The sequence below is a fragment of the Epargyreus clarus genome, unplaced genomic scaffold (genome assembly GCF_041222505.1).
Source record: "Epargyreus clarus isolate Ecla_fem2 unplaced genomic scaffold, WU_Ecla_fem_2.2 ptg000023l, whole genome shotgun sequence".
NCBI classification, from domain to species: domain Eukaryota; kingdom Metazoa; phylum Arthropoda; class Insecta; order Lepidoptera; family Hesperiidae; genus Epargyreus; species Epargyreus clarus.
The window spans coordinates 16,048,235-16,336,592 of NW_027332230.1; the positions used below are offsets into that span (position 1 = coordinate 16,048,235).

General features: G+C 35.9%; 22 protein-coding genes, 1 long non-coding RNA gene and 3 other non-coding genes across 41 annotated transcripts; 11 read left to right on the forward strand and 15 right to left on the reverse strand.

The window, feature by feature from the left end:
* Positions 1–9,404: 9,404 nt before the first annotated feature.
* On the reverse strand, positions 9,405–9,918 carry LOC140751775 (uncharacterized). The gene is made up of 2 exons (XM_073085815.1): positions 9,892–9,918; positions 9,405–9,785 (listed from the first exon to the last, which is right to left on the reverse strand). The coding sequence occupies exons 1-2, from the start codon at positions 9,916–9,918 to the stop codon at positions 9,405–9,407; spliced, it is 408 nt and encodes a 135-aa protein (XP_072941916.1).
* Positions 9,919–17,472: 7,554 nt separating this feature from the next.
* On the forward strand, positions 17,473–23,336 carry eIF2Bbeta (eukaryotic translation initiation factor 2B subunit beta). Its single transcript, XM_073085842.1, has 10 exons — positions 17,473–17,684; positions 18,345–18,431; positions 19,307–19,439; positions 19,835–19,954; positions 20,328–20,498; positions 20,836–20,931; positions 21,198–21,296; positions 21,806–21,906; positions 22,124–22,210; positions 22,893–23,336. Exons 1-10 carry the CDS (start codon positions 17,599–17,601, stop codon positions 22,963–22,965), a joined length of 1,053 nt encoding a protein of 350 aa, XP_072941943.1. The 5' UTR covers positions 17,473–17,598; the 3' UTR covers positions 22,966–23,336.
* A 531-nt stretch (positions 23,337–23,867) lies between these two features.
* LOC140751933 (uncharacterized) lies at positions 23,868–38,031 on the forward strand. 2 transcript variants are annotated; one of them, XM_073086048.1, is made up of 16 exons: positions 23,868–24,192; positions 24,734–24,905; positions 25,659–25,850; positions 26,374–26,625; positions 27,100–27,223; positions 27,541–27,711; positions 28,759–28,873; positions 29,339–29,478; positions 30,123–30,251; positions 30,704–30,819; positions 31,106–31,241; positions 31,791–31,957; positions 32,744–32,880; positions 33,487–33,592; positions 35,926–35,964; positions 37,649–38,031. In XM_073086048.1, the coding sequence occupies exons 1-16, from the start codon at positions 24,164–24,166 to the stop codon at positions 37,688–37,690; spliced, it is 2,067 nt and encodes a 688-aa protein (XP_072942149.1). In that variant the 5' UTR covers positions 23,868–24,163; the 3' UTR covers positions 37,691–38,031. The 2 variants fall into 2 exon arrangements, with proteins under 2 accessions (XP_072942149.1, XP_072942150.1); XM_073086049.1 differs by lacking the exon at positions 35,926–35,964.
* A 2,117-nt stretch (positions 38,032–40,148) lies between these two features.
* Exo70 (exocyst complex component 7) lies at positions 40,149–49,267 on the reverse strand. Its single transcript, XM_073085635.1, has 17 exons — positions 49,033–49,267; positions 48,588–48,753; positions 48,219–48,346; positions 47,576–47,650; positions 47,189–47,306; positions 46,386–46,597; positions 46,158–46,222; positions 45,930–46,030; positions 45,659–45,835; positions 45,070–45,251; positions 44,598–44,736; positions 44,077–44,172; positions 43,672–43,778; positions 43,482–43,588; positions 43,228–43,321; positions 42,501–42,695; positions 40,149–40,318 (listed from the first exon to the last, which is right to left on the reverse strand). The coding sequence occupies exons 1-17, from the start codon at positions 49,078–49,080 to the stop codon at positions 40,277–40,279; spliced, it is 2,052 nt and encodes a 683-aa protein (XP_072941736.1). The 5' UTR covers positions 49,081–49,267; the 3' UTR covers positions 40,149–40,276.
* Positions 49,268–49,894: 627 nt separating this feature from the next.
* LOC140751937 (protein transport protein Sec61 subunit gamma) lies at positions 49,895–51,509 on the forward strand. Its single transcript, XM_073086051.1, has 3 exons — positions 49,895–50,051; positions 50,145–50,241; positions 51,285–51,509. Exons 2-3 carry the CDS (start codon positions 50,148–50,150, stop codon positions 51,395–51,397), a joined length of 207 nt encoding a protein of 68 aa, XP_072942152.1. The 5' UTR covers positions 49,895–50,051; positions 50,145–50,147; the 3' UTR covers positions 51,398–51,509.
* A 354-nt stretch (positions 51,510–51,863) lies between these two features.
* On the reverse strand, positions 51,864–57,712 carry LOC140751934 (glycine N-methyltransferase). The gene is made up of 6 exons (XM_073086050.1): positions 57,556–57,712; positions 56,245–56,472; positions 53,869–53,996; positions 53,245–53,504; positions 52,762–52,865; positions 51,864–52,513 (listed from the first exon to the last, which is right to left on the reverse strand). Exons 2-6 carry the CDS (start codon positions 56,451–56,453, stop codon positions 52,348–52,350), a joined length of 867 nt encoding a protein of 288 aa, XP_072942151.1. The 5' UTR covers positions 56,454–56,472; positions 57,556–57,712; the 3' UTR covers positions 51,864–52,347.
* A 3,143-nt stretch (positions 57,713–60,855) lies between these two features.
* LOC140751840 (uncharacterized) lies at positions 60,856–76,640 on the reverse strand. 4 transcript variants are annotated; one of them, XM_073085914.1, is made up of 14 exons: positions 76,503–76,640; positions 74,316–74,505; positions 72,291–72,484; positions 71,962–72,092; positions 70,399–70,527; positions 69,930–70,033; positions 69,675–69,793; positions 69,185–69,467; positions 68,593–68,713; positions 68,242–68,313; positions 67,695–67,999; positions 67,305–67,441; positions 66,677–66,840; positions 60,856–61,868 (listed from the first exon to the last, which is right to left on the reverse strand). In XM_073085914.1, the coding sequence occupies exons 1-14, from the start codon at positions 76,518–76,520 to the stop codon at positions 61,364–61,366; spliced, it is 2,472 nt and encodes an 823-aa protein (XP_072942015.1). In that variant the 5' UTR covers positions 76,521–76,640; the 3' UTR covers positions 60,856–61,363. The 4 variants fall into 4 exon arrangements, with proteins under 4 accessions (XP_072942015.1, XP_072942013.1, XP_072942014.1 ...); XM_073085912.1 differs by lacking the exon at positions 76,503–76,640 and adding an exon at positions 74,932–75,367; XM_073085915.1 differs by lacking the exons at positions 60,856–61,868; positions 76,503–76,640 and adding exons at positions 62,476–62,685; positions 74,932–75,365.
* A 14-nt stretch (positions 76,641–76,654) lies between these two features.
* On the forward strand, positions 76,655–123,845 carry LOC140751841 (endothelin-converting enzyme 1). Its single transcript, XM_073085917.1, has 17 exons — positions 76,655–76,795; positions 91,627–91,694; positions 107,719–107,861; positions 112,899–113,144; positions 113,663–113,865; positions 114,866–115,042; positions 115,406–115,513; positions 115,861–116,005; positions 116,614–116,828; positions 117,292–117,468; positions 120,271–120,374; positions 120,656–120,714; positions 121,044–121,092; positions 121,177–121,244; positions 121,723–121,856; positions 122,314–122,484; positions 123,053–123,845. The coding sequence occupies exons 1-17, from the start codon at positions 76,784–76,786 to the stop codon at positions 123,227–123,229; spliced, it is 2,256 nt and encodes a 751-aa protein (XP_072942018.1). The 5' UTR covers positions 76,655–76,783; the 3' UTR covers positions 123,230–123,845.
* Positions 123,832–126,221, reverse strand: LOC140751842 (probable U3 small nucleolar RNA-associated protein 11). Its single transcript, XM_073085918.1, has 4 exons — positions 125,807–126,221; positions 125,170–125,295; positions 124,631–124,822; positions 123,832–124,060 (listed from the first exon to the last, which is right to left on the reverse strand). Exons 1-4 carry the CDS (start codon positions 126,035–126,037, stop codon positions 123,851–123,853), a joined length of 759 nt encoding a protein of 252 aa, XP_072942019.1. The 5' UTR covers positions 126,038–126,221; the 3' UTR covers positions 123,832–123,850.
* A 274-nt stretch (positions 126,222–126,495) lies between these two features.
* LOC140751829 (sodium channel protein Nach) lies at positions 126,496–130,504 on the reverse strand. 2 transcript variants are annotated; one of them, XM_073085893.1, is made up of 9 exons: positions 130,306–130,504; positions 129,841–130,038; positions 129,226–129,495; positions 129,011–129,110; positions 128,528–128,689; positions 127,957–128,083; positions 127,650–127,755; positions 127,212–127,318; positions 126,496–126,657 (listed from the first exon to the last, which is right to left on the reverse strand). In XM_073085893.1, the coding sequence occupies exons 1-9, from the start codon at positions 130,401–130,403 to the stop codon at positions 126,515–126,517; spliced, it is 1,311 nt and encodes a 436-aa protein (XP_072941994.1). In that variant the 5' UTR covers positions 130,404–130,504; the 3' UTR covers positions 126,496–126,514. The 2 variants fall into 2 exon arrangements, with proteins under 2 accessions (XP_072941994.1, XP_072941995.1); XM_073085894.1 differs by having other exon boundaries at positions 130,242–130,359.
* Positions 130,505–131,940: 1,436 nt separating this feature from the next.
* On the reverse strand, positions 131,941–144,757 carry LOC140751994 (E3 ubiquitin-protein ligase TM129). 2 transcript variants are annotated; one of them, XM_073086163.1, is made up of 6 exons: positions 143,789–144,757; positions 143,638–143,664; positions 141,738–141,867; positions 140,083–140,337; positions 137,946–138,058; positions 131,941–135,927 (listed from the first exon to the last, which is right to left on the reverse strand). In XM_073086163.1, the coding sequence occupies exons 1-6, from the start codon at positions 144,202–144,204 to the stop codon at positions 135,762–135,764; spliced, it is 1,107 nt and encodes a 368-aa protein (XP_072942264.1). In that variant the 5' UTR covers positions 144,205–144,757; the 3' UTR covers positions 131,941–135,761. The 2 variants fall into 2 exon arrangements, with proteins under 2 accessions (XP_072942264.1, XP_072942265.1); XM_073086164.1 differs by lacking the exon at positions 143,638–143,664 and having other exon boundaries at positions 143,789–144,755.
* On the reverse strand, positions 138,766–139,615 carry LOC140751995 (uncharacterized). The gene is made up of 2 exons (XR_012103404.1): positions 139,123–139,615; positions 138,766–139,027 (listed from the first exon to the last, which is right to left on the reverse strand). It is a non-coding gene; the product is annotated as an uncharacterized LOC140751995 (long non-coding RNA).
* Positions 144,758–145,580: 823 nt separating the features above from the next.
* Positions 145,581–165,005, forward strand: betaCOP (coatomer subunit beta). The gene is made up of 20 exons (XM_073085941.1): positions 145,581–145,758; positions 146,139–146,233; positions 146,908–147,137; positions 150,836–151,005; positions 151,487–151,694; positions 152,139–152,276; positions 152,625–152,823; positions 153,591–153,736; positions 154,559–154,699; positions 155,104–155,262; positions 155,569–155,666; positions 155,943–156,133; positions 156,493–156,665; positions 157,108–157,243; positions 157,791–157,937; positions 158,235–158,396; positions 161,485–161,630; positions 161,898–161,987; positions 162,771–162,935; positions 164,760–165,005. Exons 2-20 carry the CDS (start codon positions 146,143–146,145, stop codon positions 164,847–164,849), a joined length of 2,880 nt encoding a protein of 959 aa, XP_072942042.1. The 5' UTR covers positions 145,581–145,758; positions 146,139–146,142; the 3' UTR covers positions 164,850–165,005.
* On the reverse strand, positions 148,174–149,986 carry LOC140751851 (esterase FE4-like). The gene is made up of 2 exons (XM_073085932.1): positions 149,523–149,986; positions 148,174–149,442 (listed from the first exon to the last, which is right to left on the reverse strand). The coding sequence occupies exons 1-2, from the start codon at positions 149,706–149,708 to the stop codon at positions 148,189–148,191; spliced, it is 1,440 nt and encodes a 479-aa protein (XP_072942033.1). The 5' UTR covers positions 149,709–149,986; the 3' UTR covers positions 148,174–148,188.
* A 717-nt stretch (positions 165,006–165,722) lies between the features above and the next one.
* On the reverse strand, positions 165,723–175,369 carry TpnT (Troponin T, skeletal muscle). 7 transcript variants are annotated; one of them, XM_073085933.1, is made up of 14 exons: positions 175,231–175,369; positions 173,102–173,142; positions 172,785–172,826; positions 172,092–172,109; positions 171,769–171,786; positions 170,930–170,957; positions 170,462–170,587; positions 169,952–170,167; positions 169,462–169,680; positions 169,138–169,230; positions 168,969–169,049; positions 167,789–167,867; positions 166,635–166,855; positions 165,723–165,917 (listed from the first exon to the last, which is right to left on the reverse strand). In XM_073085933.1, exons 2-13 carry the CDS (start codon positions 173,122–173,124, stop codon positions 166,635–166,637), a joined length of 1,164 nt encoding a protein of 387 aa, XP_072942034.1. In that variant the 5' UTR covers positions 173,125–173,142; positions 175,231–175,369; the 3' UTR covers positions 165,723–165,917. The 7 variants fall into 7 exon arrangements, with proteins under 7 accessions (XP_072942034.1, XP_072942035.1, XP_072942036.1 ...); XM_073085934.1 differs by lacking the exon at positions 167,789–167,867 and adding an exon at positions 168,196–168,274; XM_073085940.1 differs by lacking the exon at positions 165,723–165,917 and adding an exon at positions 168,196–168,274 and having other exon boundaries at positions 166,715–166,855.
* Positions 175,370–179,664: 4,295 nt separating this feature from the next.
* Positions 179,665–189,682, forward strand: mus301 (mutagen-sensitive 301). 3 transcript variants are annotated; one of them, XM_073085654.1, is made up of 16 exons: positions 179,665–180,525; positions 180,777–180,955; positions 181,192–181,383; positions 181,631–181,712; positions 182,117–182,316; positions 182,701–182,846; positions 183,188–183,349; positions 183,964–184,133; positions 184,723–184,909; positions 185,207–185,343; positions 185,738–185,892; positions 186,219–186,314; positions 186,636–186,727; positions 187,295–187,490; positions 188,562–188,696; positions 188,924–189,679. In XM_073085654.1, the coding sequence occupies exons 1-16, from the start codon at positions 179,808–179,810 to the stop codon at positions 188,993–188,995; spliced, it is 2,919 nt and encodes a 972-aa protein (XP_072941755.1). In that variant the 5' UTR covers positions 179,665–179,807; the 3' UTR covers positions 188,996–189,679. The 3 variants fall into 3 exon arrangements, 2 of the variants coding, with proteins under 2 accessions (XP_072941755.1, XP_072941758.1); XM_073085657.1 differs by lacking the exon at positions 179,665–180,525 and having other exon boundaries at positions 180,826–180,955; positions 181,235–181,383; positions 188,924–189,682; XR_012103375.1 differs by lacking the exons at positions 187,295–187,490; positions 188,562–188,696; positions 188,924–189,679 and having other exon boundaries at positions 186,224–186,314.
* A 1,378-nt stretch (positions 189,683–191,060) lies between these two features.
* LOC140751669 (uncharacterized) lies at positions 191,061–194,224 on the reverse strand. Its single transcript, XM_073085653.1, has 5 exons — positions 194,048–194,224; positions 192,901–193,675; positions 192,268–192,442; positions 191,663–191,899; positions 191,061–191,303 (listed from the first exon to the last, which is right to left on the reverse strand). Exons 1-5 carry the CDS (start codon positions 194,111–194,113, stop codon positions 191,090–191,092), a joined length of 1,467 nt encoding a protein of 488 aa, XP_072941754.1. The 5' UTR covers positions 194,114–194,224; the 3' UTR covers positions 191,061–191,089.
* A 7,279-nt stretch (positions 194,225–201,503) lies between these two features.
* On the forward strand, positions 201,504–225,588 carry LOC140751738 (beta-1,4-glucuronyltransferase 1). The gene is made up of 5 exons (XM_073085776.1): positions 201,504–201,832; positions 202,515–202,640; positions 202,929–203,845; positions 204,219–204,375; positions 221,899–225,588. The coding sequence occupies exons 2-5, from the start codon at positions 202,563–202,565 to the stop codon at positions 222,118–222,120; spliced, it is 1,374 nt and encodes a 457-aa protein (XP_072941877.1). The 5' UTR covers positions 201,504–201,832; positions 202,515–202,562; the 3' UTR covers positions 222,121–225,588.
* On the reverse strand, positions 210,412–213,973 carry LOC140751701 (uncharacterized). Of its 2 annotated transcripts, XM_073085711.1 has the most exons (6): positions 213,587–213,973; positions 213,054–213,114; positions 212,796–212,928; positions 212,149–212,334; positions 211,570–211,669; positions 210,412–211,252 (listed from the first exon to the last, which is right to left on the reverse strand). In XM_073085711.1, exons 1-6 carry the CDS (start codon positions 213,591–213,593, stop codon positions 210,831–210,833), a joined length of 909 nt encoding a protein of 302 aa, XP_072941812.1. In that variant the 5' UTR covers positions 213,594–213,973; the 3' UTR covers positions 210,412–210,830. The 2 variants fall into 2 exon arrangements, with proteins under 2 accessions (XP_072941812.1, XP_072941813.1); XM_073085712.1 differs by lacking the exon at positions 213,054–213,114.
* Positions 217,256–221,787, forward strand: LOC140751739 (trypsin). The gene is made up of 5 exons (XM_073085777.1): positions 217,256–217,546; positions 217,945–218,206; positions 219,935–220,184; positions 220,716–220,865; positions 221,324–221,787. Exons 1-5 carry the CDS (start codon positions 217,312–217,314, stop codon positions 221,468–221,470), a joined length of 1,044 nt encoding a protein of 347 aa, XP_072941878.1. The 5' UTR covers positions 217,256–217,311; the 3' UTR covers positions 221,471–221,787.
* Positions 225,589–225,977: 389 nt separating the features above from the next.
* LOC140751777 (trypsin beta) lies at positions 225,978–232,824 on the reverse strand. The gene is given in 5 exon segments (XM_083059017.1): positions 225,978–226,151; positions 226,743–226,898; positions 227,267–227,519; positions 232,059–232,225; positions 232,657–232,824. Coding segments are annotated over 5 exon segments (918 nt in total).
* A 4,927-nt stretch (positions 232,825–237,751) lies between these two features.
* Positions 237,752–237,823, forward strand: TRNAM-CAU (transfer RNA methionine (anticodon CAU)). Its single transcript has one exon. It is a non-coding gene; the product is annotated as a tRNA-Met (tRNA).
* Positions 237,824–237,930: 107 nt separating this feature from the next.
* On the forward strand, positions 237,931–238,002 carry TRNAM-CAU (transfer RNA methionine (anticodon CAU)). The gene has a single exon. It is a non-coding gene; the product is annotated as a tRNA-Met (tRNA).
* Positions 238,003–238,105: 103 nt separating this feature from the next.
* Positions 238,106–238,177, forward strand: TRNAM-CAU (transfer RNA methionine (anticodon CAU)). The gene has a single exon. It is a non-coding gene; the product is annotated as a tRNA-Met (tRNA).
* A 9,423-nt stretch (positions 238,178–247,600) lies between these two features.
* Positions 247,601–250,948, reverse strand: LOC140751778 (uncharacterized). The gene is made up of 2 exons (XM_073085817.1): positions 250,906–250,948; positions 247,601–248,727 (listed from the first exon to the last, which is right to left on the reverse strand). The coding sequence occupies exons 1-2, from the start codon at positions 250,946–250,948 to the stop codon at positions 247,601–247,603; spliced, it is 1,170 nt and encodes a 389-aa protein (XP_072941918.1).
* A 6,858-nt stretch (positions 250,949–257,806) lies between these two features.
* On the reverse strand, positions 257,807–264,593 carry LOC140751779 (uncharacterized). The gene is made up of 2 exons (XM_073085818.1): positions 264,459–264,593; positions 257,807–264,229 (listed from the first exon to the last, which is right to left on the reverse strand). The coding sequence occupies exons 1-2, from the start codon at positions 264,475–264,477 to the stop codon at positions 257,997–257,999; spliced, it is 6,252 nt and encodes a 2,083-aa protein (XP_072941919.1). The 5' UTR covers positions 264,478–264,593; the 3' UTR covers positions 257,807–257,996.
* Positions 264,594–288,358: the final 23,765 nt, after the last annotated feature.

A 288,358-nucleotide genomic window follows, 5' to 3' on the forward strand; every position in this document is an offset into this window, starting at 1 on the left:
CATTGAATCGCATTTAAGCTTTTGAACGAAACGGATTCAAATTCGGTCAATTAGCGCGCTGAGTTAGTCAGGCTTGTGAAGCCTTGCTTTATTTTATTTTAGCTTTAGACCGCCTTAAACTTTTTATAGTATGTCCTAACTAAAACCTTTTTATACCATTTTTACACTTAAATAAATTCAAATAGAGCTGCTATCTTACCAATTTATCGCTTCATAACACCTTATCTCATGCTCGTGTATATTTATTCGAGATCTATTTAAGCATTTAACGTAGGTATGTTAACTAAGTTACTAAGACTAAGCTGGACTAGGTAGTCCACATTTATAAAAAAATTACTTTGTTGTCTCTACGCTAGAGCTCCCTGCGCTATCTACCTACTTTTCAATTTATTACACGTAATACTAAACAAAGTTACATAATAACTAAAAAAATCCCATTACATATTTCCCAATATTTCTAAGTTAAAATGGGGCATTTTATTCCAATATTACCAACACAAAAGGCTAAAGTCCCTACTTTACTTCGACAAGTTAACATTTCACGTAGTCCCTCGGACCTTTGATTTTGTGGAGAGGAGATTGCTCCTGTTATCGCGTATATATTTACATATTTTGCGCGGGTTCAATTCGGTCCCCAAAGTTTTGCCGCAAATTCGATTATTCTAAAAGATATCAGCTCCTCCCAATAACAATTCCCTGGATATTTGTTTTTGACGGTGATATTTTACTCCCTTCTTTTATTCAATTCTTTTTGGCTGTTTCTTTTTTATTAATATCGGTATCCGGGTCTCCAATCTGTTCATTTGCTTATATCCTGCTTTGTATTCCTGTCCCTGTTTCGAGGACTTCCAATTTGACCTCAAGTGCGTCTTATTTCGAGATAAGAATCAATTCTTATAAATGACTTGTGTGGTATTGAAAAACTGAAGTACGGATAAGTACTGGTTCTTTGTTTGTGTTCCGGTCTTGTTTAGTTAAGGAAAACTAGTATTGGTAATTGCTTCACCCTCATCTCGTATATAATACCTATCTTTTTTTCATTATTCTATATTTATTAATTTATTATGTACTAATTAGAATGATTTTCATTAAAGATATTTTATACATTATGTTTTTGGACAAGATATAAAGAAATTGGATTATAATTAAATTCAAGTAAATCCTTTTAATTTTAATGACAGCAATGGACTGATTGACCACTTAACATCAGATTGACTTCATCCTTATAGATCACTTTAACTTAATATAGGAAGATGTGCAGTTTTGTTTAGTTTAGAGGATGCGATAAGGTTGAAATACTTTGGCAAGGCATTCCAACTTAGTTCTCAGGATGGCCAAGAATTGGTCATCTCTCTGATAGGATTGAGGTAATCCTATTTGAGGTTGATTTCAGATTTTATTACGAAATAATTTATTTTCTTCTCTCTTCATTATTAAATTTTAAGATGATTTAGAAAAATACTAAGCAAATATTATATTTACAAAATATTAAGTAATCTATACAGTACGATATGGAGTTGTAATCGATTTGTAGTAAAAATCGGTTTCTTTGGTTATCGTTTTGTGTGGCACATGCTTAGTGTCGTAGCGATAGCGTGTGTTAAAATGGGCCTATTAAATTATGACGACTACAGTTACTTTATATAAGTAAATTCTTTATAGGCACGAGAAAAATATTCAACTACAACTTCAAAATGCATTTCCGAATAAACAAACAACATTTCACAACGCAGCGGTAACTTGAAAACCAGTTTCATTTGCATGACAAAAACTTCCCGTAGGCTTCAGATAAGCCGTATTGCCCATCGTTCCGTTATTCCCGAAAAATATTTTATCGGGAATGTTTACCTGACGTTATCATTTCCCTGGATACCTGCGCCTGTCAATATGCCTACCTACAGCGGGGTACATTTACAAAATATTCACCACGGACTTTTCGTTCGTAGAGCATGATAATGGAGATTTTAAACAATGGATATCGTCTATGTTTTTCTATACATCTCACAGTACGCGATCGTTGAATAGTAGCCTAGTGATGGACGGCAACACTTCCCAAACAGACACCAACGGTCAGCCATCCAACTCCCGTCCGCATCTGATGTTGCTTAATTTTGCAGATCAGTTACATTCTGCACAAGCGGAGCTACGCGCACTACTACTAACGGAAAGGAATATTTAACACAATATATTTAATTTAATTTACGTTTTGTTACTTTATATTTGAAACGTTTCACATTTAAATCAGATTGCCTTTACAAAATTAAAAACAGTTAACTTCAGTTTTTAGCAGCGCAGAAATGTAAAGTAACTATTTAATCTAAATGAGGTTAAAATCCCTTATCCGGTGGAAACTTTGGTTCCGCGTCCACAGTTTAACCATTTCCTGTTTCGCGTTTTTAGCTCCGGCGGATCTCCGTAAACTTTGTTTCATACATAATTTATAGGTTTATTGTCATAACGTTCATTGTTTACTTAGAACATATACCTATAGATATGATATTGGATATTAAATTTACTCAAGTACAATATGAGGTTATTTGACTCGAACACAGTTCGATCCGATCACCATGAAAGTCGGCGAATTCAAGTAAAAGTTTCTTCAAGGAAAAGGTTTACAGTATACGCTCTCTTGTGACATACAATGCAAGGTTCGTGAAGATAACGTACACCAAAGAAATAATGCGACAATAGAACGTAAAATTACTTCACGGACAACATTTGAGGTCAACAACGACGACGGTCTCTGTCGACAGACAGCAACAGCCGACGACGGCGACTGACGATAAACGGAGACAATCTACTACCTAAAACAGGTGCAATTAATAAGTAAGTATCAATAAATCTCTGCTAAGATATACAAGTATTTAAACTTTAAATAAACACAATGTAATTTAAGACTTGTGACGTAGAATAAATACTGCAGTTAAGCTTCCAATATATTCTTAGTTCAGTTTAGTATTCCACTAGTAAAAGCAATAACGTGTTTATAACGCGTTTACATTTTATATTATTCTCCTTTTCCATTTCCGTCACGAACCCGTCAAGGTACGCGTGCGTTTATGTTATATGCGATCCACGACGGCATAATGTTTGATCTTATTAAATCGGTGGGACATAACGTATTCAATACCAGCAATGTAATACGTCCTCCGCAGCAGAGTCGCTGACGCTCATTGGTTCTCAAACTGCGGAGAGGGTTTCCGGGGGTCTGAGAGGGTCGAATTTACCACTAAAGGGAATTGTAATTTGTTAAAAAATAAGACCTGCGTACAAAAGGTTTTTTTTTAATTTAATAATTTTTATACAATGGTGTAAAATGAAGAACCTAGATATTTACGTGTATTTAATAACAATATAAAATAACCCCCAACGCATGAACCCCATAACGTACTTTGTTTAAAATAATATATCAAAACATGAATTAATAGTTTTATATTATAGTGAAGGAGTCACACGGCTTTTTATTTTACTATTTCGCATTTTCATTAATTTACGTATAAATGGTTGAGAACCAGTGGTATACACGTCTTGATATTCGATATGTTTGCTAAGGCTAAAGATTGGGATTCTATGAATCTTGCAGCGAATGCGATATTGAAATGTACGAATTGAATTATGTTTATTTCCTTACTGGTTTCTGGAGCTTCTGGATTTTGACGTCACTGTCAACCGCGGATCCCAGGTTGCTAATGGGAAATTATTTGTGAACTTCAAGTATTTTGGATTAAAACCTACTGTTTAAGGATTATAAAAACATAGATTAACTCAGTAATATAGATTTTTTTATATAATACTAGCTGACCCGGCAAACGTTGTGTTGCCATGTAAATAAAAAATGTTAAGGGTGAACAACCCTTATCACTTATGGCAAAGCCGTTTGGAGGAGTAAGGTAACTAACATTGTGACACGAGAATTTTATATATAAGATAAAATCATGAGACCACCATACAATCCACCTGCTGTTAAGCCATCCAAAGACATCAACACAGGCGTAGCGGTGCCTTCGGAATCGAACCACAAAGGCTTATACCACCTCTATGTAATTATGTAAATAATTCAACTTTGGCTATAGGTATACCTTTCCACACGAATTATATAAGTGACTTCAAACGAGCACCAAACCAAAGGCATACACAATCACCACAATTTTGAAATAGCGGTGCAATGCATTGCGTATTCCGACGCAATACAAAACATGAGACAATATTATGCAGAGAAATATTGGAGAGCGGAACTGGCGCATTACCGCAGAATAGGCAGCCGTAGAATAAACTACACCAGCTCCCCATTCCTGTCACGTTTGATTCACGCCGAATCGGGAACGCCAATATTGGACCCGACACTCCGCTAGCCCGACTATAATCCTGGGAAAGAATTAGTTTATATCATTGAAAAATGCTGTACTTCCGATTTGAGGTAACATATTTTATATGCAGATTTTGGAAGTTAATTAGTATGGAATTTATTGGTTAAGGAACAAAGCCATATCGAAATATTTACCGCCAGTGAACATCTGTAATCAATCCAAGATAAGATTAGTTTTCTACATGAGGTTGGCCACAGATGCGCCGCTACCGCTCTGGACTGACTTGGAATGCCTTGGAAAATAATGTCTCCCTTACCACTAACGGCCTTTGAAATAGTTAATGACTGTAGAACTGACGCGGTGCGGATTTTGTTATACCATACAACAAATGAATTCTTATTTATTTATTTATCAAAATATGTTTTTTTTATAATTTAGTTTTGAATCTCTTTGTTCAACAAAAAGCTCAAATTGAACATAATTCATGAATTTTAAGAACTTCCCAGCACCTACTTTTTTATAATGCAAAGAAATCTCCTCGCTTTAATAAACAACCTGATAAACCCAGAAGGCAGCGGTATCTATTTTCATTTTAGCATAAAAATCTAAGCAATGACTACCACCAAAGCGACGTGCGGTAAATAGATTTCTACCCGCTTGCCCCGTAAATAAGGAGCGAGAGGTGCGAAAAAATAGAGATGCCACACCCCGGGGTGCCATTAATGAATCGGTCTAAGTGGGACCGCGATAAATACTGCACGTAGGCACGGTTCCGATATACCGTAATTAAAAACCGTTCTAATTCGTATATGATATCATATCGATACACGATATAGGTAACTGTTAACAAAATCGACAAACATTATGAAACCACATAAACAAACACTGAACGAAAACGGTTTTCAATAAGAGTTTCGCTAGGTATTTATTCGACTCTGAAAACGAACTGGTTCGTACCGTATCGATTTAAAACTGAAACTACTCGATATCGAAAAGCTGCGCTTCTGATACCGATAGAGAGAAACTTTTTCGTATCGATAAGCAAACCATAAGTACGTAACTATTTCCAAATAAAGTTCTAACCAACTATGTCTATTTCATAACTAAAACACGAAACCACAACTCAAAATACCAATCCAACATCAGTAAGAAACTTATAACATTCATATTTAGAAAACGGATTTACTTATATATCGATATAAAAACCCTCGGTGCGTAACCGTTTTTAAAAACTGAAAGCGTCCTACCTAGTGGAGGAGCAAAACATCGTTTATTCGCCTAACAGACTATTTGCGGTCGGTACGCGGCGAGAGAGTGATGTTATCAAGTTATTTTGTGAGGGTTCCTCGTGTCGTTAATCCTGTCTTAATACGCTGTCAGGGTTCTCAGATGGGATGGGACCTTGATGTCGTGGAGCGAATGAGTATTTGGTTTGTTTTGTAGTTTTGTGGTTAAAATATTTTGGCTATTTAAATTTAACTTTTTAAACTTAAATGAGTAGGGAGGACGGATAGCCTAGTTGCATGAACTTGCATTGCTTAATAGTGCAAGTTTGATTCCTTGAATGAAGGGCGCAGTTATTATCACCCGCTTTGATATGTGGGAAATATTGTGAATAACACTTGTGTCAAACAAGCACTTTTTATGAACATTCACGTCTCTATAAAATTCTACGAGAATTCGTAGAACTCCTACTTCTAACCGTAGCAGCTTATTAGAAATCGTAGAACCTCTAACTATATTTACCTACCTAGAAAGAAATAATTTAGGTAGATTAACTAGACAAAACTCCTGGTTATAACGAATATAACTTAGTACTCTGGTACCCCCTTCAAACCAGAACATATCAGCGCTACACTGCTTATATAAAGTCAAAAGTTCTGCTACCTTAAAATTACCAGCATCACTTTATTTCTACTTATGATTTAAAATAGTCTTTGCATTCTAATCTTGAAGTTCTTACCCTTACACAAACATATTATCTCAACGTCTAATTCAATAAACTTATAAATCATTAATTAATCCGTAAATATAATATCCTGTCTCAATTTATACCTGTCTAAACATTACAGGGAACGTAAGATTCGCGTATATTCCAACAATGTGTAACGTAATTAAAATATCGTTTTGTGTAATTAATTAAAACCGTAACAAGATCCTAATTAGCGGATTAATAGCACTCACTAACTGTTTATAATATTCGCTGTGAACGTGTTCGTGGTAACAAAAACAGCGGTGTGTGGAAAGTAAAGCTACACGTACACTAATTGATATAACCACAGTCTCTATGTGTGAACATTTTTAGGTTAATTACAATCTATTATATTTTCTTACAACATAAACATTCGTTGAAGCTGCTGCCAAATCATGATCAAATGTTTCACGTTATGACTCGAATTCTATATTTTTATTTAGCTACATAGTAAGTAATTATTTATAATTCCATTATTGCATCCCTGCATTGCATTATTCCCGGAGCGCTGTGACAAAGGGTTTTTCAAAAAAGATGCAAACATTTAAATATAAATAGTTAATTTAAATAAATTTGGACAAGTTCTAGATCTATATGTCTACTTGTTTTAGCACCTATTTGGTCCATAATTCATATAACACAAGGAATCTTATAAAGGTGATGTGAGTAAATTTATGCAAAAATATTTATGCACAACGCAGCGCTATAACAGACGGATCTAGATCAAGGCATTCCAAAAAAATCATATAATATAGATAATCAAACGTCCTTTAAAAATATCATTTACGTCGACCAAATATACGAAATGATCGCTTGTTTTACAAGAAACCGTTTGAAACAAAAGTAAGATTCAATCAAGCTTTCAATCCGCCGACTATGCGTCTTTCAATCCTTAGTTTTGTTACAAGTTCGAAATTAAACTCCACTTTGTTTCTCCTCAATACAAAGAGTTTAAACTTAGGAAAAACTGCGGAAGTTTTTCATTTAACATTGCAGTATAAAATTAAAACTTGGATGTACATTTTGTAAGGAAAATGGACTTTTAATTGAAGTGAATAAAAGCAAAATCTAGATTCCATTTATACCTAAGTGTTATTTTATTCAAAGTAATTCACTTTTTCTTTTTTATTCGTGTTTTTCACTGATCGTTAAACGCCCGAAAGCTGTTTCATATTTTATAATAGTTAGTATATAATAATTGGAAATGTATGTTACTGTCCTTATTTATCATCCAGCGTCATATTGTATATGAGAAGACTATATGCACTAATTTTATATTGTCAAAGATCACATCACATAGTGCATTAAATACATATACTGGATTACATCATATACAACTTAAGATTGAAACCCGTTTTTGAAAGTTACAGATGTTCTTAGGAAGGATAAACCTTTTAATATCAGATGGAATGCATACTTGTTTACAGCCACCATTGAAACATTTTGCTTTTTTCCTCGTATCCCTTTATAGGAATCAAATGATTATGTTCAAAGAAACCATTGACTTTTTAGCGGAATTCTCAGTAGCGCTCATATTCCAATCCGGTAATATTACAATAAAATTGTTACAGAGAATTCATAAATATCCTAGTAGGTCTTCAGAAAATATTGCCTATTAAATATTATTCATATTAATATTCATATTTCATTTTGCCTTTTAGACTGCAGTGCGATATTTTTCATCATATTACAAATTTAAACGCAATAAAATATTTCAATCCATTAAATGTTAAGTTCGACTGCGCACACGTCCATGCATCACCGGCCAATATTGTTAACGCCATCTCCGGCAATTAACGCTCTGAAAAACACAATTTTCAGTCACCTATTTGCAATTTTTAAAATACGTTCAGTCATATTACCTACATCGTTATTTTTGTATAATGGTGCAGGCACGTTCGAGTATTTATGTACGATATAAATTGTAATGCTTTCTGACTACCCCTTACGTAACTTTGAAAACATGAATGGACAATTAGTAAGGCACGCTCTTTTTGAAGAAAGTTACCTCGCGTAGCTCACAAACTTGTGTTTATAACTTCCCTGGAAAGACACAAAATTATGACTAAAAATCTTAAGACACTAAACGACTACACCAAGTCCACTACAACTCACTCGTTAGTTATTCAGAAGTTGAGCAGAAAACAGCGAGAAATAAATTAGGCCAAAGTTTGCCATCCGACTAATTCAATTCGCGAGCGACTAGGCGTCGCGCCAAGCCGTACTTCGGCTTTTAGTCGCATTGTTTCAATCACAAAAACAGTAATCCCATTATACCGTCAAGAAACGTTTCATTAGCAACTCCAAAGTGAATATTAATGCAACTCTGCGCTAAGGTTCCAGTTGCGGCTAAGTTTTTTCCGAGTCGCCCCGTTCCTTACAATCAGTACCCTTACCATGAGTTTTTACGTTTTGACAAATATGACTGTTTTGGTATTTGTTTACGTATTTGCCCATAGATACAATTTCCAATCAGCGCCTCTAGCGGATTATATCATACTTCTACATACTATACTACTATCCTATACTATACTATACTATACTATACTATACTATACTATACTATACTATACTATACTATACTATACTATACTATACTATACTATAGATACTATAGTGTCAGTAACGTAACATTAAATGTCTAAATTGACAAAATGGCGCTTTATGTTATGTCTCTCTTTTTTGCAAACATGTGAGGTAGACAAAAAGACTTGAGCACTTACTTACTGTTAAGTAGCGGTGGTCGTTGAATCAACGAACTAGTTAAATCAACCGTTGATTCACTTTCAACGAATCAACTTTTTTTTTTTTTTTTTTTTTAACGCGGAGAAATCCTCATGGATGCACTTCTGCTCGGGGGAACAGAAGGGGTATGTCGGACTCTTACCGACTAAAACTCCGCGGCGTTCCTCTGGACGTTCGGTGCCGGATCACGAGAAAGCGTTAGCATTACATTCGCGACCCGGCAACGTGATGGCCGACGCTGATGTTAACGCCAGCCACGTCCCGAGAGGGAGGGGCTCCTCTCTGTGCTATCCCTCATGAGATGAGCGTGCCGAACGCACACACGACATCTCGAGCCCTAAAGACTGGAGTTGGATTCCCCCGAATCCGCCTCCGTGGGCTCATGGGACGGGGAAAGGGTGGCCTCCAGCGAAAGGCGCCCTACGGCGTCCCGTGCGCCTGCGACGAAGCGGCTGGGAAGATACGTCGTTCTCCCTGGCCCTCTCCGCCGCCTCCTTCGCGAGCATCACAGCTTCGCAGAAGGATCGCACCGCCTGCCACGACCTGTCACTTCCGACCATGGCGCGAACCACGGTCGAGAGTGAGAGGTCGGCCCCCACTACAGAGCTGAGCGCGCTGCGCTCCGCATTCCACGCAGGGCATACCTCCAGCGTGTGCTGGGCCGTCTCATCGAGACAATCGTTGCAGTGATGGCACCTGGCTGTTGGCTCCCGCCCGATCCGGCACAGATAACTCCCGAAACAACCATGTCCCGAGAGTACCTGTGTCAGACGGAAAGACAGGACGCCGAATCGCCTACCTAACCACTGCTCTAAGATCGGACGAATTGCCTCAATAATCCTCAGGCCGGCGCTAGGATGCGCCAACCTTGAGGTCCACGTCTCGGTAGCCCATTCACGCAGCTCAGCTCTGTGCCCCTCCAGTTCCTTCAATGACTCAACGTTAACCCAATAGAAATTAACTAGTTAAATACGTCAACGACGATGAACGGAACGTTTCGTTATTTTCAACGTAAAATTGTATTTTGTTTAGAATTAAACTTACGTTAATTTTTTTTATAATATGCGAGTAGCAGACGAGCTTGATTGTCGGTATAATAGCATAATTTGAACTCCAATTATGTAGAACATATCGAATTATTTCCTAATAAATAATTATAATTATAAATATCAAGAATTGATATTTAATAACACGCACTACGTCAAATTGTTTCTAAAATTACATTTAACGCACTTCAGTAGTGAAGCGTTGATCGTTGCAGCATAGTTAAAAACCGTTTATTATTGATGCAAGTTGAAATTAGTAACACGTTAACTCGTTGACGAAATTAACTAGTTGATCAACTAGTTGATCAATGGAAATTAACGTTGACGTTTCGTTGACCGAAAAAACTTCAACGACCCACCGCTACTTAAGTTTACTCAGTCTACTAAGCAACCGGTAGCATTACCATGTGTTGGCATAGAAACGCCACTATAGAAATGGTAAATAGAAAACTGTAGGACTACCATGAGTTTACAAAAGTATTACTCGCTAGCGACTGCGTAAAATAAATGTATGAAAAATTGTACAGCGCCTCTGGTGGTTACTCGTAGAACTAAAATCCGTAGTGACGTAACTCGATACGTAAAAAACCTATCGAAATCAAATCGCTAGCGAATGTCATTATGATCTATTGCCATACAAATTCGGTCCCATGAGTCATTAATTTGACAGACGTTGTCAAGAAATACCGTAACGATAGTAGTTATGTTATTCACTAGCAAAATGACAATAGTTTTCTATTTACCATTTCTATAGTGGCGTTTCTATGCCAACTCATGGTAATGCTACTGAATAACATAACTACTATCGTTACGGTATTTCTTGACAACGTCTGTCAAATTAATGACTCATGGGACCGAATTTGTATGGCAATAGATCATAATGACATTCGCTAGCGATTTGATTTCGATAGGTTTTTTACGTATCGAGTTACGTCACTACGGATTTTAGTTCTACGAGTAACCACCAGAGGCGCTGTACAATTTTTCATACATTTATTTTACGCAGTCGCTAGCGAGTAATACTTTTGTAAACTCATGGTAGTCCTACGGAACAGAATAATGGATTGAGTAAACGTAACGTAAAATTGTGGGATGTTTTGAAAACTCATGGTAAGGGTACAGTTGAAAGTTACGTACAACTAGTTACAGTATAAGTAAATTCGCTACAGCGGCCTTAAGTTCCTAGTTTGCATGAAGTCCGTTACGACGATTTCCTTTGAATAATTCCGAGAGATGGCGCTGTATGTAAACAAACAAAGTGATGAAATATATTCTAAATGCAAAAATGCAAAACTTTTTGCCTTGCGTCAGTTACATAAATCGTATGTAAAGCTACATACAAAACTATACATAGTTAGCATGCCATTTTCCGATCCGCGTTCTTTGGTCTGATAACTGACTGAAAGTTAGATTCAGAAGATTGACGCCAACAAAATTATTTAAGCGTTGATATATCTTAATATATCTAGACTAGGTAATAAGATAATAATTTCTGGTTAGGTACTTATCTGGTTAAGATTTCAAAATGTTCGTTTTCTAATCTAAAAGCAATATAAACAAGAGAGGTCACTCCAAGTCGTTTTTATCCGTCCCTCAAACTTTATAATATAATTTGCATTAAAATTTACGTAAATAAAGACGAAACAGCAAGCAGAGCAGAGCTCTTCATCTTGTCTCCGATTACTTGTTAGCAACGCGCAAATTCTAAGGATATACCTATAGCTTACTTCCGAAGGAAATCTGAACGGTATGCAGTTTCCGAGCTCGTAAGGATTCTCTTAAAAGTTTCTTGAGTTTACTGTTCCTTGTAATAATAGTACGTAACGTGTAGTCTACGTGATACTACGTGTATATAACATGTGACCTGAAAGGTCTATGAAGTCAAACGTATTTTAATGTAAGTAATGGACAGCTGTTAACCGCTACATAAAAATGTATGTTAAGTTGTTTTAGTCACAAAATATAATACAAACGTAATTTGACCATTTTTTTTTTGATTTTGGTTTTTTATTGATTTTGGTTTTTATTTGGAATCGTAACTATAATAACACTATAACACATATTCCTATCATATATTCTATTCCTTGCGATATGAGGCAAATTATGGTACATCATTTAACTTTACAAATGTCCGATCGCTATCTCCATACTTCACCTAACTTATCGAGGATTTTATAAAAAGTCATTGCCGTTGAACAAAAATTATACTACATGGTTTTCTGCTCAAATAAAGAGAATATTATTAAGCTTACTATGCAGTACCTAAACCAACGTCCCCTGCTATAAAAATAATAATACACATAAAACATAAGTGGTCATCGTCCGGAAAATTGATACAAAATCGTGGAAAATGGGCCGTGAGGAGCATCATCTACATGTAACAAGCAAGAATACGAGTATGTAAAAGAAATACAAAACTAAATCGATACTTGAGAATATTCAACGAGGCGAGGATCACGCTAGAAACATTTTATAAGAGGTACTAGATTGGATATTCAATAGTTTCCGAGTATCATTAAAAAGATACAATGAAGTAACCGATATTTTTTGTTTGTAATACATTAGAAGAGCTTGAACTTTTTCATAACATAGAGGTAACAACAAGCATATAGTCCATCTGATGGCAACTTGCCACTACTGCCCATTGACGAATTTTGATCTTTGGTAGATAGTTAATAATTCGATAGTTCAATAATTAATAATGAGCGTTAGAAAGTAGTCACGCGATGTCGTCATCTATCCTCCCTGACGTCATGTTCCCCTGAGTTGAAAACTTTTCAAAATAATGGAAGAGTAGTAGCCAACGTATGCGACCGATCCGCAGATCGTGTTCAATTTCTTTAAACTTTGCGCCATTTCTCGAATGATATCTTCGTTGTTTCACATACAAATATAGGATTTACTAAAGATTACAGATAGCTGAAGTGGGTAGGTATTTTATGATCACTCTACAAGTAAATACTACTTAGGTACTCAGTAAATTGTGTGTAATGAGTTCTATGAAATATGTGCGATAGTAAACTTAGGAATAACTACAATTCAGTTCAAAGGATTAAAAATAATTGGTTCTCAAGATTAATCCGTAAAATAGGACCTACTAAACAAACACTTTAATTCTACTGAAACAAACAATAAACAAAAAAATTACAGAAACAAAAGTGGCCCAAACGTTCCATGTAGAAACTTGGAAGAAAGATCAATAAAAGCATCCAGAGACCGGCAACTCGTATGACACCTGTAACACCAGCCAATCCCGCTTTGGGGATTTGAGGGAATTCTCAAAACTTGCCGCGCGTCGCGGTGAACGATTACATACACGAAAAGTGTCGAGCTTAGTTCCTTGTCGTTTAAACTTTACGTCTAGAGTTTTGAAAAGATAAAATTTGAAGAATCCGTCTGCAAAATGCTTTGAAAGCACGTTAAGGCTTTTATCCTGCTCGTTATCCTGTGAAAGTAGTCGTAAGCCTTTTCCTAGACATTAAGGACCGTATGAAGATATTGGACTTGAGTTGACTAGTAATTAGTATTAGTACCGCCCACAACAACACTTTCCAGTGCAGTTTATTGGAGCATCAAATACTTATCCTTAGGTGTCAGGGGATGCATCCACGCCCAGTAGTGGCATTCATATCATAAACTATGAACAAAACCTGGATTGCTATAAGATTGAAATTGAAATCATGCTATTATGTTCACATTGACATAAAAAAAAATAAGGTAAGATTCATGATGTCATCTTCATTAAATTCCTTATTTGTCATCAATTGACAATGAACTGAAGTTTTAATCAGCCTTTGTGACTTGCGCAATCTATAATTCGAGTACCACATCCACCGCGTCTCAAAAGCGAAACATCGGTAAAGTTAATTGGAAACTAATTTGGCGGCGTAAAATTGGGACGAATTCACGTTTACAAAAGACAGCCGCGTTGTCCAATCAGACATTGTCTCCCGTAAAGCTTTAAAAGCACCACCACTCGTAAAACAAGGGCAGATTCAGCAGAGAAAACCAATTGAAATTAGTAACGGGAACAGAAACACAATTCTCATTCCAGCCAGGCTGGTTCTTTCCGCTTTTGTCTGTGCAACGCAGAAATACGGAACCCAATCAGGGATCTGTCGAAATGTCTGGCGAACGGACGGGCCGCTGCGTAAGGCGCGATTTTCTTTTTCTCGCCCCGCGTCAATTGGAGCGGTACATCCGACAACTGTATCAAAGCCGCTACCCTAACTGCCACTTGGCAGCTTCACGGATCGACGAGTTTTCAAACCACCCTGTACACTTCGCGGTACGTGTGGGTCAGCAAGAGCAACTTTCACAACAAGCCGGCGATGGAATGCGAAGGCAATTCAGTCTCAAGCGACGAAAAAAATGTACGTTACATAATAGAGAATCGGAAGCGTTCGCGGTGAATGCAAATTAATCTCGAGTCGAATCGACCTACGTAACACTTGAGCGGGTTAGCGAATTTAAGGTAATGGCACACACCCGTGGCAGATTTCTGACGCCTCTGCAGATTGGAATGCGGGTTTTTTGCGGTTTCATTTGTAATTTTCCTACTTTTCAGAAAATGCAAACTCAACTGGTTGTAATCTGGATAAATGTAAGGAAGATTCTAATTTTAATTACTAATGTTTATATTTGTTTAGATGGTTATTTATTTTTTTACATAGATCATTAATTTATTCTAGGTACTGGATTAACTAATTTGCCCAATGTGTTACCTACATAAGATTACTTGAGAAACAATAAAACTATTCGTAGTTCAACTGCTGCACACATGATGGCAGCACCTTATGACAACAATATTTTGGACACAGACCTTTACAAATACAGGTCTGTGGTTTTGGACAAGTTTTAAAGCAGAACACAGTACCTGTTACTATATTTATAAGACGTCTTCACAATCTAATCACAAACATTTATAGTTTTGAAAAGTTTTGAATTTTGTTCGTAGTCTTCCACCCTTCATTTGAGCCGCATAGGGTATGTCGGCGATATCCCACTACCGCACTTTATTAATAAACTGAACGAAACGACTTTAATATGAAAATCAAGTTTATTCACTTTTATTTATAATTCGGGCAGAGTAACGGCTTACACGACTTATTAAATGCGAATGAACTACGCACTACCAGCGCGTGGACTTAAATACTACTCAAGTGACAAACAGCCTAAGAACTACCCTCTCACATCACTTGTTTTGTTATAACAAGTGACGTGATTCACAATAAATTTAACTATTAATAAAATAACATTATATTGAAAACATTGTTTTAAAAATACGAGAATAAATATTTTAATATTATTATAATTTATATAATTTATTTGGTATGACTAACAAAGTTAGTATTAGTATTTTGAAGTACTACCGGAAGTCGTCCATATTTTAATCTAAATATTAATTCCACATTGACAATCAAAATTAACATGATAAAAATGAATATTATATATTATAAAATGCCTCACCGCCCATAGGTACATAAAGATTAATAGGTCCATCATTATTAAGCGCCATAATGAATTTAAAATGACATCACTAAGCTAGTAAAAAGGCATTTGAGTTTATAAATAAGTCAAATTATTAGGAAGTTGTCGAAACAACACTATAGCGAAATTCTAAGTGTTTCTCATACACAATAGCTGAAGGTGCCGCCCAAATGAGAGGATAATAGAGTGTCCCTTAATTATTAATTAATTGGAGGATATGTCCCTAACAGATGCAGAATGGCCTCCGGGTGCGAACCTTTGTTAAGTGAAGGGAGGTTATTAATTTTGGTTTGCGTTCGACATATTCTTTTTAACGGGGTCAATGAAAACTCTTATACCTAGATTCATCCTTCATGCGGTATGTATTTGTTTGATGAAAATAGACGAGAAAAGTATGCATATTTTAAAAAATAAAATTGCCTACGATAATTCCGATAAAGATTGATATTTATACTGTGATAAACAACACTTTTATTATTAACCAAGGATTTATAAATTTTCATGTATTTGTTCGATAAATTGACTTGGCGCAATTGTGACTATATTGTTATGTAAAAAAAAATATACACTTAAGTACATGTTGGTTAAGTCAATTCTCAAGTAATTTGGGTCACAAAAGATGAGATGATCTTATAAGTCGGTACGAAAGTAGCTAAATGAATATAGTTGTTTATATCACTGTACTGTATTCGCTCTGTTTTGTACTTTGCATTTTTTATTTCAAATATAAAAAAAATGCTGATATTATGAAGATGTTTTATGTTTAACTTCGATTTGGAAGTAAGTAGCATGTGATGTCGTCGATGTAATTGAAGAACTTCAAAAAAGATATCCACATTTCTAACAAGCAAACTTTAGGCGAGGCTAGCATTAACAAACTCGTAATTGAGTCTGTCACATCTCATACCTCGCGTTACGGATAAAACATTTCACGGATCAGTTAACAAGGTAATGCGGACCGAACTTATTGAATGGGGAAGCGGGAATCCAATAAAAAACCTGTCAAACCCAAAGCCAGAGGGACAGGTGTACGTAGTCCGTAATCTTTGCCGTGACGGGAACAAAGGTAAGGTTTTAAAATCAGGGATTCTGTTTAATGCCTACCTGAGTGATCTATCTTTCCAAATTCCTCGCGCGCTACTCGAAAAATAGGCACAAATCCTTAATGGAAATCCCGAAATGTTCGAGAGGTATAATAATTTTAATTTGTTTAATATTTAAATCTTATTAAAGTTGTTACTTTATTTCTTTATGAGTGTCTATAAAATTAAGACTACAGCAATCTTAGGCACTCCAAATCACATAAAATATTTTAACTTTAATCTTATTTATGTTCATCAGAGGAAACTAATGGCATGTTTACTGAATACTTGACATGGAATCTAGAATTAAAATCCCAGTGAGATGATTTTTTGGAGATATCCATTATTAACGCAAGTGATTAAGTAAACACTAATGAATCACTATAAATATTAATGATAAATAATATTGCAAGTGAAGGGGCATGACATCCACCAACCTACATTTAGCCAACATGGTGCACTACTACCTATTTCTTCTAAGAGAAACTCAGACACCCATCAATTAGGGGATTATTATGATGATGATTACTTATGAATGTAAGTGGTTTTATATAAAAGCAGTGTACTTTTGCTTCCGCTCAAATTATTTAGCTTTTTGAACTTTTTATTCGGCATCGGTTAATCAGGTAATGGCAGTCCTGCCTTCGTAATTTTCTGTTCTATTACTGATAGTAAAATGTATTTTGTTTTGTTTAAAAAATATGAACAATATAAATAAGTTATATTAGCTGTATATATCCGTACATGATAAGTTATTTTTAAAGTGACTAAAATCCTAGAATTTAATGCGTTGAATTTTATGATACTACTAAACCACAAACGTCAACATGTCTTATTGACAGTTGACACTTACATTGTAGGTTATGTTTGTGTGATTTTGGTAACTTGACTTTGGTAACTTCGTTAGAATCTACAAAATACTAATTACTTTCACATAAGAAGGGAAGGTCAATACAATGGCCCCATCAGAAGGTATAGTTAAAGAATTAGATGAGAAATCTCTGGAAAACATTGTGAAATTCGTCTCGGATGTCCGCAGTGGGTAAGTCGTGGCAACTATTTATTGCAGACCTTAGCATTGGACTATTTACACATCCTTTATCAACAAAATTTATAAATAAACTAGCTACAAATTGCCCAAGTAGAGCCAAAATACAGGGCTAGAATCTACCTTTTGGTTAAATAATATTTACTTTAGATATTCGCCAGTTACATTCCATTATGTTGTCCCATTAGTTTTTATGGCTAAGCTAAGATAAGTATAAGATCTAACAAAGTTAAATATTTGTAATTGAGAGACAAGTGACTAGGGTAGCCTCTATCGTGTTAAAGGTGAATAACGATAAAATCAAGTTACACTTTAAACAATAATAGCTTGTCTTTAGAAAACTATGGGACATATGGAAGGAGACTTATTGGCAATGGTAATATAGAGACGTCACTATCATAGTATTGTAAAAAGCTGCATTGAGCATAAACAATATGATGTTTAATAGTACATATTAAGGAAACTGCTTTTAATTGCATATTTGGATGTAACTGTTTTATTTTGAATTGGCTATAAGAATTACAGTATAACCCTAATCTAGATATCATGCCCTTTTGCTAACAGTAAGCCATAAACTGTCTATAAAAAGTATATACTTGTATAAATATTTTCAATGTTTTAGATTTTTCAATGTAACTAAAAAAATGTTTGTAGGAAAATACATGGATCCAACAAAATAGCCATGGCTACGGTGGACCTTCTGGAGCAGATCATAAGTGATGCACAAAACACTACTGCCTTGTAAGTATGATATGATGTATGATATATTTCTTTTACAATGGAAAAGAGTAGAAATTATGATGCAAATTGTATGTAACACTGACTTTTAACTTTTTCCTTATGATTCATCAAGAATTTATATAAATGTGATATGTCAGTTTATATTAGTTCACTGTTTAATTTGTTATATAGTTGTTATAATAATCATAAATTATACTACTATAATCCATTAAGTGATTTTTATGCAAATAGGTGAAGATTCAAAATATTTAGTCACTTTCCAACTGTGTCATCATTCTTTTTATATGTGTAAGATTATTTCCTTCTATCAAAATACACAAATTAGTTACACAAAGTGCTTGTAGCAAATTACAAAAACATATCACAAATAAGGCATTTTATGTACTTTTCTAAGTCTACTTTGTCATTTCTAATTTATCATTACTTCCCAGAATTTGATTCTTATAAACAACACTATCAGATAGTAGTATAATATAGAGGGTGTATTATTATCAAAATGAACTCGTTTCATTGATGATGGAAAAGATATTTTGAAAAAGTAATGATGTGGGTGGATTTAGTTTCCATAATATCGGCCTCGTAACTCCTTTCAGCATTTTTCGCTAATCCTTATAGTTTGGGATTTACTGCCGCCCTTGGACATCTTTAATCAACCCCAGATAGGATTAGATATTCCTACCTGAGGTCGGCCACAGATGCGCCGCTACCCCTGAGGACTAATCTGGAATGCCTCAGAAAAGTATGTCCCCCTTACCACACCCCTCAAACCAGAACACAGCAGCGCATAACCCTGATGTTAGATAGAAATAGGTGTGGCGGTGGTGCCGCCTGAGTTGCACCACATGTTATAATGTAACATATGGTGGGTCTACCAGGTCCCTGATCGGTTCAGTCCGCGCGTGCGGACGGCGGCTGACACGTGCGTTGCCGGCCGCTTTACCCGCCGCCAATGTGGTGCGACGCGTTCTGAGAGCTATACGGGATGAGCAGCGTGCTCATGTTAACCAGGTATGTCAACCATCACCTAAAGTCTATATCAATGTTTTGTTATGGAGCAGAAACAATACAGTAACACCCCTCTTGAAAAATACAATATCAGCTTATGTTAATGAAGCTTGTGAAACTGGAGCTATTTCAGGCCAAACAATTTATCAGTCAAATAATTACTAGATCTATACACCTTTTTCCACAGCGCTTAGGTCTGAATACAGCATTTGTTTGACTGTCGAGAGGGTTTTTTTAGACCTCTATAACTTCTTGCCCCAGACGATCAACAGCATATATTTTGAAATTCGGATAACACTTGAAATCTAGCTACTCGTATTTATTATTAAGACAGCATTATTTATTGTTATGACTAAAAATATATAAAGTGCTTTCATTTTGAATATAATTGTTCACAGAGTGGCGAGGGAGCGGGCGAATCCTTACAGCGGTTGGTGCTGGCCGCGCCCAGCCGCCGCGCCACGCTAGGCTCCTCCGCACATGATCTCCGGGAACCCATCCGGGACCAGATCGCCGAGGTATAGTTACAATTTTCTATAGCATTTGTTGCAGCAGGGTTGCTGTATACTTATTATTTTATTTTAGAAATTTGATGTAATTTGAATTAATCGGAACAATTTGTGCCTTGTAATTTGAATTATGTTAATTTTTTTATTGAGACTGGCGTTAATTAAAAATCGTACTTGTAAAAATATATTTTTCAAGTTTATAATATGTATTTTTTCTTCTTTTGATTGCGGCTTCGCGACCCTCTTATTGAGGCCCTGCCACTCCGTAGGATCGCAATTTCGATCGAACGAATCTGAACTGTGTCTATAGCCCGCTCCACATTCTCGCGAGAATGTCGTGAGAATGTGGAGCGGGCTTAATAATAATATCTATATGATGCAGCTACGCGCGGAGCTGGAGTCGAGCACGTCGTCGATAGTGGGCCAGGCGCGCGAGCACGTGCGCGGCGACGAGGTCGTCCTCACGTACGGCGCGGGCGCACTGCTCGAGCGGTTCATGCGCGCGGCGCCGCGCTGCCGCCTGCTGCTCGCTGAGGGGCCCGACGCGCACGAGGTTAGTGTATATGTGAAAGAGGCCTAATGCGCGCGAGATTTATTGTACACATTAATGCGAGTAGCTTAGTGCGTGCTTGTATATACGTGTGTAAGGGGTCAGACGACTATAAGCACGCTTGTACTCATATACTTAACTCTGAATATTTAATTTACACGAAGTGAGTCTTTCTTGCTCGTAAAATAAGTTTTGTGGATATTCAAGGAGGAGTTTTTATGAGTGTGAATAATAATTAATAATAACTCATCTATTATCTACTTATATTTTGGTAAATAATGTTGCCAGATATTTTTGGTTTTTAAATAACTATGTTTAAATGTGTTGCAATTTTTTGCAGAGTCACGCGATGGCAGTTCGGCTGAGTACGGCGGGGGTGTCGGTGACTCTGGTGAGCGCGGCCGCGGTCGCCGGGCTCATGTGTCGGGTCAACAAGGTAACATACACATCAGAATTAGACTGATAACGATATTATAATTATTTATGCATTTTTATTATTTAAGAGGTATATAAAAAAACACAAAATTTACTAATTAAATAGGCTTACAAATTTCGGTAGTATTTCGTATAATGCTACAAAATATAGCTTAAAACAATGGTGTGGAAGTAAGAAATCTTGTATGGGAGTTGAATTTGAATTTATTCCCTAAAGGTCTGATAATGTATAACTTATAAGCCTTGAACTAACAAGATTTGTGTCAGGTGATAGTGGGGTGCCGCGCGGCGATGGCGGGCGGCGCGGCGCTGGGCGCGGCGGGGCTGCACGCCGTCACCACCGCCGCCAAGCACTACAACGTGCCCGTGAGTATAGTAGGAAGTTACACGTAACGACCCTAAGGGGCTATGCCTTATTAAATGTCGTATTAGTTTTTGGACAGTGCAATCGGTATCTTAAAATATGCATAATATTTAAGAAATAGATATCAAGTTGAATAACGGAGCATGCGGTTGATATATGTACGGTAGTATGGAATATTTTTGTGGATATTGAAAACAAGTCTTTATATGTAAAATCAAAAACAAACTTGAAACTGTGTATAAATACTTGTACAGTGGCCCAAAGGTAAAAAAAAGAATGACACTTTAAATGAGATACTAAGATATTACTTATATGTACATGGTGTATATTTTAGGACAAATTATAATTTTTATTAAAGATACATTCTTTTATTTAAGAATCTCATGTCTTACTCCGTATTTATTTTTGTCAGAATATTTTCATTTGTTTCCAAATTAAATTCACAAAATATATTGTGCACTGACTTTCACCCATAAAGACAAATAGAAATTAATAAATATGAACATTCCAGGTGATAGTGCTAGCGCCCCTGCACAAGCTGTGCCCGCTGCAGGCCAGCGAGCGGCACCGCCTCATCGCGCTGGCGCCGCCGCACTGCGCGCTGCCCTACGAGTGAGATATAAGCTCTAATATACTAGCCCGTCTCGTTTTCACCTGCATTACACTGTGATACAAAAAAATATACTACATACTAATACATACCATATACTATATACAAAGCAGCCATTATAATCAATCTATCCTACCAAAAAACTGAAATTTGACGACTTCTAGTTGCCAGAAATTGTCAAATTTGAATGAATGAATGAATCTAACCTTCTAATTACAGAACTGCAGAAAGCGCGGAGGCGCACGTGTATACGCCACTGTACGACTTTGTGCCACCCGACCACGTCACCCTATTCATCACTAATCTGTAAGCAATTTTGAAATTATCTAATACATTATTATGTCGTCGTCAGCCGTTACTGACCCACTGCTGGGCACCGGTCACCCCTAATAGTGGAGTTTGGACAGTAGTGCACCACGCTAGCTGGGTGCGAATTGGTAGACTTCACACACACTTATTTCATAACTTTCAGACGTGCAATTCCGTTTGAGCAAGTTATAATTCATTTCTAATTTATACATAACTTTAAAAAGTCAAAGATGCGTCCGAGAAAGACTCCCCGAATTTGAGTCCGAATTGCAAACTAACCCGTTATTGAATTGTTATTTGAATAACATAAAAAACCAAACTTATCCATTTTTAGTTATTATACAGGGTGAATTTTTAAAACGGGCCTTCAGGGCCAAGTCCGAAACTATAAGGATTAGCGAAAAATGCTGAAAGGAGTCCCAGAATTTGATGCTTATAAGCAACACTATCAGATAGTGGAATAATATAGAGGGTTCATTTTTTTTCAAAATGAACTCGTTCGATTCCCGGCTAGGGAAAAAGTTATTTTAAAAAAGTAACGATGCAGTTTTAGTTTTTATCAAAATCGGCCTCGTAACTCCTTTCAGCATTTTTCGTTAATCCTTATAGTTTCGGATTTGGCCCTGAAGGCCCGTTTTAAAAATTCACCCTGTATATTTAATAAAAATTTTGTCCACAGAGGAGGCAGTTCACCATCATACATATACCGTCTACTTTCGGAGCTCTATGATCCCAACGACTACCAGATATAACGGCTGTGGAATAAGCTATAACTGCTATTGGAAATTACTAGTTATACTATTAAATAAAGACAACAAATATTCAATATTTATAGTAATACTTGCAACATTTCTTCAGTAAAGCCCTTGCAATATTTATTTAAAATTTATTGCATCACTTTTAAAAAGAAATGTACACTTTTATATATTTCAAAAATATAATTTAAGACACCATAGCCTTTATGGCCCATTTCAATTTTTTGTTATTTTCTTTGATTACCTCAAAAAATAACGAAGTCTTGTTTACCAACAAAGCTGCAGAATGCTTAGTAATTTTGATTTATGATATTGTACTCCTAGACTATGTATATTTTATTGTACAATAAAAAACTTTACAAATCCTTTTTATTTGTGTACACGACATTATCCCTGTTGCCGTCACTAAAAAATACAGTTGTAGAATAAATGTATGTTCGATGTAAGTTTGTATAAAGCAATAAAGAAATATGTATCTTATGCTGCTTATGATGAACATTTTTATGACTCGTATACCTTACTTATCAAAGACCAATAATGTAAACTAATATTTGCGTGTAGCGGTTTCTGAAAAAGGAAACTTTAAAATTTTTCACTTTCATGTACAAAATAATAATGATCACTACACACATAAAATGTGTAATGCCTAATTTTTATACTCGCGAATAATCGGCCGAGTAAGTCACTAAACAATAATAATCGCGAAATCATTTGGTTCTCGCTGAAAATCTACCTATAGCCTGCGTAGAACGGCGGTGCTTCGAGACAATACTATGTTTATACTACCGGTATTCGCGTCTACTCGTTTATACTCGGCGAACATAAGGCCTTAGGCTAAAATACAAGAAGTCAACGCGTTACGCCGGTGAAAATAAAATAAACATAACTTAATAACTTATTATTATTTGCTGGTTTTGCAACTCGAACTCACATTCTTTTTGTTTATTTGATTAAATTTGTGTTAATCAAGGCGCAAATTAAGTTAAATTAAATAATTTATAACGTTCCTAACCTATGCTTGATATAAAAAATACATAAATTTGGTGTATTGCTCAAATATGTACTAAAATGATGTTACTTTATCGAAGTGCGCGTGTTAATGGCGATTTTTGTTTTCTGTTCTTCAATTTTGCATTGAATTGAGTAAAGTTTTAGCCGGTAAGAAGAAATAAATCAGTGCGAATACTCAGTAAAGATGATGGACCATATAATAAACTTTGATTGGTAAGCTCTCTTTATACATGTAGATAACATAATAAACTCTGTTTTTACTCTACTTAAACTCTGTTATTGAATATCTCGACGGAATTGCGCTTGTTATTTTATTGCACTAGGTTAACTAGTAAAAGAAAATATGTTCTCAGTGCCTTGATTCTATCTAACTAGAGTTATCATATCCCAAACAATTACATCTGATTTACTCATTTACACTTCTCATCATAAAACTTAGATTCATCTGAAGACTCTATGTTTAGATTTAACTGACTGAGCTGAAAAGGCTGCTGAAAGTCTTAAGCTGGACCCAAAACAGCCTCTTTTTAAAAACGATTACCATCGCAAGCCTTGTAGTTTTAAAAAGAAATATTTATCCTGATATTGTAGGTATCTATAATTCTAAACCATATAATGAAAATGTATAATAATGATAATTTGCTAATAAATATAGGAAATATACTGATATAGGAAAGAGACCTAAGATATATTGTAATAGTAATGAAAATTTCAGCAATAAATAAATTCATTTCACAAATTCTTGAATTTTTAGGAGTTATAGGGAGTCAGAAGAATACTTCATCAAACCGGAAGATTTGGACAATTCAGTGACGGAGAGGATCCTTCGCAACAAGTTCCATGACCCTTTGATATCCAGCGATGAGGAAGATGATAATAGACCTGCCAAGATTAATTGGGATGAAGTGTTTAAAAAAGCACAAGAAGTAAATACAAACATTATATTGGAAATTAACTGTAACTTGGTTTGACAGTAAAGGAAAATGTCATGAGAAATCTGGCATGCCTTTGAATTCTGTAAAAAAATATCTCAAAGATGTTTATAGTTGTTGGATTTGACACCAGTACAGTGTAGCAGCTGGACTAAACCTTAATCTTGCTGAGCCAGGCTGTTATGAAAATTTACCCTGAAATTAGCCTTGTAGGGGTTTGGTTTAACAAAAATGGTTTTATTCGAAAATCGAGATTAAAACGTGACCGCTCAATTGCTAGGCATCAAGAGAGAGGGGGGGGTGAGGTGCGAGACGCGGTTGGAAGGTGTGTGCGTGGGCAGGGAGCTCTCTCATTGGTAGTTATTATGCGCGAAATTTGAAAATACGGAAGGAAGCACAGATTATACAAGAAAAATAGGGAAGGGCGCGCTACAGCCTGAGACTTCTTTTTTTTCTTTATTCAAAAGTAGTTTTACACTACTTATTGATAAAAATGTGATACCTATATATTTATATATACAGTAAATTTGGTACAAAATTCAACATATATTTATACACAGTATCATCGAACAATTACTGTTCCATTGCTAGGTTTCCTCACAGAATGTTTAGGATTAAGCCATAGCCCACCATTCTGGCCAAATGCATATTGACAGACTTAACATGCCTTTGAGAACTTTTTTAATATGCATAGTGTGTTATGCAAAATATATATATGATAATAAACAATGTGTACATTACTTACAGAATGACGACCATATGAGGTTATATGTGCCGGGTCTGTACCCAATACCTCGTTACCTGAAACTGTCAAAGCTCACTCCACAACAGCACCAGCAATGCCTTAGAGTTATCTGCAGTGAATACCCACATTATTTGCCATTGGACACCTCGTCAAGAATACAGAAACCCAGCAAAGTAGACTTTCACGTGTATGAGGTGAGTGAATGTAAGCGGATTAATAGAAAAATATTCGTAATTGACTTGCATCGGAATTTGTTATACAATGTAGCTTAGACTGAAAAAGGTGTTCTACAGCTCTATCTAATTTACACCCCCGTTTTATAATATAGGAGCAGGAAACAATCGTGCACTCCACCTACTGATGAGTGGCCATTGCTGTCCAGTATCTCCTTTGCCACACTTTTAAAACAAGATCAAACCAGACAATTACTAGTAGAAATAGAGGTAGCTTCAAAACATTTCTTGTATTACAGGTTATCTTGAGGTTTTACTTAGGTTTAAATTTTTATTTCTCATAAGACATACAACCATAATAAATTGTCACTTAAAATGAGAAACTTAAAAATTTATAATAACATATGGTAATGCTTGGTACTTGTATGTTTTGTTATTTATGTGTGTGTTTATGTATATTGGTGCGTACATTTGTGTGTGTTCATTCACTCCAGTTATCATTATCGACAACTATGCAATACCATTAATAAAACATTACTTGTAGGACTTGAAAGAGTATTATGAGCAAGAACAAAAAGAATTCATAGAATGGGCAAAGCTGGTGTGGGCCAGTGACCACTGCAGGCGCGCACTCAGGCCAAAGCCTCGTGTGGAATCTATCTATGAGGCTTGCACAAAGATTAAGGCATTAGAGATACAAGGCTTTACGAAGAACCTCCGAATGGCTGCTCAGATACAATTGGAGGCCACAAGAGCTACTGCGTTTGAATTGACATATGTAAAGGATTTGATTACTGTAAGTATAACTTTGCTGTAAGTGCATTCGGTTTTAGATGAAACTAAGAATGGAAATGCAACATTGACTAATTCTTTTCCACAAGTTATAGCTTCATAAGCAAATTAAATGTTATCTATTTTTATTTCAAACTTTAAAAGGGAGAGCCCGTACCACACCTTTCAAAAGAAAACAGCAACTCTCAACGTTGTTATTATTAGGCATTATTTGTGGTGCCTTTTTGGAGTTCAAGTCTTGGTCTCTGTGTGCCTTTAAGTTGTGCGAAAATTATATTGCATTGTGTAGTTAATTTTTATCATACTTTTTTTGTATTATATGTTTTTTATATTTTTAGTATCATTTAGTATTTTTTAGTATCATAGTTTATAGATTTAATTTAATATCTTATGATCCACAGTTTTTGTTCACCTATTTTCATTCATTCATTGCGCATTTCGTCTCCAATTCCGTTTTCACATTAAAACCATTTTATAGGTGGATATCAATGAATTGCCTGAAGTGGAATGTCCTATGGACATAAAGGTTAGATTGAACATCATGAAGCCTCTTTCTGTGCCAGAGCCCTGTTCTCGGCATATCTGCCGATTTATTTTGCCAAGTAAGTATTTTATTACGCTGATTTCATAAATTAACATAGTAATAATAAATTGTTATGTCTTAGGATGTTTTGCTGTACATGCACCTATTGTAAGTGCCTATGGCATCTACTGCTGCCCATAGACATCTGTAATCAACCCCAGATAGGATTAGGTATGTCTGCTTGAGGTCGACCACAAATGCGCTGCTACTCCTGAGGACTAAGCTGGAACGCGTCGGAAGAGGATGTCTCCCTTATAAACCAGAACACTACTATGAGGTGGGCGTAGGTGGAGCCGGAGTGGAACCTCAACCTCAATGTGAGTGTGTTGGTTGCAGCCGAGAGCAAGGTGACGGAGCAGGGGTTGTGCGGCGTGCAGCGCGAGCTGGCGCGGCTGGCGGGCGCGCACGGCGCTCGCTGCGTCGCGGGCGAGGCCGCGCTGCGCTGCCTGCTGCGCCGAGACTGCAGCTGGGCGCTGCCGCTCGCCGTCATTGACACTGTTGGCGCAGGTACGCTTGTAGCTGTAGCTATTTAGTTGGTTGCAGCCGAGAGTAAGGTGATGAAGCAGGGGGTGTGCGGCGTGCAGCGCTGCCTGCTTCGCCGACACTGCAGCTGGACGCTGCCGCTAGCCGTCATCGATACTGTCGGCGCAGGTTCCACACTTGTAGCTGTTTAGTTAGGACTACCTGCACTACCGAAGCTGCTGATTATAAACGCTTTCTATACTGTCAGCCCCACACTAAGATTACCTGAGTTGTGGATGCCGTGGACACACACATAGACCAATACCCAATCAAGACATCTTAATTCAACATTTACATACCTGTCTGGCCGGGGATCGAACCCGAGACCCTCTGCGCGTCAGACCGGTATGGTGACCACTCCGCAACGCGGGTCGTCAATTATACATGGAGGAACTGATATAGTCCGCCAAACTTCTAGACCGCTCTAAAGTTGTACACAATTACAAGCATATACTCCGTAGCAACAGTAAGGGCATACTAACGCAGCTATGTACCCACAGGCGAGAGCGAGCAGTGGACTGGTGCCGGGGGGAGCCCGCGCTGTCTGCATCCCGATAAAATTTGCTGTTGCGATGCGACTTGTTTCTATATTTAGAGCGAACTGGAAAGCACGGACTCTACCTTGACAATGGCAAGACAGCAGCACACCGCGTGCTATACAAGAAGTAGCACTGTCGTGCTTGGTGTAGCCGCTCTGCATCCACTGTCGTTCTATCGATGATCTCGCTTACTGTCGTTGAGACTGATGGCGCCAGCTGGACCATTATGAACAAAAATTTACTACTCAAGAGATAATCCAATCCCCATAGATAAAGCTACCATCTTCCCACTACTGCTTCTCCTATGTACACCTGTTCAAACGTACATAGCAGGCATAGGCCTGTATAAGGGTTTTCGAAACTGCTGTAACATTTTTTTTTATAAATACTTACCTTACCTTAAGTATGATTAATATACAACATAGTTAACGTATTATATTAATGATTATCAACATACCGCTAAAACCATTGCATTAAAATATCCATATTCCAGAAGGTGAACCCTGCAATGTTATAGTGTTGAATGATGAATTTTCACTCTCAAAAGACCCAGCACCAATCAGAAACTACAAGGCATTCAAACACATGCTGGATGTTGCTTTAGTTCCGTAAGTTTTTAATTAAACACTTGCTACACTCACAGCCCCACAATAGGATTCTCTGTGTTGTGGGTGCCTTGGACACACACAAAGACGAATACACAAACACCCAGACCCAGAACAGATATCTTAATTCATCATTTAGATATTTGTCTGGTCGGGGATCGAAACCGGAACCCTTTGCGTGTCAGACCTGTATGCTGACCACTCTGCCACGATGGGCGGTTTAATCATATTGTTTTTAATGAGCAAAGAAATATGTAATTCATGATTCATTTATTCCATTTTACTCTCCATTTCAATTCTTATCATCTCTTGAACAATTATATCTGTAAATCATTTAAGTGCTAATATGATAGCTATTTGCTACCTTCAATTTATTAAATGAGAATTTTTAAATAACAACAACTGTTTTCTCAACAACAAATGTAACATTTTAATTATAATAACTGAAGTTTAAATATAATATTTCAGGGATTCAGAGTTAGCTAAGCTAAAGTACGACAACCCCAACTTGAGGCAAGCAACTAAGGATAACAAGGATACCAGTAATTTCCAAGAGGTCTTAGATGACTCTGATTCCAGCGACGATGACATGATGGTGATTGATGCAGGTGGGAATTGTTTTATTGGGTAGATAGGATCGATAGGATAGGTGGAGATAGGTTATGTAGGATCGTATACGCTTAGAATTGACCGGCGTGGAGCCGCTAACTATTTCACGTAGACCGGTCTGATAAAGATCTGAAAGCAGATGCCATCGCAATCGGAGCCGATCGGCTACGCGAAGGAGAATAAGTACGCAATCGGAGCCGGTCGGCTCCTCTTATTATTTTACACGAAGCGCGTTCAAACATTCTTAATGACAAAAGAAGTGCACATGCAAAAATAAACCTGAATACAATTACTCAAAACTCTTATTTTCAACGTGAGATACATCTGCTCTCCTCTCCGAGCCGATCTGTGTGAACAGACCCTTAGATTTTTTTAAATATTTAACTCAAATAGGTTAGTGGTGTTGAGTATTGAATTTTTTTCTCAAAATATATTCTGCACCAGTAGGCTATTCGCAAGAAAAAAGGTTAACACTATTATATCTCTGAGATTTGTTACACAAATAATAAGGTGATCCAAGATAATTTTATCATTAAGATAAAGTTATTACACAAGGGCACGGGCACTAATTTGCCACCGTTCCACATTCTATTCGGTTTTCTCTACGTATTTATTTTATTAATCAAATGATTCTTTGCAATAGGTGATGATATTGCAATTAGTTCACCAAAGAAGTCGCCCAAGAAGAATGAAAGGAAAAGCAGTAATCATTCTGAAGATAATACTAATGAAGAAACCAATGGTGCGCCACAAGTGGAATGTACATGTAAAGGTGAGCTTGATATTGTGTATTTAATTATGAGATTGACGGGCACATAGTTTAGTCGCGTTGTATCGCATTATAATCGATATTGGACCATAAACTGTGTTATCTATGTCTGTGTTATCGATAGCAATACTATTTGGGTCGCTAACGCAGCAGCACGTCCGCTCAGGCCGACGGTCGCACACAGACTGACTCGCACTCACCTTATGACTGCAGTGACGTAGTGAGTGAGTAGTGTCAGCAGTGCGCTCGAGACAAATACGCACCTACCCACATATACTACAATCAATATAGAAACTTCGATTTTTTTTCTACTGGAAACATACTTACCAATAGCATCCTTAGTCATCTCGGGCATATTTTATTATTATTTTTTTTATCAAGAATATCTAAACATTGTAGTGTTTTTTCACCTATAACTACTAAAATTAAACTGTAAACTTTTACTGTAAAAACAGGAACGCTTTTCGAGAACCCGCCGCCGAGGTCGTTCAAGAAATGGAGATTGCGAGATAGAGTGACTACTAATAACATCGACGTCATAGTGCACTGCGAACATAAACTCAAAGTTAAAGTAAGGTTTTAGCTCCCACTTTCTTTGATTACTCTACATTAAAATGAAGGCTTCGAATTTATTATTCCATCTTGTCTTTCGTATTTTTATATAGACTTTGAAATCTTTTCTCTGTCGTTTCTTTTATCCGATCCGAAATACCTTTTCGAGCTCTCGTAATTTATATTACACTCTACTCGCTTGCAAGATTCTTCGAAAAAGACAAATTAAATCTTATTTATTGATTTTTCTCCTATACATTATTTCTATGTTCTAATTTTACTCTTTTTAACAATTACCTTTGCAGGGTAAAGCCAATGAACTAGTCCTAGAGCCTATACTAGAGTACCAGTTGGATTTGGGTGGCAGTGAGCAATCGGAAGACAAGATTAAGGCGTTGCAACTGGCGCTTATGTTACGCAAGAACACTGTTCTAGCGAATGGTGAGTGAATACGTATTCCAAATTGATAATGAAATTGGAAGGTAAAATTCAAGTATGTGAAAGTCGTTTTAAACTAGTCTTTTCAGTAACCAGACTTAGAGAGTGGCCTGATAGTCGTAGTAGTGATAGTCGCTTAACACTGCTGTTATTAGGTAAAAATAGGTATAGCATTGATGCCTCCACTGTAAAACTACACATGTTTTATTATAGTATAGGCGTAGCAGGCGAGCGTGGTGGGAAGGTGGACTTTATGTCCACCTTATGGTAAGTGGCTACTGCCGCCCATGGAAATCTGTAATCAACCTCAGAAAGGATAAGATATTCCTACCTGAGTTCGGTCTCAGATGCGCCGCTCCCCCAAAAACTAACCTGGAACGCCAGCGAAATTATGTCTCCTTTACCGCAACATTCAAACCAGAACACAGCGTTTAACACTGCTGTTATGAGGCAGAAATGGCGCCGCCGGAGTCGAACCACAATGGATTCTGCCACCTTCAAACCTTTATAATGAAATTAAAAAATTGCCTAATATATAATTTTACTTGTTAGTACGAGTGGACGGGCTGACGGGCGACATAGTGACGTTCGAGACGTACAACTACGGGCAGTTCAAGCAGACGTTCGGCAACACGGCGGCCAGCGTCGTGGGCGCGCTGCACTGCACGCTCACACAGCTGCAGGGCTTGCTGCCAGGGAATTATGTACTGAAACATGAGGTTGGTATAACAGATTAATAACAGGTGTTATCTTGAAGAAATGTATATGGCAAATTTGAAGAAACACTAATTAAAAGTAATTTATTTTTAATTTCCTTTTTGTAAGTCTGAGATTTTATTCTTTTTTTTTTTAATTGTTTCGTTATTATGATGATATGATAAATAAATTACACATTTCATTTCTCAAACATAAATTATACCCTGATAAGAGATTGTTTACACTTTTTTTTTTTTATAATATAAGAGTTGCAGACGAGCATGCAGTCCACCTGATGGTAAGTGGCTACTGCCGCCCATGGACATCTGTAATCAACCCCAGGTAGGATTAGATATTCCTACCTGAGGTCGGCCACAGATGCGCCGCTACCCCTGAGGACTAAGCTGGAACGCCTCGGAAAAGTCTGTCTCCCTTACCACACCCTTCAAACCGGAACACAGCAGTGCTTAACAGTCTTAACACTGCTGTTATTAGGTAGAAATAGGTGTGGCGGTGGTGCCTCCGGAGTCGAACCATAAAGGGTTCTACCAACTTTAATCATCTTAAGTTATTTTATATCGTCTTTAGTGTACCTGCTAATACCCGATTTTAGGTCAAACTAGTTTGGCCTAATTTATACTCATCCTAGCTTATAATATTTCGTATTGAATTGGTTAGGTTAGGTTCGTACTTATAAGACAAATTAAACTAAGCGAGCAGGGCGCGAGAACGCCCTGAAGGCGGGTGGGTCCAATTCAATCTGTATAAATTCAGATCTTTTCTAGTTGTGTATACCTTTCCCCACATAGCCGCAGCACGGCGGCAACGCGCTGCTGTTCGCGCGCGCGGGCGCCGGGGAGCCGCTGGCGGGCGGCGCGGAGCCCGACGAGGCGCTCGCCGTCAAGACCCCGCCCAAGCTGGCGCCCGTGCTGCTACCCATACACAGGTTCTAATGTTCTAGCTTAGCTCTTCGTTGGTGGAATTATAACTAGACAAGTTCGTGTAGTTGCAGCATTGAGGAGCCCGCTGAAACCTTAAGGATTACACCATGCGTTACGCCAATGCTGCTACTAATGCATAGATTTCTAGTTTTATAGTTAGCTAAACTACATGGTCGCTACAAGGATTGACCTACGCTGGACGTATGAATGGAGATTGATTTTTAATCCTTACTCATATATTCTAATTGTCATTCCTAAATAATCATAATATAACTACTAAGTAGCTAGTAGTTACTTATTATATTTCATATAATTACTCTTGTAAATATAGTATAAAATTTTAATATAGTAACAACTTTGAGAAATAACTTCACTGCATTTCGTATCGCACTCAACATATGTATAATTAAAAAAATAAATTAAATTTATAATATAGCCAACAACATCAGTCCGCAAAGTTATCTACTTCAATCACTAAGACTAGCCACGCGCAATTATTTCAAGAAATCCTCCCTTTCATGGAAGGACCAGACGTAGCCAATTGAGTGAAAAGTAAAAAATACACAATTTTTTATAAAAATAATAAGGCGATATAATTTTGAATGTTACAGATACCGCAACATCCTGCCGCTGGCCTTCACCCCGCATCAAGGACAAGTGGCGCGCGAGCCCAAGAAGGTTGTCGCGCGGCAGAAAACTCCTCCTCGAGCGCTACAGGTACAACACACGACACAAATACCATACTATAATGTTATATTATCATTATGTCGTCATAGTCGTAGAACAAAGTCGGATTTAACAAATACCAAACTTTACAGGGCAGCCATTTCAAGTTATTCACAAACGTTTTACTATGAGCTCATTTCAAATCCGTCGTCATACCGACTGATTAATTTGAAAACTAAAATACATAGTTTTCTTTTTCTGTAATTCAGAAATAATTTTTAGACAATATGTTATCCAAATATGATAAAAAGTGAATTTCGCATTTTTGTCCAATCCTTCTTTGTTCTACGATTACGACGTATTGTACTATCACACGTACGTCACTCCTACACATATATACGATGGATTCGTTCAGTCATTCTTTAAAGAGTTAAATTTAATTAGCCAGTTTCAAAAAGGAGGACTTTCTGTATTCAGCTGTATGTTTCTTTTTAGATATACGATTACATACAACGTCCAAGTAAATATGAACAATATAATCAAGCTCAATACCATTGTTACACTTTAATAAATCATTCACATGTCAGAAAATTTCAAATATCCGATAAATCACAGACGAATTTATGAACTCTTCTTAAAATAAAATAAATCTGCACTCGCTGCTTATAACACCATAACAGGACTACATTATAGCTTACATACTAATATATAAATTTATAACAAGGTTTTATACATTTATTTATCTACCTTATATTGCAAATCTTATTCATACACTTTCCATGAACAATCAAAACGACCTGACATAAAGAAATAACAATCATTCATTCCTTCACGCCGAATCGACTCATCAAAAAATGTATCATCCATATCAAATTTACTTTCATTCAATCATAAATAATATTAGTAATTATCTAACTTAATAATAATAATTTGTCAATAATATCTATATTTATATTTATATTAAGCCCTGTATACTACACTGAGATCAACGTGATTACAACTCTTCATTAGTTATACCATTGACTATACCATAAATTTAATATGTTTATTAATATTGTATTGTTAATTATAACATTAATTTAGTTATGTATTTATAATGTGTACTTTTAAGGAAAAAAAGAATACAGTCAATATTATGTAATTGGAAATAAATCTTTTGATTATTAACTTCGCAAAATAAATATGAAATTTAAGTATAAGTGTTCAAAATATTTGCATTAAATTGAATGATTTTAATTGAAATTAGTAAAATAACGAAGTCATCAAGATTCAAGTCAAGAAGAAGAAGAAGTAGAAAATAACAAAATATTGACTGTAATCTTACAAAGTTTTTAAAATATGTCAATGTTATTCACACTTGCCTCTAAATATTGCTATCAACGTGGAAATTATTTAAAATAATGTTTACTAACTCTGACGTATGGTTAAGTTTTAATTATAAGGACCGTTAGACTCAAGTTCCTCCCATGAGTTGTACTGTAAAACGCAGATCGCATTAGAATGGAAACCAGAGTTATGAGATTGCACACTCAATAAAACAAAATTAATAATAGAGTAATAACAATGTTTACATACTGATCTTATTGATCAGCATATATTTAAGTACTACTGGACTGATTTTGCACAATTCATAACATGAAGCATAGTGAGTTCTTTACGATCGAAACGTTTTGTTTTATTTTATGATAATTAAAATAACTCCCTTATTAAAAGGCGTGGGATAGCTAGTTGACAGACTAAATTTTTCTGTATCAGTTTAAAATTAGTAACTTTCAACGATTTTTATAGTCAATATTTTTTTGGGTATAATTCTGAGTACAACAGAACGTTTATAAATATAATAATTGAAATGCTAACATTTTTGTATGTCCTTCATTCGATCTGAAGTGGGTTTTTGTTCAAGAATATAAATGTGTGCAATAGGTACGTATGTATGTATGTTTTTGAAAAAGTATAAAAAAGAATTTAACTTCAATTAAATCCTTTTTTATAATCGTTTGCGGAGCACAGCCGCGGGCAATACAGTACGGTTATTACAAAATTAACGGGTAAACACAACGGTTACGTCGGAACACACTTAAAATATATGTTTTCTATTCCGGGTTACACATAGAAATGTTGACGTAAAAAACGGTAGTAGTAATTCACGAGTAAAAGGAATAATGAATAACATTTCGGCGCGATTCGTTTGCTAACCGTACAATGCGTAGTGCTCACGCGTACACGTAAAGAACGCATCGCGAGCCACCTCGCCTCGAGCGGAGCGGGAGGAGCGCCGGACGATTCGGGTTCGACCCCGGTCAGTAAACTTTGATATTACTTGAAATTGCTAGAGCGGTTTGGAGGCAAGTGTGACAATGATGTTTTTACTATGTTGTTGGTAGCTGGGCGGCGGCGGCGCGGCGGCTGCGGCGGCCGAGCAGGTACCGGCGGAGCTCCACTCGGTGCTAACTGTACCTTGCGTGATATGCTCACGAATATACCATATACTTTTTGAGTCAAAACAATCGATTGCCTTCACGTGGCTCAGTCCTTTCAATGCTCTTTTTAGCCAGTTATAGATTTTCGACTACAGTCTTGAAATTTTCTCAGTTAATTCCATTTTGATCGTAAATTTCCAAATTTATACCAGATGGGTGTCACCTGTAATTCAAGTGTATAATGAATGTACACTCTTTTCGCTAATATTACTTCTGTTCTGTTATTTTAAAATTGACCGATTCATTCATTCACTTCAAGCGTGAAAATAGAATCCAGAAATTCTGTTTGAAAGTGCAAATGTGGGCTACATTGATGGACATACAAGTATGTACCTTAAATTGGATTGTAGTTCGACAGCTTCTGGACAAAGAGATTTTATCAAAATTAACAAGTAGATTGGATTTAGATATGCATAATCGCAAGAAACTCCTGGACCGATTACAGATGTAAAAACTACTGAACCGACCCTTATATTGATTTATTGGTTTGATACAGTCAATATTGTTTGAAAATTTCAAAGTAAGATGTTATTTGATATTTGTATATTATATGCATAAATAAAAAATAATAATATTTTATGACTGTGTCAAGCTTAATATATCAAAGGGAAAATTTTAAAAAGGAATATGTAAAGATACATTGTATGTATGCATGTATGTTTTTAAATGAAAACTACTGGACCGATTGAAGTAAGTGATTTTTTATATAGTTTATTTTGTTTTTTTTATTATTGAAGTATTAATAATGAAATGAATATTTTTTTTATATTTTATATAATTGTGATCAGAGTGTGGTCTACGAATTTTAGAGTATCCTAATATGGGTTTAATGTAGGTCAATTAATCCATTTTTTGTGCACGTCCAATGTGTAAGAAATCTCAAAGTACCACATATAATTGATTTTCAAAAATCTATAAGAATCTGACAGAATTAATAAATTATTAAAGTAATACTTTTTGAAATATTTCTTATTTTCCCTGCTGTGGGACATCATAATTTGTAAAAAAAAGTTTTTAAATGTTATTGTGAATAAATTTCGTTAAATTTTAGTCAATTCTGTCAATCTTTTAGTAATACTATTATTATTTTTTGGATCGATTTTTTTTATTTGGAAAATCGTTCTTTAATTTTAACAAAATAATACAAATTTAATATAAATTATATGTATTAAAAAAGAACTACCCACAGCACAAAATGAGAAAAAATATTGTTGTTCGGTATGCATCCTTGTGGGTGTGGACTCGGGAATTATTGTTTTTGGTTTTATTGGCTGTGGATAAATTCGTATTGGGTGGAATAAAAATTGGTTAAAGATATAAAATTCATAACCTGTCGTTATGCAGAAAATTTGGTCTTAATATCCCTACCAGGAACTAAAAGTGTAAAAATGAAGAATGAACAGGACTGTTATTTCCTCATAGTTATAAAAAAATAAATCAGCAGCAAGCAATGCACCAAAAATATTTTAATGGAATCATTTTGTTTTGTAACAAGATATGAATATTCTGCATAATTTAGCATTAAAAAAGTAGTTGCATTTTGCGAAGTAACATTTTTCAGATGGAGGTGGCATTATTCGAATTTAATTAATATGGAGCATATTGTACCTGTGTGCATTTGTTTCAGTGGCCGAAGAAGAGGGGAAGGAAGAAGAAGAAGCGACAGTAAACAATAGAAGATTATCTCTTATATATAAAATTCTCGTGTCACAATGTTGTTACTGTACTCCTCTGAAACGGATTTATCGATTTTCACCAGATTTTATATGCATATTCAGTAGGTCTGAGAATCGGCTACTATCTATTTTTCATACCCCTAAGTGATAAGGGTTGTTCACCGTTAACATTCTTTTATATGGCAATACAACATTTGCCGGGTCAGCTAATATTTATGTTATATACAACATATTTAATGGTAGTTTACGCAGTACTATGTAGGTTAACATTACTTATCTATGGTTAACATTAATAAGAAATGTAAACTTCACTTAATTAAAGAAGATGTTATAGGTGATGTTATAGATATAAAAAAAATGTTGTGTATATTTGAATACTTTCTATAATTTATTGAATATTTTAACGCCACCAGATAGTGAGGTTAACTAACGAATGCGGTAAGGCAACAATATAGTTGTATCAAAACCAGTAACAGTTTACCATTTCTAATATTGTTTGTAAAAACTATTTGGATTTTCTACTTGGTACAGTAGTTCTCAGGAAGTAGATATGTAAGGATGATGTTCTATTTTTTGTTAACAAATTTTAATTATGATCTCGTTATTTGTAAATGTATATTATTCAATTCTCGTTTTTGTTCTTTTTTTTTAATTTGTAAGTGATTAGAGTCAAATATGAAGCAATTCGTTATACTATATATATAAAAATGTACTATTTGCTTGTAAAATAAAATGAATTTAATACACATGTTGTAATTTATTTTGTTTTCCTAACATGTGTATGAGTATAATTCTTTACCAGATAATTACCTACCACGTTCAAAAAAACTGCAACTTCTTGCGTGCACCTCTTCTTAATAATCAGTTTATTCAATTTTTAAACATTTCAATTTCAACCAAAGATTGAAAAAATGGCAAGTATAAAAAATGTCAAATGCCGAACCTTTGATAAGCAAAACGATGTCTTTTTTAAGGGGGGGGGGGGGGAAACCAGAGGTTATGTGGTACTTTTACCGCACTAAAACCCCCCCGGGGGCCGTCCTCGGCGCTGCATAGAGGACTCCGGGATCTCCAAAGGAACGCAACCGGAGTCCTCTTAGCGCATAGGCAAAACGATGTCTAGATTACACGAGAGAGAACTGCATTTAGCCTTAGGCACTATTGATCATAATAACTATAGAGTTATATAGTCCTGGTACATTGATGTTTGTTTAAATGTAACCAGTGTCTCAAGCGCGTCTGTGCGTTTATTGCAATGCTACGAATGGATCAATTTCTTTGCAGTTATGAACACCTGGTACATTGATGTTTGTTTCAAAGCGACCAGTGCCCCAAACGCGTCTGTGCGTTTATTGCGATGCTACGAATGGATCAATTTCTTTGAAGTTATGAACACCTGGTACATTGATGTTTGTTTCAAAGCGACCAGTGCCCCAAACGCGTCTGTGCGTTTATTGCGATGCTACGAAGAATGGATCCATTTCTTTGGAGTTATGAACCCCTGGTATATTGATGTTTGTTTCAATTTGACCAGTGCCCCAAACGCGTCTGTGCGTTTATTGCGATGCTTCGAATGGATCTGCATTTAAGTCAAGTTTGAGGCAATATCGATCTTAAATATTCATGTGGTCCTAGTACATTAAAACTTATTTCATCGCGACCGTGCCCCAAACGCATCTGTGCGTTTATTGCGATGCTACGAAGAATGGATCCATTTCTTTGGAGTTATGAACCCCTGGTATATTGATGTTTGTTTCAATTTGACCAGTGCCCCAAACGCGTCTGTGCGTTTATTGCGATGCTTCGAATGGATCTGCATTTAAGTCAAGTTTGAGGCAATATCGATCTTAAATATTCATGTGGTCCTAGTACATTAAAACTTATTTCATCGCGACCGTGCCCCAAACGCATCTGTGCGTTTATTGCGATGCTACGAAGAATGGATCCATTTCTTTGGAGTTATGAACCCCTGGTATATTGATGTTTGTTTCAATTTGACCAGTGCCCCAAACGCGTCTGTGCGTTTATTGCGATGCTTCGAATGGATCTGCATTTAAGTCAAGTTTGAGGCAATATCGATCTTAAATATTCATGTGGTCCTAGTACATTAAAACTTATTTCATCGCGACCGTGCCCCAAACGCATCTGTGCGTTTACCAACCAACACTAAAAAGTGCGAGAGAGCTCTCCTAGTTTGAAACGGTATTAATCATATCTCTTGGAGTTATGTTACCCTGGTACATTGATCCCTTAACATGGCCCCAAATCATTTGTGCGTTTACTGCATACTACGTGAATACGACTTTCAATACTATCATGACCATGTTCATATTAGAGTGCCCACAACGCGTTTTACACCAAAAAAAATAGAGTAGTGAAATCCTAGAGTAATTGAGTGATGGCATGTGCATTAAATTTTGCAACCATGCAAGTTAAATAAAACATCTGAAGGCCACAAAATAAACTTTATTAGGCATATATGAATATCAACTATCAATAAATAAGTTATTCTAAATAGAATATAACTGTGCTTAGCATACTATATTGCTATACGTATATTTTTCATGAGTTCGGAGTATCTACGCAGCTTCGTCGAAATAACCGTCCAACTGCGTGGCGATCTGAAATTAAAATAGTATTAATGATTTAGTTATGAAGTATTTTCGCTCTGATGATTTAATATATGAAAAGATCAAATTAATGGTTTTTAATTTGATATATAATTTATTAATTAAACAAAAATAAATATATTATGTCTATTATGTCTGCAGTTTTTCCATCTTTTGTAAAATTAACTAAATTAAAAATTCTTGAAATACCGTTTTTTATCATAAAGAAAAACATAATGTTCAATTTGTAATGTTTGAATATAGTACATTTTTTTGTTGTAAGACTAAGGCTGTATTCAGTACACCTAAGTGTATTGTTAGCATTTTTAGAAAGAGAACTCTAATCTTACGTACATAAATTCTTCAAAAGATTGCCGCATGGTATATAACTCGTTCTATATTCGCGTAATATTTTGTGTCTCACTCATAGCTTAGCGTGCAAGTGAGATACAAAATATGAATAGAACCGACTGTATTCTGTGTTTGCGTCACACTCAGACTTTGTCGCACACGTTTAGAGTGAGAAAGATGCATAATAATTTGAATTTCTTTGGAAGAACGACCTCCTTTATAGTTATATTATCCTGGTACCTGAACTTGGTTAGTTGCGTGTTGAAAAACGTGAAGTTAAGGGGAAAAAATAATAAATATTACTGCGAATTTTGCAACCAATTTCTAAAATAAAATAAGAATTTAACTTATTTCCATCATTTATATTTTTTTTCCAATCGCCCCATAACAAGTATAACTTCAAAAAGTATTCAAAAACATTTTTTGTAATTGAATAGGTTATGCTGGCGGAACATTATGTAGCAATAAAAATATAATTTAAACCATTTCCAGAAATTCGTGTTAGATATCGAATTTAAGGAACTCCTTTTTTACAATTTCTTGATATATTGTGAATTTATTTATTCCCTTTACGTGTGATCATTAGTTGTCGAGTAGTGTCGTCTGTTCCGCAAGATGGTAGAATTTGATTTATAACGACCATAGTTTTGTTCAACGGATAGGACATGCAGATAATTGTAACATCATCATCAACCCACTATTGTCCCACTGCTGTGTACGGGTCTCCTCTCAGAGGGCGTAGTAGAGAGGGAGTAGCACATAGCCCAACACGCTGGCCAAGTACGTATTGGTAGACTTCACAGACCTTGCGACATTTTTTTTACTAAATGTCTCAGGTGTGCAGGTTTCCTCACGATATTTTCCCTCACTGTTTAATCAAGTGATAATGAATTTGTAATACGCATATAACTAAAAAATCAGAGGTGCGTGTCTGCGATTGGAACCTCGGACCCCTCAATCGAGACGCCGAGTTTCTTAACCACTAGGCTATCACTGCATACATAAGATAAATTATTTCATTTATCTATTTGAAATATATTTATATTTCTATATATTTGAAGGTGGTAAAAGCCTTTGTGGTTCGATTCCAGCGACACCACAGCACAGTATTAAGCGCTTATATGTCATTGTTTTGTTTTGAAGGGTGTGGTAAAGGAGACATACTTTTCCGAAACGTTCCAGCTTAGTCCTCAGAGGTAGTGACGAATCTGTGTCCGACCTTAGGTAGGAATATCTAATCCTAACTGGGGTTGATTTGAGTTGACTGGGGTTGGACTGCATGTTTGTTTGCTACTCCTATATTATAAAAAAAAACCTCGGACCCCTCCATCGAGAGGTCGAATTTCTTAACCACTAGGCTATCACAGCATACTTATAATTAATTGGCATGATGACAGTATTAAAAAAAAATAAAAGAATAAATGATTTAAGTAAACACAATATATTGAAAGGATTCTCAAAAATGACTCTGTTTAAAAAACTTTAAATTTATTATATTTTCAATAAAATAAAAGTATGAAATACGGCTATCGGCCATTTTGTCTGAAACGGTAATCGGGGTGCGGATGACATCATTTTTGGAGATGTCACTGAATTGCTTGAAATTTTGTATGGGCTGTTCTAGTGTGACGTCACCAACGGACGCCATGACACCCGCGAGCGTTTTCGCGCTTAATTCAAAATAGGTATAAAAAGATGGTATTGTTTTTGTTAATACTGAAGTTATTCCAGAAATAATACGATTTTTGGAATCAACATGTACGTACATTATAGAAGGGTTTTATAAAATTTGTCATCATGCCTATCATTTCGTACATCTAGTTGAAGTGCGCGGGTGCGTTACCTGCAGCGGCGTGTACTTGACGTACTTGTCGGGGTTCTTGCTGAAGGGCAGCGGCGCGTGCGCGGCGTGGAAGGCGGCGTAGGGCGGCAGCAGCGCCGCCTTGTTGTCGCGCTTCAGCGCCTCGCGCAGCTCCGCGTCCGGCACGCTGTAGCCGCGCTGCTGCCGGCAGCACTCCTCCCACTCGCGGTTGAACGACTGACATCGTACAATACAATTTTTAAATTAAACTGCAATTTACATGATGTAGTGAAGGTAGTAGAACGCTTTGTGGTTCGACTCCGGCGGCACCACCGCCACGCCTATTTCTGCCTTATACCAGCAGTGTTAAGCGCTGCTGTGTTTTGGTTTGAAGGGTGTGGTAAGGAGACATACTTTTCCCAAGGCATTCTGGCTCAGTCGCTCAGGGGTAGCGACGCATCTGACGACCTCCGGTACGAATATCTAATCATATCTGGAGTCGATTACAGATGTCCATGGGCGACAATAGTCACTTACCATCAGGTGAACTACATGCTCGTCTGCTACTCCATATTATAAAAAAAATGTTAAATTACTACTGCGGTACATGGAGGTCTACCAAACTGCATGGTAATGTGGGGTACAGCTTGAAGTCAATTACAGATGTGTTGTCTCACATGAAGATTAAAACGAATTATGTAAGTCAGCCCGACAATAATAGTTTTATTTTGAAAATGACATTGATTATTAAATACTATACTCAACTTACGGCAAACTTATCCTTGAGTATCTGCCTATCCTTGTCGCGGAGCTTCACCGGAAGCGGTTCATCCAGAACCAAGTGTGATAACAATTTGTTCCAACTATAAAAAAATCCCATAACATATTACTGACTATTCAATGGTTAAGTATAGTTAAAAGTCCAAAAAAAACAATAATACAATTAATATTTTGTTTACACAAAAATAACATAAAAACGTCTATATTTAACGGGTCACAACTGAACTGAATATAGTACAGTACCTTTGTAAATAGTTGTTCTTATAGTCCTGTATCATGTCGCGATAGTTGGCTTCGCACTCGGGCTCCGCCAGTGCCAACACGTCCAAGAGGCCGCTTCGTTGTAGACCCTGAGAAATATTTTTATAAAATAGCAGTAATAAGCGATTGTTAAGTTAAAGGTACAGAGTATCAATAAATATCTTTAACATACCTGTAATAAGTAGAGCGTGTTATTAAGAAGGAATATAGCCTTAAGTGCATCGGGGTACTGCTCGCTCTTGTTCCTCAGAGCCAGGTTCAGTTGCGCCAAGACTTTACCTGTATGATATAATAAATATTTATTACACATACGAAACATTAATTAAATATCATTTACGTGATGTTTGAAAATAATATCCCACATTATAAAATCTTTTTTAAGATCTAAATAATCCTGAAAGGAGAATTATGATACTGGGTTGAAGACGATGATGTTGAGATTGAAACATAGAAAAGCCGAGTTCGATCATTTGTACAAAAAACAGTTAAATGACGATTATCACTTTATATTCTGAGTGAAATAAATAATATAAAGTGACGTCATAATAATGGCTTATTGAGTGTAAGGTTGACTTACGCATGTATATGGAGAGCATGAGCGCGTTGCGGTCCTGCACGCCCGTCACCTGGCTGGCCGCGCGGATGTAGGCCGGCTCGGCCGCCAAGGCGGGACCTAACACACACAAAATTACACACATTATTTCCGATTACTGCACATAATGAATTGACTTACAACAGTTTTTCTTTTACGGTATAATCAGGGCTCTAAAATTATTTACGATGCAATACAATTTAGTGTCACGTATTCTAGTGTATTGTGGTACAGGATTATGTAGTATAGTGCGGTTTTATTTAAAATGTTATGGCCTAGCGCGGTCCAATGTGGTGCCCACTGCACTACAATCTGTTGCGTAGTGTAATGCGGTGCGTTTGGAGTTTACCATGGCAACCAGCTGTAATGCGGTGTGATACAGTATGTGTACATGGGTAAGGCAGTACAGTATCGACGACGTGCAGGTGCGCGGCGGCGGCGGCCAGCTGGTGCACGGTGCGTCCCGCAGTGCGGTGGTGCAGGTCGTGTGTGAGCGCGGTACGTACCGACGACGTGCAGGTGCGCGGCGAGCGCGTGGCAGTGCGCGAGCGCGGCGGCGGCCAGCTGGTGCACGGTGCCGTCCACGGCGCCCGGCTCGCTGTCGTTGCGGACGCCTTCCACCCACTCCTCTAGCGAACGAACACACTGTGCAGAACACAAATGTATTTTACATTACACACTCCTAATTAGACACTTCATTATAAATTAAGACTATTTCTTTTCAACGTATTTACTTTATATGTTCCATCAAATCACCATAATTTAATCAGCGTTTAATCCTTTGCTTACTAAGGTAAGTTTAATGACCATCCTGTAAGAAATTGATATCTTATATACGTCAGGTTTCGGACACACACGCTCGGTCAGTACACTGACGCAAGGGGGTCACACGCGGACACTGTGTTGACACAGTGACGTGAGACACCTGCACAGTTCCCTACCGAGCGATGGCATGCTACCATAATAGCGGTTACTGACGTGGTGCTGGCAGGAGGCGAGCAGCGCGGCGTAGGGCGCGGGCGGCGCGGGCTGCAGCGCGCGCGCCAGCTCGGGCTGCAGGCGCTGCAGCCGCGCCAGCAGCGCCCAGCACGCCGCCGCGCCCGCCGAGCACTTGCTGGCGGCCTTGCGGCTGCGCGTACACGCTCGCTCCACGTCCGACGCTAACACACACAAACACACACATGTTATTATTATGCCTAATAATTACATGGTCTCGACTGCCACAAATGTCACTGACTTTTATCTTATTTTGCTAAGTCTAAAATAACCGAAGGCAAGTCTAAAGTTCTCCATTTCTTAGTATGCAGTAAATAACTTATTGTGGCACCCAAGTGGTAAGATCGTGTAAAATTGTGCTGTAAGATCCATGTTAGTACAGTGTATTTTCGAAGTAAAAGACGCATCCAGTTCCGTGTACATGTAAACGAAATCAGGTGTGAATAATGCGTACTTGATAACGCTTTATTGTTATAAGGTTTGACACTCCTGTAGGGAGAAAAGTATCACGCGGCCGAGCGCATGACGCCGCGGACATAATGCGGAGGTTATCGAGAGATGCAGGTGTTACCGAGCAGCGCGAGGCAGTCCTTGAGCAGCGCGGCGAGCAGCGCGGGCAGGCGCGGCAGCGGCACGAGGCCGAGCGCGTGGCGCTGCTCGCGGCGCGCCAGGCGGCACACGCCGGCCGCCAGCGTGCCCGCCGCCTCCGCCTCGCGCTCGTCCGCCGCCTCGCTGCACTCCTCGCCGTCTGCAACAACGCATGCATACACACTCACATATTATGTATTCACATATCGGCAAATTCTGTATACAATCACTAAAGTAAATATAAAATAACTTACAGGAATCGTTAATAGAGCGCCTCGGCCCGATGGCGAGCCCTGTCGACTGCTCCAAAGTTTGAGACGCTTTCATCATTATTTTGTTCGCGCGTTTTTCAATACTGGAAATACAATGTAATATTAATTATTTCCGTCAAGAATAAGTTACATATTAAAATAATCGTGTTTGTAAATTTTTGTGTGTTTGAATGTGTCTGATAAACTAATAATATAGTTCTTTATACTAACACTTTTTGAATCTTGCTTGTTTTCTTAGTGGTGCTGTCTGAACGATGCAGCATATTCTTGGCTCTCTGTAAAACATAAAGCATAAAATTTACAGTAAATGCAAAAATCCATTCTGTTAAAAAGAATAATATAGTATAAGCTAAAAATTACTTTATTATTATAAGGGGAGAACAATATTTCTTTGGTGTATATGATAATATATGATCGTTAAAAGCGTAGTTTTCTTACCATAAGCGGCGAGGCGGCCATGGACCGGGAGCGCAGGTAGTCGCGGAAGGCGACGAGCGAGGAGCGCGCGGCGGGCGCGCGGATGGCGAGCAACGGCGCGGCGGGCGGGCGGCCGGCGTCGCTGAGCCAGGCCGCCGCCGCGCGCATGCACTCCACCGCCGCGCCCGCCGACGACCCGCTGCCGCTCACGCTCACGCTGTCCACACTCGAATCTGAACAACCCATCCATTGAATCATTCCTTCATCATTTAATATTTACTCATACACTCTTAAATTCTGTGTTTGGCTTGAATGATATGTTTATTTTAGATAATAGATGACAATGCCTGAAATGTTTATAGCAGGACATCTATCATCCATCCATCCATCAGTTATATACCTAAATATAATCACCTAATTAATGTTTATTAACATAGTCAAACACTCTTTATCTATGATATCTTTAACTAAAATTACACACTATCAATGATTGGGTTCAATCAATATTAAAATTATCATTGCATTGTAATTCCATCAATTAACTGTTAAATAAGTAAATTAAAATATTAATAAAAAATACCACCAGTTATGTAAAGTTACAAATCCAAACAATTACAAATTTCTGTAAATTGCCACCTTTGAAAATTAATTAATTGAAAATAGCTGATGAATAATTACTTCAAAACCAGAGGGCTGATTTACATACTTTTCCCTTGCTTTAATCAGATACACACAATTAAACAAGTCTCAGTAAAACATACCCATATGTAACACATAAACCCGTAATTTGTTTTGAGACAAAATGCCTCTTTATTATTTCTTACCTTCTTCTAAAGCAATCATGTCCATTAAAGTAGTGGGAGAGACAGGTCGTGTGTTACGACTTAGCAGGTCTTCAAAGGCATTTTCAAGCTTCAAAACTCCAGTGTTGTACAACTGATTCTGTAACATGGACATTCATATTATTAATAGTCAGAAGTTTCAAAAATATCTAAAGATTTATACAGTGTATTCAAAGATAAGTAATAATAGCAATGAACATTTTAAAATCCCAGGGAAGACTTAAGTACTGTAGCTTCCCCACCAATAAATATTGGAGCAATATGTGGAGTGAGCTTTTTACATCCCCCTGTTAGTATTCTAGCAGTCTGAAAGTATTCTAGCAGAAGGATGTAAAAAATGTTGCAATTAAAAATATATCAAATACTTACGATATTCTCCAATTCCACACTTTGTGGATTATTTTTATTGAAGTAGTTCTGTGCTTCAGCCAATTTATCCAAAGCCTGCAAAGCACATTTTTAAATGTTTAACCTAAAATCATAGATAAGTATAATCTCACCGACTTGTAATTGAAGGAAGCCATTAAATGGCTTTAACGGCTAACAAATGTGTCAGCCATTAAATGGCTGTCATGGTGTAATATACGCGGAACAATGCCGACATGTGAAGTTAAGTGGTGCCAAAACACGAAATCGAAGACAAGTACGGAGAAATATCATTTTATTGGTAAATGATCTAAAAACTACATTTAATAAATATTTTTCAAACAAGAAAATAGATGACAGTAACAATTTGAATTGTCAAAACTGGATACATTTTCTTGTTAGGAATGAGTAATCTTTACTAATGTTTGCCTAAAATTGATCAATTTTATATCACCTTTTAGTATCCATCACCGACACACATATTGAAACAACACTAAATACTAAACAAGGTGAGCAATTTACTTACCAAATACTTCATTTACTTGCGACTGTACTACTTTATACATTTTAGACAGATACACACATAATTTAATGATGCTATCATCATGATGAATAAGCCCTAATTAATTTACTATTAGAGTTATACCTCAAGGTAGACTTTCAAAGAGTCTGTGGAGGCTGTGTGAGGACCAGCTTGTATGAGGTCAGCTAGTTCTCTGGACACCATATAATAGTTTATTACGTGGTCTAGGGCCTTCACTGTTTTCTCCATATCTGGAATACAATACAAATATTACATTTTTACTTTTTCTATATAACTAATATAAATATTATTACACTACACTTACATTTAGATGATTATTGTAACAGAAGTAAAATAAAAACTATGGAAAACTGCTATTATAAGTCATAAAATGGTGTGGCAGTGGTGCCTACAGTCCAATCACTACATTCAAATTTTATATAACTCATACAATTTAATATATAAAGAGTGAAAAGTGCTTCTGCCACTCACTCTGATGAATCTGTTGCAAGCGAGCTGTGTCTCCATACAGCGGCAGCACAGCACTCTCCAGCTGCTGCAGGCGCTGCTCGCAGGCGCCCAGCACGTTACACACGTCGCCCGCTAGAGACGAGCTACGGTTCGCCGCCGCCTTCAACTCCTGGATGTTAGTCATCTCCTGGGATATCAAATAAAATAAAAAATATATATTTATACACAAGACATAATAAGCATGAAGGTATTTCTGGCAAAAAGAATGCATTCATGCATGCATTAAATATACGTCGTGATTACGCCCCTTTAAACATCCAGCAATAAATAACATAGCTATATTGTATTAGGCATAATAATATTAATATTTTTATAAAACCTAATTAAGAGGTACGAAGTGATATTCAAATAGATGATATTCGTGGAAATTACATTACATTTAAATGACATTCTGTAGTTTCTTTACCTTTTTCAACTTCATTTCGATTTCAAACTTCTTCTCAACTGCGTACATGTTTCTAACGAATAACCAATTATCGTGTTATATAAAATATTCGTTAATTCCGTTCCTTTGCTAAGTATTTAAAATAAATTCATAATTCCATGAGAAATAATACTAAAAGAACTGTACCAGAAAATCTATGTATATTTTGTACAAAAGTTGACACAACACAAGACAAATTGAAACTTATTGACAATGACAGCAATGGCAAATATGACATATGAAAGTTTGATAAACATAGCCGTGTTCAGAACCAAAATCTTTGTTCATTCACAAACTTTGTTGTTGATTTTTTTTTTTTAAACTTGCTTACCCTCATTTTCATCAAAGCAATAAGAGCTTAGTAACCTATAGAGGTGTAGATCTACCCAAAGAACATAGAGACAGCGCCTACCGTGTACACTTGTATTTCAGTACATAAATAAAATTCTTCTGAGACTTTGCACTTATATAAAACTTCATATCTATTAATAATGAATATGATATTAATAAATGTTTATAATTATATCTATTAATATACTTATATACGGTAAGTTGTTTACTTTTGTTTTGTATAACAACAAAAGTTCGGAAAATCAAATCTCTACTCGTCAGCTTTCAAGTATAAAAAATTGCAAAGGTAGAAGGCGCTGAACAAAAATATATCGTCTATGGACATAAGAATAAGTGAAGTAATAATTTATACAAGATTTCTTATACGTATTTTATAATTAAAACTGTGATTTTGATGTTAACATTAAATTATGAATTAATGATCTAAATACAAATATAATATATTATATACATTGAGGATACATTGAGGTAAATGTATCCGATAATTAAATATGGTGACGTGACGTGCATTGTCGAGACGTGGCTGACGTATGTAGTTTTGGCCTGTCATATAATTTCCGAGTTCTCTCACTTGCGGTTGTTGTAATATCATTTTTGTGAAAATAACAGAGTTCTTCCTCGAACTATAATTCAAATACAAAAAATAACAAGTGAGTATTTAATGAAAAAGTTAAACAAAATAGATTTAATGTGTGACTCTTCTGTGTTGATTTTGTACAAATATATTCTTGTTCTTATTTCAGAAAATGGATCAAATTGCAAAATTCGTCGAACCTGGAAAGCAATTTGCTAAGGACTCCATCAGATTAGTAAGGAGATGCACAAAACCAGACAGAAAGGGTACGTGTACTTTGTATTATAATATCTAGACTTTTCCAGAAGCCATAGCTGGCCAAGTATCTATGTGTGCATAGAGATAGCTTAAAAATAATTCGTACTCCAGAACTCAACGTGTTGAACAAAGTTAAGATAGAAAAGGGAGATCCATATGTTATTCAGTTAAATTGCTAAGAGTTAATGAGATTTAATCGACAGATACTTTCTAAAAGATTGAGACCCATGACAGCTGTTTCTAACAATTCCAATTCACGCGTTTCTTTACTACTAATTATTCATTTAAATATTGCAAAGTCGAATGCTTCAATATATATTCATTGTGAATTGTGTAATTATTTTTTCTAAGAGTAAAATATATTTGTATAATGTAATGTCAATGATTGTTTCTTTTTGCTGTTCCTAATTAAAATATATTGTATACACCTGAAAGGAGAAGAAGACAATAAACTGTGTGAACTACCTTTTGAATGTGGTACAACCCTTAGTAGCTTGACTGCAAGGGCACTACTGCTACCCCTATGTCAGCCTAGTAATTATAGTATTAAGTTTTGCTTTAAATGGTAAAAGAGACATACTTATCTGAGGCATTGCGACTAAGTCCTTGTGTGTGACAACCTATGGCCAATCTTATAAGAATCTTATATGGGGTTAATAACAGATTTCCATTTCCAGATGGCAGCAGTTGCCACTTATCAGGTGGATTGCATGCTTGTTTGTTATTTCAATGTTATACAACAATAAAGTATTATTTTTTATTTGTTAAGCTTGATTGGAAAAAAATAGTTTATCAATAGGTATTATGGAAGTTGTAGGCAGTCCTCTGCCTAACAACTGCCTCAAAAAGACCAACTTCTTTCACATTAATCAATAATACTTTAATTTACATTCAACAATCATACCTTAGGTTACTATGTTAATTATACATATAATACTATGACATAAATATTGTGATGTAAGTTAGTTGTTGGAATGGTAATCTATGTATTAAATGGTAAACTATATATAAATCTACTATATTTTTTACTAAATCATTTCTTTTTTTCCAGAATTCCAAAAGATCGCCATCGCCACAGCCATCGGATTCTGCATCATGGGATTCATCGGGTTCTTCGTGAAGCTGATACACATCCCCATCAACAACATTATCGTCGGATCATAAACTGTACATACTAATTTAGCTGTAACTCTACTTTAAGCCCCATGTCTTAAGTTAATGCTCCATTTCATATTCCCTATTCTGTGTTTATTAGAATAAATTATTCCGTTTTGTATATTGTTTGCTTTTACTTACCCTTGGTTTTAATGGTTTTATAAATGTCACTAAATATGTATTCACAACAACGGAGAAACTACTATTAATAGGCTATGGTAACAATTTCTTGGTGATCATTTGGAGTGAATGAGGTAATTAATATATTAAAATTATCTCACACTCTCACATTTCACAAAATTTTAGAAACATACTTTTCAGCATTTGTTACATTTTATTGGGTTTAAGATCTAAAATAGCCGAAATTGTATTTAAATAACTACAGTATGACAAGTACTTTTACACTGTTGTTGCGTTCTCAAAGACTTGTTTATTAGACATGCGTAAAAAAAAGGTCAATAAAAGAAAAAAATAGGAAATTATTATTATTTTTTTATTAACATATTCAAATGTAAGTCAAATAATAGTATTGTAAAGTACGTATTTAAAATATGTACAATTATTTCGTTATTAAAAATACCAAAATGCTATTCACAGCCTTGGAGGTTGTTTTCTTCATAAGGAGTATTAGAAACTATTTCTCATCATCATTCACTCAAACTTTTAAAAGTAAAACTATGAATATAATGCTAGCGAACACAATTTCATCAAATCTCGATCAGGTGGACTAGATAACATTTATATTTATGGTTGTATAATTAATAATATTTTATTTATAAATATGTTGAAAGTAGAGAAGGGTACATTGTATTTCTCGCTTCATATGACAGTCCTTTTTATGTATTTTGAGAAACATTGTGACATTCTACAATATCCTAAAAATAAAGAACAATAATATGCTAAAGTTAAAAGAGATTTCGATCATTTTGCTAAAATATAGATGGGATTTATGTTAAAAGTCAGTTAAGTTTTTCCATGACGTGTATGTAGTAGGCGGGGGTTGTGACCTCCTCTAGCGGCTTGAAATCGGCGTAGAGGCTATGCTTCGCCTTGTTCTCGAACGCTTCATCCAGCATCGACGTAAACTGCTTCAGTTTGTGAGGGTAGTAGCACAACCGGAACTCGCTAGAAGGTATAAAAACTTGTTTATATTATCTATATAATTTATATTTTTTTGCTTATATTTTAGTTATGTGCTTATAGTATTTTTTGTTCTACTCAGCGCAGTTTAGACGTTAACAGACATTCGCACTGAAATTGTTATTATTATCTGCCGAAGCCAGACGAAACCACTTCTTTTTGTAGTCAAAGTATATACAATAACCATTTAAGAACTTATTTTAACTTTGTATATTAAATAAAATTAGGGGTACCTCTTATCATCAGCGGTGGAGTTGATGCAGTAGTCAAGTGCTACCAGTTCCGGCTTGCCGCGAACCACCAGCACCGAAGTCTTGATGTCCACTGGATATTTGCACTGCAATCAGGTAAGTCAGTAACATTTTAGCATTTGCCTTGTAGTAACGAGTGACTAAATGGTGTGGTTATTATAAATTAAAGGCAAGAAAAACAAAAAATACTGTGCGACAACTGTACTGTGTAATTATCAGGCATGGAGCATACTCTACCACACTGTTTAATAGAAGATAGGTCAGTGGTACGGCATCCCAAAATACAATACTATAGTGGAAGGAAGTGGACAGCTTAACACGTCCTCAAAAGCGTGGAAGTGATCACGGAATTTAGCCACTACCATGCATCGAACTCTTGACCACGCGTGACGTGCATAAACTTTGTAGATCAATGAGTTACGACCACATGCCGCGGTATACACATTTCAACGGTAATTAACTTACGTTATAATAGATAGAATGAGCCGGTGTAGCGCCGCTGTTGATCATAGACTCGTAGTTCCTGTGATCGATGAACAACAGCCCACCAGGCTTCAGGCATTTGGCGAAGTTGCGCAAGCACATCCGTTGCGTGCGCTGGTCCTCGTACTCGTCCAGCAAGTGGGAGAAGGAGTTGCCGAGGCAGATCACCGCGTCGAACTGTACCCCGGGGAGGAAGGATTCGACGTCCTGGGGTAAAGTCTCCCAGCTCGCTTCTTCAATTACTGGAAATATTAAAGTTGCCGTTTAGATAGGTGGTTTTATTACACATAGTCCGCGCCAAACTTCTAGTCCGCTCTGATGTTGTTGCGTGTTGTAGTTAGAGAGCCAATGAGGTTGAACACAACTACAAGCACATACTCTGTAGCAACAGTAAGGGCACACTATGGCAGCTATGTACCCGTCGCCGAGAGCGGGCAGCGGAGGGTGCCAGGGGAGATCCCGCGTTGCCGCTACTACGACGTGACTCGTTTCTATATTCAGAGCGGACTTGAAGTTTGGCACAGACTACGTATTTTAGACCTATACTTAATTATATGTTATACTTCCAATTCGGCCGATTATATTAATTGGTAGATATCTACTTACCCCATTCATCGTATTTAGAATCCTTCCTCTTGTCCCAGCGGGCTTTGAGCGCGTGTTTCAACATTTTGTCGGAGGCATCCACCGAGACCACCTGGAAACCCTCGTCCAACAGCATCATTGAGTCTATTCTGTAATATAACCAATATTAATATTAAATTAACGATCTCCCACAGCCAAGCTTCAAATGCACCCTTACGTATGGCATTAGAGAGAGATTATATTTAATTAAGATAAAATAAAGCTTAGAACTTCATAATTTTAGGCACTATCTTGGTTTAAAAGATTTATAAAAAATGTTTTATCAATGCATTTTTTTTGGTTAAACGTTTCATTAATTGTTGTTGCCTTAATCATCCTATTAAACATGGTCAACAATGGAGACGAAAGTTAAAAAATGTAGTTTATTGCTTTTAGTAGTTTTATGCGGCGACTGCCAATATCTTTATGTATAGTAATGTGTTTATCGCAAAGTATGTATAGGAAGATAATTTTATTACTAGAATATCATGTAACATTAAGAGACAAGTAGGTAAAGATAATTGAACAATCGTGGTAATTGTTATGAAAAACATGAATCGTTTCGTCACAGTTCCATGGGTGATACGTGAGGTCGCCTGTCCCTCGCTATACCGATAACATGCAACAACAGAAATTATTAAATAACTTTATCAATACAGATACAGAAGATGTAATCGAGCGTGACCCCGCAGCCTTAAACTTTAAAATTACCATTAACTCCGATTACATAATAATTTGCATAATTTTGCCATTACGTTTGTTGAAAATTATTTTAGTAAACTGTCTTATAAACCTTCGAAAGATAACTTCAGTCAATAGTCCGTAGATCAGTCAATAGTCCGTAGATAGGTATTCCTGTGACCACCGTTGATTTAGATAGGTACTTGATCAGTTACTGTTTACAATCTTGAAACTTTTTGTGTTCATTTCCTGTGTAATTTGGTTCGCAAACCGAGGCAATGTTTCTTACTTAGTCTTCAATAGTTAACATTTATTCATACAAGTTAACAACCATCCAAAGTGAAGACGAAAGTCGAAAGTCGTAATTTAACATTAAAACAAATATGTTTTGTTTGATAAATTCGTCTTCTGCATAATATTATTGCACATACAGAAGCGTTAACCCCAGCTAGGTCAGTTTTGTTTTGCTTGGTAACAGTTTATTTTATTGCTTGTACAAAATATTTACTTGACGATATACGCGATTTTGTTATGATATATTAATGGATATTAACAACTATTAAGATATAATTATAGTGACAATAATATGATATTACTTCGTGGCGCTTTAATAAAGTGGGCAATAAATGATGGAATAATAATATAATAATAATAATAATATTCTTTATTGTACCCAAAAAAGAACACAAAACAAAACATACAATTTTGGACGATACAAAAGGTGGTCTTATCGCTAAAACAGCGATCTCTTCCAGACAACCTTAGGATGAGGAGTTAAAGAAGAGATGACTTAAAATAATAGGGAGGGTGCAATTAAATGATATATGCAGGACTAATATATAAAATTAAGTGTAAATATAGAGATAGCATACTATAGAACAAAAAATAAATAAAGGGCTTTCCCCTTTATTTATTATTTGTTCTATAAAAATAAAATTACAAACAGAAAGTTAACACAGTTTTATAGGTGAATAGCAAGAGCACAGATTTTGGGAGGAAAAACAGTTAGAGGTGAAGGTAGTGAGATTTGACGAGATTTTTGTAGGAGTATAAGGATTGGGAGTAACGAATAGATACAGGGAGGGAGTTCCAAAGACGGATAGCGGATACGGTGTAGGATTTTTTGTAAAAAGAAGTTGAGTGAGTGGGAGTACAGAGAGCAAGATTTTCTGAGGAACGAAGGGTTCGGTCACGGGACAAGTGGAGGAACTGGAAGCGTTGTTTGAGGTAAGGAGGAGCAGTTGGATTAAATAGTAAACAGTAGAGAAGAGATAGAATATGAGCATTCCGGCGAAGTCGAATTGGGAGCCACTTGAGTTTAGCACGATATTCTGAAACGTGGTCATATTTTCTTAGGCCAAATATAAACCGTATACATGTTTTGGAGTCGCTCAAGCTTATTTAATTGCTCCTCGGTAATGTCAGGATAACACACATCAGCATAGTCAAGTATTGGTGATGGAATATAATATGCATCAATGAGTTATCTTTTAACCTGATTAATATCATAAATAATTTTATGTAAGTAATTTAATACGAAACTTACTAATTCGTAGTTTGATTTTTTTTCCTTTTCGGAAATCGGAATTCATATATTTGTATCAACTATCTTGAAAAGTGAGATATAAATTACATAGGTAGATACCTACTTAATACTACATGAAAAGGTTGTCTCACCCGGTTCCACAAGCCGTGTCTAAAATTTTTTTGCAGCCATGCTTCCTCAGTAATCCTGTGAGGAAATTTTTGTAGTTTTGCGTCCGCTCGTTGACGTCTCCGATGTATTTTTTCCAGACCCTCGCAGCTTTGCCGTCTGCATACTGGTCCTTTACACCCTCCGAAGGTATACCCTGCGACCTCGAGTGGAAAACCTTGTCGGCAGACATCTTGTGTGATTCCTATAGGCTGTGAAATAAAATTTGTACTAAATTACAGAAAAGTTAGCAACAAATCCTTAAACCTTTTGAAGGCCTAAACCAGAGGACTACTTATTGTCTTATTTAAAGCTAGCGAAATGATCAATAGAGAGATGACCAGTGTGGTGGTCTCGTGTACTTGGTATTTGTCATTCAGAGATAAAACACGTCCAAAATTTGGATAGACAGACACTAATGTAAAGTGTACCAAAGTATACCAAAAATCCTTGAACTCTTAAGAAGATCAGGAGCACTCAGTTTGGTCACGATTCAGATTTATTTTTTATGCAATTGCCTAAATATAATTGGTAGGTACCTCCTGCGGTAGCCCTTATACGAGTTGAGATCTATTACATGTTACTAATATTTAAAATGATATTGAAATTGCGTCCAGCATGAGAATATGTCTATATTTTCCGGCAAAATTTCAGTGAATTGAGGAAAAGTAAAATACATCTGTGTGTAATAATTACTCTTTGGGAATTACGCTGTAACGCAACATAATGTAGATACCTAATAAGCTGTACTGTGGCACTTTACGTTTTTATTTAAATACCATAATGTATTCCACATATTCTAGATTAATTATATGCTCTAGGAATCAAATCTGGGACTAGTGAGTCCCGCAGTGGTACAGAGTAGAGACATAAACGTTACTGTGTGCGGTGTATTTATACGGTATTTAAAAGAGATTAAGTACTTCATAAATTATCTATAATAACACACTACAACGTTATAATTTTTTAAGAAAGATAGTGTTTAACGTAAGTTAATATTAGCAGATAATTATCTATGTTAGGGCTACCTAACTATTACTACTAAGTGATTATGTATGTACTATAAATAAGGGGACGAAAAATCCGTTATTTTACTCATAATTTACGAAAAAATTAAAATCAACAAACATAAGTGTTAACTTAATAAATTAAAACACATAGTAGTCGTTTCTGGATAAATATTTTCTGTCCAATTTATTGTTGCTTTTAATATTTTTATGTTAAACCTCCAATCAGTTCTAATGAAAAAATCGTTATTTGTATATGTTCTAAGTCACGAAAATTGTTTCACTTACAGAATGATGCAACAGTTGGTGTGTCCGCGTCAGTGCGACAAACTACTCTAGGCTGACTGTCGGTGCGCACTGGCGCTGGGAGCCGTGCGTCGCGCCTAAATACGACCACCTACTGCCTATTGATACACACGAAGCCACGATACCGGTTGTAGTCACATTTAATCATCTCTTATACCACATGATTTAAGGAAAACCGCTGTAAATTTGCAGTGAAAGCTTGCGTATTATTTTCCAGGATAGCAAGTTATTTTCAGGCTAGCTGAAATACTAAACCATAGTGACAAGCTTATCAATAATTGTGTTTTACTTGCTATCGTAGAGTTCATTAAATGGATTTTACTCAGGACTTAAGTAATAAATAAATATGCACAGTAACTTTAACCAACTCCAAATGAGAGCTGATTCCTTGCTCTTCGAAGAGCGTCAAATTGTACGGCTATTCCCGAAATAAAATAAAAAATTATACGTATAGGTCGTCGTCAGTTTGGAATATATACCTACATATCTCAATAAAACTACTTTTTTGAAAGTTATATTGATTTCTCTTTTTACTAAGGCTTCACGAGCTCCATATATTTAAAATCACTGACCTAGGACAAAGAATGGAAAATTAAGTACCTACGTAATAAAAATAAATTGCGGCTGACTTTACGTCTTTAGTAATTTCAAGTGTGAGGAAATATATTTGTAAGAATGATATCTAAAATATAACAATCGGAAGCTACTGTAATATGAATAATGTTGTTGTAATTATGTCTCAACCTCCGGTGGAGCAACCTGTTCCAACGGCATTCACGTTCGGAACAAAAACAATGAATTAGCATCTGGGGAAGCGATTCTGCTAACTCCATATACTTAGTAGAGCTATACACAAATATGGTACAAAGTTTAAGTAACAATTTTCCTTATTTGCTTGACGTAAAGGTTCAATATCGGGTACCTATATGTCGTTGAATCACTTTTTGCATATCATTGTGTACGCCAGCTCCAGCAGTGTTTGATCAAACATAATTATCTTAACTCTTGTTATGATGATAAGTATTTCATATTCATACTTCATAGTGTTAGAACTTTTCTCAATACTATTGCTAATAAACACAGTTAGAGATAAAGTTCTTTAATACAATCTCGGGCCATTCATTAACATAAAATTTCTTGCTAAAACTACGTTGTCATATTTCAGACAATAAAGGAAAACATAATTAGAAAATCTTACAGGTCTCTAGTAGTAGCCAATTAGAGCGGAGCGGAGCGCCAGATAGCAAGTGGCGCTAAAAATCTAAATGCGAAAAACAATTTCCAGCGGCGCCTTTTTAGCGCAATTATGATTTATCTATGTATAATTAATTACATAATAAATAAACTGAAATACAATTTACTTGAAGTAAAACGTCGACTATGGAAGGGTGCTGAAATATAATCTCACACTACCCCGAATGACAGGCAGGGACACGCGCTTCAGGTTTCGAAAATAATAACAAAGTTGCATCGTACTATCGTCAATTAGCTAGCGTAGTGGCATAATATTGGAAGAGACCAATACAATTTATTTAAGTATTAGATATTCTTTGATGTTTAATATCAACCTGACAACTATTTTTCTTTCTTAAATAAAACTTCAGATATAAAGCTTAATGTTGAGATAAACCTATGGATCACGAACAATACTTCTGGCTGGAGATATTTATTATTTTTAAGCGTCAAATTCAAGTAAAAAACAAATTTAGCTAAAATTTGCAGTGTAAGAGCGTTTTCAGATTATCCGATCCGATATCGGTGTCGGACGACGATAGCCGACATCCGATAGCCGACACCATGTGCTATTTTCACATATTTCCGACAAAATCGTTCCGATACGGCCATTTGCTCGATAGCTTAGTGCGGACAGGTCATCATGGCAGACTATAATAGAAAACTTTATTTGCTGTATCTCTTATATTTGAGACGCAAAAAAAGATCTGTTCACAGACAGTATTGGATACATCCTATTGTGGAACACTCTTTTTAGCAAGTTTTACACTCTTTTTAGCAAGCTACAACACGCACCTAGAAAGTTTTTTAATTACTTTCGTATGAGTGAATCCACATTCAATTATTTGCTAATTCATCTCACAAACAGTATCAAGAAACAAGACACACATTTTCGAATGGCCGCCGCGCATCGGGCTCTACGCACACAGAGACAATTTAGATACACGTAGAGCACACATACAAACATTATCGCCCGACGGCTCACGGGCGTCCGATGGTGTCGCCAGCATATCGCTGTCGGCTCCGATATCCGATATCGGAACGGACAATGTGAAAGGCAGGTACATGTTTCATACATTTTACTTACCCCGATATCGTATCGGCGTCCGATACCGATATCGGATCGGATAATGTGAAAACGCTCTAACTTCGTGGCTTTATGAGATCGGATCGGATTGGACAATCAACATACATTTGTTTTTAGCGCTCGCTTCCATGCGACTCATGTCCCTCGGGTTAGGCCTATCAAGAGTTTTAAAGAAATTAAATTTAAATAATTTTCCTTATCATTATGGTCGAGCCTACTGTGACCTGACGTAATGTAATATAATAAATAATAAAAAAAAGCCTATTGGATGTGAGACAAATTCTACTACGACGTTCAAAAACTTTTAACGTCGATAATTATTAAATGATATTCAAAACTAATAAAAAATAAAGTTAAATATATAATTTGGGAGCAGATCTAGGGAGCAAATACAAAAAATTACACTGAAAATGATAGATATAACAAGCTTATAATTTTATAGCTTACAGGCCGCGTATAATATGCACTCTACAGTGCGGTATTATGATAATGTACTTTAGTACCGGGACCGACGACCTGAAGAAGACATGACGGAAACCGCTGGATTCAAAGGGCACGGCATCGGTTGGAGTGGCGTCAATTAAGGGACACCTATGTCCAGCAGTGGACCTCAAAAGGCTGACGGATGGATGGACTTAGTACATATGTTAGTAGAATTCGCTCCTGTTATCGTGCAAAAACTGCAGGTCAACGACAACGCTGTATTTTTTGTTTTTGTTAGTGTTCTGATAAACTCTCTGCTCGCCGCAAACTAGTTTACGATAGCGAATTATCGTAACAGACTGTAAGAAACTGATATTATGAATGACCCATCTGAATCTAGACCATAACCTTTAAACATGTTTAAAGTAGAGATTTTGCTACTTAGCTTCCCGTATTAACTAATCTGTGGGCGATAATAGATTAATTACTACTTTAAGTAAATGATGCAAGCGTCAGTAGTTCTGAAATAAAACGACAAATAACATTATCATATTACTATAACTTTATTATAATAGTAATTGATTGTTTATCACTCAGTAGTCAGTACATGATGTAATGTGTTGAAATTACATTTTAACCTCAAACCTAGCGTGTTTATGCAGTTGTATATAAACATTAATGAGAAATATTGTAAATGATTCTACGATAAAATAATATTTACCTATCGGTATCAGAAGTAATGATCAAATTGGTTTATGGAAATTTCAAACAAAAGAAAACACTTAAATGCTATTTTTTTGTAGAAAATTATCAATATTTGGTTTTACACATTGATACATACATGTAACAGAAAATATGGGTCATATATTACTAACAACTAATTATAATGCATTTAATTAATAGGATGCGCACGTCCTTTAGGTAATGTACTATCCAATATCCACACAAGTATATGTAATAATCTAGCGAAATGCACTGATTGGTCAGGAGCGACAAAAATCCAAATGATTGCGAACAACTCGTCGATTGCATCCTATCCGATACGCGCTACATGGCGCCCACGTCGGACGCGTCGATTCCGAGCATGGCCAGCTCGTCCAGCTCCTCCTTGTTGCGCGCCGCCGGCCCCGCGCCCTTGTCCGGGGCGCCGCCCTTGCCCTTGGGGCCCTGGCCCCGGTTCTGCTTCTGGTGCTTCTGGCCGTGGCCCTTGTTGGGCCCGTTCTTGTTGGGGCGCGAGTTGGGCCGCTTCTGTCCGGGCACGAGCGGCACGTGCGCGTCGTAGAGCTGCGCGCGCGGCGGGAACAGCGGGCCGGCCAGCGGGTGCTCGAAGCCCATCATCATGTGCGGCTGCAGCGGCGGCGGCTGGCCCAGCAGGCTCAGCTGCGGGAAGGGCGCCATGCCCAGCGGGAAGGGCGGCAGGCCCGACATGCCGAACAGCTCCTGCTGCGCCTGCACGATCTCGCTGGCCGCCTGCTTCACCTCCGTCGGGAAGATGATGTCCAGCGCGTCCTGGAAGTCCTTCGGCAGGGCCGGCGTCTGCGCGGCCGGGGGCCTGCGAGCGAGATGTAAATACGTTAATTCATATTGTTATTTAAATTTGTTTTATACAACACAGATGTAGTACATTTATATGTAAGCAAGTGCAGCAATTTTTCATTATAATTCGTCTATGAGAATACATCTAATATAAATATAGCTTCAGTAGAAATAATGATTAGGAATAGAATTAAGATTTAAATAATCTTTTTATTACCAAACTTACTAAAGGAGATTCTGTATTCCAACATTATTTTTTAGGTTTTCGTTATTTTAAATCACTATTACTGAATACTGTTTTTTTTAACTATAATTTAATGTGATACCATGATATATAATATTTTTCACACAAACAATAAACACACTTTATATTAATTAAACCATAATTATATTTTTAAGTAAAGATCGACGAGACTGTTTTATTACGTATTTTTGCAGACCATATAATTTTTATCATAATTTTGCATAATTGATTAATTTACCCAAACTTGTCTTGCCGTGCTGTATCAGGAAAATCGATGATAAAGTTATTTTGTGGTTACGATACGTTAGGGGGGGGGGGGGCGGGGGCGGAGTCGCGAGCGGTATACTATTATATAGCGGTATAATATTAAAACATTTTGACGACATTGAAAAAAATCTATACGATTGCCATGATCGCAAGGCACATACACTCATGCAGAACAACACATAGAGATAAAGTACAAGAAGCGAACTAAATAACATTCACGGCTCAAATGCTGTCTCTAACATAACAAGTTTATGGCCGGGCCTACCTTCAGGCCCGTTCTATAGCGTCTTGTTCAGCATTTGGCGAGGATCCACAAGGTAAGCTTGTTTTAAAAACAAATACTTTTAGTTAATTCTAAAATATAAGAAATATGTTAACAAATTAGGTATTGATTGGCAGTAAATTAATTTTACTATCGATCGAACTATCGATAGCTATTTATTGTATTTCTTGTTAATTTTGCCACGCATCACATAACAAACTACAGAATATGTCCTAAATTTTAAAATATACAATATATAACTACATGTGTATGAAAAAATGAGAAATAAATGATGATTCTAAATTAATGAATTTACTCATGCTAAGCTTTATATACTTCTGTGAATGAGGGACAAATCGTTAATGTTCTGGACGGCAGGGACCTCTTACAATCAAGTAGACTATGTATTTGTTTGCTATTTAAGATTTTTTGTGCAGAATAAGAGTACTTATCACTATTATTTTCATATTGAAAATAGCAGACTATGAATGCCATCAAAAGTCGTGGAACATCTGCACCCAAATCCTACAAAGATTATTTAAATGCCAATAATGATGATGAATGATAGTCAAGTAATTGAGCCATTCAGGACAATGATACTGGCTTAAATAATGATCTTATGAGATAACCTTAATAAATTTTATTCTACATTTATGCTTCTGGTTAAGTATTCACAAAAAAAAAGTAAATAATGTCTATGATAATGACAACAAAATTAACTAAATATTGTTTAGAGAAACAACATATTTAAAATTAAGTGTTAACACCCAATCTTGGAAAGAATTTAATCGAGTGCTTGAATTTACGAGCCCTTACATAAGCTACTTAATCTCATACGAAAGAAAAATACAATCGCAAAGCCTTTAACTTAAAAATAGCGCGATGCTTATTTTAGGAATCATTTTTATCTCGTTGTTTTTTGTACAATATACAGGGTGAATTTTTAAAACGGGCCTTCAGGGCCAAATCCGAAACTATGAGGATTAGCGAAAAATGCTGAAAGGAGTTACGAGGCCGATTTTGATAAAAACTAAAACTGCATTATTAGTTTTTTAAAATATTTTTTTCCTTAGCCGGGAATCGAACGAGTTCATTTTGAAAAAAATGACACCTCTATATTATTCCACTATCTGATAGTGTCGCTTATAAGGATCAAATTCTGGGAAGTAATGTTATGTGACAAATTAAAGGAAAAGGAAAATTTTGAAGAAATACGTATTTTTCCATACATTGGCATAGTAATCCTTAAGGATTATACATAACAAATGATTTATGTATAATTCTTTAGAAACAGACATAAGTCATACCATTGAAGAATTTGTTGGTTAATCAACTAATTATTCGATGTTATGATTATGACATACGGCTTAGTATGGGAAAGTAATAGTTTGGCAAATAAGTTACCGCCGTTTTTAGGATTTATTTTATAATGAAAATAGATAACTGATTAAATAGTAAATTCTTATTGTTAGTTGTTTACAACTTCGTTTCAACGTTAAATATGATTTTCTATATCTCTTTTTTTAGTAATCACTCGGATTTGACTCTAAAAAGTAATTCTCGCAAATTGTCAATTTTACATCTGTATTAAACGAAACTCCGCCCATAGCAAGTAAATCTATTTTAATGGTCCTAAAAATAACCTTAGCTAAGTCGGACATAAAAATATAAATGATTGGGAAACAAAACATCCATTTCAAATGATTAGAAACATTGAGCCAAAATAAAATGTTAATACACGAAATGTTTAAATTGATGAATGGCGGGAACTTAACTGCCAAATTAATATGAAAAAATATGTATTTTCTTAAAATTGAGGCTTTTCCTTTAGTTTGTCATTTATCATTACTTTCCAGATTTTGATCCTTATAAGCAACACTATCAGATAGTGGAATAATATAGAGGGTGCATTTTTTTTCAAAATGAACTCGTTCGATTCCCGGCTAGGGAAGTTATTTAAAAAAAGTAATGATGCAGTTTTAGTTTTTATCAAAATCGGCCTCGTAACTCCTTTTAGCATTTTTCGCTAATCCTTATAGTTTCGGATTTGGCCCTGAAGGCCCGTTTTAAAAATTCACCCTGTATATCCTTAAACGTTGTCAAGTAACATTTGAAAGATGCAATGAATGACTCCGTGATTTAACAAGAGTAACGTATATTGTACGTACGCTTACGTATGCGGTGGGCTATTCAAGCCTTACAGTAAAATGTGAAGTACTGGTTAAAGTGCGTATTACATTGCTTTACATTTTTTACCTATTATATACATTTACATTCTATATACATTTTATACAGGTGCGTAACTCTATAATTAGTCTTAATAAGAAATTTTGTGTTTATTTTAACCAGGAACTAACAGTTCCGTTTATGTGGATCCAGTTCCAATATCACGATAGTTTTTAATACTGGCTATGTGTAACACTTATACACTGTTAACTTTAGCATGTCGGTGACGCGAACTAAAGAGATGTTTAACAGCGAAAATCACTCAACACGTGTAAACAACTTATCAATTAAATATATTTAATATAGCGACTTCAATGTAGTAGTCAATGGAGTACTGTGTCATTTTGTTGTTGTTGTTGTTGTGTTTGATTGTTCGTTTGCATCAACAAACACACACACACACACACACAAGTACACAATATGCCTGCATGTGTGAGCGCGCGTCTCCCTCTGTATGCGTATGAGCTGTGGAGCCTCCGTACGTGTATATTTTTGTACGCGAATATATATCTCTGTACGTGTGTCTTGGAATGCACGCGTGTCAATGCCTGTATGCTGTGATACTGTGTGTGTTTTTTTTCTGAGGGGAAAAATACTATTATGTATCATAGAGTCGATGTTTCGGCCCCATATGTCGGACTTGGCCTAGTAGCGACCTGTACCAACTAAAAAACCGCCTCTCTCGTCTGCCTTCGTTGTTCCCCGTGGGATTATCTTTAAGTATTTCTTCACGGGGGAAGGTATTAGCTGTTTATAAGCTGCTATTGCTTGGCTACCAGTCATTCGAGCTCTTTCTCTTTCATGGACACGTAGTTCCTTGAGGACTTCTGTCGGATAGGTGTTTGTCGCGTCTCATGCCTCTTTTGTCTTTATCATTGCCGACACTAACTTTTCTGGTTGTATTTTACATCTCAGTGTTATTTCCCACTTTATCCTAGCCACTTCGAATCGAGGATATACGAAGAATGCGTGTTCCGCGTCTTCGTTAGTATCTGCGCAGATAGGGCATTCCTGGGAATCGTCATGGCTGAACCGATAGAGATCACGAAAACATCCGTGACCTGAAAGCATTTGGGTGAGATAATAATTCAGCTCTCCATGTTTGCAGTCCATTCATTTGTCTACTTCCGGTAAGAGCCGGTGAGTAGATTTATCTTTACTTGATGCGTCCCAATGTGTCTGCCAGTTACCTATACTCCCTTTTCTGTCCTTATTTCTCAGCTCAGATGGTGTCAGAACGGAGCCTTCTTTCCTGTGTGTGTGTGTTTTTTTTTAGTTTAACCTAACGATTAGGCACACGTGCTACCTGATGGAAAGTAGTCAACGCCGCCTATGGACAGTTGCAACACCAGAGGAATCGCCAATGCATCGCCGGCTTTGTATGAGAGCTTTTTGCACCTTTTTTGAAGAGCCCCATGTCATAGCGCTCCGGAAATACCTCAGGAGGAAGCTCATTCCACATCATACACGTCCGCGGCAGGAACGTCCGTGCAAATCGAAACGTGGAGGACCGCCACGAGTCCAGTTGGTGTGGATGGAACTACATCCTTCGGCGAGTAGTGCAATGGAGGAATGGTGACGTAGGCACCAGGTCAAATAGTTCCTCGGAACACCCACCATTGTAAAGCCGGTAGAACACACAGAGGGAACCTATGTCCCTCCGCAAACTCAAAGGCTCTAACCGATCGGAGATCACCGGGTCTTTGACGATTCGGACCGCTCGTTTCTGCATGGAGTCAAGTGGGTTAAGTTGGTATTGGGGCGTCCGTGTGTGTGTCTGTGCGTGTGCATGTCGGTGTGTGTGTGCGCGTGTGAGTGTACTCACTGCGCGGCGGGCGCGGGCGGCGGCGGCGGCGCGGGCGGCGGCGCGGGCGGCAGCAGGGTGGGCGGCGCGCCGAGCTGCGTGGGGATGGCCACGGCGGGCGGCGGCAGCTCCGCCTGCCCGCGCTCCAGCTGCGCCTTCGCTATCTTCTCCTTGAACTCCGCCACCTGAACCAACACACAGACATTCGTCGAAGACAAACGCTCGCACTAATTCCAAGGAAGAACCCATTGTGGTTCAGCTGCGGAGTCACTCTCGTATAATACTAACAGTGTCAAGCCCTGCTGTGTTCCACTTTGAAAGATATAGCCAGATGAAAATACTGCAACACATTAATAGGCAACCTCAGGTACAAATCTAATCTTATCCGAGGTTGATTACAGATTACCTACATCTGTGGCCGACCTCCGGTACGAAAAACTAGTCCTATCTGGAGTTGTTTACAGACGTCCATGGGCAGCAGTAGCCACTTACCATCAGGTGGACTGCATACTCGTCTGCTATTCCATATTTATGGAAAGCATCATAGTCCCTCCTAATTCTGCCATGGAAGGGCAATGTTAAGCTCCATGCTAATATATCCAGATTCTTTTTTTGAATACAACAGGTTAGGTGGGTAAAGAGGGATTACCTTCTTTTGTATTTCTGCATCCATCACTTCCCTTCTTTTTTTAGACGCTTCTTCTTCCTCCTTCTTTTTTTGTTCTTCTTTCTTCTGCTCCTCAGTCTTTGTAGTTTTATTTAAATTCTTGTATACCGGCATTTTTCCTGTTACAATGTATTTTTAAAAGAAATTGTTATTACTCTGCTCAATTTCATTCAGATAACTTAAATGTAGATGTAGTTAATACATAACATTATTTCATCAAAAATAATAATATTAAATTTATATACTGTTACTGTATAATTTTATACTATTTATTATTGTAACAATTACAAAAAATACTTAAAAATGATATTAAGTTTCTTCTTTGTCATAATAATAACTTATATCATCTTATACACCTTAAATTCCATTTACCTATAAAGGGCATTTTCCTGATTTCAGGCTTCTTATAGTCACTGCGCGGCGACGCCCGCGGTCTAGAACCTTCTCTATTGGCACTTGCTCGCCGCTCATCACGTCGGTCGTCGTCACGGCGGTCGTCGTCGCGTCGCTCGTCGTCGCGGCGGTCGTCACGACGGTCGCCGTCGCGGCGCTCGTCTCGACGGTCGTCGCGGCGCTCGTCACGGCGCTCGTCCTCACGACGCTCGATGCGATCGCGTCGACGTATCAGCTCGTCGCGTCTCTCTATTGCTTCCCGACGGCTTTGGCGCTCCATATCTCTGTGGGGCAAACGTACAAGTTTGTACATCAAGGTTAGTATTAGTTTAACGGTTTGTTAAAGCGATACTTTTAAATTCTATTACTCATCTTACCTTTGATATTAAATTTTCTGTATTAACAATATACAATACTGTTATACGATAGATATGAAGAATTTTAGTCACAAGATCTTACAAATTTAGGATAATACTTTTGTTATTTGTCTCAATAAACGTAGGATTACAAATTAAATGATCAAAACCTCTTTCTTAAAACTTCGTTTGCAAACCGCTCTGCTGATCTTCTCTTTTCATCTTTTTTGTCATGCTTCATCCTGATGAAATGAAATATTAAGCTTTATTGAACTGACAAAAATTTGCCAAATTGATTTAAGTAACTCTAGAATTTCGATATCAGACTAACCTGAATATTATTTAATTTTAAGTCGCAATAAAAAATACAATTAAGACTTTAAAAGATGAAGCAAGCAACGCTAAACTTTCTTCTTCCTTGATTGACCTATCAAATTGTAAAATAGTAAACAAGCAATCCACTTATAACTTATTTAGTCTTTATATAATTTTATATTTTTGAACTATAATAAGAAATATACCTTTGCTTGAAGGTGTCCAATATCTTCCTATCGTGATCGTTCAGCCTATCCATTTGTATGGAGGACATCCACTCTGTGAGGCTCTTGTCATCCGGCTCCAACTTTACTTTTTCTTTCTTAGCTACAAACATAGTAACCCAATTACGTGGTTAAGTTATTTCTTAAAGCAATTCAGAAATTTAATTTTATTGGGATAAATATAGGTACAATTCGTAATATAATTTTTGTAATATTTGTAGCATCTGATATGCTATCAAAATTTTAGAATATATTTTAGTAAAATGTACTGTACGGGTAATTTATGACACGTTTGTCATGCACGGACTCAAAAGAACGTGAGACAATATTTTTTTAAAATTCACACAATATTTTTTAAATCTTATATATAAAATTCTCGTGTCACAATGTTAGTTACCGTACTCCTTCGAAACGGCTTTACCAATTTTCTCCAAATTTTATATACATATTCAGTAGGTCTGTTCTTTTTCATACCCCTAAGTGATAAGGGTTGTTTACCCTTAACATTTTTTTATTTATATGGCAACACAATGTTTGCAGGGTCAGCTAGTAAAACTATATATTTGTAGCTTACATTTCTTCTTCTTGACAGGCTCGCTGTCAGATGAGTTGGTACTGGAGGAGCTGCTGCTGCTGTGCTTGCGCTTCTTCTTTCTCTTGTCCTTCTTCCTCTTGTCTGGTACGACGGGATGGTCCTTGGTTTTGGTGTGGAATCCGTCCTCGCTGAATGTGATCGTGTGCGCGGCGTACTGCTTCTCCTCCGGCTTCAATTTGTTACTCGCGCGCGCCTTCTCGAACGCCTTCTGACGGTCCGACATCCAATCCGTCTCCCAGTGTGGGTTCTGTTCTACGAAGTTCTGGAAAGGAAACAATTGATTTAACCTTGAATTTGAAATACGTGAAATTTTTATAGCAAGGAAATTTAACTGTTTATCGTTTATAGAAAAAATAACAGATATACACGCCATCTGTGCCCAGCAGGGAGACATAAAGGACTTGTCGATAAACGGTAAAAGAATTTGTATGATAAATAGTACAGATTTTTTGGAGTGAACAATACTCACAGTATAATTCTTGGAATGAACAACAGACTTGAGATGAGCGGATGCGCAGTGCAAATCGCCAATGAACTGATCGCAAAGCTTGCAGTACCACGCGGTCGACGGCACGAAGAATTGGAGCCCTTAAAACGAAATAGCTTCATTTTACGGATGAACATAATTGTCAAGTGAATTTTAAGTTTTATCTAATCCAAAAGGTCACACAAACATTAGTTATTTAAGTATTATTGGGAATAAAACTTAGTATGGTAATAATACCTCTGATAGGAGTTCGCTTGGTCGGCGCCGACTGAAAGCTGGGGAAGCCTTCATTGACGCCGGTCACCGTATGCCAGGGCGCTTCCATGTGGGCCGCTGCCATCCTGGTAAAAAAAAATATTTTACAATGACATTTGGCAAAGTGTGACATCTATTTCTATCTTAAGTCGTAAGTCAGTAAGTAAAGCAGTAAGTCGTAAGTTTTCTCCGTATTTTAGTGTCCCCTCCACATATCCCGAATCGCCATGAAACATATATCGTTGTTTTCGGATTATAGTGCAGATTTCTGGAATGTGTGTTTGATCGCGATACATCTAGTGGAACGCAGGTGAAAATCGTTCAAATGAGGAAATTACCCAAATAAAATCTATGGGCCTCAGAAATGTTTTGCCGTCGTCTTTTGATCACTGAACGATGCTAGTAGTAATTAAAAGACATGGAACAGTTTGCAAAGTATCATAAAACTTACTTATGATGCGCCGGCGAGTGCAAGTGGTTCAGGTAATCCTTAGCGGTGGGCGGGAACTCGTTGCACACGCGGCACCAGTGCATCTCCGGATCGTAGTACACATAGTTGAACTTCTTGTTCGACGGCGACCTACGGACATTTAGCACTGTCTATTATACAATACAGATTTAAAATGAAATATTAAAATGTGCATGCTTTAAATTACGCGAAAATAACTAAATTACGCTGTACCGTTCTTTTTAAATAATCGCTTTTATAAGCGAAGTTTTGATTTCAAAAATACTTTTTTTTTCATTTTAATAATAATGTGATCTTGAAACAAGAACGAAATCCGCATAGGCCAACGCCTACTTTTCACCATATACAGCAATGAGAAAACTGGCATCGAGCATGGCAATGGTTCATTCCGTACACATTGCAAAAATGCTATGCTGCGTAAAGATACCACGGCCATTTTCTTATGATTAAGATTGTACCATGTTATTACTTTTTTAATTTTTGACACAAATTATAAACGCAGTCACTGGTGTAAGTAAACGCACAAGGAAGGTAGTAAAAAGCTTATAGCCAATTCAAAGAAACTTTGTTGTAATCGGGGATGATTCAAGTGGAGGAAAACGAACAATACTTGGAATCCACTGTAAACCGTCGGCAAGTTACTTTTAAGTAAACACTAAGAGTGTTTTAAAGTCTGTGAAAACACTGCATATTAGGATCTCGCATAATTTGAGGTTGGGCCTAAGCACGACCCGAGTACGACGACGGAGCTACTTAATAATTCAGGCCTATTCGTCGTTTCTACATAATAAAGCAACTTGCTACAAGCATTAAAAATATACAAAAACGTATAAATTATAAGTGAAAACATTGAAGCTATTATAGGCCGGTGAAAAACAGTAAAGCAGAATTGGTAAGTAGATTTATTTAAATAAACAATATAAACAGTTTGATTCTTTAAGTTTATTTATTATTAATAATTTTATTTTGTAACAAAAAATACCTTATAAATAATACATTAGGAGGAACATATTTTTACAATAACTATAACTAAGATGTACATAGCATAACAAAATACAAGTTACATTTAATGTTAACATGGACGAGAATAATATTAATAAGTATTGGTGACATTTATTTAAAGGTTATCAGCAATTACAAGAATAAGCATACCTACAATATTGATATCAATTTCGTTACAGTCATTGTTTTTTATGGAGGAAATCTTCTGTCTCTTTTCTAAATTCTTTTCTTAAAAATTTTTCACTTGTAATCACTGTAGGGTACACCAAAACTTTGTTGTAGATACCACGAGAAATATTCTTCATTCCTGTCTTGGAGAAATTAATGAATAATTTAAAATACCTATTATTAGAACTGTACATAGTTACATACTCACCACATCAAATTTAATAAATATTCAACACCCAAATCTTGTGAAACTTAAAAAAAGATAGAACAAGAAAAATTGGTATTAAAATATTATTTTGTAAGGCAATGGCAGATTAAAATACTTTTCAAGTTTCACAAGATGCAATAGCTAATAAAAATAATCAAGACACACACCTGGACTTCCTCTTGGTTGCGCGCTCGTTTGATTCATCAGAGTCATGATGTTCTTGAGCTTCCTCCCCGATGATGCCATTCAACATATCCACCACATTGTTGATGGTCTTCAGCTTATTCTGGATCTCCAACTATACAGAGGCAAGGCAAAATTGATGCAAGGTACGTATTTGACATCCAAATTCTTAGTTGTGTAAGCACGAGGGAATGACAGCAGTTGCCAAATCCACATTCACAACTAAAAATTTTATATGAGCTACGCTATATTAAATCAAGTAAATTCATTGGAACAAATATCAAATTTACATTTTATAGCTATAATTTCAAACCTGCAACTTAGTATTTTCCTTAAGGAATCTTTTGGTATCGGGGCTTGGGGAGCGCTTGGCATCGCCGCGAAGCTCATTGCGTTGGTCTTTCAAAGTGTCCAGCTCCTTCTTGAGTATACCGGCCTTCTTTATGTAATCCTCTCGTTGTTTAGAAAGAGCGGCTTTCTGGTGCCGCATTTCTGATTCTATTGCGGCTGGAAGGGAGGAGACAGAACAATAAAGAACGGTTTCGACAGTAATATGGGTGCAACGTCATGTAACTACAATTGAACATAGGTAATATGCTTCAGAAGCGGAACATAGGTAATATGCTTCAAAATTTAAGCGGTACTCCGATTAAATGGTTACATGAAGCTACACTCACTGCTGTAGCAAATAAAAGTTTGAAGAAGTATTAAAACATAGGGCGTCACAGATGTGACGCTAGCGCATACTAGCAAAAATTAAAAATCTGGCAAATAAAATGCTAGTGCAAATAAAATTATATTTATTTTCTTCACTTTCTGGATACAATGTTATGGCTGTATATTTAATTATATAATACACATCATTATTACCTGGAAGTATTTGTTTTAAGATTTTTTTTTTTATTTAGACACACCTGAAATAGCAATTCAACATACACACTACATTACTATAATAATAACAATGTCAACTACTAGATCAAACTGACATGCTATGTTAGATGCTTGTGTCTCATAAATTTTATAATTTTTATATATCAAAAACTTCAAATGCTCATACAATTGACACATTGTAACAAATCATGCTGTTGTTCAATCATCAACTTTATAAGAGACTTCTAAACAAGCGCTCTGTAACTATGTTTTCATTGGCAATAGGTACATTCTACAATTGAAAAAAAATTTAGGACTAAGTTTTATAACACAATAAAACATATACAATACACAAAGTTACCATAGCTTACATAATAGAAAAAATAGGTTAGTCAGAAATATGTTATTCTATACTCAAGACGCTTAGAGTTTGGTTTAAAGTTAAACTGTCACTGACCCTTGTGAACATGATAACCAAAAACCTCACCACATATCACTACACAAAACAACATCATTGTATGATATGTAATTAGTTTTTAGATGAATTAATGAAAGAAAAGTTTAATATGATTTTTTATATATTTTTGTAACAATAGAACATACTGTTGGAGTAATATGTTGTTAATCAAAATACAGTGTTATTGAATGGCCAAACCATAGTGACAATGATATCAAATTACATACTTGAAAAAATATCTAAAAGAAATTTCTTTTAGAATTTTTTTATATATCTGTAATGACAGAGCTATTAAAATGAATACTTTTTGGAGCCACTATTTTGCTTGAACTTTCTGAACAAAATTGTAGATAGAAATTTCATGTGAAGACTATTTTTTAATTCTAAAAATGTATTTAATTTAACGATTCTATTGATGGTAATATTATTTGATCACATATTTTTATCTTCAATTCAAAATGGGCACAAACAAGCTTAATATGCAGGATAGTACTAGAACAATTTTAGTAGCAATAGCAATGTTTTAATTTCATTTTTATTTTATTTGTTTGTATTTTACAAAGTAATTTGTACCAAATAATCAATAATTCATAATTATGTTTTAGTTCTATTAGAATTTACTAATTTACTATTACAATGCATTTAGATTGTATGATGTTAGTGGAACCAATGATTTATGGTAAGAGCAAACAATGTCTAATGTATTCAAGAATACTACATGACATGCATAAGCATTATACCACCAAGCAAACAAACAAAACAACATATTATCTGAACATGATTCAATATTTGATAATATAATAATAATTTCAATTATTATACATACAAAAGTATATATAGTTAACATTTAAAAAAATAAATAACAAAAATGTATTTACTTAAATTTCTACACTTTGGTAAGAGCAGCACTTGATTCTGGCTGGTACCTGTAATCTTTACCTGCATTTTATAATCTGAAAAAAGGAAACAATTATACTTATAAAGAGTATAAAGTTATTATTATTGTCTCACCCTCTTTCTTGATCTGATCTTCAACATTGTTGACAAACATGGTGGGTGGCACCGGTGGGGGTGGCAGTGACATCTGGTTCCAAGTAGCCATGTCTGGGGGGTGAGGTGCTTGAGGTACACCAATGGACGGAAAGTCGTCGTAGATGCCAGATGAATATGGGGCCTGGTAGTTAGGCCCGTAGTTGGGGGCCTACAACAAAACAGTAAGGATTAACAATATTCAAGAATATTTGAAGATTTCTTCAAGTTTTGGAGTATCACCTTCTTCTTGCAGTGTATAAGGACATTCACATACCAATATTTTATACTTATTTTTACAGCAGAGAATTTGATAGAAAAGATTTCACAATCTTGATTAGACGCAAAAGAACTGGAATTCATGCATATATTTACACTAAAATCATATAGACACAGTGGTAACTCAATATAACGTAATCAACAACTGACTGGGCGAAGGTGTCGAGTAAAGTTTACCGACAATGATAACAAAGGAATATACACAATAGTTTTGTTTCTTCAGCCAGAAAAACTAAGTATTAAAAAAATGTTAGGTGGTAAATAACATGCATATGGTTAACAACATAGGGAATTAGTAGGTACTAAAGTCTCAGCATACTTCAGGCGGGAACGCCGCGGGCGGGCCGCTGAAGCCGGGCTCCTGGAACTGATTGTCCCAGAGCTCGCTGGGTTCGGGTAGCTTCGAGATCTCACTCAGAATGTTCTCGTCCAAATCCTTGTCGTTCTTCACGCGCGGTGACCGGCTCATGCGCTTCTCCGCCTCCCTGGGCGGACTCCGGCTACGCTTCATAGGCATAGAACGTTTCTTGTCATAACGATAGTCGCCCCTATCCCAGTCACGGTCACGATTATAATAATTGGTCCTAGGATCCCGAGACATTTCACTCTACACTATATTTGATACACGATTTAGTTTACAATTATCACACGAGTATATTACGTATCAAACAAAACGATTATCTAAAAATTTAACATTAGCACACGCCATTTTGACAAACCTATTGACATAAGCATGACAGAACATGGACGCCGCGGTAATATTTTATTTTTTTACCGTCGTTAGGGCATAATTTGGTGAATATTAACAAAGCCAATACTCGAACATCAAAACAGATTATTTAATACATTCAAATAAAATAAATTTACGGAATAACCAAAATTAATATAGATAAATAACTTATAATGTTTCAACAAGCTAAAAATTCTAAGTCTATGGTACTAACACTAGAACTTAGAACATGGCGGACGATAGATGGCGTTACACGTCGTTTATTGCGTATCATACAATTTCCATTTCATTTTAAATAAAACTTTTTTTGTTACTGGTATATTTATTATTTTATAAGAACGAAAGGCAAATGGGTCAATTTTACTTGATGTCGTTAATTTTTTTTTTAAATTATGAATCGATTTTAAATTATAAGATGTCTACTATAAATTACAATATGTAAATACAAATCTTAAAAACCAGATAACATATTTGTTTGCTTAATTCCGGAAAATTCTGATGGAAATATAAGCCAAGCATTAAATAAGCTTATATTTAAAAAAATACAATGGTTATTGTGTATTATCAATTTATACAATCGGATTATCAATAAGTAAAATAAATACGTACTGAGCAAGAAACCGGCAGTACTATACCTTACTTGGTTTACATGACCTTTTTATGGTTACTGCATCCCATGGATTTTTATAATGTAACTAAAGCTAATCTACCTCTTAGCTATTGCGATTTAAGAAATTTCTTCTTTCTGGGTATCACATTGAGTTTGAGTACATGTACTCAGGTTACCTACTGTTAATAAATTTTCGCACCAAAATGAAGACTACAACAATAAATCAAAAACAAGTTCTACCTTCAACAAAAGGACAGTTTCACTAATATGTCACCATTCACCATAAGACTTGGAGTACGGTGACATGAAAATTACACATGCGACAGCAATATAATTCTTCCCTACTAACTAATGTGAGGGTATTCACAGAATTATATTAAAATTAGACTAGAACAGTTGGTAGGTAACAAAAAAGTTTGGAACGATTATCTATCTATTTGTTTTGTCAGTGATCAACTAGATAGTGAAATAGTGAAGCGGAAAATCGTTCGCGTTCTGAAATTGCAGCCGCGATTTCAGCATCTTATTTTAATTTTCACCTTTGGCTTACCTTCAACTTAGCGTACATTGGTTAGGAAGTAGAGGTTAGGTCGTTGCACTTGATGGCGGGGCAGCAAAACCACCGCGACGGTCAACAGGCAGCCATTGCCGCGCAGCCACACGGTACGCATGCGCGGTGCTACGGCTCCTGTTCGCGCGAAAATAAGATCGATTAAAAAAATAACTTCTTCATAAAAATAATTTTGAACAATTTTTCAAGGAGTCGTTGCTTTTCTTTGACATTAAGTGGTTGTGTTTTATTTTATTTTTTATTTTTAAAAGGACTGAAAGATGAAATACATGGTAAGTCTTTACTGGAGAAATGTTTATAATTATAATATTTTTATGGTAGATACATGCCCACATATGCGTAAAATAGACACTTAAATTATTACATAATAATTTTAATTTATTAAACCATTAAATTTATATTTTAACGAAATTCCTAAAAAAGAAAAAAATTGTAACATGAATATTAAAAAAATAAATAAAAAGTCCAAGTAGGTAGATATATTGTTAGCAGCGTAACGGTCACCAAATATAAAATCTTAAGGTCACATACACCAACATACCAGAGACATTGTAGATAACAGAGGCATTGTGGTTTAAAATATAGAAAAACAATTAAGCCTTGATCAGCCCCTTGCAGAAGGTAAAATCAAGCAACAATGAGCACCAGCGAACTATATCGTTTCTTATGCATTTAGCCTTAACTAACGTCCTTTTCCATTATAAAATTAAATTCTGAGGACTTCCGCTCTGCATCACGTATGTGATAAAGATTCACATAAACTCGAAGAAATAGGTACATTGTGTAAGAAATTTTTAGTTAGTGATTTACCTATTCTAAAAAGTAGGCTAAATAAAGTAATCTTTTCAAACGAATTAAGGAGCTGCACTTCGCCTTCATAAATTACTTGTCTATTAGTGTTCACGAAACGTTCAGCATGCTACATTGGAAAAATATTAATTCAGACTTTATAATATTATGTTTAATACACCTGCTCCCGTCACATAGCATAATAATAATATGGAACTACCGAAATTTAAAAATACTTAGTTACATTTTAAAATATGATCATACATAATATACTAAAATTTAGCATTTTCGCCTTGGGTACCTATGTGTATTGTTCTTTACTGTCATCAGGACTGGGGTCAAGGGCTATATTAATGTGATCTCAGTATATTGCAAATAAATCTGTTTTTTTAATCGATAATATCATTTTAATATCTGGATGTTATGATAATTTTACTAAACTATTTTTAATTAGAAAAAGAAAACTGGTATATGCGTGTGGCTAACTTAGCAGGTATCCTTCGATAGGTCTATTATTTATATGGGTATTTCTCTATGATTACGGAAGCCTGAAGCCACTCTACCATTTTGCTCCATAATAGATTGTGAGGTATTTATGTTTGTAGACTTAAAAATCAGTAGTGGCAAATTGAAAGGGTTGCCTTTTATATTGGTTTGATAGACCCACGTATATAATAACAGTAGTTCTGCATAAAATTGTTCGTAGCTAAGACTATCGTGGACTGTACCTACATTCATTATTTTAACCACATTTCTATTACTCAACGACAATTTATCATTCAGTCAGTTGCACTCACTGCATATAAATTTACATTTTTATAGATGCGTTTTTCGGTTTTCCTTGAATGTGGTTTATCGTTATGATAGAAAAAGATAAGGAAAATTTTATGCACAGGTTGCATCATAAAAATGTGATGCACAGATTTATGATTCAGATTAAAGTAGTTTGTACTAATACTAGATAGAGAAGTAGCATTATTTTTATTTAAATCGTTCAGTTAACGTATATATTAGTCCCAATTTTTTCGTATGCTACGAAATTCTTTGTGTTTATTATTAAATTGTTCTTTTTTTATTTTACGCTTGCTAGAATTTTGCACGCTTTTTTTCATACAAGCTGCCATGTAGCTTATCTTGCGTTGATTTGTACGCGATTTTTAATTTAAAAAAATCCTTAAATTATTTTGAACTAAAGATACCCCAGGTCACGGAAAGGCATAACATAAGTAGTAGATACACACGTCAACATTTAAAAAATAGTATGTTATGATATGTTGTAATGCAATTAAACAATAATAAAACATTTTAAATGAAGAAAGTAAGATAATATTGACTTCAGATTAGTACAATAGGTAATCAACCGTTTATATTTTTTTAAATCTTCATTTGGTATTGTAAGGTGAAATAGTACACCCAGATAATACTCAATTGACAATTATTGCATTAGACATTATACTCTAAAGTCATTGCATTTACTGACAAAAACTTAATTAAAAGAATTGTAGTTCATTGACGAAAGTGTACGTCTCACGGCCAGTGAAACAATACGCGAAAACATTTGCATTTATTTTGTTATTGAAACCGATCTTTGTTATTGTTAATTGGCGTTGAGAGCAGTAAGATTTACTTCCAAACTTATACCTGTATCGCGGAGATTAAGTGGTAATGATGAGAGTAAGTCAAGGCACAAGTAAGGCTGGTCAATTTGTGTTTAAATACAATAAAGTGTTACTGACACACTTTATAATTTTCAGTTTAGATTCTCAATATTTTACATTGGAAAAAAATTACACATTTTACACATCTCAGAGGCTTTTCTAATCATATGACAAAATAGGAAAGATAAGCGTAATGCTTACATAGCAATACACTCCCACTCAACCGACCAAAATAAGTCACACGTGACACAAATTTTAATGACCACACGAATTGATAAACTCAATAAAAAAATCTTCATAAGGTATAATAGAATTTACAAACATAATATTAATAGCCAATTGTTATATGTTCCGTTACTCAAAATGTCTCATACTATATCAGATCTGTCCTCATCGGAAATGCGCCTTAATCCCATTGTAGTATATCCACGCCCCTTATTTAGACCACACCGTTAGGACTTGCAGACGGCAATATGATGTGCCATTAGCTTTGACAAGATGAGGACGGTTGTTGGCCTGTAAACAATGGGCAGTATAACAGTTACTCTAATATATTCTAGCAAGGTACGAGTACGAGCGATCAATCACTCGATTCATTGACTCCGAATCTGATTGTTGCACGAGTGTTACTATTTCGCACGTGCTAAATTGAATTATGTTTCTAGATAGAATCATTTGAGGCCAAAAATTTTATCAATGACATTTGATATTCGAGATTCACTTATTCAAAAAGTAGATTTTGTAGATCCATAATACAGTAGGCAAATAAGGTATCCGTTTGTTATGATATAAACATTAAAATTCGGTTTAATTACTTATTTTTTTTTAGCTTGATGTAAGTTCCTATAATATTTACGAGTGGAATTTGATGAATTATATATTATACGTCTTCGATTTTAATACTAATTCATTATACCCTCCCATATGCTGCAGTGCAGGGCCGGACTTAGAGGTCTAGAGGCCTTGGGGCAACAAAGGAGTGGAGGCCCCTGGCCCCAAATTATTTTCCGAATAAAATAAACAATTTTTTCAGTTTAGTTTTTCAATAAATATTTTATTGTGAAACGCAGGTTCATGTTTGTACAAAGTACTGTAGATAAAGGTAAAACGGGGAAAAAAAAAGGTCAAGGGAAAAGATATTTTTTACTAGTGTTTACTAGGCGGAATTAAAAAAAAAAAAGAAAATACCGACGTCTCTATTGTGGGGGCCCCTCTTTCGTGGAGGCCCCGGGGTTACCGCCCCGGTTGCCCTCCCTTAAATCCGGCCCTGCTGCAGTGACTACCCGAGTTCTTGTCACTTTCGTATATCTACGTTTATAAATTCAGATAGCTGTGTCCATTACACTCCTTTATACAAAAAATAAACCTATAGTTGCAAAGCATTATCAAAGGCATATACCTACCGGTTAGAGAAATTACTTAGTTATTGTTTGCTGATCAAAAATCAAGACTTGTATTTGATATGTTTTCTATGTAATAGAGATAAGGAACCTTTATTTTTTCTATAGTTAATATTTTTTGTGTAAAGTCCTCAATATTTGTAAACATTTTGTTTTCATTTCTAGTTTAGGTAATAAAAACATAGTTGCTTAGGACACGACATTTTGTTGTAAAGTACCGACAGCTCTTCAGTTTTATTTATTTCAGTCTTAATATTCTAAGAGATCACGCATCGAAAATCTAAAACACGAACTTAATTTAAAGTTACTTTAAATATTAATGTTTTAAATATTAGATCGAATGATGCCCTTCTATGGCATTACAATTCCTTTCTGTTTTAAACAGCATTATTTCAATAACACCACGATTGATGTACCTACTGTCTGTACGAATTTTAAATATCATTCTGATGAATTGGATCCTGTTGTTACCTTCTGACATTTTATTATTTTTGGCGTATCTACTACGTTTCAAGATTTCTGGAGATTTTTATACAAATAAGCATGTGATTAGGAATACACTTCATTTGGAATACTTAATTTAAAATTATTTCCCCACAAGGTAAAATAGAATCCTATTGTTTGAGCCATATATTTTTTGTATGGATTTTCACCAATGGTGGTGTACCTAAGGTCTCGTTATATATTTAAACTGGTTACGAAAGGTAATATTAGTCAAATTCAATGCGTTAAAGTTGGATAAATTGTATAATGTTTTTTAAGTATCTAATATACTTACCTGCCTATTTACCAGATCTTGGTTTCGTCATAGATTGGTGGGTAGATACAAAAGAAGCTACGACTAGGCTTATAATAATAAAATAGCAGTAACTTTAACATGTCTAGCTTATGTTGTAGTAATATAACCTCACATTCCATGTCTCATCTCGTGACTCAAGCTTAGGGCTGTGTAAAACTATTTTTGTTGCAAATTATTCGTAGACTTAATTTAATATTTAAATATTTTTTTTTAATGTAATCTAAAGAATTATGACAAACATAAAAACCCCACTGCTTAATAATACGTTTGTTTCGTGATACCGCATTTGTTAAAGTTCTTTAATTTAACTGCAGCACGTGCCAAAGAATGATACATACATGCGGTCGAAACGGTTTAAAATTTAAAGCAATAAAAAACAAAAACATATAAAAGTGATTTAAATAAAAAAATCAACGGGTTGTACTCCGGGAGGACCGGCAGAAGTGAAAACTTTCGAAACCGAACCTGAATTATAAACTATAATAATAGGAAATGAAACTAACACCTATGACATATTTTTTCTATGCTGACACCGGATGACAACTTGACTTTTGCAGTTTGCTTTACCGTCTTACGACTTTTCGATCAGGCCACGTTTCCTGACGCGAGTTTAACACTTTTTACCAACCACAAAATGTGCACAACGCCTCTAAAGAAGTTTTCACTATATTCAAAGCTGAGAGACGTAAAAATTGTGTTAAGGTGAGATAATACGAGTATAATATTTCCTTGGAAAGATACGACTGTTTTCTCTATCCAAAAGTAGATAGTTGTTTATATTTAAACATATTTACTATGGAAAATTAAAAAGAAGCTTTTTCTCGACCGACTATTGTTTTATAATATACTCTGACAATATTTTCCCCATCCTTCATTCAAATAAATGTGCATAGAGAAGATGGTCTCTGAATAATGCATGTGTGCCGTGTGGTGATGTTTTATTCATCCGCGTTGCACTTTAATTACTATAATTATGCAGGCAAACAATGCTGTTGTTGGGTCGCCAAGATCAATCCGTTGATCTTACCATAAACAATTAAAATAGATAATCAATATCATCTTTATAAATAAAGTTCAGCTTCCGTATGTATGTCATTATGCTCGCTGAACTTGATACACATTACACATAGAGATACTACACTGTGTAGTGTAGTACATAGTAGGTGTTATATGATTTTAGACTAAAATTATCGCGGAATTGAGACATTTTATTATGTAACGGGTACTCACGATATGCGTTTTTTATTGCCGATATTTCGACCCAGTTGCATGGATCGTGGTCACGGCGAAACTGAGGTGGAGGGGAGAAACCGTTGACAAGTACTAGTGGTAGATTAATCTATCTACCCTACGTCTAGTTCGTTTTTCTTTTCTAGGTTTCATATCACGACACACAACACTGACAATATCCTTACGCTCCGTACTTTGCACTATTTGTGACTTGCATAAACTAACCACTGGATTCCACGTTTGGGCTAACTTAAAACCATCTTCTCTATTGAAGTTCCTAGGATGTTTCTTGATCTCTATTGCTTCTCTTACTAAACGAGGAAAGTAATGACGCACAGTGGAGATCACCTGAGGTTTGTGTAATTCAATCCAGTGGTTACAACCTGAACTGAGGATGTGTTCGGCTACCGCAGATTTCTTAGGGTCATTATTTTTGACTGCGATGATATGTTCCTTAATGCGTTGTGATATGGCTCGTTTTGTCTGCCCAATATACGAGCTACCACAACTACAGTCAACCTTATAGACCCCTGGGCACTGGTATGGAATAGTATCCTTGGGGGAACGAAGATAGGCCGCGAGCTTTTTAAAAGGCGTAAATATACTTTTTATGTTATATTTTCGATCTAAAATCCTACCTATCTTATCCGTGACACCTTTCACATACGGGAAATATGCGGAATGCCTTTCTACTACGTTGGTGGTGTTATGATTCCGTTCAGTTCGTTTGGCTATAGTTACGTGGCCATTGAAAATAGTAGGTGTTACTATGTACTACATTTCATAGTCGATACATTGATATAAGATTTTTGGACGATATTACATTTCTATATACTTATGTGCGTGTTTTATTGATTATTCTGAAGTTTGGGAATATCATCAGACTGAGATATAGTGAAACCGAGATCGGATTTAGCTAATGTTTAATATTCTGGGAAATTATGTAAGATGTGTTCACATCCTTGAGGATCTAAAGAATGTACTACTATGTCTATAAGTTCTTATTTCCTAAATAAGTACTTCTGTAGTTCAATCCCCCCTAAAAATATGTTTTGGTGTTTACAAACGTTCAAATAACATTAACTCCGAATGTCCTATGGTAAAATAATAATCGCCAGGATTTTTATATCCTGTTTGTGCTTTTAAGATTTTATTTATAGACGGTGTTTTGTTATCTCCATGATTAGTTCGCACGAAATATATTTTTTGTTCTATGATGAACACTGGCTGTCGGTGCGGTCGATTGCTTACAAACATTGTTACGTGATAGTATCTTGAACTTGAGATCTCTTTGGAAATTAGTTTCAATTGCGGCATGGCTGCGGTTTTCACTGTCCACTGCTCGCCAAATCGTTCTGTTGTAAATACTCACAACACGTACGAATAGAAATGCCTTCATTACATTCGAATGTAAATCTTAGGCAGACCCCTTAAATAAGCTCTTTATGCATATCTAAAAATATTTATATAATTACATAATAATATTTATGTTTTAATCATTATTCACGTTTTATTCATACATATAAGTCTGTAGGAATCAACATAAGCAACATTTTGTGCTCATAGATAAAGAACGAAAGGGCTAAAACGTGAACTTAAAATGTACCCAGATAGACATCGCTTCTATTGTTATAAACTTTTTAAATATCTGAGTACCAAGTGAGTAAATAGGTTACATTTGTCCTAAGGGTTGTGAAAATGTAATATTATATAAACTAGCTTTTTCACATGATAGGCATTCTGTGGTTTATGGCAGACAAGACAAGATGTCATCGAACATCGATAAGAGGACGGGACCGTTGCGCTTGCGTCACTCCACGTCTGAAATCACGAATAAATGGTGCAAGTTCAGGTCACGACTTACTGAAACATTGCAGCGTTTTGGATTCCAATTTCAATATTTAGGTCAGATTATAAAATCTTTTGTTTTGTAAGGAAAAATCTTAAAATTAGTTTTGTGGGTAGATAGCGTGGATAATTATGAACTTACCTAATAGAACTCAACGGATAATAACAAAAAACTTGATAGGTATGCAAAAAACGGAATGGTGAATTCTTGATCTTTTGGTATGATTGAAGTGTGAAAAGTTATTAAATGTGTTTCTTGTTTGGATATTTAAAAATAGCCTAACATGCTTGTTAGCGGCGGGGGATTTAAATTTTAAATACATTTTTTTTAAAATGATAGAAAGTCATTTTTCAGACTGGAGCAATTATTCAAATGAGTTAAAATAATAACAGCAATAAGATAGCCTGGAAGTATTATTTGTGTGATGAGACTAATCAAAAATCCAACGTTGACGTGACTTGGCGTGGCGTAAATAGCAAAAAAAAATGTTTATATTATCTTCAAACCAAGATACTTAGTAATAGACCTTTGACCTGAGTACCCTAACCTAACATTACCACCATGTGTTGAACCAATATATCAAAGTTATAAAAATTATTTTAGTTTTCTAGAACATTTGAATGTTTTAAGCAATTGAATTTGAGTAGGTATATTACGAGTACTATCGATATCATCATCAGCCGATTAGATCACAGGTCTTTCCCAAGGCGCGTCGCTGAGCCCAGTTTAAGTTGGAATGTCCTCTTCCTAAAGCATGTTATACCTATACTTATACCTATAGACCTTTGCATCGTCGTTACGTATACTGACAATCTGGTTCGAATGACCTAAGGACTGGTAGACAATATGTCATCCACGAAGGGAAAGTTTGCGAAACGAGTCTGTTTTCTCACGAATCAGTGAAATCTGATTCTGTCAACGCAACGTGCAGGTGAAATAAAAATAAAATTGGCAGTCTGTATATGCTGTCTCCAATTTTAATTCACAATGACGTGGGAACTCATGGTAAGCACAATCGGCTCATTGAACACAAAGAAGTGAGTACATGAAGTACTTGCATGTATGTGACGGCACATATGCGATAAATTATTAAAAATTATATGTCATTGAAGACACTAAGAGTATTCGGAATTTTACCTTAACCATCAAGACAAATTGAAACTTAAATTTATAAAAATAAATGTTCTAATTTCCTTTTACAAAATCTTTCAAAAAGTTTACTATCGTTACGTAAAATAAGTAAACATATAAACGTTTATAGCAGCTAATTTACGTAAATAAATAAACAAACGACGAGCGAACCAAGCCGCAAAGTAATTTAGGGAAACACGAATAGTTTATACAATAGGAAATGATTGCTGAATAGAACTATCTGTGTCATCAGGTATTGTACGCTTACTGTCTCAGAAATGCAATACGGGGAGTGAATAAGGTTGCGTTCAATAAACAGCGTTCAAATCGTCTACTGAAATTCTTATTTAATTAACAACATGAAATTAGGAGTAGTATATACGAATACATTAGACTTGTAATATTTTTTGTTGGTTGCCTTCCCATTTTGACATAAAAGTTTCGTTTTAATTTACTTACTTGAAGTACTAAAGCTAAGTGATGAATGTTTTCATCGATCGACCCTAGAAATCACTATTTCAAAATTCTACAAATAATACAAAATTCCAGTAACTATTTATTAGCAAAATATTATTTGCTAATAAATGGTTATTGTATATATGTAAAACTGGAATAAAAAGTATTATAATATTAAATGTTTGGGTTTTATCCTACTTTTATTAATCACATTTTATAGACGACAAATAGGTATACGGTGAGATACAAACGAAGCCGATATTCGTAGACGTCACGACTTTAATCGAACCAATTTACAAATACCTATTTACAAACATTCCCTATAAGGTTTCTATGTAAAAAACAAGCTTAAGTAAGATTAAAAACCTTTTACCCGCTGACGATTAGGCAAATGTTTAGGCCTTTCAAATCCACAAGTCGGGGCCTGAAAAAGATAAAAGTCCAAAAACTGTTTAACAAGAGTGTAGCAAGTGGGCCACCGCGTACTGTAAGTGGGGCTCAATATGATATAACACCGCAATGGGAGTGCAATGTTTATTTTTTGAGCAAACTAGTAGGTAATTAGTTGTGTTCTTTATTATCATCAGGATTAGATGCTCCATTGGAGATTACGTTTCATTTGAACTTATAGCTTCGTGAGGCTATCATAAACGTAACCAATAAAATTAATATTTACAACTACTAGTTTTTATAAGGTCTTATCTATAATGAATAGCGTTTTGTTTGCATTTTAATAAGTACCTACCTTTTATCCAGTTTTCGTCAGTTGGGATATAGGTACCTACCTAACTTAAAATGAACCGCTCAACTAATTTTGACTTAATTGTCATGCACAGATAAAATAAAATATTTTTCAGAAAGTTCATAGTTTTCTAATCCGTAGATACATACTTATTTCCAATACAAAAATCAATCCAGATTGGAATTGAAAATGTAATATTTACCGCTCGGACAGTCAGATGACATAAGAACAAACAAAAGAAGCTTTAACAAATTAAGAAACAAATGCAAGTGCTTCTACAATATACACGATACCAGATATTAAAAGTGCAATAGAAAAAGGTACAAGTGTTAATGCAAGTGTGGCAATTGGGCCATACGAGAGCGGAGCGCTGACATAATGACTGCCTGTTGCGTTATGCGATCCACTCGTGTTTACTAAACTTATCTCAATTATAACGTCATGCACCATTGCGATCTTATAGATGTATACAAGTATTCTTTAAAATATGTACATTTTAGACATATTTAATGTTATATGCACCTATGTTTAGTTTTTGGCACGCACTCCAACCCAAACGACTTGTTGGATTTTAACAAGTGAGGTTTAGAAAGGTAGACAAAGCCTATATTTTTGAGCCATGGAGATTTTGTTTTTTTAATGATGATGTATATTCTTGCTTCTATAAAATTGAAGTTTGAATGTCCACTGTACCTGATGGTAAATGAATAACACATCTATGGCCGACCTCAGGACGTGGGCCAATCATATGTAATTAATCTGTTATTAATTACATATGCAAGCTCGTTTGTTACTTTTAGGTATATTTTAAAAAAGTCACTGCCACTCATATGGACCTCGAATTAAAATGTCCTCTCTTATTAAGTCAGTCACATAACTACTTAAAATAGTACTCTTGAAACCAGAATATGACACTGGTATTAAAAGTGGGGCCTAGTGTCTCAGCTGCCGAAAAAAATGTATACAACAAATCTTGTGCAAATTATTGCATTTCTTCGGTCACAATTGCTTTCACGATTTCAATAAACAATTTTACGGTATAAAATTTATTACTTATTTTATCCATTTCAATTAGTCTCATTTAGGAATATCTATATGTCAAAGCTTTCAGTTTAGTTTACTGCTTTCAAATCAGTGTAGATTTGGAAACCGAAATTAGTCACGTTTCGAAGAATTAGTTAAAATAAAAGCTGTGGTAATAATATTACTTTTACAGAAAAACACTATAATCGAACACTGTTTTCGAATGTGTGTGAAATGTTAGTCTGCACTTGGATAGGGTGGTACGCTTTGAAAGTAAAGCTTCTTTGAGCAGCCCTTAATTAAAATATTGCTTCACAAAACCTAAATACCCTATTACAAAACAAAAAATATTTCTTTTTAGGTTTTTCTAAATTATTTATTTATTTATTTTTAATTAAAAGTGGGATTTTTTCGCTGGGCGAACACATCATCCCGTACAAACAAACTATTAAGCAATTCATCTCATAACATTGTATAAAACGAGTACATACTTTTAAAATATTTTAAATTGCGCACATACGGAGTTTCTTTCGCCACTTCCTCTCCATAACGAACCACTATCCAAAGCGGTGGTATTTTGTTAAAGTTCGAAAAAAAAATCAATATTAATCAATTTTGAATAAACCAAATTTGATTTTATGAATATGATTTTAGATAAAATAATAATAAAAAAAATAGAATAGAACCCAAATTATTTTTTTGCTAAACCTAAGTCAGCTAACCTAAATAGCACCCTAGCTTCCTCCGACATCGGGGAAGCCAGAATGCTATTCAGATAGCCAACATGTGCAGACTTTACTCCCAAATATAAATTCCGAAATGTTTCATTTCGAACACATTCCATCAAAATATGTGTAACATCCTCAATCACACCACAATCCTCACAATTTGGTGACGTAACTTTGTTCATTAAAAATGCAAATTTATTTGATGGAATATGTCCGGAACGTAACCTAAGCGCTGTTTTTAGGCAATTTCTTTTAAAAGGTATATTATCGATCCACGAAAATTTTGATATTTGTGGCTGAATAGTTCGATACCAGATTCCCTTCCCACAAGACCTAGTATCGAAGTATTCCTGCCACAAAGGTTTTTCTAAATCAAACGCGTTTTATTCCGAGCAATTAACATTAACCTTAAACATGACGTTACAATTATGCTCACGAGATGTTCAAATAATTAAGTAACCACGATAAAATTTAACGAGTGAATAATTTAAATCAATTAGCTTTTGATGAAAAGTTCTCTTCAAGTGTTGAAGCTCGTTACTGAAAAATTTATAAATAAGGTTTGTCAATTTACAAGATTATATTTTTTATTTCTTCCTATTTTGCTTTAATTAAAAGTCATATATTTTGCTACAGGAAGTAAGTATTTTTAAGATAATTGGAGACTCAATTTACATTCCTTTGGAGAATGTACTTATGAAGATGTTGGGATGGTCGATTACCTATACGATCTATAGTTTTTAATATTCATAGAGAAGCATGCAGTCTTCTTAATATTAAGCAGTTACTGCTGTTGACATCCTTATGGATGTCAAACAATCTACCAAAGATTAATCAGGAGTTTAACCTAAACTCGATTATAGATTAATTATAAAGGGCTAAAATTGCCTCTCAACAGTGTGGTCCCGTCAAACTCGATGAAAATTTTGCTGCTCTGTTACTGCGATTTTACACGAAAAGTCTGACTAATTAACCCCATCCTTACAGCTGATGATAAAGAGCGCAGTCAAATTTTTCTAAGGACGTTTCCTGACTCAGGACGCTGGTTATGCCATAGCGAAACTTAAGCGACTGTTACCACTATTAAAATAAGTTTTACTACTACTCCTTTAATCGGTATAGTTTTAAACATATTTTCGTAGCAGTTCCATATATTGGTTCAGCTGTACTATAAAGTACCCTTCGCGTTACGTGCACTATCACGTCTCCGTTCCTCATTGTTCTAAGACAATGGAGGCTGATATCATTGCCAAATCTCCGTTGTATCATCATTACGATTATTTGGATGCTGCATTTCAAATAGATTGTACAGGAGAGTACAACTTCCATTCATTTCGTGTGTTATTATTAATCTAGTGCTTAGAATTTTACTCATAGTTTTACTTGTGTTTGGTGTTTAGTGGTGTTTGTCTTTGTGATAATATACTCTCCCACCCTTTGTCAAGTGTCTAGTTACTTTTAAGGAATAGGTACGAGTATATAATTTCTACGTACAATATAGTAATGAAAAGTAGAAAGAAGTCATCACTATTGTTTAAAGGTGACGATGAGCAGGAAAATGAACATTTGTTACGTGGTTTATTCCTAAATTTCAAGTTGTTTCTAAAAATTCACAAATCATTTGAGATATTATTTGAGATCGGACTTATTAATTTTGTTTAAATATAACTGAAATAAATTACAATAATTTGGCAGTAACATTTATCGAAGTATATTTAAAAAAATATTATTTTGCTTTTCTAAAATAGTAACTGTTAATATTTATAAACAATTGTAACAAATTACTTACTTGTTTATGCAAATTAACTAAAAATCAACCTTGTGACAAAGGACAATGCCCATGAAAGTATGGACCGCCGTCCAGAGTTGCATCAAATTGAAACTTGTTGTAGACGATGTATAATTAACCAAATACTACCACTAATACTTATTTTTTAGATCAGCACCCGGGTTCTGAAGTTATTTACCGAAATGTTACATAACCTCAAAATCAAAAATATCCGACGATAGATCGATGGTCGGTTTTAACTGATAGTAGGTGCCTATAATGTAGTCCGATTAACATATATCCATTTACTTTTAAAGGTAGTAGGTAAAAAAACCTAAAATAATCCTAAAAACCTAAAATAATGAATTCCGAGTATAAAATACCGCTATTTTAATTTTTAAGAACAACAATCAACATTTTGTCTTATTTTATCTTAAATGGAACCCCCTTGTTCAAAGAAACTATTCTGATCGACAAACTATGTAAAAAAATCAAAAAATAATTTTAATATTACTTTCATTTTGATGCATGAGAAAAATCATTAGCCAAAACACTAATAGATCTTATTGAATTCCGAGTATAAAATTCCGCCATTTTAATTTTTAAGAACAACAATCAACATTTCGTCTTATTTTATCTTAAATGGAATCCCCTGTTCAAAGAAACAATTCTGATCGAAAAATTATGTTAAAAAAATAAAAAAATAATTTTAATATTACTTTCATTTTGACGCATGAGAAAAATCAGTACCAAGAATGGGCATTCTCCTTTATATTAATGTATCAACATCAGTAGTACAGCCCTGAAAATTTGTAACAACCTGTTTTAAAGCCTCGTTAAGTACACAATTGTTTCCGGGAGTTAAAAATAATGAAGTTTCGGAAACTTAATGAAAAAGAGTTACAATCTTCTAACTATATATAGAATAATACTGTAAGCTTTGCGTGTCTGTACATGAAATATATTTGCAAAAAAAAACATAATAAGGTGAAATAAAAATAAGTTATAGGTAATAGTAAGTTTTGGATTTTTTTTAATTTTTGTCTGCTTGTGTGTTTTGTATTTGAAATAGAATCAAACCCAAACTACTGCATTAAGTTTAGTGGATTAACAATATATTTACATAAATAAAGATCAACAGTATCTTGTTTTAAAATTAAGTCTTTATTTCACTCAAATTGATGTTTTTCCTCTATCAAAAGTTAGAACAATTTATAGTTACTTAGAACTATTATTTCTATCATTGCATGAAATTCAGTTTATCGGTGAACTCCGTGAGCTTGATAGATGGCGATAAATCACGTTTTGTGTTGAATCCACACAAGCAAAGTCGGAGGCACAGCTCGTAATGAACTAAAATCATGAAAACGCAGACTCGAATTGAAACACTAAGAAAAACCGGTTATTTCGACATTCAGTAAAATCAGCAACAAAATTATAATGATGTACAAAAAGTTTATCTTAATTTGCACGGTGATCATTGCTGAACCGTTAATGCTGCGCCGTTTTTGATGTAATCGTTTGTCGCAGGTCAAGGACGCGGACAGCGAGAGCCAGCGCTCCGGCAAGATGCCTGAAGTCGGCCTCGAGGAAAAACTGTAAGTTTGTATTTTTTTTATTCCTAATAGGTATTTGTTTTGTTAAATACTTTTTAGTGAAACGCTTTACTTCATACTTTGAAAACATCTCGGATCTCGAATTGTACATAGTAGAGCCACTTTCAGGTATTATCTTTATGTAGGTATTACCTATTGTATTGTGCCCGATTATTTTCTAATACTAAAGTAAATTATACAAACTGAACCTATTTCAATGACTAATGAGGTTCACATTTTACTTGTCAACTAATTGACACTTTTTACACTAAAAGACACATTTGCATTCTCCTGTAGGATAGTCAGCATGAGTGCACACAAAGAACCAATATACAGACCCACAATTGTTATCAAATTTAAATTTTAGATAACTACCTGGCCGAATATTGAACCCGAAACCGTCTGCAAGTATATTTTCTTTACAACGTCATTTAAAATGTATTTAGTTATAAAGCGTAGCGTACATAAACAAACTTGACACACTGAGCATGTAGGCAGCTACTACCGCATCTGGTTACATAACCGCACTCAGTTAATGCACGAGATGCTCTGTGGTAATTAATAGATAACCTGGCGCCTGTGGTTAGAATACACATACATACATTATTATAAAAACATACTGATATAAAAACATACAGATACAAAAACATACTGATACATAATGATGCAAACAAAGAAACCATTTGGCTGATTATGTCTCGCTATGGTACTTTACAATTGGGGGAGGCTTCAAGTGAATACAGTAGCGTTTATAGATTGAAATTACATCTCTGGTTATCCAAAGTTGAATCGTAGGTGTTTTGGATAATTTGTCGGTTATTTGCGTATAGGAATTATTTATCATTTGGTTCAACGGTAAAGGAAAGATACATGCCTCCAATGTAATGCAACTACCAGTACTTGGCGTGTGTGATGAACTATGGCCTAAAACACCGGTCGGTAATTACGTAAGTTAACGACGGGCTGCATTCGAAAATGATAGTCTCTGAAATATTCGACGGCGGAAAGAAATGATGTTCTATGAAGGTCCACGAGCCGCAAACAGCTGGTCTAACCCATTATCACAGTGTGACGGAAAAGGGTTAATGATGAATTATGATACAATTTTATTATTTTCATAAGTAATTTTATTAACTTCATTATTAGTGAATATTGAAGTAAACCAGATCAAAATTAATAGTTGTATCTAATTGTAATACAAACAAAGTATTCTAAGTAAATCCATTGAATGTAGGGCAGTAGAATCAATGAGAAATAAGTAATTAACCGCAACAGTTGGCGGAGACAATGGGACGACAAAAACTGTGGAATACGAACACGTACTTAGAGAGGACTTAGGTTCCGTACGACTCTACAAGAACCTCTTTCTTTATAACTAACTAAATTGATAAAGAGAGGCTAGTTATCTATTAAGATCCCAAAGAGAGAAAACTTTTATTATAAGTAGTGTTAATTCATGCTAATAAAACAATTTTTTTAAACTTTATAACGATCTTTCACATAAAAACACGTTATATACGTTTCTGTGTTAATAAAAACGAATATTTAATAAGCATTTGCATAAGCTGGACCGAGAAAACGTAACTATAGATGCCATTTTCATTTTTGGAAAGCTAGGTGTAACTTGTAACTTGCTACGAGTACTACGAAGAATCTAACGCCCCATTATTATTATGTTAAAACATTTGAAGCCATTTTGGTCAACACCTGTTCTAAAGAAATTTAAACAAATATTTACATAGATTTGAAAGATTTCTTCCTCCTGTAAGCGTCAACAAAACCTATACGGAACCCTCAAGCAATTATTTCATTAGTTACAACCGCTTTTAAATTACTGAATGTTCACTGCGCTACTTCGCCACGCGAGTAATTGAATAGTGCATTTCCGTCATAGATAGGCCACATTTCAGTCGCATACACCTTGAAACAATGCATGCTATTTTAGACTGCGCCCATACGTTACCCTTCCTACGCAGAGTTGATAGTTGGTTGGAACAACGCGATGACTTTGTAACGAAACGGGGAAATGTTGCCAATGTTACAGTCGATATGCACTTGCTTAGATAATAAAATTAGAATAAGTACTACTTACGTGATGTTTTGAAAAGAAAAGTGTGTTTGTTTAGTTTTTCTAATCGGTCTTTTTCTAGCAATATCTAAACACAAGTAGATTACTGACCATGTTTTAAGTGTGATTAAAAGTGGTTAAGTACTTTGTATGAAGAGCGTTTGGTATAGGTATGTAAGGTGGTAAAAAGAATAATACAAAAACTGGTTTTTGGATTTATGACTTTTTTCGAGGTAATCGAAGAACCTTCAAAACATTTTAGTTTTACGATTCGCGGGACGGAGCATACCAGTCTGACTCGTAAAAGGGTTCCGGACTCGATCCCTTATTCCGCCATATCCCTAAATGTGAATTACTATATCTGTTCTGTACCCTTACCATGAGTTTTTACGTTTTGAAAAATATGACTGTTTTGATATTTGTTAACGTATTGGCCCATACGATTTCCTAGTTCTGACACAATCCGCAAGGGGCGCTGATTGGAAATTGTATGGGCAAATACGTAAACAATTACCAAAACAGTCATATTTGTTAAAACGTAAAAACTCATGGTAAGGGTACTGGATATGGATATGTCCTTATGGTGTACATGATATCCACGAGTAGTACAACATATGGAATCTGTAAGAATTTTAATAAATATCTACTTTGTGAGTAGGTATATTTTCATGACAAAATTGTAATAAATTAGTAAGTAAGCGCGCAAGTAAACAGTATAAAATTAAATTTAATACATTCATATGTAGTGACAATCGTGAGATGAGACATCAACAAGAAGTGTTCCTGGTCTATTATATGCAAAACGTAGCTCGTCTGTGCATACAGTATGGCTCTAACGATTATAATTTTAATGTATTGTACGGATTATTCAATGGACATCTCAAAGATATAATCTTCTAGGGGCCAAAGTTACGTGACCCTTTCAAAAGTTTGGTGCAGGTAACTCTAGTTTTGGTCTTTGGTAGAACCGCGTCAAAAGCTTTCTACACTCACAGCCCCACACTAGGATTCCCTATATCGTGGGTGCCACACACAAGGACGACAAATATACAAACACCCAGACCCAGAAACAGAAATCTAAATTCATCATTTAGAAATCTGTCTGGCCGGGGATCGAACCCGGGACCCTCTGCGCGTCAGACCGGCATGGTGACCGCTCCGCAACGCGGGTCATCAAGCTTATGCTTGTTCTTCCTTATTTCACTATTCAGTTAACATTTATTCTATCTATTGTAAGTAGCTGTCTAGTAAGATGCCCATGAATTATAGTACTCACATAAAAGGTACCTAAAAACGCTTTTACACTTATTATCCAAAACGTGTACTCCCCTGTTTTGTTTTTCTCGTGACTATAACATACAGAGAGAAACGCACTAGGTAATATCCAGAATCGAATTTGAAATTCATCACTTAAATTACTATCCACTCCTCAAACCCAGGACCGGTATGATGAGTATGATCTTCGATGCGCCATGCTTCATGGATGCCATTGAAATTACGTGACATCTTGCTAAGTGGCCAGAGTACCTCATCTCAAAAATTACTAATCACCGTCGCCAGATTCCATTAAGGTAACATTAAAGCGGAGGCTAATGGGATTTCGGCTTTCAAAAAGTTCTTAAAAGCCCATAAGTAGGTATATCCTAATGATTTATTTGATTTAGGGAACTAAACCAAGACAAATAAGTGTTTTTGTGTATCGAATCGCGGAATAAATCTATACAAAAGTTATAGACACGATGAATTATAACTCAGAACTATTAAAATAAATATATCACTTGTAATCGTTTGTAAAAGTCTTTAGCAAATTTAAAACCTTATTTTTTTAATTAATCCATTTCAAAAAAGCAAAAGGCTATTAATAATTTGCCATGTCTTGAGGATCTGTTTTATACATCTGACCAGCTACCATGACACTCATTTCTCGTTTTCTTAAATCAACTATACTTACATATTATGTAAATCATTAAAGATAAGATAAAGTAAGTTAACTTTGCATGTAATCGTATTACAAATGATCCGAGTATTGCAATAATATGGATGTATTTAGTAATGTTTTGCCTCAGTGGATAACTCAATACACTTTTTATACATTTGTTAGTTGTTACCAAACAAATTTTATTGTCAATTCTGCCTTTGACTTTTGTAGTTTGTTCGTAGAGGTTTATACCGAGTTGATCGTTAAATCTTAATATTACCTTATATTACCGCAATACCGCACAGTAGAGTTGTATTTACTCCACAGGATATTGAAAAGAACATTGTGTATTTAATTAGGAAAATAACTTAAACAAGTATGTATAAGGCGAATTAGTCCTTAATGGGCTTTCCAAATTAGTCCTTAATGGGTCTATGTTCGACTTTTGATAAGAATCTGTTGTTAGTTTAGAGATGTTCTATGACCATTTGCGGCAGTAGGTATCTATAACTTATTATAATGAAGATTACACGCCTGTTTATTAGTTCTATTAGATATATACGCAAATCTTCGGACAAAGACAAACCATCTACTTAATTAAGAAAATTAAAATGAGGTTTATAAAAAAATATAATATGCTAAAACGCGATGGAATAAAATATTAATTACGTAAACAAAAATACCATCACAAATGATTATTATTTATTATGGTTATGGTTTAATATACATTTATTATGACGTGTATTAATCAATCAATTTTAGCAATAAAAAATTAGTACTTTGGTTACTTTGTAAAAACATCCATATCCTAATTATAAAATGGTGTCTACTACGTGATACAAAAACATAACAAATTTTATCTTTTTATCAAAGTGTTTGTGTACCTATAAGATTTGACAGATGAAGGGATTATCACGTGATTTCCGCTGCTACTTAAGTACCCCGAATGTATCTAGTTTTCCTCTTTAAAAATTGTTCCCACCTTAGAGGACTAAGTATTAACTCTTCAGCAAGTATCTTTTACCTTGCCACACCTTTCAATCCAGAACCAACAGTGCTAACATTGCTGTTATGAAGTAAACATAGATAAAGCGATGGTACCACGGCTGGCGACCGACGTCGGCTACAACCTTTAAACTATTATGATTAAAACCTATTTCTTTATTCGCTAACTGGTAGATCAACTGTTAACCACTGCGCTAACTACTCTATCTCGTGTTAGGTTAGTTATTATCATTCAGTCGGTTACATCATAAGTACTCATGACGTTTCTTAATAACCAGTCTATATTATAATGCAAGAAACTTACGTAGGAAGCAATTTGTATAGTATTTGTTATGAAGAGCACTGGACCTAGATTTATGTTTATAACTAAGTTCAATAACCTCATGCAATTGCGATGTTCCATGTAGTGTTATGTTCAAACAAATGCATTATTCCGTGGCGAAAACAATATAGACTTAAAATAGGGTATTGAAGACAAAAACTAAGGTCAGTTTTTATCTTTAATACGCTGATCTAAAGATATTGGGTTTCCCCACATATAAAATTCCTATATGAAAAAAGGCGCATCCTCGTCAAATTGATTACAGGATTTAAGTAATTTGATATTTTGTAGATAACACACTTAGATTATGTAAAGATAAGAGACCGATGCGACCACAAAAACATTTTGTATAATACAACTAATACAATAGTAGGTATATAAAGTCTAAATTGAATAAAAAATATGATTGAGAAAAAAAGTTTTGTTAATATTTTAGGTACATACAAAAATATTTAGTGGTAATATGAACATATAATACCTAGAAAACTATAATAAAGCAACACCGCTGCTATCTGAAGAGTGCGTCCGACGACTTGCAACACACACGCTACATTCAACAAAACACTTCTAGTTTTAGGTACTTCATCTAACAACGAATCTATTCTTATCAACTAATATGTGATACTCTCACGCGATAACTGAGCAGTTAGTATTACTAGGTAATTGATAGGAAGCGGGTTAGTAGCAAATATCGGACAATCGATTGGCCGTGAAATGTGGAGCGGTTACGCAATGGACTAAGCTGGCCACCTAGGCTGTCTAGTTTCACGAACGTGACCCGCTAAACATAGTTGGCTGACCTATGTTTCATGTTTTTGTTGTTATTTGCCAAATTTGTTTAATGATTTATTAGTAGGTACACAGTTTAAATCAATTTAATACATTTTAACAGCAGGTATTTTTCGATTTTAATATTTATATAATACTGTTATGCAGTTATCCAAAACTGTTATTCTGATGTAGATACACGCTAAGATGTGATTACTCATCCCCTAATGGGCTAAATAAAACATTTAAGAAATATTGAGCTATCCTTAATACTAGCTTAATGTTCTTTATTTTGTTTTACTATTACTTATTTTTGATAAGAAGATGAACCTCTTCCGAGTTTTGAATAAGTATTTTCATCAGATATTTTTTTCAGCATCTTTGCTTAGAATCTCTTGATTTTGAATTTTTATTAAGTAGTATATAACTTCGAATGTCTCAAGTATCTTAAATAACTAATAGCTACTTAATTCTAATTAACTTCGATACTAAACTGTAGGAGGTTCGCTTTTTATAAACATTGATTATACCTACTCAATAGTTTTCGATCCAAGTTGCAAGTGGTTTTGAAATGTAACTAAGTAAACCTACTTCCGATTAAGTCAGATCACTAATTAGTTCCGGTCGCAACACTCTAGGGACAATGTCAACAAAATACTTATAAATAGATATTACGGCGCGCGTTGAGATCTTTTGTATGGAACATTTGGTAATAGAGCGCTGCAAATAAAAACGAGATAATTGGATCTTTATATAGATGAATAGGATGGTAACATAAAATATATTGAAAGTGATTGTAAAATTAATGTCATTTATATTTTGTCAGAGTACAGGTAGAGCTCTAGGATGATTCTTCGAAACAGAGGGCTTTTTGCTGTTAAATATAAACAAACTTTGAAAAATACAGTACTGACACCAATTTATCGATCTGCGACATAAGTACGTTGTGACATAGAATTCACAGCATAAAGGATGAGTCGGAGATCCTTTGCTTCGAAGAGTCATCCTTTAATTCAATTTAAAATTCAAAACCGATGTATCTGGCGACCATTTATCATACACGCTTCTTTATAACTTTAATTTCTTGCTTTTAAATTACAAATATATTTTTAATCGGAAAATATTAGGAGCTAAATTAATCTCTCTAATGACTCAGGCACGACTTTTAAAAAAGTTAACGGCTTATCAAGAGACACACTTACCTTTTAGGTATCAACAGCTCAAACATTCATAATTACCTTGATAAAGAGGTCACTGACTCGTTGCTAATATATAACCACTTCCGAGACAACTCATATCAGTTATCGGATAATGTATGCAATTCGTTGAAATACGTATCAATATTAGTTTACCACGAGTCGATATCAATAAGTTCTCTAGTAAACAGTACGATGACCTAGAAAGCTTAATGTAAGCTTAAAGTATTGGAAAATCCAAAAGTGCACGACTCATAATGCTCATTTAATTATGAAATATAAAAAAAAAAAAACTTAAGTCGTTCAAAATTAATTGCCGAAAAAACAGCTTTAGTAGGAAGAAGGTACTGCACAAGCGCCCCTGGTGGAATAAATGTACATAATATCTATAGATACACAGTCTTGTAGTTTTCGTTTTTTATTAATTGCAATTAAACGACACTGAATTAATTAATCATTCGCATTCAGTGACCTACAATCGTCGATTAGAATTAAAAAAAAAAATTAACTCAAATGATGGATTTTTTCACAAGTTACAGTGTTTTCAGGTTTCACACATGACGGACAGGAAATTTTTTTGACCTATTTTGGTGTTTTTTTTCAATTCTATTGCAGTAAATCAATTTTTAAAAAGTATGGAATTGATCTCCATTAAATTATCTCGACAATAGTATGCAAAATATCTTGATTCCGTGAACTATCAAGGCTATAATAATAAAAATAGCCGCCAAAATGAAGCGAAAAAAATTTTTCGATCGTAAAGCACTCTCTGATGCTTCGCATCATGAGTCGTGCAATATTTTACTTATATAAGTGTTGGTATTTGCGCCAAGCAGGTTATTCAAAAATATTAAACCTAAGAAAGTAAAACTTTTCGTCGCGTAATCTTATAAAATATCAATTAGTATTATTTGTTGTCAAAAATACCTACTTATCATATATTTAATTAATTTAAAGGTACTCTGAAAATAGCTGGTGCATATCTACAAATACAAAAACCTGGTGCAGGTATTCAACCTTACTCAAGACATAAAAGCTAGAAAGATGCTTTTATCCTTGAGCAAGTATGATGCACCTCACTACGTGTTCATTGTAGCATCATTCTGTTTAGTATTAATCTTCCACACAGCTCACCAATCACTAAACTAACTGCCTATCAATAAGTAAAATAACTTATACGCATACAAACAAAAGAATTAGTTGTTAAAGAAAAGCCTATCGGAAATCCCCGCAAGGTCCTCTAGACGCATCACAAAGAAAGCCGTTGATTCACTATCAACAATAAAACATTAATAATTCACGTATCAGTCATCGTACGGAAAATTGATAATTATTGTAAGAAGATATACGATGAGCTCAAGGCATTGCATTACATGCAAATTATTTGCGGCATAATTTTTATTTATGAATGCAACAATATTCATTGTGTATGCATTCTCTCTTAAACGTTCTGAGTGGACAATTTGTCATGAATACGATTTATCGATAAACAAATTTTAAATCATTTTAAACGAATCGAAGTGGAACTTCCGACACGATATAAATTGTTGAGCATATTATTTATAACCCACTAAGTTATAAAATCCTAAAGCGTATGTGACCCAGATCTAGTGGATTCTATGGGTTTCGAGGGCGAATTTGATTCCGTAACTTTGATTTCTCACGCAAAGTTGTGATTTTATTTGTAACTGATAAAAAAAATAGGTAACACATGAAGCACAGTCTAATATTAATTATCGAATAGGTAAATATTTTAATTAGTAGTGCGATAAATTTTAAACTATATTTCTATATTTAGAATTTTCCGTTTTTATGATGCTACTGAGTGTAGGTATTGCCAATACCACTACACTTCGTCAGTCATTCGCTACCGACGGCTATAAAATCGGTGAAGGATTCTTGAAGTCGGAGACTCTAGGCGTGTAAGGTTAAGGATACGACATTCTAGACGAGAGCGATAATACCTATGCCTACTCGTATTGCGGAACCATTGGGATATCGTGATAAGACATACGCGCATATCTGCACCGTAAACGATTGTTTCTTACAAGGAAGTCCAGTCCTAACGATGCCCGGATCGTTATCGATACTGCACGTCATTCTGGATAGCAGTATTGCATGGTAGGTACGATGAGTAATGTTCCATGTTTGGAGAGCTCTCCATAAACTCTTTATGTAAGAGATAGATATTTTAACATTGGTTGTATTGGATATTTGCAACGTGTACTTTTCCATGACGTCAATCATGTTGAATTACATCTTACTTATGAAAGGAAATAATACTTAAGGAGAGGGTTTTTCCACTAATGAGGATGGTCTGTACTTCTGGGGCATATCCCAATAGAGGCATACGAAGTTAATGTAAACCGAAAAATACACGATCCTTATAATTATGCACCTATTGCTTTTAGGACCTTAAATATAACAATTGTTTTGCGCCTTTTTATAGCGTATATTTTTCTATTACAACAATAAGTGTGTATGAAAATCACGTAAGTATCTAAAAATGTTCCACACTTTTGCTAAAAAAATACGAAAGCTATATTGAGCACTATGTTACATAATAATATGAACGGTAACGAAGCATGTAATGCGAAAGTTCAGAACCAGAACAAACGCTAATTAACAGGGAAAGTGACGTCCTTATTGGGGGGCGATTACATTGCTCCATAAAGCGGAGACGTGAGCTAATACGGCCAAGTGACGAGTGAACCGCGAGTTGACCTTTACACGTTAAATATTGGATTTTTATGGAAGTGCGTGATTACGGGGCCTGGCATTACAAATTATAACTATACATAATATATAATTTATACAGAGCTTGCTTGCTGGAACTGTACTTTTTGTATTTTTCTTATTTCGAATATCAAGTGAACGTTAAAGAATTAAATATCTAAATCAATTTTCATAAAAACACAGCTATTTTGGAATAGAAAAATATTTTATTTGTTTGTAATGAATTTTGTAATAAGTATTACTAATTAATTTTGTAGTAAGTTCTATTATAAGAACTCGTTGTTGTAGTTGTGTTTGAAACTTGGAAGGCTTTTTTCTGCGATTTTATTAATAAAGGATTTATTTTTAATGAAAATATTGTATTGTCGAAGATGCAAGAAAAGTAAAAATTGCTATTTTCCTCAACTAAATGTTGCAATTAAATTGAACAACTTTAAAAAAATAACATCAAAGTCTTGTTGATTTTGTTAACATTTTATTCATTTTAAGCAGTGAATATTTTAAGAAAGTAATGAAACGGAAAGAAAATTCAATATCTGATGTACAAAATCAATTAACCAATATAAATTGAACATACGCCTATAACTTGTACCACGTGCAGTGGAAAGCCGCGGACGTGCGCCGCGTTAATTGCGTTCGACCGATTTCCGCTGCGGCAATGAACCTGCGAGGATCTTCTCGATCAATGTCGTATTGTTGTGTCGTTTTTTTATACTTTAGGCGAAAAATATGAGTGATAATTTAATATGCTTGTAATCTGCATACCGTCACACGAGAACGAGAGGATTAGTTTAGCGACCTTTTGTTTTTTAAAATTGTATTGTAATTATTTAAAATACAAATTACCGACATATAATTTTTGTAGACGTATTTCTGATTCGTTCTAAAAGGGACTGAAGAACCGAGGAACTTTAGGTCGATTAAAGTAACAATAACTGGAAATAACTTAGCAGGAACTAAATCAGGAGGACCATATAAAATGCTGTCAAAACTTATTAACCACTGCTCCATCATAATTAATGTAAAAACGTCTTTGAGTATACCAAAATTAAATATCTCGAATTCAAATGACAATTTCACCAAAGTCTAAGCTCAATAAAAATCATATTATGCCCAGCAGTTTTGTTTACAAGTCAACGCACCCGCATTCCATCCCGCTGCCATCTTCTTTGCATACAAAGCTTTGCAAAAAATAGTGTATCGCTGAAATCTTTGGAGTTATCGCTTAACATCTTATGCTAATCCGTTTAATCATATGCTACCTAAATCAATGTCAGATGTTGTGGGCGATACATTCTCGCTCGTCCAGAAATGCTTGCATAATTATTTTAATGAAAAATGCGAGCTTCGATAATGAAAACTTTATGGTTCAACAACCAGGACCGGTTCAGCAAAACTTGTTATGTATGAAGGGAATGGGCGATTTTGGCAACGGCCAATAACCTCAAGCATCTTCCTGTAGAATTACATATATTATTTTAGTATAGCAATATTGTAACTTTTAAGAGATTGTTTGTTTATTTGAATGCGCTAATTTCCAGAAATATCAGAAGAATTTAAATAAATATTTTTGTTTGGTAAATTTGTAGGTTAACCAGTAATTTGGAACAATAGATATAAGTAGCTTGATCTCTCTGTAATAAACTCTGTACAACAGATATTTCAAGCTAATATATAAACGGGAGGTTAATGTAAATGAATTTTGGGATTATAATATTGGGATTGTGCGGAGCCCTTGGGAGTAACGATAGTGGAAGATTGGGGAAAGCTACATTCGATTGGGGAAGGATTGGGGAAAGAGAAATTTTATATATATGGGCGAAACCGTATCTCTATCTAGTATAGTTATATGACATCATTGCATACTGCATCTCTAAAGTGGTAAGTTTGGGGCTTTTGTTGTTGCGCACTTGGTTCGGGGAACGATTGCGATCTAACCTTGTCGAATGTGTCATAGATTTGACGATAACCAACATGCATGTTAGATATTTTGCATAGATTCTATTTAAATTACATGTTTTTGCGCATATAACGCCAAATGATCTCTCTGCTAAAAGTTGAGCGCCTATTTATGGAACAGAGATTCATATAAATTATTCAGATTAATAAATTTATGTCTTCCTATATTTCTATTGTCGTAGCTGGATTGTAACAGATCTCCAAGTTAAGCAATGCCGGTCGTAGTATGGAGAAATAAATAAGAGTACCTTCTAGTGACTAAATATGCGCACTTTCATATTTCTACAAAATACGTTAAGCCGTTGATCTTGGTTGTAATAATTGAATGGTATGGTATTAGGGTACCATCGAGGTTTTTGGTCAAGGAATCGCTCAATTGTAAAAGTGACCAATGAATATCAAGCGATGAATCATGAAAATTATATTTTTGCGTACCTACATATCTACATACAAAGGTACATACATAATTTTCATGTGTTTGAAATCGGTTTTACAACATAAGGGCTTACTATAGAGTAGTATACTACTATAGAGTATAATAAAGCAGAATAGAAAGCGTTATGCACATTTATCAACAGCACATTCGATTATTCGTCTCGCCATTGTGGCTGCGTTATGCAAACTGTACTATTGTTGGACGAATCAAAGATGGTACCGAAATGGCTTTCTGTGTCAACCAATTGAACCAATACATCTATAGGTTGTATTGAGCTGAGTTTGTATTGACTATGCGTTTATATTCTAGTTTAAATAGTGTGATGGACGAGAAACCTAATTAGAAGACATATTCAGACCAGTCAGATCAGTCTTATCAAAAGTGAGACTTTCTATAAACTAGATTTTTTGCTCTATGTTACTAGATCATACATTGGGTTTTCATACAATATTTTGTTAATTGAATTTACTCTAAACTTGGTAAAACTACGTGCAACTAAATATTATATTGGCGTGTGATTATTAATTTAAAGAGCAAATAATTCGCAATCCATCTAATGGTATGGCAAGAAATAGTTCATGCATCCATCCATATATCACTTCCATATTTTTTGCAGTTCTTTTACTCTATTGAACGTATCAATGGAAAATAACAAACACTACCTAATTAGGCAAAAAGCAGTTGTGAATCACATTTTAACGATATTCTAGTCGCGTGTTAGCGCCGCGGGCAGAATGCAAAGCGGACAGAAAGCTCCACTCACCGTTAGTCCGAACTTCAGACCGATACGAATCTGTGCCAAAAGTTGTTTTTGGAATCCTGCGGTTTTTCGTGTTCTCGCTCATTGAACCGATGAACTCATAAGTCCTAAATAATGGGTTTTCAAACAAGATAAATGAGGCAAAATGAAATTAATCATCGAATCATTATCTATTTTAATATTCGTGGGTTTTGAAAAATAAAGCAGGTAAATGAAACGAATGAATTATTTATTGCATTATAATGTTAATTTTTGCGTGCGGAGTTGTTATTAACGATAGTGGTTTAGATACCTACTTATTCGTATTATTGAGAAGAAAATACGACTAATACAATAACGACGAATCTTTTGTTGACATTAATAGGTGACTCAGCTTAACCGTGTCAAAAGCCAGAGAACTTCAAATTACTATCATCAGCACAAAAAAAAATGTTTATATAACCGTATCAGTTATTGGTGTAAACGGTAGACACAATCATCTGAAGGAACCTGACCATATTTGATGATAGATAACTAGGTATTTATTATTCCCGCTGACGCAAAACCGGAATCGTTTATGGGGTAATGTAGCTACGTCGCTAGTAGACATAATCTGAGCTAACAACCCATAGGAAAGTGAATTTACTTACAGACAATTGCTGCTTGCAAGTTATTCCGCCACGGGCGGCGCGGAAGTACGGGGATAGGAGACGCTACTTATGCTGTGAACTTAGAAAAAAAATATTATTTTGGTTTATTTTTATCAAAACGACTAAATGTCATGTTTCAAGTAATTTAAAAATTCTGTTGATAAATTTTAACGGTTGAGTTTGAAAGTTGTACTCTCGTAAATCTCTAGAAATATTAATACTGTATTTTATTGTGAGTGCTTATTGATTCATCCTTTAGAAGTCCTGCTGGACATACGCATAAAAGGACACTTACTGTAACACAACTCTTGTCTGTACCTGATAAAAACAGACGGAAGAAATACAGCTTTCTAGATAAAATCTGTTGCCCACCTCCTGGATTTATTCCTTAGTCAAATTCTGCGACGTTCACGGGAAGAAGGATTACGTCATCGAGGCCACATTGCAAATTGTCACATGTGGTTGAAAAATAAAATGTTTAATAACATAAATATTTACGTACATAGATAGATTTAATAGGTGAGATAAAACACGCAGAAGACTTTAAAAACACACGACTAGATATGTTAATTTCATTGAGTATAAAACATGTCTATTTGGAACGTGATGAAACTTTATAATCGCCTTTGTGTTTTACAAACACTAGAAGTAGTTTAAGTTGCAAATTGTTTTACTGGTTTTAAAGAGCCTTAAGGTACCGGGAATAAATATTATTATACATAAAAATCTCCTTCCGTATAATTATTGATGTACTTATGTAAAGTCGAAAACTAGACAATGGATCTCAAGTGAATAAATTTCAAGTATTAACAGATTCTTCCAAGTCGTATAAGTTTTTATAGTCGGTACTTTTTATTTCGAAGTTCCCACGGGCAATATCAGACTGAGCCGAGTTTGGCTAGTAATAAGATAAAATATCATCCAATTAGGACCTGCACCACAGTTTACATGGTCGGTACGTGACGAGAGAAACCTGGCACAAGGCATCGGTGCTTCGGTGCACGGTTTTTGCGCCGGAAACTGCTTATAGGATGAGTGACATGTTGTAATTGCTGACAATCATATGACAGGAAACGAAAATGCAGTATATTAAATTCGTGGGAGTCAGATGATAAGTGAAACAATAGTTATTGAAGACGCTGATTTATGGGTGCTTCTATTACTGGTAATATAATAGATGACTATAGAAGGTACCTTGAGGTATAGATAAGTTGATAGATTTTATAAATCCATCTATGTAGAAAAGAACTGTTGCTTCGCACATTATAAGGCAAAAAGTTCAACTATAGCAAACGAGAAGTATTAAAAATATTTAATCTTATGTACTTAGACAATATATTGATGACATACCTACAGAATACTAAATTTAAGTATGATTTTTATATATACTCCTAAGGTTATTCAAAAACGATACAAAAATAAAGTATTGGTGATTTCACTATTGACCTTTTGCAGTTCTAAAAGTAACTATTATTACAAAAACAGAATATTTTTATTAAATAAACAGGTTGTATTTCTTTGCTTTACTTATTTTTCTTCTTAACAACAAAAAATATGCAATTACTTGGCCGTTAACAAACAATAATTAAAACCCAATAAGAGAATACTTAGTGACCAATAATAAGCAAATAGAGTCTATAGTGACGATCAATTGAAAAATATTAAAAAAAAACTTATGATTACGGCCGAATTTTGACTACTTTGCAAAAGTAAACCGTTGAGTGCGTTTTTCTCTTTTGTTTGTCAACGAATGTTATTTATTTATTTGGGAGCTACGTTAATAATACGGGTTTATCGATAAAATAATCTACTTAAGGCAGTGATAGCCTAGTGGTTAAGAAACTCGGTCTCTCGATCGAGGGATCCGAGGTTCAAACCCAGGCACGCACCTCTGATTTTTCGAAATGATGTGCGTATTAGAAAATTAATTATCACTTGCTAAAACGGTAAAGGAAAACATCATGAGGAAACCTGTATACCTGAGAGATTTATAAAAAAAAATCTCAAAGGTATGTGAAGTCTACCAATACGCCATAGTCCACCGCGCTGGCCACATGCCAGCGCGGTGAACTATGGCCTAATCCTTCTCATTCTGAGAGGAGACCCGTGCCCAGCAGTGGGATAGTAATGGATTGAAGATGATGATGATGAATCTACTTATTCCTTTTTGCGTAACGGTCACATGTCGACCGCCCGATACGTTATGATTAAAAGTTATCATTTCTTGCAGGGAACGAACAGTCCGGTGCTCTTCGGTGCTGATCGGCGCGCTCGGCATCTCCCTGATAGCGCTGGCCGTGTACACCACCGTGCTGGTCCTCACCGAGCACACGGCGCTCAAGCCCTGTATCAGTGAGGAGTGTGTTGGAACTGGTAAGTTTACTACTGGGTACTTTGTCTTAAGCTGTACCCCGCGGTTTCATCCTCGTTCAAAAGTGTAATCTTATAATGGGAAGATTTCATGGTATTTAATTATTCCAAATCAAATTTAGCCTTGGATACTCCTTATGACACCAGGTAACTGCCAGTGAGAGTTGCTTTCCGATATGAGCCGGAATAAATAGACAGACATGTGCGTTTGCAAGTTCAATATCAAATGTCAAAAATATTTTTTACCTTCATACTCGTAACTTCTTATAAAGTTAATTGTACTTAATAAGTACCTACTAGACAATATTTGCAAATATTCTTTCATTTATATGTTAATCGCTAATAAATTACATAAATTATTAAAAATGCAGTAATACTTACATTTGCATTTGAAATTGTTGTAAATATTATAAAAACAAGTAAACATATGCAATTAGCAATCTGCATACCCATCAATCTTTCCCATAATTAAATAACATAGATATGTAAATAGGGCATTTAACCCGCCACTTATTAAATCAGAATTGCAACCCCGGATATCTTCATGCGATCCATCTTCCATCATTAGTATAATTGTATTTACATCAGTAATCGCTGGAAATATTTTATATATTTATGTGGAATGTAAAATCAACAGCTCTTCAAGCCGAAGTGCTGTGGACATAGCTGTAATTCTAAATCACCTAAGTCTGTTAAATGTAATCAAAGTGTATATGTTATAGGCAAACTCCGAAGCTCCGGCGCTCCTAGGTTGGACTGGTCAATCCTCAGGTCAGACTGAATGACTTAGTCAAAGCCCAAACAAATGTAAATTTTCGGCCTTTGACTAAACAATTTTCGTCAAACCTGGGAGAGACTAATTTGGTCAGGCAAACGTCAAAACACAATTTTATTAAATCGGGGTTTGACGAGTCAAACTCCGATATAGGTATGAAGTGTCTTATCTTCGTATATTTGGAAGCATTTTATCATTTAAGCAGCTTTCAAGTCTTAAGAACCGCTTAACTCTGCCAGTTCTGACACCTGATTGGTCAGCTTACGTGATTTTCACTTTTATATTTGAGATGCTTTGAGAGAATGCCGTGTGGCATTAGGCCCACCTTTTGTACGATGTGCAATAAAGTATAAAATAAATGCTTTGGAATATACGGAGGTTAGTTTGTAAGATTAGGTATAAAAAAATAACATTTTCAAAATTTTGATGTTTATTGTTTTAATAATTTAAAAATACCTAACCTAACCTAACCTAACCTAACCTAACCTCACTCATCTTCAATTTTACACAATTACACGCCCGCACGCCCAATGAACGAACTTGAAATGACAAAACAATCGGTCGGAACACCGCGAGAGACATTATGAACCTGTTTAAACATGTTCAGATCAACGTTTGACCGAGTTTTGCAGTCGCTTCTAGGATTGACTAGGCCAAAACCGAAACAGAATAATTTACTTTCGACGTATGACTGAAAAGTTAGGAGCTCCTGGGTTTGACTAAAAATACTTCAGGCAAAGGGCGAAATTGAAATGTATTTCGGGGATTGCCTGATGGCTTTGGCCAAACCTAGGATAAACCAGTCCTTCCGCGAAGAGACTGTGTATCGGACTTTGACTATAACATATATATAAATCAATAAAAAAGAAGATAACGTGGGAAATTGCACACTAATGACTGGGTACCTTGGTGGATTCCGTGAAGGAACAAAATCTTACAATATGATCTTAAATTATATTTACAATCGCATTTTTTCTAAGTTCGACGACACATACTACGATCCACAATAGACGAGATTTTGTACAGCTTTATTAATTATGATGGATCATATTAGTCTAGAGTTTCTTTGTCTTAAAAAAAACCCCTCCTTTTTACTTTTTTAATGTTTATATCTAAAAAAGACTGCGTCTATGCGCCATAGATTACTTATCTATGCTATGCGCATGCGGCAACTGTGTCCTCACACTACTTCCCAAGCAATCAATAAAACGTAACGTTTTACGTAAATTCTTGATATTGTAACAGATAATACCACTATAATTCCACCGTTATCTGCTATATCACTAAACACATCTACTGACTTATATAATGCAATTAATTATTTACGACACATAATTACATAAATAAAGACATTAATCAGTACTTTCACTAAGCTATATACACAAATCTACCGCCGTAAAAACTAATTGCCTTAGGAAAATCGGTTCTCAATCTCTCATAAAAGATTGTTAACAAGAGTAATTGCTTAATAAACTACATGGATTATAAGAAAATTTCCGTATACAAAGAAATGACATTACAGCTATTATTGTGTTTTACTACTGTTGACTGAAAATTACACATTATTATAAAAATACGGGAACAATGCAATGTTATTTATCGTTGAGATAGTCTGATGATAGAGAAGTCATAGAATCGCGACGCTGGGCAGCTTTCACAGATAAACGCTTTTGCTTCTCAAATTATGGTTATGTAAATTAAATTGCTTATTTTTTTATGATAACTATTTAGTTATTATAAAAAAAAATATATAGTCTAAATATAGTCTTAAACAAATAGTTAAAAGGATCGATATTTTTTGTTTGTAGCAGTAGGTACATAAAAAAATAATGCTACAGTACTTAAGATCCTAGTGTCAGTTACATTTGTTTTTTTATTAATTCCCTTATTGAAACACAAACAGTTATTTAAACTTAAATTCTTAATTGAATGTTGCGTAAATTTTGATATTACAATATTGCCAGGCGTTACTGATTGTAATTTAAAACTTCTCTCGTAATGAAAGTAATCAATTTTTTTACTACTGAAATAATAACATAAGTACTCGTAAATTAAATTTATATTATTTTACACATGTAAAAGTCAAGTAGGTACATAATATATATGACGATAAGGAATACCATTGAAATTAAAGTAGGTAGGCAATTAAATATTATCTACATAACGTAATTTTCACGTACGAACTTTTCATATACTTAATCGTAATAAAATATATTTTAATTATCAGTTAAACAAACAATATTATACACTTACTTAATTAACATTAATGTAAACATTGCTCATGTTAAACGATTATGTATATTTAATGGCTGCAGTGCGCATGTAGACTGTAGAACAAAAAGGGTGGCGCATTAGACCCTAACAGTGCTGCCACGTGGCGCGCATTTAATTTGTTATGAGATGGTATTGCGACTGTTCACATATAAGACGTAGTATAGTACAAATGAAGGCTGTCTGAGTGCCTTTGTTTCACTTCTAAAAGTACGCTTTGCTCAGAGGTTCGACACTAATTTTAAGTGAGGTTCGCAGATATCATGATTTCATCGAGAGACCAAATTAATTTATGTATAATATTGATGTTGGAAACGAGCATGTACTCCACCTGTGGTAGAACATTAATGTACAAAATTATTTCTATATTTAACTTATCTTTAAGTAAATCCATTGCTTCCACTACAACAATTCCTAATGGGTCAGCTGTATGTGTAAATTAATTTATTTGGCGTGCGTTATTTAGCCTAGTTATTTAAATAATGTGTCATACTGATAAGCATTATACAAATTAAATAAATAAATGAATATAGAAATCATAGGTGAAATGACAAATGAAATCACATAGATGATATTGAAAAATTTAGAATAACTTCTTATGGAGGGCCAATTATTATTATAGTAGTGAGGATATAAGACTTATTATTAAATACGTATTAAAAGTAGGTTATGTGACAAATAATATGATGCAACAACCACCAAGCATTGCTTGGCGGAGGAAAATTGGTTTACCATTACAGGCACTCAGATTATCTATCTATTATTTATATTTATTCCACGTGTCCCCATTATTAGGTGAACTGCGCCATTTTTGACGTTACACTTGCATATAATAATTATATTGTTTACAATTATATTATATGCGTAATACATCGGCATTCTGTTATTATAAAAAGGCGCACTTTAATTTTCAACACGTGGATTGTATAAATGTTATGTTAATGGTTCTTTAGCGATTATGTTTTTTGTTTTTAATCGTTATTAAATATGTAAACGAGTATGCAGTTGACCTGATGGCATGATAGTAATAACTAGTCACTGCCGATCAATAGCGTAGTTATTCAGCCGCGTTTTACTTTATAAATTATTTCGTACAAAAGAAGAGTAGGTACAGTACCTACTACGTATATAGGAGGCAAAAGGGTGCGGATCCTCCAAAACCTTAGTAGGTGTAGGGAAAATTTTGAACCTTTAGTTTTCTTTGACCTAATTGTATAAGAAATGGCAAATTGACTTGAAATTACCCCTGGAATTAAATTGGCTACTAAAATTAAATAGCCTTACAACCCTTACCCCTTTATCAAAGCCAGGTCTACGCTCATGATACCTTAACAATGCTGTTATACGGTTGAAATAGGTGCGACGGTGCCGCTACAACAGTCATCTAACACCTTCAATGTAGTTAATATCATACTTAATGTATCTAATTGAAATATTTGATAGAGATAAACAGTTTCATTAATTAGTGCTATTAGTAAAGTGGTATAAGGATTAACATAGCAGACGGAAGTTTGTATTGTTGTCGTAGCTATGAACCGTGTATTTCGTAGAAACGTAGGTATAAGAATTATCAAATTTAAATTCTAAGATACAAAGCCAGGAAGTTAGGTATTAAAGGGTTTTTGTAAACCACATCGGTTGTTTACAGTCTTATTATGTTAAACATAATTAGACTGTCATGTCAAGTTTAGGTACCTATCATTTAGGCTACGCTATTAGTTGTTTTTTTTTAATTACATGATTATCAACTGAGTTGTAGGATAGTGTACCATCATATAGATCATAATCATAGATTGATTGAATAGTGGGTCACATAATTTCCGTGAAATAAATGGTTTTGATTTAAATTTAAATACTTAAACTTGTCCCCTAATTTTTCCTATGATATTTGCGCTGACTGTAAATCTACGTCTGAGAGTTTGTGTACTTGTGTTTTTGTGTCCATGGCACATGCAACAGGGAATCATAAGCCTACATCTTTTTTTTATCCACAGCTTCAAGAATCCTCGCAGCACTGAACAAGGACGTAGACCCGTGCCAAGACTTCTACGAGTTCGCGTGTGGGGGTTGGATCAAGAAGAACCCAGTGCCAGAGTGGTCAACCTCTTGGGACCAGCTCGCGCAACTCCGCGAGCGGCTGGTGGCGGACCTGCGGGAACTGCTGGAGGCAAAAGATGAAGAGGATCTACCCAAAAGCGTACTGAAGGCGAAGGCGCTATATCGCACTTGTATCGATACTGGTTGGTTCAGTTACTGTGCTGTAATCTGATAACAGTTATAACTTTGTTACTTGAAGGATAATTGAGGAAATATTGAACAGGAAAAGCAGACGTTTAAGCAGAAATCATTATTATATCAATTGCAGGCATACTTAAAAAACTGCTGGACATAAAATTTCCTTAATTTATTCAACCACTAGTCTAGATGATGAGATCAGGTTTCTGATAAAGGTGCTCTATTTTTTTCAACCAGGAAAGACATATTTATTTAGATGGTGCGGCTAGATTTTCGTCACGAGTAATGTAGGTAATAAAATTATTATTCATAATATGTGATCACCGCCGTCCATAACAGCTGTCATGAACTATGTGCCAATTAAATAGAAATTATATCTAAATAGCTTGTAATGAGCCCCTACCCGTTTTAACAATTATAGACAGGTACAACACTACACTTTTATAAAAAGCAAAAAATATACCTGCTGGAAGTACAAACAGTTGAATTTGAGTACTGTGAAATTTCGTAATCTCTCCCGCAGAAAAACTAGAGCAAGGTGGCATAAAGCCGATTCAAAAACTACTGCAGAAGTTGGGTCTCCCGCCGCTGCCGCCTAACAACGCCAGCGCCAACTTCTCGTGGGAGGAGGTGGCGGGGCGCGGGCGGCGGCTCGTCGGCCTCAACGTGCTGGTCAGCGTGCAGGTCGCCGAGGACGTCCGGAACACCAGCAGGAACAGGATTGTTGTATGTGGATACTTTAACTAGACGTAGACTAGGCTCGACGTAGATTAGATGGTTTTGAGTTTCGTAGGATTTGTAGGAGATTGCACTGTACTTGCACATGTATTTCCCATACATTCCCAATCAGTTCTGATTCAGTCCGCTGGGAGCGCTGATTGGAAATGTATGGCCAAATAGGTAAACAAATACAAAAACAGTCATTTTTGTGAAAATTAAAATCTCATACTAAGGGTACTGATGCAGGTACTGATAAGGTACTCGTACATCAGCTACGTAGTTCTTGCACCGACTTTGAGATGCGTTACAATACAATATATTCAGTTCAATACATTATTTTACTTACGATTATTAGGGGGTTCATTACAGATGTTCATGAGCGGCAGTAGCCAGTACTCACTTAACATCATGTGGACTGCTTGCTTCTCTACTACTCCTATGTTATAAAAAAGTCATACCGTTACTACATGTGAATTGTGTTTTACATTATGTGAGATGGGTATCAAAAGTGGCCTAAACTGTTTGTGAATTGTACATTTCATAACAATGCATGACCTCGTGCGCGCTGGTGCATCTATATGATAATGAACACCGTCTTGTCACGATTCCGAATTTCATTCTGAAATATGAATTCATTAGTACTTACTAGGTACATCAAATCAAACTTTAAAACAACGTAAAAATCCATATGTTATACCAATGTAATATTTTTATAAATAATGCTTATATCTTTTAATATTCGTAACCTGTAAACTCCAACTAAAACGAGATGCGATACAATTCTTACGGTTCCAGCTTTTCAACGTTGATCTTCATTTAAGGCTTTTACTCTTTTTTACTTTTACACTACGATTTAAAGTCCATATTCTTCTATTCTACCTATTATCTGTATCCTGTCTTCTCCATTTAAAAAAATACTCTCTTGTACACTACGATTTCGAGTCCATACTATTGTTAACTTTTTGATTAAAAATTAAAACCCTTATTTTCTTCATCGTTTCTGTAGATCGAGCAAGTGACCCCGGGTTTCAGCGAGCGGTATCTACTGCAGCCGGAGCAGTTCGCGCACGAGCTGCAGCAGTACGAGCGCTACATCACCGACGTCATCTCCATAGCAGATAATGAGACTGACGCTGAACAGTTCGCGGCGGACATCATCAGCTTCAGCAAGAGCCTCGCTAAGGTACAAAGAACGTTTTACCGTAATTGGTGTAAGGACATAAATACGAAGTCGAAGAACGTTTTGCCCTTATTGATGTAAGAACATAAAAACGAAAAGACGTTAAGGAGTTATATAGTTTTCGACTGGAAGCTCTCTTTCGCATTCAAGTTTTTTCTTTATTAGTCTTCCTTACCGTACCTCCCCTTCAAATGAGCACACAGCAGCGTTACTGCTACTATTAGGCAAAAATAGGTGTGGTGCTGGTGCCGCCTGAGTCAAACCTTAGAACTTTCTACCACCTTTAAATATTTTTACTAAGTAATAGAATTTCTAATACTTATCTGCTTAATAATATGTTTTAATCAATACGATTTTAAATTTCAGATTATGACTCCAGTTGAAGTAAGAAGGAGCGGGACTCATTTATTCCATGAAGTCAGCGTGACCCAATTCGTACAGGGTTCGGCAGGAGGACCTGCGCTTTGGAAAGAGGTACAAATACATGATAAAAACAACCATCCAGTTTGGCTCATGAATCATAACCGGAGTTGGAAATATTTGGAAAAAGTTATTATTTCATCGAATTTTAATTATTGTTTTTGTAGTCGATTCCAAATTTGGATTTTTTTGTTTTGTCGCTTTCATCGTTCATTTTGATTTCAGCAGTTTTTCACAGATTTAAGTCTGTCGCTAAACTGTTAATATTTATTTAATTATTTACGTCCATTTTGTCTTATTAATTTTATTTGTGGTAATATTGTTATTACTATCTGTATTATTATTTATCTTGTATTTTTATTTATCCTGTTCATCTGAATCAATTTCATGGTCTTCCCTAGCACGACTGGGATAAATACATGAAGTTGACGTTCGCGGATACGAACGTGATGTTGCACCCGCACACCGACCGCATCATCGTGATGGACCTGCCCTACCTGCAGAAGCTGGCCGTCTTGCTCGCAGAGACCAAGCCCGTCATTATCGGTAACATGAACCATGAAAAAATATATACCATCATACATATTTGTAGCGGATTGTTGCGAAGTAGTTTTAATCTTAACTTAATAGTATGGATTACCGCAAAGTAACGCTTAATAAAATTAACTAGATACAATTAACAATATGAATATCCCCTTTCTCTTTTTATTTTGTTATCTACATCACGAAATCTCGTTCAGATTATAATGATGATGAGATTATTTTAAAAAGTAAACAGAAGTAGAAATGTTTGAATGGGCTGGGTTAGGTTAGGTTAGGTTAGGTTAGCTCGTAACTCTTGTCTCCGTCCTAACTCGTTAACTGTCTAATTACTCTCGATAAAGTAGATAAAACGTGAGGTAAACAGGTTAAACTACATATTTTTCAGTTTTCAAAGGCGTATGAAGTTTATTAACCTGTCATTGGCCAGCGTGGTAGATTTTGATTTAAAAACTCTTCTCCCTATAAAAATGTACAGTGATCTGCAGTGGATTAGTTATAGCTTGATAATAAATGAAGTTTTCGATTAGCCGTTGGCTGATTGAGTTCAGAAGATTTCCTCGGCTTCATAATCATAATAGATTGTTGCCTTAGACGTCTTCGTATATTTCCAGAACGTTTCCTCTGGTGGAGTGTGTTCTCGACGGTGGCTCCGATGACTCTGGGCAAGTTCCGCGACCTCGGCTTCGAGTTCTCTCGCGCGGTGTTTGGTCTCCAGCAAAGAACTCCTCGCTGGAAGAGTTGCACGGCTACGGTCAACGCAAACTTTGGGGTTGCGCTGAGTTATCTTTATGTGAAACGACACTTCGATCAAGACTCTAGGGAGAAGGTTGGTGGTGTATTGATTTATTTAAGTTTCTACAATTGATGATTGGATAAAAAATGCTATTTAATATTTGTACAAATAAATAGGGGAATTTGCAAACGATCAAATAAACACTCATATTTGTTTATGTTTTAGATTATCTTGAGTTATATTTTTCCTTCATTAAATATTATGGAAGACCTTAATATTTGATGTTCTTCCATACAAATAATACCGAATAAAACAAATAAAATAAATTTGATGGCATTGGGCTGCTTTCATTTTGTATTTGAAGTTTCGATTGTCCATGTAGGTATCTTTAATGTTCTATTAATTTACTAGTTCCACCATCATATTGTTCATATTGCCGATCAACGTTGACTGTGTCTAGCGTTGTTCTACTGCCCTAACATCTGACCGTCGACTAGTTCGAAGGTCACGTGTAACTATTATTATTCATATAACGCTCGTTCCCCGTTCTCCCCAGGCGATCGAGATGATCGAGGACGTGCGCGCCGCGTTCGCGGACGCGGTGCAGCGGCTGGACTGGATGGACGGCAGCACGCGGCGCCGCACGCTGCAGAAGCTGCGCGCCATCCGCAACTTCGTGGGCTTCCCCGCCTGGCTGCTGCGCGCCCCCCGCCTCGACCAGCACTACCAGCACGTGAGTACCCACGCACACACACACACTACATGCTCACTCACGTACGTACGCATGTGCATGCACACAAGGTTACAAGGAACCAAATAAAAAGTATAGATTTGTAAACATTACTCACTCCTAACTACAAAATGTAACTAGTTTTGACGATTGAAATTGTCACTGTCATTTATTTTCCTGTTTGAAAAATATTAAAAAATGTCGTTTTTAGATCATTTACGAATGAAGTAATATTTCTCCGCACTTTTTCTTTGATTTCGTGTTTTTGCACCACTTAAATGCGCATGTCGGTCATTGTTCCGCGTTAATTACACCATGACAGCCATTAAATGGCTGACAGAATTTTCAGCCGTTTAGGCCATTTAATATATATAGGTATCTCACCGCCTTGTAATTGGAGGAAGCCTCAATTACAAGGCGGTGACATATCTATACATATCTATAGTTATCTATGAGATAGACATCCACGCACACACTCTCCATATAGTCCGAATTATTCCTTAAAAATCCCACTATCAAAATACTATGATGTCACTTTTCTGTAACATATTTTGTTTTGAAAAACTGAAATTTCTTTTCTAAAATGAAATTTGTTCTCACAATTTCAGCGCTAGTGGGAATGCGCACATACCTATATACTAATAAAACCAGCTAACAAAGCAAGATGGCTGACACAGTGCGAAAGATGTGCTTTTCGTTCTATGCCGCAATATATATTTTTTTTGTAATCCCGGAAATCCCGAAATTTGCGGGGTTCGACAAATTTAATCTCGAAGGTTTCAGAAATTGGATATAACCGCAATAGTTCACAATAACATTGTATACTACAAATAATAATTTATATATAGAGTTCGCTAATAAAAAATATGTAGTTTCATTAAAAACAACTTATATGTGAGTTTCAACTGTAGCTGCCTATTTGTTAAGGTTTCAGTTTTAATGTCGTCAATAATAAAATACACAAAATAAGCACAAAGGCTGTAACATATACAGGGTTACTGAAAATCCGACAACATTCCCTTGCAGGGGGTAAAAGTAGAGCTCATTTGCAATAGATTTTGTCATTAAGTATCCTAGCCGATAGGGATTTGTTTTAGAGATATTCCAATTTTTGTGTTTTTATTTCTAAATACCGATTTCAGGCAAAAAAAATGCTCTATTGCAAATGAGCTCTACTTTTACCCCTCCAAGGGAACGTATCGAATTTTCGGTAACCCTGTATATCGGGACAAATCTAGTTCATAATTATGTCACAGGCGAATACAGATGGCACTGTGAATGTTCAGTTATGATTTTACTTAATTTGAAACTAGATGGCGCTATACACTTTCCTGAATGACGCTAACGATGTTACCGTGTAGCTTGTATAAGTACTGGGAGAGTCTTCAACAATGCAACGCATCTGTGATTGACTTCACAGGATATTTTTGAAATGCATGGGGAGTTAAAATCCCCTGTGCTTGATTAACGTCAAAACTAGAGATGGGCTGTACTAGGTAAATTTGGGACTAGGTGTATCTATTCCTAGTATTTAAAAATACGTGATCCAAAAACCTGTTCCACCGAATCTCATAAAGTCTCATAATTATGATTCGCGTACGCGACACGCGTACAATCTGTGCACTAAGTACCTAATTCAAGACTAAGTACCTAGTGGTAGTGATTCATTTAGTTTTGGACTAGGAAGCTAGTTCGTTTTTCAGTTTGTCGGAGCAAATAGATAGTTTAATCCGACAGTGACTAGGTGTAACTGGTGATTAGGTACTAGATAAGACTAGGTGGATCGATGATTTTAAAAGTTGTAATAGGATTTTTCGCAAAAATCGATTTATTTTAATTAAAATCGATTTTTGACAAATCGATTAATTTTGAATAAAGGAAGATCGATTTTTATTTAATCGATTATTTTCCATTAATCTCCCATCCCTAGTTGAATATCTTGAAATGATTTAACCTAGGGAATGACTAGTCATTCCCTAGGGATGGCAATTCTTTCCGAAAAAGATCGATTCAAATCGAAGTGCGATAAACCGATTCACAAAAAATCTAATCTATAGATTAATAGATACCTATACTGTGCCCGAATTTCGGTTCCTATTAGTGATCGAAGTATCGAAGCCATCGAAGGGCGCGAAGAATAGATTGTATTGTCCAATAATCGATCTTCGATTTTTTCGTCAACCTTCAAATTCGAGCATAAGAATTGGATAAACCTATCTTATGCGTTTCAAAAATAATCTGTGAAGTCGTCACAGATGCATAGCTACGTTTATCAAAGTTATCCTCAGTACTTATACAAGCTACGCGATAATATCGTTACCGTGATACAGGAAAGGTACAACGCCATCTAGCGTAAGATTGGATAACTTTAAACAAACGCAGCACCATCTATTGACATATGTACGATACAAAAGTGTTTTAGTTATCCACCGAATATAGACTTTGACCGAAACATCTAAACCGAATATCTGTGATGATTTCGCATAGCCCTAAAATTAGTTCTAAAATCTAGATGTGATTGGACACGAAATTTATTGAAATTATAAAATTTGACTTTTCAAATAAGTCTTTAATCAGCACGTTCTTGAATACAATAATTAGAATTTCATTTCATTATTATTGTGTTTTAAATATTAAGATGCGGTTTTTATAACAACGTTAAGCTTATATAAACCTTGAATAACAGAAATCTACCAAAAGAAAGTGGCTTAATAGGAATATAACACCGTATCATGTATCATAGTACTATACGTTTGTAATAAAATGTGTTTAGAACATAATAATTATTATACTTGTTTGTTGCAGGCGGTTGTAATCGAGGGGAACCTGTTCGATACATACTTGAACTTGACGTGGGCGGCCGTTAAGAAGTCCTTCGAATCACTGCGGGAGAAACCCGACAGGGACAGGTAACGATGGCTGAAAGACTATTTTGACTCTTGAGCAAAGGACCCGCATGACGCAACATACGCACAACATACATAAAATCAATCCATACAACGCTATATAAAATTCTGAAACCCCCAGCTAGATAGGCATCTAGATAATTTTATTTAAATTTAAAAATAAATAATAAACAGGGCGTGAAAATGGCCTGAATTGCTTCGAGAAAAGTATGGTACAGCCGTGCCGCTTTTTTTGGCTCGACTTCGCGGAGATCATTTCATGATCATTAATTTATTTGTTTCAGATGGGTAGCAACTGCAACAACTGTAAACGCTTTTTACTCTGCCACCCTCAACTCAGTCAGTAAGTTGAGTGATGCGTGATGTCACAAACCTTAGTTTACAACTCGTAACAATAATAAGTCTAGATTACAAACAAAACCCTAGCCATGTTTATTACAGTAAATATGTAGGTACGCAAAATTAATCTTGATTTGGCTCGGGTTTTAGTTTAAAGAGGTCAGGACTCTAATTGAATCAAAGAACTCAAAATTCATGTGAGTCCTGACGTCATTAGTCTAGTCCTTTACAACGTATTTAATGTAGGTATAGGTACCTATACCTACATTGAACAAATAAGTATTATTTCAGTATTTTTATTCTTAATAACCAATTCCAACCTTTTTTCCATAGCATTCCCTGCTGGTATATTGCAACCACCATTTTATGGAAATGGTATCGAGTAAGTATTCGTATTCTTAGATTGAGATTAATTATGACTGCAAAAAAACAGTTCTCTTATTAACTGCGAATTTCTTATTCTTAGGGCAATTAACTATGGATCGATTGGTGCTATAATGGGACACGAAGTCACGCACGGATTCGATGATCAAGGTATTTACTTTTATACGGAATACGACAAATCTCGTTAATTTCTAATGTTTTATCAATCATAGATATATTATCCTACTGTACGTGAGTATAATATATATTTATGATCTAAATCATCGGTAATAAACATAAATTTGTGAAATTCAGATGAACTTACTAATATTATAAATCTGAAAGTAACTCTGTCTGTCTGGTTGTCTCGTCTTCACACCTAAACCACCTAAACCATTGAACCGATTTTAATGAAATTTTATACAAAGAAATTTTATTCAAGTGATGGTCTTTAGCAAAGTTGAAGGTTTTCAGTTTTATGTATGTTAGTATGTTATATTATTTTCTTTGAAACGCGGGCGAAGCCGCGGGCATAAACTAGTATGTTATAAAAAGTAAATTTCTAAAAACCGAGAAGTTATTTCTTGTGAATCATCCGTTTTCGCAGATGTATCCAATAGTTTCAACGTACTCTTTTCTTATATTGCAGGTCGACGTTACGACGAAGAGGGTAACTTGAAGCAATGGTGGTCAGCCGCTACGCTGGAGCACTACCACGGAAAGGTGCAGTGCATCATCGATCAGTACAGCCACTATCACATGCCTCAGCTGCCCAACTACACTGTGAGTATTAATTAAAATATTTTTTGTAACTTTTTTTTATGTAATGGTAAGTGGCTACTGTCGCCCATGGACATCTGTAATAAGCGCCAGATGGGATTAGATATTCTTATCTGAGGTCGGTCACAGATGCGCCGCTACCCCTGAGGACTAAGCTGGAAGGTCTCGGAAAACTAGAACACAGCAGTGTTTAACGTTGCCGTTATGAGGCAGAAATAGGTGCGGCAGTGGTCCCGCCGGAGTCGAACTACAAGGGGATCTACCACCTTCATTTATCATTTTATTTTTAATTTTATTTATTACTATCTTATTTTATTCATTATTCAATATATTTTTATATTTTTTTTTAACAAAATGGAGAAAAATTATATTAATATTGGAAACTAACAACATCAATAACAATGTCGACACCCTCAACCGACTCGACGTCCATAATTATAACACGGTGCGGTCGGCGCAGGTGCACGGGTTCAACACGCAGGGCGAGAACATCGCGGACAACGGCGGGCTGCGCGCGGCGCTGCGCGCGTACCGCCGCCACGCCGCGCGCCGCCCCGCCGCGCGCCGCGCCGCGCTGCCCGGCCTGCCGCACCTGCAGCCCGACCAGCTCTTCTTCCTCGGCTTCGCGCAGGTAGTGCACACCAACTAAAAATTATCACCGTGGACGGCTTTCTTTTGGCACGTGGCATGCCACAAGTGATGAGTATACTGAAAACCGGCCATCCTGCCTTCTTAAAAATATCACCCCTTCAATTAATGACAATGATGAATAGTATACTCACTGGAGGAATAACCTGAACAAGGAAGGGTCTCTCGAGAACCTTAGCTATGCAGAGACGTCACGCCGCGGCATAGGATATTTGAAATCGAATCCACACTCCCCCTGCTCTCTGCACAAGTACAACTTCACTCCTATCCCACCTCACAAAAAAGTTCAAACGTCCACAATCAATTTTTTTACAAAATGATCATCAACATACTGCATCTCTTAAAAACACAAACTAAGATAATATTTAAAATTTTATGAATTGCTCCCATTTTAATACAAATCTTTGATATCTTGTTCCTACAATGAACAATGACATTTTTAAAAGATTTTTTTCCAGATGTACTTATATAATATAATTGAACTACACCATGTGATACGTATTTATACCTTGTAACAAACTTAATTGATTCCATTTTTATTATAATTACAGATATGGTGCGGCAACTCCACAGTAGGTGCACTAAAATCAAAATTAGTAGAAGGCGTGCACAGCCCGAACAAAATCAGAGTAATAGGCACGCTTAGTAACTCGAAAGAATTCTCTGAAGCCTGGCAGTGCCCCGTCGGCAGTCCCATGAACCCCGAACATAAGTGTGTATTATGGTAATGTGATATTAAACAGAATGTGATCCTAGTTGTAAGTGAACCAAAGACTATAGATTACCTAATAGTTACCGGATTAGGTTAGTGCATTTCAAGTTAGGTATCTGTCTCCAGTTCGTAACTGCAGAGAATTAGGAATAATTAACAAATAAGTGATGATTTTATATATTAAATGTGAGCAATATAATAAAATATGTTTGGTGGCATTTAGAAAAGAACATATCTATTTTTTAAACAAATCATTACAGAAAAATATCAGGATGAACATAACATGGTTTGGAACACCTTTTCATTTGGTATAGATTCATGGAGTTAAAACAAGTAAACTTAACATTCGTTAATACACATTTTTACTTAAGCTATAAATGACATTTAACAAATTTTGAAATTTTATAGTTACCAATGATTCAACAAACAAAAATATGACATAATCTTAAGACAATACAGTGTAAAGTTAAGAGCTTATGTGTGATCATTACATGGTCCGAGCGATGTGATTTACAGATTAACTATAGATAATAATGTATTTTTATATGATAATTTGACTAAAAATAACATGTTTGTGTCCTCTGTGAACATGACGACTATTTATTAAAAATATAAAACTTACAAATTACAAATTGTTTTATTTCTTTCTATTGTATTGGAACTTGTACACAGGAGCTGATACTTTGGTGCCTCTCTGGATGCGTTTTGGTTTCATTATCTTGGCATCTTGTAGATGTTTCTTCAATTCCATTTTCTGTTGAATCACTGTTAGATGCTTTTCCCTCTCAATCCTTTTTGATAGTTCTTTGTATGTTTTTTCTTTGATTTTCTTTGTTGAATCAATTACCTAAAGTATACAAATAAATATAAAAAATTATAGCAATTTAACAATTTAACCAAACTGCAATATTATTAACTGTTAAAGCAGCAACTAATAAATAAGAAATGACTTGGATTTGATCCTAAACTACCAGAGTGTGGTAAAAATTAAATCCATTAGTGATTAATAAACAGCAGTGATAGTCCGGTGGTTAAGAAACTCGGCCTCTCGATCGAGGGGTCCGAGGTTCAAATCCCAGGCATGCACCGCTTATTTTTTAAAATTACGTGTGTATTAGAAATTAATTATCACTTGCTAAATTGGTGAGGGAAAACATTGTGAGGAAACCTGCATATCTGAGAGATTTATAAAAAAAATATATCTCAAAGATATGTGAAGTCTACCAATACACACTTGGCCAGCGCGGTGGAATAAGGCCTAATCCTTCTCAATCTGAGAGGAGACATGTGCCCAGCAGTGAGAAAATAATGGGTTGATGATTATGAACAATTTCACTAATCACTTCCTTAATCTATGAATACCAAGAACATTCTTATAGCATCAAGCAAGAAAAGTGAATTTAGTTTCATATCATACCGTTTCATCAATTTCTGGTAGTGCAATCTTATCCAAATCTGACATTCTAGGCCTGTTTGACTTCCTGTTGATGAGCAGGGGATGTGTGTCCAACCGCTTAGCTAAGTCAAAGTCTTTTTCTTCTCCCTCATCCACAAAAAACACATGTGTGTTTGGTGTTGCATCCGCTACGTCTGTCATGTGAAGTTGTGACTGTAAATAAAATAAATTAATAAAATTTAACTAAAGTTACTATGTACATGTCACACAAAATAAAAAATAATAAATATGTATAAAATTATTTCTAGATTTATTTCCTATATTATTTAAATAATTATAGAAACCTCAAAACTGCCTTAAGATATATCAAGTGATCACAGATTTTTAATTCAACAATCATTATTCACATTTAAAACAACTTAGACTTAGACTTTGACTTTTAAAGGATTTTAGGAGTCAAAGTATTAGGAAGACTTAAAGTCATGTAATCTCCTTCAGTAGTGTGTTAGGTAATAATCACAGAGAAGAGATTTATAACATGAATGTATAGTTTGTATTACCTGCAGCCTCTCAATTCTGCGGCTCTCAATGGTGCGCTTCATGTTGATATACTTGAGGTCCTGTGTCTGCATCAGCTTCACCTGCTCTGTGGTGTGCTCGTCTTCTTTCTCCAGCTCGTGGTGCTCCTAGAACATGTAGTTACATATTTGTTACAGTACCATGCAGTGACAACGGCATGGTTAAAAGATTTTTTAATACAACATAGTGATGAGTTGAATAAGTAGGTGTTACAGGTTAAGTCAAATAAAGCCATTAATAAATCCAGGATGCTAGTCAATATCATAGTTTGGACTATAAATAGACCTAAGTAAGTCTATAAATAGACTACAATGTCCTAAATACAATGTTCCGAGATGATCAACTTAGATAGTGTTGCCCACCTTTAAGGGGTTAACAAACCAAATCCTACAACCAAGTAATATAAAGAAACTTTACATCTAGAACATAAAATATATTTACATAGATACAGATTATACTAAATGTAATAATTTTGCAAGCAACCCCGAATATAGCAAGTCTTGTCTTAAGTAAATTACAGATGCCGTACCACAGGACACTTCTAAAGTGTACTAAAACTACTGTTATGTACTACAAAAGTATGAAACGGTGCCGTCGATACACTAATGTAATTCTTACCCCATCTTTAACTCTCGAATTGATCATATGAAAGTAGAACTCATCAGGATTCTTATCTAACGTTCGTTTACGAAGCAGCTTAAGTGTCGCGCCCTTTTCATGGTAGTCGTCCGCCCTCTTCTTGTAGTCTTTCTTCTTTTCCAGAAGGCCCAGGTGTTTCCTGGCCTCGGGCTGGTGCCTCTCCCTATGTGTCTTTTGGTTCGCCTTCGCAGCTTTTTTCCACGAGGACATTTTGAACGTATAACAATGTATTTGTTGAATAAAGGCTCAAGAAATATTATAATAATAAATCGTTAATAAAATGTATGTTATTAATCTATAAATCTTCTTATTAATATAGTTATAACAAAATTCACAAATCAGACAGTCCACACGTAACCGTAACACACGTTTTTGTTGATTGTCAATCAGTGACACTGACAAATGACAATAAGAATGACAGAATGACAATAATTTTGACATTAACGTGAAAATGCTTTTTTCTTTATCGTAAATACAAGGTAAAGAAATTATGCAGCTAATATAATAAATATTATGTCTTGTAAAAAATTATTAAATGTATTTTGTATATCGTATAGGGTAGCTATATAGATAATGACTTTAAGTATATATTTTTTTAAATATAAAAAATAAATGTAGAAGTCAATTTGCGTTATTACAGATATAACAAAAAAACTATTTTTAAATATAACTTCTTGATTAATTTATTCAATGCCTTGTAATAGGCGGTTGTTCCAATTCGTTGTTTCGTTTAATTGCTATAGGTAATTTCACAATAATGAGAAATAAAAATTCTAGTGCACTGAATAGACCGACTCCAAGGAACATGTTGAACACTCCACCAAGAGATGCTGTAACAAAAAGACAAAAATAAATATTAAAGTGATACTGATGTAGTTATTATGTTGATTTCAATCACCAAATGAGGGTGAAGTGCCAAATGCGCGACTGTAGACTAAATGAAGGTGGTAGAACCCTTTGTGGTTCGACTCCGGCGGCACCACCGCCACACCTATTTCTACCTAATAACAGCAGTGATAGGCGCTGCTGTGTTCCGGTTTGAAGAGTGTGGTAAGGGAGACATACTTTTCCGAGGCGTTCCAGCTTAGTCCTCAGGGGTAGCGGCGCATCTGTGGCCGACCTCAGGTAGGAATATCTAATCCTATCTGGGGTTGATTACAGATGTCCATGGGCGGCAGTAGCCACTTACCATCAGGTGGACTGCATGCTCGTCTGCTACTTCTATATTATAAAAAAAAAAAAAATGACGATAATGTAACGTAACTTTATTATAAACGTTATATTTAGTCCTTGTTGTTAATTGTTACTCGATCTTTAGAATATAATATCGATAAATATTTCTCCGCAATCTTCGTCTTTATTTGTAAAATAATAGAATGCTTACATAGCAACGTAATCCAAGTTTCAGTCGGGTTGACGCTGAAAATTCGGGAGCCGCTAATTCTGAGTCTGATGTTGAGGGATACGCCTTTAGTCGCATTAATTCCTCTACTGAAAGATTATATTAAAATTTAAAATGTTGTATGCAATATGACTGGTATAAATCATATTAAAAATACTAATATTAGTAACTGCTACTCATATAAAATTAATAAACTATTATTAATAAATATATTTAAATATATATTCCAGTCATGAAAATATAAAACAAGTTCTTGGTAGGTAATGTTTTGAAAATACAAAAACCCACGATGTTGCTTAAGTACAATCAAATTTGGAATATACTTACTGACACCATCAGGTAGGACTATTTTTCTAGCAATCTATTAAATATATTGAATCATATTAAATAACTACATACAAAGATTTAAAACAAACTTACTATATATTATCATGTGTATACTTTAATTTACTTATTGGGCTGGTTTCCAGAGCCATATACGTGCTAATTTTCTTGCACGGCGGTAAGCATTGACACTTTGATATATCTAAAAACCGGAAAAAATAGTAATTAAACATACTAAATATATATCTTACGTGCAATAATTTTATTTTTTACTTGCTTGAACAATTCTTTATCAAAAAGAGCAGATGTACTTAATTATTTTTCCATAATAATACAGATCAGTAAAATTTTCTGTAACTTTAACAACTATAACAAGCTAATTATATATTTTTTTTCAAAATACCGACAAAACTCCTGAGGCAGTTCAACTGCGTGACCGTACATAGTGTGGACGGTACGAGAGGGTCTTCGTCGGGAAGCTTGGAGCGCAGCGGGTCTGAACATCCGCAGAAATATTCCGTACATCGAAGCTGTAATCCCAGAAAACGCGTGATGAATTAAGGTGCAACTTAGGTAAAATACATTCCTATATACGTCCTTCACCAAGAAGGTTTTAGGCCAATTATAAGAAGTGGAATCACTGTGATCACGATCCATGCAACTGAGTTAAAATTTTGTCAAACAGAAATTAAAAACCGCATATCGTGAGTACCCGTTACATATTAGAATGTCTGAATTCCGTGATAAAATATTATCAGTAGAATTTTATTTATTACAAGTTTATTATAAGTTATTAAATAAATAAAATTCCACTGAGGATTTTGGAGGATTGGGTACTTGTAAATATTATAACTTATATAAATTAAATATAACGGTTTTACATTACTACAACCGATTATCCACGGACACGCTAAATTGAGTCTTCTGTGATATCCGTTATCTCCATTGAGCTATGTTTAAATGAAATGTATTACCAAGCAACGACTTCTAGAGTGGCGTTTACTGCACTTTGCGTCCACAAGTTTGTCGGGATCGCTGTCCAGGACTGACACGAAGGTCAGCTGAGCGATGTAGTTCATTCCTGGAGTTAGGGATTCAGGCTCCACCCATTCTTCACCTTCGTACTTCGTGTAAAACTGAAAATTGTTATTAATAAGTAACATTTCTTAGAAACAACTTATTAGTAAGTCTAAATATAGTTACTAAGTTGTTAGTAACTATATTTTTCATAATTTTGGTCCTTTAAGTCAGATAATAATTTAACTATTAGATAATTATTAATATATTATGCTACTTAATCCGTGGAAGTAACAACAGACAATCTTTCTCGAAGACTAATTACATACGTAAAGGAATTTGTACATTGTTCAAAATGATGACAGAAAAATCAATGTAGCAGTTTCTAGTCAAAAATATAATTGAATCGATTTTTTCCAAACCTGGCATCGAGTACGTACCTCGCACCCATTGAGAAATGAATCATTAGAACATTGCATGCCCAAATGAAGTCTTCTTGTTATTTCCAATTTCGTAATTGATGTTGGCCGTATTTGTATCCTGAAAACGTATTTCATCATCACCGCTTATCGTAAAGATATAAAGCCAATACTTATTAGTATTTTTATAAAATACAATTCGGGAACATTTGCAAAGTAGGTTTAAAATAACTTACTTCTTTGGCCGCATTATACAACAAACTCCCCATTGTGTGATCTCCTTCGAGAAAAGTTCCACACAGGGAATCGTAGCGGTCTGCCATCGACAGTTGCGGATGATGTCGCGGCAGGTTGGCGTGTACTTGAACAGGAACTGTGTCAACGTTATGTTATCTTCCATAAGTATTGTTTCCAGCAGTTCAAGTTGTTCCGTTGTTGCTGGCTTTCTCCGTAAAACACGACCCAATATAGGCGGGAGGCGCTCTTTGCCGCTGATACTCACGTTTCTGTTTCGAACGATATCTATGATGTGATATGATCTACGAGTACTTGTTAAATATACGTGTAATTTTTTTAATATTGCTCACAGAAATGAGCTCCAAGAATAGTATGGGTGGAGCGATTTTAAGAGGCGCCGACCAAGAAGTGGAGCAGAAACAACACGATGCTTACTAAGTGGTAGGAATAGTTAAATAACTAGCCAGGTAAATTACCGCAGAGCCAGTAAGTAGGTATTTAAAATTACTTCAGCTATAAAGTAGAAGATGTAGGGTTGTAATTAGGCCTGATATGGAGTACCGAGTGGAGACCTGAGTTACTTTATCGCCACGATAATATTAACGGTTACTCACGCCTGCTCGAGGAACGCGTTAGCGACGATCTCGGCGGCGGGGCAGACGGCCACCTGCGGCATGCGCACGGAGCTGTGGTAGAAGCGCAGCTCCTTGAGCGTGAGCAGCGCCGGCACCTGCAGGAAGCGCGCCCACAGCACCGCGCACAGCACGCCCGCGCAGCACGCGCTGGCACAGCAGCACACCAGCCACCCGACGCTGGAGAAATACTGTTATTATTTTGTAGTCAACGTACGGAAAGGTATGGTGACCGTTGATACATGGCTGTAGATCTTCGACAGGAACAAAATCTGTTAATGTCAAAATTTGAGCGTGTGTCCACATGATGAGCTACAAATATTGGAAGATTTACTTTTAAAAAAGAAGTCTAAGTATAATTAATGTTGAAAGAGGAAACTCACCAGTTTTAATTTCAAGTGACTGCAATTTTATCTTCATAGTCTGCTTTATTACCTGCCTACTTACCGATCAGAGTAATATTTTGAGCAGAGATACTTGAAGCCGTGAAGGGTGGTGGTTTTGTAGAACTGCCTGATCGCTCGGCCACAAGCCGCTTGCTTCATAATCACGTTACTTTTATCACGTTCAATTCTTACTATAGATGTTACTAGATATGGATTTGTATCTATTCATTCATTCAAATAATTTGGTAAAAGAACTCTTCGTGAAACAGCGTGCTCGCAAAATAAAAATTGTAACTGTTTATAATATTTAAAGTACCCGCAGTTGACTGAAACATTTACTTCTCACCACAAAATTAAGTGCTAATCTAAAAAATCCAAACCTTCCATATTCATTTATAATTCCTAAGAATAACGTAGTATGTAAATTCAAACATATCCATTTGCATTAATTTTTGACCACTCGGTGGCATTGCACCATATTTGACTTCTAATTACTCTGTTTGAATTATTATGAATTCATAGACGTTCATCTACAGCTGATTCAGACTGCCTGCGTTTCAGGATGAAGCGTTTATTTAAATGTAGTCACAGTTTCGTTACTTTATTCTCATTATAGAGATACGCAGTGAATGTTGCAACTGATTGGCTTATTATTAACTAGTTATATAATATATTCATAACAGTTATACGTCGCAGAAATTGTTTTTCGGAAAATAATGAAATCATAACACCAAAAAGAATGTTGGGTACTACGTTTACATAACACTAACACTAAATGCAAAGTATTATATTTTTGTACCTACCCACATATCGGCATACAAACGAATGCATACTTTTTATAGAAGACAGATACAATAAAAAATCGATGTTCTTTCAAAAAATATAAAGGTCAAAATTTTTAAATTTAAAGTATTTATTAAAACAAAACTTGTAGCGAACACTACTAATTTGAATTACTTCAGAAATCTCCAGTAAATAAGTGGCCACACATACTTTAAAAGTAACTTACCATACATCAACATCGTTGCGTTTTTCCTTCCGTATGAAAGTGGCACAACTACAACAGAATTAGAGATGGTTATCACGGCTGCACGAGTTATTTATAATCGATTAGCGGGCGAGTGTTGACACTGGGGTTAGCTCTAATGAGTGTCCTTGTGTCTGATGACTGACATTGGTCTTTATAGCTTTCGCTGTGGAACTGCTAGAATTTTAAAATTTAATTGTTCTTTCGTGCGTCACCACAATACACGCTGTCTGCCAATGATAAAAAACGATTAACTTTCTAAAATTACTCTAGGATTCCCTTTTTTGTGTGCTTGGACATACCTAAACATACATACTTAAATATAATTTTATAATTTCTAATTCTTCATTCATTTTTGTTTGCCGCCGATGGGACTAGCAACTGCGTGATAGAACGACATGGTTACCGTCCAGTTTAAAAAAAATAAATTTATTTCATTTTATTTCAAAGTATTAGAGCTGCTGCAAAGTGTAATCCTCGTAAAACTGATAGTCCGCTCTGAAAATACAAATGAATCGCGTCGCCATAGCAAATTGTATGACTAGTATGACTAAACCTGCTCGCAACAACTTCAGAGCGGAATAGCAGTTTGGCGCGGTCTATACCCGAAACATAACTATTTATTAATCTGTGCCAGAAGTAGGATAAATTACAAAATAATACGAAAAGTCCACAACATTCATTTATTTAGATAAATAACAATTTGATACAAAAATGAGCATTCAAGGATAAACAATAATTAGAAGAATATACATTTGAAATGCATTAAACTATAAATAGGAAATTCCTTATCTTGTGACCAAAATGTACCGATTTACCCAGGGATGTACGAAGTGAGGGTTAAACATGTGAGCCTAATAAGATGTTAATATCGTGATATTGGTTATGTTTGGCGCCATCTATTATTAATAAAATAGATTTTTTAAAATATACTATCCAGAACAATACTTGCTATTTCGACAGTTTTGTCGTTTCTTTGTTTTCGTTCCCGTTTTCATTTATTCTTATAGATGGTTTGCTTTTAAAATCGGTACATCCTTAACAATAACTCGCGTTCAATAAATAGGCGATAACAAGATAGGTCCAATAGGCCAAGTTACATTCAAATACCATATATTCATTATTATCTAAAACATTAACATTACGGGCATGCAATATTGATAATTCTGTCGAAAATATTTGTGCTTCTATCAAATAAGATCTGAGATGAAATTAACACTCATTTGGCTTCGTGGAATCATGAACATCGAACATGTTTTAGATGTTACATAGGCATGCATACGAATATCTACAGACTGCTTCAGTGCACATAAAAGACGTGCAAATCTGATGAAAATCACATTTGTAATTCAAGGATATAATATACATTACGCCTGATATATCCTGAATTTATCGCCAAAATCTCTTTATAATTGTTTTCACCGATACAATTAACCCGTAAAGAACAATAGGTGCCCAAATATTTTCGACGATTTAAGAGAACAATAAATAGACACCAATATGAGTACTTTGAGTAGAACATTTATATTTTTATTAATGATCACTAAACTATAAACATTAATGAAATATCGATAAAAGCTTTCCGTTTTCGATCCTGTCAGCGTTCGTATACCTAAATTCCCACTTTCCCGGCATACTACTTTCAAATTCCATTCGTTCTTTGAATTACATTCATTCCATTAATATAGCATCCTAACCTTAAATTTATGATATTAAATCCATTTACACCAATAAAATTAATTCAAAGATAGTCCTACTTGCACGGATGCAATTGATTGACACAACAATGAATCAAATTGGAATGCCTCATATTCCCATGCTCTGTCTCAATTCCATCTTTGTATGCAATACAAAATATTTTTTGCTTTTTCTGCGTATTCGTATGAATGCCGACAAAATATCACAATTCTCAATTTTTGTCTTCGAGTGACACGTGTTCCGACTAATCTGTCTACGCAGTGGAACACAGAGCATTTAACAGCAGTATTTTGTACCTTTCCTTGATTTGGGCTTCCTTTCCTAACACACTGAAATTTACGCGTTTATCTAACTGTCTACCTTTATCCATGTAGAAAGAGCTTATTTACATAGAAAAATATTGAACATTTACCATTATTTGTGATAATAATTAACAACACTGAAAGGATTGCACATTATAAGATATAACGTTAGAAATCTCTCTACATACATATTTTTGTAATATAATGATATCAATCAAAACATTAAATATGGCCTATAATAAAAATACATATTTAAAGAGAAAATTATATTTAAGATGGCAAGTTATGGGCTACATCTATATCACGTCTATCTATCACTATATACTAGATTGACAAAATATTTTATATAATAATATCGCACATCAAATAGAACATAGTCATTATGGTGGAAGTTCATTTATTCAAGAAATTTTAAATTTCTTAAAACTTAAAGTTATAAAAAATTTGTAATGGCCACAGGCGAGTCAAGTCAATCAATTCATTTTTGAAGTTAAATAAACGTTTTTTTTTTATTTTTAAAGACGATCCATTGCAATTAATATGAACAAGATTTTATTAAAAGTATGTGTTAAACATAGAATGAGTCCTTAAAATTATCATACAGCCTCATGGCTGAATTACATTAAGACAATCACTACGTCAGTATCATACCAAGAATATCCTCTACCTACACAGCATAACATAGAAACAGAATAAATAGTTTTTTTTGCACTGGGAGCGTACTATGAACTACGGGTCAAATGTCAATATATTTAAAATACAAACGATTGATACTATTACGTTCAATTAAATTAACAAACTATTCAGCTACGACAACATTAACTATATATTTAAAGGCGCACTTTTTATAGTAAGTGAATAATTTTGAATAATCGTGCACAACAATTAATAAATGACATTGATCTACTCACAAAGATTGCTGAGTTCTATAATAATTAACGTTATAAATGGTAGTGATACAAAAGAAAAAGTGATACAAAAGGAAAGTGAAAACTGGTAGCCATTGTAGCCAAAATAAAAGTATCATTATCTCGAGTAATCACTATGTCAACTGTACATTATAGTTTAAATAGAATACCAAGGAAGCGCGATAAACTGGATATACGCGAGAACCTGTGTAATATCAATTGATTATTTATTCCTCAAATGTATTTGTGATGTCATTTCATTTGCAATGTTTTATGTCCCTACAACAGCAATGTATAAACAAATATTTAATAAAATGCTGAAGTATTTAACTACACTATACTATATATTATAGTAAATATTTACAAACATAATATAAATAATGAGAGGATTCTAAATTTATGAACAAAAAGACAACGGATTTCTTATAGATAAAACATACTATTTAAATATGAGATGATTAATTGTGCTGTATTTAGTTAAACTAGTAAATACAGAATAAAACATAAATATACAGAAAATATGCATGAATTAATAATATGTTTACTTTTTGTATGCAATATACCTAGTTGAAATTATAGTTAATTTAAAAATATATTAATTTATACTTAAAATTGTTTTACATTAAATTTTTAACTGTTTTGTATTTCTCTGGTTTATGATGGAACTTCCGCAAATTAACATTTTAAAAATATAAAATGTTAATTTGCGGAAGTTCCTTAGTTTTATCACAATGAAGTTAAATTTTAATTTTTAGATGTATGTATAATTTATTCAGTAAAATTAAATAAAAATGTATGTCATGTTTTAATGCAATATAAACTTAAAACAGATCCGTAGATTCGGTATACGAGGTAGATTGGCATAACATGAAGGCGCCATCTAAACAGAAACTATTCAATACAATTAATTAAAATATACAGTATTATGTCAATTGAAATTTGAAAGTCTTAGAGGCTTCGTACATAGATCAGACGGCATGGCAGATTTTTTATGTGATGAATAGAATTATAAATTAATATTATATGGTAATTCTCTGCAATGGCGTGCCGTTGGTGCATGTCGCGCTTTGGCGGACAATATATTATTATAGTTTGCTCTTTACTTTACTTTAGAATCAAACATAGTATTATTGTGTGAAGTACAACAATTTTGTAGCGAGCATTGCTCTAGCGGATTAAGAGGTGGTTTGCCGCGGCCCTTCCTCGGTCTTTAGGGTCGCCAAACACAGGTAACCCCTCCGAACTAAAAAGCAGTAGAAGACACACATAGAAGAAATATGTGTTATTAACTAAAAAAAAAGGTCGTCGGAATTAAACAGACAAATGTATTTATCGGCAAATAAGTCTATGACATATTCGTAATTTTGTAATATCAAACTCAAACAACTTTTTAACTGGGGGTCTTATTTAAAATTTTCACCCGACGACGTCAGTCCAATAGAAACCGGGTATCGAAAATTAAAATCGAGCCAAACTAAGCCAAGCATTGCAGAAAGTGTATATCGTAGTGTAATCCGAGGGCGAAGTAGAATCCGGCGAAGAGTAGCGCGGGCCAGGCGGGCATCCGGGCGGGGCGCTCGGGTCAGGCGCAGCGCGCGGGCGGCACGATGCGCGCGGGGCGCACGTCGGCGAGGCAGAAGGGCGCGCGGCACACGGGGCACGAGCCGCGCGCGCCCAGCCAGCGCGACGCCGGCCCGCCCGCGCGCGTCGCCCACCACCGCGCCATGCACGCGCAGCACCACAGCACCCTGACACACACAACGTCACACGTCACACGTCACGCCCGCTCCACATTCTCGCGAGAACGCGAATAAAGCACGAGAAACGAGCATATGGAGCCCATACGAATCGGGTTTTTCTCGAGAGAATTTGGAGCGGGCTTTACGCTTTGCATGTACAGTTTTTTTATATGTAACCTAACGATAAAGCGGGCTACCTGATGAAAAGCAGTCACCGTCACCTATGGACATTTACAACACCAGAGGAGTCGCCAATGCATCGCCGGCTTTGAAGGAGAGCTCTTTTTACACCCCCCTTGAAGAGCCCCATGTCATAGTCCTGAGGGAATAATACCTGAGGAGGAAGTTCGTTCCACATTTTGCACGTACGCGACAAAAATAAACGTTCAAACCGAACCGTGGAGGACCGCCACGGGTCCAGTTGATGTAGATGAAACTTCATCCTTCGGCAAGTGGTGCGGTGATGTACAGTTTTATAGTCCGCGCCAAACTTCTAGTCCGCTCTAAAATTGTTGCGCGCAGGTATAGTCAATGAGCCGATGAGGTCGAACACAACTATAAGCATATACTCTGTAGCAACGTAAGAGCACACTAACGCAGCCATGTACCCGTGGGCGAGAGCAAGCAACGGAGGGTGCCGGGGGGATCCGCGCTAACTTTGTCCCGCTAATATCTACGATTTGCTGATGCAACGTTTCTATATTCGGAGCGAACTAGAAGCTTGGCGCAAATTCGACAAACTTAACAGTATACCCTAGATAAAACTGGAAGTTATCTAATAAGTTAGTTGATAAAATTATCGATATTATATTGAATATCTAAAATATCTATAATATCGAAACATTACGCTATATTGCCAATATATTCTATTTCAAGGAGGACGATCTTTATACTAATTTCAAACGACGACCTCAACCTTGTGAGTCGATATCATCAAATTGTCAAAATATATTGTATCATTGAATGTAAAACTTCCTTTCTTTATATTTTAAATTTATCTAAATATATAAATCATCCCCAAAGAATATACAAAAAAATATGCCTGTACCCTAATTTTAGATTTCATTGCCAATGTATTGATCTAAAAATTAAAAGTAAGTCAATCTCAGATAACTGTTACTGTTGCTACTTAATTAGTTGTACTACTGTTACTACTTACCTAACCAGGGATAAAAATATGCGTGCGTACGTATTGTATGTAAATATTTCAATTATTTACCACACTGTTATAAATTCCAATTGTATTGGTATTAGTACAAAACACATTTGACACACATGAATAATATTTTAATATTTATTTCTTTTAAGTGTTCTGTTGGCCTAAAAGTCTAATTGTAAACCTGTTTTCTAAAAATCTAATCGATTTAAAAAAGAAACAGGTTTTCAAATGGTTGATGATTATTTATAGAATAAACATACTTCATTGAATTTATTATTACATTATAAAAGTCGTTTCAAACTCCGTAGAGTTCTGTTTCGAGGGGCATAATAGAGGAGTTACTCCCTTGGCGGGCTTGACTTGGGCGGCAGAAACTTCACCATGTGAACTACACTTGATCACTACCTGAATTTGCAACTGGTGCGGTGGAGACATACTTATATGAGATGTTCCAACTGAATCTGCATTGATAGAAGTGCATCATTCTTTTATAATATAGGAGTAGCAGCCGAGCATGCAGTCCACCTGATGGTAAGTGGCTCCTGCCGCCCGTGGGCATCTGTAATGAACCCCAGATAGGATTAGATATTCCTACCTGAGATTGGCCACAGATGCGCCGCTACCCCTGAGGACTTAGTTGGAATGCCGCGGAAAAGCATGTCTCCCGTACCACACCCTTCAAAACACAGCAGCGCCTAACACTGCTGTTATAAGGCAGAAATGGGTGTGGCGGTGGTGCCGCCGGAGTTGAACCACAAAGGGCTCTACCAATTTCAAACCTTCATCGCATCAGTTGCTGACCTCAGATAATCTTATCAAATGGTCAATATTCATGCCTTCCTGTCAGATGTACTGCAGCTCGCGTTACCTGCAGTTGCAGGGCTGGCAGGGCGGCGCGCCGGGCGGCGCGGGCGCCACGCAGCGCTTGTCCAGCTTCACGTCCGCCTGCGCCTGCATGCAACCGATGCATTGCTCGATCTCCTGCAACACAATGTTTATAACACTATCTGTTCTCGCTTTCGAAACAGACGGAATGTAAACAAATTACATAAGTATGTAATAAAACTGTAGCGTCTGTAGCATTGATTAATAAAAAGAAATAATTATATTTTAAAAACTAAAAACCCCGCTAAAATCGCATAGGGAAAATAGTCAGGACGATTATCCTGACGATCTCAATGAGGAGAATGGGACAAAATTATTAAAATCGTGTATTGGCATCGGTTCTTGATAAGTGTTCAAAGGAGATGTTTCAAAATGTATGGGCTCCCGGCCACCTTTTGTACACTATACTAAAAACTAAGAAAACTTGCAAAGAACAATTCGAAGGGGTTCATTTTCTTCAAATCATGTTCGTTTAATTGTTAAAAAACAATAATTTACACTTAAACTTGCAACACAACAGTGGAAAAACATCATGGCGGTAGTGATTACAGTAATAATGTCATCTGTCATTCTATTTTAACTTACTATATACATTATATACTTTTTAATATATTTTTATGCGAATGGGCGTAGATATATAAATATTGTATTGTATGTATTGAGAAACAATGCCTATATTTGATAAACATTAATTATATTTACTTTCATAAATCTTGACTTAAAACAAACATACCAAAATATGTACTTCTATACCAATTTATTTTAGTTAAAACATTTAAGTGTGTAAATAAAACAACTTTAAGTACACATTTGATAATATTTTACTTATTCTTCACTTAGATACATTATTTATTCATTTTCAATATCTTCCCTTATCAATATTTTCATCCAATCATGTAGCAGGTTCTGTAATATCCTGTGAAGAGCTCAGCCAAAACATCAAACAATGGTCATAATGTGAGCGCAACTACCTACGAGTACGGTTTGTTTCCCAGCGATGCAGTTGCAATAATAACTGATTATTTTGTCATCCCAAGAATGTTCTTGTCTTGCTAATGTAATTATCTAAAAAAAGAGAAATGTAAAAAGATTAGCCTCTCTAGTTTAAAATTATTAACGATTATTTCACGATTAATACAACTAACTGATGTATATTTTACCTGATGATATTGAATCCTTGTCAACACAATCCACAGCGATCGCACGAAAATCACAAGAGTCCATAAGCTGGGTAAACAAGTAAGGTAGAATCAGTCCAAAATCGTAAGCAGCACAGAGTAGAAACATATTCAGGATTAAAATGGAATCTTCTCATCAGTATATATTTATTCAACGCTTACTTTTACACATATCAAATTGACAACTTCTTCTTTTTTAATTTGACATGTCACTTACATCTATTAAACCAGATACTATTTAAAAGGTGGTTTTGTTATAATTATTATAAATAATTAATTAAATTCAGAAATAATGACGGGATACCCAAAACAAAAGCCAGGTTGTAAAGTACTAAGGTAACAATAACTTTACGACAAAAACAGCGAAATACAGAATTACCGACATCCAAAGAGTATAGTATCCTATGTGTGGGGTACACATAGGTTCCCTGACCGACATCGACAGGTTTGAAAACTTGACATTGACAGTATTCCGCCATATTTAATATTGAGGAATGCTTATTTTAAATATTTTTAAACAGGAATACTTTACGTTATCAAAATATATGTGTATTTTTCATCAATTATACAAATTATTCGTGTTTTTTAGATATAGTGTACATGAGATGGCCGAAAATGAAACATCTCCTTTTTAAATTAATTGGGCCGTTAAAAGTGAGTAAAAATCGAGTTCAAAGATTTCGTTACATACATACATACGGGTCAAGCTAATAAAAGCTTGGTAAAAATAAAAAATAAGAAATAAGAAGGACAAATAATTTAAACAAACGTTACTAATATAATCTGTTCCGCAACTTAGCATTTCTCGTTATAACATTTATTTTATACTTCAATACTTGAAGACAAGGACGTCTTTTAAGTAGTGAGTTCAGTAGTTCGCGCGACTATACAGGTCACTTTCCCTTCTTATCACTTAATTTGTGGAATTACGACATCACAAACCTGTTCAGAGTAGTACACGGGGTTCTGTTCCACATGCTGCTTAAAGACCTTCACGAAGCGTTCGACTAACGTGGGCAGCAGCGAGATGTGCTCGGGCACGCGCACGGGCCGCTGCAGGGAGGGCTGCAGGTCGCGCAGGGCTGTCGCCGAGATGCGGAAGGAGAAGCGCTTCACGTCCTCGCGGTTAGGGATCACCTCGATGTTCACGTATTGTATTTCGTCTTCGCCGGATTGCGAGAATGCGTGGTTGTCTGTCTGTTGGTGGAGAAATGTTATAATTTGGGTACGTGTCCTGGGATATTTCGTCTTAATAACAATTATTACTATCAAATTTAATTTTTAGCTTTAATCATTCGTTTTATGTCCATTATTAATACTTCATCTATACAAATTTTACCTACCACGGATAGAAATTTATAAATTTTTAGTATAAAGTAATTGTTAAATGTTGATATTTGGTAGGAAAAACAATGCATAGTTTGATCATAAAAAACAGATAATAGTCAATTTTGTTAAATAACTGTTACTATTGTACTCGTAGTTATCTTGTTAATGGCATCATTAACCATTTTATGTTCTAAACCGTAAGTAAATACCTACATGCATTAAAAAATACTTAGTGACCCTGTGTGAACTTCATACATTTTTAAACACTGATATGTAGATTGTTTCAATGTAATGTATACATTGAAACAATCTATTCATTTAATCACAATTAAAGAATCTGTGTCAGTGTGAGAATCCGTTATATTATAATTTTAGTATAGTAATAGTAGTGTTTTCTTTTCCAAGAGATATAATATTTTACCAAATATAAGTTATAAGGTTTATCCTAACTTTGGTTATTATTAAGTCACACTTACTATTTGACTGCTAATTGTATATGAAAGTCATACTTTCTTCTCTTAAGATTTTTTATATTAGTAAAGTGCTTTCAAGACATTTAAAAAAAAAAAAAGATACCGGCCGAATTGATAACCACCTCCTTTTTGAAGTCGGTTAAAAACAGTATATCCTGTCGGGTGCACTTTTGAAAAAAAATTAAATATGAGTTGAGAAAGTTGTAAAAAATATATAAATCTTTTATAGGTATTCAACTGTGTGTTGCTCCAAGGTAATTACTTATACAATTTAAATTTATATTCAATGAACTTGATATGTCTCATATTTATAACGGCACAGTAACCATTATCTGGTTAATGACAATTGTTGTAATATATAATATACTTTTAAAATGTATGTCTGTTGGTTACTATTTCTCATATGACAATGGCAGAGCAGATTAATATATATATTTTGCATTGAGAAAGTTTGTTAGTACATCCTGTGGATGTATATTACAATAAAAAAAATAGCCTGGGGGATTAAAATTTTGCAAAATACTGTACATTCACATTATATGAACACATCACAACTATATGAACATAGCACATGCCTCATTAACAAATTGTTATTTTTTACCTTTTGCAAATAACAACTTAGTTGAAATATATTAGTGTGATGTAGTTATGTTTATAAATATTGAGTATTAAAATGCTAAACACAGAATAATAAATTGGAGGTGAGTTATTGAAGAATAGATAAGTGTAAAAGAATACTCTTGTATTTTACAAGACATGCCAATAAATTGCTAGGTATAATTATTTGATGCTTACGGCAGTTGCGACCAAGGCGCACTCATTCTGTTTGGCCAAGTCGAGGCTGTACTGGCCCACCTTGATGAGCCAGGTCTGGGTGGCGATGAACTTGCTGGTCGCCGTCAGAGCTATTACCACCTTGTCCACGCTGCTCAAATAAATTATATGACTTTAAGTTTAGTTTCCTCGAGTACATACACATGATTGCTTATTTATAGTAAAATACTATAAAAAGCAATCATTGATATTTATTGAAGCAAAGGTAACATTAATATACTTTGGGTAAATAAAGGCTAAGTATTTTGATCTGTAAGAATGTGTTTATTTAAATCAAAAAGGTTGTATTTCTAAATTTGTAATTTTTGGGGTCAAACTTTTAGCATCCTGAATGTTTCTTTTAATAACAAAACATAGTATCAGATAAATAGTAGAATACTAACAATGTAATCAGTTTAGAAAGTATAAGGTTATATTTCAAGGATTTGCAGTGTATGTGTAATATGTGTAAAATTTACTGAAACATGCAATATGTTTAGACTTTGTATTCATACATCATATTGGGTTCATACGAATTCCAACAACGTTTGAAGTAAAGACAAAAGGTATTAGATATTTCACCAAAAAACATTTGTAACTTCAACTTCATTGACACTCCATAAATGTGATGTAGTATGTTTTGCGATTTTGTAATATATGTAAATTGAATACATGTAAATTATATAATATGACGTTCATTCATTATCATATTGAATTAAAACATGGAACCGTTGAATATGTAAAGTGATAAATGAAATACAAATAAATTCTTATAGTGAGGCCACTCCCAGAATGCATTCCTGACAGGTTGTGTCTGAATGAACAAAGTTAGAAGTCATCAAATTTACAATCAAAATTAATATAGTTCACCCTACAAATGTAAAATATCATTAGAAGCTACACCATTCTAAATTAATCTTAAATTAAAATAAATAACATAATTTTGGATTGGAGTCAGATTAAATATCTTTGATTTCATTGTATACCTTGGTTGTAAACAAGTATTACAATCCTCATCTCGAATCATGTCCAAATGAATGATTTCAGGAAAGTATTCTGTAAGTGGCCAGAATACTACCACTACAAAAGCCAATTGATAAGCAAACACTGCAAGTTTCTTAGTATTAACTAATTATAATTGCATTGTAAAATAAAATATAATACACTACAAACAAATTGACGGTCCCTACGTATAAAGCGACATGTCAAAAATTGCAATTTTTTTTTATTGCACATACGGCTTTGGATTGTCCATACGCATATGACTATATAAGATTTTTCTTTAAATATGATGTATTTTACTAGATTTACCATTCGTATAAGAGAACAAGTATAACATTTACAGGAAATAGGTGTCGTAAATGAGGATATCTCCTACTTATCGCTTTGTACGATTTCTTAAAAAGCGCGCCACTCGGCATGAACGCGGTCATGTGTAACTTAACATCACATCAAAAAAGCATATTTTCCACTATAAATAATAAGTAAAAACACAAAAAAATGTTATTGTTTTTCTAAGCTACAAAAGTAAGATATCAATGTAAAATCTGAGTAAGATATCAATACCGTTTTCATGTTTCCTACGTATAAAGTTGTATCTCAGACTTGTCTGGCATACTTTTATTTGCCTTTTTACGTAGAAACAGTCACCTGTCAGTTTTTCTGGTAAATATAAAAAAAAAACTATATTTAAAAATACTAGTACAAAGTTTCGACAGCTATAACAACATAATAAAAAAATATTCTTAGAATTGTATAGAGAATTATTTCTAGAGTGGTTTGAACATTAATTACGCTCTCCTGTAAACCTGTGTTTTTGACATGTCGCTTTATACATAGGGACCATTGAAATATAAGACAGATATAAATTGCAGAACCATACCCTGGATATCCAGCTTCACGGTAATACCTGTTTACGCATTAATATTAAAATTATGTAAAAGTAAATACTTCATATTTATTTTGCTACATTGACTGTAATATATATGAACCAATTATTTTACTCTTTACTAATTATTTAAACCAAATCATACCCTCGATATTCGAAGTTGAAGTCACTAGCCACGACCCGCCAATCGGAACCCTCGGTGACGTAGGGCAGCAGCGCTCTGACCACTGGATGATTGATCTTGTCGTGGTCCCACCAAGTCACCACCTTCAGGCACATGATCGTGGGCATGAGCGCCGCGAACAGAGCCGACGGCAGCATCCACGGCCCGTCCTCGCCACCCATCCACAGACTGAACACGTACCCCAGTGGCAACATGGCATGGACCATAGCCGTAATCGCTATCCTCTTCATATGATACGTAATAAAGTTGGTATTCTCCGACCCAAGACACCCATCGAAAATTTGCGGGATCGTAAACCCAGCGGACACGAACTCCGTAGGCGGGTAAATTACGCATATCGAAAACAACGCGTAAAATAAACTTATTAACACATCCATTTTGATCTAACGCGTTATAAATGTTCACTGTTCCGAAATCAAACCATAGTGGCGTTGGTGTAAGGTTCGATACGAAGAGTTTAGTACGGTTGCGCGGTTGTAGATTTTATTGATTATTTATTTAGGAACACTACATACACTGATTGCATTTCATAAACCTACATAGTTTTGACAAAGTACAGATGACACTGTTGTGGTGATGATGACTCTAACGTCTAAAACTTTTTAATTCTCGGTTTTACTTTGCGCTTCTGAATTACTTCCAATACAACTTTATTTATTGTAATTTTAATATCTTACACTTTCACAGTTCACTAGAATTCTATGCTGTACAGCTGTAGTTCACAGTTATCAATATGGAACTTTTTTACCACATGGAATATAATTTTAATCATAAACAAATCACTGGATTTTATTTTTATACTTTCTATAGGCAAATTAGTAAACTTAATCACGATTTCATTTCTTTTCCACAGCTGCACAGAGTGTATTTGTATCACTGTTCCCACATATTATTTTTCACTTTGTATCACTGTGTCAGTGTGTGTCTATTCTAAGTCCTGAACGAAACACCGCCTATCATTATCTATCCCAGGGTTATAGTGTTGTCACATATAAAGTTTTCGCCCAATTAAATTCAACGCATAATGAATTAGCATTATCATGTTGAATATAGGTAATGAAAAATACGTATGTACTGTAAGATGGTCACCGATTGATCATATTAAAACTGTTTGTTTTTGCATTTTCATGAAATAAATAAATACGTCCATACTATCTAAAACACTTAGCAATAATAGATACGTATTGCTATTCTATTCTACAATTCTAAACTGTAACGTACACCCAGTACTGTTCAAAAATAGATACACTCAAAATTAGGTGATATGCAAATTTCCTATCGTAATAAATTCTGTTTGGAAAATAAAATATTTTATTAATATTTTGGATCAGAACATACAAGACTGTATAATGAATTGTACGCTTAAATAACATACTACTAAATATAATACTAAATATTTTAAAAGGCAGTAAAGTTTATTGAGATAACACATAAATATTTACATTTTGTAAAACTTATATACATAAATAATATTCTAAACTATATATATTATTTTAAACTATCTTATCTATTAAACACAAATAAAAACTTTATAAAATAGTAACTATAATTAAATATAAAATGCTTCATATACTAAATAAACTATTTACTAAATTGATATCTATATACGCTATTAATAAAACTTAATTTTTAAAATTTACCATCGTTTTTTACTCAAGACTTCATTAATCAAGCAATCTTTAAAGTAAAAGGTTATTCATAAATATTATTTACAATTCTCAGGAATTAATTAAACAGGTAGTGGCAACTCAACCTCGGAATGTCAAAAGTTGTGTGTCATGTTTCTGTCAATGTGTATATGGACACGTATTACAATATAAATATTGGTTAATTTGCCTATTTTAATGTTTTTCAATTTCTAACTTATCGTTGTAGTTAAATTTCGAGAAAATTAATATAAAACAATCTAATAAGTGTTTGTAATTTGTGGAGTAAGTGCTTTTTTTGTTTTATAAACTATAGTAACGTTCAAGCCGGATGGTTTTATGAGTGCTAAGCGTGTGAATTTTTACATTATTTTTAATAATAATACACATTATTAAATGCATACGTGCTCTATATAAAATACTGATAATTTTATATTAATATATGTATGAATTTAAGTGGAATATAAGGTTATTTAGTTAGTACATTTATTTTGACATTTCACCAGCTAAACAACTTCCACAGTTATTTCTTTACGTTATTTCTGCGTTATTTTAGTTGCATTTATATTGTTTAATGTTAGATTATTTAAAATTTGTTTGTCTAGGGTTATCCCAAAACATGTTGCTACTTTTCCTTATAAAAGGTTGTAATGTTTGATTTTCAGCACAATGTCGAGTGTAGAGCAGCCGTGCTACACTCTCATCAACTTCCCAACTGATACAGAGCCTCACAATGAGATGCAACTTAAGTTGGACCTTGGTGAGTTCAGAATTAGTATTAATTTTTAAGTTTTAAATTCATGTGTTTGTGAGATATGTGATATACAGATTCCATATGTGTATAAAAATTAGTTGATGATGATAGTAAAGATATAGTAGTAATAGTCTAATTTAAGGAAAATCACTCTCTCAATTTGCTTGTATCTCAAGCATGCTCCTGTGACTTTTCAAAGGAATATGTTAAGGTTACATTTACACATTAAAGATCACTTGCATATATGATAAAGGAAAACTGACACACCTGAGAGTTCTTTAAAAAAGTTTTGACGGATGTGCAAACTCTATTGCTCTGAGAGGAGATCTTTTCTTACAAGTGGGACTGAAATTGGATAACAATGAATGATGACAAAGATTAGGTGATTTATTCTTTGTCCTTATATTATATTTTACAACCTTACATCCCCTCTTAAGTCCCGAATGGGTGAATTTTTTAAGTATTTCCCTAATGCTCATTTACATTATATATAAAATTCCTATTCATAATTTCATACTCTAACATTGTCTTGCTATGTTTTGTCAGCCTGTCCATACAAGTATAATTTTTGTTTTTAGAAGATTTGTGTCTCATGTTGTTAGTTGAAGAAAGATTTTGTTATTGAATTGTGCCATAAATGTATTTAATTTTATTACAAATATATTTTAAATTTTAAACAGAAAAGGGTGACACCAAAAAGAAGATAGAGGCATTAAAGAAAGTAATCGGCATCATCTTGTCTGGTGAGAAGATCCCTGGTCTCTTAATGATCATCATCAGGTTTGTGCTGCCGCTACAGGACCACACCATCAAGAAGCTGCTGCTCATCTTCTGGGAGATTGTGCCCAAGACTATGCCAGATGGCAAGCTCATGCAGGAGATGATCCTTGTCTGCGATGCTTACAGAAAGGTAAATTTAAGTATAATATGCATTTTATTTCTTATACAATGAAAAATGAGAATTATCATTAACTCTGAGGTAGGCTTGAAGTAAACTCTGCCATTCATTATTCATTGTGGCTTAGATGAGGATTAGTACTGAGGACTAATGGATCACTGATCATTGAACAAAAGATTATAATTATTTTTCGTAAGACTATCCTAAATAAAAAATTTGACATTGAATTTATTACTAGCTTTCAATGTGTACTCAGTATCAAAAATAATTTATAAGTTTACTTTAGTCATTGCATCATGCTTAGTTCACTTTACCTAATAGATTTAAAAACATCTGTGTATAGGTGATTAATATTTTTCTTTTATATTTCATATCCAATCTTAAAGAATTTAATAAAATACTTTTTTAATTTAAACATTTTATGCTATTCACTTTTAACTTTTAATAAGGTCTTACGAAATAATCACAAAAATAATTGGGTTAATTATTGGATCTGTATCCCTTAATATTTTTAGTGTAATATTTGTAAAAGAGGTCCCAGAATGCTAAACGAGCCCTGAGGGGTCTGTTGCCCATGATTAGACCAGAACCAATGTCCATGTAGCTTAGAGAGTCCTTTGTTACGGGCTCCCATTTTTCTGGGAGTAAATCATTTGTTGCAGGAGTTGGATCACTGAAACAAAAGATGAATAATAATAAATTATATGCCAGCTTGCGGTACCACATTACAGTAACCACACCAGACCACAGTACCAGACTACAGTAGCCATAGAAATTCTCAACTAATTATATAATGAAAATAAATATTACTTAATATTCAACATCTAAAGAAAAATATATTTGTTCAATAACAGTTTTAAATGCTGCTGTCTTCTGATTTGATGTGTGACAATTACATAAAGTGTAGCAACTAAGGCTTAGTCATCCAAGCTCAGTCTTTGGGTAGCAATCACTGTCAGATGTATAACAAGTTAATTTATTTCTTCACTGCACTGCCTATGAAAATGGTAATTTTTAATCAGATACACTAAAAGTTTATAGTAATACTATATTATTATAAATATTACCTGTATTTAACGAAGTTGGTCCACATTGTAGTCATTCTATCAATAACTATCTGGTCTTCACATGAAGGTACATCTCTCATGTACGATATGTCGAATAAGTAGCCAATTTCATCGCAATGTGCTGCGTTACCAAGGGTAATGTTGTTCTTCTTTTTCACGAAATTCCTTCCACCATTGTAGGTAAACATGTAGTAAAATACACTATCTGCACCACTCTCTACATATTTAGCTATGCTTCTTTGTGTAGGATTATTATATTTGAAATCAGAATCAAAATTAGTTATTTCCTGTCGAATATGTTCAGTAACAGGATCATCCCCAATGTAAAAATGTCTTACCAAAGATTCCAGTTCGTTAAGTTCGTCTGCCTCGAAATCAAAGGCATCATTTAGTTTGCTGTAAAATAAATTTAAATCAGCTAAATATTCGGTATCCTTATCCACATACCCAGTTAGCATTTCATCGTCATTGTGTCCAATAAGAATAGCTGTGTTTTTAACTTTCGGTATATCTGTATTGATCGGGTAATCAGATATAAATTTCTCAGTATTATCACCTCTTTCAACGCACGGCAAGAATCTGATGTTTATCACTGAAGCCGCCGCGATAACCAAATGGGAATCGGTTCTAGAAAGAAATGATACCGCTTCGTCGACGTTGTTGGTTACGAAACCGAGCTGACTTGCTAATTTCAAGGTCCCCTCTTGGCTGCCCTCGTTAATCAGAGCTGGGATATACGACGTCCCGCTTTGCAATATTAAGTTGTTGAAGAGCTTCTCCTGTGGCGAATGCAAGTGGTAGTCGATAGAAACACCGCCAGCGCTTTCCCCGAACAGCGTTATTTTGTTTGCGTTTCCTCCGAAAGCTTCAATATTTTCTTTGATCCATCTGAGAGCTAGCACTTGGTCTTTGAATCCTTGATTGCCGGGTATATCAGGGGTGCCATGGCACATGAAGCCGTAAGGGCCTAAGCGGTAATTGAGAGTTACGAATACGACGTTATGTTGCACGAGGTATTTGGGACCGTACAGGTATCTCCCAGCGAATCCGATAGAGAATCCGCCTCCATATATCCAAACTAGCACGGGCAGGGGGTTTGTCTTACTGGCGGAGTCGGGGACGTAAATGTTTAAATGAAGACAGTCTAAAGTACCCGTTATTGTATTGTTGAATTCTTCGACTTGTGGACATATCGCAGAGTCATCAAATGCTTCAAATGTTTCGTCAAATCTTCCGTACGGAGTGGATGGCTAAAATAGATTAAAAGAAAATTACTATACATGTATTACAATAATATTCTAAAGTGTTATGGAAAAATCAAGGAACTTACACCAAAAGGGTTCGCCTCGTCCACCCTAGCGTATGGGATGCCCATGAACATTGAGTATGCACCATCAGTTGCTTTCAGACCCTTGATTAAACCTACATTAGTTTGCACTAAAGGATCGAGTCCTTGAGCAACATTAATTATTAAGAGTAGTACTAATTGCGCTGATATACTTATGACATTCGACATGGTTCTAATAGAGCACGAATTTTATGTCATTAGAATTTTCAGGCTCGTATCTCACTACTGCATTCTCTCACATTTATCTCCACTATAACTCTTACATTTGAGGTCTACGTAATCTTGCTTATCAATCTCTTGAAATGCTATCATAAAAGTATCTTGATATCAATTCAGATACAATCTCCAAGTAATATGTTATGGTTTGTAAATATGTTGTGACATCTTCTCAATATCAGCTACAAAAAATAATCAATCATTACGTAAAAATTACATATTTATTATTTTGTTTTCATCTGAAACTGGGTTAGGAGGGAAAAAGTAAATATCTGGAATTATAACATTGGATTACTTCTATTAAATTATAAAGTATACTAATTAGATACTGTTTGTCCACTGCACCGTCACCGAGCCGATACCGAGAACAAGATTATTTCGGGCCGATTTTAATTATATAGTGACGGCGATAGTTTGTCCACTGCGACCGATATCGCAGTTTTTTCTTGTTCCAGCTGTCACTCGTGTGACGGCTGTGTATGGACAAGTTCCAATGTGTTTTACATTGCCCGTCACATCGGCCCGCCAAAACCTCGGGTTCCGATCTAGCGGTCACGCCGATCTACTCGGAATATGGGCGGCCGGGATGACGGTACTCGGGTGACGGGCATTCGGTGAACATGCTGCTATAGTAAATGTATGTACGCTACTTCGGCGCCGTCATTAACGTCGCCGTCACCACATAATTAAAATCGGCCCGAAATAATCTCCTTCTCGGTATCGGCTCGGTGACGGTGCAGTAGACAAACAGTCTTAGGGTTTATCTATTAACCAATGCAAAACCAATTTTGGATACATATCCCCTACACTTTGATTTCGAAGGTTTTGGAGGATTTGAAGAATAAATACATGATAATTGATTTGCAAACTCGCTTTGTTAAATGTAATTAGGATTTGAACAGTGTAATCGCATAATTAAAGCATGAAAAATAGAATTATGTACTTGCAGTCCGTACGTCGTAGGAGAGAAATGTCATTGTAGCAGTTAGCACATTTACCGTGTTTATTTTCGAGCCCGTGCAACCTATTACCGACTTGTTCAATTAGTATGTAATCCACAATATTCTATTCATCTCTAGGACTTGCAACACCCGAACGAGTTTATCCGCGGCTCGACGCTGCGCTTCCTGTGCAAGCTGAAGGAGCCGGAGCTGCTGGAGCCGCTGATGCCGGCCATCCGCGCCTGCCTCGACCACCGCCACTCGTACGTGCGCAGGAATGCCGTGCTCGCCATCTTCACCATATATCGGTACGTGGTTTTGTGGCGATGTGTGACGATCAAAGTATTTAAGGTGCAAAATATGTAGTTGCTTAACAACGCTACTTCATAATAAAATATTTTAACGAGGAAGATGTATTATAATAGAATTGTGTTTTTTTTTATTGAAATCATATTTTGTGATTAATTATTTATTCATTTTTAAAGTGTTATTTTCGTTCTAACATTTTTGAGCGTAGACTCGAAATCCATACACGCTACGGTCTATCGGACAGTTTACCTGTGTAGGTTTGCCTGGATAGGTCAAACGCACGTCGGTAGCCTGTATGTCTTTCCGGTGTACCGCACGGTGTTCAGTACTGTAGCGATGGTATCGATTGAAGAATAAGGCGTCGTATAGTGTCCGTATGGTTACCGTAGTGTATACGGCAGACATAAGGTGCCCGAGCTTCACAATCAGCCTTTGAAGTCCAGTGCTGCAGTAGATCCTCACCATGTTCTCACTCTACAGCAACTTCGAGTTCCTGATCCCGGACGCGCCGGAGCTGATCGCGACGTACCTGGAGGGCGAGCAGGACATGTCGTGCAAGCGCAACGCGTTCCTGATGCTGCTGCACGCGGACCAGGAGCGCGCGCTGGCCTACCTCGCCGCGCGCCTCGACAGCGTGCACGGCTTCGGGGACATCCTGCAGCTCGTCATCGTGGAGCTCATCTACAAGGTATGAGAGGAGTTGCCTGATCCCGCACGCGCCGGAGCTGATCGCGACGTACCTGGAGGACGAATAGGACATGTCACCTAGCACATGAGCACCTAGTCTTTATAGCCTTTCGACTTGAATTTGATGAACATGGAGAATTTAGCAAACTCATGTATATGGAAATATATTAAAAAAAATTGGTACACTATTAATTTATTACTCATTCCCTAGACCTTTATAAAATAGCATTTTTTCCTTATATACATTTACAAGTCATTTTTCGTAAACTTGTTAACACAATTAAATTTTATTTTTTCTCAATTGAGTATATCTTTGTTGATTTTAGAAAAACAAAAGGAAATTATCATATAATAGACTTTTGTAACTAAATATTGAAATGTAACATTTAACACGGGGAGTATATTGATAATTCAGTGTACATTAACAAAGCAATGTGTGGTGCAGGTGTGCCACGCGAACCCGTCGGAGCGGTCGCGCTTCATCCGCACGGTGTACGGGCTGCTGAACGCGCCCAGCGCCGCCGTGCGCTACGAGGCGGCCGGCACGCTCGTCACGCTCTCCAGCGCGCCCGCTGCTATCAAGGTAAAAATAAACCTTTTGCTCATTAAAAAAAAACATCAAAAATGCTACCAGCTTCATTTGTTGATTTTTTGTGAACCTGTTATAGCGAAATGACAACTAAGAGATGGATCTACAAGATCTTTAGTCACGAATATCGAACTTTTGTATACATTTTGCACATATAATAATTCCAAACCGTTGTTGTTTGAATATTAACGGCATAGTGAAGTTTATTAAATGTTTGACAATTTATTGGTAAAGAGGGTCCTCGAAAGACTAATTTCCTTTGTGTTACCTTGACCGACATGTTATAAATAATTTTTGTGCATTGTAAAATTATTTATGATTTGTTTCTATTTACACTCTAAGGCTGCAGCAGCGTGCTACATCGACCTGATAGTGAAGGAAAGCGACAACAACGTGAAATTGATAGTGGTGGGACGGCTCAGCGCACTGCGGGCTGAAGGAGGTGAAGCGGCTGCTAGGGCTCTACCGGACTTGGCTATGGACGTGCTCAGAGTGTTGGCCTCTAGTGACTTGGATGTTAGGCGGCATACGTTGCAATTGGGTATGTTGAAATTATATTAGCTTTTTTAGCATGTTTTTTATGTTATGTTTTTTGTTCATTATGCGTATGGTAAAATGAGTGGAATGTAAGTGGTTATAAAAATATTCTGGATTGAGTTTTTAATACACTTTTTGTAGATATTGATGGTATAAGTAAATTCATTCGTCGATATTCAGTCGATTGAGTGGGATTCAAGTTCTATATAACCCAAAATAGACAGAAAAAATTTGCATGATTTATTATACTGTGAATTTGTAAACAAGACCTTGGGTTGCCCAAGTTTTTCTTTACAAATTCAAAGTTGTTAGACGTAGTAAGCTGTGTATTTTAATCGGCTACGACGGCTACTGAAGCCGAAGTAGAAAGTAACTGTTCTGATATGGCAACGAAGCTTCTATTTCGTTAGGGCGTCTACGGTAGCCGACGTTTACTTGTCAATGTTAATGGTGTATATCATAAATAAGTATAGATATCTCACCGCCTTGTAATTGAAGGAACCCATTAAATGACTCTAACGGCTGACAATTCTATCAGCCATTTAATGGCTGTCATGGTGTAATTTACGTGGAACAATGCCGACATGCGCAGTTAAGTGGTGCAAAAACACGAAATCGAAGAAAAAATGCGGAGAAATATCGTTTCATTCGTAAATGATTTATAAACTGCATTTTTTAAATATTTTTCATACGAATTACGAAAATGGATGACAGTGACAATTTCAACTGTCAAATCTTTACTAATCTATGGTGTATATGTATTGTGTGTAGCGTTGGAGCTGGTGAGCTCCCGGCACGCGGAGGAGCTGGTGAGCGTGCTGCGCAAGGAGGCGGCGCGCGCGCACAGCGCCGACCACGACGACGCCGCGCGCTACCGCCAGCTGCTCGTGCGCGCGCTGCACCGCGCCGCGCTCAAGGTACCGCCCCGCATACCGTACACCATGGCATCCTGGACACCCAAGAGCTATAGAGTATGACGACCCGCGTGGCGGAGTGGTTACCATGCCGGTCTGAGAGCAGAGGGTCCCGGTTTCGATCCCCAGCCAGATTGCTAAATGATGCATTTAGATTTGTTTTTGGGTCTGGGTGTTTGTGTATTTGTCTCTGTGTGTGTCCATAGCACCGACGATACAGGGAATCCTAGTGAGGGGCTGTGAGTGTAGAAAACGTCTTTTAAAGCGTCAGACTAGGCCGCCCACTTCCGTAGATTCCTATCACTCCAGCTGTCTATCTCTATACGATCTGATTAACTAAGTTACTGTTTATCTGTCAATTGCATATTGGAGATGGGGGAGAATAGTAGGTTCCCAGTTTAAGAAACGATGTAATAAAATAAACATTAAACAGTTCATAAAACTACATAATGTAGCAATATCGTAAAGGAAGGATGTCTCACCATTGTGGCGATGTATCGCAAGTTTTTATTGTGATATTATTTAAACATGAATGCTTTAACATCAGCGATATAAATGAATCCGAGGGTAAAAGCCAAAATACATACCTCTGATTTTTCAAAGTTATGTCCATATTAGAAATTAGATGTTACTTACTTAAACGGTAAAGAAAAACGTCGTGAAAGAATTAAACTCCTGAAAGTCCTTTAAAAATATTGTCAAAGGTGTGTGAACACAACCTGTTCGCACTTGACCAGCGCGATGGACTATAACCTAAATTCCTCTCACTTCACAACCCATGAGACAATAATAGGTTGATGACGTAACGCGTGCACGTGTGGTCAGTTCCCCGAGGTGGCGGGCAGCGTGGCGCCGGCGCTGCTGGAGCAGCTGGGCGACGGCAGCGAGGCGGCGGCGCACGACGTCATGCTGTTCCTGCGCCACGCGCTGCACGCCTTCGCCGACCTGCGCGACAAGATATACGAGGTACACATCACACTTGTTATTAGTTAACTCTATCATACTTTACTCTATTATAACATTTTGTAATACAGACTTTGAACCCCTATTTTACCCCCTTTGGGGTCAAATTTCTGAAAACAAAATAGGTGTTTTGCTATTTCTAACCAAAAAGCCAAATATTAAGTTTCATAGTGTTGGCTTTAAAAGAAAAAATCTCTCAACCACTATGTAACCCTCAGGGTTGAAATATAAAAAAAAATATTCACCAGTGGGTGTGTACATCATAAAAGGAATATAGTGTCCAAATTTCATGCTTTTGTTTTTAGTAGTTTGGTCTTTGCGTTGATAAATTAGTCGATCAGAATATGTATGATAATTTTGTATTGGAACAGATTTATTTATTGCATCTTTTAATAAATTTACCACAGAAACTTCTAGAATCAGTCCCCGCCATCAAGGTGGGCAAGATCGCCCGCTCGGCGCTGTGGCTGGTGGCGGAGTTCGCCGACACCGACGAGCGCGCTAAAGCCGCCTTGGACGTGCTGGCCGCGGCCATTCCCATGCCTGCTGGTGGAGAGGAGAAGAAGGTGTGCTATTTTTTATTAAATTATTTAATTATGTGAATTCTCTATATAAATAACCACAATGAAATAAAATCAATTCAACTTTTGGTGCATTTAATTTTAAAGTGTAATTTAAGAAATTATTCAGATTATAAAAACAACAACTGTGATTTGTATTTTTTTAAGCCATCATAAATTATGAGAATGTTACAAAATATTTATTAAAAAAAAATCAATAATGTTTATTTGTTACCTATTTAGACATGAGAGTATTGTATGCCAGATAGGAAAACCATGACTGTTGTGCGTGCTTCATTATCCGTATTGTAGGAGGAGGAAGCGCCAGCGGCGAAGGCGGAGGCGCCAGCCCGCCAACTGGTCACCAGCGACGGCGCATATGCTACGCAGTCAGCGTTCAACTTGCCTTCGTAAGTATACAATATTTTGTCTTGTAATTTTTTTTTGATAATTAAATAATAGCAATATTTGCTTGTATTTCGAATTTCAAAATAAGTATGTTTTACACGTATCAATCAAGGTATCCTTTGCGCTTCGTCCCTTAACAGTGTGTGTATATCATATTGATAACAAAATATTTCTATGACATTAAAGTTCGCTAATTAACTTTAAAGAATAGCGATTAGAGTGTAGATATAAAAAAAATGTTAATTCTGTTGTGTTCACCATTAACATCCAATCCGCAGCCCATCGAGCAGCCCGACGGGCGGCGCGGGCGGCGGGCTGGGCGCGGCGCTGCGCGACGGCGACAGCTTCACGGCGGCGTGCGCCTGCTCCGCGCTCGCCAAGCTGGCGCTGCGCCTCGCCGCGCCCCGCGACGCCGCGCGCGCGCTGCACCTCGCCGCCGGCCTGCTCGCCTACCACAAGCAGAACGCTGGTCAGTACTGGCACGTCGCTAATTTATGGAAACGTGATAGGAGTGTTTTTAATATAGACACAAGCAAGTTTTCCTAGTAGTAGTATGTGTGAGTGTGTCTGTGACATACCGTCTGAGCAGAATAATCGATTTTGATTTCGATTTTTTTTGTTTAAAAGGTGATTTAATCAAGAATTTTCTACTCTATAATTATTAAAAAAAATATTAGAACATTATTAACTATACATAAAATACTAATACAGTAATCAACTTGATAGATCATTTGTTAAAAATTAATCGAACTAATCATGAAGTATGCATGACCGTGTCCTAAGGTAAAATACACAGTGCGAATAGATTATAGTAATGTGTGTACCCAGGTACGTCGGGTCTGACGGCGGACGACGTGGAGCACGGCGCGTCGTGCCTGCAGGCGGGCTGCAGCCGGCCGGGCGTAGTGCGTGACGCGCTGCTGTCACGTTCGCGGGCTGCATTAGCCGGCCTATTGGCGCTGCCCGACCGCGCCGTGGCCTCGCTGCTGCCCCTGGCCGAGGTACGTGCAGGGGACGGGGATACGCGTTGTGCCTGTAGGCGGGCTGCAACCGGCCGGGCGTACTGACTAACGCGCACGACGTGATACAGCCCAACTTCGTGGATACGTGTTAGAAATTGGCCGATTAGTGGGTGATTATTCGAAAGAGTGGATAAAACTGCTAGTCCGCTCTGAATTTAGAAATGAACCACGTCGCCATAGCAAATTGTATGATTACACCTGCTAGCAACAACTTAAGAGCGGACTAGCAATTTAGCGGGGACTTTAATTAACTGGCGAGTAGTCAGCTACAATGTATCCATTAATCGACATCAGAAACGTAAGTAAAAAATTACATGCCGTAAATTTATTATTAAATGGAACTTACTACTTAGTTTTTACAGAATGAATGACTTGTTAATTTCACCATTGAGTGAATGACCAAACGTGTTTGTTTATGCAGCAAGAGCGCGAGCCGAAGAAGACGGAGCGGCGCGTGGACGTGGAGACGGGCATCGTGTTCGGCGCGCTGGCCGGCCACGGCGCCGCCGCCGCGCACCACGACATCTTCGAGCTTTCGCTCTCTAAGGCGCTGCAAGGTGAGGATGCTCACTTGTTTGTTATTGATCTCTTGAAGGAATTTTATTAATGAATGATCGTTTTGTGACACGCACAGTCATTACTATGGTAGACTGGGCACGTATTTGCTTAAAAATAGTAGATCAGTAAAGTCAGCGCCAAACTTCTAGTCCGCTCTTCATACGAGTCGCGTCGCAACAAATTATAGATATTAGCGGGGCGAAGACAGCACGGGCCTCCCCCCCCCCCCGGAACCCGCCCGCTCTCGCTGACGGGTACACAGCTGCGTTAATGTGCCCTTACTGTTGTTACGGAGTATATGCTGAAGTTGTGTTCGACAGCATTGGCTCATTGACTACGCCTGCGCACAACAACTTCAGAGCGGATTAGAAGTTCAGCGCGGACTATACAAGAGTATGTATGTATTTTCATCCCTTTGGATTGCTTGCTAATAGCACAGTGTAGATAGTGTTTTACATACTTCAGTAGATATTTTTAATATTTTAAATTAGAAACATCTCCTAAATAACTATTAAAAATTCCTCATTCTCATCTTTACGCCCACAGGTCGCAGCACGACAGCGTCAGAGGAGCGCGGCAAGCTATCGAAGGTGACGCAGCTGACCGGCTTCTCCGACCCCGTGTACGCCGAGGCGATAGTCTCGGTCAATCAGTACGATATCGTGTTAGACGTGTTGGTCGTGAACCAGACCGGTAAGACACTTTGTCATAAAATACATATATTCAGTTTTAATATGTAATATTGATAAAGTTAAATAATAAATATGTGTTACACGGGCATCTTCGCTCTCTGATGAAAAATAAAGATTGATTTATTTTCCTAAACGTTAATAAAAAAAAATGAATAATTTTTTTCAGATTATCTTTCTAAAATCGGTTATACAGATTCCTGAGTCGCCTAACTCTGTACCAAAACAGTAGATTTGTATAAAACAGTCTGTGATTGATGTATTGGCTTGGCCTAATGTATTATACGGGTGTGTTTTCCAGACGACACGCTACAAAACTGCACGGTGGAGCTGGCGACGCTCGGCGAGCTGCGGCTGGTGGAGCGGCCGGCGGGCGTGGTGCTCGCGCCGCGCGACTACGCCTCCATCCGCGCGCACGTCAAGGTCGCCTCCACCGAGAACGGCATCATATTCGGCAACATCGGTAACTACCCGCCACACACTGCGCGGCGGAGCGGCGGCGGGCGTGGTGCTCGCGCCGCGCGACTACGCCTCCATCCGCGCGCACGTCAAGGTCGCCTCCACCGAGAACGGCATCATATTCGGCAACATCGGTAACTACCCGCCACACACTGCGCGGCGGAGCGGCGGCGGGCGTGGTGCTCGCGCCGCGCGACTACGCCTCCATCCGCGCGCACGTCAAGGTCGCCTCCACCGAGAACGGCATCATATTCGGCAACATCGGTAACTACCCGCCACACACTGCGCGGCGGAGCGGCGGCGGGCGTGGTGCTCGCGCCGCGCGACTACGCCTCCATCCGCGCGCACGTCAAGGTCGCCTCCACCGAGAACGGCATCATATTCGGCAACATCGGTAACTACCCGCCACACACTGCGCGGCGGAGCGGCGGCGGGCGTGGTGCTCGCGCCGCGCGACTACGCCTCCATCCGCGCGCACGTCAAGGTCGCCTCCACCGAGAACGGCATCATATTCGGCAACATCGGTAACTACCCGCCACACACTGCGCGGCGGAGCGGCGGCGGGCGTGGTGCTCGCGCCGCGCGACTACGCCTCCATCCGCGCGCACGTCAAGGTCGCCTCCACCGAGAACGGCATCATATTCGGCAACATCGGTAACTACCCGCCACACACTGCGCGGCGGAGCGGCGGCGGGCGTGGTGCTCGCGCCGCGCGACTACGCCTCCATCCGCGCGCACGTCAAGGTCGCCTCCACCGAGAACGGCATCATATTCGGCAACATCGGTAACTACCCGCCACACACTGCGCGGCGGAGCGGCGGCGGGCGTGGTGCTCGCGCCGCGCGACTACGCCTCCATCCGCGCGCACGTCAAGGTCGCCTCCACCGAGAACGGCATCATATTCGGCAACATCGGTAACTACCCGCCACACACTGCGCGGCGGAGCGGCGGCGGGCGTGGTGCTCGCGCCGCGCGACTACGCCTCCATCCGCGCGCACGTCAAGGTCGCCTCCACCGAGAACGGCATCATATTCGGCAACATCGGTAACTACCCGCCACACACTGCGCGGCGGAGCGGCGGCGGGCGTGGTGCTCGCGCCGCGCGACTACGCCTCCATCCGCGCGCACGTCAAGGTCGCCTCCACCGAGAACGGCATCATATTCGGCAACATCGGTAACTACCCGCCACACACTGCGCGGCGGAGCGGCGGCGGGCGTGGTGCTCGCGCCGCGCGACTACGCCTCCATCCGCGCGCACGTCAAGGTCGCCTCCACCGAGAACGGCATCATATTCGGCAACATCGGTAACTACCCGCCACACACTGCGCGGCGGAGCGGCGGCGGGCGTGGTGCTCGCGCCGCGCGACTACGCCTCCATCCGCGCGCACGTCAAGGTCGCCTCCACCGAGAACGGCATCATATTCGGCAACATCGGTAACTACCCGCCACACACTGCGCGGCGGAGCGGCGGCGGGCGTGGTGCTCGCGCCGCGCGACTACGCCTCCATCCGCGCGCACGTCAAGGTCGCCTCCACCGAGAACGGCATCATATTCGGCAACATCGGTAACTACCCGCACACACTGCGCGGCGGAGCGGCGGCGGGCGTGGTGCTACTGTACTGGAATACTATCAAGGAATCATATGACAATACAACCTCTCCTTTACTGCAAGGCTACTACTACAGTAAAAAATAACACAATAAATAAGAAGACAACAGAAAATAAGAAACTTCGTTAAAATAGTAGCAGTAATGCCATCGATACACACCCAGTGATCATTTTGCAACTTACATTCTAACATCTTAAACAATCTCAAGTTTAAAAGTTTAAATATTCATTCCTTAAAAATCTCCTTGGATCTGTTTGGATGAAGTATTCTTAAGACAAACCCATACAATCGACAAAAACTTATTTAAAAAAGATAAAATAAACATGTATAAACATTCTGCTTTTAAATCAAATTTCAAAATCTTCAAATCAAATCAAATCAAATTTTTTTATTCAAAATAGGTTCTTTACAGATCACTTTTTGAATGTCAAAGCAACTACCACCACTTCACAAGGTGTTCTCTTGATTTTAAACCTTTACGAGTTATTATTAATGAGCCACCATGGATAGCTGACTCACGGCTGAACGAACTAGCAATAAAGTGATTTATATAGTTTATTTGTGTTTCACCTTGTTTTAACCAGTGCTCTGTTAAACAAATTATATCATAATTGTTACTCTCTAAAAATAACTCCAGTTCCAGTTCCTTACTTGAAAAACCCTGGATATTCTGGTGCAATATTTTTAGAGATGAAAACTTTTTATTGCTAGTTTTATTATTACTAAATTTACCCATATGAAGACATTTATTTGAAATATGTCTCTTAATTTGCTTATTATTATTATATTCATATGAATTACTTACATAATTATTTATTGATATGTCAATGTTATTAAATGAATTACTATTTGACAATGGTTGTAAATTAAATAATTTGCCAGAGGTGCACTCTGTTGTCCTATCATTTAATTTAAATTTTCCAATGTCAAATTTAAATTATTGGATGTCAATAATTTTAAATTATTATTCTGCTCAATAGAAGCAGGTTTGGTTGCCAAGTTTTTGGCAGAAATGTCAAAATAAAATTCTAGCACAACAGCTATCCGTCTTTTATAAAATCTAGGGAGATAGTAATTATCCCCTGTCAAATAAAAATTCATACTAAACGAGTTAGTATCAATCAAATGAAATTTATTATTATTGCACATTGCAGTGTGCAAAGTCATATTTAACTTATATCTAATATCATTCTCTTCGACTGGCAAACTTTTACTATAGGGGAATGTAAACATTACAATTTCCTTTAAATTAAGTTTTAACAAAGTATCCAAGTAATGTAATAAATGCTTTTTGTTCACATTTCCCCTATTTCCTATAAAGATAACTAAGCTTGTATTATTCTTTAATTCAGTATTACATACATTATGCATAATCTCATGGAAAGATGCATTAGGCATACAATTATTTAATACTGATCGTCCCGAGAGAGAACTTAGTAAACTTCCCATGTCCTTACCAATTTAACTTGTATGTGTTACCCAGTGTACGAGGTGACGGGCGCGTCGATGGACCGCGGCGTGGTGGTGCTGAACGACATCCACATCGACATCGTGGACTACATCCAGCCCGCTGTATGCAGCGACGCCGACTTCCGACAGATGTGGGCGGAGTTCGAGTGGGAGAACAAGGTGGATATTACCAGTCCCGTAGGCGAACAAAATGGGTTTTAACAATCCCGTTGGAGAATAGGGAAGGAAACACATTTACAATTTAATTGCTTCTATTGCAAAAAGCACAAATTGTAAAAAACACCAAGAGAAAACTGTCAAAGAAAACAGGGACATGGGTTTAAGGATAAGGACGAAGTGTTTTTATACATTACTTTTTAAATATCTCAGTGTTTATGTTAATTTGTTTAATGTTTCAATTAAATTAATTTATACATGTTTTTTCAGGTGTCTGTCAACACCAATATTACAGACCTAAAAGAGTACCTTCAGCACCTATTGGCTTCTACGAATATGAAGTGTCTTACTCCTGAGAAGGTTTGTATAGTTCTTATTCTGATGTGATGTAATTATGTATTTTGGAGAAGTTAAATATGAAATTATTGTATGTCGATATGTTGACAATATTGTTGATCATCTATAAGCCATGTTGATTTATATTAATTACAATGTAATGATTGTTCTAGATATATAAAAGTAGAATGAACTTTTTTTTAACTTCTGAATACATTTAAAACCTACAAAGGTAAAATTTGAAATCAAAAATTATATCTACGATTACAGAAGAATAATGTTATCAACAATAAAGGCCTGGCCACACAGAGCGCGTATTCTAGCGCCGCGCTAGGGCGTTAGCGCTAGAAGTAAATCCTGACGCCGCCGAGTTGTATTGTACTGAGTTACTAGTAAGCCGTCACACAGAGCGCGTACGCGCGTTCTCGTACGCGCACGCGTAATTTTTCCCATACAATTACTTGCTTGTACGCAAATCTGTAAAAAAAATGCGACGCCCGGCGACAAGAACGCCGAGCGCTGGGACAGGCGTACGCGTACGCGCTGTGTGTGACCGTTCAGTAGTAACTCAGTACAACACAACTCGACGCTAGAGCGCGGCGTCAGAATTTTGTTCTAGCGCTGACGCCTATCGCGGCGCTAAAATACGCGTTCTGTTTAGTCGGGCCTTTAAAGTTCTAAATTTTTTTTAAATAAGTATGGTCGAATTTCGATTGTCAGGTGAAAATTAGTATGATTATATGCGCTAATTTGTAGCTTTGTGTTTGTGTTAGGAAAAGCTAATCGCTATGTGTTTGTATTCCTCAGGCGTTGTCAGGTCAGTGCGGCTTCATGGCGGCGAACCTGTACGCGCGCTCCATATTCGGCGAGGACGCGCTCGCCAACCTCAGCATCGAGCTGCCGCTGCACCGCGCCGCCGCCGCCGCGCCGCCGCCCGTCGTCGGACACGTGCGCATCCGCGCCAAGACGCAGGTACCCCACCCCACTCCACTGCACCTCGTAGTATAGTCTGCGCCAAACTTCTAGTCCGCTCCGAATATAGAAACGAATGGCGTCACAGTAGCAAATTGTTAATATTAGCGGGGCGAAGACAGCGCGGGACCCTCCCGGCACCCGTCCGCCGCCCGCTCTCGCCCGCGGATACATAGCTGCGTTAGTGTGCCATTATCTTACAGAGTATATGCTAATTAAACATGCACGCAACATCTTCAGAGCGGACTAGAAGTTTGGCGCGGACTAAACCAGCGACACGCCACAGTACGTACACATAGTACTAGACGCAGCTACCACATCTCACAACGTGGTAGTGTACAATACTGCTTTCACGACTGCTCTCACATTATATATAATGAAATTCCACGGCGAATACAATACAACATCACAAGCCACAGTATCCTACATCACTTTACCGTACTCCACAATCCACCCAATCAGCACCCCACGTTACTTCAAATCACGTCACAGCCTTAATCATTTCTACTGTACACCATTTTAAAAGTGTAATACTTCTACTATACTCCAGAACTACCTATATGCACTATCATCAAATGTCAACTCACTCTACCGCTCTTCACTCAGTATACCCTTGAGACCACATAACAAACATATATTCATGGATACATATATGTAATATATGTATACATGAATATATTTTTTAACTTAACTACACAAAACTACAATTACATAGGTATGTTCTGTGCATACATTTTATTTTGTAGTTAAACCACAAGATACTGAGACAAATTATATCATACTGTCATACACCGAAATAATTTAAGTTAAAACTTTCTATAATGCACTTCTTCATATAAATATCATTGATTTTGAAGTTTGTCGTAGTGCACTCGAATCTATATTTAAACACCTATCTATCCATCATCTGGCCTCTTTAAAGATCATCTACACGGACAGTACAATTTATGGTTAATTTGTTATGTACGCAACATAGCACTTGTGACATTTCAATGAAGTGCAAATTGATTAAATAGTGATAGAAAATAATAATATTATGTAGGAAGTTGGTGTCGCTGCAAAACATTCAAAGCACACTTATGTGCCCTATATTCTTGGTGCTTACACACACATCAAGCGTACACAAATACCCAGCCTTACACAGAAATCTTAACTTATTATTTAGATTCCCAGCGATCCCCGCATTGAAAGCGAAAACTTTTGCGTATCATTCATTTATTATTACTTAATTATTTTTTGATACGTCAACGACATGGATTGATTTTAAAATAGCTACATACATGTAATTTTGACGTATGGTATTTCTGCTATGTCTGCCGTCAATAAAGAGGCGGACAATTTACAATGATTAATTACATTATTTAGATATAGTCTCACTTTGCTTTCTACTTCTATCTTAGCTAAATGAATAATAAAATGTCTATATAACTATTTGGAATACAATTGGACTTTGATTTATATTTAGTTAATACACGTGAATTAGTCGAGTTGAGGGAGTTTCTTTTTATTCTACGTAACAAAGGCAAATGCCGTCTCCCTGATGTTAAACACATCCATACTCTGATAATAATCCAAAATAGGATTTGATTCATAACTGAGGTCAGCCACAGATACATAGCTACTCCCTAAGCATTACATTAGATCGCCTCGTACAGAATACATTACCACACTTTAAGTCATAATACAGTAGCACTGAACACAGCTGTTATAAGACAGAAGGTTACTTTAGTGTCCCTAGTTAAACCATACAGGATTCTATCGCCTTTGAAGTTATTACTGAAGCTGATAGATGATTTTCTAAGACGAAATGTAATATGATTCCAGGGTATGGCGCTGAGTCTGGGCGACAAGATCAACATGATGCAGAAGGCGCCGCAGCCCAAACAACAGGCGGAGGCCATTCCCGCCGCATGAACACGATAAGTGCCACTCACCGATATAATAATTTTTAATATGTAGACCGTATATTACGGACCAGATCATATACAGAAGTTCTGGTAGTATATTTAATTAGAACCACTATATCAATGTGATATAACAAAATAATAATTAAATTTCGTTATACATTTATTTTTGGTTTTCGTAAAAAAATCAGAGTAACCCAAAATATCCAAAACGAATTTTATACTCACTTATGACTACGACGATTAAATTTAAGTGCTACCAAAACATGTTTTATAATTTTTACAACTTAATAAATGTTACTTGTTCATTTTTGGATATTTTCATATAATATTAGTATATGTGGATGAAAAAGTAAATGTAATAAATGCATAAACATTAAAGAATTAAAGAAATCTTTTGTTTAATAAATATAATTCATATTTTCATAGCAATAAATTGTCGTGATCTAAGTTGGCAATCCTATCTACATTGTACTTTAGTTTATAATATTAATTTGGTAGGTTAAATTCGTATTATCTGTTTATTATTAAAATAAAATATATTATTAAAGTCTTATTACAAACACATATTTTTATTTTAACTTTCTAGCTTACTTAACATATATTTTTTAAACATCCAATCGACTACATTATTTTTAAGTTTTTATTTAGTCATGGCCATCAGAATGACATGTCGTACATGAATGAGTACATGTTTAATACATATTTTATACTTGCAACAAACTTTTTGAATCCATTATAGTATAAAGTTTGTTCCATTTTATTATTTTTATTAGGTGGGTAAAGTCCATAATAGAAAAAATGTATATATAAAGTAACGCATATCTCATAATTTATTTACAAAACCTCTCATACACAACTCACAGTAAATAAAACACATGTGCCTTATGAAATAAATTAGTTTATTGGCGCCATAGTTGTTGTGACGCAACGCGTATAAAAGTTCATGTTCCGTAACGAATGGTTCAACAGTATAAATAATAAAAATAATTTATAATAGCAATAAGTTAATGGATTGGTTACAAAACAGTACAGCCGACACAGCGGCGGGCTTGCCTCGTCTGGAGTGGCCTGGATCCTGAAACAGGAGATAGGGTTAGACATTGTTTGACAAAATAGCGAATGAGTGCATAGTTCATATGATAGTAAGTGGTTATTGCTCCGTATTGACTGACACTTGTACATATCGCTGCTTTGCAAGAATAACACCACAACTCAAAATTCATTTTTCTGTTAAAGGTACAATTTAATCCAAAATATTTCCTATTTTAAGGTCTAACTGTACTGTGGTTACATATGCCTGTAGCTACTCATATCCGTATCTTCCCTTATTTTAACTTCATTTATTAAAAAGATCTCGAAACAAAAACATTGTTTAATTTTAAACTGATTCCCCTGGAAAATTACCCTTTTTTGGGTAGTGCCAATATTCTTGCAAAGCAGCGATACGTAGTGCAATCGGAGATATTTTTCAGTGGCAATTAAGAATCTTTACAACGTCCACATATATTCAGTAATAGATTAGTAAATTTTTTAGTTAAGCCGGATTTAGATCTGAGGCCTCTTTCCCTTTTCGAATTGAAGTTCCTATTATTTGATAGTAAAGGAAGATATTGCAAGGAAATTAAAGTGCTTATGGTTCACCATAATATTATAAAACTTATATCATCATAAGTATATCAATCGTGTGATGAGTACGTATGTGTCTATCCGGGGCCCTCACACTTTAAATGTATGTACCGTTCATCAGTGAACCAATCATGTTAGCTATTGTTTAAAGAATAAAATCCCTTACTTATTCCTCCTCCTCTTCTTCTTCTTCTTCCTCCTCCTCTTCTTCCTCTTCTTCCTCCTCCTCCTCCTCGACGACCTCCTCGACCTCCTCCTCGGGCTCGGGCTCGAAGGTGGGCTCCTCGTCCTCCTCGACCTCGGCCTTCACGTCCTCCTCGCCTTCGGGGGACTCGGGCTCGCCCTTCTTCTTGCCGGGCCTCTCGCCGAACCATTTGGGCAGTCTCGCTATTGGGACGGTCAGGTTAGGTTAAGTTACGTTAGGTCTATTACAAGGACGATGTCCGTATGTAAGATTTAATGCTGTCGAGGCCACAGAATAATGCCAAAGCGTACCCGTTGCCTCTACACTTGCGCAATAAAAATCTCTGGAGTTTTAGATGAAAGGAGTCCGGTATAACTCTCCGTTGCTCCCTCCTACCCTCAACTTTATGTATGTTACATAAAGGATTAATGTGCAAAATTTGTGCCTCTAGCTAGATCCACGAGTATTAGCTGTGTCGTCATTAAGTGAGCTGGAATTAGTTTTATAAGTACTAAGATGTGTCTACAAGTTTTTCAAATATACTTTATGTTATATTTGCTATTTGAAATATTTCTATGATCTATATATTAACTGTTACTAGAGTGAGCGGTATATGCCATGTTAACTAAACTAGACATATATCAGTAATTCGGTAATCGATATGTTACAAGTCGAGAATCACTAAATCTATTCATGAAACAAAGTAATAATCTGGAACAGAATAGTTATTATTATTCTATAACTATATACATAAATCTATATAAATATTTTTATTTTATATTTAAATTAAATTAGTATTTACTATGTTTTTCAATTGGTAGCTTGTGTCGAAATTTATTTTAATGGTGATTTAGTTACTTTCTTGTGAATTAAGTTCTTGTTTTAAATATAAAAAGTGACAAGTATAAAACCTGTGTATTTACATAACATTAAAAAAAATAATGCAATTTAAGGGATTGACTAACATTCTCATTCCGAAATAAGAATTAAGATTCTAGTTCAATTTCCAAGGCTTGACAACACGAAAATATATTTATGAAATATTATTAATGTCAATTTTTGTATTATAACAACATTTCTTAAAACAAAGTTGTCAAACCCTGGAATAACATTTCGAATCATTCTACATTACTTACCCTTTTGCCTGCCTCCGAACTGCTCGGCCCTTTCGGTCCACACCTTCTCAAGGAAGTCCTTGTTCAGTTTTTCTAGGTCCTAGGGGAATTGTTAATACAAGGTTGAATACCATACCATAACAAGTTACCAAAAGACAATGATTGTCAGGGAAACATTCATCAATCGAGGATACAAATGACTTTTGGGAACCTGCCAAATTAATTTATGTACAAATATTTTAGATTTATTTTTAACTTTACTTCGTCTTTTGTTTTAGAAATATTTTATTTAATTTGGCAGTGATAGATGTCGTAAGGGACGATCGGGTCTCAAGACTCGGGCAAGACCATGCCGCGAAGACATGCTTTATTTCGGGGTACAAATGTCGGGCGTCACACATGGAACCATCTGTTCGTGGTTCGCTTACTTTTTGTGCGGTTCATCCACTCGTCCATCTTCTCCTTCCAAGTCTTATCCAATATTTCGGCCACTATAGTAGAATAGCCCTGTTTAAATACCAATTTAATTAAACTCACAAGTTATGATTGGTGCTTTCCCTTTCAAATATTGATAAACATATGTGATTACATTCTTAAGTCGGTTTAAATATAGGGTTTTCTCGTATTAGCTATTTGTTTTCGGAGATAAAATTACGTTGATGTCTTAAAGCCAAACATATCGCGTATCGATGACAGTGATTGATTACATCAGCTCATTTCCCGGCGACTCAGAGCGTAGGAATGCTTGCGCCAACGTTTGGCACGAACACTGTTCCGCCCACTACGTGTTTATTACAAAGCGCTTTTAGCTTTTGTATTTTACTAGCTCTGCATAAGTTCGTTTTCCCATCTTATTAATGAACTGGGATTACAACCCCTTTTATGATGGTCATAGCATTCTGCTCACACCTATGGAAGGTCTGCAGTGTACTCCAACACGCTGAGGCTCGTGTAGACGCCAACCCATGTTAATTGTTTTCAAACAACAGGTGACAAGAATTAACAATTGCTATCTGATGATAAAAACCCTGACCAATGGTATAACGTGCCCCCTAAAGCACGGCGGTGCTTACGGAGTTTAACGGTCAGTGGTCACGTATTATTTAAATTTGTAGAAATGACATGATCTACAAGTGGCAAGGCTACATTCGTTTCTGATATTTTCTTGTGATATCGTTGAAGTATTTAGTACTATACTTACACCCTCGAATAACTTCTTTTTGTCATCGTAAGACCGTGTGTCGACACGCCTTTCGTACTTGGACGCTACTTGAATTTTGGGCTGAAAATAATATTTTTCATTGTAAATATTGAAATAATAATAATGAGTACGGAAAGGATATGTAGTTTTCGTTATAAAGAGTACTTACGGGGTGCTTGCCTGTGAGTGCCTCGGGGTCGAGACCCTTTTTGAGGGCCTTGTGTCTCAACTGTTGCTTCTGTCTTTCTTTGAGCTCTTTTAACTGTTGGGAAAAATAAAATTTATTAGCTATTTCTTCAAACGCCTGTTAAGTTAGTCTGTTTTCTTATATAAATCTCCAATCTCAATTGAACATACATATCTAAAAATGGTTAAACACTTGTATCATAGTTTTTTGTGCAAGTATATTTAACTTTTGGAATTACATTTTTTTAAGAATCAATTTCTGATAATCAATTATTATTTATAATTCAAGTTAATAATAGTTACTCACGTCGTAGTCCTGTCTCTTTTGCCTCTCCTCGAGATCGTACTTCTCTGTCTCGAGCTTGACGATGCATTCCCACAGTTCCGTGGCCTTTTGTCTGAGCTTGTCTACGGAAAGACCCTCGATGTTCAAAGGCTTGATGCGGATGGACAGCGAGATCTTCTTCTCCTCCTCCAACTGCTCCTTGGTCTTATTGCGCTCAAGTTGGGCGTTGCTAAGGCCAAACTGGAAGGAAATTTACTTTTACTAATTGTGTCACTCTTTTTGATTGTTAAATAATCCATAGTATTTACTTTTAAGATATCTTCTAGGCTTTGAATCTTAACCCCGTCGCAACGATTGTCGTTTCTTCATTGTTGACGTAATCGTCAATTGACGTTTTCGCAAATTTGCTTTCTAATTTACATTTGTTGTCTAAGACAAATATTTAGTTATTAGTTACGTTCTTTTAATTCATTTTATGGCTGTATTCACATCTAGTTATGGTCCTACTTACGTTATCGCTCTTCTTCTGGATAGTGAAGTTAGGTCCGGTCTTGCTGGCCTCCTTCATCGCCTGGAGCATAGCCTGGCGTTTCTTCTCGGCCTCCTCGAGTCGCTGCCTCTTCTCTTCAATGTCACGCTGTTTCTTCTCCTCGATCTCACGGATCCTCCTTTCTTCTTCTTCCTTCTTCTTCTGAGCGAGGCGCTTCTCTTCTTCAGCGCGAGATACCTGTTGGTGTGATAATTTCATTTAATACACATTTTTCTATATTCTACCATATATATTTCCACCACGAAACAAATAAGTAAAATACACTCTTCAGTAAATAATCGTGATCGACCCGTTTTTGTCCCGTTGCTGGACTCAGGTCTCCTTTGATAATGAGAAGATGATTTTACGCCAATATGGTGAGTCTTTAGCCTTTTTATTGATAGGCTTATTTTTGGCCTCAATTACACTTGATGATAAGTGATGAAGTCTAAAATAATGTGTGTTTGTTGAAAAGGCTCAGGTTTTCCTCACCTTGCGCTTAGCCTGCTTCTCCTTGAGGCGCTTGAGCTCGTCCTCCTCCTTGGCTCGCTGCTTGCGCCATTCGTTAATGTATTCCTTCAACTGCTCGTCCAAGTCCGACCGCTTCTGGTCTTGACGCTGTTCAAACAAGCAAATGTTTAAATGACAAATCTAGGAAATTATTTTATAATTTTGTGTCTGTGATCGAAGGTGTTTATAAGGTTTTGTCTTACTAATGCGCGAACATTGCCATTCACGAACATTTATAACTTTCGAATTCGAATACTCGAGTTTACAATTTTATCATCCGTTGTTTCGATAAAATTATATATTGTGATGATGAAGATTAGAAAAGATGTTTTTAATTTAAATTAAGCAGTGAGCTTCAGTAGAATTATTTTATTCCATGTTAATAGAAGAAGAACTAATTCAATTCATATCCATTTCATAGATTATCCAAACAATAAATATTGAATTTACCTTGATGAATTCTGGGTCTCCTTCACCCCTGAAAAATGAAGAGGCTCGGTAAATATTTTGCCAAATAACTATACGTTGGTTAATGTTAGAGACCGTCGCGTCGACGGTTCACAATACATATATAGCGGCTGTTACGGTGAAATATTTTATCGAATTTCGTTATGAATAACACAATTCAGCTTTTAGCTTAACAGTGTTGCTGTATTTTGTTAAATATAGTGTCTGATTGGTTCTTGTACTGGTGTGTATTGTATATTTAAGTTAACTCTCCAAATACTTATGTTATTTTGTGAACGGATTATTCATTTTAAAATGACATTACATTTGTATATGTACGTGTAAGAACATATAATAATATCACGTGTCACATACTATGTATGTTTGTGTTTGTGTTTCTGATATTGTCAATGTCTAACAAAGTGTCGGTTTAACATAAATGACATGATATTACGTACCAAGGACAATGGTATACATATATTATTTATTATAACATTATTGTATTACAGGGCGATCATGCTTGCATGTCATGCTACACCTGTCATGCAATTATTTGGGAATAAGTCAGAAGGACTTCACAAGTTTCCCATTGACCGACATATCGATTCTTTTCTAAACGGCGCGGGCGCAGCGTAAAATGAATTTCAAAAATAGAACGCCTACTTAATAGTTAAATATAGCATCCGACCACTGTGCGAGTTTTATATGTTCACTGGACGGTCATCTGGTCGGATGCGATAAATCTGGAGGATTGAGCACATAAAGAAACATGCGCCCGGGCCTTATTGAGTTAATGAGAGGATTACATAGTTAGTGACACCACAGAGAGCGGTGCAACTTACGCGATCGATGGTCTACTCCTAGAAACAGAAAATAACAATCAGCCTCTACTACATTGTACAATATACCACTCAGTATCTCAAAATAAAGATAGAAAAAAAATAAGCGGTGAGATGATTATTTTGCGCATCCAGAATAAATAATTCGTTAAAAGCCATCCTCATGGTTTTAGAAATTTGGATATTTTATGTGAAGACGCTGGTCCACCCAGTGCAGTAGATTAATATCGTTGCCAATCATAGCTCTTGCATACCCATCTCGAGGCCACAATCCATCGACTAAAAGCGAAGCGTAAAAAGTATATTCGTCTTGTGTTGATACTTACTCAGGTTTAGGAGCGGGCCTTCGCGGAACAACGTCGACAGCGTCCGGAGAAAAGAAAATTGCACATGATTAGAAATTGTGTAAATATTCCAAATATTTAACCATTTATAGAAAGCCGAAGATGTTAAGCCCAACGAGACACACGACAGGATTTAGTCCATACGACGAAGAGATCAGAGACGGATCGTACCGCTGACCTCTCCGAACAGATCATTGCTGACCGAGTGATAATGGGGTTACGTGGATGTTTTGGTATTAGATAAGCAGAATACAGCGGCTGGACGGATCCACTAGTTTGTTATCTGAAAGCAATGGAAGTGGAGTCTTAGCACTATAAGCGTTATGTAGACGTCTAAACTTAGCCTAAAGAGCGAAGTGAGTGCAAGTGTCGGATCAACCAAAAGGGCACGCCACTTACTTCCTGCAACAAAAGAGAGAATAGGAGTTGGTGAAGGCGTGCAGCAAACCCAAGTATCGGGAGCAAGTGTCTGGGGCTCAAACCTGCTACGCCTAAATCACACTTGATGAGCGTTCATAATTTAGGAGAAAGTCTATAAAACTATGCTTCCCTTGATAATGAGAGATTGGCGAAGGCAAAGAGACCAGGCCCAGAAAAGCTGAATCAAAAATCAAACTGAGGGTGTCTAAGAGTCAGATTTGGAAAGAAAGACTGTCGAGTTGACTAAAAACTTACGTCTCCGGAACTTCTTCTTCTACTTCCTCCTCCTCGGAGCCACTGTGGGAAACACATTGTTTATATTTAAACACAAGGAGTACACAGGGTAGTGTTTCTATTCTAAGTGACTGTGGTAAAGGTTTCAAATGTGTTAGTTAACTTGACATGAAACAAAAACTAATACTAAACATAGAGGGTTGCTATGTATGTTTAAAAGTGTTATGTAAAGTAAATTGTGTAAAATGTCATAGTTATGTTTCCAAATAAAATCAAGTTCATCGATGACTTCTTCAGTTATTGCCGCTTATCCATCCTCTGCCTAAACATATACTCACGAGTATTCTTCCTCGTCAGACATGGTGATGGTTTATTAAATCTGGAAGAGAAATGAAAGCTTGGTAAGTCTTAATGCTTTATTTATAAGACGTCAAACATCATCTTTATCATCGTTACGGGCTATTTATAACTTGGCAAGCAAACGTGCTGCATGTCGATATTGTTTACAATCAAATCGATCGGATAGTCTTTGGCTGCATTTCAAAATTATAAACCGCCGCCTTACATTTTACTTCCTATAAATATTAATCAGGTCACGAAGCACTACATTCATCTATGACACTCATAATAAAATGTGTGAAACGGAATACTGGCCTAAATATTTTTATCTTGATCTATTAGAATTATTTTTAACTAAATAACTGCAATATTATTTTATGAAATATAATTTGAGTCTGTCTTAATTGTCTACTCTCGATTATATACTTAAAAAAAATGATGCATTGTTAAAGCCTTCATTGCAATCTTGCAATAATTTATTTGATATCACTCTGTTGCATTGCTTATGACATATATACAATGCGTCATAAGCTTTTACTTCGGATTAACAATAGTACAGAAGAAATGTAGTCCGACTAAAGTACCTTGTAAAACTCCGTTTAATTTATTGAGCTTTAGGTACATTTATTTATTGCAATTTAATAAGTTAATAAATTTTGGCAGCAATGTTGCTCTGAAAACCGATATGTGTCAGTGGCAGCAATTAATTTTTATTGTTTATTATGCATTTACCGACCAGTAATCGAATCAAATGCACGTGCCAAGCGTTTAATTATCATTCCTCATTTCAAATCGTATCTCAATTTAGTTTGATATCGAGTTTAACGATTTATTACTAAACGCTTATAGATGAATTTATAATGTATTTAGCAAGTGCATACAGGTAATTGGAGCATTTGTGTGCCAAGGAAGAAACGTCGATACATTAATACGTTGATTTTAAATGAAACGTGACTGGAACTTGTAGAACATTTAGCAGCATATTGTTTACGAAGTGGTTATTTTCGGCCGGTTTTATCTTTCCTACCATTAAACACACCTACGGGCGCGCGTTGGCAGCCGTTCAAAGAAAGTGTAAAATTGGATTGCGCGTTCCTAGCGATGTCGCCCAGCCGCGTTTTCGCAGAGCTACCGATTTTTACGGAATTTAGGGAATTCTTTTATGAAATATGTTATGTTCGATTCTTTGAGATTTACTTTTGTTCATTTTTTGTATATGTTTACATTTTATTATGATGTTTTGAATTAATTAAATAATATTTTTAATGCGTGGCATATAAGAAATGACATATACAGAAATAATAAATGTTGATAGGTATATTATTTAACGATTTAAATATACTAAAAAGAGATAATTAAATAATAAAAAACACAATAATATTAACAATATTTACTGTATATTCTATTATTAAAATTTTAATATCAAGTTGTCTTCTTCAAAAAATATTTTTCATCAAAATTTAGTTTACTTGTAAAAATCAAGCAGTTTTAAAAGTTTAATTAGGAAATAATTTTACTTCTTAAATACGGTATCAAGTACAAAGTTACAGTTTTTACAATAATATATTAGGTATTTGTATTCTCATATTATTTGTGGGTCTTTTGCATACTTAATTGAATGTGTCATTTTTAGGTGACAATTAAGTAAGTATTTGCAAAAGGTAATATTCTGGTAATTTGTCAAATCTTTTCTGTTTTATTTGTAAATGTTTTTTTGGCTACGTAATTTGTGTTTTACATTTTCTTACATTTAATATCAAAAAATATATTTTAAGGAATTCTAAGTGAGTTGTGTACAGTGTGTAGTGTATATATCGTGTATAGCGGTCTCATTAATGTACAACGGTTTGGTGCACTGAGAACGTGTAAATTCATGTAATGGGTGTTACTGCACGCGCGGTGCGGTAACGTTATCCGCGCTATACATGGATTTTCTATTTCCGCGCGCCGCAGCCGCACCAAATTGGCACACTCCACGCGCGAGTATTTTTAGATCTCACAACAGTCCATGTAGCGGATGCAACTTAACTCCCAAAACGGCTCTAAACTTTTTCCAGGTTTCCGAACGCACTAAGGGCTCCTACACACTGTACAAGGCACACACTCCACTACACGGCGCGGCACTTACGTCGCACGGGTTGAAGGCGGTCACTCAGTCACACACTGCTCCGAGCGGCAGCACAGCGACGTTGGAATGTGGAGTCCGCGGCGACCGGGGCGGCTCTGGCCGAGCGCGCGGCGGCGCGAGCGCCCGCTCCCCCCGCGATATATTTAGCCACGGTCATTTTTGAGCCGATCGCAGCCAGCTCCGGTTTCTGCGGAGCGCCTAAAGCTCCGCGGCCCGCTTGCAACCGGACGTGCTAGGACGCGAAGGGCGTGGCTGCGGACCTTATCCTACCAAATTACTTTTTAATTACGCTCAAAATATTTACAGCCGCTTGTATACCAGATACATTCAAATAATATTTTTAGATCATTCACATTCTCCTAACTTGGAATTTTATCTTTCGTTCATTCTTTGATACAGAGTCGATGACGAGTGCTGGATCATTTTCAATTAATATTATCCAACTTAAATCAATAGTGGATTTGATTATTAGTTATCTACCTTTTTGTAACTCCCCGAAATCCAGGCATGTAATGCTAATACTGGTTTCGATGAATGAGGTTGACTCTTTCTTCCTCTACCTCAGGTCGGTGTCGCTGGCACATCGCCAAATAGGTATTATTGTAACTGGATGTTGCTTTTCCTATTGTATAATACAGGTCTATGTGACTTCACAAAGATGGGTATATATTATTCTTAAGTTGTATGAAAAAGTGAACATAAAAATAATCAAAAATGAGCATTTGTTGTACCTGTATTTATAGAATCGTCTACTAAAGGTTCTCAATTTGCGGGTGATCACATCCAATTGTCTTTAGAAGTTCGAGAGGCGTCCTTATACTGCTGCTATGAGACATTTTTTGTAAAATATAGGAGTGGCAGACGAACATGCAGTCCACCTGATGGTAAGCGGCTAGTACCGCCCATGAACATCTGTAATCAACCCCAGATAGCATTAGATATTCCTATTAGATTAAGCTGGAACGCCTCGGAAAAGTATGTCTCCCTTACCTACCCTTCAAACCTGAACACAGCAGCGCTTAACATAACTGTTATTAGGCAGAAATATGTGTAGCGATGGAGCATCACACTCACACTGGTCAGCAAGAACCATTTCAATTAAAGAGAGTAATTTTTTATTAGGGGTATACATAGGCGAATTAGAATACTATTACATACACTTTCTCTCAATTTATTGATATGCATATTGGTAGGTACTATTATTAAAGATGAACTGCAGCTAATGACTAACTGTTCTATTTATATCGTTTTGTTTACGTTCCGGATAATGTTAGGTAGGTGAATATCCTAACAGAGCGAGCCAAAGGCTCTGGGCACGGGTACCCCTGCACAAATGGAGACTTGGAACATACACCATCACGATGTTCCTGTGTAAGTGGTGGTGATAGTGAAGAAAGTTACAGGTGACCAACCTGGATCTAGATCAGAATCTGCTATCTACAGATAAAACAGGAACGTGCCTGTAGAAGCATGGTAGCGCGTATGAAATTTATTCACAAGCGATCACGCTACTTCCAATCTATGAAACTGTATATATTATTTACGCTCTACATTATATAAAAATGTAGAATTGTTCACACGATAGGGTTCATATTGCATAGTGGCATTCACGCCAAATAGGACATGATGAAATTTATAATCAATCTATTATGGCCCTATTTCTTGACTGGGATCTGCTCTTAGAAGGATAATAACTTGGCACTAATGTACCACATAATGGGCTGACTGAAGGTGGTGGTTTAATTCAGTGTATGAGAATGAATTCTCACGATATGTTAAGTGTGCGTTGGATTATGGTCATCTTTTTGTTTTGTTTTTAAAAAGTCCAAAATTGGATGGATCCTACCGGTGGCATGCTATATTCCTACTTTTTTTTATATGTAACCTAACGATAAGGCAGACTGGCTACCTGATGGAAAGCAGTCACCGTCACCTATGGAAATTTGCAACACCAGAGAAGTCGCCTATGCATCGCCGGCTTTGAAGGTGAGCTCTTTGCACCCCTCTTGAAGAGCCCCATGTCATAGTCCTGAGGGAATACCTCAGGAGGAAATTCATTCCATATTTTGCACGTACGCGGCAAAAATGAACGATCAAACCGAACCGTGGAAGACCGCCACGGGTCCAGTTGATGTAGATGGAACTTCATCCTTCGGCGAGTGGTGCGATAAAGAAAAGGCGACGTAGGCACCAGATCAAACAGTTCCTCAGAACACTCACCATTGTAAAGTTGGTAGAACACGCAGAGGGAACCTATGTCCCTCCGCAGGCTTAAGGGTTCTAACCGATCAGAGATCGCTGGGTCATCGACGATTCGCACCGCGCGTTTCTGTACGTAGTCAAGCGGGTTAAGCTGGTATTGTGGTGCCCCTGCCCAGAGATGCGAGCAGTACTCCATGTGGGACCTCACTTGCGCTTTATAAAGCAGAAGGAGTTGCCCCCCAGTGCAAATACTCCTTGGCTCTGTTCAGGACGCCCAGTTTCTTTGAAGCCAACTTGGCTTTAACTTCCAAATGACTCCGATACTGCAAGTCACGCGAGATGTCAACTCCCAGGATCCCTACACTTTTACCAATGGTGAGCGGGGTACTTTGGAACTTAGGCGCTATGACGAATGGGGGTTTTTACTACTAAGTTTATATATGGACAACATAAGTTAAATCGATATTTATTATTATAAAAAAATATTCCCGAAGCCTGCTGATAGCTTTAACCATTGCCATTGCTAAAGTATCATCCGTTATTATTAATACTCAATCTGTCCAAGCACAGTATATGGATATACAGTAATTTAACTCTGCCCTGACCTTGAATTAGATACCTACGGTTGCGCTGGGCACGGTAACGCGTTAGGGCTGCCTGCCTACAGTTTTTAATTACATCTGCATACTTTACTTTCTTTTTAATTTTTTGATTGTAAATGTTGTATTTTTTTATTTAAACAAATGAATGCTATAGTTAATTATATAGAAAGTGTTGAATGAAAATGCATGTTATGTTTTTTAATATGTATATATTACGTAATAGAAACTATTTTTATAATTGGGTACTTGACAGTTACAACAATAAAATATGAAATATGTTCGACATGATAGCTTATAAATTAACATAAATTATGCAAAATTTAGTTTAATTTTTATTACAATATTAAATAATAATTTTAATTAGAGATGCGCCGAATAGTGGTTTCAGCGAATTTTACCGTAAAAAGTCGAGTCTATTTCAAAAGAACAAATACTAAAGCTTTTGATAAAATTATCTAATTCCTTTTTCAGCCGCAGTAAATACTTAATATTTGACGCTCTTTCTAGTTTTGGTGAAAATACCGCGGAAATAGGTGACTTTACCTTATATGCACTATCAAAATGTCGAAATATGCATGCAAATATGCACTAAAAAGGGCAAAACATGGCCAATATATGCGCTATTAGATTAACATTGTAACGCACTACAGAATAGGGCCCCTACAGAATAGTCCCTCGGCGGCATATCGCGCGAACAAACGGGTGCCGAAAGGCCGCTAAGCCACGCCCTCAGCCTTTGTTGCGCCGCGCGACGACGAATAAATACGACGCGTGCGTTGTGCAAGCAAGCCCTTCGTTTATCAACAGTTTCGAGTTTTATTTTGCGCGGGAATAATAAAAGTTGTAAATTGGTCGAAGAAATAGTTTTATTCTATTAATTCAGAAGAGGGATAACCTCAAATAACAAGCTCTGACACCTGTCTACTGAACCAAAATTACAACAATCATACGTATTTTTTTAAAATACCAAATTGTATTAATTAAAAACTAATCTAATTTAGTAGTAGTAGTAGTACCTAGTAGATTAAGTATCTAGTATTAACATAAAAATCATTGTAATTGTCTTACCTTTCGGAGTTTCCAGGCAGTTTAAAAAATGTTATATCTGGATGTGTTATTGACGAATTGAAGCAACCAAAAACAACACAATATAATCTATAACTTTTCTTCGCCATATTATTCTTGAAACAACAAAATATCTTACAAAACCGTCACATCACCCGCTCGTCACCGTGGCACATTCACGAATGTTCGTGTACCGAGTTAGTACCGGCCCGAGGCGAGTAGGCGTGGCTTGCGTTTCGTGCGTTTGTATGAAGATAAAATACTGTATATCCTTATACTGTGGTCCAAGTTTCGCGATCAGTTTTAAAACTTGTGAATTGTCGATGTTTGAAAGGTAAATCAGTTGATATATTGGTTATTAATACCAGGCGTATATAATAATGATTATTCGGAGGTAGCATACCACTTCGCCTCAGGTTTATTAGAATTATTTAAAAATACCATTATCTTTTAAACTGTTTGTTTTAAATTCATTAATTTATAGACGAAACAAAACATGTCGTGATGGTAAATGTCTGGTTTTAGTGGTTTTGAAATTGTCAGTTGTCACTGTCAAAAGTGTCAAACGTAACCAAGTTTGAAAATTTGAACAAAATATAGTTTGCCGCTATTTATTTATTTACATTACTTTTATCTTGCAATTATTAATTCTAAATAATGGCATATACTTAAATAGTGTTTATATTAATATTTATTATCAGTAAAAAAATGAATTCACAAAGCAAAACTATTATGCATGGTCTTTCCACACCGAAACGAAGACGACTGGGAACAGGCAGAATTATACGGAGTAAGGATGGTTGGAGAGAAAGCTTCATAGCCAACAGCACTCCTATCACTCAACAGATCGCTTCTGCGTTGTTGAAGACTCCAGAAAGGTGTGAGTCTCCACTGCCATGCAACCAAATAGAGTTCATGCGGGATTCGGGTAACAATTCGGTATGTAGTGACATTCCCTGCTCCCCTGGTATCGAAGATTTAAGCGATTTTCAGAATTGGAAGTCTCTTTATGCGAACAAGAGCAATGTTTGTGAGAGGGCCACACCTAGAGATTTTGTGGACGATAATGAAATAACAGATGAAATGTTTCAATCAATGTTAGAGCTAAAACAGAGTCAAAATCGTAATGCAGTAGCCACAGAGGAGTTTATACAAGAAGTGGAAGATGCATTTGATGCTGTAAATCAATCTATTACTCACAACTTAGATAATGAGCACCAAGACAACTTATTTGACACAAAAGATTCCTTTCTATTAGATATTCAAACTGGTATTGTTGTAGAGGAAAATAACCATACAAGAGAAGAGGCTAATCAAGCTAAATCAAAGATAGAACTACAAGATGCTAATAGTAATAACTTTTATGGTCTGCCACCCATTACCAGAGGTTTATTCCAAACATTCAGAAACATAGAGAAGTTTTATGGTGAGTATAAATTTAACTATTATGATCTCCCTCCCAAAGAAATACGGCTACAGCATCAGTAAAAAAGGTTATAGAAAGAGCTCTTTGAAGCCAGTGATGCAGTGGCAACTTTTCTGTTGTTGTGAATGTTTGAAGGATATGGTGATGATTTCCCATTAAAAAGCCGTCATCTGCCTTATAGCTATGTTTTCATAAGGTTATTGTATGGTAATGAAATTTTAACATTAAAAGCCCTCTACGCTTTTCTTTAGACTGGCAAGAAGAATGCCTTAACTTGGATGCAATCAAGGAAAGGCAAAACCTGATCTATGCTTTACCAACAAGTGGTGGCAAGACCTTAGTGGCCGAGGTCCTGATGCTGCGAGAAGTTCTCAACAGGAAGCACAATGCTCTCTTCATATTGCCATTTGTAGCTATTGTGCAAGAGAAGGTATGTTTTGTGGTAACTAATTTATCAACAATTTAGGTTACAGTTTTCATACCTAACAAAAATCTCTTAGGATATCTTAGATTTAAAAAGGTGTCCCAAAATCTAATTTATAGTTGATGTTATATTATTTGTTCAGAAAATATTATTAAGTTTGAACAAAATTTAAAATGTTTATTTTCTTTATTATTTTATATTGGCATTTTTGAATATCTTAGGATATATGTTTACAATTTTAGATATGGGCTCTCTCCCCATTTGCAGTACAATTGGATTTTTTAGTGGAGGAGTATGCAGCTGGTAAAGGTCACCTGCCACCCAAGAAGAGACGCAAGAAAAACAGTATTTATATAGCTACCATTGAGAAGGGACTTGCTTTGGTCAGGAGTTTGATGGAACTGGATAGACTGCATGAAATTGGGCTCATAGTGGTGAGATAAACAAAACTTTATTTTATTTCGTTGGATAAATCTTCAGAAATTATAATTGTTAATGTTTCTGGTTTTATTTACAGTATAATTATTGAATATTTCTTTTAGAACAATATTGCTTTTGGTAAAGCACTAGAGAACATAGATTTGTTGCTTCACTTTAGAAAAGGGAATTAAAATGTGGGCAATATAGTTTGAAAAATTGTGTAAGAAATATTTCTAATGCATAATTGTATATTGTTTATAGGTGGATGAGTTACATTTGATAGGAGAGCCTGGGCGCGGGGCAACACTCGAAATATTGTTAACTACGGTACTTGTTGCTGACAGTGAGTAACTGGATTTTTATTTATTCAGCTGTAACATTTAATATTGGTTTATAGTAATCAAAGTTGATATTTGTTAATAGGATCATAGTCATAATATTTTGTAATAAAATAAATTTACAATAATGTATTTAATACAATGATATTATTATAAATGTAAAAAAATTCAATGTGATGTGATAGTCAAGTGCTCCATGGACATCTGTAGTTTCTGTAAATTCTACTTGAAGTTGAATCTTTGAACTAGAATGTAGCACTGTTTAATATTACAGGTGGTTTCACTTCAAACAATGTAAGATTCTACCACCCTGAATTTTTATTAATATGCTTACAAGTAAAACCATTAAATTGCTTCTTTTCTACAACCATCACATAACCAAAGATTGAATTGTCTATCTCTTCTCTAGAGAACATCCAAATAGTGGGCATGAGCGCGACGATCGGCAACTTGCCCGACCTGGCCCAGTTTCTGCGCGCGGCGGTGTTCCAGCGGCAGTTCCGGCCGGTGGAGCTTCGCGAGTACGTGAAGCTGGGCGACACGCTGCACCGCCTCGTGTACGGTGCGCAAGGCCTAGAGGTGGTGCCCGAACGGCAGCTGGTTTACGATGTTAGTGACGTCATAATTCATAAAGATGGTATAGACAACTATAACCACAATCACCAACATCATTATCACATCAGCAGTAGTACAATTATTACGACCACAACAACACGCACTGCTACACCAACACAACTATGGTTCCTTAGGAAACTTTAATACTTCTATTAGATAGATAAGTTTGAAATATAAAAGGGTGCAATCAACAAAAAACTTACAAATATGTGATGTATATCTTCTACTTCAACATTTAAAAATTCATGATCATTATTACTATCATCTCATTATAGAATATGCATTACATCCAAATGGTGGAGATCCATAACGTGCGATCAAGCTAGACTCCTATTTTGTTTAGATTTTACGTTAGAATATTTTGTATCGTTTCTGTAGTATTCGCCAGCCGCGACTAGCCTAGACCCTGACATGCTGGGCGGGCTGGTGGCGGAGGTGGTGCCGGCGGACTGCTGCCTCGTGTTTTGCCCCACCAAGCGAAACTGCGAGAATGTTGCGGCCTTGTTGTGCAAATTGCAGAGGAAGTAAGCAACACCTGATATATATATTTATTACTAACATAATTATAAATATTATGATGAATAAAATAATGTTTACCGCTAAGTAATGTTAACTTATTGTGTTCTGCCCTATTGGTGGGCTATTTGATAGAAAATTCACAGGAATCTGAAAAGTTAAAAATCGTAAATATTATTAGTACAAATACTCATTTGGATAGAGTAAATTAAGAAAATAACATACGTGACGAGGGTCCTGTTTACACAATTACGATTTTCGCTTTCTTCCATCACAGATGGAAGAAAACGAAAATCATATACAATAGAATATAATTTAGTAGAGTTTTTAAGTACAATACTGTCGTTAGAGAGATGCTGTCCCACCGTGTAGCGGAGCGCGCGGCGTTGTCCAGTGCCTTGCGCGCGGAGGGTGGGAGCGGCGAGCTGGCGCGCGCTGTGCGCTGCGGCGTGGCGTGGCACCACGCCGGGCTCGGGGGCGACGAGCGCGCGATGCTCGAACACGCATTTAGGTTACTATGGATCTCTATTTTATTAGCGAGTGTTTTTTTTATGTTTTAATGTAACGAGAATGAATTAGACGAGTAACTCGGCGAGCAACGACATATAATTATATAATGAAAACTCGACATTATGCTGAAAATGCTCAAGCCTCCTGCAAGTACTGATGAGTATTTTATTTGTATCTATACGTCGTATTAGGTAATTCTATAGTAGGTTTAAAAAACTTTTTATTTTTTATTTAAAGGTACTTCAAATAGTAAGAGTGTAATACTAAATAAACACAATAGAAAATAAACTATGAAAATGCTTAGCAATGTAATCATGGTTTGGCGTCTTGAAAATATATTTTTTTCACCTTTTGCCATGTTACTCGTAATTTCGCGATTTTATCATACAAAATAAATAAATAAAAAAATATTGCGGTATTGTCTCAAGTTTACGTATAGAACACTTTTTACGTGGCTATCTTTTTATCATCAGGTGGACTGAATGCTCGTCTGCTACTCCTATATTATAAAAAAAATAATCATAACAAATGCTATGGTTGAAAGCACAGCGCAGTTAATCGATGAAATTTGTATGTGTAATTGTGTAACTATATCTTTCATTTGTGTGTGTACAGGTCGGGTGTAATCTCAGTGCTGTGTTGTACATCGACACTGGCAGCGGGCGTAAACTTACCAGCGCGGCGGGTGATCATCCGCGCGCCGCGTGTGGGCCGCCGCCCGCTCGCGCTCGCCGCCTACCGCCAGATGACGGGCCGGGCGGGTCGTGCCGGCATCTGCGATACTGGTTAGTATGATGCTATTATAAATCGGCGTGACGAATAAATCGCCACATTTTCTTACGTAAAAATCTTAATAACCATTTTTACTGATTTCCCGTTTATAACGACGTATTAAAGAGAGGTTCAGATCTGGTTTAGAGTAAAACTTTAATAAAATCGATTTAAAAGACAGCGAGACAAGAATTTATAACTCAGAAGAGAATATGGCTTGGAATAAAATGTTTTATGTTATAATAGTATATATATTTTGAAAGGTAGATTTTTCTTAAGGATGCCTTGCAACTGGAAGAATATTTTTTGAAGATTACAATCAAATCAAATTGAATCATTTTTTTATTCAAAATAGGTTCTTTACAGAGCACTTTTTGAAGGTCAATACAACTACCACAACTTCACAAGGTATTTCGTTATGGAGAAGAAGTGGCGAAAGAAACTCCATAGCACATCTTTTAAAAAATGTGTTATTTGATCTCAAATAATATATTTTCACTACTTGGGAAACAATTATAGGAAGTAATTTTACATAATTTAATCTCTCCTTAATTATTGAGAAAAACTTAAGCGACAAATTAAATTAGCAATGTATGTTCCCAGGCGAGAGCATCCTGATCTGTCCGGCGGCGGAGTGGGTGGCGGTGCGGGCGCAGCTGGCGGGCGGGCTGCCGCCGGTGCGCAGCGCGCTGCGGCCGGCGCTGGGCGCGCTGCTGCTGCCCGCCGCCGCGCTGCGCCTGCCGCCGCGCCGCCTGCTCGCCGCCACGCTGCTCGCCGTCGCCGACGACGAGTGTGTACATCACCGTTAAGTTGTCTATGTGCTTGTTCATGTAGGAACGCGCGGACACGGCGGCGAGTGCGATGTCAGTGTGCAGCGCGCTGACCCCGCGCCGCCTGCTCGCCGCTACGCCGCAACGACGAGTGTGTACACAACCTTTAACGTGTCCATATGTGCTACTATAGTCTGATTCATAATTAGGTATCCGAAACGTCGTCCCTGTAGTTCCGGGAGTAGAATAGGACTACGGTATCTCCTGCCTGTCGTAAGAGGCGACTAAAACGATATAAAACCTAGTACATATTTCAGTTCAATAGACATAAACCAACTGTGCGACGAGGAGTTGCGCTCGCTACTCGAGAGCGGTGTTTTGGAACTACCGGACAAGAGTAGCGGGGACGACTGTGACCTGGTCGTCACTCCGTTGGGACTTGCTGCGATAAAAGGTAGTTAGGGAATTAATATCTAGAGTATTTTTTTATTAAATTGAGAAAATATAAGTACAGGGTTAATTTTTCAAATAGGGCCAAATCCGAATCTATAAGGTTGCGAGAAATGCTGAATTGATTTCGAGGTTGATTTTGGTAAAAACTAAAATAGCATTATCAGATTTCTTGAAAATCTTTTTCCTAGCCGGCAATCGAACGAGTTTAGTTTGAAAAAAAAAACAACTGATTTATTTTACCTTGGCATAGTATCGCTTATATAGATCAGATCCTGGGAAGTAATGATATATGACAAACTAAAGGAAAAGGCTAATTAATTATGTTTTTTAATTGAAATAATGTAGTTTACATTATTATTATTGATGATGATCTTATGTTATGCTAATATTTGCAGGATGTCTCGAACTGAACGTGGCTAGACAGTTGTTAGAAGATCTGGAGGTGGCTTCCCGCGGGCTGGTCCTGATGGGTAGTCTACATTTATTGTACTTGGTCACTCCGCACGACGCGGCCGGGATAAAACCCGATTACAGACATTATTATTCACTGGTTAGTCTAGAATTAATAGAAGTATTACTAGTAATTAATACTGGAATTAATAGTAGTTTTAATTAAGCTTCTTTAAAGAATTCCGTTATCTTATATGGTACATTGAATTATATGCCAGTCGGCTGCGTAGGGTCTTAGGTTAGATTCCCTAAAGGAAAGAGTTGAGAGAATGGAGTTTTATGTATTTGTTTTTTTTTCATAGAATCCATCCGGTTAAATTATTTTATATTGTCAATGGAAAGGTCAAACTTTTTTTTTCTACTTTTGTTAATTTCTAATAAACAATCTGTAGTTATTTATAACTAAATGAAAATCTTTTGTTCCAGTATAGCAATTTGGATGAAGAGGGCATTCAAACAGCTAAAGTGTTAGGAATCACAGAAAATAACGCCATCCGCATGATGACTGGAAAACCTATAACTGTAAGTCCCATCACGTTTATTAGTAGAAGTAGAAACTGAGTATGTAATCCATCCGATGATAAGTGGCTACTGTCCAAGGACAACTGTAGTCAACCCCAAATAAGAGTGCTACCTGAGGTAGGGCACAGATACGTTGTTACCCCTGAGGACTAAGTTGGAAGGAATAAGTATGTCTGCCTTACCCTTTATACCAGAACCAGCGCTTAGCACTGTCGCTCCAGTCCTCCAGCGTCTTAACTATAAAGCTTGTCTACAATCTTCAAAATATTCATTTATTGCCTTATTGTAATAGTTTGTATATGAAGGAAAATTTGTTGATAGAACGTTTCGGAACAAGTGTTGTGTCGCTTCTACGTGGCGTTGATGCTGCATGACCTGTGGAAACAGGTTCCTGTTCCCGTTGTTGCTGACAAGTAAGCTATTTTTTTGACACAACTTATGGAATCAGTAGTTTCTGGTATGAACAATATTTAATATACATAAAGCACATTGGTCATTCCTTCTCAGGGACTTCGGTCTTTTGGGAAGTGTAAAGTGTTAATCTAAAGTGTTAATAAACTAATCACTTAAGATTTATTTCAATTTTATAAAATGGAAAAATTCCCAAAAATATAGTTTTAATTTTCGCGTGAAACCACTATCCGCCATTCTTTTTGCCACAAGTATAGATATCTCACTGGCTTGTAATTGAAGAAAGCCATTAAATGGCTTAAATGACAGACAAATGTGTCAGCCATTTAATGGCCGTCGTGGTGTAGTTTACGCGGATCAATGCCGACATGTGCAGTTAAGTGGTGCAAAAACACGAAATCGAAAAAAAAAAGTGCGGAGAAATGTCGTTTCATTCGTAAATGACCTAAAAACTACATTTTTATATACTTTTTAAAATACGAAAATAGATGACAGTGACAATTCTAATTGTCAAAACAGGTTAATTTCCTTGTTAGGGGTGAGTAATTTTTACTAATCTATGCTTGCAGATACATAATCCCGCGTGGCACAGTGCAGTCTATAATGTGTTCGTCCGCGGCGTTCGCGGCGGGCGCGCAACGGTTCTGCGAGGCGCTGCAGCGCTGGTGGGCCTTCGCGCCGCTGCTGCTGGCGCTGGCCGAGCGCCTGCGACACTGCGCCGCGCCCGAGCTGCAGCAGCTCATGGAGCTGCCCAACGTCAGGAAGGTACGCGGCTCGCCAATATCATTATTATTGTTATCTATACTTCTATACTAATATTATAAAGAGGAAAACTTTGTTTGTTCGTTTGTTTGGTTGTAAAGAATAGGCTCAAAACGCTACTAGACCGATTTTAAAAATTCTTTCACCAATCGAAAGCTACATTATCCACGAGTAACATAGGCTATATTTTATATGAAATATATTTAATAAATAGATTTTGAGGCGGTACAAAGTTTGTCTGGTCAGGTAGTCTACAATATAGTCATCATCAAAATCATCGACTTGATCATATACATAGTCTTTTATCATCATAAAGGCCTGGCCACAGAGCGCGTATTCTTCTAGTGCCGCTCTAGGGCGTCAGCGCTAGTAGTAAATCCTGACGCCGCTGAGTTGTATTGCACTGAGTTACTAGTAAGCGGTCAGGCGTATGCGCGTACTCGTACGCCCGCGCGTAATTTTTCCCATACAATGACGCTTTTACGCATACCTGTAAAAAAAAATACAACGCCCGGCGACAAGAACGCCGAGCGCCGCGACAGGCGTACGCGTACGCGCTCTGTGTGACCGCTCAGTAGTAACCCCGTACAACACAACTCGGCGCTACAGCGCGGCGTCAGGATTTCCTTCTAGCGCTAACGCCTAGCGCGGCGCTAAATTATGCGTTCTGTTTGGCCAGGCCTTAATACGTGAGTTAGGATAAGTGGGAATCGTCAACTGCATTATCATTGATTAGCGAAATACGACCACTTTATTCTTATTATTATTTCATGCTGTTTTTGCTATCCTACATCATCTATATTCAACTTCAAATAATGAAGAAAGCTTGTCGGATGTTAGTCAAATTTTACCACTGAATTTATAAACTGGCCCACACGTCTCAAACCAAACAGCGTTGGTTTCTTGCTGTTACAAAGCAAAAAGTCGTCCATCAAAGGCACTGGCCACATTCTATCATATTAACTGCAGACTGATTTGCTTCTTTTATTTTTCCTATGTTCCTTTTGTTACGTCATTTAAAATAAAAATAACTACTTTCTTTCAATTCAATATTCAAATATTTTTAACACCCAGGCACGAGCTCTTCAACTTTCGCGGGCGGGGTACAAAAGGATAGAAGACCTTGCGAAAGCATCTGCCGAAGATCTAATATCGTCCGTCGCCCATCTCTCCAGAACCGCTGCTACCCATCTCATCAGTGCTGCGAGGGTAAGATCTTAAAACTTTGCGACAGTGCGACGTAAAATTAATACCATTATGTTGTTATAAAAGCAGCAGTATCTTCCTGCTGTCTTTCAGCTACTAGGGTCCTCAACACTTATTAAAGAAAAATTAAGAAGGCCGATCTCTTAAAGGCCTATTTTCGACAATAAATTCTAAGAGCTAACATTATTTTTGTTAGATGTGGAAAAAACTAGTTTTATATATTTTTACAGATGATGTTGATAGAAAAAGTGGAAAACTTGAGAGCTGAAGCTGAAGATGTAATGGAGGAACTGAAAGTTTAATAAAATAAAACAGTATTTGTATACCAAATATTAAGTTGATTTAGTTCACTAATTAAATACATGAATTACTTTAGTTTCAATGATGGGTAATATTAATTATTTTAATTTTATAATTATGCAATCGTAGTACAAATTGCAGTGTAAACACTATTATAGAATCTAGTATGAAATCATAATAAATAATTATATTTAGATGTATTACGCTATTAAAGTAATATGGTTAAATCCAAGGAAATTATAAGTTGCATATTTTGGTTCATCAAAAATAAAATATCATCATGGTCAAATCTGGTCAAGTTACTTTTGGTTTTTACACATAATAATAAACTATAAAGAAATTGCAAATATAATTATTATAAATATATTTACAGAATAATTGTTGTAGTTATTATTGATTGTATAAGTAATTTCCCTTTAAATATTGTACAAACTGTCGGGAAAATGGCTGTGCCTTATTTTATACTATTATGTACAATTTGTGTCAGTAGTAATTATGTATAATATTAATAATATGTCCAAATAAGTCTTCTGGTCATTGGAAAGGAAAACATAGTGCTTTTTAGCGTGGTTTTTTATTTATTTTGATGATTCTTTCAACGCCATTTACCATCAAAATAAAAAAAATAAAACATTTTGAGAAAAAGTGGAGTTGGTTGATTTGCAAATTAAGGTAACAATATACAGGGTGAATTTTTAAAACGGGCCTTCAGGGCCAAATCCGAACCTATAAGGATTAGCGAAAAATGCTGAAAGGAGTTACGAGGCCGATTTTGATAAAAACTAAAACTGCATCATTAGTTTTTTAAAATATTTTTTTCCTTAGCCGGGAATCGAACGAGTTCATTTTGAAAAAAAATGACACCTCTATATTATTCCATTATCTGATAGTGTCGCTTATAAGGATCAAATTCTGGGAAATAATGTTATGTGACAAATTAAAGGAAAAGGAAAATTTTGAAGAAAATACGTATTTTTCCATACATTGGCATACTAATCCTTAAGGATTATACATAACAAATGATTTATGTATAATTCTTTAGAAACAGACATAAGTCATACCATTAAAGAATTTGTTGGTTAATCAACTAATTATTCGATGTTATGACTATGACATACGGCTTAGTATGAGAAAGTAATAGTTTGGCAATTAAGTTACCGCCGTTTTTAGGATTGATTTTTTAATGAAAATAGATAACTGATTAAATAGTAAATTCTTATTGTTTGTTGATTACAACTTCGTTTCAACGTTAAATATGATTTTCTATATCTCTTTTTTTAGTAATCACTCGGATTTGACTCTAAAAGTAATTCTCGCAAATTGTCAACTTTACATCTGTATTAAACGATACTCCGCCCATAGCAAGTAAATCTATTTTAATGGTCCTAAAAATAACTTTAGCTAAGTCGGACATAAAAATATAAATTATTGGGAAACAAAACGTCCATTTCGAATGATTAGAAACAAATGTTTAAATTGATGAATGGCGGGAACTTAACTGCCAAATTAATATGAAAAAATATGTATTTTCTTAAAATTGAAGGTTTTTTTTTTAGTTTGTCATTTATCATTACTTCCCAGATTTTGATCCTTATAAGCAACACTATCAGATAGTGGAATAATATAGACGGTGCATTTTTTTTTCAAAATGAACTCGTTCGATTCCCGGCTAGGGTAAAGTTATTTTAAAAAAGTTATGATGCAGTTTTAGTTTTTATCAAAATCGGCCTCGTAACTCCTTTCAGCATTTTTCGCTAATCCTTATAGTTTCGGATTTGGCCCTGAAGGCCCGTTTTAAAAATTCACCCTGTATATGATAACTTTCCTCTGTGTAAATTATATTTTTCAAATACAATTTTCTTTTCATGTTACTGCAATTTTAATGCAAATATGTGATGTCTTTATTTAATTGTTATGTATAAGATATAAGTATAATTAAAACATGAAATAAATATTAATATGAAAAAATGAGTTTGTAATAAAATAAAGATCCTGTTAAAATATGAACCGAATTATGTACATAATTTTGTAACAACGTACTTGATTGAAGTAAAGAAAACAAATAAATGTTAAATTAATTCCCATGATTTATTATTTCACCGCCTCTTGTACAGGCAAGGTTTTAAGGTCAACTCAGGCAATTTGTTCTTCTTTGAAGGTGGATCTCTCACTTTGTTGAACTCCATAAAGATGAACACCTTATGGCTCCTGTCGAGGTTTTTCAGGCTAAAGCCCAGTCTCTGCACGTCACTGCTGAAGGTCTCTGGGTTGTCGAAACGGCTCTCCACTTCTGCTATTAGGAGATGTCCACTGTAATGGAAAAATATAATTTAGTATGACTGGTAACACAATTTGGTTTCTAAGTTGGGGATTTATATTATGGTTAGGATAAAAAAAAAGTGATAAACAAATTCTAAAATAAGTAGGTATAGTCCGCGCCAAACTGCAAGTCCGCTCTGAAGTTGTTGTGCGCAGATGTAGTCAGAGAGCCAATGAGGTCTAATACAAATACAAGCAAATACTCCGTATCTGTATAATGCGGGCGAGAGCGGGCAACGGACTGGAGTCCCGCGCTTTGCTGAACAATTTGCTGTTGCGATGCGACTCATTTCTATTTTTAGAGCGGACTAGCAGATTGACGCGGACTATACCTAGGAAAGCATACATACCCAATCTTCAACACACGGTTGGCCTCGAGCAGATACCGCGTGAGGTCAGTGCCCATGAGCGCCAGGCAGTACACCACGACGTCAGTGGAGGCAGCCAGCAGCGGCGTGCGCGCCATGTCACAGGCGTGGACCTCCGGTGTTCGCGCGACCAGGTCGAACGAGTGCACCCGCTGCGACACGCGGCGACTGAGCGCCGCCTCGCCACAACCCATGTCCGCTATCACGTGGGTTTTAGGCCTGGATACGCACGGAATTAAAGTTTTTACATTTCACTAATATTTTCATATATTGTAGCAAAATTAGTGTGTAAGTGATTTGATTTTAGCGGCATGATGCTCATCATTTTATTAGTATATCATGTAACATTATTAGTACATTTATTTCAATAAGGATGGAATTGAAATGAAAAAAATATCATTCCTTTCCATTAGTTCATCAGAGTAGAATTCAACTGCTTCAAAGGCAGAAAAAGTAGGTATAACAGTAAATTAGGTGTACCAGTAACCATAACCATAATTTCAATTTATTCAAGCATTAAAACTTTTTGTTAAGTCCAACCTAGCAAATTTAAAAACCTTAACTTTTTGAAATGATAAAGAACTTACATTTTCGCAATTCTCTTTATTATGATGTCCAGTGGATTAATGGGCCATTTCTTGACCTGCTGCTGATAACCCTCATGGTACACTTGAAATGCTGCAGGATCTGATTTGAACAGCTCTTGTGATTCCGTTCCCGTTGATGTATACAATTGTTCATTTAAATATCTGAATTGCGCAGCTAAAAAGTATTAAAAATAAACTTTTATATGACATGAGTGCAAAGTTACTATGTAATGTAGTTAATACGTAAAATGTCAAAATAAATATAAATATGAATGTTAGCTATAAGAAATGTAGGTTTGATGGTTTTATATTTTCTCAGTCTCCAAATGCAACACATAATTGTTTTAAAAGATCTATGTGCTTTTATTACAATTTCATCCTTTATAATTGTGAAAAATATTAATAAATAACAATAAATTTGTTCAAGTGTGTCTACTGACCAATCAGATTTAATCATATTTACAATCAAAGGTGCAACTAGAAAATACACATTCTTGTACAACTGTACAACATACAGTAGGTTATACTGTAGGTCACAAACTAATGTAGCAACATATAGGCATAATTTATTTTTATTTTGTGCATAACATATAAAAAATCAATTATCTATCTATGTGATTCATAAATACATACCCTTTAGTCTTTCCAGCATTCTCATTCTAAGTTTATCTCCACTAGTTTTAATTATATTTCTATTGCTGTCTCTCTTTAACACCTCTTTAATCTTTTCTTTTTGCTTTTGCATCTTTTGTTCTTTTTTTGAAGCTATAATTTCATCATTATTAAACTTATTGCCAAATAGTACTTCTTCTTTGTCATCATTTTTTATTTTGTCATTAAGTTTTTTTCTTTTAGCATTAACTAATACTTTATCTAGTTCATCGGTATTGAAACTCTGTATATCAATACCATTTTCGTCATTTGCATTCTTTACTGATCCATTATTTAGTCTTTTCTTTGCAACTTTTTTACTTTTAGTATTGTTTACTTTCTTTTCTAGAATAACTTTGCTTTTACCATTTTTTGAATTAGTTTCATTTGTTATATTATTTTTAACCTTTTGCTTCCTCTTTAGTATTTTGTTTTTCATTTGATTGTTTAAATCAAGTCCATTTGCAAGACTTTTATTCTTTTGTGTAGATTGATTTTTAGCATTTCCTACTGTAGATGTTTCTTCACTCACCTCAGTAGCAGATTTATTCAGATTTCTTTTTAAGATTCTATTATTAATATGGTCATCTCTGCTCAGCTTTACATAACCATTTATCTTTTTTATGAATGTATTTTTTGGTTTCCCAATTCCATTGACATTCCTCTTCTGTTTGTTAGCCTTAATAATTTTTGTTTCATTCTTATTAATGTTTAAGCTGGGTTTATTTATGGAGGTTTTCTTCTTATTTTTGTTGGTCTGCAAAGGATGTTGTTTGTTAAAATATAGTAGTCAAAAATATGTTGCGGGCTGCATTGGTAGGAAATGTTGTTTTGTAGGACATGATACAGTAAGATAAGTAATTTTACATAAAATAAAGTACCAAATCATTAGTCAATCCACCTGACGGTAAAAGGTAACAATCGCCTCAATTGAAGTCTCTGACATATAAATTAAAATGCAAAAGAAAAATATTCTGACATAACCGTAATACTGGAATACAGTAGCGAATCACTTTCTGCTACAAGGCAGTATAAGAAGTGCCCGTGTTGCTTTTGCAGTGGAACCACGAAGGGTTCTACTCTCCTATTTTACCCTAACCCTAAAATTAATTAACGCCAATTTACTTACGAGTAGTTTGGATACGTCCACATTACTTTTAGGAATGTCGTTACCCCAATCGGGTATTTTAAACATGATTAATCTTATGTTAGTAAAACTACATCAAAGTTTAATACAACAGTTTCCTTTTTAGAAAAACGTGCATGTAACCGTAATGTTTACATCAAATTGTCAAATGTCAATGATGATTGTTGATTAGCAGATGAGAGTCCAATGACAGTAGATATGATATTGCCATATTGAAACTATTCGTTCATTGTTAAATATTTGTTTCGTCAAAAAAAAAATATTTTAATTAAATTGGCTACTTGACACTTTTTGGGAAACTGTTTTAATGAATTCATATACGTATTATATATGCCTTTCATTGATCATTTTTTCGAAAAAAGGGCTATTTATTAATAAAAAACATATTTTTATTACGGTAAACGGAACGTTACGCCAAAACAGGCGGTCAAGTGTCATTTCGTAGCGTGACGTCAACACATTGAAAATATAGAAATAAACTTCGACGCTACACATACTTCAGGGGAAATCTTGGAAATTATTTAACTTTTATTAGAACAAATGCAAGAATGTCAAATTACAAGGCGTGTGCAGTGACGATGTGTACAAGTACGATCGCTAAATATCCTAACAAATTTGCTTATACAAGTTCCTAAACCCAAATCTCATAAACGTTAAAGAACTTGCAGATTCTTATATGTTTAAATCCTCTGTTTGCAAGCAATGACATTTTATACTATTTATGTAAGAGAAGTATTATTGAGAAAAAGGAATAAATTTAGTAACTCTCGAGTGATTCGTCAATTCCAAATCATTGGAACGGGACGTAATCAAAACAAAACAGCAAGTGGAAGTATTCATATATTTAATATAATATATAGATGTCTATGATAAGAATAGAATTATAAGACGTCTATGAGAATTCTATTATAGGGTTCGTACACAAAACTGCGATGCGACGTCGCATCGCAAAAATCTGCGAGCTCCCTCGACGCATCGCAAGAACTTGCGAATTAATTCGCATCGCACATTCCTGCGATGTTTCGTCACACTTGTTGACGCCATTTTTAGTTCGTCCTGAGACAGCGTGTGGGAAAAACGTACAGACCTATATTTGTTGGGTGGGAAGACGTATGTAAAAAAATGACAAAGTACGTCGTTGACTTTTTTTATATTACTGATTGAGGAACGCCCTGTTCTTTGGGAAACTAAATATAAAATAAATGATATGTGATAAATGGATGAACCCAAAAATTTTCTTTGTTACTCTTTCCTGTATCTCTTAAGCAATAACAAAAGTGCACACTTGTTTTTACGATCCATGTCACGACCTAATTTTCAATATACGTTCCGTACGGTTGACGGTTATCGAAAGAATGGTCACCCTGGGAGACGCTATGCCGCACGATATCGCATCGCAGCAATTCGCATCGCAATTTTCTGCGTTGCGAATTCGCATCGCGTCGCATCGCAGTTTTGTGTTCGAGCCCTTAAGGGCCCATTCTGTAATTAATAGGACACAATTAAAATATTTCATGACTGTGTTATTATTGTGCACTGATTAACTTACAGGACTGTATAATTAAAAATACATGATTTGCTAATATTAGTATTTTATTAACCGATTTCTTTGTTTATTTGGTTTATATGGTTCTATTAGTGAGTACACACAGTAGAACTTTTGTATATATTTATCATATGTTACAGTTACAATAATTACTACAGATCACCTAAGCTAAATTTTTGTTCTGCTTGCGTGTCTGCTTTTCTTCATTACTAAAATTATTTTCCGTAACAAATGGATATATATTTTTATCACTGTAATTTTCAGAATTAAATTGCAATGCAATAATAGGAACTGTATGGTCACTTTTCTTCCTTCATCTTGTTGGGTAGGTTACGCAAGTAAAGAAGTACTATTTCCCGTGTACTTTACTTTATGTATTTCAGACTGGTGCCCACTTTCGAAACTTTTGGCTCCTCACTTCTTCTAGGCAGGACAGTCATCACATTTTCATTTTCATTGATGTACCTTGTGTTCAGGACAACTTTTACTTTTCATGAAACACAAACTTGCCTTCCTCTTAAACTGCACATACTCTATAACGTCGTCACTATACGATTGTCGGGAAGATCTGTAAATATAAATATAACCAATTAATAACCTTAAAACAGTTCACATAAGAATATAAGTATATTTAAAAAAATCTTAATAATCACTTGAAGACAACCAGACAGAAAAATGTCTGAAGTCAGTTAAGAAATGTTTTAATTGTCCGATATGATTAAATGTAAATATAAAGAATGTTTTACTTACGTTGTTTATTTGATATTTCCATAGGTTATCTCACGGAAGTTTTTGTATCCATTTTGATTTATTGCACTGCATATATGGAGATTCTTTAATCAGGTTCACGCTATCAGGGGGGGATTACGGTTCTTACGGCGCCAAGATTTGAATGCGGATCCGTATAGATTTCGATGAGACAAGACGAAAAGTAAGAATAAATTTTTTTGATATCTCGCTTAGTTTTCGAGATATCGATACTCAAAAATTATTCGAAAATTTCGATTTTTTGCGTTTTAAAAGTGAAATTGCCGAGGAACGGCGCGGCGGAAACGGGTGCGACTGGTATCTCCGGATAGGGGAGGACGTGCAGAATACGGTAGAAGAAAAATGAAGAGAATTCGTTAAGAAACGGCGGAGGAAAATGAGAAAAACCAAAAATTGATTTTTGAAAAACGGAGAAAATTATATTTAAAAATTTAGAAAACGGAGAGAAACGGAAGTAGTATGTGCGAAAAGGTATCGTTGAGACGAGTATGATGGTATAAAATAATTAGAAATTGGGCAAGGGACAACGAAGTTAGAGGTGATTGAAATTTGAGTTGGTATTGGTTAGGTTAGGTTAGGTTAGGTTAGGTTAGGTTAGGTTTAAGTTAGGTTTAGGTTAGGTTAGGTTAGGTTTTTTTTTTTTATAATAAAACTGCACTCCACAGACTGATCGTCCGTGCCTTTGGGTTAGGTTAGGTTAGGTTAGGTTTTTTTTTAATTATTATTATTATTATCATAATAATAGTGATAATCATAATAAAGGATAAAATATATCTTCAAAAAATTTTTTCAATAAAATTCCAACATTTTTAATAATGTATTTATTAATATCTTGAAAACTAAGCAAGATATCGAAAAAAATTATTCTTTGTTTTCGTTTCCTTTTCCAAAAATCTATCGAAATACATCATTAAAAGATTTTTTTTTTTTTTATTTTTCGATTTTTAAATATCGATATCTCGAAAACTAAGCGAGATATCAAAAAATTTTATTCTTACTTTTCGTCTTGTCTCGTCGAGATCTATAAGGATCCGCATTCAAATTTTGGCGCCGTAAGAATCGTAATCGTGCCGCTATCAGCTTTAATATAGTATGGCTTCATTTCGGTTCACAACATATTATAAATTCAACCAACTCTAACAGCAAACGATTTAATTATTATTTGTCTTGTTTGGTTTCGATGTAGTGACGTCACATGACATTTGAGCACTGTCGCCGTTTTGGGATTTAAAATCCACAGATAAAAAATCGAACATTTCTTTTTAAAAATTAAAATACTTAGAACGTATTAAAAAATAAACGAAATACTGCATAATTTATGTTTACTTATAAGCTATCATATCCAACATTTCATATTTTATTGTTATAACTGTCAAGTACCCAATTATACTAATAAAATAAAAGTAATAAAAATGTTTTTCTTATTACCTGATTGTCATTTTCTCCTACTTGTTACGTCAAAAAATATTTATTATTTGATAAGGCATTTATTCTGCAACATTTTGACATGATTATGTAATGCGATAAGCTATTTCGGTTAGGTGGTGTTGTTCTGTGTTTCGGTATCTGAATCTGAGTATAGTTACCTATACCTGGTCCGAATCTTTACAAACGATGCTTAATTATGTTTCAGAAATATTGAACAAATGAACATACATGTGCCTTCCAGTTCATCCATTTCATTTATCCACGTTTATGACAGGTACAGCCAGACGGGTACCTCTATATAAAATAAATTATGGATTTTGAAAATTTATACAATTTACTAAATTTATACAATTTAATTTTTATCACATGGACAGCAAAGTTACTATTTTAAGTTAGGTATATCCTAGATACCTAGATATTTTAAATACTTGATCAGTAATGTAATCCTACCGGGTCCTGGAGTAGGAAAAATGCGAGAAGAGGTCGCTCTAAGCGATAGTTAATAAAGGGCGACAAAATTAAAATGCAACTTGGCAACAAGCAATTATTACAAAAACAAAAAATCGACTGCTTAAAAATATAGCTATTGGCCACTTCTGGAATGTTGTAATCCAACAATACGTTCGGGCATGCTAAAAATAAATAATGTTCATGGCTAGCAGTAACCTAAACATCAGGAGCATTAGTTGCTTATTTGTCTGTTTGTTACTATAATTCAAAAATTAATAAACGATATAAATTCTCTCTCTTCGATCCGTTTTCCTCACTACTGAGGGTCGTGACCGCCATGATTCGTGTTGAGCACAGTTCGAATAATATGGCGCCATTTGCTGCGGTTCTCGGCTGTTTGCATAGCATCATGAACTGAGGTGTGGAGAGATGTCCGAACTTGATCAGACCAACGTATCGGGCTTCGTCTCCGAGGTCTCTTTCCTTCGATCTTACCGGTGACCATAAGTTTTTCAAGATTGTCACCGGATTTTCTGGCTATGAGACCGAAGTACTCAAGGATCCTCTGAAGGCAGATAGTAGAGAGCCTTGTTCTAATGGATAGTTGTTTAAGTATTGATACGTTGGTCCTGTGCGCTATCCATGGTATTCGTAGCATTTTTCTCCAGCACCACATCTCGAAAGCATCTATGCGTTTTCGATCTGCAGCTTTTAATGTCCATGTCTCAGCGCCATACATAATGAAAATAACATATGGAAAATACCAGAGTTCTGACAAGCTTAGTCTTGGTGCGGGTCGAGATGTTTCTATCTTTCCAGATTGTTTGAAGCTGAGACATGGCATTCTTTGCCATGCTTATGCGCCGACGTATTTCACCTTCACAGGATCCGTTACTACTGATATTAGAACCTAGGTATATGAAGTTCTCCACAATTTGTAGGCCAAGTAGTCCTCTAAGTTCTAACTTATTAGCTCAATCCACCATCATAACTTTAGTTTTGGACTTATTGATCGATAGAAACGATATAAATTACTAGTACACAAATCAGTAGCATAAAAATTTGGCAGATTGCCATACCCCCAGACATATGGGCGGAGGTATATATGATGACAAGACCTTATTTTTATTGTCCTAGACAATTCTGGATATCAATGACACTCGGTCGGTTATACCACTAATATTACATACATGTGACAATTAGCAAATACGTACGCATTAGTGTAAATTGGTGCAGTTATTCTGTAAACATCCTAACGGGTTGCGATACAGCGCGCCTAACAAAATCATATCAGTTTTATTTCTATTTTCAACGGAATTTCTTGTGTTAGGTATGTTAGTGTTGTGATAAGAAGTACGAAATAAAAAAATAAAATAAGTAGGTTTGTTTTAAGAGATAATGTTAGGTATATCGTAACCGGTTTAATTAGTTAATCTATAAGTTGTACTAATTATCTAAATAGGTACTAAAAATGATAATAATATAATAGGCATATTTTTATCAAACTTTCCTCGTAGGTACTCTATTTAATTTTTATGTGCGGATGTAGTTTGTAGTGTGGCGTTGGGCATTTGATAATGTAGTGTGCTAAAACTGCTGCTAAATTCAAACGCATCGGGACCACCGAAGCGATAGCGTAGTGGCACAGTAGAGTGGTAAGCGCTTTATTTTAAAAATAAATACCATATGCAACAGAGATTCTCAAACTGTATGTTGGGACGCTCTGAAGCGTCGCGGTGCAGAGTCGCGAGACGATACGCAATTCGACTGCAAACGATTTCAAAATATACTTCACATTAGAGAAGTTATGCTTAGAAAATCATGCAGATTTATTTACTATATTAATAGTATATTTTGTTATAAGTTGCATGGAAGAATCAAAAAACTTTTTTCTTACGGGAAGATTTCTATTAAACATCTCCTATCGCAAGCCGCGTTAAGGAACTACATTACTAAGAATTGGAAGGAAGGTACTGATTTTAGTTCCAGTAGATCAAAACTTAGAAGCAGCTTTCAGTTAAATATTAGTAAGTGGGACTGTGACGATTTAGCTCTGGCATAGGATCATGTCAGTAAATGCTACACCTGTCGTCGTTGGTGTATGTTTATCAAAACAATTATACAATGCGTCAGACGTGTCCATGATTTATTATCTACATCATTAATAATATTGAGTCATTAGTCAGAATAATAGTGTTACAAACTAAAAAAATATTTTTCAATTAATAAACAAAATAACAAATTAAAGAAACACACGTGAATGAAGACGAATGTTTTAAAAAAGGGGCACATTAAAAATGGCAAGCTCTGCCATTCTATTGTGGTTCTATGATATGAACCACTTATACCGCCTTTTGTGCCTCTGTTTTAGTTTGTAGCCCTGTATTACTCTTTTCTTTTGTCCACATTTTGCGTCGGTTAGGACCTTAATATGATTGTAAGCTGTAGGTACATAAAAACTGTATTTAACGGATACGGAACCCTGAAAGACAATATCAGATTTACTCCTCTATAATTTTCTATAATAAATAAATTGATTTCATTTGATATAATTTTTGACTACAGTCCACCAACTTAAAATCACAGAATTATTTCTATCAATATCTACACTGGAGCATTGTGGTAGAGTCAGTCTCCTCGGGCGTCAGAGGCTCAGAGCTACGAGCTAGCAGTGGCATATTATATAAATTGAAGTCGTCCTAATGTACTCCTATTAATTCTGCTGTAAATCTGACTATTTGTTGATAGAATAGTATGGTTTGTAGCATGCATGCATGTATGCAGACCTGTTTCTAGTATTAAGCAACTCTGCGCTTTACTGGAAGGGTGTGAATGCCAACTGACTTGATGAGGCGACCAGTCCTCAGGAGTGGGAACGCATGTTTAAATAATTTGGGCCGGTAGCTTCGGAGCAAATTGGGTGTGACAGACGAATATATTCTCGAATATTTTTAAGGATATACATATATTTTCCTGTCTCGAAAAACTGGTTAATATAAATGAAATTATTATTTCATAATTTAAGTTGAGATAGTCTTGTGTTTGTCTGCATGAGCAAAAACTTAACAAATATTGATTTATTTTTTAAACTTTTTTTTTTCAAACTATCGCGTTAATTTGGCTTGAAATTTTCATCATTGAAGAGAGGCCTAGCTAGTGTGAAGAGCTTTCCAATCTACTCGACTGACAAAAGGGGACACCGGGCCATATTGCGCATGTCAGTATTCGTGGCATGCGCAGAAAACTCTAGCGTACCAGCCTTATCTGTTATTATTATTTCTACATTAAAACACTTTATTGTTACAATACATTATAAATAAACATAGCTGATATATGTATTGTATGTATAATAATAGACAAAAATTCGTCGTTGCATACTACACTCTTCATATGGTTAAATCGGACCATTCGTAACCTATAATTGAGTGACTCTGATTAATTAATACGGAATTACATACGGAAAGATTAATCGCATTGGTGATAGATCTTCAGGTGGTGAATATTGGTGCAGGCGATATTGTCATTTATAACGATAACGATTTCATTTCGTTAGTGGTATAACAATTACAACGTCCGTAAGTTGACTTTACCTTTATAATTTTATTGCTAATTTGGTAAATAAAATATTAAGAGGTGTTTTAAACTAATCCTTATTACTGAAAAAGTAGTATACACATTTTTTATGGATTTAAAATAACGAGCACGCTGTCCACGAGATAATAGTTAAGTAGTGCAGTCCATGGATATTTGTAAATAGAATTGGAGTCCTAGTTAAGGTTACAAATGTGTTGCTGTGCCATAGGACTAAGCTAGAACTATCGTTTGCTTACCACACCCTTCTATCCGGAACACAGAAGGGTACAATGTGAAGGTGGTAGAACCCTTTTTGGTTCGACTCCGGCGACACCACCGCCACACCTATTCCTGCCTCATAATAGCAGTGTATGGCGCTGCTGTGTTCTGGTTTGAAGGGTGTGGAAGGGGAGACATAGTTTTCCGAGGCGTTCCAGCTCAGTCCACAAGGATAGCAGCGCATCTGTGGCCGACTTCAGGACATCTAATCCAAGCTGGTATGGATTATAGATGTCCATGAGCGGCAGTAGCCACTTACCATCAGGTGGACTGCATGCTCATCAGCTACTCATATATTATAAAAAAGTGTGGTAGTGTAGTTGAACCAAAAAAGCCTGTACCATCTTTAATAACAATAACTTATCAGTTCTCATAATTAAGCGATTGTGTGTGTATTGTCAACAGAACACGAGGGATCTAACCCTTATCAGTGATGGGAGACGAGGGCAGGTGATGTTAGCCTTCGAGGCTAGAGCCATGCGATTTTTCGGATTGCAGAGACCTATGACGAAGATGCGGAGAGACAAACTTGTAAGTACCTAAACTTACCTAATAAAATTTAATGTCACCTTATATGTTATCTTCATTTAAATCATTAATGAACTATCTTTCGCGACTTCGCCCACATTACAATGCTTAGCCCATACTTATATACAGGCAGACAAACAATATGTGTTGATGTCATAGAAATTAGTATTTCGAATTCAAGTACATAAGATTTTAAGTGGATTGTTTTGAATTCACATACTACCAATATTATTTATCTTGATGACAATAATAATTTTTGATTTATAAATAATTAAATCTTTCTGTTCCCAGTGGCGATGGCGTTGTCAGTGGAGCATAGTGACGGTCACAGCAATCGTTTTGGTCATATACAACGTGGCTGCTAACGTATGGCTCCTACGTCCTCCGTCCTGCCCCAACATACAGTCTACGCCACCGGATACCGAGCCTCCATCTTGCGAGCCATGCGTTGACACTGCCCAAAATACAGGCGTCGACGACGATCCCTTATCGCGTATAGACTTGCGCCTCGGTCGCTGGGATGGATCACGATCCTATAGGATGTTCGATTATGCCGCTGTTGGAGATATGTATGCCGATGCCTCAGCCGACCATCGCGTTTGCTTAGCAACACAGAGTTCCATCGAGCGCTTGCATGAACTCCTCAGGATAGCAGCCCACTGGACCGGACCGATATCAGTTGCGGTGTTTGTTGCCGGTGACGAGTTGAGACTTCTCAGAGCATTTGCTATGTGGTTGTTTCGCTGTCAACCGGAAGTGTATTCCCGATTGGCCATACATGCGGCGACGCCCGCAGATAGACCAGGAGTACATGGACACCTTCCAAATTGGGCGAAGGATTGTGAAGCGAAGCCTCTACCTCCCGGGGAAAGGAAACCGGAAACCGTGGTATGGAGAGCAAGACATCCTTATCCACAGAATCACTTGAGAAATCTTGCGCGACGTAACTGTCACACGCCTTACATATTCCTCGTTGATATCGACATAGTTCCTTCAAAAGGGATGGCAGACTCTCTGGACATATTTCTGGCGAATGCTCCGAAATGTCCCTTATGTGCATATGTGGTACCTACGTACGAATTGGACAGACGAGTAGCAAATTTTCCAGCAAATAAGTCGGAGTTATTGAGGCTTTCGAAAAATAAACTGGCAATTCCGTTTCACAGAAAAGTGTTCATTTATAATCAGTACGCTTCTAATTTTTCGAGGTGAGTCAACTTAAAAGTAGGTACGTAATTGTTTAAAACTTCATTAATATTAGATGAAAACATCAAAAGAATATTAAGACTGTGACAGTAGAACCAAATATATATATTTATGTTTTGTGTAGGGTTTCCATTTAGTTTTTCTATATTATTTAATTCAAAGGGTAATAGAGTTAAAATATGGTAATTTTCAAGGTAATAGTTATTCTTTTTTATATTTATTTTTTATAGGCCAACGGCGGCACTTAGGTACAATCTTGTTAGTAAGTAGAAGTTTAATATGTCTAGGGACTATATTAACCAGATAATCTGTATATCATGGTATGTATGTTATAAAAATGTGCTTTTCTACTTAGTCATTCTTATTCTTCTCCAGGTGGGAAGCTAGTGGAGGTAACGAGAGTTCCGAAACCCACATCAGCCACAACGTGACTAACTTCGAGCTGCTGTACGAGCCCTTCTACGTGGCTCCTGATACCGTCCCAGCACATGATGAGCGGTTTCTCGGCTATGGGTTCACAAGGAACACACAAGTAAGTACCTAATTATTGAAAGGTATTAAATTAACAATTAGCAAATGATTATAATAAATATATAAATCGGTTCTGACGACGAAGCGCAAACTCTTAGCTAGACAGTTTGTTATTTTACCTTCGAAAAATTGTTGATTAAGCAAATTTAAGTTTTCGGGCGCAAAACATACCTACATAATGTAGCTACGTTTAGCTTAATTATTATAATTTATTCATGGCTTTAAAAAAAAACATGTAAATAGAAGATGACTGCTGTAATGTTTCAATTACATTCTTCTACTGTTATCGGAAAGGTGAGAGTAACAGAATTTTATTTCGTTCAATATTAGTATAAGATTAAGTATACCTACCTAACGACGTTAGCAGACCTTGCTAGTTTGAAATATAACAGTAAATCATTTAATCACCTAGTAGCAGCTAATTTCGAGGAATAACATGCGATTTGGTTTCGTTGGCGGCTCGCCAGCGCCGGCCCGCGATGTCATTACGCAAACAGCGACCGAATTACGTACTTGGTAGCACGTCACTGTTATAGAGCTGGACATGTTTAGTTCAATTCTTTAGTGTACTTCTAGTGTACCCTTATTAGTTATTTATTTGTGATCACAAGCTTCGATGTACTTATAAGTTACTACATTTCACACCACTTAGCGGTTTACAATCGGTTGAATTCGGTTGACCACCTCTTGACTACCGCTACTTGGCAGCACGTTACTGTTACATAGCTAGACATGTTCTAATTAAGTTCTTAAGTTTGTTTTAATAACTTGACTTATAGTATCGTAGTTTGATTTATATATTCTGATTTTACGGTAGCTATGGCCAAAAATCCATAGTACTCGTATATTATTTTTACCAATTTTTCTTTTACATGTTTAACTTGAAGAGGAATCAATTACTTTACCACTCATAATTTTATGCATACCTTTATCCATAGGGCATTTGTCCATAGGTCGTTACTTATAACTTACATTTGGAACCCCTTGGCGAGTTGCCAGCGGTCGCTGACCGTTCCAAGCCGAAAGGTTCCTTCGCACGTTCCAGCGATGTCATTACGCAAACAGCAATTACGCGGTCAAATGCGTCATTATTATATTTCTTACGTATTTGAACTTGTTCCAAAGAAAGCAACATTTTCCGTTTAAAAAAGAAAATATAAACTCACGATGAATTGTAACTAGTAAGTATTTGCATCTGGAAACTGTATGTTTATGGCATAGATTAGTAAAGATACTTCGCCGCCTTGAAATTGAATGAAGCCACAAACGGCTTATTTTAGTAAGTTTTTTTTTAATTCTTCACAAATAAAAATAAATGGGTGTGTTGTTTGACATAGAAAGTAAAATATTGTATACTAAAAAAAACTTTTAAAATATTTGTGTTTCTTTACAACTCATAGTGAAACGTTTCGTAAAAAGATATGTTAGGTATTGAAAAACACGTAAATTTAGCGCTTGCTTAAAGTAATCGACCCTCTACAGAACAGTAATTTTACTAAAAATAATAAAATATAATTAACCCAGAAGAGTACTTACATCTCTTCTGGGTTAATTTTCAACATCTTTCGCAAGTATCTTACCAAACCTTTCAAATTACGTACCTACAACAATAAGGCAGACATATTATTATGAGAACAGAATACCTATATGATAAACTTCTTTGCGCATCCCAATTTAAAAATAATCAACAAAAAATAATGATGATGCATTAGCAACACAAACCTTGAATGTCTAAAATAAACGCATGAAATAAGTTATGTACAAAGAATAAAGCCATTAAAAGGACCATTAAACGTTTTAATTCTTTCGAGCTCAACGCATTCTCGTAAACCAGATGAATACCGAAAATTATGAAATGGTTTCAGAGAGGCAAATGAAATAAGCTTAAAATCAGTTTAAGTATTACTTACTTAGGTACTAACCTTATTATTTTATGAGATGCTTATCTTATTTCCCATCATATCTTATTTAATATTCCCCGACAATTAATTGGATCTTCAATTGAATACCTACCTACTACTACACGCTTTTGTTTGTTGTTATCTAAACATACATATTGGTGTTTGTAGTCCTTTCGAAACTAGTAATCAGTAAACTAATTAAATTGTAGGGTACCTATAGGAAGGTAATATTTCCTTTGTATTTCCTTAACAAACTGGATACATTATCCGTTAATGTTGCTGATAATAAAATCTTAAAAATCAAATTGTTAATAAATGACGTATCGACTTTTTATTATGTACGAGTAGGTATCTGGTTTATGTAGAACGGGGTTTTAATAAGTGACTATATTGCGTTTACGTTACACTGTAGGTAGAAGTTAATTTCGTAAACTAGATCTTATCACAAAAAGCTACAATCAGGCAAGGGCTAGACATAACAAAAAGTGTGAATCGATTTGTAGCTATACAGTTTTGTCCCTGCGAAGTAATTACAGGAAATTAATGGAAGTTGGGCGATATTGAAGCGACATTGAATTAATGTGTTTAATTTCGAACCTCGCTCACACTTTTTGCCTTTATCCATACAAACTGTTGTATGGATAAAGGCAAAAAGTGTGAGCGACTTTTCATATAAAATTTATGGCTCAAAGGATTGCATTTGGATCGTGGACGAAATACATGAATTTCTTTACATGAACAGAAAATTAAGTAAAACGAATTGGAATACTAAAATATGTAGCCGATTTTTGTAGCTATGGATAATAAAAAATATATCGTCTTGTGTGGATTATTTACTAATAAAGGAATCTAAAAAGGTATAATGATTAAATTAATTAAAAAAGTTTTGAAAATTGATATTTTTTAATGTGAGTAGATACGAGCACATATTTTTACCCGTAGCAATCAACACGATATGTAAATACGAAATATGACAACGTAAACAATATCGTTAACTTTCTGAGATCATGGAGAAGTGCCAGGCATTTTGGCGGAAAAATACAGAAATTTTCCAACAGTAACAATATGTACAATATTTCATAGCTATCAGTTTTGTAGAATTACTTTAATATGGTTGAAATTACACATTATGCCTATATACACTATATTAATATAATCAAATATATATATATATATATAGTTTTTTTTATAACATAGGAGTAGCAGAGGAGCATGCAGTCCACCTGATGGTAAGTGGCTACTGCCGCCCATGGACATCTGTAATCAACCCCAGATAGGATTAGATATTCCTACCTGAGGTTGGCCGCAGATGCGCCGCTACCCCTGAGGACTAAGCTGGAACGCCTCGGAAAAGTCTGTCTCCCTTACCACACCCTTCAGAACGGAACACAGCAGCGCCTTACATTGCTGTTATCAGGTAGAAATAGGTGTGGCGGTGGTGCCGCCGAAGTCGAACCACAAAGGGTTCTACCACCTTCAAAGTATATCTAAGTATATGTATATTGTTCATGTTTCTAGATCCAACAGTTTAACTTTCTTTATTAAGAGTTGCTTGAGGTTAGTAAGATTTTTTTACGAGTATTACAGGGAATTATAGTGAATCAATCTTAACACTATATTCCAATAGAGAACAACCGACAACTGTTTTTAAAGCACGTAATAAAATTAACGTTTTAAAGATTAATAAGGCGATGAGGAATTCAGGACCATTCCTCGCCACATTCCAGCCAGAGACGGTATCGCGTTACGGGCTGTAGTCACAGAAATATTTCGCGGCTGCTCATAAACGTGCTATTTTTACACCGTCGCTTCCCGGCCACTGCGGCTCTACTAGTGTTTCTTTGTAAACATACTGTGGTTTTGGCATACTATTGTCTTGACGTATAATTACGTAGATGTACATAGAACCTAAGGCATGTAACAACGTCGTCAACACATTTTTTTTTTTTTTTTTTTTTTTTTTTTTATATAATATGAGAGTAGCAGACGAGCATGCCGTCCACCTGATGGTAAGTGGCTACTGCCGCCCATGGACATCTGTAATCAACCCCAGATAGGATTAGATATTCCTACCTGAGGTCGGCCACAGATGCGCCGCTACCCCTGAGGACTAAGCTGGAACGCCTCGGAAAAGTCTATCTCCCTTACCACACCCTTCAAACCGAAACACAGCAGCGCCTAACACTGCTGTTATTAGGTAGAAATAGGTGTGGCGGTGGTGCCGCCGGAGTCGAACCACAAAGGGTTCTACCACCTTCAAAAATTGCTGGGCACGGGTTTCCTTTCGAAGTGAGAGAAGTTTAGGCCATAGTCGACTGTGCTGGCCGTGCGAATTGGTAGACTTCATATATCTTCAAGAACTTTTTAAAAGACTTTCAGGCGTATAGGTTTCCTCACAATATTTTCCTTCACACACGACTAAAAAATCAGGGGTTCTTCGTACAGATTTAAACCTCGGACCCTTTAAAATTGTAGGCAGAGTATTAAGTACATGGCTATATTAGTCCTGATATACTAACAAATTATTGCACATAATACATTAATATGTCTTTTAATTTTTTCGCTATCATCTAAAAAAATTGGGAAGATTTTTTATTGCGCCTACATCTTATAGTCTATCGCGATATTAATTAATTCGTTATGTAGTTTGTTAAAATAAAACATTATTTATTTACAGATAGGCCTTAAATCGGTTATAAGGTTATCAAACTTGATAATTAAATTACTTAAGTATTGCAGCAGTTACATTAATCAGTTTTTAACTCTCTACTTTGAAATCAATCGAAAACAAATCAAAATGCAATTCGTTCGATTCAAGGTAATGCATCCGGTCTATTTAGTCTGTTGTAAGATTTGCAATAGGACAGGTTATTAGTAGGTATCATTATAATAGTAACGCTGGGTTTCATAATTCAACTCTTTTCTACATGAATTTACCTACTTTATCACGTTCGGAATTTTGGAAGCTTTCTAAATGTCATATTGTTAACAATTTTACGATTTCGTCAAATTACGTTACAAGTGCGTACACTTCAGTTGAAGAAAATTTACCCCTTTCGCGGTGACAATAAAATTGAAAATTAACTCATTGTCACTAAACCTTTATAATAATAAATGTGCCAAAGCATAAAAGATAGCGTACAACTGAAAGGATTTTTTCTTTTCAATGGTCTTTATAAAATAATTAAAATTAATATTAGTAAGAGCTAAGGTCTTTCAGCAGACTTAAAAATAGGGCTGGTATTTTATATATTTACAATGTTTTGAGTGATTAGGATTATACCAATGAAATGGGGATACAAGAAGAAAACCATAATAATATTCTATACTATACATTTAAGGATACTATTCTAAAAATATAACTACATATTGAGAACACGAAAAGTACAGTAAGTCTGCGCGTGTTAATTTTACTTTAATGCATTTCCATCCGCTATAAGCTTATGGCTTGAAGGGTGGTTGAAGGCCACTGAATCATCGTGCCGTTATTGGTCGATACGCCACTTATCGATTATTTTTGTGTCATTACCAACTTTATGACCCATAGCACCTGCGCCTAATCTATTTACTTTACGTTTTTATTTATTTGGTACAACATTAACTAACGATAACTAAAATAATGAGTAATCGTGTTGATATGTAGTAAAATCAGAATAAAATCATGAATTACTGAGAAGTTTAATAAATGTATTATTATTAAATGTATTGGTAGTACTCTGTCATTGGTAGTACTTATCTAAAAATATACGGTTAGTAAGACTATCTATTATGATGATTTGAAATATTTTAAGAAAGAAAAAGCACTTGTCTGTAGAGTCATTTGATTGTTCTCCAAAAATATAAGTAAGTATATCTTTTCGTAAATATAGGAGTTATATTGAGAATTTCTAGCCATAACACCTATGCTTGTGTCGTCATACCTACGTCATCGTCGTCGTAGTTGAGAATGGTGTTAGAATGTTGTAAGCTAAATAAACAATTATTTTCGCCGGAAAGATTACAACTTATAAAAAGAGCCCATTGCTGTCGATTCGTCTGTCCGTCGCGAATCACTGCTTTTTGAAGTTTCCGAAACTATCTATATCGGAAGTTATTTTACGCTGTTCGGTGACCAGCGCTTAATGAAACACTTTCACTATTTGTTTTATCTCTATATTTCAAATTCTTAGCCTAATTTACATTATAAATGGAATAAGATTTGTTTAAAACATTTTTTTTATTCAGACTTTATTACAATTTTTGTTTCAAGCGTGATTAATGGAATAATGTGGAAATCATGGAATAATATTGTTATTACAGTATTATAGCTTACAAAACTTTTTAATAAAATGTACTTTTATTTGATTTAATGCTACTGTGGTATGGAATCAACGCAGGCTAACTAGTACCACATTATCTAACGTGATGTAACTTACTGTAGAATCAGTCTCTTTAAAATATATTTATGCCTATTTGGCAACTTAATTTACATATTACAGAAATTTGAATAGCAGATGGTAGTTATGTCACATCTTTGTTTTATTAAAAAACACAATGAGAACGGATCATTTTATCATTATAGCATTAGTTTTGTTCGACCTTGATAATTTAACGAATCAACTAATTTGTTAGCAATGCCAGCTAGCTGTTGCAGCAGTTGGTTGTGTTCTCGAGCCACCCCAATTCTCTGCGATTCTAGTCGGAACCGCTCCATTTCACGCTCATGTTCATGCATCTCTCGTGTTTCCTCTAGTTGTAACCGACGTTGCTCGAGGGTTACATACTCTTGGGCCGTTAAGTGGAACAGAGGTTGATTAAGATTGTGGCGTGCCCTCGATCGGGATCGCCGTGATGACCTCGATGTGGAACGTATCGAGGTAGTTTGTGGTCTTTCAACCTGTTCCGTAGGCGTCTCTGGTCGCGATGGTGAGCGCCAGTCAGACTGCATATCTTCTGTGGTTTGTTGTGGTGTTGTCGGCCGTGACGATGCCCCTACAACTTTAAATAAATATAGTTCAAAAAACTAAAAAACACGCTGTTATGATAAAATTAACTAAAAAGTAGAAAATCTAAATGAATCTAGGAATCAATTAAGGAACAGTAAATAGTATAATTGTGAAATAAATCTACAAAGTTTGAACGAAATCTGGCCGTTTAAAGTGGGTCAAAATCGCGCCCAAAGAAGTCGGTTACAAACATACAAACAAACATACAGGTGAAGCTAATAAAAAGCGTGTAAAAAGGAAAGTTATTACATATTTAAAATTGTATCAGTACGACTTATAAGGAAGTTTCTTAATAATATTTTTACCTACCGTCGTTGTCAGTATGAGGTGCTTCTTCTTCTTCAATAATAAGATGTACTTCCTTCAGTTCTTCTGCTACAGGATCGAAAGGAGCTGATTCTGGTTCTTGCTGGAATATTAAGTTTAATTATATATAACATTTAGTACTTTGTCCGTAAAAGGTATTTAATAGATTTACAGCTAATCAATGTGAACCATAATATGAATAAAAATATAACATTATATTTATTATAAGTAATGTATCAGACTGAGGTCAAATAAACATTACAGTTCCTTTATTGGGCAAGTGCTAAACCACACTTACCCAATAAATATATCCATATCCAAATATAATCCATATTTGGATTTGGATTATATTTAATAACGCTTTCTACACTCACAGCCCCACAATAGGATTCCCTGTATTGTGGGTGTTATGGACACATACAGAAACAAATACACAAATACCCTTATCCAGAAACCGAAACTTTCATTTGTCATTTAGATATCTGTCTAGCCAGGGATCGAACCTAGGACTCTCTGCGCGTTAGACTGGTGTGGTGACTGCACAGCCATGTGGATCGTCAATATAATAAATAGAAAACTTACTTCACTAATGTCTATTTCCTGTGGGATACCAACATGGTCAGCCGGAGTGGTAATTCCTAGGAGTGTTATCACTCGCTGTTCTAGCTCTGTTAGACTATTCCTTGGACCATTGTCGTTAGCTTCTAAACGCCGTTTTTCGATCATTTTATACTTCTTTTTGGTATTCATTTTATAGTCTGCCCAAACCTAAATTAAAGTAGTCAGGTATAGTTAAGTATAACATGACAATACATGAATCTAAGAAATGCATTGGATTCTATACAAGCCAACTAGGGATCATAAAAATTGTTAGTTAAATAAATTTTTTCATGAAGGTATTATTTATTAGATAACCTCAATTCAATGGGTTTGTGTACTTTTGCAATAAATAAAATAACATTTTTATGACAGTATTTATTAGTTTTCTAATTTCTATTAGTTGTTAGTATGGTTAGTTATTCTCTTCAATTTATTATTATAGTTAATTAAATGTTTTAGTCATGCAAGAACCCAGATTGGGTGAAGGTTTAAAGTTCTCCATTTATCTTGTGATAAATGGAAAAACCAATTTGGGCCTGCTGATCTTTTTTTGGAAAGGACATCTTAAAAACAATTATTCCTACATATTTTATTATGTGAATTGTCATACAATAGATTATTGAACTTACTTTTTTCCATTTATCAACTGGCTTTTCCACTCCACCAGGAATAGAATTTAACATTCTGGCAAGTTTTATCCACAGTTGATTACATCTCAGACGACCATGAACTCCCGTTTGGGGCTTAAGGATGTCCCCGTGCCTAAAAAATAAATATCTCTTTATAATTTAATCCAATTACAGCTATAATTGTTAGTATGTAAGACAATAGAAAATGTTGAGAGAAAAAATAAGAAATATGATTTCCAATACTGATTATAAGATTACCACTCCATAAATTTAATTAGAGTTGCGAATTGCTGCGGACTAGTTCGTGACCCGTTAACTCCTAAGAAGAAAGAATTTAATTGTTAGTTTTCAGTTAATTACAATCGCTTGGCATAGATTAGTAAAGATACTTCGCCGCCTTGAAATTGAATGAAGCCACAAACGGCTTATTTTAGTAAGTTCTTTGTTTAAATTCTTGACAAATAAAACATTTATAGAGAAAATTTACGAATAAATAACTAATACTGCGTAATTTACGTAATAAATAAATAATTATTTCAAATATTTTAGCATTATTTTAGGGATATTTTAGCACGGACACGTGGCAAAACTTTTTTACGCAACTATTTCAATTCTCAAAACTGGGTACATTTTCTTATTAGGAGTGAATAATCTTTACTAATCTATGTCGCTTGGTAATATTAACATTAAAAGGGGCTAAACTGTACATTATGACCCGTCGAATTTTGAGTTACGGATGGTATAGGAGGATAGAGGTCATAATGTACAGTTTAGCCAGTATGTATACTTACCACTCATTTAAAAAGATAAAACACTTCATAAATTCTAACAACAACTTCAAGGAGAAATTTAGCCAAAGTCATTACCGAACTGTATTTTGATTTTATCGTTGAAAATAATAGAATAAAAGCTATACATTAAACACAATACATGAATGGAATTATAATAATAGTTAAATTATTGTTGGTTAGTAAGTATCGCTGAAATTGCGCTAACGTTTGTAGAAATAGAAACGCTTAAAAGCGTTCGCTAAGCTACACTGCTAGTAATGTCCTGTGTTAAGGATCGCGCAATTTTATTTTGTCCGACACTCTTCCTGTTGTATTCTTCCTAATTTTAATAATATTTACTTATACTTTATAGTACGAGCGCTATAACTTAAACGCGGGTGACTGTCAATTGTCTTGACATTGACACTGACAGTTGTCATTGTCAATAATAGCAAGCAAGATGGGACTCAAAGAGTATAGTATATGATGGTATGACTTCAATAGATACTTCATATCCAAATAATCTAGTAACCTCATAAGAGTATTATTATATACAGTGTAAGTAACCTATATATATATAATTCATATCCACCGGTCTCTCATATGCCGCGTCTGCATTTGCAATATGGGGGTGGGTAGGGATTCCTATATAGGTTACTATACTCTTTGGCAGGGATTATTCGGATCTCGAGGATACCCTCTTTGCCCGGGCAAATTCTCAAGGGGTGAATACCCCCCGGATTCTCAATATTATTTCATAATAATACAATATTATTAAATAATATTATAATATAGCTAGAAAATATTAAAATTATACCAACCCCGCGGTTTAACGGGGGATAGGAGACTCGGTTAAATTGGTCGGAGGGACGAACCAACAGTGTCAATCTCAGAATAACAATCAATAATATTAACGACAAATTATTTAAAATTAAAAATGTATTTGAAACAAAATTTTATGATTACTTCTTGTTTTTTTATTTTAATAAGTTTAAACATTATATTTGTGACTTCTGTAGAAAATATCTGAGACAAACATACATATATTTTATTTTAAGAAGTATTACCGAAAGTACTTTTTGCATTATTTAAAACAGAAACAATTATAGAAACATTTAGACGCTTTCTACACTCACAGCCCCACACTATGATACAGGATTCCCTGTATCGTGGGCATAGAACACCTATATCGTGGGTGCTATGGACACACAAACACCTAGACCTAGAAACAGAAACCTAAATTCATCAATCAGATTTCTGTCTGACCGGAGATAGAACTCGGGACCATCAGCGCGTCAGACCGGTATGGTGACTACTCCGCCACGCGGGTCGTCACATGTCATGATCATGACTTCATGAGTCACTATAAAAATCATAATTGGTCAAGTTCGAGTCGAATTTGCACACCCAGCGTTCCGTATCATCAAATGTTCATTATTTTTATTTTTAGTATTTGTTAACATTGCATTGCATTGGTATGCATTTTAAAATTATAAAGGGTCTACAACGGGCGTCTAAAGTGGAGAAAGCACGCTGTGCTTCCTGTAGCGGTAACCCCAACGTGATTTAACAACCTTTGATCTGGATGTCGATACATTAAATATATCCTCATAGAAAATGTACTTAAAATTCAAACTTTATAATAATTATTAAGTTACGATATTAATATTTGAAATATATCCACCTCTTTTTGAAGTCGGTTAAAAAAGTAATAGATCGCTTCACATAATTTAATGCTTTATTATAATTACAATTACAATTTTTATTATATAGTCGTATGAAACATTTTTGTAATAATACCTATTTGATATATATATTTTTAGAAAAAAAAAGGGTTTTTGTTGTCTAAATTTGTGTTTAAAAATAAGTGTCTGATGGTAATGTAAAAGTAAATAAAGTTATTAGTAACTACTTTGTAATCTTGACCCACATTGCCGTGACGTTTTTTTTTCATGAAGTGTTTAAACTTTATAGCCTTTGGGTCAATGAGGGCGAAAAATAGCTAAAAAATCTCACGTAATTAATGGATACATAATTGTTTTAATAGAATCTATAATTTGGCTATAATAATATGGTTCAGGTTTCACCAGAACCGCTTCTCTTGTTAAAAACATTTCAACATAAACTTTATTAAACTGTGAACTAAGTATATATTTTTTTCTCATTTTCAGTTTTATTATTTCCATTGTTACGAATAAAATTTAGATTTACTTTATATTTCATGATATCAGGTATCCAAAACAGGGAATCCTAGGGTAAAAAGTTTATATTTTACTTGGTGATATATTACCATCCGCTACGTTTACGCCTCAGTTCGAGAATTGAATATAAAGATACGAGTGATCACGGCGTCATGACGTTATGGCGCCCACACCGCTGGAAACAAGCTATTTGTGTCTCAGGAACGTGTGGATAATTCTAGTAACTGCTATTTAATTATTTTAAACTATATTTACGAGCGTGTATGTTTAATGAACGCTGTTCTGACGAGATTAAGTCATACAAAGCTCTATAGCAGGGGTTCCCAATCTTTTGTAACCCGCGGCGCAGTTACAAGTTTAATATTCTTTCACAGCGCCCTGTGCCCTGTCCTAGCTAACTATTTGAAGAAGACAGTCGAAAGAAATAGGTAACTATAATAATAGTAGTTACCTTAGGTTGATCGAAACGAATTTAAAACACCACAATATGAAATTGTACAATACGTTATTATAAAATAATTTAAACGGAAAACAACAAGAAAGACTTGAGGATAACAAAAATAAAATACGATATTTATTCTGTCAAATCAATGTGAAGGGTGAGCTAAGTGATCTCCGCGCAGTTTTTCAAAGCGGGGAATATCACTTGACACTGCTATTCTCATTTCTTGCTCCACATTGATCCTTAGCGATATTTGTTCTTTATCACTGCTACATCTGAAAACCCAGCTTCACATAGATATGATGTTGCAAACGGAATGAAATTTTTTAATGCTTTGGATGTTAAATTTGGATATTCATTTTGAATCGATAACCAAAACGCCAATATTTGTGGTGTCCAATGATTAGAGGATCGACTCACGGCGCCCCTCTTTACTTTCTACGGCGCACCAGGGCGCCGCGGCGCACACTTTGGGAACCCCTGCTCTATAGTATTGAAAATAGGGTATGCTATTTCAACGAAAATGATGGTGATAAAGTTTTATTTTTTTACGAAATAATATATAGTTGCATTGAATAGAAGTATCAATTTGGAAGACCCTTTTTAACGAATAGAGGGTATTTTCTTTCAAACCAAATACACTTCCTACACTTATAACCCCACAGTCCACACTAGGATTCCCTTTGTCATGAGTGCCATACATCCATAAACGAATGCAGAAACTCCCAGACAACAGAAATCTAATTCATCATTCAGGTATCTGTCTGACGGGAATCGAACACGGAATCTTCTGCGCGTCGGACCGGTATTTGTGCCGGTATGGTGACCGCTCCGCCATGTGGGTCATCGTATTACGGACAGTGTTAAGACTTTAAGTTGTATAGTTTAGCACATTTGTCCTAACTTTTGAAATCGTACTTATTTGTTAGCACTTTAACCTTCGATCACTAATAATTATTATTAGTGATCGAAGGCTTCTACCGATAAATTTTATTTGAGTATAATTGCAACGTATCATCGTCGATTCATCGTATCATAAGATTCGCTGATTCTAGTTAACTTCGTTCTCTGAGCTATCAAGGATGTGATATTACGAATTCATAATGTTCAGATATCGATCAGTCCACGAGACAAGAAAGTTAGGGCACAAAGCTAAGGTCACGACCGTGGTCTCGGGGCGTGAGAAATTTCCGATTGCGGTCAATTCGGTTGCGCAACCCTTCAGTGGCTGGTCGCTGGCTGCTATTTGTCTGACAGACGTCTACCAGTTAATTACCTGCACCAGCACGATGCTGCGACCATCTGTTTGGTTCATATTGTGTTTCATTGCTTCTGTGGGTGAGTACGTTTTATGTTTCTTTGATGGGACCTGTATCTTCACTGTATGAATCTTCACTCATCAGCTCAGCTTCATTTTTATGATCTCTAAAATTTGTGATAAAAGTTAATTCCTACAGATAATGAAATAAAATAATGATATGAAGTTATTTGAAATAAACACAATCAAATGAACAATTTTTATGCTTAACCTGGAATTAACTCAAAATTTCCATAAATTTTGTATAATTACTTCGTTTTGTTGTTATTACTTACGTAGTTAGTAGCTATTTCCTTAACGAGTATGAACGAAAACTCTGATAATTCTCTAATACCCACTAAATATCCCTAATCAATTATTGTTAATAGTTAATTTCATTTTACTGTCGATCAAATGTACACTAAACATAACATTTTAGATCTCCAAGAAGTGGTTGATGGAGAATGTTGTACAAACGACGTACAGGAGACCCAAGCGCCGGAGGTGGCTGAACCAGATATCCAGGAGATTGGTCTCGAGGCGGCTTGTCCAGAGCTCAGTGGGCAGATCATTGGTGGGAGACCCAGCTCCGTAGCGAGGCATCCTTACCAAGTGTCTATGGTCATCAATGGTAACTCATTTTGCGGAGGGTTTATCATCAGTAATGAATACGTGATAACCGCCGCGCATTGTGTTCGGAAGTAAGTAAACTATTCTTTTCACTATTGAAAATATCGTTGAAATTTCCACAGTAGATTAAACAGAATTAGGTTTTATACGCAATAATATTACTTTAAGAATGATACCACAGTTTGAATGGTTTGAAGGTATTCCACTGTTAAGCGATGAAATAACTGGTACTGATACATACAGCCGTTTGTGAAGACCCGATATGATAGTGTTATTCTATAAGCCCCATGCCACTGACAGTTTTTTATCCATCCACTCACTTATGACTATAAACCTCATCGTAATAAACATCTCAACGCTAAAAGAATTAGCGGTATGGTCCTTGGTTTCTGAAGGAAACTTAGAAAATTTATTTTGTATACTTATGTATTTATAATATATTAAATATTGCGAGTAGGTACTTTTTATCTTTAAATTCTATTGAATCTTTAAATACTGTTCTATGCCATTAATCTCTACCGTCTTGATAATTAACCTATTAATTAAACTCTACATCAAAGATTAAGGGATTTAAATGATTAATAGCTTTAAAAATACCAGTGTATTGTTAAGATCATATGGGTCTTGGCACGTGGGGTGGCTGGGAGGAAATAGACACAGTTATAACGGTGGTATTATGACATACGAACATTCTATATTTATCTTAAAGCTAACCGCATATTGGAGCGTGAACGGAATGGGGTTATGATTTATAAAGGTATTCTGTTACACCGTGACTATGATAGGGATCTGTGTTAACTGTAAGCATAAGATTGAAAACTGCTCGAACACAGATTTTGCAGATATAAGGAATTCTTGGTTGGGTAGCCCCTAATCCGTACCTTTCTTCACTAATCCACGTTGGAACCTCATGGTGAAACACGCCCTAGGCTCCCTGAATAGCGGGAAGAGACACATTTCACGCAGTTGATATTAAAAAAGATTTTTGATTACAGAGATTTCTCAAAAAAAACTCCTACGCTTCATGAAAAAAAAAATGGAACTTACTTATTATTTTATTTTCCTATTAAATTGTTTCTTATAAAATCCTTATCATTAAAAACTTTTAAATTTTTAACGGTCAACGAGTAACTGTTTCTGCTAAAACTTTAGTTAACCTTACTTTTTAACCGTTTTATTAGGTTTCTAAAATTATTGACAGTATCGTTTCAACATCTAAAAAGTTACAGAATCCAGTTAATCATATTATAAGAACTGAAATAACCACAATAAATGTTGTCATTGTTGTTACTTTTATATTTTAATCATTATTATTTAATACTAATCTGTATTTAATTTTTATGTTAAAATTAGGTCATAGCTTGTTTAACGTAAACATGCCATTATAATATCAATAGGCAAATAGGTAAACTACGTAAAATATAAAGAATTAAAGAAAAACTATCAACCTTGGCCAGAACGTCCTAGAATCAACTCATTGTAACACTAAAGTTTTCATTTTATGTATAACTATGTCGTATTTTACTAAATTACTATTTAACGCCGCTAAAAATAATGAATATTATTTTGTGAATGTGAATACATAAAACACAGTTTTCTTCTGACCTCTATAGCGCCACGCCATCACACATTATATTTCACTTGTTTGCTAGTCCTTAAAGCTGGTCTTGGCACGAAAGTTTTTGTCTAACGTTTACAACATTACATCATCATTTATTTTGTCTGCTGCATTATGTGATCTAGTTTGTTACATTTATAAAGCTTTAAGCATGAAATTCCATATTTTTTATCTTGTCCAGCGCCGCACCATCAGCTATTCGGTTGCGAGTGGGCAGCACCCGTCGTGACTCCGGCGGCAGGATCGTGGCCGTCTCCAACGTAACCGTCCATCCGCAGTACGGCCGACCGCAGTTCGATAACGACATAGCGGTGTTGCGGCTCGCCAGACCACTGGTGTTTAGTAACTCGATCAGTTCCATCAGGTTGCCGCAGCCGAGACAAGCTGTTCCACTCGTGCGGTTAACTGTTACTGGCTGGGGATTGACTGCTGTTAGTATATTTGTTTTAGATTTAGCACTTTCAACAGGCATTGCCATGTTTTTATGAAATAGTAATCGATAATGTAGTTTAAGTGGTTACTGCAGCTGAAGGACATAATATAGATCAAAATGTGTTGCTACATCTGAAGGATGACCGAAAAGCTTAGTGTAAGTACCGTACTACGACTTTCAAACCTACCCTGGTTTGAAAGTCGGCGCGGCGCTTAACATTACTGTCACTATTTATTTATTTCATAACATGTGGGATTTATATCAGTCTCCGGATCTATTTGGGGTAACGACACTTGTCGTTAACTGTGGCATATGTTGAGGTATGTACCATAACATATTCCACAGTTATCTTTTGATTCAGTGCATGCGATTTTTGATTTTTTAATTCTAAGTACAAAAAAAAGAACAGGTTTTGTGTGTTGAAGAGTCTTTTTGATCATCATATTAACCTTTTCTTGGTACCCCATTTGGTAAAATAACATGCAGATCAAGATAAAGTCACTTTTTTAAAAAACATTTATATTTCTAGCTTGGTGGTCGTCGTATCCCCCGGACAATGATGGAAGCACATGTGCCTGTGGTGCCGCACTGGCTGTGCCGGCTGTCGTATGGAGAAGCGCTGACTGGCAACATGTTCTGTGGCGGGCACTTCCTCATTGGTGGCGTGTCTTCTTGTCAGGTAACGTATTGAGTTGTGGTGAGGCTTCTACAGTTTAATAACATAGTTGTTTTGGTAAAGTAGTTACGTTTTTAGCAAGTACTAGAATATGTTTGTTTCTAATTGTCGTTGAGTTCGTGAGTCATCGAGTTGCTATCAGTTGGCCTTATGGGCTTTTTGAGGCCTGTTTTATTTACAGGAGAGTTAAAATAATTAAGAAGAAATTAAGTTTAATTATATTTAATATGCTTATATTTTTTATTATAAAATTCAGTAAAATTTCACAATGCAATCAAGGTATTATTAAAAACAAATTAAAGCTAAGAATTGTGATGTACACGTGTTGGTAGGATTTATTCGAGAATTTATAATCTAACAATCCAACAGCAATGTAACGACCTTACAGATATACTATAATACACTTTAAAGATATACAATTATACTTTAAAGGTATACAATTTGCGTATTTTCAATTTCAGGGTGATTCAGGCGGCCCAGCAGTATTCAGGGGCGTAGCTTTCGGCGTGGTATCATTCGCTCGGGGTTGTGCGTTGCCACTGTCACCGACCGTGTTCACGAACATCGCGTCTCTACGTGACTGGGTCACCGAGAACACCGGCGTCTGATCCAAAACCGTACCCACGAGGGACCATTGCAACACTGTGATATAAATAGACATTCCTACCGCGTGCCCGTTTCTATCTATGTCGACGGAGTTTATTTATTTTGTTACTTTTAAATAAAATTTTCCTGCTAACATTGTCTTTTATGAGATTCCTGTCTGATATCCATATAATGGTAAATTTGTGTTATTCGTAATTAATTCAGTTGTGTACCTATTTGTTGAAGAGCCAAGTGTATATGAGTTTCATTATTTATATGAGGCAATACAATTTAGACCTCAGTAACAAAGCATCTGAGTTCGACGTCAAGCAGAACAATCCTATTTGGAAGAATAAACTTTCTGTGGACATTTATTATATAGTTCTTCACACTTGATACTAAAAAAGATTGGCAATACTAGTTCCTAATTTTTTCATTTATTCTTCCTCAGGTCTACGAAATGTTCCTAATCGGATACCAGTTCAAAGTTTTGTCGCCAATCTTCACTATCCACTGGGGTCTGCAAGCTAGACGAACCCGTCCTCTCTGGCGGGAGAAACAGAACGAGAAGAATCGGAAACACTTCGAGACCTTCAAGAGGGAGCTGTTCGCGAGGTACCGCCGGGATCCTCTGCACCTTCTGCGCAGACCTCAGCAGCCGAAGAAAACATAGGCATCGCGAGGCCGCGCGACGAGGGTTGCCGGCCTCACCATCTTCATAATGATCTTGCAGTTGTTCTGACAAATGGACCAACCTTTATGTTGGTCACAAACTTTCTGTGTCAGTGCGAATCGATGTGTTACGTTTCCTAATAATAGTATATCACTTTAAGCTATGTATACTTATTGACTGATATGTAATTGTTACTATTACATAGGACAGATACTTTTAAGATCTTGCATTTGGATCCTCAGTTAATATCACTCTTCAGCAAATAACAGGCAAGTGAGTCGCTAGTCGTATGTCGTGAGTATGTTAGCTACATTCGGTGTATTTCGAGAAGTATAAAAGATGAATATATAAATTAGATACTCTTTATACGACATTTCGCGTCGATAACGTCAGTTATCGCCGCTTTATGTTGGCGATCGTGGTCTACAGTCGGTCAGCAGTCGCCGTTGCTAGTGACGCGACCACACTCGGCGTCCAGCTTCGGCATGTGCTGTCCCTCATTTACTTAGCTCCCTTAGTATGCTTTTTTAAATGATAATACTGTTTTCACTTTTAATTTTCACTTTTCTACAATAGAGGTGTAAACCGTTAGCAAAGTTTGTATAACCTAAGATTAGCACAAATTGTTTTGGACTGTTTTTCAGATGTGTAAAATGTTACTAAAATATGTAGCCTATACAGACACAGTTTGACATTAATTGGTATATGTGCGGGTACTTGAAATCTAATAAAGTACCGAATGTAAAATAAAGCACTGTAAGTAAGTTACACATGTTTAATTATATTATATCACTTCCGATAGTCTTGCTAGATTCAAATTAGTCATTTCTCGTTTTGGTGATAACAAATCTTAGGTGATGTGTTTTTAAATTTTTACAATTGGGCGTTTGTGGTTTGTTTGGGCGATTGTGTAGTTTGTGTACTCGTCTTTGTTTGTGTCTATGACTATAGCAGGTGCAGAATTGTATTATACTTTACTGAGTATATGTGTAGAAGGCGGAATTTATTTATTAGTTATGATATTGGATCAAAATCTAAAAATAATGTTTTTGAAGCTTTCTAACGAGCTCCTTTGCCGAATTTTTTAGAGTAAGGAAAAATTAGAAACTACGTTTTTTATAAATAAGTCTTTCACGTGAATTAGATTTAAGCTTTATCAAACGTTACAGTTTGAAACATTTAAGCCTGATTATAGGCAGATCTACTTACATTTCATTACAATTGAAAATCAAAATTTTAATATCCATCGAATACAATTTATCACGGTAAGATAAAAATCGTACAACGTGGAAATTTTAATTTGGCACTGTTACGTAGATTATATTGTTCATCTTTATAATTATTGTTTAGTTATGGTGACTGTATATTTTAGTATAAGTACTACAATTTTCATTTTCATTTGTATTTCTTATACAACAAATAAAATTCTGATATTGTTTTTGGTTTAATACTAGTTTTATAGTTTATTATAAATGTTTACTTTTAATTTTATGAATCCTTGTTTACAAATAATAAGTGTTTTTTTAGATATAATCATGAAAATTTTAATTAAGTAATTAATTAAGTTTTAATTATTTTATCGTTCCATTGTAATAACCTTAATTTAATTTTAAGAGAGGAATTACAAATATAGTGAAGTAGGTATTCGTAATATTATTTTAATCAATTTAATATAGGTAATCGTTGTTCGTTTTTTAGGTTTAATTAATTGATTTTAATTATATTATATTATAAAATGATGCAAAATATCGTTTGTTTGTATGTCGAAGGTAATATACAAGGATCGATTCTGATAATGATAATGTTTTACTGTTAGATGATTGGACTTCCCCATTATAGAAAAATATTTCAAAATGTCTAGTCTGATGGGGCACTTTTATCGATGAATATGCAATTATTAACTACTTACTTAAATATAATTTCTTATGTGTTCATGTTAAATGTTTAAGATTAAATAATTTTAATAACGATATTAATCATTTAGGTAGGTACCTGCTTCAGAATAATGTGAATTCTTAAATAATTGTATAAGGTTACCATGTTAAATTTAGCTAAAATATTTAAAAAAACTCTTTGTGGTATCCTTGGTATAACAAAAACGACCTACATAAGTTTACAATCTTGACATTCGCATAATAACAAATACCTTGTTGTTTTAGTTGTATAATTTCTAATTTTCGAAATAAGTAAAATAATTGTAACACGTGTTTTGTGAACTTGAATGAAAAAAGCTCACAGTAGTTAAAATTGCTTTTTGTTTTTTGGAAAACTTTTCATATTACAAATATTTTGGCACAATTTATGTTGTAAATTAACATACTATACGCACATTAATTTAGGGTATTATTTAATAAACCGAATAGAACATGACATTCGTTACCTATACCTACGCACAGATATTTAGTCGTAAATTGTTTTAAAATAAATATTTAATCTAATTGCCCCATGACCTGGAGCGCGGACAATACATTGTTAATATCATGAATTAGATTTATAATATTATCATTTATTAAATACATCTATATTGTATGCACAGCACATTTAACGTTTGCTTAGTAGAGAACACAGACGCTAGAGTTGTTTCACTACTTTTTGCAGAGATTACTTTGAACATTTTGAGTACCTACCTTCAACATATTTAAATAGGACTATTTCCGATAAATATCGCCCACTTATACTTTACGAGGTTTTATTTTTGCTGAGCTATCGATAGAAGTACCTGCTACTAGAGTTTAGTTACAGAAACGTTATTCCTTGTGTGAATTTAGTTGGCATGTCTTGTGTCCCATACGACAACCTTCTAATAAATACATACTGCAATGCTTCACAAACTACCTATAAGGCAAAATCAGACGTGGTCGTGGGGTTTCTGGAAATTCGAAGGGTTCTACTTACCTGCATAATTAAAACAAACGACTTATATGTAAAATATGTCAAATAAGTTGTAACTATCGATTTCGTGAAAAGTGGTGAAACAAGCAACTATGAATATAGGAAGTTGGATTTTTTTTTATCTTGTTATGGTATTGATTACTTATAATTAGATTATAAATAATGGAGAAATTATGTCCACAATTTTATAGACAGATTTTAACCTAACTAATATTTAATCAAAAACGTTAAATCATTTTAAAGCCTAATATATAAGTTTAATAGAAATGTGTGTTTGTAATTATTATGTAAAAGTTTGATCCGTTTGTCCAGACTAATCTGGGTAACACAAAATTTTGTAAACATGAATGTACACATTTTTATACCTGGCCTAAAGTATTTAAATAGATGACAGTGAAGTCACGTGCGTATGCTAGTTATATAATTATTTCAGATAATAACATTAGTAAATATGTTTTTCAGTAATGTCGCTTGCTATAAGTTATGTGCAATTTTTTGTAAGACATAGAGAGAGTATGTATATAAATAAATCTTAATCAAGAGTATCATTTAAAAACAATTTTATTTAACCAATTCATGAACTGGTGTATTGTTTACTATATTGTGTGTTATTTCTCGTACAACACAAAAAAGTAAAATTAAAAATATATGATTTAAGACATATGGTTTTTATTCCAAGAATTCTTAAAGGTAAGGAAACAAGGCAAAGATTATTTTCTCTTTGATAAAATGATTTTCTCTTTGATATGATTTGTCTTTTATTAAGATTAAGTAAGTAGTTTTTAAAGGATTTGACCAAATAATCTTTACTATATTCAAATACTAACGTATTATAAAAAATCTGGGACTTACGTTAAGTACGATAATTTGAAAACATGTATAGATGTCGCTTGGCTTCGCTACAAATCTAACCAAAATCCATTTGACAAAACTGAGCATAAAAATGCCTTTACGAATAAGGTCAATTAAATAGTTAAAGGTTCATGTGGTTTCGTGATGTAGCCATGAATCCAGTCCCATATAACGGGGTGGGAGAGCCTCGCGTACACGCCGGGGAAGTTCCCCCTGGCGCAGCCGAGCCCCCAGGACACCACGCCGATCTGCACACCCTCACTCACGATAGGCCCACCGCTATCACCCTGCAAAAGTAACTCTATTGAAAATAAAGATTCCGTTTTATTTTGTGTTTGGGTTTAGATATTTATTCTCATTAAGAATTAATTGAAGTGAATTCAATGGTTTACAGAATGTAAGATGAATAAAGAACAATGCATAACAGGGGTATTAAATTATAAACAAAAAAGAACGGTAGTAAAAGAAAAACATATTGTCAGGAACGAATATTTTTTGAATATTATAATATTTATAATCTGTCATAATTTATCCATGCTATTTTGTGAAGCTAGTTTACATTAGAGTGAGTAAATTACTTAATAGTCATATGTGGAAAATAAGATGGCTTAAAGAGATATATGGAATTCGGTATGAAGAAGATAATAAACTGTAAGTTCACGAATCATTTATCTTGCCTATGATTTAATGTTAGGTATTTTTAGTGAGTAATTTTAAGACTTAGCATAGCGCCAATCCTATCCTTCCTTATGGAGGAGAAAGGTATTGGAAGTTTTTGTTATTTTCTTTTCTAGAGAGACTTATGTCTAGCGAAGGATTCATTAGGAAGATTGAATCATGACAATATAAAAACAAAACTGAAAAATATTTTGTGTCACCTGGCATGCATCAGGCGAGGGTTGACTAAAGGAACCAGCGCAGAACATAGATGCAGGGTCGATGGCATTTCTGTCTAAGCCAGATCGTCTGCAACACTTCATTGCTATGGTGTTTATAGAGGACGACTGTAGGAAGGTTGCGCTTGAACCGCCTTCCTGGAGACAACATCATGACAAAAGTTTTGGAGGTAAGTACTTATTATATTAGTTTCAGCTTAGTGGGCTCTTTCAAAGAAGAAACTTGTTAATTCTCTTATAATTTCTTTGTCTTGCGGGACGACCTGCGTAGTGGAGCAGTGACTACGCTAGTCCTACCTACCTACGTAGACCTACGTAGTGGGTTCCGGGTTCATTTCCCGGCCAGATAGATATCTAAATTATGAATCTAGAATTGAGATTTCTGTTCCGGTTTTGGGTGATTAAGTATTCATGTCTGTGTGTATCCTTGGCACCTAAAATATATACAACCATATAATGGGGTTATGACTGTAAAAAAATCTCACGAGGGAAAACGACGATCTCACCCTTAGCTTTCCCCAGCCAGATATAACAGCCGGTTTATTTGCTTCGAGCCTGGTGTCTTTAACCACCATGCGGATCGGGAGCACCCTCGCAGAGAACCGTAGAGGTGAGTACAGCTTTACCAGCCCCACGTCATTCGCCTTGGCCTTGCTGGCGTACCGCGGGTGCACGTGGCATTCCTTGACGTCGTACATCTCGCCGCCGTGCGTCTTCCAGGAGGACCCGAGCCTGACGGTCAAGTCGCTGGCTCTGGCTCTGCGAAATAGATGTCAGCTTTAAATGTGATGACCATTTTGAATAAATTAATACCTATAAATGTTGTTAAGATTTAGGGTCTGTACATATCTGACGGAAAATGCGTCGAGCGTATCATCGGTCGCGTCGCATGATACGCGACACAATGTTATAACTGTGGTAGTTTGATGTTAAAAAATAGTTTTACGTGTTGAAATAATTTGTATAAAATATTTTTACTTTGGCCTTCCACACTAGGGATCCGGGGGTTACAATCCCTGAACACTTTTTTCGAAGGTAGGTAAATATAGTATTCTATAACGGTGAAGGTTTATCTGGAGGGTTTATTACTTTAATTAAAAACATCATAAAACATAAAAAAGATGAATAAATTATTTTTTGTACTAGCGAAGCAGAATAATATTTGCTTTCTTTTTATCGATCGCTTTAGCTATTAGAATTAGATTAGGAATTAGGAACTTTCGCAAGCAAACACAAGAACTATCTGAATTAGTTGCGCAAACTGTAGAAAAACAGCGCTGGTTCCATTTGCTACGCTATTTTCGTTCGCGTTTTTATAATGAATTATTCTGAATCTAATTATCTTACTCTTAAAAATGTATTGCCCATGACCCCCTGATTCCAAGGGAAAGGCTTTACACCATAATAATTAGGGGTCAGTATTTGACCATCAATATAATTTTTGCATCAATATTACTTTAGGAAATTAACCCAACCACGCCTCGCTATGGTTCAGTCTGATATTAGGAAAGTAAATTAAGGTTTCGTTCCCGTACCCGTAGGAAATTCGGAATAAAAGTATATAAAACATACTTTTATAGAAAATGTAATGTTTAAGAATTAAAGTCAATTCATCTATTACATTCCGAGTTTTGCGGACGCAAGTGAATCTATAGAAGCTGATTTTTTATATAAAGATGAACACATGAAAGATGTTTTATAAAAATCGTCGTAATAAAAATAGCTTCAAAAATTGATATGACCTAATTAATAGCTTTCAAATTGCTAGAACCAGGAAAATTATGCGAATCAATTAAATCCGACACTATCTCAGATCAAGCATTGACAGGGACCCGAAACCCCAAAAGTAATGGTCGGGCTAAACGCTTAAATAAAAACGGTATATCAAGTTGACAGACAGCGGGGGAGGCTGAAACAGATGTCTCTAATACGCGAAAGATGTCCGATCCTCCGCGGGTCCAAAACGTATCACTATCCGAGTATGTCGCTATAAATTTCTTTAGAACCATCGTAAACCGTCCGCTACACATTGAATGGAAAATATACGCTTTGTACGGCCAGTCGATTGGTGTTTTGCATCGGAAAAAATACATTTCGCCCCTCGAGGATAAATTGAAATTGTGGGGGCAATTCGCAAGGGGCAACCTATAAAAGAGTCTGCCCGCTCGAATTTGTACGAGAAAGATTGGATTGTGTGTCTATCCGTCTTTAGTGACGTCGCTGGTTTCGAAGAAATAGGATTCTTTAATGCGTTTGTAGACACAATCCGCTGAGGGTTGAGGGTGAGCGTAAACAAATTTGTCAAACATCTAAGCAAGTGTCAGTTGCCTGTAATTCAATCTCGAGGTACTTATACATAAAAGAAATCGGTGTACAGGAGACTTTTTATACTAATAAAAAGAGGAGGCTAATGTAGTTTAACTGATGTTACGTCATATTAATTACTGTATATAGACAGGAAGTATTACGACTGACTATTGCGAATTCTAGGGTCTATGTTGGAATACCCATTGTTTTATTGACACTTTAAGATAGATAGGAGTAGTGCAGTTGAAAAGAAAGAGTTTAAGCCAAGTTCAAGCTGTGTTTGTTTGGGTGTTTTCTACTTATTTTTTACTGTTAGTACTCGCTCCTGGTGAAAATGAGCTGTGGTAAGGTTACACTTTTACGAGGCATCTAGTCCTCAGAAGTGACAACACATCTGTAAAAGATTTTATGTAGAACTCTCTACAAATTGTTTACATACTTGCAAATTTCAACACGCGGCTAAGACTACATAACAGAAAGACTGCTATAAAATTAAAATATCTAGAATCCATTCACCGTTTCGGAAAAGAAATAATAAAAATATTCAAAATGAATAAAGGTAAGTCGCTTACAACTTTATAATAGGATCTACCTAACCCGTAGTGACTTGAGAGAATTGGGGGCCTCAATGAAGAGGACAGGTACAAGGTTTACAATCCTGCTCCCGTGCTCCTCGGGGACGTCAAAGGTATCTTATATTCCCGAATAAAGAACACTTCGATTGCAAATACACCGGGTCTCTAGTCAAATCTATAGATGTAGTATTCGCGCGTGGTTTCTCGCGGGTCCGTTTTTTATTTTTTAATGCAGGAAGTTATAGGTTTTATTGTTGTAATTGGAAACAATTGTTTAAAGTTGACGATTTAAAGTTTACGACTTTTTCCATGGGGTGGTCGGTTACTTTAAAGCCACGTTTATTATGAAAACTTATCGCTAGATAAAAATATGAGGTGACCATTTTATTCCTCAATGGTTGATAGGCCTCTGGAATCTGTATTAAGTAGAACCCCGGTTCTGCATGAAGTTGGTTACAGATGTCTAGTGGTAGTAGGTGGTAGTGGTGGTAGTGGTAGCGGTAGTGACCACTTACCATCAGATGGACTATATGCTCGTTTACAACTTAAATCATATAAAGTTTGCATGCCGCTCACATGATATTATCCGGCCATTGCTGCCGAACAAGATCTGTGGCCGATCTCATATTAAGTATCTGAGCTTGAATGCTCTTCAAAATTAATTTGGCATGCTTAATTATTTTGGGTGGCTTAATTTTTCAAATTACTAGTAGATAACAGCTACTTTAAACCTTGCTTTCTTAAAACAGAAATATCATTTTTCACCTTATTAATAATTAAATGAAAAGTAATAATAACGCTTTCTACTTTCATATCGTGGGCTAAAGTGGCATAGGTAAACTCAGACCGACAGACCAATTTCTTTTTGTATAGACGTGTATATAAAGAACACTCCAATTGCAAACAGTGGGTCCCTCAAGTCAAATCTATATATACTCGTAATAATAAAGTACTCTTCTTTGTATTGGCAGTTGTGTTCGGAGATATTTCTGTCTGAAGGACACGCTGAAATAAAGACAATTCGTGAACGAAGTTTTCAATTTACTGTTTCGAGTATTTGGAGCGTAGTCAGTATTTATTAGGAAGTTTGAAAGGTGCTACGAGAGTTGTAGATTTATAAATAGCCTGTATACCTGATATAAGTGGTTAGTTCTATTTATAAAAGCAGTGATAGTCTAGTGGTTAAGAAACTCGGCCTCCCGATTGAGGCACCTCTGATTTTTCGAAATTATTTGCTTATTAGAAATTTATTATCACTTGCTTAAACAGTGTATGAAAACATCGTGAGGAAAGCTGCATACTTAAAAAGTTTTCAAAGATATGTGAAGTCTACCAATACCACCACCATTAACTTTCAGGCGCACTGCATGTTCTTTTGCTACTTCAACATACTACTACTACTTTGCTACTTTTACGACAACTATTTCATAATTCGTATCAGAATAGCCTTGCGGCTAAATTTGTCACTAGTGATCATCCATCCATCTTCTTACTACACTTTATAAATCCGCTACGATCTACACGTCCCGGGTCTATGAGCGTTTCACTTTAACCTTATGGTATTTTTACGTAACCACATTCAAAACCTTTCTGCAACATTAGTATTAATATCATATCTCGAATCATTTTTTCCTTTAATCATCATCAAGAAATCAAGATTAGAACTGCCCAAAGACGCCCAAGTTATTCTTGTAATTTTTAATGAGAAGAACCTTTGTTTCAATGGAAACTGGAACTCATTAATTTCAATGAATTTTAATTTCGTGATAAACAGTACTTAATACGCGTGAAATTCTGATTTCGGTATTTCGTTGTTAACATCGTGTTAATACGTTTTGTTGTTTTAATTAAGATGTACAGATTCATAAATTCTTGTGTTCGACATTATTGGATTGAAAACGGGGATGTCGGTAATTTACATTGAATAAAACTGATTTTATTTGTTCATAATGAATTATGAGTGCGGTTTCGTCTAGTTTTTTTACCTCAACTTAACGTGCTTTCTAAAGTACGGAAGTAAGTGTGAGTGTATGATTTTATCACTGGTGACCATTTAACCGTCGATAATGCGTGAGGTGGGTCTATCTACACTACACACGTCGTATAACGTCTTTCATACAGGAACTGTTCTTATATCATCATCATCGACTCATGTCTTCACACACGTTTGAGAAAAATTTTCCGTGTTGCTGCACTTTTATTAGATGGAGAGAGAAGGCCCCCGCGTGGCGACCAGTTGTAGGCAAAAGATAAAAAAACCATTGGTTTCTGAAGGCTAAGACTGACTGATGTGGCACTAATTGGAAGGAAATAAATTCAGCAGTGGAATTAAAAAGGTTGTCGGATGGACATAACGATAATACTGATGCAATGGAATCGCGAAGATTCTTACATCTAAAATTGATAAACGTGTCACCTCAACAAGCAATGAGCGGCCGTGAGGATCCAGATGTCGGTGATAACAGATCCTCCGCAGATGGGGTAGGTCTTCTCCCGCAGAGACACCTGCCACGGCACTACCGCGATGGACGTATTGCGACCGGCCACTATGCGACGTGTGGATCCTGTACACCAAATCTGCTACTAAGTTACACAGGCTCGTGTTCAATAGAGAACACAAATGGATCGGGCAGATATATCAGAATGTTGCTTTTATCCTTGTGTCTCATGAATCTGGTAATATGCAACATCCGGTAAGATCGGATGTGAAATTCTATAAAAACTTGTTTCGAGTCGTATAACAAATTTGTTGCTTAGCTCTATTCCGGAAATAAATAGGTATTTTTATGATATATAATATAGATACAGAGACTTACCTCTTCTGTTTTCTTGTAAATGGTCTGAAAAAGAAAATGAATTGAGTAATTTTCACTTTTGATACCTAATCGTACATGAAATCGACGGTTAAAGGTCTCCATAGGTGGAAGTGTCCACCTATTATCACGTAGGGTGCATGCTATAGCAATTAAATAAATTTATACATTTGCCGTAACAACTTGATATTAAATACCTACGAGTTTCTTCATCAAGTTCTCAAACATATTCTTATACTTTTCTTGAACACGCGAATCATTGAGAAACTGGAGAATATTGTTCTTGTTACTCTCTGCTTCTTCAGCGATATCTGAGTAGTCTATCGCTGCCGTTTCTCGTGTGATAATGTCATCATCACCTCCAATCATCACTATGAATAAACCGACAAAAATCATCAACATTTCAAATACAGAATGTTTTTATTGACTCATTTAAGATTTTTGATTATTTCACAACATATTTAACAATTTAACTTTGTTTACTTTACTATATTTACATTTTGCATTTAAAATAACGAGTATAACATAGTCTTAACATTTTGCATTACGAAGAAATGTAAGTTTCAACTAAATTTAAATTAACTACCGTGAAATGACAAGGTTTTATTGTGACCATTAAATAACATACCCAATTATAGATAGTTTGTACGTATGTGACGTACGTGTACGTACACTACAATATATTCACTACAATATATATTTGAAATTACCTAATATTTAATAATTAAGCATATAAAACATTAAGCGATTATTTTCCTTTAAATAAATCAACATCTATATTTCTGTCACAGAATTTTATGCATAATATGTTCACCACAAACTTGCATAACTTTCATCTAGTGCAGGGGTTCCCAAAGTGTGCGCCGCGGCGCCCTGGTGCGCCGTAGAAAGTAAAGAGGGGCGCCGTGAGTCGATCCTCTAATCATTGGACACCACAAATATTGGCGTTTTGGTCATCGATTCAAAATGAATATCCAAATTTAACATCCAAAGCATTAAAAAATTTCATTCCGTTTGCAATATCATATCTATGTGAAGCTGGGTTTTCAGATGTAGCTGTGATAAAGAACAAATATCGCTAAGGATCAATGTGGAGCAAGACATGAGAATAGCAGTGTCAAGTGATATTCCCCGCTTTGAAAAACTGCGCGGAGATCACTTAGCTCACCCTTCACATTGATTTGACTGAATAAATATCGTATTTTATTTTTGTTATCCTCAAGTCTTTCTTGTTGTTTTCCGTTTAAATTATTTTATAATAACGTATTGTACAATTTCATATTGTGGTGTTTTAAATTTCGTTTCGATCAACCTAAGGTAACTACTATTATTGTAGTTACCTATTTCTTTCGACTGTCTTCTTCAAATAGTTAGCTAGGACAGGGCACAGGGCGCCGTGAAAGAATATTAAACTTGTAACTGCGCCGCGGGTTATCAAAGATTGGGAACCCCTGATCTAGTGCAAACTATTACGAAGAGTTAGTAACAAACAAAATTAGCAACATAACGTGGGAACGCGTCAGAGTATATTAAAACGTGTAATGAGCGCCTGTAATGCGCTGTAACTCAGGCGTGCGGGAAAAACTTGTTGCTATTTCACTTGAACAGGCGCTCACAAACTTTAGTTATGAAATAACAGGCTACTTATTTGCGGAGAACAGTTTATACGGGTAATATAGAACATTGCTTTCTAAGAATTCGCTCAATATTTCTCAGACCAAAAAAAATAAGATTGGACCTGGTGACATTCATTGAGTTATAACTATACCTATTGGTTTTTTAATGTGGCAATAAGTATTATTTTTTATGCGATGCCGAATTAAGGATATTTGCACCATTTAATGTCACACTATAACTTATTAATTTTACATAAGGATTTAATATCGTACAAGATACCGTGATCTAATCGCGTAATGTAGTGTTCCGTTACCGTAAAGAGTTTTGTTTTCAAAATTTTTAAATCTGTACCGGACGTTGTGCTAGTGGTGTGTGTCATCATGATCTTTATCGGTATTAATTAAAACCCTGAAACTCAACAAAATCATCATCGACCTTATGGATTATCGCCAGTGGGGGTGGTCAGGGCTGTCGCAGACCAAGGTACGTGACGTGTATTAGTCTGATCTGTTTGAACCTATAGCTAGTATGATTTATGAACATTCTTTCCGTTTTATATATTCGATCCCAGAAGTGAGATTAAAGCCATCCGTGCGTTTGGTGAATGCGTATCCTACGTATGCGTATTTGTTTAAGTATTTCGCATTACTTATGCAAACATGCTTTAAAATTTTGTTCCAGAGGTTGTCTATCTTTTTGCTCTGAACAATACTTATTATCGGAGAAGTTGGAAGAAGGGTGCGAAGTTTCTGTGCGCCGGAGGTGTTGTTTCGGACGTTTTAAACTTTGTAAATCCGCCCTTGAATCTAATTAACGAGTTTGGAGGCAGGTACGAGCGAACGACGGTCCGTCTGCGCCAATCTGTAATTAAATTTGTTTCATTCGGAAAGTTCAGAACTAGGTTCCACGAATTGTGGAAGTCTTGGCTATGGGCACATAATTTCGTTAGTAATGGCTGTGCCTTAAAATGTTTTGTTTTGATGTGTCGTTAACTGGAAGTTGTCGATCCATTACTGTGCCAGAACTGCGTGTACGAGTCTCTGAAGATGATAAGGGTAACGATTGTCTATCCCGCTGGTAAAATCATATTTATAGACTTCACATACGAGTACACACACTTTTAGAACTTTTTTACAGAATATGTAGCTTATAGATGTTTTCTTTCACAGTTAAAGCAAGCAATTTTAATTTCTAAATTGCATACTAACGTTGACAGAAAATTGAAACGAAATACCTACACTTTGCCGTTTATCAAGGATTGTCAGACAATTAGGTACTTGTGATTATTTATTTATTTTATTTATATGTTTATTTATTTATTAATGATCACCAACATAATGTACACCAAATAAAAGCAACAATCATAAATACAGGGAAAAGAGGTAAGTGTCATTACAATTATAGGTGAAGACAGCATGCAAATACAGAAAGCGAGTAACATAGCTAGTAGGAGTAGTATTATTACAATTACTGTGTATTAAAAATCTAATATCACGAATTTAAAATATTATTAATTATTTATATCAACAGATTAATATGAAAAAAAGAAGAAAAAACATCGTTAAGATAAATAAATTTAAAATATAAATGATAAAATTTTTCAAGACATAAAAGAATTTGAATTTTAATGCTAGACTGACTTGTCTAACACAATAATGAATCATATTAAATTATTGTTATTAAACAGAGTAATAAATTAATTTAAAAAACTTTCATTATATAAGAGATGCTATAGTAGTGGAGAACGGCATATAGATTCAACAATTCCTTTCTTAAACTTGCGAATATTATGAGTAAATATGTCGATATCGCCGTGGTTTGAGGTTTGAGATGCTTCTTAGTCCACGTACAATTCTGTTGATTTTTTGATCGGGCGCATTTTGATCGAGATTGGATTTGCAGTGTGAATCTTCGAATATGTTAAACCTTGATGCTCTAGGTAGTTTAGAGGAAGCAGAAAAAGTAAGCTGTGATAACAATTCAGGAGCGTCGACTACACTATTCGCAAGTTTAAAGAGGAACATTACGTCAAGCGTTCGTGTTCGGTTTGTGAGATACATCATGTTGTTACTCAATCAATTGCTTAAGTCCATCAGAGTATCCTGGAATTATCTTACCTAGGTTTAAGGCTTTTGAATAGCTTCGAGTCTTTTATTATAAACATCGTAGAAGGGATTCTAAGCTACACTACAGTACTCTAAGCCACTTCGTACCAGCTAATTTTAGCGCAAAATCTTGGTTTTGGGGCATTTAAAATGTTTATTATTTCTTAATACAAATCCGAGACATTTAAAACTTTTTGCGCATATATTGTCGATATGAGTATGGAATCTCAGTTTACTGTCCAATACAACACCTAAGGCTCGTATGTTATCTAGCTCCAATAGAGTGTCTTTACCTACTTTGTATTTGTGTTGTATGATGAATGCTTAATATGTTTCAAACATTAGTGTTTACAATAATTTATTTACTATTGATATAAATGTGGATTTTACAGGCTTTTATTTAGTTTTTTTACTAAGTTTTGAAGTACGCGCTCATATTGGTCATTGTTTAAGTCATGATACAGAATATACCCAATTATATGTGGACATGTTTATTACGTAAATTATGGTAGAAAATAGTCTATACCTATTATCGCTGTAGATGACTATATTATGATGCTATTATTACATTATATTAATGTAATATATAAATCGTTTTCAAATTACGTTTTAATGTAAGACGAAATTAAGAGTATAATTAAGATAAATATAAGATAGCAAGTGACATAAAAATCCACGTTAGTTCCATATCATTTTATTGTACAATTAAATACCAAAGTGGGTACACACAAACATGAAGCAAGCCTTATTATATTTAGTGATAAGTTTAAGTTTTACCGAACTGGTAATTGCGGCAACTGAAAATGAAGGAAAGTCAAGAGACGATTTTAATGACGAAATGGAATTTTTTGAAGACCATGGAAGTGCGTATAAAAACAATGTTAATCCTGTACTAAAAGAAGGGAAAATTATAAGTGCAATAAAGGAAAAACTTAAACCTAATAATGTAGCGGAACAGGCCATGATCGAAGCTTCCGGCTGTGCGGTGGGATCAGCGAAAATTTTCGGAATGTGTATTGACGTATTTATCCCGTAAACACTAATTTACTTCGTATGACACGAAGAAGTATGGAAGAAGAAGGAGGCGACCTTGAAAAGCTGGTTGTGATGGATAAAGAAGAGAGAAGACCTAAAGGCCGATCACGCAGTCAATGTCGGTCTCCGCCCAGGTGAGCTTGGCGCGCGCCACACCGTCTGGTGCGTACGACGGTATGCGATCACACATACTGCCGTCCTTCCTGGAGCCGCTGGCTGGGTGGTTCAAGGCACATTGGTACCTAATAGTAATATAGGGACAATAGGTCACGATACTATTAGTTTTGTTTACCTTACAATAAATGATATTAAACGAAGATCGATTAAATGAAGTACATGTTACATGAATTGTGGAGATAATAAAAAGTTAAATCAGCAAAAGTAAGTTTTATTGTGCACACGTGTCACTCTGGAAGCAAGATGGGTATAAGTAGTTAGATTTATTTAACTTTGAACTGTTTAATGAAAAAATTACCTTATTCAACTTTTTAAATAAATAACTTATAGTATGTATTTGATTTTTACAACCCTTATATATAAGCAGAGTGGCGCAGTGGAAGCGTGCTGGGCCCATAACCCAGAGGTCCGTGGATCGAAACCATGCTCTGCTATTTAATGTTTCGAACAATTTTACTTTTTGTTTACGTTTTTTCAAATTGTGTAGTAATCTTACGACGATTAGTAGGTACGTATCAGATTTTTACAACCTTTATGTATAAGCAGAGTGGCGCAGTGGAAGCGTGCTGGGCCCATAACCCAGAGGTCCGTGGATCGAAACCATGCTCTGCTATTTAATGTTTCGAACAATTTTACTTTTTGTTTACGTTTTTTCAAATTGTGTAGTAATCTTACGTACGTAGGTACGTATCAGATTTTTACAACCTTTATGTATAAGCAGAGTGGCGCAGTGGAAGCGTGCTGGGCCCATAACCCAGAGGTCCGTGGATCGAAACCATGCTCTGCTAGGACATATTTATAGTAATTTTATTATTGCATTTTTATGAATTTAACCAACAATAAAAAACTTGTATTCATAATAGATTTTTTTACAAGATTTAAGTAGCAAAAGAAATTTGCTCTCTATCTCATAGTAAGTGTATGTAGCAATTTTTCTGGATTCCATATGCAATTTAGTTTACTGCTAAAATATTATAAATCTAAGGTTATTAATAAATCAATGTTTGGTTAACATCATTGGATACATTGATACTTAATTAACGAACGTTGAAGAACAATAGCAATCCGTAAATGCATGTCAAAGCACAACTAAAAATTCCCGACTGTTATTTCCGAACACTAAACACTTGGTATCCTTAAACATCATCATTCTAAGTCGAAAAACTATACTAAGATCCATTCTTTCCATTCCCGGTCTTGGTCAACTTTGTCCCAACTCAAACCCTCTCGGTTTATTGTGGTTATTAATTCAGGTATTGTTTCCCTAGTCTTTTGAATAAACTGATTATAATTGTAAATTATGATTTCCTTTTGTTTATAAGTCGTAAACGCCGAGTTATTTAGCGTTTGTTTACAAATGCTAAGTGGATGATTGTCGGATAAAGATGTAATGATCAGAAGGTGCTGAGATCGTGGTATGGTAACATGATGTTGCATTCGACTTTGTTCGCGTTGTCTCTTCCAATCTTGAGAAGATTTCTCTACCCAAACTCTGATGTAGATACTTTGGAACCATAGTGTCCTGGTGTCTGGCAAGTTTTTAATAATATACTTAAGTCTCGGTAAAAATGGTTCGATGATGGCTAACTTACACAAGGGTAGACTTTGTCCTCACGAGTGCCTACACGGTGGTATCGCCTTCGTGTTCATGGGCGGAATGATTGCAACCTTAATTGCCACTGAATTAAAAATATTATAAATAAATTCACACTTGTGATTAAAGTCTCCGGTAATCCGAGAGCTGATGTACTTCTGTGTTCTGTGCTCACAGTGTGGGTATATTTTAATTCAAAATTTTATCAGGTAAAGTGTAAAGGGTATATTTATGTCTTTTATTTATACTTTCAAGAGAACCCATTGAAGTGATACGAGTGTAAACCACATAAAAGCGCTTTCTAACAGACGGACGCTTTCGACAACTTTCTTATATTATGAACTGATGATATAATTTAAATTTGTAAGGGTGTTTTGGAATGAAGGGTGTCTTTTCGTATTGTCAGATTGATTTTGAAAACAATATAAAGGCATAGCGAATTAAATTTAATGCTTCATGGGAAACTCCTTTGTATGGGGGTTGAACTCTGATGAGTTTAGAACAATTAGAGGGTGGGGGGGTCGTATCACATAGCTGTCGGTTATGAAGTTATGGTGTTATGGTGAAATTCATCAATTCTAATTTTAGCGTGTTAGAGCAATTTATGTTTTATTGTTCAAGCTGCCTTAGTATGTATGCAGTTTTCTTCCAATATTTGTTTACTCAAAAGGTTAAGTAAAAGATGTTTGTAGGTCGTTAGTTGTGTTTAACCGTGTCATAATTAATTAAGTAAATTATCGGATTTTGTATGTATGTTTGCATGTTTATTTTCTTATTACAAATAAATTAAAATACAAGTAAGAAACAGTGGAGAGTGATCGCAAAATATTTTCACATAGAGTCGACTCATGAAAAAGATTGAAAAGTACTGGCTTAGAGAATTGCTTCGTATTATCATTATGCTAACATAAGTAATTTAACGTGAGTCGTAAAGTTTATGTATAATTATGACACATCTACAATTAAGATCGCTACATAATTGCAATGTGTAATAACACTTAATTCGTATGTTTTCTGCAATATCCACATATGTTCAATATTGCGTGTCGAATGATAATTTCAAATCTACAATTTGCTCGAATTATCGAATTTAAATAAATGATATGAGCAGTTATATTGATTATATTTGTATACTGTGTTCTACTTACAAATGTGCAGTAAGGTAAACATATACATGATGCATACTACCTTAGACTTGAGTATTGGCATAACCACAGGTTAGGTCACACTCCTATACAGGTCTGTGCTCCCAACCATGAATAGCTCCACCTCCTTTTGAAGGTGGTAGAACTGTTTTTTATTTGCAACTTCAATGTAAATAACAGCTAAACCTTATTGTCGGTTTTATAATAATCAATAACTTTATAATAATTTATAATAATCTTATATAATATATAATAGCTTTATAATAATCAATAACTAAGATGAATTGACACGGAGGTCTAAATGCACACTTTTCAAACAGTGCATCAATTTAGCAGAACGTAGCAGCGTTTGATTATGCTGTTATAAGCTGTGTTGAAATAAGTGTGTTTACCAGGCAGAAACAGGTATGGCGGTGGTGCGTATCGAATCCAACGACTAAGGGTTCTACCCTACAAACTATCAAACTAGGTTCTTCAGAGAAGTAGTAGTCTGTCTTATTTTGCCAAGAAACTATACTAATTGAGTTAACGTAGTTTGTTTTGAACAAACTAAGCGAGCGGAGTAATTAAGCGTATCGTGACCTGAGAAATAATTCTGCGCCCTATGAACTTGCGTAATAATAAAAATGCTATTTAGAAAAATAAACTAAGCATACAAAGTATATTAGCGTCACGTCAAGTCATCAACCCATTATTGTCCCACTGTTGGGTAGGGATCTCCTCTCAGTATGAGAAGGATTAGGCCATAGTCCACCGCGCTGGCCAAGAGCCTATTGGTAGATTTCACATACCTTTGAGATTTTTTTTAAATAAATCTCTCAGGTATGCAGGTTTCCTCACGATGTCTTCCTTCACCGTTTTAAGCAAGTGATAATTAATTTCTAATATTTCTAATAGGCACATAACTTTGAAAAATCAGAGGTTAGCCTAGGATTTGAACCTCGGACCCCTCGTTCGAGAGGCCGAGTTTCTGAACCATTCGGCTATCACTGCTTTTTAAGCGTTTGTGCTTTTATAAGCGTGTGTACGCAGGTAAGAAATTAATTCTTTAGAGTATTCAATTCTATAATTTAGTGTACAAAGAAAAAATATTACAATACAAAAAATATTACAAAGTGGTTGATACTAAATGGCACGAGTGACGCGCTATGACACATAACGTAACGTTATGTATCGTATCGTACAGAACCGTAACTCAATAAAATTTTTTAAGAAAAAATAAGAACGTAATCCGGAAATAAAAGTATCCGTAGTCCGCCACAGTCGCACTACGAAGGATATTAACAACTTTCCAGTGGGATAGGTTATAAACGCTTCTAACAATTATAATTAACTTCTCTGAGCTTCTAACTAAGACAGGAGACCTGCTTAGCAACAAAGGATTAATTATTGATTCTTACAAGAACACTCCTTTAGCCAACGATGCATTGGTGGCTCATCTGGTAACTACTTTCCATTAGGTATAACCTAACCATTAGGCCCGTCTGCCTAATGGTTAGGTTCCAGTATATAAAAAACATTCAGAAGTATAATATTTGACATTTCACTGCTAGAATAAAAGTTTATTGCGTTTTTGTGGCTGTCCATTTTCGTGGAAAAGTTAAACTCCATATTGCATTTCAAAATGGCAAATCGTTTGCTTTACGAGCGGGGATCACGCGACGCCATGTTTAAAATAAAATGTTTAATAAATGGTTCATAATTACTGCCATTTTAGTTATAGTGCCTAAAACAAAATTGTGAAAATGAATTGTTGTACATACTGAATATATATTTTTGATGTTTAGGAGCCTATTTCTCTCCTGTAAAATTCTATGTATACTTACATGACAATCACAGACAAACTCACAGTTTGTATATAGCATCATGGAAATAATTTGTGATCTTTGAAATTTTATTAGTTTAGATATTAAGTTATTAGAACCATGATTTTTGAGGTAACACGCATCACGTTTCAACTCTGGGGCATCTTCTACACAACACATCTACACAACATTTTTCTACTAAAGTAAGCGCTGCAGTATAAACTTAAACATTTCTGTTTACTAATTTGAAGAACTAGCAACTGCGACTAATAGCAAAATCAACTTGCCCTGACTTCTAAAAATATTTACACGCTTAAAATTTTGAATACAATTCCGTTGTTACTGAATATAACAATAGAGTGTCTGTGCCGAGGACACAGAGACTGCAAAGTAATTTTAAATTTCCTTTGAAATTTACACGGATGCTGCAAAGCATAATGTTGGAGAAACAAAAATCCAATTTGCAACGCTTCCTCGAATCTTGGTGTTAACGAATACTCGACACGTGTCCTGCCTCACAATGACGTTGCGACAATATCTCTGTGCATTTGGAACCGAATAATGTATGACAATGTGTACGCGTTTTATGCGATGCGGTTCACAAACAGGTACCTATGTGTATGGCTACGGATATATGCAAAAATAGCGATGGATAGCTGCGGGTTGGAACTGAGTAATTTCTGATTTTTTGAAGTTACGGACTTATTAGACCGTACTTAATAAATTGTTACTCGTTTAAAGTTTATTAATGTATCATATGTGTGAATTTTTTTTCAAAATCATTTCAAAAATGTGTGACTTGTGATAAATCCGCAGCGATCACTATGCGATCACAATGCACTATATTCACAAAATATGCGATGCGCTTAAGAAGTAGGCAAATACCCCAGGCGGGTACCTGCAAAGGAGAATCCCGTCCCGGGCCTTCAAGCTCGGGCTGCCCCACGTATTCTGGGGGGGGGCACCGCGTCGCATATGCCCCGTAACGACGTAGTAGCAGATGAATCACGCATCACCTCACATCCATCATCACCCATGTCATCTACGCATAGCCTTTTTCCATCCCCCAATTCATCACCATACACCATACAGTTCTCGTACTACACCATTAATAAGTGATAGTACAGAGGAAGCTTTCCTTGTTTCACCAACATCCAATATCACCATTAACAATCCAACCCCATCTTCTTCCTCATTTTCTTTGTCAAATAATGTTGACAAGGAGGCATCTGCCAAAAATCCTACTCCCATTGCTGACAATAAACGCGCCAGAAAAACATGGAGTAAAGACATGAATATTTTCATTTGGCGCACATACCTAACTATCACCAAAATAGAATCATGCACCAGAGGTTATCTAGACGAACTTCACTTTCAATTTAACTCAAAATTTCCTCACATGGATGTATCAAAACAAAGAGTAGGTTATCAAAGACGAGCAATAGTTAGAAATAAACTACTTCCACAGCAATTGTTAGACAAGATAAAAGAAGAAGTTAGGGCATACCTACAGAACAGTGAACCATTAGCACATATTCACATTAATACGAATAACATTCACACACATGCAACAGAAAAACGTAGAATGGTATGGACTACGGAGATAAATGAAGCAATAATAAAAATATATTACGAAGTAACAGAACTAGAATCGAACTTAACTACATACCGACAAAGACTTTACAATAAATTCCTAGAATACTTTCCACACTTATCAAACCTAACAGAACAAAGGATTGCTGATCAAAGACGTGTAATTATAAACAACAAGATGCTGTCGGAAAATAGAATAACACAATTAAAACAAGAAGTTGCAACGAAGTTGTCTGTAGATGTCATTCCAGACAACCCAACACCTAACTACTCTCAGAGAAATTCATTAAACAACATTAATAACACAAATAATCAATTAATCAATCAAACAGAGGATACAGTAACAGATGAAAGAATACTTATAACAGAAAATGAAAGTAGTCAGTTGAAAGAATATTTTACAGAGGCACTAAAACAGTTTAAACACACAGATCCTACGTCAAGACCGCACATACCTAAGCAACGACTAACAAAAAAGTTAAGTAATGCACTGCAGCATCTAAACGACAATTTAATACCAAAAGTAATATCACACGACACAGATTTTGAATCTACTCAGTTGGTTATATATTGCGCAGCATACACTGCAGCAAAATATAATGGCTCTAAAGTAGACCTACCGATAAAAACTCAATTAAGTGATCGAATACCTGCATGGCGAGTCAAGTTAGAAAGTAGAATTAAAGAGCTTAGAGTTCATATTGGTAGACTAACAGAGTTCATTAAAGGTATACGTAGTAATTCATTAATAAAAAAAGTAGAAAATATAAAACAGAAATATAAAATACACTCTCAGCATGAAAATCCTAACACTGATTTAACACATTTCTTAGATACTTTAAAACAAAAGCTCAATGCATTGGCAAGTAGACTCCGAAGATATAATAAGACCACACTTAGAAAGACACAAAATAAATTGTTTAACAATAATGAAAAAGCATTTTATCGCAATCTCACCACACAAATAAGTACATCAGTTAGTTCTAAAATTCAAAATCCTCCAATAACAAAAGACGCATTAGAAAGCTTTTGGTCAAATGTATGGTCAGAACCAACACAACATAAAGTTAATAGTAATTGGATTGAAGAAGATAAAAATCGATTAAATAATCTTCCTGAAATGCAGTTTGAAAATATAAGTCTAGATTTACTGAAACGGGTTATAGGTAGAACACATAACTGGAAAGCGACAGGCTCCGACAACATTCACAACTACTGGTACAAAAAGCTCACATGTATACACACACTTTTACACATTCATATCAATTAATTCATTAAATCACCAAACTCATTACCACACTATATCACAGAAGGTATCACTTACATGTTGCCTAAAGATATGACTGATATGAGTAATCCAGCCAAATACCGACCTATAACATGTTTGCAGAATATTTATAAAATCATCACTTCTTGTATCAGTGAAATCATTTACGAGCATACACATCAAAACAACATTTTGTCTGAAGAGCAAAAAGGTTGTCGAAAAAGTAGTCAAGGTTGCAAAGAACAACTCACAATTGATGCTGTTGTCATGTAGCAAGCCAATGTAGGTAAAAAGAGTATATATACTATGTATATAGACTACCAAAAGGCTTTTGACTCAGTACCACATTCTTGGTTGGTTTACATATTATAACATTACAATATACACCCGACAATAGTACAATTTTTAGAATCAGTTATGAATATTTGGAAAACTAAAATTAAATTACACACTAATACAGATGTTATTGAAACAAATTTGCTAAACATAAAGAGAGGCATATTTCAAGGAGACGCCTTAAGCCCTCTTTGGTTTTGCTTAGCACTAAACACACTCTCGCAGCTTCTGAATAACACTAACAAAGGATTTAAAATAAAGTACGAAAAAGAACAACATACCATATCACATTTAATGTATATGGATGACATTAAATTATTTGGCAGTACACTTAATGAAATACACACTTTAGCTAAAGTCACTGAAGCCTTTTCATCTGACATTTGCATGCAGTTTGGCATAGCAAAATGTAAAATTCAATCTATACGCAAAGGTGTACTTGAATATAATTCTTATAACATAAACAATGAGGATATAATGGAACCAGTTGACCAATCAGAAGGGTATAAATACTTAGGATATCAGCAATCACGTTTAATAGATCACAAAGAAACAAAAACTAATTTAATTGAAAAATTCAAATCTAGATTACACAAAATACTAAATACACAATTAAACGCTCGCAATACAATTAAAGCAGTTAATACATACGCCATACCAATATTGACTTATTCCTTTGGAATCATACATTGGTCACAAACCGACTTACAGAGACTGCAGAGAATCATTAACATAACCTTGACGAAATACAGAAAACACCACCCTAGAGCTTACATTCAAAGACAGACCCTCCCACGCCAGGAAGGGGGAAGAAATATTATTGACATACAGAATTTACACAACAGACAATTAAAATCACTTCGAAATTACTTCTATAACAGGTCACAGCATTCACGAAATCATTTAGCAATTGTACAAGCAGATAAGAAATTAACACCACTTAATCTAAGAAATCACAATAAACAAATAGATGAAATAACACCAGAACAGAAAATCAGCGCTTGGGTTAAAAAATCCCTGCACGGAAGACATCGACTCGATTTAAATAACCCGCACGTTGACAAAGCTGCGTCAAACGCATGGTTAAAACGAGGCGAATTATTTTCTGAAACTGAGGGTTTTATGATTGCCATACAGGACCTGGTCATTGATACTAGGAATTACAGAAAGTATATTATTAAAGACCCAAATTTAGTTACTGATCTCTGTCGACATTGTCATAGTAGTAGTGAAACCATACAACACATCACAGAAGCTTGCAGATGCATTGTTCAAACGGATTACAAGGATAGACATGACCAGGTTGCTGCTATAATACACCAATACTTAGCATTAAAATATAAACTGATTACAGAAAAAACTAACTATTACAAATATTCCCCTGCAGTAATTTTAGAAAGTTCTAAATTCAAATTGTATTGGGATCGTACAATACTTACAGATAAAACAGTGCATTATAATAGGCCCGATATAACTTTACATGATAAAGAGAAGAAAACAGTCTACTTAATTGATAAAGCTATACCAAATACACACAACTTAGAAACTACCTACACCAATAAACTTACTAAATACACAGATCTCACTATTGAGCTAAAAACACAGTGGAAAGTTGATAGAGTTCAGACTGTCCCTATTGTCATTTCTACCACCGGTATTATTCCTAAAACATTACATGCTAGCTTAAAAACATTACAGATACACCCACTCACTTTTCTTACGTTACAAAAAGCAGTCATATTAAATACTTGCAGAATCGTCAGAAAATTTCTCTCTATCGACACATAATTCTTTCCTTTCCTCAATTAACGTTTGGCCTAAAGCCCGCGTAATTGAAATCTTTACCCAAAACTTTGTTTAAAAAATATAAATAATATTAATAATAATATGTTTTATTGTACCCAATATAGTAAACAAAAATAAGAACATACAATTTAGGACGATACAAAAGGCGGCCTTATCGCTAACACAGCGATTTCTTCCAGGCAACCTTAGGGTGAGGAGTTAAAGAGGGGATGAATTAAAAGAATAGGTAGGGTGCAAATAAATGTTATTTTAAATACTACTTAATACATAAAATCAAGTATAGCATAGCATATAAGCATAGTAAATTCTTATTTTAGTATGGTGAAGGTTTAATCCTATATCTCTCCGAGGAGACCCGTGCTATGCAGTCATCGTCAACCCACTACTGTCCCAGTGCTACATAGTTCGCAAAGTCACCGATTTAAATACTTTAGTGGTTCCCTTTAATTATTATTACACATTGTAATGTTTTCCACAATCTTACGATGTAGGTACTTTTATTTAAGATAGAAAATAAAAAAAAAATACAGTTAAATATATTTTTCTGACTTAAAGGTTTATTAATATTTTAAGATATAGGGCAATATTCTATAGAGCTCAAAGAAAACATAAATTCGGTATGTTTAATATAAGACAACAAAATGACGATAAAAGATATGTTCCTATTAACAACAACCACGTTTACTTAGAAATATAGCGTCTAAATGATTATTCTGGTTACATCTATCATTGCACTTGAGCCAGCAATGGTTCCAGTAACTCTGTTTGTCGGATCCACACATCGGTTGATACTCACTAGGGCAATAGCTGCAATCGCAAGCGAAACTTTGACACTCTCCTTCGTGAAAAATGTTAATACACGCCTCTGGGCTCCTACCGATATTCTCGCATTGTAGCCAGCAATAGCTGTTATATGTTTTACCATCCGTGCCACAGACAGGGACATAAGAGTCTCCACAATCACACTTCGGGCATGTACCACTGTACAATGCTTTCAGATCAGGATTCTGCTGCCTTTTTATTGCACAACCGAGCTCGCAGGGATTGTAGTAAGTTTTCCCGTCAGTGGCGCACACGGGGTCGTATTCTGCCGTGCAGACACATTCAGCTTTGCACACAGCTTTGTTGGCTTCGCAGATAGTTGACCTGTTGTCACATCTGCGTTTTTCATTCTCACATTCAAGAAGACAAGGATTCTCATATGTTTTGCCGTCGCTGCCGCAAACGGGCTGACACGTCAATGGACATAGACAGCCATCCAGGCATGCCCCATTGTTCTTAACATCTATCGCACACGAACCTCTCTGTTGATTGTGGATGCTTGCATAATCGAGGACGCATTTGTTTCTGTAAAGAATGTTATCCGTTCCACAGACGGGAGCTGCGATATCTGTGCAAATTCCCGGTGGTCCAAGGCAAGCAGTCCTGTACGCTAGGTCAATGATCGGCTCTTTGTAATTTATGCGCCTGATATTCTCGCATGCTAATTCGCATTCGTTCGGATACGTAATACCATCCAGGGTGCAAACGGGTAAATCTATTTTTTGACAGTTGCACGTGCCACTGCATTCGGAATTCTCTACTACTGTGATTGGACCTAACCCCTTGTCGACGTTTATAACACTAGTATACTCAAGGACGCATTTGTTCGTGTAAGTGACGCCGTCCGATCCACAGACTGGATTATATTTATAAATACAAGGACAGACATATACTTTTGGTGGGACCGGGTCTGGTCGCGGCACATAGTTAGCATTGGATGCATATATTGAGCAGATGCCCCATAATAATCCTGAAAACACAATATAACCTTTAAAATCGTCTTATTAATTATAGAGATATTTTGAAAGACAATTTGTTATTATAGATACAGTACCTATTAAAGTCTTCATAATGTCGCCTCACGTGTATTCTTACTAATTTACTGCTAGCGTTACTATTTTGTTTTATACTAAGGTTAATTTGGAACAAACTCCAATTAATTTAAAATACTTGACACTTACATGGAAATGATAATTCTGAAATTACTTGATAAAGAAAGTGGAACAGTATCAACATTAATTAACTAAATGCTATTGTTTTTTCGAAAACATTTCATTATAAATTGGCTGACGTAAATATTATATGATAAGAGAACGAATGCAAGATCAAACTTTTTATGGAGCTGTCATCGATTTCTTAATTAAGACTTAGACATTTTTTCCTATTTCAACCCTAATTACTTTTTACATATTTTTTCCGAGGCGTTCTTGCTTAGTCCTCAGCGGTAGCGGCGCATCTGGAACCGACCTCAGGTAGGAACCTAATTTTATCTGTGGTTAATTACAATTTTCCGTGGACGTCAGTAGCCACTTACCATCAGATAGACTGCATCCCCGTCTGCTACTACTATAGAATAAAAAGAATCTATATACTTACATGGAAGAACGTAAAGCTCATTAGATATTCCAACTTACAATTATCTACTCTATTTAAATACGAGGCTATTTGTAGATGCTTCTTAATTAAGATTATTATCTTATATATAAAATTCTCGTGTGACAATGTTTGTTACCGTACTCCTCCGAAACGGCTTTACCGATTTTCACCAAATTTCATATGCATATTCAGCATGTCTGAGAACCGGCTACTATCTATTTTTCAAACCCCTAAGTGATAAGGGTTGTTCACCCTTAATATTTTTTTATTTATATGGCAATACAATGTTTTCCGGGTCAGCTAGTTATCCATATATTTCTTCCATTCGAAGGATTTCAGGTGCAATCCGCGAAGAGGTGAACAGGCTTTGCAGGTAGACTTAAATTATGTTTACATTTCTTCTCCAGGTTATTAGTCTTCTTTAGCCCATATCGTCTAGCAGACGAGCATGCAGTCCACCTGATGATAAGTGGCTACTGCCGCCCATGGACATCTGTAATCAACCCCAGATAGGATTAGATATGCCTACCTGAGGTCGGCCACAGATGCGCCGCTACCCCTGAGGACGAAGCTGGAACGCCTCGGAAGAGTACGTCTCCCTTACCACACCCTTCAAACCGGAACACAGCAGTGCCTAACACTGCTGTTATTAGGTAGAAATAAGCCAAGTAAAAATTTTTTCGACAGACTTAGTATCGTTTTAGTTTGTATTTGGTCCAGTACAGTTATAATAATAAGTTTATCAGTTTATATATGGATAGATTTACGCGTTTTATTAATAATTAATATTTTTAATGTTTGGCTACTACAATTGGTCGACAATTGACAATTTTACTGGGCAAATAGATAGATTGATTATAAATACGGACGAAAGAGGTGTATGAGGCTCGAGATAATCTAACACGGGCTCAATGTTTTATTCTGCTTATTAAAATGCATTTTTCTTATATCAACAGTTCTTAATGAAGGAGTTTTATGAAGCCTCATTTTATTGCAGATAGTAAAAACATTCGACAAAGAGAAATTAATTAATTTGTTTGCGTTATCGAGCTCCATTTTTAGAACACAAATATTTTAGACATATTCACTAGAAACGAGTTTATCAATTCAAATAATTTATGTTAGACCACATATTATGTTCATAATTAGTATGGAGTAACTTATCCTATATTAGTACAAAGAATATAGTTTAAAAAACTAAAAAACATGCTTTTATGATAAAGTCAACTAAAAAGTAGAAAATAATTTTCAATCTAGGAATCAATTAAGGAACAGTAAATAGTATAATTGTGGAAAAAGCGTGGGGTGCTCTATTTATCAGTTTTTGAAAAGCGCCCCACTACAACCCAAGCTAATAAAAGCGTGTTAAAAATAACTATTTAGTACAAAAGTTGTAGATAAACATAAAATTTATGTATTAACATGTTAATTAATTAAATCATTTCTTGATTTATGTATTTATCTGTTGAATGTTAAATTATGTAAAATTTAATATTAGTACATATTGTATATATCGGATTTCGATTAACCGTAGTATTTTTAAAAAGATGACCGTTGACTCCTTGGGAGTCATCGGTCATGCTGTCTATATCCATTATTAAGTTATTTAAATCAATTATAGAATTTTCATAAGAATAATTTATTTATTTTAATTTTTATTATTATAATAATAATTTTTACTAATTTATTTTTATCAATCTTATGACTATAAGAATAAAATCACAAAAATAACTAGCATTGATTTACTAACTCATTTTATTAATTTCAGCATTTACTTTAAGTAATTCAGATTATCAGATTAATTCATATAAGCCAATATTTTAATATTTTGAATTTGATTTGATTTACATAAACGATTATTATCAAATAAATAGTCTAAACAATTAGAAGCACATGTAGACAAAATTGGAGAGACCTTACCGCTCGAGCGCTCGATAAAAAGTGCCGGCGCTCTGTTGCGTTCGGTCTTAAATAGACGAGTGACGCATCCCCACTATCGTAACTCACAGGGGAAAAGTTATTTCGTTACTCGTTTATTTTTACAATGTTCTAAGTAATTTAATATTTTTAAATTATAATGTTAAAAATGATTTCAGAATATGAATTGATTTTACAAAGGTCTAAAATAGTTGAAAAATGATTTTTTAAAAATGCAAACTCAGTTACCTATTTCTAACATCAAAATGTCATCCATTAACAATTTGTAAATACTATCGTAGATAGTTGGTGTTAGTAGAAATTAAAACTACCCAAATCTAAAAGCATTCTAACAATATTCTAACCTTTAAATCCCCTAATTATAATAACCCAAATCTAAAACATTGTAACAATACTCTAACCTTAAATCATTTCAATCGTGATCAAAGTTGATTATAAAATATTGAATAACTTTTGAATAATTACAATAGAACAATCAAGGGTTACAAACTAATGTGTTTAAGTCTAGTATGTATGTATCATGCCTTAGTACATACATCCGCGGCGACACGGCCATACTGATGTGCGGTGCGTGCTCTGCGCCGTGTAATGAAATCATTTTATTACAGTATAGCTAGGTACTTCCACAGTAAACCTAGATGCGTATTTTTACTTCGTAACTTAAATAGTTGAATTTCAATATTCATTCATTTCTGAATAAAATTATAAATGCATGGGTTATCGGCTTAATATTCCAGTATTTTAAAAAGCAGCACATACGGAGTGTACTTGATTTTTACAATACTTGGATTTGTAATTTTGGTTATGGGTCGCCGAAACGAAGCATAACATCTTTTTAATATGGCTTTGGGGCATCACTCGAACACACATAACAGCTTTTTGATTTGTCATAGAACGTCTCCACCCGTCTACAACATAATTTTATTATTAATATTTGTCCAACAATGGGATCTTTTTTTTAGTGGTTATATGACGCCTCCACATCGTCAATAACATCTTTTGTGGTTATGGGTCGGATCCGCACGCCAAATGCATCTTTTGATATGTAACTATTTAAACACCGCCATGTGTTATAAATAGCAAGCACGATAACTCAGCAACAAATTTATAAAGAAATAGAACTATTTAAAAAGAAAACACCAATGTGTTAAATATTTTAGGAAGCAAAATAGTTTGAAAAGTGCTCACCAAATCAAGATTGTTTGATTACACAGCCAGAGGAGACTAGTCATCTTGTGAAGATTCATTAGCATCTGCCCGTAGAGTGGATGGTCCAGTGCAGAGGCCCGATGGTCCGGATTCTTGTTCGTCAATTGGTTGGGCTTCTTCCTGTACAGGTTCAAGTACATTAGTCGGTGACATGGTCATCAGCCTTTCGCTGCTGCATCCCGGTTGGGGTGCTCGTCGCAGCTGGTCATGAGATACTTTTCTAGGACGTCCGTGATGATCTATAACTTTTTTCACAAGGTAGCGGTCATTATCGAGTACTTTATGGATTTCATAAGGCATACTGAACTTGGGATCAAGTGTAGTTTGATTTCTCGGGTTATTCTTGATCAGAACGAAATCCCCTTTTTGAAACCTCTGTATTTTCGCTCTTCCTCTTTCAAACCTTTCCTTATCCTTACCAGCAGCTTCGATCATCCTTTGTTGAATATGCCTCTGAATTGCTTCAAAATCAATTATCTGATTGTCAAAATCTACCAGGTTCAGCAGTTCTGGCGGTACGCAGTTCTGGCGTCGGGTCAGCAGTGTGAGTGGAGCGATACCGGTTGTTCTATGTACTGTACAATTAAATGCTAACTGTAGACTTTCTAGAGCAGTGTGCCACTCGGTCACCTCATAGTTTTTTATCATTATAAGACCATTCTTTAATGTGGCCATCATGCGTTCCACCTGGCCGTTAGCTCGACTGGTGCCGGGTGCAATTGAATGTATTTCTATGCCATATTTATCACAATAGTTCTTGTACTCACCAAGGAATTCACGTCCACCATCCACCACAACCTGCTTCGGTGCTCCGAATAGGTGTATTACTTGTTTCAGAGCTCCTAGTGCGCTATGCTGGTTTTTATTATTAGTGTAACGAAGCAATACGTACTTTGTGTAGGCATCGATTGTGACCACGACGTATTCCTGATCCTGTGGTGTCCCAAGTTTCCCAGTGATGTCCATATGGATCACTTCGAACGGTACGGTTGGCTTTGGTATAGAATGAAGCTGTACCTGCGTTGCTCCTGAAGACTGTTTAGATGATCTACATACCACGCAATTTTCTACGAATTCACGGATAATGGTGTTCATCTTGTCAAAGTAATAAGTTTCTCTGACCTTACCAAGAGTCTTCTCCCAGCCAGTATGCTTGAGGGCGGTGTGAAAGGTGTTTATTAGGCTCCATTGAAAAGATTTAGGTACCATAATAAGTTTTTGTGCACCAAATACCTGGTCGGTCCTTTCATATTTGAGAGCGTTATCTTCGAGGACATACCCTGGTACCGCCTTACCGTTGTGGAGGGCATCGATGATTGATCTAAGCTGAGGATCTCGACGCTGCTCCACGACAAGCCATTCCAAATTTCTCGTCATCACGTTAACTGTTAAGAAGTTGGGATTTCGGCTGAAGAAATCAGCATGCTGCATTCGCTCGCCTTTCCTGTACTCTATTTCAAACTCGAAGTTCTGTAGATAAGCCCACCATCTATGAATCCTAGGTAGGAGATCTTTTTTGTGCTCTGAAGCTTTTAGGGCGTTGCAATCCGTAATGATTTTGAACTTACGCCCGTAAAGGTAGTGTCGAAAGTGTTTGATTGCTCGTACCACAGCTAGCGTCTCCAACTCGTAGGAGTGATATCTGCTTTCGACGTCGGTCGTCCGCATGCTGAAGTAGGCAACGACGTGTTGTCGACCGTTGATTACCTGCACGAGAACCGCTCCGAATCCAAGACAGCTGGCGTCGGTGTGGAGTTCAATTGGTTCGCCTTCCCTAAAAATTGTTAGTACAGGACTGGAAGTTAAGTGATGGATGACTTTTTGACGTACTTCTTCATGTTCATGGGTCCAAGACCATTTAACTCCTTGCTTAGTCAAGTTATACAAGGGAACCATTATGCGCGCAAAATCTGGAATAAATCTACGGAAATAACCTGCGAGGCCATTAAATTGTCGAACTTGCTTTACAGAGGTTGGAATAGGAGATTTTAGAAGGGCCTCAATCTTTTTGGGACTTGGATGAACCTTACCATCCTCTATTACATTACCAAGGTACTCAATGGATCGCTTAAAAAATGAACATTTTTCTACATTAATCGAGAATCCTGAATCTCTTAGGGCTATAAAAATTCTTTCAAGATGTAAAAGACCAGAAGGAAAATCATGGCTTTTACTAATTACATCATCAATATAGACTTGAGCGATGCTATCAATACCATTGTCAGCACTACCAGGGTTAAGAAGTGGTCCTAAAGCACGGTTAATACACCTCTGGTACACAGAGGGTGCATTACAAAGGCCAAATGGCATAGTTAAATATTCGTATAAACCGTCGGGTGTGATGAATGCCGTCTTTTCTATTGACTCAGGGGAAATTGGGATTTGGTGGAAACCAGAGGCCATATCCAACGTATGGAAGTATTTACCACCTGCCAATTGGTCTATTTGGTCTCCTATAAGAGGCAGTGGATAGTGGTCACGAATAGTGTTGGAGTTTAGTTCTCTGTAATCAACGCACATTCGATCATCGCCGTTCTTTTTCTTTACTAAAATTATGGGGCTAGAGTAAGGGGATCTACTTTCTCTAACTATGTTGTTCTCGATTAATTCTGAAACAATAGATTTAACCTTTTGGCGTTCAATGGGGGTTAGTCGATATGGCTTACGTTCTACGTATTTATCCGGATTTTTTAAACGAATTTCAAGCTGGCCAGTATTGACACGGGTCTTGGCAAAACCATCCGTAAAAAGATATGAATATCGGTTTAGTAGAGACAGTAATTGATCAATCTCAGATTGGTCGGATAAGTCATGGTTTAGGTTACTAAAAATGGGACTATTAGAACGAACATGCATGACTTCGGGCTGAGATACTAACGTGGCTGTATTGCGGGTTATAATTACGCTTAATCCGGTATTAAACAGTAAGTCTGATCCAATTAAAACATCAGTTGTCATTTCGAAGTCAGGAAGTATATGGAAAAGTATTTCTACATTAATATTATTGATAATACAAACAGTTTTAATTGTACTTGTGGATATAATGGATACCGGACCTAAACCACGTAAATAGTTGACTACCTGCTTTCTACGTCCTGGAATCTTCTTAGCAACGGTCTCTCGCATCACTGAACACTCCGCACCGCTGTCAAAGACTGTATCAATTTCCATGTTTCCAACATACATACGCATAGTATTTAACTTACCTTTGTTACCATTGGCTATGGAATTGATGTTAGAGGCAACTTCTTTTTCACGACGAAAACAAGTATCAAAAGTGTGTCCAGGCTTAGCACAAAATGAGCAATACTTCCCTGTATTGACGGCGGTGGCTGGGGCTGTGCTGCTAGAGGAAGTAGTTGATTTTATTTGATAGCTAGATTCGTTTCTGTTTCGACAGTTTTGCCAGACATGACCTAGCTTATTACAAAAACTACATTGAGGAATGTTTCTATGATCTTGTGAAAATCTAGTTCGTTTTTGAGGGGGCGCATGTGAATGCGGAGGAGGCATATTAGAGCGTTTAATTCTAATAGAAGATGCCACCGAAATCAACTCAGGCACAGTCTTAGCTCTAACATTCATCAGTTCTATCCTCAAACGTTCATCACTTACCATTCCGATGACGGCTTCCACTGCATCGTTGTTGTCCAATTTGTCCTTGGTAACTCGTCTCCATAGTATCCACCCTTGGGATAAGAATTCAGAAATATCTTTATTGGGGCTATAAATATGTTCTCTGAATTTGAGAACATCACGAGAATACCTGTTTTCTGGCTCGAAGGTGTTTATTATTGTCTCGCGAAGTTCGTCCCAAGTGGAGGTAGTAACTAACCAGTTGTCAGCCCACATTCGAGCACGTCCTTTGAGTAAGCTGCTTACCTTCATCCGGATATCGTAATCAGTAAGTTGGTATGTACTTACAGCCGTGGAGATATGATTGCACCACTCTCGGACACCAACGCTGCCGTCTGGGTCAAAGGAGGGTAAAAATATGTCTGTAATCTTTACCCTTTCATTTGTCTTTTGTATAAGACGTTCGCTCATGGTCTGCATCATAGTCATCATCTGCAGAAAGAACTGGGGAGGTATAACATTACTTGTAGATGACAATGCTACAGGATCCGTAGGTGAAGCTTGATAGCTTTGTTGAGGAATATTTGCCGTAGGAACCTCTGGACCAGTGGGTCCCGGAATGAAGTCAGGGTCTGAAATATGACCGGCAGAAAGGGATCGCTGGAGCGATCCCACTTCTGATATCGGATTTCGATTAACCGTAGTATTTTTAAAAAGATGACCGTTGACTCCTTGGGAGTCATCGGTCATGCTGTCTTTATCCATTATTAAGTTATTTAAATCAATTATAGAATTTTCATAAGAATAATTTATTTATTTTAATTTTTATTATTATAATAATAATTTTTACTAATTTATTTTTATCAATCTTATGACTATAAGAATAAAATCACAAAAATAACTAGCATTGATTTACTAACTCATTTTATTAATTTCAGCATTTACTTTAAGTAATTCAGATTATCAGATTAATTCATATAAGCCAATATTTTAATATTTTGAATTTGATTTGATTTACATAAACGATTATTATCAAATAAATAGTCTAAACAATTAGAAGCACATGTAGACAAAATTGGAGAGACCTTACCGCTCGAGCGCTCGATAAAAAGTGCCGGCGCTCTGTTGCGTTCGGTCTTAAATAGACGAGTGACGCATCCCCACTATCGTAACTCACAGGGGAAAAGTTATTTCGTTACTCGTTTATTTTTACAATGTTCTAAGTAATTTAATATTTTTAAATTATAATGTTAAAAATGATTTCAGAATATGAATTGATTTTACAAAGGTCTAAAATAGTTGAAAAATGATTTTTTAAAAATGCAAACTCAGTTACCTATTTCTAACATCAAAATGTCATCCATTAACAATTTGTAAATACTATCGTAGATAGTTGGTGTTAGTAGAAATTAAAACTACCCAAATCTAAAAGCATTCTAACAATATTCTAACCTTTAAATCCCCTAATTATAATAACCCAAATCTAAAACATTGTAACAATACTCTAACCTTAAATCATTTCAATCGTGATCAAAGTTGATTATAAAATATTGAATAACTTTTGAATAATTACAATAGAACAATCAAGGGTTACAAACTAATGTGTTTAAGTCTAGTATGTATGTATCATGCCTTAGTACATACATCCGCGGCGACATATACATAATTCAATTTTGTACTGACAAAGAAAAATCGTCAATTTATCGGGAGAATAATCAGAATGACACAAGTATTGAGCAAATATTTATTTAATTGATAACAAACGTTGAATCATAATATATAAAATGAAATAAAAACATTTTGTTTAGGAACATAAAATCAAAACACATACTTTAATATTTTTATTAGCAAAAAAAACATTTTGAAGACTGCAAAGTTCGTACTGTTTAATGAAATGAATTAACCCTTGGGAATTAAACACTAGCATCTAAAGTTCACGAGGAAGACTTCAGCCTCGCAATGTGCGGTGTGGCAGTGCAGCCAGCAATCATTCCAGTAGGTTCTGTTGTCTTTTCCACACACGGGCTTGTAGGATAAAGGACAAAAGTCACAGTTGTACTTCTTTGGTTTACAATTTCCCGTGTAAAGAACAGTCAAAGGCTTTCGAGTCCGCGTCTTTCGCACCTCATTCTCACATTCCAATTCGCATTTACTTTTATAAGTATTTCCATCGCTTCCACATACAGGAGAATCAACAGCTGGGCATAAACACCCACCACATTGTCTTTTATATATGACATAAATAGGCTTTTCCCCTTTGCTCTGTAAGCGTTGGCTTTCGCAATCTAATCGACAAAAGTTATCGTAAGTATTACCATCGCTTCCGCAGACGGGCTTGTAGATTTTATTGCAAAAACAGGGTCGTGGGCATTCTCCTTCACTGGTAACATTGATAAGTGGTTGTCCCTCGCTAACTCGGATCTTATTGACACAACCTAGCTGGCATCCGCTGGAGTAGGTCTTACCGTCGTCTCCACATACAGGTTGATAAATTTCCGGGCAAAAGCAATCCGCTGGGCATTCACCGTCAGTTGTCTTTTCAATGGGTGGTAAATTGTTTCGTACATTTTCTTGACTGGTACAGTTCAGGGCGCATTCGTTTCCATACGTTACACCATCAGAGCCACATATTGGAGCGTAGTTAAACGGACAAACGCAAATTTCAGAACATTCACCGGTGCTCGTTTTATTTACAGGCAGAAGTCCATTTCCCTCTCGCTCCTTGTTAATGCATCCTAGTTCACATTCATTACTGTAGGTATTTCCATCGTCACCACACACGGGTTGATAGACTTCCGGACAAAAACAGCCTTCAGTACATTCACCATCGCTTACTTTCGAAATAGGTGATAGGTTTTTAAGTACATTGTCATTACTGGTGCAGTCCAATAAACACTCATTGGAGTACGTAACATTATCAGACCCACACACCGGAAGATAGATTAATGGACAAACACAAGTTCCTGGACACTCCCCGTCACTAGTTTTGTTAATGAGTGGAAGACCGTCTTTTATCTGTTCTCTCTTTTTACAGTTCAGGAGGCATTCGTTTGAGTAAGTTTGTCCATCGCTTCCGCAGACAGGTTGGTAATTCCTGGGGCAAACACAAGATTCCGGGCATTCGCCGTCACTTTTTTTCTCAATTGGTGGTAGGTTGTTCCGTACGTTGTCTTGACTTGTACAGTTAAGGGCGCATTCGTTACCATACGTTACACCGTCAGAGCCACATACCGGGAGGTAGTTAAAAGGACAAGCGCACGATGTAGGGCATTCTCCGTCGCTTGTTTTGTTTATAGGAAGAAGGCCCCCCTTAACCCTTTCCTTATTTTTGCACCCTAATGAACATGCGTTGCCGTAAGTCTTGCCATCGCTGCCACAGACCGGCGCATATATTGCAGGGCAAATACAGCCTTCTGGACATTCCCCTTCACTTATCACAGTTATAGGGGTTTCGCCATTTTTCTCACGTTTTTTACTTTCGCATGTTAGGAAACACTCATTCGAGTATGTATTACCATCGCTACCACACACAGGTAGAACTACTAGGGGGCAAAAACAGGCTTCCGGACATTCTCCGTCACTAGTTTTGTTGATGAGTGGAAGACCGTCTTTTATCTGTTCTCTATTTTTACAGTTCAGGAGGCATTCGTTTGAATAGGTCTGTCCATCACTCCCGCAGACAGGTTGGTAAATTTTAGTGCAAATACATGGTTCAGGACATTCTCCTTCTCTGGTTTTATTGATGAGAGGAAGACCATTCTTTATCTGTTCTGTATTTTTACAGTCTAGAAGGCATTCGTTTGCGTAAGTTTGTCCATCACTTCCGCAGACAGGTTTATATATTTTGGTGCAAGCACAGGGTTTCGGACATTCTCCTTCACTGGTGACATTGATGGGTGGTTGACCTTCGCTGATTCGGATCCTATTGACACAACCCAGTTGGCATCCACTGGAGTAGGTGTTGCCGTCATCTCCACATACAGGTTGGTAAATTGCCGGGCAAAAGCAATCCGAAGGGCATTGGCCGTCACTTTTCTTCACAATGGGTGGTAAGTTGTTCCTTACGTTCTCCTGACTGGTACAGTTCAATGCGCATTCGTTTCCATACGTTACACCGTCAGAGCCACACACTGGGAGGTAGTTCAGCGGACAAACGCAAGTACTCGGGCACTCACCCTCGCTCGTTTTATTAACAGGTGGAAGATGGTTCTTAGCCCGTTCTTTATTCTTGCATTCAAGTTCACATCCATTACTGTACGTATTTCCATCATCGCCACACACAGGTTGATAGACTGCGAGGCAGAAGCAGCCCTCGGGACATTCACCATCGCTCACTTTGTATATGGGTGGTAGATTTTTACGCACGTTGTCATTACTAGTGCAATTCAAAGAGCATTCATTAGAATACGTGACGCCATCAGATCCACAGACGGGCAGATATATTAATGGACATACACAAATTTCTGGGCACTCCCCGTCGCTGGTTTTATTGATGAGTGGAAGACCATCCTTTATCTGGTCTCTATTTTTACAGTTCAGGAGGCATTCGTTTGAATAGGTCTGTCCATCACTCCCGCAGACAGGTCGGTAAATTTTAGTGCAAATACATGGTTCAGGACATTCTCCTTCTCTGGTTTTAATGATGAGAGGAAGACCATTCTTTATTTGTTCTGTATTTTTACAGTCTAGAAGGCATTCGTTTGCGTAAGTTTGTCCATCACTTCCGCAGACAGGTTTATATATTTTGGTGCAAGCACAGGGTTTCGGACATTCTCCTTCACTGGTGACATTGATGGGTGGTTGAGCTTCGCTGATTCGGATCCTATTGACACAACCCAGTTGGCATCCACTGGAGTAGGTGTTGCCGTCATCTCCACATACAGGTTGGTAAATTGCCGGGCAAAAGCAATCCGAAGGGCATTGGCCGTCACTTTTCTTCACAATGGGTGGTAAGTTGTTCCTTACGTTCTCCTGACTGGTACAGTTCAATGCGCATTCGTTTCCATACGTTACACCGTCAGAGCCACACACTGGGAGGTAGTTCAGCGGACAAACGCAAGTACTCGGGCACTCACCCTCGCTCGTTTTATTAACAGGTGGAAGATGGTTCTTAGCCAGTTCTCTGTTCTTGCATTCAAGTTCACATCCATTACTGTAGGTATATCCGTCATCACCACACACAGGTTGATAAATTGCGGGGCAGAAGCAACTCTCAGTACATTCTCCATCGCTCACTTTATATATGGGTGGTAGATTTTTACGCACGTTGTCATTACTAGTGCAGTTCAAAGAGCATTCATTAGGGTAAGTAACATTATCAGATCCACATACCGGAAGATATATGTATGGACAAGCGCATGTTACCGGGCACGCACCGTCACTCGTTTTAGTTATAGGAGTAAGGCCTTCTTTAGCCCGTTCCTTATTTTTGCACCCTAATGAACATGCGTTGCCGTAAGTCTTACCGTCGCTGCCACACACCGGCGCATATATTGCCGGGCAAATACAGCCTTCTGGACATTCCCCTTCACTAATCACAGTTATAGGGGTTTCGCCATTTTCCTCACGTTTTTTACTTTCGCATGTTAGGAAACACTCATTCGAGTATGTATTACCATCGCTACCACACACAGGTAGAACTACTAGGGGGCAAAAACAGGCTTCCGGACATTCTCCGTCACTAGTTTTGTTGATGGGTGGTTGACCTTCGCTGATTCGGATCCTATTGACACAACCCAGTTGGCATCCACTGGAGTAGGTGTTGCCGTCATCTCCACATACAGGTTGGTAAATTGCCGGGCAAAAGCAATCCGAAGGGCATTGGCCGTCACTTTTCTTCACAATGGGTGGTAAGTTGTTCCTTACGTTCTCCTGACTGGTACAGTTCAATGCGCATTCGTTTCCATACGTTACACCGTCAGAGCCACACACTGGGAGGTAGTTCAGCGGACAAACGCAAGTACTCGGGCACTCACCCTCGCTCGTTTTATTAACAGGTGGAAGATGGTTCTTAGCCCGTTCTTTATTCTTGCATTCAAGTTCACATCCATTACTGTACGTATTTCCATCATCGCCACACACAGGTTGATAGACTGCGAGGCAGAAGCAGCCCTCGGGACATTCACCATCGCTCACTTTGTATATGGGTGGTAGATTTTTACGCACGTTGTCATTACTAGTGCAATTCAAAGAGCATTCATTAGAATACGTGACGCCATCAGATCCACAGACGGGCAGATATATTAATGGACATACACAAATTTCTGGGCACTTCCCGTCGCTGGTTTTATTGATGAGTGGAAGACCATTCTTTATCTGTTCTGTATTTTTACAGTCTAGAAGGCATTCGTTTGCGTAAGTTTGTCCATCACTTCCGCAGACAGGTTTATATATTTTGGTGCAAGCACAGGGTTTTGGACATTCTCCTTCACTGGTGACATTGATGGGTGGTTGAGCTTCGCTGATTCGGATCCTATTGACACAACCCAGTTGGCATCCACTGGAGTAGGTGTTGCCGTCATCTCCACATACAGGTTGGTAAATTGCCGGGCAAAAGCAATCCGAAGGGCATTGGCCGTCACTTTTCTTCACAATGGGTGGTAAGTTGTTCTTTACGTTCTCCTGACTGGTACAGTTCAGGGCGCATTCGTTTCCATACGTTACATCGTCAGAGCCACATACTGGGAGGTAGTTCAGCGGACAAACGCAAGTACTCGGGCACTCACCCTCGCTCCTTTTATTAACAGGTTGAAGATGGTTCTTAGCCCGTTCTCTGTTCTTGCATTCAAGTTCACATCCATTACTGTAGGTATATCCGTCATCACCACACACAGGTTGATAAATTGCGGGGCAGTAGCAATTCTCAGTACATTCTCCATCGCTCACTTTGTATATGGGTGGTAGATTTTTACGCACGTTGTCATTACTAGTGCAGTTCAAAGAGCATTCATTAGGGTATGTAACATTATCAGATCCACATACCGGACGATATATGTATGGACAAACGCAAGTTGGTGGGCACTCGCCATCGCTTGTTTTTTTAATGATTGGGAGGCAATTATTTTCTTGTTCTTTATTCTTACAATTCAAAAGACATTCGTTTGCGTAAGTTTGTCCATCACTTCCACATATAGGTTTGTAATCTTTAGTGCAAATACAAGGACATTCCCCTTCATTGGTGACATTAGTTGGTGGTTGGCCCTCACTGGCTTGGATTTTATTGACACAATCAAGTTCACACCTGTTGGCGTATGTTTCTCCATCGCTACCGCATATAGGTTGATATATGTCTGTGCAGAAGCAATTTTCAATACATTGTCCATCATTTATTTTTTTGATAGGTGGTAAGTTATTTCTTATATGTTCATCTCTTACACAGTTCAAAGCGCACTCATTAGGATATGTAATATTATCTGAGCCACACACTGGTTGATACTCTAATGTGCATATACAATTGACAGAGCATTCTCCAGTGTAAGATTTATTGATAGGTGGCAAATGATATACCGCTCGTATTTTATTTTTACACTTTAGTTCACATTCATTACTGTAAGTTTGTCCATCATCTCCACAAACAGGTTTGAAGACTGCAATACAGTTACATCCTATCGGACATTCACCGTCAATAGTTTTATTGATCTTCGGCAACCCTTCATTTAATAGTTCTTTATTTTTACATCCAAGAGCACAATCATTTGAATATGTTTTACCATCACTTCCACAAACTGGCGTGTATATGGCAGGGCAAATACAAGGTTCAGGACATGTCCCGTCGCTCGTTTTATTAACGGGTGGGAGGTCGTTGTTAATTCTGTCTTCGTTTTTGCAACGTAATTCACATTCATTTCCGTAGGTCTGGCCATCATCGCCACAGACTGGTTTATAAATTGTCTTACAGACACATGATTTAGGACATTCACCTGCGCAGGCTTCTTTGATAGGTGGTAGGTCGTTTCTTGCACGTTCCAAATTTTTACATTTAAGTTCACATTCATTTGGATAAGTATTGCCATCTTCTCCGCAAATGGGTTTATATACATCGGCACATGCACATAATGGGGGGCACTCTCCTTGGCTTGCGATTCCGATTAGAGGTCTTGGTCGTTGTGGCGTAATGGCTGTGATCAGTGTTACGTTTAACACTACCACTAAACCTGAAGAGAAAATACAACTTTATTCAATAACATTTATATTAGTATTAATTTAAAATGAAATAACACATTACGGCGATATAAAACTACATATATATATTAAAAAAAAACTTTTTGAATTTTAAAACGGTAACAAATTTAAAATTCAAGGCAATGATTATTAAGTAATGAAGACTATTTTCATTGCCATTATTGTAACGAACAATTTAGTTTAAAAAAATATAAAATTAACCTAATAATAGTATCTTCATAATGAGCGCCTACACTCATCCACCACGGCTTGATGCTATACAATCGAAATCTTCTTTCCAATTTATATTGTATGATTGTTTGCAAGCCTGAACAAGCACCTGAAGTGCAGACAAAAGAATTTATAATAGGTTTATAACAAAGACCGATCGCAGACGTTAAAAACACGTCTGTTAGCATGCTACTGCGTGCCTGGCTTTGCATGACGGTCTTACGATCCGTGAGTCTTTCTATGCTAATTTTAAATTTAAGTGTCTTGAATATATGAGGTTACGAGTCGCTTATTGACTTGTATTGTTTTTATCGTTTTTTATTATCTTTTCAGCGTTCAAGTTGCAAACAAACATGGAGTCCGTCTGACGATTAGTAGTTAGTTAGTTACTGTTCATGGACATTATAATTTTTAACCGACTTCAAAAAGGAGGTGGTTATCAATTCGGCCGATATCTTTTTATTTTTTTAATTTTTTTTATGTATGTACACGAATTACTCCGCCGTTAGTGAACCGATTTTAATAATTCTGTTTTTGTTATGTAGACACGAGCTGGAAGTTTCCCATTTAAATATGGTTAGGATCCATCGATGGGTTCTGGAGAAAATGAGGGGAACTCCTTCACCCATGTAAATATAACAGCCATAACTTCGCCGTTTATGAACCTATTTTAATGCCTTTAATTTTGTGTGTGGACTATTGCTACAAGTTGGTCCCATGTAAATATGATAAGGATCAGAGTGGGTTCTGGAGACAAAATATGTAACTCCTCAACCGATGGGTATAATTGAGTTTTGTTTGAAGATTTTTGGTGTAGGTTCTAATGAAATCGCAAAACCAGTTTATTATTTACTATTTAAGGGTCTGATAATGTGACTGGGGGTCAAAATATATAACTCCTCAACCGATGGAAATAATTGAGTTGTGTTTGAAGATATTTGGTGTGGGTTCTAATGAAATTGCAAAGCCAGTTCATCATTGACTATTTAAGGGTGTGGCTCGGAGACAAAATATGTAACTCCTCAACCGATGGGAATAATTGAGTTGTGTTTGAAGATATTTGGTGTAGGTTCTAATGAAATTGCAAAGCCAGTTCATCATTGACTATTTAGTTAGGTTAGGTTGGAACATATAAGATAATATAAAACTAAGCGAGCAGGGCGCGGTAGCGCCCTGCGAGCGAGCGGTTCCAATCAATGTAAATTCAGACCTTACCTTAATTCATGATCACGTTTATACAATTTTATATTGTATTAATACAAATTTTATTGTCATCACTAAAAGGGTGAAATATAATTTTTAACAAAAAAACACAACCGACTTATATGTCACTACAAAGTAAAAAAAATAATTTAAATAAATGTTGGTTTAGTACATATTTCTGAAGTCGGCGCTCATATTAGACACGCTGTTTACATCGTTATCCGACGAAATATATTGAGCGCCGACTTCAGAAATATGTACTAAACCAACATTTGTATGATTTCTTTTACTTTGTAGTGACCTAGAAGTCTGTTGTATTTTTATATATATATAAGACAATATAAAAATAAGCGAGAAGGGCGCGGTAGCGGCCTGCGAGCGAGCGGTTCCAATCAATGTAAATTCAGACCTTACCTTAATTCATGATCACGTTTATACAATTTTATATTGTATTAATATAAATTTTATTATGTCATCACTAAAAAGGGTGAAATATAATTTATAACAAAAAAATACAACCGACTTATATGTCACTACAAAGTAAAAAAAATAATTTAAATAAATGTTGGTTTAGTACATATTTCTGAAGTCGGGGCTCATATTAGACACGCTGTTTACATCGTTATCCGACGAAATATATTGAGCGCCGACTTCAGAAATATGTACTAAACCAACATTTATATGATTTTTTTTTACTTTGTAGTGACCTAGAAGTCTGTTGTATTTTTTTTGTCAAAAATTTTATTATGGTTAGGTCCCAAATGGACCTAACTAATGTCGGTCATAAATGCATTGTGGGTTCTGAAGACAAAATTGAAACGAAAAAGTGTCACTTCGGTAACAAATAAACCAAAAAGCATGTAAGCAAGTTTCAATTTTATTCACTCAACGATATTTTGGTTGGTAATAGGACTCCAGTCCTATTTGGGTGGCCATAGTGTCCACCTACTATCTGGATTGTAAAGTTCGTTTGCAACAACTATTTCGTAAAACGATTTTCACTTTCATCACTTTCGCAAATTGGGTACTTCATACGGCTTACGTTGTACAAGTGCTCACTATTCCCTGATTTATAATCAACAATCCACATTAAGATAAACGAAGCGTTTCTGACGTACGTTTTAGTTAAATGACACGAGTTAATAAAGTAACTCAGTTTACCGTAACTCAGTAAAATATAAGGTGATAACAACCAAGGACTGCTTTACGTGCCTTTTGCAGAACAAGCTAACAACATTGAGCCGGCGTTTTAAAGATTAAGCAAAGTCACATAGCTTGGTTTACAATAAAGTGTCCCTACATAGTTGTTTGCTATTAAGTCATATAGCTATATTAGTATCAGTGATGAGAGGTCATAATTTCAGCGGCAAGAATTTGGAACGATTTACCCCCTCCCTTAAGAAATAAAATGAATTCGGATACGTTTAAATTAAAATACAAAACAGCATTACTAAAGAAACAACTTGCAACAGAAAACTTGAAGCCTGCCTACAATATTTTTTTAAATTTAAAGACATATTTTAGTAAGTATTGATAACACACACACACACACACACACACGCACACTTACACTAACATACACACTCACACATCTACATTCACGCACTCACGCAAGGGTTATTGTTATTATTATTTTTTTTGTTTTGTTCATAGTTTGTAAAATGTTTGTTACTTTATTTGTTTATCACATATATCTATTTCTCTGCAAAATATATGTTTCTATTATTTTAAGTTTCGATCTAGAGATAAAAGTAGTAAATGGTTGGGAACCCAGGACCTTTTCTCCCGCATAACACCATAGGGAGAAGGGGGTGACTGAAAATCAGCGCTGAACAGGATTACAAATTACAATCCTTGTCAGCAAAAGCTGAGTCACTTCCTTTTGCCCAGTATTAATTTTAAGTTAGCTGTAATGTGTATTTTTTTGTATTTCAATAATAATGGCAATAAATGTTTATTATTATTATTATAATGTTAAAATTCAAGCGATAAGAACGTATCGTAACAATAGCAAGGTTCATTAAAATATGGATATACCCACAGTTAGTATTGTGGCGCCCTCTATGTGGCGACCGTATAAACATGCATGCTACTTTCAATCCTTACTAATATTATAAATCCGAAAGTAACTCTGTCTGTCTGTCTGTCTGTCTGGTTGTCTTTTCTTCACGCCTAAACCACTGAACCGATTTTAATGAAATTTTGTACAAAGATAGTCTGAGACCCGAGAACGGACATAGGATAGTTTTTATCCCGGAAATCCCACGGGAACTAGGGATAGCGATCTTAAATCTATTAATCAGAGAAGCGATCTTTTTGACCAAAAAAGTCGATTTCTTTAATCGGTCTCCGGTAATGGATTCTACCTACGTTTGTGGGTCTTTTGGCATACTCTAAATAACCATGAGTTTAATGAGTTCTTGCAATCGGAGACGGTTGCAACATTATATTTGTTTATATAGATTTATTGGGATTAATAGGGGTGGCGATTCTTACCGAAAAAGATCGATGTTTGAATCGATTCGAATCGAAGTGCAATAAATCGATTCACAAAAAATCGAGGCCCTAAGAATCGTTCTATCTTCGATATTTTTTTGAGGATAGCGAAAAAAAAGGTTATCAGGATCAAACAAGCACTGAAATTATGTATCCGTCAGCAAATCCTTACTTCCTTACAAATATTATAAATGTGGAATTAACTCTGTCTGTCTGTCTCTTCTTCACGGCTACACCACTAAACCGATTTGAATGGAATTTTGTTCAAAGATAGTCTGAGACCCGAGAAAGGACATAGGATAGTTTTTATCTCGGAAATCCCACCAGAACGGACTCCAGTAATGGATCGATTCAGTGAATCGATCTTTCAACCCAGAAGATCGAAATTCGATTTTCGATTTTACCTACAGTTACTTTACTTATCCATTAGTTGATCATCTATCTATTTATATAAAAATGAATATTTGTCTATATACATTTTATAGAATCGGAAACTATGCATTTGATCAAGTGATGATCTTTTGCAGAGTTGTTGTCCAAGAGCCCACGAAGGTTTGGGAGTTGGTAAGACCAAATTTCGACAGATGGCACCACTGTCATTCCAATGAAAGTACGAATTTTCTGTTTTATGTATGTCATATTATATCTTTAAAATGCGGGCGAAGCCGCGGGCACCACTAGTCTAGCATATATTATCAACGACTGTAGATTAAATAAGTTTTTTTTTTATAATATAAGAGTAGCAGAGGAAGTCCACCTAATGTTAAGTAGCTGCCACCAATGGACTTCTGCAACAAACCCCAGACATGGCCAGATTCCCATCTGGGATCTGCCACACATGCGCCACTACCCCTGAGGATAAAGCTGGAATGCCTCGTAAAAGTATGTCTCTCTTATCACACCCTTAAAATAAGAAAACAGCAGCGCTTACTTGTTGTTGCAGCGCTGTTATTACGCAGAAATAGATGTGGTGGTAGTGCCGCCGGAGTCGAACTACAGAGGGTTCTAGCACCTTCATATGATTAAAGTATTTTAAGGTGCCTGAACTAACAGACATACGGAGCTAATTTAATTAGTATCTCATTACAATTCTGGTACACGTTCGAACAATATTGTTGATTTACGACCGGTACAATTATTACACATGTGTTTTATGTCACGCTTTTTATTTTGCCTTTAATTTTGTTTAAATAAAATGACATTAAAATGAATTATTGAATAATTTGCTCAGCTGACTCACTATATTCACTTTTATGCAAAAATCATACGTATTACTTGAATTTTATTATTGTTAATGTTTTATGAACAAATACAGTTCACTTGGGAAAATAAAAAGAATTGGTATTTTTGTAACTCTTGCGATATAAATTAAAAGTGTTGTATAAATTATTACCTACATTTAATTATTACGGTACGTATGACATCCGTATTGCGATAATTACGTAGTTTTCGTAAATTAAGAATCCAAATAATTATACTAAATCCAAGGTCTCGGTATTAAGTTAAAAAGTATGTACTTTACTAAAAACCTTTTAATTGTTTTTATCATAAAAATAAGCCATTTAATGATGTTTCTTGTGAGTATTTTTATTTTTAATTTTTTTTCATGAATAGGTAAGTATGCGTATGATTTAATTTTACTGTAACTTATTAGTACGTATTATATATTAATACTATTAACCATTTTATGCATTGAAGCTCACAGACATCAATTAGTCACAAAACCACCAAAAAGGATTTTTATGTAAGTAATATTTTAACATGTATCACCATACCTTCGTAAAGTATTTTCAGGAAATTAAACTGCGTAAGAAATTCAATGACATAATAGTTAATATATTTGCCTATTTAATATTCCAAATGTTCATTTACATTAATTAGCAATTAATATTCATTTAAATATGTTTTCGATATTACACGATTTTAATTCCTTTGCATATTATTAATTATTAAATACTATATATAATAGCTAGACTTGGTCACCATTTGTACCGTCGTAAAAAATCAAAAAGACCTCAACAGCAACGCCATCTGTCGAGTTTAAAACGTCCTATAAAATATAAGCTAGAATCAAACATAATAATATATACAGACAGACTCATACATCATTTGTTTAGAATTAGTGGAGCGGTTTCGGATAATAAGAATCGTGATTTATGAATACCTATATTAAGATAACGTAAAACAATAACAATTTTATGTGCTGATTATTATATTTGAATTGAATTTGAATTTTGATTTAACTATCTTTTTTAACAATTACTTAAGTAACAATAGAAATAGATTTGCTCAGTTACTCCTGTTGCAAATAAGTTAATATTATAATCTTCATTTAAAATCTCCATTTCAAATATGCACCATACTTGCACCAATGCAACTTGCAAATATGCACCATGCTTCAACATAATAATATGGTGAAGCCTATGCCAATATTGTGTGAAGACATTGACTTTAGAAACTAGACTAGAACTAGACTACGTCAAGAGCCGACTTTTGCCGTTTGTCTGCAACATACATGACTTTAACATCGTTTTATGTAGTGGTGATCGAATTAAGAAAAAAAATAACACATCCTTTTTAATGTCAGTAAAAATAAAAATAAATTTTAGCAAAAAAATATTCTACTTGTTTTAATTTGATAACAATTCAGTACTTTTAGGTCATTTTTGTATTCGGCCTTAGTTTTAGTTATCAAACCACAGTCCAACGAAATATGTAGAGATCCTTACCCCTACACCCGCGGGCACATACAACATTCTAGTCACGCTCAGGCTCGAATTGAAAGGTGCCCAAGATTGAATAAAGATGGCCGGCCGGGTTTTATCAAATCATCCCCACACGTAGCGCGCTCACGTGGCGATATAGGGTTTCAAGTGTTATGACGTGATTTTACATATTATACCTACTTACATAAATGGACAGTACGAATGGACACTGTTTTTTTTGCAAACTTTTTATTTTATTAGATGATCATCACGTGTAAGTTTGCCGCTTTTTTCGTGATTTTTTTATGATATAGGAACAACAGACGAGCTTGTAGTCCACCTAATGTAAAGTGGCTACTGTCACCCATGGATATCTGTAAGCAACTTCAGATAAGGTTAGTTTTAATAGTATTCCCTGCATTAGTATAATTTGTGGAAGACAATTTTTTATTCAATCTTGCCTTGGTGGTAGAATTCTCCATTCCTTGGTGTTTCGGCCACCACCGACCACTAACAATATGTTTACTTATTTATACCGTTTAGTAATCACCCATTTCAAGGCGTTCATCTTAATCTGTGGCACATAAATATTAAATGTCATTAATTAGTTCAAACTTTAATAAACAACAAAGAGAGATCAACGTGATATTCAATATTAATTCGTAATTCCTAATGACCGTTGGTGACATGATAATGTTGACACGGTGATAGAATATTCTACAGAGCGTCTTCCTATTGACCTATTCTAGTAGTTAATATTGAATTGGTGCAATTATGCGGTAAGAACACACTTATCCGAGGCATTACAACTTAGCACTCAGGGGTAGAAATGCCACTGTGGTCGACCTCAAGTAGGAATCTAGTCTTGTCTGGGGTCGATTACAGATATCCATGGATAGAAGTAGCCACTTTCTATCATGCTCGTTTCTTGCTCTTAAATGTAATAAAAAATAATAATGTAATAAACGTAGCTTAATTGCAGATTGGTTATCTTTATATATATATTTCTTATGAGACTAGACTGATTTTGATGAAATTTGTTGTGTGTGTTCAAGGGGACTTGAGAATGGATTAGATTCACAACTTAGTCCGTGGGAAAAGGTTTTTTTAATTAATTTTTAATTCGTAAGTAGTTGTTGATTTTGGAATGTTTCACATTGGATTCGACAGACTTCGCTACCATCGCAGTTTCAAATATTCTATCTATTTTTCAAACCCGTAAGTGATAAGGTCGTTCACACTTAACAATTTTTTTATTTATATGGCAACAAACGTTTGCCGGGTCAGCTAGTGTACTATAAATATGCGATAGCACGTTTCATTTTCACTATTTTTTTAAAAAAGAAAGTTCATTTTTTCTATAATGGAAACACCACATAATTGACAGGTGCTTATTTATTGCAAATGAAGTGTAAAACGTTTTTATCGTATTTTAATTTATTTAACCGGAGGAAAGAATGGTTGCTTTACCGCGCTTGCGGGTTGCGGTGCACCGCGGGCTGTCAATAATAGTAACCTTAATGAAAGATATGGACACTTTAGCTCTGTTTTCATATTACATGTAATATCTTAGGTGAAGTAACAAGCATTTGATTTTACGTACGTCATTGCTAGTGGCTAATTATATTAGTCTGTCATGTCATCATCATTAACCCATTATTAACCGACTTCCCAAAGGAAGAGAGGTTATCTATTCGTCGCGTATATTTTTTTCCTACTGTTGTGCACGGGCCTCTTCTTAATGAGAGGCGTTTTAGGCCATAGTGCTCTTATTAGTCAAGTGCGAATTGTTAGCCTTCATAAATTTTGAAGAACCTTTTTTAGAACGCTCAGGTGTTCAGATTTCCACTTGATTTCCCTTTACCGATTAAGCTAGTGATAATTGATTTTTAATAATAAGCAAATAATTTGAACTAGTCCGTGTCTGGGCTCCGAAACTCGGACGACCGAGAGAGACCGAGTTTCTAACCACTAGGCTTCTAAGTAAATAAAACTCTATCGCCATTTAAACGTTCACCTGTCCCAAGCTTGAACATAGGAACCCCTCCCTAACAGACAACCATTACGCCAACCGGATTGTATTTTACACATAGAGGAAGGTGGTAGAACCCTTTGTGGTTCGACTCCGGCGGCACCACCGCCACACCCATTTCTGCCTTATAACAGCAGTGTTAAGCGCTGCTGTGTTCTGGTTTGAAGGGTGTGGTAAGGGAGGCGCTCCAGCTTAGTCCTCAGGAGTAGCGGCGCATCTGTGGCCAATCTCAGGTAGGAATATCTAATCCTATGTGGGGTTGATTACAGATGTCCATGTGCGGCAGAAGCCACTTACCATCAGGTGAACTGCATGTTCGTCTGCTACTCCCATATTACATAAAAGAGATACTCGTATGTAACTAAGTCTATCTATAATAAATCTGTCTTAAACATTAATTAGTAGCAAGTCAAACATTAAGTTACATTATGCTAAGACACTAATAATACACTCCTCGGCGAAATGGGAACAGATTCCGTGAAAACCTCTGCAAGTCTAGCAATTCTCCGAAACATGTATATTTCAAATACTGCTGTACACTCTCAAAGGCATTAAACATTTTCCATTTAAAAGGCAAATTGGAGCTAATGTATGTCATTCGTTAATCTTTGATGTATAAATAAGAAATACATGTTCCATATTTTGTTTCAGTTACATTTTTGCGAAATGGAGGATAAGAAGATTTATAGTTGTGTATTAAGTAACTCCCAGTTTTCTGTATTCAGTGGATAATGGATTCTATTTTACCTTTTGCCATATTACCTACGTTTTAACTTAATAGCATTTTTTTACATATAATTCTTTGAAAATTAGACAAAATTATTTGTTTAATATTTATTCATAGTATAATGTATTATTTTAGTAAACTAAACACATATGAACAATTTATTAAATTTGTACCTGTTAATTGCCGTTTACATTCTTAGGTTGTATTATTTTAAACTAGTTTTTGCCCGCGGCTTCGCCCGCGTTTAAAAGAAAATAATTTAACATACTAACATACATAAAACTAAAAATTCGTACCTTAACTTTGCTAAAGATTATCACTTGATCAAATGCATAGTTTACGATTGAATCCTTACTAATATCGATTAAAATAATCGATGTTTTGGGTCCAAAAGATCGATTCTCCGATTAATCGATCTTAGATCGCCATCCCTAGTTCCCGTGGGATTTCCGGGATAAAAACTATCCTATGTCCTTTCTCGAGTCTCAGACTATTTTTTACAAAATTTCATTAGAATCGGTTCAGTGGTTTGGGCGTGAAGAAGAGACAACCAGACAGACAGACAGACAGACAGAGTTACTTTTGGATTTATAATATTAGTAAGGATGTTTTAAATTTGGCAAAAACACCAAAAATAAACCAACTCAACTAGAAAACAAAATAACCTCAGTACATTTTGATATCTAACTCGCGGGAGCCCTTTTAATATTGTCCGTATTTCAGCAGAAATCCCCCATTTCCCTGGCAGAGTGAAACGAGGCATCAGCTTACGTTTTCGTTCCGCGAACAGCTCTTCATGCAAAAATTATACACTTTTGGGCTCGCGTCATAAATTGAAGGCCGCTAGGACGAATCACATCTAACAGGGAGAATTTCAGATATAACCCGTAAGCATACACGCGTGTAAGAACTAAAGGAACTTCATATCATTTAAAATTGTGCAACCCTGTAACTTCCAATATAGACATAAGCCAAAATAAATACATTTTCCAATGATATTTTCGATGTAGTCTAAACCACCCCTCAGTTCGTATTGTTTTGCAGGTGTGGAGGTGTACAGGGTTGTTTTCCTTATTGGAATAAAATATTCCTTTCGTTCCGGGCCGTTTAGCCGCACCTCTGTCAACTGGAACGCGATATTGTCCTTTTCGTGTTATGTGCTTTGTTTCACTACCAATTTACGTTGAAGTTTTACAACCATGTGGATATAATATTAAGAAGACTGGAGGAAATCATTATTTTTAAGAATAATCAAGTTAGGTATTATGGTTGATAATATTCCGCATTAGATTTCTAAGTAGACAGATGTGTAAGTGATGATCTTTGTTGTTCGTGTAGTTATGTGTCACTTATGGCACTTAAGACACTGGAAATCTATTTTTAAGATTTTTTCGTTTTCTATGGTCTATTGAAGCGTTATTAAAATACCTACAATGACTTAGTGTTGAAGCTTAAATTGGAATGCCCGTTGTAACTATTCCTTACTTGATGCTTCAGTCAGAAACTTGTGTGACAGTGGTACTGTACACGTCGAATTACAAAACTATCTACTTGTAAATATCGGAATTCAATTTGGAATTCAAGTTCCATTAGGATTTACGGGAAACTGAATTAAAATAGTTTAGTACCTTAATGCACGAACTTTGAATAGTTGGGTTTTATCGGCGTGTCTTAAAACACATTATGAATTCAATCTGAGAACAACTCCGCTGTCTCTTGCGAGGAGTGTTCGCATAGTTGCACTAATTTCGGTCCGAGTTACAAGCGGTAGTGTTATGAAGAATTTGTATTTTATGATGGAATATTAAAGTATAGAATGTGAAAATAGTCAAGTTACATTAGGATGTTTTCCTTGGTCGGTGTAACAAGTAATAGTTTATTTATATTGCTAACTTTTTTCAAATTTGTTTGAAATTTTGTAATTCATCGTTCCTATTTATGTTTCTCTTTTGAGTAAGGTTCTCTTCACATAACAATTGGGAGACGAAAGTACGATATGTTGCTAATGAACTGTTGTCAGTTTTTTACAAACCGCTCATAAGGTCTTCGCCAGGGTTTAATGACTCATGTTTTACAATAATAACAATTCACAGCAGCGACTTAATTACTCTTACGAATAACGAAAGCGCACATATTTTTTTTTGTTGACGAAGGGGAAACTTTCAAAAGGTACCCGACGCCGTGGGAGCGATGACGGGTTATGTGGGACTTTTACCGCACTAAAACCCCTGTGGTAACCGTCCTCAGCGCTGCGTAGAGGATTCCGGGATCTCCACAGGAACGCATCCGGAGTCCTCTTGGCGCGTTGCCCCGTCTGGCTCCGGCCAGATGATTATGAAGCTCGCCACTCCGTGTGGAGCGTACGACGGTATCAGGTCACACATATCATTGTTGTTCCCGGGGTCGCTAGCCAGTTTAGAGCTCCCACTCTTGCTGCCCGCAATTTTAGCCACTAGTAATCTACAATCTCTTCGCCAGCCAACGTTATTAAGCTTTGTTAAGCGCTACATAGCCTTGATTTTATTCGTATGATAAATATTTAGCTAACAGCCAATATCTTATAATTTCCACCAGATCCTTAGCGATCTAGACTAATTACAATTCGGGTTGGGAGGACATCGGAATGCCGCCGCTACGTTGGCTATAGACTGGCGACATGTCGCTTGAAACTTCACTAATGGATAAAATGTTTGGGTGAAATCATAGTGGTTGAAATTCGGCCACTCGATCCAGGAAGTGAAGAAAAACATCACGAGGAAAGTTGCATACCTGCGAGATTTCTATGAAAAAAATTCAAATTGTACGTAAAGTCTACCAATGCGCACTTGACCAGCGCGGTGGAATATGGCCTAAACCCTCTCAATCTGAGAGGAGATCAGTGTCCAGCAGTGGGATAGTAAATGGGTTGACGATGACGAAGACGTTTTGTGACCTCAGTTTGTAGAGTGTGTGAGAGTGTTTTCATTTCCGAAATTTAACTTCTAGTAAATACTTACTGTGTTAAGGTTTTGGATCAATTCACTTATTAATTCTAATGCTTAGGCTAAATTAATTTATTTTGCTTGTCTGTTCTTGTTGAACCAACTCCCTATGATTTTTACTGTTTTATCGCCGTAATAAATTGCCCTGTTATGACTTCTCCTTTCCTAATATACAGATGGACTCTCATATCAATAATTAATACTATTTATCAACTATTCATAACAAGGTGAGGCAGATGATACTGTAGTTTCTTACAACTTATGCGCGTTGATCTGTCAGATCGCGAACGATCGGCGATAGCTATCCTTGTATTCCACAGTTAAAGATTGATCATGTATCATTAATGTTACATACATTATATATAACGAGTACTAACAATAGAGGCAAAGATAAGCTATTTTATAAAAATAGTTTCAGTCTATTCCCGTAAACGAAGTTTCCATCCATTCCGACACTAAAATATCCTAGCATCACTTTTAATATGTGTTTGAAAAGTTTACTCGTTATAATTATATGTCTGCTATCTTGAAAGATTTAATTTCAATTTTCCGCATATAGACGTTGATATTGCCATCTCGAGTCATTAGTTCCTCAAATTTTCATCGTAAGGTACCTAGCGTACTCTTATAATCCTATCTATTTAGCAATAGATAGGTTTATTAGGGTTAGTACGGGTGATTAGGGCTAGGGCTTAGGAAAGGAAAAGGGCGAAGGTGTAACAAAAATTTGTTGTTTCCTTTTTAATAATCTTTTAATTTTGAGTCAATTAGAGCTGCGAGTTCATCGACACAAAATGTGGTTATTTGTAATTCTGTGAGACCCTATAGTGTATTTGTAGTGCAGTATAATAAACTTCTTGTTTGCGCATAAGTTTTGTGTCTACTAGATAAGTTCTCGCAATAGTCCTGCGTGACCACAGTGCGTAACAGTATGTCAATTGGCGGTAAAACAAGTGGCTTACCCGCTTACTCGTCCCACAAACAAAAGATAACGAGTTATTGGCACACCGTGACGCAGCGAGAAAGTAATTCGATTCGTACGTGGATGTAGGTAATGGAATTCCCCCAGGGAACCGCTTCTAATTTCGGTATGATGTTTATGATTGTCTTCAAGTAATTGGTAGATCCGTAAATAATTTAGGAAGGCGGTCTAACTTATTTTGCTGTGACTGATAGTGAAACAAATTGATTGTCACTGTTTGTTGAGGAAGGTGAGAAGGGAGAATTTAGTAATGGCAGAAGAAACTAAAGTTTGAATGTTAGAGCAACAACTAATAATATAGGTGTTTTGAAGTATGTGGGTAGACTACGTTGACATGTTGTTAAATTGGTCTATAGGTATTAACATAATTTAGTTAGGGCTTCTGTCCTATTGAGAGTTTATAACATTTTAAATGGATTACTCTCTATTCCGAAAACAATTTATGTATCATTTGCCATCTTTAGAATTCACGTGTTGTAAATGTAGAAATATAAAAGTTGTAGGGATGTTTTTATGTAAAAACGAAATTTATAATCTTAATTTGGGAGTTACTAATCATTTTTTTTCAAATATTATTTCTCTTAGATCTACGTAGTCTCACTTTCTTGAATAAAGGAAGGTAATACCACCACGAATAATACAACTAGCACATATATTTCAAAATACACTTCTTGAAATAAACGCCATCTTAGCTTAAAGATTTTATCAGCCAGCAGCAAGTGATATTTATTCACCTATTTATTACCCACCTGGATAGTAGACGACCAAACTTTCGACAACAATTGCCAAACTTGGGATCGAAGTTCGGTGTCTATCGCCAGGCGAGGGCCATTTGGACCGAAAACGAACTAGGATCATAGAGGAGGTGGCAAAAACAAAGTTCGAACGTTATTAAAACCCGAATGTCGAATGAATCCTGTTTCAACACCGGAAAGTTTCTGTTCAACAGCTTTTCGTTCAATCGCCGATTGCGGTGTGGGAGCTGCCGGGCTCTCGTGTACTCGTATGAGCGGTTTGTGAACATTTAGGATTTACATATAGTTACAGGCGAATACAATATTATTGGCATATTAATTTGTGATTTTGTGATGATTTTTCGACACCCCTAGTGTGCTCATCACTAGTAGTAGTTTTTTTACTTATTGATAGATTTTACACAGCTATTGCTAGAGATGACCCGCGTGACGGAGCGGTCACCATACCGGTCTGACGAGCAGAGGGTCCTAGGATCGATCCCTGGTCAGATAGATATCTAAATGATGAATTTAGATTTTGTTTCTTGGTCTGGGTGTTTGTGTATTTGTATGTATGTGTGGGTCCTAGCACCCACGATACAGGGAATCCTAGTGAAGCTGTGAGTGTAGAAAACGCCTTATTGCAAATGTTGTCATAATTATATACCGTGATATGTATAACATATCTCACCTATCCTACCCTTGTAGATCTAAATAAAGCCCACATGTAAGTGCACGGCTTTTAAGTGATGTGGCGATGTTTAGTTGGTAGTGTGGGTAGTATTTCAATTAAAGTTGGAGATTGTGCCACCGCCACCTATCTGATCATTAACTTTATTCATTAGTTGGTTTTTGGCAATTCAGCGTAACGGTATCACGAGGGGACGGAATGCGAAAGTTTTAGTGTTGAAAGTTGTTTTGTCGTTTGGCTGATGATTTAATTTCTTTTTGGTTATGTCTGGCTTAGATTACAGGAACAGGTAATGCATGTGAGAAAGGGAAATGTGATGTCTGGCTTGAATAGGATTCATGGCTAAAACCGAGATTTTGATTTCGGGAATAAAAATATATTTATTATGATTTAAGACTTTCTAGTGACTGGCCGAAACTGAAAAAGTCGAAGCCGAAACTGAAACCGAATCTTTGACATTTGTCTTAGCTTCGACCAAAAAATATTTTTTAAGACTTATGAAAATGTACATGTGTCCTAAGTCTTAGCGATTTTCAGACTGATAGGAGCACTTAACAAGTGAATTTCTGAACATATATGTTTAAAATTCAATAAGGATATATGAAATGAAATAACAAACTCATTTTTTGAAATAAAGAAGGTTCGGCGAATTTCAGCCACTAGTATTTTCGAATAATCCAAAAAATTAACTAGTGAGACAACCCGAAGAACTGATGTATAATCAATTACATTTATTAAATACTTAATTTTTTAAAATACCATTAAACTTATTTTTCAATTCTATATTATCTTCTTCCTTCTTTGCTTTCCTTTGATAGTAAAGATCATGGCAGTAATGTAACACAAGCTGGAGCATTTCTAGTAACGATAGAACACTGCATCCGAAGAAAACGTTGAAAACACCACCCAGTTGAGCTGTAAGGAATGTTCAAGTTTTTTAGTACACGTATTACGCGACAAGCTATTTGCATACAAAAGAAGAAGATAGAATTAAATTGAATTTTTACCCGATTGCTACGGAACGGATATTTGGATCACTTATAGCAACCTCAGTTTATTTTTATGGGGTAAGGTGGTAAGGAAACTTCAAATAAAACAGAGTCACTTCTCCAAAGAGAAAGCTAGAATTGCTGGATTATCTCTTAAAGGTGGGGCACTTTGGCTTTGGTTTGGCTGTTATTTTATATGTTGAGCCAGAATTGATTAATTATTTGTCTGATAACCTTTATGCTCTATTGCTATACATCATTATTTTGCCATTAATTGCCGTAGTAATTCATCACAAGGCTCCAGTGCGCAATGGTCATTTTTAAACAGTTTGGAAGCGCAAAAGCGTGCAAGCAATGTTATCATAATAGCATAAGCTCTAAGGAACTATGTAGTATAGTTTCTAAAGTGTTTTGAGCAAAAATAGCATATTTTGTAAAAAAAATGCCTGCGAACCTATTATGAATTTAAATAATCTTAATAAATGCAAATTATATTCTATTATCTTTATGAGCATTTTCGGTCTAGGAATGTAACATATACTTACAAAACAATTGAAACGCGGTAAAATACGAGAGTCGAGAGAAATGTTTCCTGTCACGGCTGGAAATAAACATTCGCACTATACTGATGTTAGTGAACTCCAAATCTGCACTGTAACAATTATTATTCGTTAATTACAATTAAATTAAATGTATTTATATTTAATTAATGCAATTTATTAACTGTGTATGAAGATGGTATAACGAGAGAAATACATACACGAAAATATTTACCACGAAAATATTATTTTCCAAAATATTTCTATTAACCTATAAAAACAAGCTTTCTCTGTGTGGTAGGTATCAAATTCACAAAAACGAGTACATTAAGACCCTTTCCCAGCATAGAAATGAACATTATTTTGAATATCAGATCGTTACGGCAACCGCAATTTGTGAAAACTATGATGTATTCAATAGTCATGTAACAGTGACACATGAATTCTTGCTATGTGTATTGTGTAAATGAGTACAATGCGATTTCATTCGTATTTCACCCGTACGGCATAATTACTTCTTTATTCCCGACCAGGTGGACTGATGACCTGAAGCGGACAGCGGGTAACCACTGGATTCAGACTGCTCAAGATCGGTCAGAGCGGCGCAGATTAGGGGAGGCCTATGTACAGCAGTGGACTTTAAGCTGATGATTGGATATATTATTTAATTAAACGATGAATACTTACTAAAAGTCATCAAACTCGTGAGAGTTTTGGACAAGATCGCTGGTAGCTATGATGACATATTCTATTTCGGTGTCACAAGATGGTGGGCAGTTGCAATTGTCATGGCCATTGAACGACACTGGAATACAATGTACCTGAATAGTCTATTGCATAAACTGTTAAACCTTAAAATCTATCAGTATCATATAAATATGCTAATATAGAAATTAAGGAAAAAACCCACTATACGCTCTTTCAATCGATGTAGAGAAACAAGTAATGATAGATATAATTTTAATACGTAATGAAACGACAAATGTGATAATGTATGATTATGATAATAAAGTTTAGTAAAACTGGAATGGTATAATTAACTGAAACTTAATTATAATTTTAAACATTTCTTATTTAATGTTATGTGCACTAAGAAACGATTTTTAAAATATCCACTAAGGAGGGCAAAAGAGTACGAAGAACAATTGTTTGTAAACGAACTGTAACTGTAATCATCCGCAGATAAGATTAGATTCCTATCTGAGGTCGGCCACAGATGCGCCACTGAGGACTGTGCTGTGCTGGAACGCCTCAGAAAAGTATGGCTCCCTTACCACACCCTTCAAACATAACACAGCAGCGCTTAACACTGCTGTTATTAGGTAGAAATAGGTGAGCGGTGATGCCAAGGTTCTATCAACCACCAAGGGTTCTATCAACTTTAAAAGTATCACCTTTATCGTAAAAATATGTAAGTCAAATACCTGCACTTCGTCTTATGCACGGCATATGTTTGGTGGTACAGATAGGTACTCCCTCCTGATATGGATGCGCGATTCGAACACAGTTGCATTGATGCCTGATGCGCTCCATCTCACACTCCAAGATGCAGAATTTTCTGCGTGTAATGAGAATAGACGTTACTCATATCAAATTAAATTATCTTGTTCTTTGAAAGTAGCTACTGGATGACAGTACAACAGCAATGTCGCTGAGTGCAATGTTTGTTTACTGCCTGATTGTGGTTAAAAAATCTTGAAATTGATGAGAATTACAAATATTCTGATGTTGGAAGTTAGTTAAATCTTCACATAACACACATCTTCAATTAATTCTAAAAAGATAAACTGTAGGGTCTCTTAGAAATAACTAATTATGATCAAATTATCAGACAATTTGGGGATACAGTGAAGCAGAACATAAAATACTTATTTTTGTGGTGGACAACTTGCATTGAGTTAAAATGAGTGGAATGTGTATACAAAATAATAGTTGAGATAATAATTCATTTGAGTTGTTAAACGGAATATTTAATAAGTTTTCTTAATTGTGTCGGTATCATTACTAATCAAGACCAAAAAGATACTTATGATAATAGGGAAAGTATTTCAGCTGATCTTTCTTCATCCTGCAGTGACGTAGCTCATCGCTGAGACTCCCAGCATCATCAGACACGTGGAGGACATTAGACGTGAATATAGCCCACGATTCCACACCAGGGGATATGGGTGTACCGTTGTATATTATGTCGCTGTATTCAGAACTTTGTAAAACTAACTGAAACGATAGAAACTCGGTCAAGAACAAATCAGCTTTGTTTAGTGAAATCTTATGCTGTTTCTCGTGGGAATTTTAAGATAAGATAATAATCTTTTTTTTTATCAAAGTTTTAAGCTCAGGAGTTTCGGGAATATGCATAGGGATTAATGTTCTGTTTTCGTATTTTTTAAAATTGAATTAATCTTTTGTCCGCTCAATGTAAGGTGATTAGTTGCTCATATCATTATAAACCTTATCTATGGTTATGTTATAAACATTAAATTAATAATAAATCATAATTCTGTAGCTCCAATTCGTTTAAGACGAAGCATTTACTTACCCATTTGTAAGACAAGTCTAAGCTTCCAAGTGACGTCTGGCTTTGATTCACTACCACCATAAGTCCGCTATCGAATCCAACGGAAGATGTGTATAGTTTTTTCTTGGGGTGCTTTGTATGAATACCAAATTTTTGTATTTCTCTAAAAACAAAATTGGCCCGTTGAAATTGAAATCATAATAAACTTAGTGGCGATTGCAAGGCTTTTCCTTAGAAGTGTTAGATTAAAAAAATGTTATGTGAGGGTCATTTGAAGGCATATGAAATTTATTGAGCGAATAATAATTTGATTCTTTTATTTATTAAAAAAAATGTATTAACACTTAAATATTCTTTAGGAAAATTGTAATATCTTAGTGAAGGTAATTTTTTGGGCTGTAGCACCTCAATACAGTTACAAGCAAGTCCAATTAGGTACCTTTTGAGAGACAGTCCGTTAAAAATACAGCAAAAACCGGAATTGGTCAAGTCCATCTTAAAAGCTTCTGAACAGTTGAAGTTTATGTTTAGCCATCGACATCTGAAACGTATGGATTTTCTTTACTACGAGTATTTACAAATATTGTCATTGTTGCAAAATTTCAATATTCTATTTTATAATAATTTCTCTTTTGCTTTTCATTTAATTATTGTTATTTTGATTACTATGGTTATTTCGATTCATTCCGTAATTCCAATTCCAATTATTTCAAAAAATATAAGTCTTACGTTTATACGTAAGTAGTTATTTTTATATTCATGTATTATTTAGAACTATACTATAGGAGTAGCAGACGAGCATGCAATCCACCTGATTGTAAGTGGCTACTGCCGCCTTTAGACATCTGTAATCAACCCCAGGTAGAATTATATATACTACCTGAAGTCGGCCACATATGCTCAGCTACCCCTGAGGACAAAGCCAGAACACACCAGCGCTTAACACTGCTGTTGTTAGGCAGAAATAGGTGTGGCGGTGATGCCACCGGAGTCGAACCACAAAGGGTTCTACCACCTTCAAAATTATGTGCAGGTTCAAAAGTACTACCTTATAACAGTTTCTGCACAGCTCAATGTTAACTGCTTCCCAGCTGTTTCAATGTCAATGTCATTATAACTGAGGATATACTCTATCTTCTCCAGATCTTTAGTAGCGAATGGAACATCTGGTGAAAAGAATGCCCCAAGTTGTGGCAGGATATTTGCAATGTTGCTTGCGTTCATATCCGAGGGGAATTTGCTAAAATTATTAATTTAAAGCGTCAAAATTGTCTTAATATGTGAACAAAATATATTTGGCTTGCAAGTGGTGAAATACGAGTATATGAGTATTTCAAAGATTCCAATGTTTTTTAAATTTTGCACGAAAGCTTAATATATTTTTATTTAACTCTTGGTAACAGATTATACATATACGCAAAAAATCGCTACAAAAATACGGTTAAGTAAACATTATTATATTTACGGGAGATGGGATAATTTTCATAAAATTGTGTAGTAATTTTAAGCATTTATTGAAATACCCATCGAGGTACGGCAAAATCAGCAAATCACATAAATCTGATGTGGTAAATTCTGACATCGCTTTACTTATTTATTCTTTGGTGATATTTTCTTCTGTTTTTGTAAATTAGGTGTAATAAAATATATCTAAGATGTTGAAGCGAATTTTCTAGAGACCAGATAAGATCTTAGGTTTACTATCAGAGAATGTCCTTACGATGGCGCACAGGGACTAATGTCAGGTCGCTGTGTACATTAAGCGGGGATTTCTGAGGATTTCTGTTATAAAATACCTCTGTATTAGGATAAAATTTCTGTTTGTAGGGGTAAGTGGTTTTTGTTTGCTCAAAGCTAAGTTTGAGCTTTTACTGAAATATTGCCTCTATTGAGTTTATTATTGTTTTATTCCTGAAATATTCTGTGTAGCTCACTGTATACTGTTTAAATATGAAGCCTAAATAAATGAATGGATAATCGTGATTTGTGTGATTTTAATTTTTTTCTTGTTTTTTATTTTATTACTGGAAATGACTAAGACTTAACCTACAATTTCTTTGAGATTCTCGTCCTTAAGTCCTCTTGTTTATGTCTCGTTTAGTATTGTATAATACAAGAAAAGGGTCTGGATATAAAATTTTTATGTATAATTATATTACTTACAGGTTTTCAAGAAAAGCGTCGATTTTATACTGTGGGAATTCAATTTCAGGACACAGAATTACGGTCGGGAATGGCTTCAAGATTCGGGTGGACTCCTCCAGCGCCACAAACGTCGGGTTCTCGAAGTATCGATTGATGGCCACCGAGAGGACACTGAGAGAACAACATAGAAGTACTACTAGTGCTAAGGCCCAGTAAAATCTGAAAAAGGTATTCAAACATATTACGTAATTGACTTTGATTAGAAAGTTGAGCATTTATTTTTATGAAATATCATAGTTAGAACAATTTTTTTTTTCTTCAATCTGAAATAACACCTATATCCTCACTTCGAGTGCATGTCGAATCTAACTACACCTCATATGTGAAAATATCATACCGTTAAGAGGACCTATGCCAAAGAAATAGTGATATACACAAATCCATACACAGTACATACACACGCACACATATACAAACGTTCAGTCGTATGTCGCAGTCGCGTGAAAACCTAACAAACCATTATTTGCTTACGTGCCTATACTTGGAGAACACAAGCCGTCTGGCGCCATGAAATTGCGCCTCACCCAGCAACTGCACCGAATTCATTCTAGTTCCGTCTGATTCAGTGCCGTCTCGGTACCGAATCCTTCCGATTTGTTCCGGATCGGCGTTCAATCGGAATTGGATTTCCTCTGTTCTAACTCGTTAGGCCCCGGATAGGCGCGCGCTAAAAAATAGAAAGACGAAGTCCCATTTATTTACCCGGTTAAATCAGGACACTGAAGAGATTGAACGAACTGTTAAATGCATAAAGCACTTGTTTAAATTACGTTTATACTCCGACGTAGCTATAGATTTGTTAAGGTAGTGCGGGGAGAGGATTGTCCACATTATCGGCGTAGCGTGAGCCTTTACCGCTTTTAACTAAATTTGCTGCCACTTATATTAACAGTTTGACAAAACCTTATCTTTTTAAAAGTTATAATATATGTGAAGATTTTTTTCTCGAATAAGCATTCCGGTTCCCTGGATCTCCACCCCTACTCTAAATAGGTATGCGCTCCATTACTCAAGAGCAGTGTAACTCTCAATTTGTGAAAAATCATCGGTTCACTACTTCTGAAGAGTGTGGTAGGGTAGACATATTTATCGTAATCCACGACAGTGCTACTTCTGGTTACACTTCAAGGTTACAATTTTTAAGAGTGGAAATGCCTACTTACCATCAGATGGGCTGCATGGTAATTTATCACTTGAATATCAGTGTTTCAATAATGTACTCGTACTAAGGTATAGATAATATCTGTATGCATCAAATATCATCTAAAAAGCCGTTTTTCTAATTCTAATTCTAAAGTCATGTTATACAAATAAATCTAGTTTCGAATATGACCTGCAGTACCATTCGTGAGCTCACGTGCCTTACTTGCATGGTACAAGAACATTACTATCAAAGTACCTATTGTTGAATATAGTAGTCCGTCTGTCTGCGCGAGTAAACAGTTCATCGTATTTTCATGACATATTAAGTTTACAAAAATAGACTAATAAAAGAAAGTAAGCTGCCGGCTTCCACTTAAGGTGACCTTAGTCCTCAGCCGTGGCAACGCATCTGTGATCGACTTCAGGTAAAACACCTGTTCAATATTCAGTTGTTCACAAATATCATGGAGCTCAGTGACGAGCATGCAGTCTACCTGATGGTAAGTGACTACTGCCGCCAATGAAAACCCCAGATAGGATTAAATATTCCTACCTGAGGTCGGATACAGATGCGCCGCTACCCCTGAGGACTCAGCTGGAATGCCTCGGAAAAGTATAATATGTCTCCCTTACCACACTCTTCAAACTAGAATACAGCAGCGCTTAAAACTGCTGTTGTTAGGCAGAAATAGGTGTGGCGGTGGTGCCGCCGGAGGTACAAAGGGTTCTACGACCTTCTTCAATCTTCAATTTCACAATTGCTACCTCAGTCTTACAAAAAACATTTGTGACCGTGATCCTTTTGAACTCCCACTGCTGGGCACGATTCTCTCACAACTATTCAAGATATTACTTGGATTTTTATAAATAATTAAATTATGATACAGAACAATACGCGGACAGAGCCGTGTGGAAGTGTTGAAATAAATGTTTTTTGATGCAGATACTATCGACGAAGGTAATTTAGTTCAACTGATTAAATGTGGTCTCTTTGAATTATTTATTGGCTAAAATCGTTTTGTACACGTGTCGTGTTCATATAAACTTTGCATTCTGTTCTGTTTGATAATTGCATTTCATATTTTGATCATTGCATATGGGTAAGGGTTGGAAAATGGAAGATTATTAGAAGATCTATTTTATTTAAATAGCCAATTGTTTATGCCTGTTCTTATGAATTGTGTGTTACTATGATAAAAGCGATAATGGCGCTAAATGTTTTAAGGCAAGTGCTTCCAGAATGGAATCACTTGTGAAGTAAGTTCTTACAGGCGGTCGTCAAAGAATCTTCTAAAGGACATTCAAACTGACATTTTTCTACATGAGTGTTTTAACAATTTCAATACAGTTTTTATTGAAAATTTAGCTTGGATTATCGAAATTGTTTTAAATATATACACAAATAAGTATTTGATTTATATCTGTAATTTGATAAATAATGTGGTTATTTCGTGCATGGTGTCTCATTAGGCGCAAGCAACCATGTCGGATAAACTGATTACCCGCTAACTAATGTTCCGTTCAATTATTCATTAGTCACGCGTCAGATTGATAAAGTCACTTTGTAATTTAATATTTAGGCAATATGAGATTGTACACTTTTTTAACCGACTTTTACTTACTTACTATTATATTTAATAAAATTAACTAGAACGACGTAGGAAACATTTTTTTTTAAATTGATAATGATTTTAAGTAAAGAGAGAGAACTTTACAAGAGACAATACGATCTATATTTTATCCCTAAGTCTAAGCTTCATGGCTAAAGGCAATAGGACACGAAGAAAATTTCATGTGTAAAATTACCATGTCGTTATGTTAAAAACAAAAAAGGCATAGCCTTTTTTTAAAACCAACTTCCCCAAGGAAAAGGGCTATATTTCATCATCGCGTATATACGAGTACTCGAATTTTTTAACATTTTGTGTCAATTTGGGAATTTATAT

What these genes read in the sequence shown, in the direction of transcription:
- LOC140751840 (XM_073085912.1), bottom strand. Translation starts at nt 75,213, where the DNA reads ATGTCTCGGGATCCTAGGACCAATTATTATAATCGTGACCGTGACTGG. An exon ending in AGATCAGATCAAGAAAGAGG is followed by an intron (nt 72,485 to 74,315) that starts GTGAGACAATAA and finishes CCTCCCTTCCAG; the next exon opens with CCGCAATAGAATCAGAAATG. An exon ending in CAAGCGAACTCCTATCAGAG is followed by an intron (nt 69,794 to 69,929) that starts GTATTATTACCA and finishes TTTCGTTTTAAG; the next exon opens with GGCTCCAATTCTTCGTGCCG.
- LOC140751851 (XM_073085932.1), bottom strand. Translation starts at nt 149,708, where the DNA reads ATGTCGAATGTCATAAGTATATCAGCGCAATTAGTACTACTCTTAATA. An exon ending in ACGAGGCGAACCCTTTTGGT is followed by an intron (nt 149,443 to 149,522) that starts GTAAGTTCCTTG and finishes AATCTATTTTAG; the next exon opens with CCATCCACTCCGTACGGAAG.
- LOC140751775 (XM_073085815.1), bottom strand. Translation starts at nt 9,918, where the DNA reads ATGGGCTACCGAGACGTGGACCTCAAG. An exon ending in ACCGAGACGTGGACCTCAAG is followed by an intron (nt 9,786 to 9,891) that starts GTTGGCGCATCC and finishes CGTCTGACACAG; the next exon opens with GTACTCTCGGGACATGGTTG.
- eIF2Bbeta (XM_073085842.1), top strand. Translation starts at nt 17,599, where the DNA reads ATGGCCCCATCAGAAGGTATAGTTAAAGAATTAGATGAGAAATCTCTG. An exon ending in GCACAAAACACTACTGCCTT is followed by an intron (nt 18,432 to 19,306) that starts GTAAGTATGATA and finishes TGGGTCTACCAG; the next exon opens with GTCCCTGATCGGTTCAGTCC. An exon ending in AGCGTGCTCATGTTAACCAG is followed by an intron (nt 19,440 to 19,834) that starts GTATGTCAACCA and finishes AATTGTTCACAG; the next exon opens with AGTGGCGAGGGAGCGGGCGA.
- LOC140751842 (XM_073085918.1), bottom strand. Translation starts at nt 126,037, where the DNA reads ATGTCCTCGTGGAAAAAAGCTGCGAAGGCGAACCAAAAGACACATAGG. An exon ending in GCAGAATTGAGAGGCTGCAG is followed by an intron (nt 124,823 to 125,169) that starts GTAATACAAACT and finishes TTTTATTTACAG; the next exon opens with TCACAACTTCACATGACAGA. An exon ending in TACCAGAAATTGATGAAACG is followed by an intron (nt 124,061 to 124,630) that starts GTATGATATGAA and finishes TGTATACTTTAG; the next exon opens with GTAATTGATTCAACAAAGAA.
- LOC140751778 (XM_073085817.1), bottom strand. Translation starts at nt 250,948, where the DNA reads ATGGATATAGACAGCATGACCGATGACTCCCAAGGAGTCAACG. An exon ending in TGACTCCCAAGGAGTCAACG is followed by an intron (nt 248,728 to 250,905) that starts GTCATCTTTTTA and finishes TTGTGTTTTCAG; the next exon opens with GATTATTATGGGGCATCTGC.
- LOC140751739 (XM_073085777.1), top strand. Translation starts at nt 217,312, where the DNA reads ATGTTCAGATATCGATCAGTCCACGAGACAAGAAAGTTAGGGCACAAA. An exon ending in CTGGCTGGGGATTGACTGCT is followed by an intron (nt 220,185 to 220,715) that starts GTTAGTATATTT and finishes TTATATTTCTAG; the next exon opens with CTTGGTGGTCGTCGTATCCC. An exon ending in GTGGCGTGTCTTCTTGTCAG is followed by an intron (nt 220,866 to 221,323) that starts GTAACGTATTGA and finishes TTTCAATTTCAG; the next exon opens with GGTGATTCAGGCGGCCCAGC.
- LOC140751934 (XM_073086050.1), bottom strand. Translation starts at nt 56,453, where the DNA reads ATGTCTGCCGACAAGGTTTTCCACTCGAGGTCGCAGGGTATACCTTCG. An exon ending in CTCATTCTATCTATTATAAC is followed by an intron (nt 52,866 to 53,244) that starts GTAAGTTAATTA and finishes ACCTGATTGCAG; the next exon opens with TGCAAATATCCAGTGGACAT. An exon ending in TCCACCGCTGATGATAAGAG is followed by an intron (nt 52,514 to 52,761) that starts GTACCCCTAATT and finishes TATACCTTCTAG; the next exon opens with CGAGTTCCGGTTGTGCTACT.
- LOC140751994 (XM_073086163.1), bottom strand. Translation starts at nt 144,204, where the DNA reads ATGGATGTGTTAATAAGTTTATTTTACGCGTTGTTTTCGATATGCGTA. An exon ending in CGTGAAGCTGGATATCCAGG is followed by an intron (nt 141,868 to 143,637) that starts GTATGGTTCTGC and finishes TTATTTGAGCAG; the next exon opens with CGTGGACAAGGTGGTAATAG. An exon ending in GCGCCTTGGTCGCAACTGCC is followed by an intron (nt 140,338 to 141,737) that starts GTAAGCATCAAA and finishes CTCCACCAACAG; the next exon opens with ACAGACAACCACGCATTCTC.
- TpnT (XM_073085933.1), bottom strand. Translation starts at nt 173,124, where the DNA reads ATGTCTGACGAGGAAGAATACTC. An exon ending in TCCAGAAGAAGAGCGATAAC is followed by an intron (nt 169,681 to 169,951) that starts GTAAGTAGGACC and finishes ATTTCCTTCCAG; the next exon opens with TTTGGCCTTAGCAACGCCCA. An exon ending in CACTCACAGGCAAGCACCCC is followed by an intron (nt 169,050 to 169,137) that starts GTAAGTACTCTT and finishes TATTATTTTCAG; the next exon opens with CCCAAAATTCAAGTAGCGTC.
- mus301 (XM_073085654.1), top strand. Translation starts at nt 179,808, where the DNA reads ATGAATTCACAAAGCAAAACTATTATGCATGGTCTTTCCACACCGAAA. An exon ending in CTCGCCGTCGCCGACGACGA is followed by an intron (nt 184,910 to 185,206) that starts GTGTGTACATCA and finishes TACATATTTCAG; the next exon opens with TTCAATAGACATAAACCAAC. An exon ending in ACAGACATTATTATTCACTG is followed by an intron (nt 185,893 to 186,218) that starts GTTAGTCTAGAA and finishes CTTTTGTTCCAG; the next exon opens with TATAGCAATTTGGATGAAGA.
- LOC140751841 (XM_073085917.1), top strand. An exon ending in GACCTGCGCTTTGGAAAGAG is followed by an intron (nt 115,514 to 115,860) that starts GTACAAATACAT and finishes GGTCTTCCCTAG; the next exon opens with CACGACTGGGATAAATACAT. An exon ending in GCACGGATTCGATGATCAAG is followed by an intron (nt 121,245 to 121,722) that starts GTATTTACTTTT and finishes CTTATATTGCAG; the next exon opens with GTCGACGTTACGACGAAGAG.
- betaCOP (XM_073085941.1), top strand. Translation starts at nt 146,143, where the DNA reads ATGTCGAGTGTAGAGCAGCCGTGCTACACTCTCATCAACTTCCCAACT. An exon ending in GCTCTCTAAGGCGCTGCAAG is followed by an intron (nt 157,244 to 157,790) that starts GTGAGGATGCTC and finishes TTACGCCCACAG; the next exon opens with GTCGCAGCACGACAGCGTCA. An exon ending in GCATCCGCGCCAAGACGCAG is followed by an intron (nt 162,936 to 164,759) that starts GTACCCCACCCC and finishes ATATGATTCCAG; the next exon opens with GGTATGGCGCTGAGTCTGGG.
- LOC140751937 (XM_073086051.1), top strand. Translation starts at nt 50,148, where the DNA reads ATGGATCAAATTGCAAAATTCGTCGAACCTGGAAAGCAATTTGCTAAG. An exon ending in CACAAAACCAGACAGAAAGG is followed by an intron (nt 50,242 to 51,284) that starts GTACGTGTACTT and finishes CTTTTTTTCCAG; the next exon opens with AATTCCAAAAGATCGCCATC.
- LOC140751933 (XM_073086048.1), top strand. Translation starts at nt 24,164, where the DNA reads ATGATGGACCATATAATAAACTTTGATTG. An exon ending in CATATAATAAACTTTGATTG is followed by an intron (nt 24,193 to 24,733) that starts GTAAGCTCTCTT and finishes TTGAATTTTTAG; the next exon opens with GAGTTATAGGGAGTCAGAAG. An exon ending in GAACACTGTTCTAGCGAATG is followed by an intron (nt 31,242 to 31,790) that starts GTGAGTGAATAC and finishes TTTACTTGTTAG; the next exon opens with TACGAGTGGACGGGCTGACG.
- LOC140751669 (XM_073085653.1), bottom strand. Translation starts at nt 194,113, where the DNA reads ATGTTTAAAATACCCGATTGGGGTAACGACATTCCTAAAAGTAATGTG. An exon ending in TGGACGTATCCAAACTACTC is followed by an intron (nt 193,676 to 194,047) that starts GTAAGTAAATTG and finishes CATCCTTTGCAG; the next exon opens with ACCAACAAAAATAAGAAGAA. An exon ending in AACCGTGTGTTGAAGATTGG is followed by an intron (nt 191,304 to 191,662) that starts GTATGTATGCTT and finishes TTTCCATTACAG; the next exon opens with TGGACATCTCCTAATAGCAG.
- LOC140751701 (XM_073085711.1), bottom strand. An exon ending in CTAATTAAATTTATGGAGTG is followed by an intron (nt 212,929 to 213,053) that starts GTAATCTTATAA and finishes TTTATTTTTTAG; the next exon opens with GCACGGGGACATCCTTAAGC. An exon ending in ACCTCATACTGACAACGACG is followed by an intron (nt 211,253 to 211,569) that starts GTAGGTAAAAAT and finishes ATTTATTTAAAG; the next exon opens with TTGTAGGGGCATCGTCACGG.
- LOC140751829 (XM_073085893.1), bottom strand. Translation starts at nt 130,403, where the DNA reads ATGAAGCAAGCGGCTTGTGGCCGAGCGATCAGGCAGTTCTACAAAACC. An exon ending in CATTTCTCAATGGGTGCGAG is followed by an intron (nt 128,690 to 129,010) that starts GTACGTACTCGA and finishes AACAATTTTCAG; the next exon opens with TTTTACACGAAGTACGAAGG. An exon ending in ACTCTAGAAGTCGTTGCTTG is followed by an intron (nt 128,084 to 128,527) that starts GTAATACATTTC and finishes CTGGGATTACAG; the next exon opens with CTTCGATGTACGGAATATTT.
- Exo70 (XM_073085635.1), bottom strand. Translation starts at nt 49,080, where the DNA reads ATGTACGCAGTTGAGAAGAAGTTTGAAATCGAAATGAAGTTGAAAAAG. An exon ending in CTTGCAACAGATTCATCAGA is followed by an intron (nt 48,347 to 48,587) that starts GTGAGTGGCAGA and finishes ATTGTATTCCAG; the next exon opens with ATATGGAGAAAACAGTGAAG. An exon ending in ACACGCTCTACTTATTACAG is followed by an intron (nt 43,589 to 43,671) that starts GTATGTTAAAGA and finishes AATATTTCTCAG; the next exon opens with GGTCTACAACGAAGCGGCCT.
- LOC140751738 (XM_073085776.1), top strand. Translation starts at nt 202,563, where the DNA reads ATGTTAGCCTTCGAGGCTAGAGCCATGCGATTTTTCGGATTGCAGAGA. An exon ending in TACGCTTCTAATTTTTCGAG is followed by an intron (nt 203,846 to 204,218) that starts GTGAGTCAACTT and finishes ATTCTTCTCCAG; the next exon opens with GTGGGAAGCTAGTGGAGGTA. An exon ending in GGTTCACAAGGAACACACAA is followed by an intron (nt 204,376 to 221,898) that starts GTAAGTACCTAA and finishes ATTCTTCCTCAG; the next exon opens with GTCTACGAAATGTTCCTAAT.